The 253390-nt window shown below is 38.7% G+C and overlaps 14 protein-coding genes, 1 long non-coding RNA gene and 1 other non-coding gene across 28 annotated transcripts in view; 11 read left to right on the top strand and 5 right to left on the bottom strand.

Annotated features, from left to right (window-relative positions):
* mrpl45 (mitochondrial ribosomal protein L45) overlaps positions 1-1410 on the top strand; it is a 5314-nt gene extending 3904 nt beyond the window's left edge. Inside the window, exons 5-8 of the mRNA XM_017716624.2 lie at positions 454-502; positions 666-815; positions 943-1116; positions 1234-1410. Of these exons, the coding sequence (XP_017572113.1) occupies positions 454-502; positions 666-815; positions 943-1116; positions 1234-1332 (472 nt within the window). The 3' untranslated portion in view covers positions 1333-1410. The remainder of the gene's footprint in view (positions 1-453; positions 503-665; positions 816-942; positions 1117-1233) is intronic.
* A 1593-nt stretch (positions 1411-3003) lies between these two features.
* Positions 3004-29752, bottom strand: si:ch211-156l18.8 (probable G-protein coupled receptor 158). The gene is made up of 12 exons (XM_017716626.2): positions 28574-29752; positions 27644-27951; positions 25517-25625; positions 16221-16317; positions 14839-15050; positions 11966-12034; positions 10447-10556; positions 9176-9414; positions 8727-8865; positions 7669-7771; positions 7430-7579; positions 3004-6877 (listed from the first exon to the last, which is right to left on the bottom strand). Exons 1-12 carry the CDS (start codon positions 29180-29182, stop codon positions 3749-3751), a joined length of 5274 nt encoding a protein of 1757 aa, XP_017572115.1. The 5' UTR covers positions 29183-29752; the 3' UTR covers positions 3004-3748.
* On the bottom strand, positions 23103-23293 carry LOC119265297. The gene has a single exon (XR_005131570.1). It is a non-coding gene; the product is annotated as a U2 spliceosomal RNA (small nuclear RNA).
* A 4143-nt stretch (positions 29753-33895) lies between the features above and the next one.
* Positions 33896-52536, top strand: socs7 (suppressor of cytokine signaling 7). Of its 2 annotated transcripts, XM_017716628.2 has the most exons (10): positions 33897-35680; positions 35943-36007; positions 38729-38836; positions 41042-41173; positions 45742-45887; positions 46895-47063; positions 47149-47277; positions 48284-48419; positions 48510-48649; positions 50010-52536. In XM_017716628.2, the coding sequence occupies exons 1-9, from the start codon at positions 34287-34289 to the stop codon at positions 48628-48630; spliced, it is 2400 nt and encodes a 799-aa protein (XP_017572117.2). In that variant the 5' UTR covers positions 33897-34286; the 3' UTR covers positions 48631-48649; positions 50010-52536. The 2 variants fall into 2 exon arrangements, with proteins under 2 accessions (XP_017572118.2, XP_017572117.2); XM_017716629.2 differs by lacking the exon at positions 41042-41173 and having other exon boundaries at positions 33896-35680.
* Positions 52537-53923: 1387 nt separating this feature from the next.
* Positions 53924-65230, top strand: sp2 (sp2 transcription factor). 3 transcript variants are annotated; one of them, XM_037545472.1, is made up of 8 exons: positions 53924-53946; positions 56230-56306; positions 56605-57357; positions 58665-58880; positions 59601-59895; positions 60476-60647; positions 62533-62726; positions 63153-65230. In XM_037545472.1, exons 2-8 carry the CDS (start codon positions 56244-56246, stop codon positions 63251-63253), a joined length of 1794 nt encoding a protein of 597 aa, XP_037401369.1. In that variant the 5' UTR covers positions 53924-53946; positions 56230-56243; the 3' UTR covers positions 63254-65230. The 3 variants fall into 3 exon arrangements, with proteins under 3 accessions (XP_037401369.1, XP_017572120.1, XP_017572121.1); XM_017716631.2 differs by lacking the exon at positions 53924-53946 and adding an exon at positions 54214-54356; XM_017716632.2 differs by lacking the exon at positions 53924-53946 and adding an exon at positions 54363-55978.
* Positions 65231-65416: 186 nt separating this feature from the next.
* On the top strand, positions 65417-83961 carry abcc10 (ATP-binding cassette, sub-family C (CFTR/MRP), member 10). 5 transcript variants are annotated; one of them, XM_037545470.1, is made up of 22 exons: positions 65417-65502; positions 66515-66724; positions 68724-68913; positions 69858-70085; positions 70400-70556; positions 70801-70952; positions 74141-74220; positions 75000-75171; positions 75338-75436; positions 77555-77744; positions 78146-78223; positions 78328-78504; positions 78604-78733; positions 79102-79294; positions 79417-79760; positions 79946-80115; positions 80343-80503; positions 82170-82423; positions 82569-82714; positions 82818-82915; positions 83007-83119; positions 83481-83961. In XM_037545470.1, the coding sequence occupies exons 2-22, from the start codon at positions 66537-66539 to the stop codon at positions 83614-83616; spliced, it is 3456 nt and encodes a 1151-aa protein (XP_037401367.1). In that variant the 5' UTR covers positions 65417-65502; positions 66515-66536; the 3' UTR covers positions 83617-83961. The 5 variants fall into 5 exon arrangements, 4 of the variants coding, with proteins under 4 accessions (XP_037401367.1, XP_017572123.2, XP_037401366.1 ...); XM_017716634.2 differs by having other exon boundaries at positions 67545-68913; positions 80397-80503; XM_037545469.1 differs by having other exon boundaries at positions 67545-68913; positions 82614-82714.
* Positions 83962-87274: 3313 nt separating this feature from the next.
* Positions 87275-98264, top strand: si:ch211-69b7.6 (neuroblast differentiation-associated protein AHNAK). The gene is made up of 5 exons (XM_037545348.1): positions 87275-87430; positions 88939-88969; positions 89661-89775; positions 90153-90328; positions 90660-98264. Exons 2-5 carry the CDS (start codon positions 88967-88969, stop codon positions 97590-97592), a joined length of 7227 nt encoding a protein of 2408 aa, XP_037401245.1. The 5' UTR covers positions 87275-87430; positions 88939-88966; the 3' UTR covers positions 97593-98264.
* Positions 98265-100767: 2503 nt separating this feature from the next.
* Positions 100768-110945, top strand: wipf2a (WAS/WASL interacting protein family, member 2a). Its single transcript, XM_017716635.2, has 8 exons — positions 100768-101207; positions 103232-103365; positions 103557-103689; positions 103820-103954; positions 104595-105203; positions 105992-106213; positions 107587-107688; positions 109100-110945. Exons 2-8 carry the CDS (start codon positions 103303-103305, stop codon positions 109141-109143), a joined length of 1308 nt encoding a protein of 435 aa, XP_017572124.1. The 5' UTR covers positions 100768-101207; positions 103232-103302; the 3' UTR covers positions 109144-110945.
* Positions 110946-111261: 316 nt separating this feature from the next.
* Positions 111262-117173, top strand: cdc6 (cell division cycle 6 homolog (S. cerevisiae)). The gene is made up of 12 exons (XM_017716637.2): positions 111262-111342; positions 112089-112451; positions 112578-112823; positions 113003-113202; positions 113340-113494; positions 113616-113722; positions 113885-114024; positions 114151-114251; positions 114349-114419; positions 114747-114922; positions 116108-116248; positions 116715-117173. Exons 2-12 carry the CDS (start codon positions 112115-112117, stop codon positions 116802-116804), a joined length of 1764 nt encoding a protein of 587 aa, XP_017572126.1. The 5' UTR covers positions 111262-111342; positions 112089-112114; the 3' UTR covers positions 116805-117173.
* A 65-nt stretch (positions 117174-117238) lies between these two features.
* Positions 117239-143873, bottom strand: jupa (junction plakoglobin a). The gene is given in 17 exon segments (XM_017716636.2): positions 117239-118478; positions 120345-120463; positions 120713-120755; positions 120884-121005; positions 121842-121992; positions 122138-122257; positions 122470-122622; positions 123315-123350; positions 123353-123655; positions 124803-124906; positions 125335-125479; positions 125772-125973; positions 126483-126721; positions 127150-127400; positions 128566-128733; positions 128912-128964; positions 143675-143873. Coding segments are annotated over 15 exon segments (2166 nt in total). The 5' UTR covers positions 128925-128964; positions 143675-143873; the 3' UTR covers positions 117239-118478; positions 120345-120347.
* A 4623-nt stretch (positions 143874-148496) lies between these two features.
* Positions 148497-166862, top strand: LOC108438670. Its single transcript, XR_001858709.2, has 3 exons — positions 148497-148590; positions 154157-154448; positions 166722-166862. It is a non-coding gene; the product is annotated as an uncharacterized LOC108438670 (long non-coding RNA).
* A 7697-nt stretch (positions 166863-174559) lies between these two features.
* Positions 174560-194625, top strand: si:dkey-28e7.3 (trafficking kinesin-binding protein 1). Of its 6 annotated transcripts, none has more exons than XR_001858708.2 (15): positions 174560-174942; positions 180240-180316; positions 180444-180560; positions 181473-181570; positions 181696-181804; positions 183024-183102; positions 183232-183362; positions 183662-183736; positions 183941-184152; positions 184611-184826; positions 187064-187383; positions 188039-188233; positions 188504-188606; positions 190147-190237; positions 191568-191691. XR_001858708.2 is itself a non-coding variant. In XM_017716640.2 (15 exons), the coding sequence occupies exons 1-14, from the start codon at positions 174813-174815 to the stop codon at positions 190408-190410; spliced, it is 1902 nt and encodes a 633-aa protein (XP_017572129.1). In that variant the 5' UTR covers positions 174560-174812; the 3' UTR covers positions 190411-190429; positions 191568-191706. The 6 variants fall into 6 exon arrangements, 4 of the variants coding, with proteins under 4 accessions (XP_017572129.1, XP_017572128.1, XP_037401301.1 ...); XR_001858707.2 differs by lacking the exon at positions 191568-191691 and adding an exon at positions 190371-190429; XM_017716640.2 differs by lacking the exon at positions 190147-190237 and adding an exon at positions 190371-190429 and having other exon boundaries at positions 191568-191706.
* A 1820-nt stretch (positions 194626-196445) lies between these two features.
* LOC108438696 (gastrin/cholecystokinin-like peptide) lies at positions 196446-198674 on the bottom strand. Its single transcript, XM_017716676.2, has 3 exons — positions 198625-198674; positions 198193-198432; positions 196446-196659 (listed from the first exon to the last, which is right to left on the bottom strand). The coding sequence occupies exons 2-3, from the start codon at positions 198428-198430 to the stop codon at positions 196586-196588; spliced, it is 312 nt and encodes a 103-aa protein (XP_017572165.1). The 5' UTR covers positions 198431-198432; positions 198625-198674; the 3' UTR covers positions 196446-196585.
* Positions 198675-201600: 2926 nt separating this feature from the next.
* Positions 201601-210120, top strand: krt99 (keratin 99). The gene is made up of 9 exons (XM_017716671.1): positions 201601-201896; positions 202411-202539; positions 203058-203140; positions 203642-203798; positions 203956-204117; positions 206505-206630; positions 206767-206987; positions 208618-208688; positions 208937-210120. Exons 1-9 carry the CDS (start codon positions 201642-201644, stop codon positions 209044-209046), a joined length of 1314 nt encoding a protein of 437 aa, XP_017572160.1. The 5' UTR covers positions 201601-201641; the 3' UTR covers positions 209047-210120.
* Positions 210121-227565: 17445 nt separating this feature from the next.
* Positions 227566-230519, top strand: krt15 (keratin 15). The gene is made up of 7 exons (XM_017716642.2): positions 227566-228139; positions 228662-228744; positions 228849-229005; positions 229357-229518; positions 229656-229781; positions 229927-230153; positions 230293-230519. Exons 1-7 carry the CDS (start codon positions 227624-227626, stop codon positions 230429-230431), a joined length of 1410 nt encoding a protein of 469 aa, XP_017572131.1. The 5' UTR covers positions 227566-227623; the 3' UTR covers positions 230432-230519.
* Positions 230520-232152: 1633 nt separating this feature from the next.
* On the bottom strand, positions 232153-243769 carry krt98 (keratin 98). The gene is made up of 8 exons (XM_017716672.1): positions 243309-243769; positions 242070-242152; positions 241838-241994; positions 237764-237922; positions 236718-236843; positions 233980-234197; positions 233446-233456; positions 232153-232313 (listed from the first exon to the last, which is right to left on the bottom strand). Exons 1-8 carry the CDS (start codon positions 243657-243659, stop codon positions 232270-232272), a joined length of 1149 nt encoding a protein of 382 aa, XP_017572161.1. The 5' UTR covers positions 243660-243769; the 3' UTR covers positions 232153-232269.
* Positions 243770-253390: the final 9621 nt, after the last annotated feature.

Here is a 253390-nt window from a genome sequence, read left to right as displayed (position 1 = left end):
TGAATTATTCTCAATATATCAAGGAGAGCCATTAAGGTGGTCCTTGATAAAGTGCTGCAGCAACACTAGGTTCACTTTACACTAAGGCTGTCTTAAATATTGTATTAAAAACTGTCTTTACTTTCAAGGTAAATTTAAGAATTGCTTAAAAAGGTTGGGGCGTAATAAAGAAAGCCATTCACACAGAGGCCACAGCTTTCATCAGGTGTGACCCTTTTAAGCATTCTTAAATGTTGCACACTGGTAATATCATCATCTTCCGGATGCCATTCAAATGTAACTTTAGAGGATTTAAAAGTCTTAAATATTCACATGACATGCAGGAAACTCAATCTTGGCTTGTCACTGGTGGATTATGATTGTATGGTAATTTGGGGTAAAATGATAACTTTGGGTGTCTGTGAAATGCTTATACATTTAGAATTGTCCTATTCCTTGTCTCCCACGTTGTAGGTTTAACAAAGAGAAACTCCATTCTTTGGTCACAGAAAGGTGTTATCCTGTATGTATACCACTTTTTTGTAATTACATTTTTGGAACGTGTTACATTTAGGGAAGATTGCAATTATACATGTGTACAATATATAAATATTACATTAAAAGAGATTGACTGTTTTAACTGAGCATTGGTTATTGGTTTTCTTGGGCACATTATTCTGTTTTAGGAAATGGTTCGAGGTAACCGGTATAAAACACTGCGCTGGCGCTTTATTGAGTCATTGGAGCCGCCACGGGTGGTCCATGCCCGATGCCCTGACATGGTCAGCAAGGGCAATCTGTATGGTCAAGTGACAGTCCGCATGCACTCCAAGCAGGTGAGTGCAGCACCTTAATGATTGTATATGCTTCACCCTGCAGAGTCTGCTCTTCAAAGTTGAAGGGCATATGGCTTTTTGTATCATACAACTGATGTTTTTATTCTGGGGTTGTGGGGTCATTCAGACACTGGCAATCTATGACCGATTTGGACGGTTGATGCTGGGAAATGAGGAGGAACCCAGAGACGTTTTGGAGTACCTGGTAATGGAGAGGCACCTGGTCAACCCTTATGGCTGCTGGAGGCTACATGGCAAGATTGTGCCTGCCTGGGCTCCACCTAAAGACCCCATCATTAAGGTCTGGGAGTTTAATGGTTCTTTCAAACTGAAGTAATGTTAAAAGGGCAGTGGGCATTAATATCTCATTGATATCTGTTTAACAAATCTTTCACTGTATTTTTCTTCCCCTTTATAGACTGTTATGATTGCAGGACCAAAGCTTAAGCCAGATGAGGAGTTTGATAGTCTCAATTATGAAGTACCCAAGCCCAAGGCGGTGCAGTGGCAAAAGTAATCCAGAGGGTGGCGCATCCGTCCCCTATGTACAGGCTCACTATTGACTTGAAATAAACTATTTCCAGTAAATATCAAACATTGTGTGACTGTCCTTCATTGTTACTGAAATGACTTTGCAGTATATAGGGAGAATAAAAGGGTACAGTTTTCCAGAAAATATAGTAAACTTTAGTCAAGAATGTTTGGTATTGTGTTTGTTGCACAGTGACTGCTTGACACTGAAATACTTTTTTTTTTTTTTTTTTTTCGCCTTATTTGGACCTTTGGCTATCCAAAATCTGAATTTTAATGTCATACAAAGGTATGTGATGCCAAAAAAATACTTAATTTTCTTTTATTTTCATTGAAAGCTGCTGAAAACAATCAGAAAGGCTCACTTTCGAGTCAGTGCGCTTTATTGCAACGAGCATTAATTGCAAGTAAATTCCAAAACTGTTCTGCCAGCAGGATCAGCAATTGGGGAATTTTTTTAGGGCCAAAAAGTGGAATGTTCTTATCTGACCAGTCACATCTGAGTCCCACTGAACATACATTTCACATATTGAAGTCAAGACTAAATGTAAAAAGGCATCCAAAGAAAATGACTGCATTACAAACTTGGCAGAACATTTACCAGATATGGGAGCATCTAGTGATGCCTGTAGTAGCAAACATGTCAAATTTTACTTGTGCTAATTTGTCTCCATGCTTTCATCAAATGGTAGTTCTATGTGTAAAATGGGCTGTGATTCAGTTCACCCAGGGGTTAAATAGGGCAGAGCCTTTGCTTCGTGTAAACATCAAACAGAACTAAGGTCCAGTGCTGAACTATTTTGGTAAAACATTTCACAAGTATTCTGGATGATCTATATCAACCACCTGTTTCTTAAAGGCAGCTGCTCCAGGCATGCAATTAAAAAAGGACAGAACAGGTTTTTGCGACGATGAGTGCACTGCTCTGAAAAGTTTTTCTAGATTTTGACACTTGTTTGGATTGTTGTCAGAAAAAAAATATTTTAATATAATTTCATAAGACAAGGAATTTAAATGATTTGATTTATGCCAGGTAGACTATTCATTTTGATCACATTTTCTTGATGGAGGTGCTGAAGACTCCAAGTTATACTACATAATCATCCCATGTTGTTCACATGCTTCATATTTATATAATATAGTGTTCACACACCTCAAAAAACACAATTTATCTCCTGGATTCACAAGTGTAAACAACCTTAGATTAAAGTTGACATGCTGCACTTTAACCTTATGGTCACTGTTTAGAATGCGCTGGAATACAGAGCCAATACCTCTATACATGTGAAAGACTGGACTATATTTTGATCTTTGATTTGTTAACAAAGGATAGACTTTCACTCAGGTTTCCTAGTATGATTCTAAGCCATGTTGAAACGTGCAAGCACATGTGACCAACCACCAGTCTCTGAAGCAGAAAACGTGTACTTGTGTTTACATGTACATTTTAAATGCTACTTAAAAATCGGCATACAAAAACCTGCTGTAGCCTAGCTTATTATCATCAAAAGAACATAAATAGTGATTGAGCACTGTGTATTATAGTTTTTTATACATTTTTGGACATGTTTTCCTTCTCAAACTCAGACAGACCAATGAATGCAAGAACTGGCAATAGGCAATAAGTCAATGACACAAAGGCTGTTTGAAAGTTCAAAATAGTTTGTTTATATTTACACTTCTTTGTAAACAAAACAATTCTGATAATAAATACATACTTGTATATCAAATTTAACGTAAACACAATGGCTTTATAAATTGCTCATGATTGTAAATGGTCTTGGACATTCCTGAACACACTTCCTTGGACATACATCACTGCCATGCCAGTTGTTTAGTTAATGATTGCATTGCATGTAGTTTCAGAGTTGATTAGATCACAGAAAGCAGCTGCATTGAGCATAAATGAACAGATGTAGAATGCATTTCCACTAATCTTAAATAAAAAAAAAAATAAAACTTAAAATTTCCTCTGTGACAGATGTTCACTCTTAGTGTTGATCCTTTGATCAATATATGTTTGTTTACATCAGTCTTTGATCTGAAGGTGATGCAGAGGTGGGGCTGGCAATTAAAGAGACTGCACTGTCATACAAACACAAACACAAAACAATACCAAGTTCAAAGAGGGACTGACAATAATTTAGGACCAAAGGGGGATATGCACTTAGGTAGGGAGACCAGTCCATCACAATGATTTTCAGTCTTGGCATATTGCTTGATGAGCTGAAATTTGAGATGGACATTCACTATGGCAGTCTTTTTAGTGGCCTTTACAATATGCCAGTTGCCATGAATAGACATTACATATTTACTCTGGAGTATGATTAGCAGCCCAGTTTTTTTAGAATTTGGTTTATGTGAAGCTAAAAGAACAAGCACAGTGATAAACAGTTCACAGCTTATAAGTCAGGTGGGAAAATAAAGGCCTCTGCAGCAGTTTCTGCATCACCTTCTTCCTCTTCTGGTATTGGTTCCTCCCATGTAAAAACATCTGAGTTGTTATCATGCTCTATTATGGGTGGTTGTGATTCCCCTTCCATTTCCCATGGACACAGTGCATCACATCGAGTCAGAGGCCGAATAGCTCTTGACCCCTGTGCACTATGTGGGCTAGTCTCTGCAGATAGTGGCATATCTGTTTTTGTTTTCTCAATGTCACTTTGATCAGTGTTGTCCTCTGCTTTGGCTGGTGTTTCAGAGACTGATTCCAAGTGACAAACATCTGTACAGACACTTTCTTGCATTTGTGATTTTTCTGAGTCCTCTGGTTCCTGAGGACATGCATCTGCTTGAGGGCTGTCTTGACTCTGAGCTGGTTTGGGTGACTGTTCCGTTTCCCCGGGGCAAATATCAGCACAAACGCTGTCTTGATTCTGGATTTGCTTTTCTGGCTCACTTGTCTCCCATGGACATACATCAGAACGAAGACTTGTTTGTTTTTGGAATGATTTTACAGGCTTTTCAGTTTCCACTCCACTTGTTTCCCAAGGACAGACTTCAGCAGAAACAACCTCTTGTTTTTTGACCGGCTCAGTAGTTTCCCAAGGACAAACCTCTGCATGTACAGATGCTTGTTTTAGCACTGATTTCTCTGGCCCCTTGGTTATGGCACTACCCATTTCTTCTGAACACACAGGCTCTGCCTCCCATGGACATACATCTGCTTTCTTAGTTGTGGACACCTGTGACGATAATCCTACACTTTCTGTCCCAGCAGGTGGCGATTCTGAGAAATCCCAAGGACAAGTTTCTGCTGTGTTTGTGAGCTGCTTTGTTAGTTGGTGTAGTGTTTCTGTAGTTTTCCTGACTACAGCTTCTCCTGATTGTTCTTCAGCATCGGTTTTTGGCTTCTCTGTTGATTCCCAAGGGCATATATTTGAACGAACACTATCTTGACATTGAGCATCTGTGACATTTGATTGAGAATTCTCAGGAAAGTCCCATGGGCATGCTTCTACATTACTGGTGAGTTGTTTAGTTAATGATCGCGTTGTAACAGTTGCTCTTTCCTTAGTTGCATCAGTTTCCTTAATTGTTTCTGGGCCTTGCCCTGTTGTGTTCTCTGGTTCCCAAGGACATACATCACCATGAATGCTTTCTTGATGTTTGTCTGCTTCACTGGTTTCCCATGGACAAACATCTGTTCGAATTGTCTCTTGTTGCACTGGGCTTTTCCCAGTTGGTGCTGTTTCCCCTGGATGAGTATTTACATATATAACTCTCTCAGCTGGTTTCATTGCTTCTAAAGGTGATTTGGCTGAATCTTGTTTAACTTGAGAGGTATTGGTATCTGCCACATCCCAAGGGCACACTTCAGCCTTTATACTGCTCCGACGTTGTTCTTCCTTAGATTTTTGACTAATACTAGATGCCCCTTCTGAGGCTTCCCATGGACAAACATTTAATAGGTCATTTTTCTCTGTTGTCATTTCTGTTTGTTTGCTATCTACTTCCCAAGGACAAACACCAGCATGTGAACCCTTGGCTTGTTGATCTGGTTCCTCCACCTCCCAGGGGCAAACATTAGCAATAATACTTTGTTGATGCACAGCCTGAGTTTGGTTTTGTACATCCCATGGACACACTTCTGCTTTTGGAATAGTTAGCGAAGGTCTAAGCTGGTGCAACGATGATTTGTTACTGTCAGTACTAAGGGTCAGAGACAGTCTGTGCTTGTTGCCTTGCTTTTGTATTATATGTTCATAGGTGTTTTGTTTTCTGACCTCCATTACTATCTCTTCTGATTCCCATGGGCAGACATGAGCAGGAGCACTGGTTTTGGGGCTTCTCTCTGGAGAATCATATGATGATAGTCTTATTGCCTCCTGTTTTACAAGACAAGGTTTTGTATCGACAGTGGTCATAGCTCGTCTGGGTGTTAGTGGCGTCCTCCTTCCTGAACCTACAGCACTGCCTGGAGTCAGTTTCATTGATGTTGTTCGGGCCTGTTGTGATGCGTCTTCTTTACTGCTGATTTCATTTCTACTTCTGTCTTTGCCACTCCCTTTTCCAGACACCAATCCCCTTGCTAAGAGAAGGCCTTGAGTAGCTGAACGGAAAGAGAAACCACGGTGGTCCTTTGGCTTGGCAAAGCCATGTGGTGATCCTGGAGCACTGGAGGAGATGGGAGGTTTTGGCCTTGGACAGTCAACGTCTGTATCTACTACATGCCCTCCTTCTGCCGCAGGGGGAGGTGGGGGAGGCAAAGCTTCCCACGGACAGATATAGAGTCGGGTGGGTGATGAAGTAGTCTCAGGTGCTGGGGGTTGTTCCTGAGAGAGAGAGTATGTGACATGTTTTTGGTTTGACAGGTTTTTGCCAGCAGGCTGCTCCTCTTCAACCTCCCAAGGGCAGACCTCAGCCTTGTCAAATGACAGACAAAGCAAGGCATTTGAGGTTTGCTCCTTTATAGATCCCTGTGGTCGGTGAGCCTTTTCTGGGTTTGCTTTGGCTGCAAGGGATGTGTCCTCCATGCTTCTAGTGGGACAGAGAGGATAATGATCTCTGTGCTTTTCTGTGAAACTGAGAGACTTCTGAAAACGGGTGGAGCCCGGTTGCAGAAGGTTGTTGTCAACTGCAAGATTGTGAGCACTAGCTGACTTGCAAATAAGTAGTGCTGTGTCAATGGATTCGGCCTCAGAAACATGTGAGGACCTCTTGTCAAAGGAGTTTCTCATCGAGGATTTCCTAGAGCTACTTCTCTCCTTCTCTGGGACATATTCATAGGCACTAAGGGACTTTCGCATCTTTGGAGATGGCAGCCTTACTGTCTCATTCTTTATACTGGCACTGTCAGGAGTCGCCATGTAAGATCCGGACCATTTTCGTGTTCCTCCAGCCCCTGAAATGTCCTTGTCCTCACGACTACACTGTCGACTCAGGCTCTCTGGGATCTCAGCTATGCGCTTAATAAGGGATCGGCCAAGTGTAAGCCGAGAGCTGCGCTTCTTCTGCAGGTGTGGGTTGTTGTTTGCCATCTTTTTGGTCTTGTGGACTTCCAACTGTGCATAAAGTTTCTTCAACTCATCCTAGTGCCAAAGTAAATGGTGCAAAGAAAGGGGTTCAAAAAAAGAAAGAGTTTGAAGGGGGCATAGGAATAGTGCTCATGATTATTGTTGAGAGAGCAAAACACAGATTCAAGGAAAAACAGGCAGAGGAAGAAAGAGGGAGAAGAGGTCATACAATATGGACTGATGAACATGATTAGCATATTTTATCATCTTATTATAGTGAATCTTATTTGAATAAATAAAGTGTTAGTACATGTTGCTTAAGTAAGAAAGGGTTTATTGTTTATTTATGGTTAGTTTATTGTTTGATGGGCATAGACACTATATAATAATATCTGCTCTTTTGCCGAACAATTATACATTGTATATTTGAAAATGTTATATTTTGACATTTTCAGCACTGTTATTTGTAAAAACTGTCCATCATTAGCAGCAACTGTCTTTTTAAAACATTTTAAAATGTCATTTTAACACTGTCTTTTGGCATATATGCAGACATTATCATACAGTGAGCCCTAGAGAGGTTGTTTGGGGTTGCTAGCAGGGCTGCATGGGGGTAAAAGAGTTTACCCGGATGTCATCAGGGTCCAGGCTGTGGTCACTCCAGCAGGCAGATGTAAAGCTGCTATTGAGGTATGAACATGAACGCCGAAGATCCACCTCATCCTCATACACCTCTGCTGCAATCTCTTCTTTCACAGGTCGAGAAATGTGGAGGAACTGAAAAAACAAGCACATTTTGAAGCATTTTTGATTTCAAAAACTCTGACGCATATAACTGAAATGGCCCTTTAAGAAGGAAGAAGTACCTTAGGAATGAACAGCAGTCCAAGTGTTACAGTGATTGTGACATGAGTATGGGTGAAGAACAGCAAGAGCATCCAGTCAGGATGAAGAGATGGCCTTGCAAATCTAAGAATGGCAGAAGTTAGCCATACATCTATATCAGTGTGTCCTATTACAAACATCAGTTCCAAAAAGTTGAGACTGTATGTTAAATGCAAATAAAAACAGTGATTTGTACAATGAATTTCTTTCACTTCATTGTTTTTTTTTTTGTTTTTTTTTATTTATGCTTATTCTGAAAATAATACCTGCAACAAACCACAATTGGATGCCTGTGACTTTTGATCCCTTAGACTATACTGCATTAATAACTGGCATGCTTCTGTGACAGATATCACTACATGGGCTAAATGTTAAGACTGTAATATGCATAGTGGAAGTCAACAATGTCCAGAAATGCCACCAACTTCTCTGGGCTTGAGCTCATCTACCATGGACTGATGTACATTGGACACCCATGTTTTGGTCTGACATATCAGACTTTCATGTTGTCTAAGAAAATAGTGGACATTATGTTCTCCAGACCTAAGGTGAAAAGGACCATCCAGAAATTTTTCCAGTTCAAAAGCCAACATTTATTATGTTATGGGGGTGTATTAGGGCCCATGGCAATTGCACATCTGTGATGGCACCATTAATGCTGAAAGATATTTTTACACACGTTTTGAAGCAACGTATCAAGAAAAAACAAATATTTCCACATGGGTAACTTCTTTTAATGTTTAATGTAAGAAAATGTAAAGAGAATAAAATCTAAGTAATTTTGTAGCTTTTCTATTGGTCCAGTCATCATTTTCAGAGATGTCCATGCTTATTTCAATATGACAATCGCAAGCACTTTTTGGAGACTATATTAAAGGCATTATATTTGGAATGAGGGTTTATTTAACATAAATCATAAAGTAAAACATTAGATATTGTGGTTTTGTATTGTTTTCAACTTAATACATGTCAAACATAATTTAGCTATCACTGCATTATTGCTTTTACTGAATATGTCAGCATGACATTAACTACTTACCTGAAAAGATGAAATATGGCAGAAAGGAGTAGTTCGTTGTGGATAGCAATGCCCATGTAGCGAGGCTCATGGAAGGCGGAGGGCACAGCCTTCACTGCATTGCAGAGAAAACTTCCCCAGCACAAGAACAACAACTCCGCTGAGACACAGAGAAACAGCAGTTTAACATGTAGCCATTATTTGATGTGCTGTTTTGCTAGTTGAGTATTTTAGGCCACGGATTGTTGATTTGCTACTCATATCTAATCATTTTAGATAATGATTTTGAAATAAGCTTGAAAATCCACTGGATTAGTTTTCATCAGTTATTTATTCAATCTCTTGATGGCTCCCTTTAGCATAAAAGAGACTAGTTGTCAAATGCACACGGTTTCATAGCCCAGTGTTATTTGTCAAGAAATAAGAACTTAAGGAAATCATATGGTTATGATCCTGCAAATTGCACGTACCAACAGCCATCATGTAATCCCACCGGTCCAAGTCACACACATTGAAGCCCTGCCCATCCGAGGTGGTTGATGTAATCAGTAGAGGAACATTGCGGTCTCGGTTTTGTAGGACCCCTGCAGTCCAAGCACATAGGAACCAGCTCACGGTGAGCACCATCACTCCCAGCATCCTCAGGACAGTAGTGCTAGACATGTAGGGGACTCTCTGAGCAGTACGTGACAGGAATACCCTCAGGACCCTGAGCAGATGGAGGATAATAGTCAGAAACAGTAAATGATAATCATTAAATTTTAGACTTAGAAAAATAGGAAAACTTTTAAAGTTTGAATCTGACTGGCCACACCCAAAACCTTTCACAAGTGAAAGGTCTCATTTAATGAAGAAAAATAGGATTGCGTATATGTTTGGAATGCATTTCATATAGAGCCATTTGCAAATGTTTGAGCACCCCCAAATTGCATACTAAAATTTGTAGGATAAAAGTTTGCTTGCTAAATAGGATGTGAAAATATATTTTCACTTAGAAAATCAGCAAAACATGCAGGTGCACATTAATGTTCAAATGTCTGCATACGACTGTAGTTAGTTCAAGAATTATGTTGTAAGGTTTTGCTGAGGATCAGTGGAGTGACTAGGATATTATGGGACCCAAAAAAAGAAAAAATGAATGCCCCAATGAAAATTACTCTTAATAAACAAAGAAATGACATTATAATTTAGTTGTATACTTTATATTGGTCACATATGAAGGTTACATACCTGAGAAGCTTTGTTGCATGACAAACATATTTTGATATATTATTTGAATGTAATAACGTTGATCTTTTAAGATTTTCCAATTACATATTTTACATATTACATATTAAAAAAATGTATAATGTAGGTTGTGAGGTATCCATACAAAAACTGTTGATGGATTGAATTATGAACAGGGAGATAAGCAGATGTCAGGGCTGATGGAAGCTAACTGGTGAAAAGGATCTTTCTGTGAGTCACAGGTGTGCACGGGTGTCAGTATCTATATGAGGAGCTTACTAAAGATTTACCAGGCCCCCCATGCCCCAGGGGCCTTGGTGCAATTGCACCCTCCACCTCTCTCCCCCAGTAGTTACTCCACTGCTGAGGATCCCGTGTGGTGATTCTGCTGTTGATTTCACATGCAAAATGTGGCCCAAGGGTGGTTGGGTGGATGCTGAGTGAGTTCAGTTGGATGGGATGGGTGACTATCAGGTTTTTTGAAGGGATTAAAGATAGCCTAAACTGTACAGACCGGTACATTTTCAGTGTCACAGTTCCATAAACGATGGCAAAGCCAAGCAGACGGACCCATCGGAGCAGGATGCATCGGAACGTGCTGGGTTTGAAATATAAAATGAAGACCTACAAACAGAGATATATATTAATGTTTTTTACAAACTAATGATCAATTTGTCAATGATCAATAATTCAAAGTATATGCCTTATGGGCACAGTTTTCTGTCCATCCTTCTATAATGGGAAGACAATTCAATTCTATGGATCTGAAAGGATGAGTAGAAACTTTTTACTTAGAAAAGAAAGAAGATAAAAAAGAGGAACATTTGCAAATGCAACAAAGAAGTTGCTGGTGTTCTCAGAACACTGGACTGACCACCCCAGAGTCCAGACCTCAACATCACCAAATGTGTTTGGAATTATTCAGATTATGAAAAGCAAAAAAAATACATCAACTTCTAATACTGATTTTTGGAGGTGTGGAAAAATATCCCTGCAGATTTCTTTGAAAATCTGAACGCATGCCTCCTGAAAAGAATGGAAACTGTAATAAAGGCCAGTTTGGAAACTTGAAAACGCTGATATTAAGTTTAGAAGCTGCTAATTTTCTGATAGTGGAAAATGAATAACTTGTAGGACGGTCTCTGACTTTTGCTCAGTATCATCTCTAGATGTAGAGTAAGAATGATTTTCAGAGGCTTCATATGGAACGCCAACTTCAAGAGATCAACTGCCACATGGTTCCAGCCTTTGCTTCATGAACAGTGTGCTCTGAGTTGAAAAAAACATTTGATATCAGTTGATAGTGTTGTAGTCAAGACTGGGACACACAGAGGCAGAGAAATAAATAAATAAATAGATAATATAGCCTAAAATGATTAATTCTTATTATATTAAATTATTATTATGTTATTATTATTATAGTCTTTATTATAGCTTATATTACATTATAGCCTTAGTCAAACTTTCATTGTCACTGGAAGTATTGGTGAAGTTATTCTCTGTTCCTTTCTTCTCTACAATTTATTCAGAATCACCACCTAAAGTTAATTGAACATAAACTAAACTACATCCATTTTTATTGTTAAATGAAACATAGTAATAATAATATTCTGATCTGATCTACTGCAGTTTTTTATATACAAAAATGAATTACATTACAAACATTTAACGGTCCAAATTTTAATACAGTTACTTTTTTTACAATTAACGTTAAACATTTCATACTGTACTTTTTTTTATTATGTGTAACGTATCGTGCTTTCCAGCAACTTACAACATGCACTAGGCTTTTGCAATAATAAAACTTAATTAAAATGATTCAAAATTTGACCACTGACGTCAAACATCCCAATGCATATTACAGCTGATTGAGAAGGTGGACTGTCATCATTAAAGTAAGTTTAAGTAACCTTTTATGCAATGCCTCATTCATTCTCTGCCCCACCAATCCTGCCCCTGCACCCATTATGAAATAATCCCAAATGCAGTGGTATAATCTGGAAAGAAGGTGCAGTTTTTAATCTCACACTCACAGGGAAGTATAGGAGCAGAGATCCAAACAGAATCATCTCCAGCAGCAACAGACCCGACGCTCGGATCCGCTAGCATGCAGAAGTGGTCCAGCAGAGAGGAGGGAGATTCAGGGGAGAGGAGACAGAAAGAAGGATTAATTGAAGCCATCTACAGTACAGTCCATAAGTAATGAGAATGTGAGGTCAAACTGCTATTTTTGCGGTATGATATAACATTGACTAATCAGAGATCTTGCACAAAAATATATTAGTTTCAGTTTACACTGATCAGTTTGGTTGGATGTTTTTACTAAAAACAACAAATTCAATAAAATACACTCAAGTAAAATACAAAACTTCCATAATAATACTTTATTATTTTCATATATTATACACTTTCAGAAAAAAGGTGCTGTGTAGCTACATTTTTGTTCAATCAATGTACAATCAATGTAAACATACCTCAAATGTCTAAACAACAATGGTTTAAAGGTCCAGCTGTGTAAATCATTTTACCAGGGTAAAGGTGAATATTGTACCTTTTCATAATTTAATGTTTTAAAACAGAACAGTAAAGCCTAGAGACAGAGTCAATTCAACTTTCAAAAATATGTAACTGCAATGGATTATAGTACAATTATGTTCCCTAACTAAAGGTGCTGAAGATGTACCCTCAAGGGATATCTATCCTGCGCTTTCAGAAACCAAGTTAAGAAACTGTCACTGGGGCAGTACCTCTCTTGTCACTGGGGTTGTACCCTCAAGGGTACATCTCAGTACCTTTAGTCAGGGAACATAATTGTACCATAATTCATTGAAAGTGACTCCACACATCCCGTCTCATCTCTAGGCTTTTATTCCATCAATTCTTTATATAAAATATTATCTTATGAAAAGATACAAATATGTATTTTTCATCTGTGAAAAATTATTTAAGGTACACAATGGGACCTTAAAATCACCGTTCTACCTTTGAGGGTACATTTACATTGTTTGTAACTTTATGAATGAAAAATCTACCTGCACAGTACCTTTATTTCTAACAGTGTGAGGGGTGTCTATCAAAGTTTACTAAGAGTTTATAGTAACAAAGGACAGAGCTGAAGTATTGTCCACTCCTTTGGATGAGCATAGGTAGCTCTTGTTGAGCATAGGAGCTCATAGCTCTTGTTCAGAGCAAACAGTAGAATCCAACATTTTTTTTTCACTGTAAAACAGAGAACTGCAGAGAAAAGTGTGAAAAGCTGCAGAAGGTTGTTAACTTTTGTATGAGGAGGTGACCTTAAAGGTAATTCCAAAATTACATTATTCTTGTATGCATGTGAAAAGACACTTGACATTGGAAATAGCATTGAAACTCAATGTTCGGCAGCAACTTTTAATAATGATCTCTATACAGCAAAAAGTTTCATTTAAGTAACATATTCACTGTTTACATTTTAAGGGTTAAGGACTAGGACAGAGACTTCCCTAATAGAAATATATTTAACTATTACTATCTCTGATAATGCACTGGGTTTAAGTAGATCGTAACACTGTGGGATTACAGATTGAACTAATTTGGTAGAGTGGTCCATATATACATATACATGTATATAGACTCCTAATGGACATGGGAATGTATTGTAATCTAAAGAGCTTAGTTGACTGGGCAGTATGTACTTTGGGATGTACTAAGATTGCAGGACATTATGAAAACACTATAATGGCAATAAGAGCAGATAAGATTACACTAATACAAGCAGTCTCACATAAATACTATAATGCAGATATAATGAACGCATCTGCCAAAGGGACTGGGAAATGTGATTTAATGCTTTCTGCAGGAAGTTTAGCAAAGAGATAAATAAGTTATTCTGATAAGGTGTAAAAAGACTTGAGTACAATTTCATAATCAATAATATCTTCACCTTCAGTAATTCCTATAGAACTGGACTATTTCAGACTATAATACATGTGTGGTGTCCTGTGGACCACTACGGTAGTTGTCTGAGCTCACAACAAAATATATTCACTGTAGGAATCCTGTTTTATATTATACACACTTAAAGATAAAGGTGCCAGAAAGAGTTCTTTGAAAAATACCTTTTTAAAAGTTAAGGGATCTCCATAAAATGGAAAGATTCTATACCAATTAAAGTTGTTTTCTTCTACAGAGATGTTTTATAGAAAAAATTCTATTATATACTCGTACTATTATATACTTACGAGTGCAGATTTTTTACTTTAGGGCAAATTTGTAAAAAGAAGTCCTTAGAAAGCTCAAGAGAAGGCTTGGTTACTTGCAATTGCATATTTCCACCAGAGGGGTCTCCAAATGTCTAAACCTAATAGCACTTCTTTTAGATCAAGACAAAACAACAAGAAACTCTACCACCCTCTTATCTAATAAAATTTGCGCATTTGCTTAAATGTAGCTAAATAATGGTGATTTCCATAGATGTTTTTTGTATAATTCATTGTTCAAAGTCAAAGTGGTTTGATGTGAATTGGTTAATTGTAGAGAAACTTACTGGGTTTCTTTACAGTGGTGGTGAAAGGGACATATTTTATATTTAATGTTGGTAATGGTGATATAGTATTAAGTCTCAAAAAAAACAATGTTTTCTCTGGGGCTTTTCTGCCATACAATGACCCACATTTACCCCTCCACTATGCAGGATTTTTAAGTTTTAGTCCAAAAATCGTATCTCAAAACTATTGTAAAACAATGTTTTAGGCGTCAGGCAGGGTAATTCAATCATTTCATCTTGGATTTCCTTAGGTAGCTTTTACAGATATTAAACACTTTGGACATCCTGTCAGCATCACTCTGAACAATTCGTTCTGAACAGTTTTTCACTAGTAAAACCTTTTTATGACCAGGTTAACAACCTCCATTGAAGACAACTCACCCTGGTCCTGCGGCACTGATACGCCCTCAACATGCTGATGAGCACTAGGGCCATGAAAAGCCCCTGTACAGCCAGGACTGCCGCTCTCAGTAGCCAGTCTTCCTGCACCCAACAGGGGGAGCCGTCCTTGCAATGCTTACAGCCAGGCCAGCAGGGCAGGCATATGGGTAGGTTAGGGTAACAAACCCGAGTGCCATTCACACCACCATTCACTGTTTCATCACACAGAATCACAGGAAATAAAAGTAGGGTTAGCAATGTACTGACAGCAGAATGTTTAGATATGAAGATAATAATGTATAACCCCATTATATGTTTTTTCAATTAGACATTTGAGTTCCTCACCCTCATAATTACAGAACTAACATATCAGTTGTATGTATTTATCAAATAATTGATAGTCTCTCTTAATCTATCCTAATACCCCAGTATTAAATGCCTTTAGGACTTAAATGACCTCTGCTCCGAGCGTCTGCACTGTAGTGGTTCTTATTCAAACAGCAGTCCAGGCTGAACCATGCAGGGCAAACTATTAAGTTTGGACTGAAAGGAATACACTGCAGTCGCTCCCTTTTTATGTCTGGACCCTTTGGAAGGCTGAATAATACCGAGGAATCTTCCCAACAGCCTGGAACAGCACAATGTTGAATCACTGTCCCTACATCTTCTTCTCTAGTAACAAAAATAAACCTCAATTGCAGCTTATTGTCTATATATGACTAGGTATTAGATTGGCTAAGCTTTAAAGAACACTGGCAAACATTCCTTTCATCCTAATGAGAAATTGTAGTGCACTCACTGTTTTTGTCACAATACCTACATTTTACAGTGCACTGTTCATTTAAGTAATATTCCTGTGTATATATGTGAAAAGGTACTGTTTGATTAAATGGGATTTTTTGTTGTTTAATAAAGCAAACGTTATCGCTTTAAATGCTTATCCTCCTGGGTCATGGGAGGGCAAAATAGTATAGGTCAACTCAGCTACTTGAAGGGCATTTTCAGAGTCATTCAAAGTGGTTTATGTGAAATGGTTCATTGTAAAGAAACTTAATCAAATATACTTTATTTACTATCTAATGCTACTCATGCCTTCTGATTGTAATATGTAACGTTGATGATGGTAATATAGAGGCAAATCTGAAAAAAAAAATCTTTGGGCACTATTTTGCCACACAACACCCTGTGTGTCCCTTTAGCCCATGCATTTGAATAGATTTTAGGCAAAACTTTCTCAAAACTATTATGAAAAAGCGTCCAAGGCATCAAGCAGCATTGAGTTTCTCTTGAACAGCACATTTTACATCAAACCACACTGAATAACTTTTGTTTGCACCTGAAACATTTATTTATGAAAAAAGTGATCCTGAATATTGCCTTACACTGGTCCTTGTTGTCTGGTGCTGGACTGTAGTAACCCTCTTTACATCGGCAGCAATACTGGCCCAGTCGAAAGCCCTGCCTGGGAATTGGGTCACACTGGGTACAGAGAGAGAGAGAGAGAGAGAGAGAGGGAGAGGGAGAGGGAGAGAGAGAGAGAGAGAGAGAGAGAGAGAGAGAGAGAGAGAGAGAGAGAGAGAGAGAGAGAGAGAGAAGGAGTATATAAACAAATGTTAAGACTTCTTTGGGTTGAATTTGTCAACTTTTACTGATGAGTTCTCGGCAAACTCCTATTTTTGAACATGAAAAACTTTATGGCTTAATGGTATCTTAATGGCTTTCAGATCAATGACCAACCGCCTCCAGACCCTGAGTATGTGAGCAGTTTGATAATTCTTGGCTGGAGATTAAGCCTGGAAAGAGGCACTCAGAGGCCAGATTGCCAGTTCATGCCCATGGAGGACATTGTGTGTATATGTGTGTGTGTGTGTGTGTGTGTATGTTTGAGTGCTCTCTCTCATTAATTACATGAGCAGACTCTCATCAGCGCTCCCTCAGTTAGTCGTTTGACCCACTCATCAGAAAAGCTGTCAGTTAATCTAAGTTAAAACGTAAATGGATGGGTAATTCCTATTGAAAGAGCTTTACCTCTCTTTTTTTCTCACAAAACTCCAACCCCTCAACACACACACACAATCACACACAACATGCTCAATTAATCTAAGTTTCGAAAAAAAAATTCTGGTTATTGGTCAAACGTGGACATTTCAATACCACTGCAGAGTTTTCACAACCACATTTTTTCACAAACCAAGAGAGCTCATTAAACCTGTGCTTTCCTTGAGCATTTGTTTTGTGTTCATTAATGTATGTTCTCCACCACAGAAGAGGCGACGGCTTAGTATATGGACATATCCCTGCTGAAGAAAACAGCAGAGCAGCATGCACTTAATGCTGGTTTCGTAATTTTGTGGTGTGGGTCACCCAGCATGAGCAGCACATCAGCATCCAAAAGCGTAAGTGAATATAAGAGATTTTATTCCAGGCAATTTTAGAGCATTTCTATCAATTTATCATGAATTTTTCACACAACAGTGGCTATGCTCAAATGATATAGAAAGGTAAAATCTGAAAAACAAGATGGACAAATATGTTTTTCTTTGGACAGTCATGACATGCTGGTTTTACTGGTGATCAGCCTAATTACTTCTTTTCTAAATAATCCTTTTTGGTGCCTGTTTTTTAAGAGTGCAGGTCAAATAGGTCAAATCCGTCACACATCACAAACTGTACAGCCATGAGTAATTGGACAGTGACATATTTATGACTGTTTTTTTCTTTACTCTGTACTCCGTACTGCATACTGTGGCCTCCTCTGTTGTTGTGAAGCCTTCCAGTGATCGGCATATTGGGATGAACAGTGCAGAAATGCTGGTATATTTTTATGGTATTTTTGTACATATCTATGCCCGCTTTCTCTATGATTTAAAAGGTTCTGTGGACATTCCCTTCTGTGTTCTTTTGTGGGCTGGCCATTTGTTACAGCTAAGCTCACAGTAGAGTCCTGTTTCTAGGCAATGTAACACACAAATTATCTTGGCTATATCTCTAATTGATTTATAACTTTTATGCCTCATGACAATGAATCTTTGGTCTTCTTGAGAGATAACACCAACAGACTCCAGAAACCACATCTTAGATCAACTATAATTCTTTGTTTAGATGTCTTGTGTATGAAATAATGATGCAAAGCCATGCCTAGCAATTGAGAAGGCAAATAAATTACACAAAAATCATAATTGCTAAATGGTTCTTGACTTGGATGTACAGTTAATGAAAAAACTTTAATTGCCACAGAACCTCTGGAGGTAGTTCTCCCTCTTAACATGATACCAGCATGTAATTTAGACAGCCGTGACAAAAATTGTTCTTTAAAGAGCCATCCACTGGAAAACTTTTTAGAGAACCAAACGCGGCTCATGTATGGCATAAAATGTTTCATCACCTGAAATGGGGGAGACTATATATAAAAGGGCTGTGATTCCAATATGATTTGCCCAGTATATATGTAAATATTTTTTGCTCATTATTCTCATAACCAGTGTCTTAGTCATATATGATGTATAGTATAGAACCAAAACAAGCAGAATTATGTTATTTACATTTACAGCATTTAGCAGACGCTCTTATCCAGAGCGACTTACAAGAAGTGCTTTGTCAATCTAGAGAAAGTATCTTTGCTAGTTACCAATAGCTTAGAGAAAAAGACAGTCCTGAGCTCAGATACTGCTAGAAACAAATATGTCACTGCAGACACCAAGAGAAAAAGAAACAGAGTTGAACGCAGAACTCTGTGCCATTCAATGCAATACAATAACAATTAGATACAATACAATACAATAAACTACAATACACAGTGCAGTACAATAAAATAAGTGCATCTTATTGTGTAATAAGTGCATGTTATTTATGTGTGTACTGTATTGCTTTATTGCTAAGTACAGTCTGGTGGCAAGTTTCAGGCTCGGTCTGTTTATATTTAACAGTATTTATTATCTAATGGTGCAGTAAAATTCTCCTGAAACCAGGTGTTCCCTTTCTCTAAATCCTACTGTCTCGTCCTATTAAGCACATTGCTCATCTGACGAGACCTATATACCTAGTCCCTGTTGGGAAGGACAGTAGGCAAATTTTGGGTGAGGTTTTTTTGCCTGTTCCTCCCAACCAGATGAGTAGTGTGCTGGGGAAAAGGATGTCAACATCACTGGATTAATGCCCTAATCCCCCCGATCATCCCTGTACCACCCAGCACAAAGATCTTTAAATAGAAGGTCTGGATGAGAGAGAGGATGGTGGCAGACGGGGGAGGGATGAAAGAGGGCTAGAGCTAGAAAGAGTGCAAGAGCACATGATGAGAGAGAGAGAGATGTCACCAAGAGACGTGTGTGTGTGAGAGAGAGAGAGAGAGAGAGAGAGAGAGAGAGTCATGCACACGATTAAGCAAGGTGGCAGGTGAGAAAGTACCTGCTGGTGAGAGAGCACTTGCAAAGCATGTCATGAACCAAATTAAAGTGATTTTTCCACCACAGGGCACACCAGGTTACTGGTTCAGAGCTTAGATGTGTCACCTCTATGTTGCACAACCATCTTTGGTATCTCCTGCTACAGCTAACCACTATGTGTTATTATAAATTTTGAACTGTGTAGCTCAGATGTTACTTATAGTTACTAAACACCAAACTGGTGACCTTGACATCTAAATCTGAAGATAGGTGTTGGAAGAACCACTTTTGAACTTGCTGAAGGTGGTATAAAGTCACTTAGGACCCTGAGCCACCAGTGGGCCAAAAATATTCTGTTCTGAATTGATGTTCAGGCTTTATCAAGCTTGTTGTAGCATAAATGAAAAACTTAGTGGCTACTAGTTAATACTTAACATAAACGCTAGGCTAACTAATGTTGCTAGCAAGCTAGCTTGTTTGGTTAAACAAGTCATGCCCTGATTTTCATAAGCGCTCCTCTGACATTTTTTCAAGTTTTATTATGTTAATTATTTTAATCAGGAAAAGATAAAGTATTTATAATACTTATAATAAGCTTATGATGATAAAAAAGGTGCTTTGAGGCTTCAAGAACATGTACACGCATGTATACAATGCATGTATCAATGTATAATTCAGTGTACATTATACTAGAAGCCATATTATGCAGTCTGTTCAAATCATTCTAACTACAACTGCAACTAAGTTGTAAAATTGTTACTAGAACACGAGAAGTGAAAGTATTGGGACAATAAAGTAACATTGGTTAGTTTTACTGTATAACCATGAACTTGCTTTTTAAACCAACAAGTGAATATAAGGCTTAAGTACAGAACCAGCTTTTTTATATACACACACACATTATATATATATATATATATATATATATATATATATATATATATATATATATATATATTGGAGCCTATCCCAGCAGTCTTTGGGCGGAGGGCAGGATACACCCTGGACAGGTCGCCAGTCCATCGCAGGGCAATGTGTATAGATATATACATACATACATACATACATACACACACACACACCAGCCATGTATACCACGGTAAGGTATTAGAAACATTCCTCAGAGATATTGTTTATTTATTTGAGTTACTGTTGCCTTCCTATCATTTCAAACCAGTCTACCCATTCTCCTCTGACCTCTCTCTTCAACAAGGCATTTTAATCCCACAACTGCCGCTCACTGGACATTTTCTCTTTTTCAGACCATTCTCTGTAAACACTAGAGATGGTTGTGCATGAAAATCCCAGGAGATCAGCAGTTTCTGAAATGCTCAGACCAGCCCGTCTGGCACCAACAACCATGCCACGTTCAAAGTCACTTAAATCACCTTTCCCCCATTCTGATGCTCGGTCTGCACTTCAGCAAGTTGTTTTGACCACCTCTACATGCCTAAATGCACTGAGTTGCGGCCACGTGACTGGATGATTAGCTATTTGTGTTAACAAGCAATTGTACCTAATAAAGTGGCCCGTGAGTGTATATATGTATACACACACATGTAGTTATATATATATATATATATATATATATATATATATATATATATATATATATATATATATATAGGCGGTGGAGAGATGCCGTGACCACTCTCCACAGGTGCGAGCTGCTCCTCTCCCTTGATTTAGCGCAGCTGTGCCTAATGAGGAGAGGAGCGTGGACCTCAGCACCATCATCTTCACTTGCGCCCTCTTCTTCTGACCCACCACCTTCTGCTGCATTCACCTCTACCCTTTCTTCTTCTTTCGTAGTCTCCTCTTCTCTCTTTCACTATATCCAAAGTCTTCTCTGCTATCTCCCCTGATGTAGTAGCCATTTCAGTCTCTTCCATCGCCACATTATCTGCCTTCCTTGCCTTTGGTTTCTGAGCCTTTTCCCAGAAGGAAATAAGGCTCTTCTGTTTCTTCCCTGACATTCTAAATAAACAAACGGTTAAAAACGTATCCATGTTCATGACAGCTCTAAGGTGACTAAACCAAAGTTATTCTACCCTATAATACCCAGAAAGACCCTATAAATACCCCAAAAAGTCTCTGACTAAACGAACATTTAAAACCCCGTCAGGCTCCAGTGGTGCCGTTCTCCTTCAGTTGTTCACCGACGTGTGTTGGTCAGAATCGAATCGGACAGTTCTTCGCGCCTGACACTCTGGCTGAAACTCCACCCTCTTTGACTAGATCTGCCAAACACAGCGATCTATATTCCGATTGGCTCAACGCGAGTACTTTATAATATACAACCGATGGATTGGCTGAATAGGGTGTGGTAACTTCTCTGAGCACAGAAGCGCTGTGACTCGTTTGTAGACAGGGCGAATTAATTTTTGATTGGATTTTTTTTTTAGAAAAAAAAAATCAAGAGTAAGAAATAGCATGTGTGGCATGTGAGCGTGTGAACTCGCGGAGGTGCGTGAGACTTGAGAACAATGTTAATAACCGACATAAACACGTATTCCGCCAAGAGACCTAACCTACGCTAGCTAACCTAGCGTTAGTTCCTTTAGAGTATGGTAAGGTTAACGTTGTCAAGCAACCGTAGATGAGAAGACCTTTGGTCTTGCATATTGCACATTGTGGCCACTTCATAAGTTCTATAACGAATATAGCATGGTACTGTTTAAAATATATTCACCTTATCATTACTTTCAAAGTTGCCAAATTACCACCGCGACTTTTATTTAGCATTAAGGTGCCCCTTTTCCCACACTGGGGCTGACTCTGAAATGGCTCCGTGCTCTCTAGCTACACAGACCACTACGTAAGAGTAGTTCCTGCACCAGAACAGCGCGTAAGAAAGCTAACAAACGTCCATTTGGGGTTCAGCCACATCCATGATCTACTTGGCTATAGAGCAAACAGAGTAAGCAAAAAACGCCTTCTTTCTTCAGTACACTCGGAGGTCAATGCGAGCAGTATTACAGGCAAAGATTATTCCGTTAACAGCACAAGGGTTTATCGCAAGCGGTGCAGTAATAACTAGAGTTCAGTTTTTATGAGGCGGTAAATATTTGCTTATATCTAGTATTTTACAATGGATTCGAGTGTGACTCAGATTATAGGACCGGAACTTGTTTTTAAAACTTTCTATGACCTTAAGCTGTCCGTTAGAGAATAACAGATGCTTTGGTATTTTAACTAGCTAACGATCCGACTCTAGACTACCAATCAGCAGCGGCTAGTGTTCGGCTGATCTAATAACAGCTGCGGCCAAGTCTTTATCCATGTTTGCTGGTTACCTGTTTACCTCTAAACGAAAGATACAGACTACCCAGCGCCAGTTTGACTTCATGAGAGGTTCAGGTACGTGACACACATGACCTCTCCATGATAAATGTGAAGGTTTGTGGTGGTAACAGATCGTGCTTGTAGAACGTAAAGTTTCCTTCGTTTTTAAGTATTTAGACCACTCTTAACGTTGCTAGCTGAATTGGCATACTTTAGTCAATTCCAGTGGTTGCTCAGTTTTGACTACAGCGCATGTCGGGCTCCATTTCTGGCTGGCCAAAACACTGCAGACTGAAGCACCCTGCGTCATTAAGCACACCTGATTCAGCGCATCAGCTGAAAACCCATATGGAAGAAATGTATTCCAAATGTGTTTATCAAATATATTTTTGCAATAAAAATTGAATCATTTGTCACTGTGAAATTGGCCCATCCGTGCGGTGAAACACCCACATACATGCACACTAGTGAAAACACACTAGGGGGCAGTGAGCAGCTCCACGGCAAGCAATTGGGGGTTAGGTGCCTTGCTCAAGGGCGCTTCAGTCATGGACTGTCAGGCGAGGGGATCGAACTGGCGACCTTCTGGTCACAGGGCTAGGTTCCCTAACCTCCAGCCCACGACTGTCCCTAATACCAGGTCTATGCGTGGAGCAGACGGAGCAAGCTCTTATCTCCCTGTTCTAGAAATCAATTTGATATGTAGTCCTCATATAGAGGATGTATCAGATATTAAACTGATAAGAGCAGATACTATACTGTTACTTCTGTATATATATGAAAATGGGCAAAACTTTATTTGTTAAGATTTTTATAATATGTTTTTCCAAATGTATTTATCACATTTTTTGCAGTATATGAAAATTGCCATAAATGTATTTAATAAAAATATATAATTCATTTATTTGTATTTCTTTTTATATTTTTTAAATTGAATGTAGTTTTAAAATGGGTTACAGATGTAACTAAATATATATGAACTGAATGAATGGTAATTTCTGTATTTGCATTAACCATGTACATACATAGCAAGACAGCACTCGCACAAAATGTATTTCAAATAAACAAGCTATCAAATCATCACACTCCATTTTCCAGAGACATGGACTTGAGTCGTATGACTTGGACTCCATGACCTGAGACTTAAAACTTGACTTTGATTTGAGTGCCAATGTCTTGAACTTTGATTCAGACTTCAGTCTTATGACTTGGAAAGACTCAAGACTGAAAGTGGAGAGGTGTCTGACTGCAGAGTATTAATAAATTAAATTAAAATAAAAATTCGAGAATTGCCTGTATTACATTTACATTTATGGCATTTGGCTGATGACTGACTTGTAGCATTTTTACAGTGTATCAGTATCTATAACACATACTTTTGCAGTGTTAAAGGTTCATTTGCAAGATACAGGAATTTGAATTTATTTCAAAAGGTACTTCAAACAGTAAAGTGCATTAGTATTTGGCTATTTTCATACATTTTCAAATGTATTTGATAAATATATTAATGCACATTTATTTGTGTATAGTACATTTCTTTGTGTAATATTCCCCCAAACATTTAAAAATAAAATAAATGTTTTTAAAAATGTATTTGCTTAATGTGGCAATATATTATATAATATATTTTAGTGTTTATAATGTATTTTAGCATGGAAATGTTTTTCAAATGTACAAACATAAATATACATATCTTTTTCCAAATGGGTAGCCAGGCCTTCATGAACAGAACTCGGAGCGTTAGATGAGAGTAAGCGCTAATCTCTGCAGTACTTTGGCTCAGAAGGTCCCCAGTTTGACATGCCTGGTCTACAAACTGTGTCGTTGGCTTTATTAGCCATCAGATGAGAAATTAATTCTAGTTCAAAGTTGTGTTAGCTACCTTCTCAAAACACAATTAAGCAGCATATTGATAGAATCATATCATGTGTTATAATTAAGAAATCAACAGGTACATGTATGCTGTAGCAGGTCTTGTTAGATGTATGATTGGCCTACCTTCCTGATAGCAGGTGTTTCGTAGAGACTGCTTTTTTATAAAAGATTTTTTTAGTAATAAGTGAAGAGAATAAAATGAACGTAAAATTAATGAATGTAATTTTTTAAAATCAGATATAGTCTAAATATGTTTCAACACTTATTTTCCGCATTAAATAAATGGATAAGTAATAAATGGAAGAATGATAGATTGAGAATTGAATTGGTGAAAAACATAAGGGAGACTAGAAATCGTTATTATAATGCACACAGTTGTTGACCTTTCTGCAAAATGGGCTAAAATCACAAATATTTTGATCCTAATTGCAGCTCTGTGTTCAGTAGACATTCCAGTATCCAATTGGGTCAAACTGATGTTAGGTTTCATTTCAAAAACAGGCTGCATTATCTTGATTGTTAATGTCTTTTACCTCAAAGCTAGAAAGCATGCTAGAAGGCCTCAAAGCTCTGATGGCTAAGCAGTACTGTTCGCAGCTTGTTTACGGGGCTCTCCAGTCTTACCCACAAAGGATCGGTGGGACAGCAGGTTTCCATTCCAATTAAACAGAAGTACACTTTATTTCACTTGATGAATCAAATAGTCTCGGTGGCTGTGTCCAAAACCACATACTACACATTCTAATGAATGAAGTTCGAAATATGGTGTACTATTTAGTATGGTAGTATGAGGTTTTGAACACAACCAGTTTTCAAACAAGTGATTAGTTATTCTTGGCAGGGATGTAAACCTGCAGAAACTGCTGATAAGATTGGTGACACTGTTTTAAAATAACAACTAACCTCAACTACATCCTCACTATAAACCAGGAGTAAACTATGTATAACGTCCTAATTACACAGGGAAATTGTAAACACTAAAATGGAAAAAACTCATTATTAGTAATTCATAAACTTATTAGCTCTCTTCATACCATCAGGATTGAGTTTGCACCTACTTGTAACACACCTACATGGAACACTACAGCCCTCATAAGTTCTATGAGGGTGAACTGTATAAGAGACTATGAATTCACCTCCATGCTGGTACGGTTACACTGATGTGTGTCTGCAAACCACACATGTCCACTGGCACACTGGTCCACATCAAACCCCTGAATGTTTACATCTGCACGGACAACACCCCTGTCAACAGAACAGAAAGAAAGAAAGAAATTCAGGTGTTAAATCATAGACATATGTAGAACCAGTTAACAGACTAAAACCGCACTACAGTATTAGTGACTAACATTAAGACTGCAGGATTAGTGACCAAGACCAAGGCAGTCTGCTGTAGTAGTGACCAAAGCCAAGACATGCTGCAGTACTAATGACCACGATCAAGACACTCTGCAGTAGTAGCGATCAAAACCAAGACCGTCTGCAGTATTAGTGACCAAGACCAAGATGATAGTTGTAGAAACAGTTAACAGACTTTGACTAAAACCAAGACATGTTGCAGTATTAGTGATCAAGACCAAGACAATCTGCCATATCAGTGACCATGACCAAGGCAGTCTGCAGTAGTTGTGACCAAAAACAAAGACACTGTGACCAAGACTTGGTACTAATGACCAAAACCAAGACAGTCTGCAGTATCAGTGACCAAGACCAAGACCAAGACCATAATACACTGTAGGATCAGTAACCAAGACCAAGACGCATTGCGGTATTATTGACCAAAATTAAGCAATCACTAATTTTATATATAGGGCGGCACGGTAGCGTGGTGGGTAGCGCTGTCGCCTCACAGCAAGAAAGGCCTGGGTTAGGTTCCCCGGCCGGACGTCCAGGGTCCTTTCTGTGTGGAGTTTGCATGTTCTCCCCGTGTCTGCGTGGGTTTCCTCCGGCCGATTGGACATGGTAAATTTCCCCTAGGTGTGAGTGAATGTGTCTGTCTGTCTGTCTGTCCTGTGATGGACTGGCGACCTGTCCAGGGTGTATCCTGCCTTCTGCCCGATGACCGCTGGGATAAGTTTATATACAGTACTGTGTGAAAGTTTTAGGCATCTAAAACAATTTACCTCAGCAGTGAGTTTATCACAATATACATTAGTATAAAGTTATAGTCATAATTCAAATAAACATAAAAACAATAAAAAGTAACAAGATTTTTTTTGGGTCCATGTTTTTCCTTGACACCTTCACAGCCACCACTGAGACTTGTTGATATCATCAGTTACATCATGAGCACAATTAACTGAAGCCCTTATTGGTCAAACCAGGAGTTGCTTTTTAACTACATATAATACTGGGCTTCCTCGAGGAGAGGTATGAAAATAGTTAAACAAATACACTGACATCCATAAAATCACTATTTATTATTTACATGATTATTTAAATCATTATTTATTAATATTCTGTAAATTTTGTTTATTCAAATATTAACACTTTTCTCAGCAAATAAACACATACCACACAAATAAATAGATTTTGAAAATGTGTCTTGGGGGCCTAAATCGTTTGCACACTACTGTATATATAGACCATATATCTTTGTAATTTGAATGTTTAATTTTAAAGTTATGCAGTTGTAAACAAAAGTTTGAACAGCATTGGTCAAAACAAAAAACATATTTGGCCAGGTGCCCAAACTTTTGCATATGACCGAGCACACCGTTCCAGAACATGGGTAAGAAAATTAGAGCTTATTTACACTACTATATAATAGTTTGGAATTAATGTTTTGGGGGAAAAAAAACAATGTTGTAGATGTAAAATAGATAACAGTATTTCAAGATAGTAAACTAGTCCTGTGTTATTCAGATTTCAAATAATTTGTTGGAGGGAATTTTAGATCTGTCTAGAGTGATGAACAGGTTAACAGATAATCCAAAAATGACTTTGAAAGTTGTATATCATAAAGAACAAAATTTCAATAAAAAATAAATATTAAAAATGTATCAAACCCACTTTAACAGATATGTTGACCAAGAATTATTCTACCCAGGCAAGAACAGTATATTATTTATCATTATTAACTTCCTGCTGTTCCACAAATATGTACTAAGTGACCTTTTAATTGCTAGGTTATATATAAATCTACATCATCAAGTTGTTAAATGACAAAAATCACTAATATGACAAGTGATTCCAAACTTGATACACAGAAGAACATACTTGAATCAGTATCACAGGGAACTAAAGAGAGAAAGCTGCCTGACCTGAACTCTGGGCTGAGGTCTGGCTTCAGTCCGTAGAAGGGCATGGACAGAGTGAGGAGCCAACCAGGTGAGAAACGTCCATCCTCACACTCCAAGAAAGGAGCCTCGCCCCAGTGTAGCCCGCTGCTATTTGTTACGTAGCTGTCTCCGCGTGCCCACTTGGGTGTGTCCAGGGTGCTGAGGTCATTGAGCAGAACCCGCTTAGACAGGCCAGGGAGGGGTGGGCTGCTGGACTTTAGTGAGGTGAACCAGCTGTAACCGTGGCCAGAAGGCAGAGAGTTAAGACTCTCCCAGGCCAAAGTGAGATCCTACAAGTAGACATGTTGAGATAAATAATCATTAACCACAATTAAAAAACATTACAGTTTCCAAACTGTGAGAATTTAAGAAGCTTTGGGTTGATTTTGTATTCATTTTCCAAAGTGACTCTCTTAATATTTCTGTGTGCTAGCTATAAATGACTTCTGTCACTTGCCAGTTGTTCACTTAAACATTATTCTATGCAGCAAAACTAAATAAAAATAATCAGCCATATGCAAAAGTTTGAGCACCCCCAGTCAAATGGCATGTTTTGTTAACTTTCTAACTGAAAATAAAATAACACATTCTCTATGGAGAAAACCCACATATATGGCATTTTTCTGCAGAATTTAAATAAAAAAAAGTAAAAGTGTGTTCTCTGTAGAGTATGTTATTAACTTACTTTCACTTAGAAAATCAAGATAACATCATTGACCATTGATCATAAAAATCTAAGAGAACATTATGTAGCCCTGTCACTTGAATAACTATATAAATTTCATAGTATTTAACAAGACTAAGTTTCACAGTTTTAGTAATCTATTTATTTTGATTTGCGTTGTTTTATTAAAAGTGTATTTAAATTGAATAAAACTATTTAAATTGCTTTTTCACATGAGATGTCTCTACCTGCAGGTAGATGTCCTGCGATGGGCTCCTAGAGGCACGGAGGACCAGCTGTGGCTGAGATGCTGTGGGATCAGCATCAAAGGTCAGCAGGGCCCGTCTGACCAGGCCGGGCCTGTCGCCCTCCAGCATGGCCCGCACTAGTGCATGGTACCACTCAATATCCTCCCGCACACTGGTTTCCCGCAGCTCGCTGGCTTGGAAGATGAGGTTTAGGAAGTTGGCAGCGTTGGTGAGGGACGCAGTGGCCTGGCGCAGGAGGGGCCTCAGGTCTGGCGGGACAATGCCATGCTGGACAGTCAGCCGGAAGGGCCGGCGGCAACTGGAGGAGCTCAGTGCAGAGGCATCGCCGGTGTAGAGGTAATTCTCAGGCACAGACCAGTCCTCTTCTTCTTCTTCTTCTGCCTCCTCTTCTCCTATCTCTGGGCTTGGGCCTATGCTCGGAATGCCTGCAATCTCCTCTTTTGCTGTGGAACTTGTGTTGGAGATGGTTGGAGTGGGTTCCAGGCCATTGGAGTCAAAAGTGGAGCTGAGTTGAGCAGATGCCATGGAGGGCAGAAGAAGAAATAGCAGCATTGTGGCATGGAAGCCCATCTTCAGGGAGCTCCACATCTCCTGGTGTGTTCTTTTATGGAAATCCACTTATGGAAACCATCCTGGTCATGGTTGACGAACTGGGAACTTCCTTGGCCAGGAACTTCTCCCTGGGACTGTTCTTCCCTGGTGCTTCCAAAAGCAGCAGCAGGTGTCCGTGGTGGCGGCAGGAGAGGTTGCAGGCAGCCGTTCTTTACTGCTGTTGTGAGTGTATCTCCCTGGCACATTCCCACTCCCTGCTGCCACAGATGTAAATCAGTAAGAGAGGCATTGTTGATAAGCCAGCATGTCCCTGCCAGCACTGTGAGAATCAATGGGTTTCCCACGGCGATGAGCCCACTCTGACTCTCGGAGCGATCGAGACAGCCAGAGATTACGCAGCCTGCATCTTCCAATGCTACCGTGACAACAGGGGTGCTGAGAAGGAAGCAAGAGCCAAGTGTCTGTATAAGAGACAGAGAGGCAGACGCAGAGGCAGGGGAGATATACAAGGAGGGAATATGTGTGTCTTCCCTTCTCTCTCTCTCGCACTCACTCTTCATTTGATCTGCAGCTTGTCTGCAAAGCCTCTGCCACTCGCTCACACTCTCTCCCCTACCCCACCCTTTCTCTCTCTCTCTCTCTCTCTCTCTCTCTCTCTCTCTCTCTCTCTCAGATATTACCACCTATGTGAGAGGGAGAGTTGTGGGGGTGATGAGAGTGACACATCTGTTAATGTTGGAGTTGCAGAGTACAGTTTGTGTGTGTGTGTGTGTGTGTGTGTGTGTGTGTGTGTGTTTGTGCGTGCACACTCACAGATAGGATGATGGAGAGTGGAATGGAGGGTAATCCTCTCTATTTAGGCATGCGGCAGAAACTCGCCGCTCTCTGGATTAACCCGCCACTCTCCTGTGGGGGTCAGAGAGTGAGTGGTCTTTTATGGTCTTATAGTGCACCAGTGTTGATGTGTATGTATTAGTGTTAGTTTGATGCATCAGTGTGTATCTGTAAGTGTGCACGGAGGATCTTGTCAACATTGTGACAGAGAAAACAAACCCCTGAAAAGAAGTGAAAATATAACACCTGTAGAGGCAAGTACAACACTGTACCTGTGAGGGTGAGAGAGAGAGAGAGAGAGAGTGGGGGGAGAGAGCCTTCTTCTCCTTATGAATCAAGCAAGTCCAGTCATACTGGGTGATGCAGGCAAATCCTTGTTTTGGTGCCATGGCAACAGGGATCTGAGAATTCAACATCCATTCCTGTGGGTCCCCACCCCCACCAAGACTGCAGAACATGTACTGTGCCAGTGATGTCTGCATGTGGAAGTGTGTCTGTTTGTGTATATGTCTGTATTTCAGGCAAAAAAGTATATTAAAGCTAGAATGCACAAGATAATGTTTTAGTATATGTAGTCCAATACAAAAGCCCCAAGTAGCCCCAAAATCTGCCTGACTTTGCACATAAACAAAACAAGCATTGTTAATTGTTCAAAGGACATATAAAGTAGACAGCTAGAAACGTGAGGGAACTATTTTATGCTCAGTTAAATGCTGTTTTAAGCATATAAACAAGCTCTTGGCAGGTTGTTGTCTATAGAAGAAAGTATTAACGTTGGTAAAGGAAATCTAAGCTGAATCTCAAGTCATTGAGGAGCGTAATCCTTTGTTTACAGCGACATCGTGTGGTAGTGTAGCAGAATGCACGATGCGTGGAGTGCTTGGAATAAATTTAATTATAGAGACGTTAACGGGAGGGCAGGTACGTTTACCAAGGCCCACCTAATGACAGCTCAGCCTTAGCGATTGTTTGAAATTATTTTTGAGTGTGATGGTGGACACAAAGAAAAATGTATGGGTGAAGCGTTTCTTCTGTGGCCATAAATAAATAAATGAATAAGTTACACAGATTACTAATCGTTAAGACTTCAACTGATAATAGTAATTTAAACGTAATAGTAATTCCCCCTTTTCATTTCTTTCGATCACAGCATATGTAAAAGAAATGTATCCAACAGAAATGAAATAAATATGCCGTATGTTTCATGAATCAAGTGTAAGCGTCTCATCCTCAGATGAACTGCATAGAAAATCGCCTCGGCTTTTTTATTTATGAATCACGACACACCATACACGTCAGATATTGACATATAAAAGGCCGTCAAACAACGACGGGACGTCTGACATTGTGGTCAATAAGACATTTTTTAAAAGCCGGAGCACGTTAGTAAAGCGGGCAGCGGGCAGCCTGTGACTAAGCGGAGCGGACAAACACCGAACGCGGCCGGTTTGCGGAAGTGAACGCGCGGGTGGGGCCTTATGGATGTTTTTCCCACCCGTATTCCGACATGTCCCGCCTCTTGCGCTGATTGGCCAACGGGGCGTACTCGCGAGTGCTTGTTATATTGTCCAATCATAGCACAGAACGCGGGATAGCCTACTATCTACTAGCCAATCCTAGCTCGCGCTGAAAGAGGTGCTGAAATTTCGGTGTTTTTGCGGAGTTTAAATAGGACACTGACCGAGTTAGGTTCATCTGACAGAATGTAGTATTTCGGTTTGTTATATATATGTTTTTTTTTATTTCCAACGTTCTTAAAAACGTGAGATATTTTCAACCTAAATAACGCTGAGCAGAAGCAGCAAAAGGCTGCGAGTGGAGAGGAGAAGAATTCTGCAGGAATAACTACAGGCTACAGATAAAACTGTATCGCTGATATATTATACAGACAAAATAATATACAGTACATTTATTTAAAATTTATTATGCAGAACTACACAAATGCTATAGTTTCATATATATGCATTTTTGTAAAGGACAACAGAGTCACCACATAAACGCCAGATCACAATTATTTGAGTTGATCAGAATAATTCAAGATGACTGCAATTGTTTTCCTTCGTCATTCACTTTCACAGAATGTGTACATGGCACAGAAAACAAAACAGCATGAATTCATTTTCATCCAATTGGCTGAGCTACATCTAAACAAAAGAAAGCAGAAAATATATGTACTGAGACCTGTTATGTCTGTCTATAATAACAGTTTAAATGCTGCTATAGGGGGGCGCTGCTGTCGCCTCACAGCGAGGAGGGCCTGGGTTCGATTCCCCAGTCAGGTGATTGGGGTCCTCTCTGTGTGGAGTTTGCATGTTCTCTCCTGCGTGGGTTTCTTCCGGGTTCTCCGGTTTCCTCCCGCTGTCAGAAGACATGCAGTCAGGCCAATTGGACATGCTAAATTTCCCCTGTGTGTGTGTGTGTGTGTGTGTGTGTGAGAGAGAGTGAGTGAGTGTCTGCCCTGCGATGGACTGGTGACCTGTCCAGGGTGTATTCTGCCTTCCGCCCGATGACCGCTGGGATAGGCTCCAGCACCCCCCCACCCTCCCACCCCCCGAACCCTGAGGGAGAAGCAGCTTAGAAAATGGATGGACCGCTGCTATAGGACTCCAGTCTTTCTGTACAGTTTAAAGTTTACAAAGTTTGAACTAATTTGTGCATTCACATACGTATACACAGACAAACACACACACACACACACACACACACACACATATATATATATATATATATATATATATATATATATATATATATATATATATATATATACATTTATGTATGTGTGGTGTGTGTGTGTGTGTGTGTGTGTGTGCGCGTGTATATGTCGGCAAGTTTACCCACAAGACTTCAACATTTAAAGATATCAAAGAGAAAAGCTATACAATGCTAAGTTAGTTTATTTATTTGTAATTTTCTGAATAAATTACTGATAAATGATTTGTTTTTAAGGCCAATAAAAAGGTTTTGCCATCATGAACTTGGCTTATTTATATTAAATTCTGCGCTTAATTAAAGGAAACTTCTGATAACCCAGTCTTTAGGTTTGATGTGAAGCGTTTCATTGTAGAAAAACTTGCAGGTTTGGATTTCTTTACAGTGGTGGTGATAGGAACCAGGGGTCATCATGTCTACAACACAAGTATAGCTATTTTATTATGTATTCAAACCACCAGTGAATCTACTCCTCTGAGGTTTAAATATTATGCTGATAATATTAAAATAGTGCTAAATCTAATCTTTGGGGACTATTTTGCTGTACTAGGCCATGTGTACTCCTCCTCAATTGATGCATTTAAATAAATAGATTACATTACATTTTAAGCCAAACGTTTATCACAAAACTATCAAAAAAACAAGGCATCAGACATCAGGTAGCTTATATGTGACAATTTCATGTAATAACTTTCTGAGATGGAACTTTTAGAAGTGTTAAACTCCTCAGACGTCTGGTTCCTATCACCGCCACTGTGAACAGTTTTGACTTGGTTAATTTCTGTAGAACGGAGCATTTCCCACCAAACCACTCTGAATGACTTTGTTTACAATTCAACCATTTAGTAATGTAGAGTTTAATGATGTAGAGTTCCCCTTTGACCCATTATCGTTCAAGAACAAAGTTACACAAGCACCTCATAAATGGATCATTTATGTGCAGAATTACTTAATTGTCCCGAATTCTTGCCTGTTTGATGTCCGTTCAGTCCTGATACCTTATCACTAAGCTACAGGTTAAGTGTTTGAGGATCAAAACATAAAAAAATAATGATTTAAAACCCTGTAAAACTGAAAAAGTACTTTCCAACAACCCGAACCGACCTGAAGCTATATCACAAAATCTTAGCGCAGGAAGCGTCACAGGCGCTTATCAGCCAATCGTGGCGCGGCCTGTCGGAATACAGGTGGGGAAAAAAGCCAGCCTAACGCGCGGGTGGGGCCTGTGTGTGCGCCGTAGAGACGGTAATGTGAGCAGAGACGCGCAAGCAGCCCGTTCAATGAAGCGTTATAGATGACCCTGTGAGGACCCGCTGTTGTTTTTTTGTTCGAGATCGGCCTGTAAATGCCGTTGTTGTGTGGAAATATCCGGCGCCGCCGTGACGGTCGTGCGATGCTGAACGAGCGGCCGGAGCGGTTTGTGCTGTGATTCGTTGTGGCCGAGGGCAGAGCGGGTTAAAACACCACGAGCGAGCGGATTATTAAGACTTCCATTATGGTGCACTAGCCGAGCCTGATGCCTCGAGACTGGGGGGCGATGTGAAACGCATTGATCTCGCTCGCTCGCTCCCTTTCCGTGCACCTAGGACGAAGAATGAACGACGCGCGAGATATGTCTCCCGATTTCGTCTTGATGCGCCTGGTCTCCGCGGCCGAGGACGACCGCCGCTTGGACGAGGAGAGCGGCACCGTGCCGTCAGGCGGCGGAGCGCTTTTGGCTCACGGTGGCGTGAAGAGCAAAGTGGAGCGCGCGCGTGGGGCGCCCACGACTGCCATCCTCCCAACGGCGGTGGCGGCGAACAACAAAGCGCCGCGGCCCGGCGGCCCCGAGGCACCTGACGGTCGAGTGACGGCGACGGGGCCCGTGGCGCCTCCTCCGCTTCACGCCGCCGAGGCCGCGCGCAGAGGTGGGATGGCGGGGCCTCAGCTGCTGGTGTTCCGAAACCTGCCGCGAGAGTCCGACGGCTGCGACGATGCCGAGGGACAGCGCGCGACGGGCCCCGCGGACGGCCAGGCGGCGCGAGCCGGTGTGAACGATGAGCGAGAAGGCGGCGCCGTGGACACGCTACAGCACCCGCCGTGGGCGCTCCACCCGCGTCTCAAACTGGACGGGCCAGGGGCTGATCTGTGTCACCGGCATGCTATGGTCAAGGAGCGGACGGACTGGCCTGTGGCGGCAACTCCAGATGCCAGCACCCCACTTTCACCCAAATGGGTGACCGACGGGCCCGTTCTGGAACTGGCAAGAACATTCGGGCAGTTGGGGGTCACCGGCGTCCCTGACTTCCTGCTCAAGGAGGGCGACCTGCCACACTGCTCTTGCCAAAGTGCCCTCGGTCAGGCAGCGGCAGTGGCAGCTGGGGTCAGGCAGGGTGAGGACCCGACAGAGACCAGCGATGCCCTGTTGGTGCTGGAAGGCCTCGCATCTGAGGAGGTGAATGGTCTGGGTGTTGGCCAGAAGAGCCACACCGGGTCACAGGATGGGGATGGCGGTGGGCAGGTGAAGGGAGAACTCGCGAGTGAGGTGGCGGGCGCCTTTGCCCTGAAATGTTTGCCAACGATGTTGTCGGCACAGGCTGTTGGGGTGAGCGGAGCACTTTGCTCCGCGGCATGCCACGACCCGCAGCTGTGCTGCCTGCTGCGGGGCTCTCTGGTCCCCAGGGCTCAGGTCAGTCCTGCTGACAGACTCTCACCAGACGTCCCAGCACCAGAGTCGCGCAGGGAGACGCCGGCTTCTAGCCCTAAAAGGAGCACTGGGACACTTTCATCTCGAGGAGCGGGCAGTGCAGGCCAGAAGACACTCAAACTGCCGGGCAAATCCAGGAAAGGGTCACTTAAAATTCGCCTGAGCAAACTTTTCAGAACTAAAAGCTGTAGTGGCTCCAATAACCTGCTAGATAAAAGACCTTCAGTTACTTTCTCCATATCTTCAGCTGGCAGTTTGGTGGACATGTCAGGAGTGAATAGTGTGGAGCAAGACACAACCAGGTGAGATTTATTTCCTTGAGTTGTAAAAGTTTGCCCTGTTTTTTGTAAAGTAATGGTTCAGAAACATCCACATTCATCCAGCATCAAAGCCTTTCAGAAATTGGCCATGAAGAGCTGAATAGTGATACACTTTGCTTGTTCTGATCTAGTGTATATGTTGGATGTTAAATAAATTGCTGATGTGTTTTCCAGTACAGTATGGTCCATATCTACTTATATCTTTGTGTTGCAATCATTTTTCACACCATGTGTCTTCCCCCAGCCAACCTGGACTAACAAGGGCCCAAAGTGCCTTCTCTGCTGCTGCTTTCACTCCTGTCTTCACTGGTAAGGAACAAATGCTGAAAGGAGTAGGTAGGGGTGGGTAGTGTGACTAGATATTATTGTATCATGATAAATTACATGACAGTATTCTTTTCTGACCATACTGTGGATATTATCAGCACCTAAAGAACACTGACCAACTGGTATTTTAAGGAGAGCATGATTATTTCTGCTGTTGGATTTAGTGCAGTGCAGTATGTGAAATATTCAATTAAAAATCAGTGTAATAGTTTTGAATAGTGTTTTTTTCAATGCACTCCAGCTTATTAAACCTCAGAAAAACAAATATTGTAATTATTATGTATCATGATAATTAAGTTTTTATGAGCTGAGCTCTTATAAATAAGGACGCAGCACAAAAATCCAAAAGCCTAGATTAGACATATAACTCTATTTCAGGTTCATAATGATCTGCTTTAACATAGAGTAGGGTGATATGGTAAAAATATCATATCATGATACTTAGACATTTTTACTACACACAATGTACACAATGATACAATTCACAATATCCACAATATGCTCAGATAACAGTAGCTTGATAGCTAGTATTTTGGACATATTTAAATGCCTTCTCCTTAGAGGGAGGACAGGTTAAAATGATCAGTAGTCTGAAGTTAAAAGATCGCGCGTGACCTGTTCTTTATCAGGTCTGTTGCAGTGTTAGGGGTCTATTGGAAATTTTAAAAGAAATTTAGATGTTTCATTATATGCCCCACAGAAGCCTATTGAAGGCCACTATATCTTACTTTCGGAAGCACAAAAAATAGTAGTTTCACATTTTTTTGGACTACTCTTTTAAAATTAAATTGTGGTTATTTCATTTCAGATACACAACATTGAAACTTACTTTTTAATAGCACAGATGCAGATTTAGAAGACCAAGTTCTAATATGCTATTTTTTGTTACCCCAAATGTGGCTGATCAGCCAGTATGTGTTTGATGTGTTGAAGCCCTAATTTTGCCCATACCTTATCCATTCCATGATAAACCTCAAAAGCAAGTCTGTTTGAGCTTAACAACTCATAGCGGTTTGAGGCACACTGCTAATTGGTGGTCATAAGCTTCTGTTAGTTGTTTGCAAAATTAGCCATTTAGCTTCAGCACAAAACTAAAGACATAGACCTTGGACACTAAATGTTTGAGCAGAAAGGAGGAGGGCTGGAGAGACTTGATTGATGCTGTTCATTTAAGTCCATTGGTGTTTGAAATGCAGTTGCAAAATTAATGGCTTTAATATAATGTCCATTCTCCATGGTGCACACGGTCACAGTTTCACTTTGCAACATCGCAACGTCCAATGCTCGAGTGAATAATTGTTGTATGTAGTTTCAGGAGAATTCATGGTTAGACAGCCACAATGTGGGCTTGTTACTGTGGGTTAACTTTTAAACCCACACATATAAATACAAGGACGCACAAACTGTAAACATTACAACAAAGTAGGAGTTAAATCAGACACGGTGATGTGAATTACGATGTAATGATTTCCATATGTGAATCAATCTGTTATGGACAGGAAAAAGCAAAAGGCGCCTCAGAGGAAACAAAAAAGAGCACTTTAGGAGGTTGTAGTGAAACACTGAAAAATATGTAATATGTCCTAGCAGGTGGGCAGTAAGAGAGTAAGAGCTGTCGGTGACATCATCTGCTAGGGTTTGTTGGAGCATATTAACTGTAATGATTGTCACATTTAAGATAAAACATTTTTTTTGAGTTCATCAGTAGCTGACCAGATTCTTGTTATAGCAAAATAATAGAATAGAAAAAAATCCAGATTTTAGAAAATGCTGTTAGCCACCCTGGTTAACTACATTTCCACTACAGATTTAGCTGTCTCTAGTAAAAAGTTCACTTGTAGTAGTTTTCAGCAAGGAAAACAGAGGCTGTATTTTCTGTGAACTTTTCCCTGCTTTTTGTTGTGTTTTTTTTTTTGTTTTTGTTTTTTTGTTTTGTTTTTGTTTTTTTTGAGAAGAAAGCAATCATGTGTTCAGTAGACTAGCAGTTGGAGTTTGGGGTGGGCTGGTCTGCATCATGTAACTCCCAGTCTGAAAATCATTCCCTCTCCAGCCCTTACAATTTAAGGATGCATGGTCACACCCCTACCAAACATGTATTGTCTACTTGACTACATTTGGGGTAAACGTTTTGGTCAACTAACCCCTTTTTTATAATAGTTATATGCAATTTCTGCCTACTTTGGAGGTCCCTGATTTGAATTCAGTTGAAATGAAATGGATGTCTTTGTCATCCAAGCAAGCTAACATTTTACAAAAAAAATATAATTGTTTTTTTAATGGTATTTTTGATTGTGCCAGTTGTACAAGTACATATAATTGTTGATATCCAGAAAGCTGCAGTTGTGCTGTCCATTTCATTTCGGCACAGCTGCCTTTGTGGAAAGTTAGGAATTGTTTTTACAGCAGGGGGATCTCATCCCTCCTCTTTCACCCTTTGTTGCTCACTAGCAGCTCAACACAGAGTCAAGGTATTTTACACAGAGACAATAGTGTCCTGGTTAACCTGAAAACAGAGTTAACAGGTACAAGGAAGATATTCTATTTATTTTATTTTGCTATATTACTTGAATTAAAAATATTCAATCAATATCCACTCGCTTGACTGCTAGGGGGCCTACAGAAAAAGGTTACAGCAAATAACCATGGTTATTATGTTATCTTAATCTTTTTTCCTTTTTTCCTGTTTTTGTTCACTGGTTGAAGGAGAGACAGTGTCGTTGGTGGATGTGGACATTTCCCAGAGAGGAAGAAACTCTCCTCACCCCCCTCCAACACCCCCACCCCCACCACGCAGGAGTCTCAGCCTTCTAGGTACACAGATGAGCATAAACAACTGCTCATTTGATCTCTTTCAGTTTTTGTCCTCACAGAGCCTCTCTCTCTTTCTCTGTCTATCTTCTTAGCTTATCTCACATCTTTTCTACTGTCTGCCATCATTGTTGACATTCTCAGAATGTCTCTCTTGGCAAATATCTCGCCATCTCTCCTCATATCTCTCCCACGTATCGTCGTCTTACTTTTATGCCACCTTCCCATCAGTCCGTCTGTCTGAGATAAATTAAGCATAAATAAATTGCAGGGTTCATAAAAACAAACAAACAAACGAAAATAATTAACATGATCAATTCTAAGGAGTATTGTTGTTGTTTTCACATATTGTAATGTAGTAAGTGGTTCAGAACCATTTCTCCAGCTGAGCTAGAATGATGTTATTTGGAAGAAGTTCTTATGCAGTATTTTGGTCCAAAAGCTTGGATCTCACTCTGGTTGCTGGGATTGAAAGGGTAATAGTCTCCACGCTGATGGTATCCTATAGTTGATTACACAGTATGACGACATGGTCTTTGTGGTCAGTAAGGGACAGGATTAGCTGTGGGTCATGATTAGATGCTTTCTTTCTGTTTTCATTTAAGGAAACATTTTCCCAATTTGTCTTTTAAGATGTTTTGAATAATTTTAGATGAATCTTATTTTGCTATTATCGATTCAAACAAGGAGTTGTGAAATTTACATTTTGGCGTATTTTTTGCCATCTCATAAAATCATTTTCCATCACAGCTAGTTTGTATTTGTTCTTACTTTTCGCAGATGCTTCCTTTTGTTCTGTTGCAAATTGTGTCATACTGCAGAAGTCTGTGATTTGTGGCCTGCAAGTTTTACTGCATGTGCCGTAAGTGCATAAGATGACAGCCTGTGGATGACTTGTAGTGTCATGTAATTGAAGGGATTTGCCCAGTTGTTCTGTGGTTTGGACAGTTTGAGCTAAAACATCTTACATCTACGTTATTCACTTTGCATGTAAAGAGGAGAACTTTACTAAATACCATTCATGTGGAATTGGTATTGCAATTATTTAGCATTGTTGGTATTATCTAAAAGACTGTTAAAGGTGAACTCCACCTTTATTTTAAAATGTATTTATAATTAAAGGGTTAAAAAGATGTAAACAAAGTAATTGATAGTGGTTTAATATGAAGTGCTTCATTGTAAAGAAACTTGCGAAGATAGAATTGTTCACAGTGGTGGCAGGAACCAGATGTCTGAGGAGTTTAATGCCTTTAAAAGCAACATCACAGAAAGCTATTGCAGTAATTGTAGTGGTTGCGCACACTGTCTAGTGTCTGAGGCATTATTTTACGATAGTTTGGAGGTAAGGTTTAGCCTATAACATAGTTTTAGAATGCATGCAACAAAATAGTCTTTCCAAAAACTGATTTTTTAAAAAAGATTTACAACTATTTTACCATTAGGGGGCAGTCGTGGGCTGGAGGTTAGGGAACCAGCCCTGTGACCGGAAGGTTGCCGGTTTGATCCCCTTGGCTGACAGTCCATGACTGAAATGCCCTTGAGCAAGGCACCTAACCCCCAATTGCTCCCTGGGCGCTGTGGATAGGGCTGCCCACTGCTCCGGGCAAGTGTGCTCACTGCCCCCTAGTGTGTATGTTCACTAGTGTGCATGTATGTGGGTGTTTCACTGCACGGATGGGTTAAATGCAGAGGTCTAATTTCACAGTGTCCAAACACAGTGACAAATGGTTGTAAATTCTATTCTTCTATTCTATTAACATTACATATTCAACTCAGAAGACAAGTAGTTCATTGATAGTTTTAGACAGTAAATAAAATGACTATAATGTGTTTACATTATGATCTCTGGTTCCTTTGACCACCACTGTAAAGAAATCAGAGTGTGTAAGTGTCTCTACAATCTCGGTGATAGAGTTTTGCTGAGTTTTTTTAAAAAATGGTGGAATTCCCCTTTAAACCTGCCTAGTATTTACAGTCTTGTATTATGGCTGTGTGTTTCAGATAACCTCTTCTGAACCACAAAGTACAACTGAAGACAGTGATTCTTTAAAATCAATTACATAAAACTGCAAACCAACTGTACGAACCTTTTCTAGGTTCATAACTAAGGTTCTATTGCTTTCTGTAGCACGTCACTGACTTCTAAACCAACAGCCCTGACCGTAACGTCATCCTCCTGGTCTCTGAAACTTTGCCACTCTGTTCCAGACGATATAGGTGGGCCGCAGCCTGGGCCTTTCCTAGTGAGTGTCATGGGGGCGTCCCTGCAGTCTCTCCCCCTGCCTCTTCCTCCTCCTCCCCCCCTCCATGCCACCATCCAGCATAGTCTCAGCCTCAATGGTAAGGGTGCGGTGGCGGGAAGGCGTATGTTGGTGTTTTAGGGAGCCTTTCTGGTTCTGAGAGCAGATGTAGCCTTCTCTCCCCAATTTCTTTCCAATCCAATGTCTTGTGTTCTGCCCTTGGAAACACTTTCACTCCATGAAACACCAAATAGAAGTGCAGAGATGCTAAGGTGGCAAATACTTTGTGCATGTATTGACTTCATTTGAAAGACTGGGTGAGCATATGTGTATGTTCTATTTTTTTAGGGCTGCAACTAACAATTAGTCATGTAATCAATAAATCTATAGATTACAACTGAATTAACTGGCTAATCAAACCATCTGCTGTTCCTTCTCACTTTACCCCATCACAGCACTGCCATCATTCAAAGCTTAATTGAGCAATTCCTTTTTTGCGATGCAGTGAAAAAGAAGCCATGTGTTCCCCCCCTTAGCTTCTCAGGGCTATTGATTATATTAGTAATTGAGAAAATAACATGTTATTTTGATGATAATGGAGTAATCAGTGCTTTGTTTAAAGTAATACACAATTCATTTTCAAAGTACTTTACTGTAAAAATATAAAGGAAGCCTTTGTAAGAAGTATTGAATACTATGTGGTAAAAATGCTTGTCCATCAGGCTCTGTTTTCTACTGTAGAGTTACATATGATTTAGCAGGATGTCTGCAAGCAACAGCAAAGCATTTTTAAGTTATTTTAATGCCAAAATCCAATACATTTAGAGAAATCCTTAATGGTTCCTTGAGCAAGTCATTTTGTGAACTTTCACAGCCATGTACGTCATTACATAGTAGTGTTTAATAGTTAATACTTAAGTGACCTGACTAACATCCCCATGATAATGCTAATTTACTCCAGAACTTCTCTGGGAACTCTGGTTATATTAGTGCCAAGTTAGCGTGATATACATTCACTTCCAACACGTTAATACTGCGCAGACCAGCCATCCTTGAAATTTGAAGGTTGTAACAGGTGTTTGTGTCATAGTGGCATATTCTTTACTTTTTGCAGTTTTGCAGTGAAAGCCTAACTGAACACTATTGGAGGAGCCTGGTAAACTGTTTTAAAGCACCAAAGAGCAATCTTTGTTCTTTAAGTAAAGGTTGCATTAATATGTTTCTGTAATTGACATCATCAATGATGAATACATTTTGTAGACTAGATGTGCAAAGGGACCAAAGCCAGTCAGCACACATGTATTCTCTGAACAAGGCTTGCATATGCACATGATGTTTTGTTACATACAGCAAGCAGATTGGCTCAAGGGTCAATATGGCTCATCTGCTCTGCTGGAAGTTCAAGATGAGGAACATCTTGCCAACAACCAGCAACTCTTACAGAAGGCAAATTGGGTGGGAATAGATCATATACCAACAAAACAAACACAAAAGTTTACAAACAACAAAAGTTCAAACAGACTATCTCCAGTCAGGACAAAGTAGCTGCTACAACGAAACACTCTGAGGATTACAACTCTTACCGTCACATTCAGAACGTGAAACCCTTAATGTCTTAGGACAAGATGGCAGAATAAATTGTACCAGAAAAAAACCTTATCAAATAGCACCGTGCAGGGGACCATCTCACTTAACCTGCCCAATGGGCAGCTAAAAAGAACACTCACTACAAATGAATGGAAGCCAGTATAGCTTGGTGGAGAGCGTGACTTGCTCCTCTCACCACTAATATGCTATTTGTTTACAAGAGAATATGATACTTTCTCAGTTGTTGCAGAAAAATGGTAATAGAGGAACAGAAGTAGTGGCATAATTATCTTAAAAAAACCTATATGAAAAGGACATTGTAATTTGCGTGTTTCCGAGGCATGCTATGTCTAAGTTATTGCCTTAACGTGGGTTAATGGCTGAAATATGAAATATGAAATATTAAATACTCAAGATTCATCAGTATAAAATTGTGTAAGTAGTGACATAAGTGGTCCAGTAAACATGTAATTGCTGTGCATGTGCTGCCAGTAGTTATGCTGATGGATTGAAGATATGTTTTCAGCTTTAGGGAGACCATTCTCTCACAGAGGAATTACCCGCCTTTGTGCTTCTTTAAATATGGACTTTGCCCAAACCAAGAGATGAGAGGAAGATACTCCCAGGGACTTCCCAAAACTGAGATCTCCAATGTTGATCAGCTGAGGTGGGGCAGTGGTGACTCAACAGAGAGCAGAGAGAGCTACACTGCGCACTCTCCTGCATCAGAGAGGCTGGCCTACTTGCGTACAACAGCTAGCTGTACATATCAGCATGTAGCAGGGACCATAGACATACAAGAAACATAGTACATCAGAGGAAAGCTGGCTGCTTGCAGCATGTGCATGCTGAAGTCTCAGCTTGACCTTGGACATCAAAGGATCAAACAGGCTGAGCTAGGGGAGGTGCTAAAATTTTAGTGATGCACACAGTGACGTCATGCTAAAAACTATATAGAATCATTTTTCTTTGCTCTGTAGGTTCTGTAGCTATGCTGGCAGTAATAACTGTTGTAGGGCTAACATTAACTAGGTATAGCATCACTCTGCTATTTCTCATCAGTGCCTGTGACTACCTGAACTGAACCCAATTTGCACCATGCATGCACGCCACAGTCGCATGATGTTTTGACAATACTGCCTGATCTGTACTACTCATGCTTATCTTTTTATGGCATTGCATTGTCAGATTAGCTTTGGTAAACATGCGATCTTTCATCAGATCTGCTATAATATTAGCAGAACAATGAACACCAGCCACACTCACTGAAAAGCATTGTTTAATGCAGGAGCCATTATATCAGCAGCGGATGTTCGGATCCATTCGTCACATAAGATAAGACTAATTTCTGCCTGCACTTTTTCATAGAATATTAGCATCAAGCCAATGGTGGCCTCATTCCCTTATTTAGTTTAATACTTATCAGTTTTAGGTTTTTTTTCTATCTCTATATTTGAAAAAAGTTCATGAAAAACTACTCAGTGCTATTGTTTTGGTTTAGAATGACATCATGTACATAGCCAAATCCCAAAGGGAGCCCTGCTCCACATATAGTTAGTTGCATAGGTCATGAAACTTTGGCTTTTTCACCCGAACAGTGCACTTGATCTTAGATAGAGAATCATGGAGTTTTGGCTGAATGCAAATGCCATTTTATTGGACATATAATGTACCATTCATGTATAGAAGTCATTATTTGTCTGAATGTAAATACCTTTTTATCAGACATATAATGCACTATTCAGGTTTTACCCAGCTTTATTCATGTCATTGTTATTGCAGTGTGACAGTGGGGTGCATGCAAGGGGCAAATCAGGCAAGGGGTGCAGTTCAGACTGCAATAGGACCCAGGTGGGTGGTGGATGCTAGAAAACTGAACCACTGTTGGTCCTTTCTAGTTTCATAAGACTCACATACACGTTTTGTAAACTGCTTATCCTTCTGAGTCGTGGGGGGGTTGATGGAGCCTATCTCAGCTGTCATTTGGTGGAAGGCAGGATACACCCTGGACAGGTCGTCGGTCTATCGCAGGGCAGACAGACAGACATATACATTCACACTCACAATCATACACACATTCTCACCTAGGGGCAATTTAGTGTGTCCAGTTGGCTTGACTGCATGTCTTTGAACTGTGGGAGGAAACCAGAGCACTATGACACTCTTGAATACAAAATAAAATTTTCTTTTTTGACATGAAATGGTATTTGTGTAGGTGAGAATGTACAGGGCCAAGTTGAAGAAGAATGTTTTCAACATTTCTACGTAACTGAGTCGTTGCGATGTAAAAAATTTATATAAAGTGTTTAGATGGGAAATTATGCATTTTAGAAAAACCTACAGACTCAGATATCTTTAGGAACCAGGTGTCACTATGCCTTTAACACATTTTTTATTAAGTATTTTATTCATATCCAAATTGAACAATGAGCATACACATGTCTTTTGAGTTTTTATATGTAATATTGATAAAGGTAAAGCAGTAAACCCAAAAATATGTTTTCTTACTCATGCAGAAATTTTGAAAATAATTTCCCTTCAGTTTTTGCACTGCTTGACAGCAACAACCACAGTTGACAAGGACAAGTGCATTGGGATAATACTGATTTGAAAACGACATAAATCCATCCATTTTCTAAGCCGCTTATCTGTCAGGGAAAACGACATAAATGAAATATAAAATTCTTAACAGGCACACATAGGTCTATATTGCTCTTTTATTAGTATTTTTTGCAGTCATGAAGGTAGGAGTAGTACACAGTGGTGAACTGTGACTATTAGAGCTAGGCCTTTAATTTGAGATATATATATGTATGTATGTATGTATATGTCAAACTCTAGGTGGGAAAACATGAGGGAAAAAGCCACCTCATGTGGACATTATATAATTAGACATATAATAATGCTCATTTCTGCTAGTGTCCCAAAGGGCTTCTAGTAGTATGGTAGCTCTATTTGCCCTTTCTGCTCTGAGCTCCATCGCATAGATTACAAGGTCATAGTTCTTATCTTAAAGCAATCAGTGAACTTCAGAAAAAAAGCCTCTTACATATTGGTAAATATTGTTTGTTTGTGTTCCAGATGCTTTCTTCCGAGCACTTCCTCATTCTGCACCATCGCCAATGGAGACTCCGCCCCCATCCCGAGTGGCCCCAGCTCCAAATCTTTGTCCTTTGAGGGGAGTTGATTCCAGCAGCTTCACAGCTAGCCTAAGGGAACTAGAGCGGGTGAGAATGTAAACATGTATAGGAATAGATACTGTTGTATGCAAAAGTATGGTATTTCTGATTGTAAAAAGAGACACATCCTCTACAGAGAACATAATCCTATATATTTGAATGCACAATTACTGCTTTGTTGAATTAAACATATTGGGGGAAAATACAATGGTCTGTGTAAAAGTTATGGCACCTTTTATATTGTACGTTTTATTTTTTTGTAGCAAATAAATCTAAATTGTGCACTAAAATTAGCAGAAAATGCGATTTTCAGTTCAAATTCAACCAATAAAGGGGCAATTTTAAGAAATCTCAGCAAATAGTAAAAAAACATTTTTCATTTTTAATTAACATTTTGCCATGAATCAGGCACTGAGTACTTATTCAAAAATAATTCTTTTGGGGGGTAATTTTTTTTAAACTGCTTATTTGCTTAAACTAGACACTAGGCAACTTTTCTTTTCGTGTAACCGCTGGTCCATAGATTGTTGTTTGCGGAAGGGGGTCAGAACGCACACTATGTTGCAGTGCATGTTGGGGACTGTAGTGCATCTTATTGTGATTCAGGCTAATATATAAATAAAATAATTTTGCGGGACTGTGTCACAGGCCTGACTTGACTTGCAGGCCTTGTGTATGACACATGGGCTAAAGAGGATGTGTTAACTTCTTTTCACTTGGGAAACTTTTCTTTTTGAGTCTTACTCAACCTAATGATATGAAAAGAAGATCCTGTTCCTGCACTATGAAATGCTTGAAACATACATACTGAAATCACTATCTGCTCAGTCATTGTAGAATTGTGTGAATTGTGGGATATTCGGTGCAGTCCATCAGTGCTTTCTCTAGAAAGAGTTTTTTTGGTAGGAATTGCTGTCGAGTACCTTTAAAAACAATGTGCTATTTATAGATGTACACCAGGGTTGTTGGTTTGGCACTGATGAATTTGCTATGTGATCAATCAATAGGAACAGCCTGCAAGGGAAACTTATATGTATGTGTCGCTTTTTCCACAGTGTGGCTGGTACTGGGGCCCCATGAACTGGGAGGATGCTGAATTGAAGCTGAAAGGGAAGCCTGATGGCTCGTTTCTAGTGCGGGACAGTTCAGATCCCCGATACATCCTCAGCCTCAGCTTTCGCTCGCAGGGGGTCACACACCACACACGCATGGAGCATTATAGAGGTAAACAGAAGCAACAGACTGCTACATACATAAAAGGACATATATTTATATGGAGAGATTTACCTATTTGCTGTTCCATGTTTAGGGACCTTCAGCTTGTGGTGCCATCCAAAGTTTGAAGACCGCTGCCATTCTGTGGTGGAGTTCATTGAGCGTGCCATCATGCATTCTAAAAATGGAAAATTCCTTTACTTCCTGCGGTCACGTGTTCCAGGTAATGCTTCCTTAATGTCCTCTTCTCTGTAGGTTGCATTACCTCTCCAGTCACAGGGCTGATTATTCTGATTCTGAAAAGAAGAAAAAACAAACAAACAAACAAAAAAACTGCAATATCCCTCTGGGATCTATAAAGGATTCTTATTCTGATTTTGATTCTCATTCTGATCATGTGGAAAATTTGTATATTAAACTGACATGATGTTGTGGCTGTTTTATATTGTATCTATGTTGTGTAGGTGGACTTTTTTATGTGTCCGCATAGACTGTGGGCCATAAAATCCTAATCGTTTAACCCAGGGTGGAAAGTAACAAATTAAAACTACTCTTGCTACTGTATTTAAGTACATTTTCCAGTAACATTACTTTTTGATTGTGATTCAAAATGTTAAAACTGAAAGAAGTAGCATTACTGGAAAAAAAACACACTGCTGCAAGTTACCCTCTAAAGCCTTAAATTAAGAGATATCTGGTCAGGTTTGCCTGAATTTTTCATATTAATGTTACACATAACGTTGCTCGATGTTTAGGTCTCAAATGCAAAATCAGTATTATTCTGATAAAGATATGATGACAACAGAAGATGTCACATCTTATAAAGACATGTCATTCGGCAAGTTTTGACTCTTTGAATACTCTTTCACTGCGCTCACAATCATCAGATTCATCTGCTTGGAGAAGAGGTTCAAAGCACAATTGATGTTACAAAATGATTTTCCACGTGTTGCGTACGATTACACATTTCCAAAGCTCTAAGCAAGCTAACAGGTAGCTTAGTTAGCAAACAAACTTAGTACATCTTGAGAATTGAGCTCCTTTCTGGAAATTAAATATTAACTTAAAAGTAATTCAGGCAATTAGCTGAGTAGTTTTACAGTAAACCACTTAATTACTCTTACCCAATTTTCTGTCATTTTCTGTAATACTTTCTCTGTTATTCAAGTGTACCTTTACTTCAGTAGTCTTTCTGCCCCTGGGCTTAACGTCTGGTCTCCATCTCTCAGGGCTCCCACCAACTCCAGTGCAGCTGCTGTATCCAGTCTCTCGCTTCTGCAATGTCAAGTCCTTGCAGCACCTCTGCCGCTTCTGTATCCGACAGCTCGTCCGCATAGATCACATCCAGGAGCTCCCTCTCCCAAAGTACTATGCTATCTCACCTGTCATTCCTTATTGTTCTCTGTTACTAGTTTTGCTTACACTGCATTGAAATTGTTTTGTTTTTTTCTCCAGACCCCTCATTGTCTACCTGAGAAAGTTCTACTACTACGACCCAGAGGAAGAGATGTATTTGTCAATCAAAGGCATGCGCCAGATGGCAGGCGTGGAGCAAGAGCCAGAGTCTGAAACGTAGCCGGAAGAGCTATGTTTGTGTAAGAATCATTCAAAACCTGGACAAAAGTCAGACACCTTTCATTTATTTCATCCATCCAATCATTTATTTATCCATTTAAACAGCCATTAAATATGATTATATATATATGAGTAAGATGTTTCTGAGAAGATTAGATATAAGTTTAGACATAAGATATTACAATCTATCCATCCATCCATCCATTTTCTAAGCCGCTTCTCCGTCAGGGTCGCGGTATTACAATCTATTTATATTTAAATATTAAAAGCTTTGTTTTGCAGAAAGTATTAATATACAGGAAACCAACTGCAGTTCACACTTCACTTAAAATAGCCTAATAACAGCATAGTGATTAAAAGGATAAAAAGATGTGCTTGGTCCACTAACAAAAGAATAGGGGACCATCAAAGAAAAATGAGCTAAAAACAGCTAAATAAGCTAAAACTGAAGAATTACTTAAGGTTATCACACAGAGAAGGGGCTCATGTTCTCTGAACAATGGACTTACCACCCCAGAGTCCCTACATCAGGTATTGAAAATTATCTTTGCAGATTTCTTTGAAAAAATGAAAGCAAATCTGCAGGAATAGAAATCAGAAAGGAATGGAAACTGCATACATATAACAATTTTATGTATGCTGAAGAATTAGATAATATATGTAGTTGTGAAGCTTGTTTTGTCATTTTTATTGGAAATTAAATTAATGCAGGGTGGTCTTTGACAAAGCACTGTATAACCATCCAAGATCTCCCAGAGTGTGTAGGCCTTGAAAGACCCCCTCTTACATTTTATCAAATGTGCAGTCAGTACCATATTTGTGCAAAAGATTAAGTTTGATATAAAGTTATCTTTCCTGTCCTTTTTGCAATGTGCTTGTAATTTTTGATAAAAGAGCCATAAAAAACTGTGAAGTGCAGATTACTTACTGCAGAGTAAAATGCAGTAAGTGTGCAGCAGAGTTACACATTCTAAATGTCTGATGCTGCGTTTAGATGTTTGCATTGGAAAAAAAACATCATTCCCCACGCACCCCATTACTGATATGTGGCTGACCACGGCATGAAGCCATGCAAACATTACCATGGTGACTGTGCTGCCAAAAAGGGGTGATTCTTAGAGGAGAGCTTTAGCAGTGCAAATTGACTTCATCTCTAGTTCAATGAGATGTTTGGCATGAATTGTGAAGACTGAACTCTTAATGGAGCCACAATCTGCAGAACGTTGTCGCTTGGAGCTCCACAGAAAACAATCAGGTTGCCATCGTCCATCTACCGCACACATGTGAACACAACATAAGGGTTATCAAATATACTACACCAAAACTTGTTTATTCACTGAATATTGTGATTTGAACTGTACTGTAATTGTGTGTTTTCAGGTGTTCTGTGTATGGATAGCGGATGGGATAGTGCATAGACACTGCTGGTGCACAGCTCTGCCCTAACTCCCCATCAGTCTTCCAGCAGAAGCCAATGAACATCATCGGAACTGCCCCCTTCTTATTTTTGATCAAAAAGAAGACAGAAGTGGGCAGGGAAATGCTGGAGTACTGTCCATATGAAACTGGCATTATATCCAGAGACTGATCTGGCAGTCTGGACAGGCACAGGACTGAAAATGAAACACATAGAACATTTAATGTGATCTGGAGTTATGACATAAACCTCCATCTGTAGCTTTCTCATGGGGAAAAAAACATGGGAGTTTTTAACCTGGACACATTCGTGAATCACTTTCCTTTATTTTGGTTCTTCTTTCTCTCCCTGTTCTCTTGCTGTCCCCTTTATTTCTCCATTACCTGTACTGTAACTTCCTCAGTCTGACAGCAGGCCACATGAACTGCCTTTTCAGTAAAAGAGAGTGAAAATGAAAAAGGCTTTGGAATTCCACTTCACTCACATGTAGGTCTGACACTACAGTACAGAACATACTGTGTTAGAATGGGTTGTTCTTTAAGTTTTATAGAGTTAGCTCTGTTTCCATCCACTTCCTGCGCAAATTGCAAGAGATAAAGTGAAAATATAAAAAAACGATTTTTGCCGCATATCAGTTTTTTTCAGTGACTTAGCGATAAAAAATAATTTCAGTAAAAAAACAAAAAAAAACAAACCCAAATTGGTTTATTGATGAAAAATGTTGTCTGTTTCTGTCTCTAATTTCATGTGTGTCACACCTTGTGTTGCTTTGGCTTCCCTGACTTCCCCATAACCTACTGATGAAGACATTTTTTATTTATTATTATTCATTTATTATTATTGTTTTTCCATCTGAACCGTTACAGGAGACATCACATTTCTCTATCATATAGAGCTGTTTGAGCCCTTTCCATTCAGAAAGGCTGCATTCTTTTTTTGCAAATCTATCTCTGTAAGAGCTGAAAAGTGGCAGCATTCCTTTAAAAATGCTCTTTTTTATCGTCTCTTCCTCAGTCCAGCTCTACCTCCCGTCCACACTGTTTCTGTTTGCATTTCATGTGGAGGCACGTGGGGGTGCTCTGTCACCTGACGCTAAAGCTACATTCACATTACCAGGCTGAAATGGCACAAGTACGATTTTTTTGCCTTAGGCTACGTTCACATTACAAGCCTTATTGTTTAATTCCAATTTTTTTGTTCAGATCTAATTTTTTTACTATGATGGTTCTCACTCAAATCTGTTGTGACTCAAATCTGTTATTAATGTGAACAAAACTGTGTCCTGAAACGACCCGCATGTGCACATCCTAATGAATCACATCATTGATGAACCATTAGGCTTAATGTACTGTGAACACAGTCTAGACTACTGTGTAAAAAGGTTTTTTGCAACATTTAGGTATCGATAAACAATTTATCAAAAATGTTTTGTTGACATTTGTTAAATATTACAGACAGTTTACTTTTCCTTAGCTTGTATCACTAAAATTCAAGTTATTTTTTTTCCTTTAGATGGAAACTAGCTATTATGTCTGACACAAACAGACATACAGAAATTACTCCAAACAACTGGGCACTCTTTTTCACCACATGTTTCATATGCATCTGTATTATTCTTTGTGCAAGGCACAAGCAAACTGGGATTAAGTACTAATTGAGTATTTCACTAAAGGTCTATATTTAGCATTGTTGTGTGGACCCATATTTATACTAGTGACAAAGATAGCGATTTGAAGAAATGCCATTCTAAACTATAATAGCTGGTTGTCAGAGAATGTAGATAAACACTAATTTACTCCTAATCACAATGATTATACTAAACTCCATGAGAACATAGGATCCACAAACTGTGATTTACAATCACAGTAGGTGAGTTTGAACAGAAATACGTTTCAGGGGAGGTATATAATTCCATGTAAGAGTTCCATTTAATGGGATAGACCATCATTTCTTAGCTTAACATATTCATTATCCTTGATCAGCTCCTGTCCTGTGCACCAAAATATCTACAAATAACATTACAACAATAGTTATCAAAATTACTGATGAGTGATGAGGAAAAATGTCCTTACTTTTTACAAAAAACAGTTATGTACCTGGACTTGAGGTGAGAATTGTTTCTAAGATGCATTACAATTGTCTCTTGAATGATTTTACTACTGCATACAGAAAGTAATTTTTAAATTGAAAACTGTAAACAGTACCAGGCTATTCAAATTAAGCAAATTCTAATAGGTTACAGGGAAAACAAATCATATATGCAGTAGAACAACAAAAATTAAGATGCAAAAAAAGAATCATTTTATAATTGCATCTTGGCCCCTTGAACTAATATATGATTGATTCAGGTGCCTACAGACTTCCAGCCCTACCACGGACCTTCTCTCAAACACCTGGCATATGTGAAACTCAGGTTAAAGTGGAATTCCATTTTTCTAAAAATCTGCATAGTGATATTGTTGAAATGTTAATAAAGTCATGTAGATTAGATTTATGTTTGGTGTGAAATGCTGCACTGTAGGGAAATTTACCAGATTTCTTTACAGTGATGGTGTTTGGAACCAGCGCAAATATACCCATTTTATTTAGTATCCAAAACTTAGACATTTTGCATGTAATGTTGACGGTAAAATTGTGGTAAATCCAGAAAAATAACACTTCTTTATGGACTAGTTTGCCTTACAGTGCCCTGCATATACCTTTCTGCCATGAATGCATCTTTAAAAAGTACATATTAGGCCAAATGCTGACTCAGCAACTTTCTCTAGAACGGTGCACATCACTCTCAATGACATTGTAAAAATATATGCATATAAAAGTTATTATCAGTAGAATTCCCATTTAATTGCTGCTCAGAGTGGATGTCTTCACAATATTCTCAACATTTGTAACAATATTCCAGAGGTACCTTATTTTCATAGTAAACCTTTATATAAATAAAGTAAATCCCAGTTTGCCAAGAAAAGGTTTGCTCTGCTATATACGCTACCTACTCTATGATTCACCCCTGCACAGTTTACCATTGGGTGCTGCCCATTTTAAGGAATTTCGAATCATGGTTGAACTGAGTTGTACTAACATTTCACTTACAAAATTGCAAAAAATCAGCAGAATTTACTGCCTTGGTGGGGAATTGTGTCACTTTTTAAGATGACCTATATTATTCAGTCTTTAAAATATAAAAAAGTAATTCAGTTTGATTTGAAATGCTCCATTTTAAAGAAACTTACCAATTGATCCAAAATTTACAGTATATTAAATTCAGCAAATAAACAGCAAGTGTAAATTAAAATGTGTGTTCTCTGTAGAGGATGTGTCCTCGCTTTTACTTAGAAAATCAACAAAGCATGTCATTTGAGCAGAGTGAAAGTTATGCGACTTTCAATCAAACTTAATTTTTAAAAATATAAGCTTATTTTGAATAGCAAATAAAAAGCCTATATTTGCGTTGTAGACATTGCGACCCCTGGTTCCTATCACCACCACTGTAAAGAAATTCGAGTCGGCAAGTTTCTCTGTACGCTTTGTTTACATAACAACGACTGAATTATGAAGAAACTGAAAAATCGGTAGAATTCCCCTTTAATGCGTAAATGTTAAAATATCATAAAAAGGCATCTAATTGATGCGTTACTACACTTACGTATTGCTAAGGTTTATACATTTTTGGTACGTTATGTTGCATTTTGCTCCATGTTTTCGTACTGATGTTCGGTGAGTCATCACCAATCCGGCCTCTTTCCAGGGGGCTACAGCCCCCCTCGACACCAATGGCTTTGAGACGCACTTCAACATGGCGAAGGATGGCGAGAGTGAGCCAAGGCGGAGTGGAGAGGCGGACGGCGTAGGGACACCTCTGAGACACGGACTAAGGTTTAGCATCTCAATCTCCTCCCACAGGTAACTCCAGCGGCTGCGAGCAAGCCTCAGCGGATCGATCAAAATGGTTGTCAATTACTTTTGATTGATATGTTATGGCCATTTCTAACTGGGTGAGCTAAACGTCACTGAACTACACGACCACATATCATTGGTTCAGTCTAGCTCTCCTGGCCTCTCCAAACGCCCACCCATTTTCCCCGAACCGAGATAAACTATTGGTTCAGCACCCGCCCGTCAACTGTCAACGCAGCATTAAAACATTCTACTGGTCAAAGTAAATCTCAATCACGAAGATGGCCTGTGTTGATTGGGCAGGACTGCAATCCTTCAGCTCCCCGCCAGCAGGCGGATTGGTCGAAGGGTGCAGGCGGTGGCCTGCAGGGGCTTGCTCTTGAAGGCTTCACGGAGAGCGAATGTCGTCATGAGCGGTGGGTAGGAATTATAACGTTGGTGTTTATATTACTATCTACTTTGTTAACTAAACACATGGTTGACTGCAGTGCATTATGTATCCAGAGTGCCAAATTTACACTACAAAATGAACTATAACACGGCACTTGCAGGTTGCACACTTCCGGAATCGGGCTGCCTTTCCGTATCAAAGAGTTTATCTTTGCTAGTTCGAGGCTCGTTAGCATGTTAGCCAGCAGAGCGCAGCTTGTCTTGCAGTTTTACCGTTTTACGGATTTGGGTTAAGCCTTTTAGAGTTTTGCTTAGCTTTCACTAAACACATACGGATACTTCTCGTCCCTTTTTACTCTGTAAAAACCGCAGAAATGTAATATAAGGGCAGCGGCACCTAATTTAAGTTAAAAACAGCTCGCTTTGGCCGTAAAACACAGTTGGCTAGCTTTTTAGCCCGTCCGCTAGCGAGCTACCGCGTCGTCGTTGGTGTTTGGTTAGCACACAGGCTGTTTAGCACATTAGCTTCGCTAGTTTTATTTTGAGGTGGCGCTGTCTGTCAGGCCGCGCGCGAAAACCGAGGGTGTCTTTTTTCCCCTCATCACTAAAGACAAGCTCCAAATTTAAAACTACAGTCTTTTGCAGATTTCTGCGGCGTTATCTCTTCTCTAAATGTGCTTACCTGGCTCATTTTACTATAGGTTAGCTGGCTAGCTACAGTTAGCCAATTCACTTGCTGCTACTAACTTAGTGCGACGTAAGTTTTTTACAGAGGAATAAGTTTCACAGCGGAGAACACAGAGACACGGTAACATGCAGAGATGAATACCAATCTCCGTATTTCAGTTTCCCACTTGGCCACGTTTAGTACATGAAACGTTAGTCTAATTGTCATTCTTTATGTAGCTTGTATTTATAAATTTAGCAAGCTAAGCAGTTCTTCAGCTTTAGATTCAGGTGTCCGTGAAAAGTAGGTTAAGCGATGGACGATTCGCAGACAAAGCGTTCTTTTAAACAGTTTTTAAATGAGCTAAAGGTAATCGATTCGAGGTTTTCTCGATAAACTGATTTTTATGAGTTTTACCTGTTTTGCAATGCTTTTAACGTTGTTTGGCCTGCTTTGTTACATGGATTTCTTACATGCCTTGCGTGTCTTAAGAGTGCACAGGTCTATTACGGTGCTACAGGCATGATGTCGTTACCGGGTAACTGTCAAATGCAGATACCGCTCGTCGGGTCATGATGCTCCCTTACGTGTCAAATGCATGAGTTCATTTCGCGAACAAAAATGCTTGTTCTAAACACTATATTTTCACCAGCCACTTATATGGTGTTATTTATTTGCAAGTAAAGATTGTGAACTGTTAACGTGGCCTTACTTAGTTGCTTTATGTAACTTCTTTCTTAGACTTATATACAAACTGACAGCACAACCCTTAAAGGTGGGTTAGTGTAGGTGTAGGTCTAAGTCATAGCTTATACAGTAATGTTGGGTGGTACTACCTCTGGGTAGGAAAAAGGACTAATCAAGACACATATATGCATTCACAAAAAGTTGTACATTTCTAATAATTGACAGTAATGAGGCTCTTAATGACCATCACAGCATCATTACCTTCTTGATCCATGCTCATCTAGGTAGTAACAGGTAACGCCTCTTTTAACTTTGTGCTTATAGTTGTGAACGTGCATGCAAGAGTCAAAGCAAAGTGTTTTAGCATAATTTGTGCAGTAGTTGGTATGTGGCATTTAAAATGTTCATCTATTTATTTATTTATTTATTTAGGTTTGTTTCACCTATTGAGCAATTCAAAGACTAGCTTACTATTTAAACCACAATAACAGTTTGATAGCATCTCCCTTTCAGTCATTTGGTACAGTAGTTTTTACTTTTCATAGATCAAAAGGACAGTATGGCTACCACTGTTGCTGTCAGTCCCAGTGAATACCTCCAGCCTTCTACCACCTCTTCCCAAGTAAGACAACACTTAAGTAATCTCTCTTCTCAATCATATTTGTCTTAGAATTTTGGATGTTTTTGTTGCTGAGAATAGATTTGTAGACCTTGTGCCTGGATTTAAATGTGGATTTAAACGTCTTTCCAGTCATCTTTTAGTGCCTTTGTTGAAAAATGCCATATTCGTTCATTTTAAGCTTTAATTACTTCCTATTGTATGTTATTTAAGTTTGATTGTGCAGTCTACATCTGTTTCTCACAATGTTAGGTAGGTTTAGATCTACTTATCAGTGGACTATTTTTTTGTCCATTTGTAGGATTCTCAGCCCTCGCCTTTGGCTCTCCTGGCTGCAACTTGCAGTAAGATCGGCCCACCCGCGGCCCAAGCCCCTGCCAGCACTCCACCGGCCCAGCCGACGACGCGTCGGCTACACCCCATCAAGCCCGCTCCCATTGCTCCGGCTCCTCCTAAGAATATGGCTTTCCTGTCAGCTAAGGGAACTGTGCTTCAACTGCCTGCAGGCTTAGGATCTTCAGGAGCCAACCCCATCCTTCTCACTATCCAGACCCCGGCACGCCCAGCGGGCACATCTAATACCAACATCCAGTACCAAGTGGTGCCCCAGATCCAGGGAGCCCAGACCATTCAAATGGTACCCCAGGGTGGACAGATCCAGATCATTCCTGGGACCAACCAGGCTATTATCACCTCACCTGTTACCATGCAGGCTGCCACACCCACTCCTACATCTGTGGCAACAGTGTCTGCCGCACAGAAGACAGTTCCAATCAAGCCATCAACACAAAAGCGGCGGCAGAATAATGCCAACGTTACTTCTAACACTAACGTTGTGCGTCTGTCTGGTGGACTTACGCTACCCCTCAATGTTGCTACAGGTGAAGTGGGTGGAGCTCAGATTGTTACAGAATCAGCAGCTGCCATACCTCGGCAAGCAAAAGGAAAGAGGGGACGGAAGAAACAGGTTGCCACTCCGCAGCCAGCCTCAACTCCTCCTGCTGAGCAAGTGGAGACAGTGCTGATAGAAACTACAGCTAATAATATCATTCAGGTAGGCTCAGTGCTTTTTCTGTGGCATTCATTAGTTATGTATTGCTTCATTAATAAATCTGATGCATGTTTCATATGTTGCATATCAGTAAAAGTAACAAAAGTGTGTCTGCATCTTAGTGCAAAGTTCCTGTACTGTAGGTACACAACAAAACATTTGCAAATAAGGCCCAGAATCATGTGTGTATTATGTGTTTTTGCATTTATTTAACTGTAATACAACACTGGTTGTAAACAGGAACTGATTTTACTGTTGTATTAATTCTGTTGTATTAATTATCAGGGTACCATGATCTTACTTAAGCTGTGTAGCTGTTTTATGTATGAATCTGACATCCCTAATTAAATTTTAAAATATGCTTATTATAGGTAATTAATATGCCTTATTATAGTCATTGTTTATATCAGACTCATCCAGAATAGCTCTACAGCCAGAAACTTCCAGCTGACAGTGGGCTTGGGGTAAAAGCCAACTACTGACAAAGTGCTAGATAGTCGAACTGATAATCAAATGCATTGAGAAAACTGTATAAGTATTGTGCAAAGTTAGAACGTTTATCCTTTTTTGAACCCATTGGAATTAATAAACCTGAATTAATAGATGGCTTTGAATGTGTGTTTTATGATGTGGAAATAGTATTATTTTTACTATGTTTGGGTTTTTAAAAGTAAAAAAAGCTTTAGATTAAAAAGCATTAATCTGAAAATCTTTGAATCTAAAAACAGCCCTGGGTTAGTGAGGTGGTTATTCCAGGTTGTCTGTCAAAACATGACATGACAAAACATATGTTAGTGTAAGTTATATAAAATTAGTACTTTCCTTTGGTGTCCCATGTGTGCTTTGTGTGTGCCATATTGATGTACTCATTTTAATGCCTGCCTGTTTAATATCTTAACATGCATTTGGATACCAAAGGCACACATAATCACAGAGAATGTAATGTTTTGTTTTTTTTACATAGTCATTAAATAATAAAATATATCAGCTTGGAAAATGTGCTTTATGGTAGTAATTTTAGTACTTAAAATGAATTTAGTGGTCTCAGAAGTTGAGTTTAGTTCTGAACTACTTGCCACTTTTACCAGTTTTAAGACTTATGATCTGACTTGAAACTGCACTGAAGTCGTATAGATTTATATAGGGATTCTGTTCTATAGGAAACCAGACTTTTGTTCAGAAAAGGCCAGTTAGAAGTGAAAATAATCCCAATCAGAAATTTCATTCTTACTGGTAAGGACTGTTAGAATAAAAAATGTTGTGAATGTGATGCTTTTCAAACATTTTTGAGGCATTTCCTTTCCTTTTAGGCAGGGAACAATCTCCTTATTGTCCAGAGTCCAGGGGGAAACCAGCCTGTGGTACAGCAGGTGCAATTGGTTCAACAGAAATCAGAACAGCAGGTGGTGCAAATACCCCAGCAGGCTCTAAAAGTGGTGCAGGCTGCTTCTGCAACACTTCCCCCTGTACCCCAGCGACAGCCAGCTACACCCAGTGTGCAGATGGCCCCCTCTGAACCCACACAGGTACCTCACTGTGCCTTTTTCTTTTTGGCCTTTGTTTGTTTGGTTGACCGTTTCAAATGACATGTTTTTACAATAGTAGATGGTCTTGCCTCTTCATTCCTTCCACTTGTATGTGCATTGACAAATAGGTCATTTGTAGCTGTTGTAAAAGGTGACTGCATGCATACCATTAAAGAAAAGTGCTGTAGGTAAATTGTCATTTTCGTCTGTGTGCTTGATAATTGTAATTCACTTACTGCAAATCTAAGAGGTTTGACAGGCATTGATTTGTTTTCCAAAAAAACCTTTATTGCTGCTTTATGACATTTCTTCAGCCTGCACAAGATGTATTGTTCATATTTTTAACACCAACCTGTCTACAAAAGAAATTCATGGCAAATTTTAAAATAAAATATTTTCTAAATTTACCAGCAATTTGGCACATTTATATTGTGAAATATACTGCTGGGATAGGCTCCAGCTCCCCCTGTGACCCAGAAGGAGAAGTGGCTTAAAAGATATGTGTGTGAGAAGATATTGAGATATATGATGTAGACGTGCGTTTTCTCCCTATGAAATACACAAATGTAGTAAATATTTAAGTGTTATGTATGCATAGTGTATTTCTGTCACCATTGACTTGATTTAGTTGGCTCTTTTAATGCCAGTTTGCTTGTTTAATACTTTTCTGTTGGTTACTGTGTTTTATGGTTTGTCTACTTTGTGTCTTGATTTTCACAGGTGCTGATTAAAACAGCTTCAGGTGAGTGGCAGGCAGTGCAGCTGCAGAAGACCATAGTAACCACTCCAACTACGCCGGCTACTACTGCCACGCCTACCACACTGACTGTCATGAGTAAGAAAGCCCAGCCAGGGGCACGGAAAGAGCGAACACTTGCTAAGATTGCTCCTGCTGGCGGTGGCCCGATAACGCTAAATGCGGCTCAGCTTGCTTCAGCGGGGCCAGCTGTTCAGACCATTAATATCAATGGTGTTCAAGTACAAGGGGTACCTGTGACCATCACGAATGCTGGGGGTAAGGGAAAATGAATTATTAAAGTAGATTGTATAAGGGTGATAGTTATTCATCAAATGATTATTATAACTTTTTGATTGTACATATTTATTGATTGATTGTAGCTAAATATATGTTTGAGGGTATATATAGTTATACAGATGACGTATACATCACACTGCTAGAGGACACGTCTGAAACCTAAAAAGGACATTTGCTGTCAGAGCAGGATGTAGTAAGCTCTCCTGCGTAGTGTAAGGAAGTGTGTAAATTTTAAGGTGTTTTATATATAATTTATTACACCCCTTACTACATCAGAGGATTTTAGTGTTGTCATATAGCTAACCAAGAAAGCTATCCAAGAACTTGCAATTGTTCCAAATATAACTACACAGTCAAAGGTTTTTCTGTGGCAAGTCATCATAGGCTCTTGTAGCTTTGTAAGCTTTTTCTAATACAGTTAAGTGTTATAAAGCAAGAAGTAGCGCTCAGTACACCAGTAATGCTGCATAAAGCTAATCAGTGTAGTGCAGCAGTGTTTTACAGTACGCATAACAAGGAAACTCTGGAAGTTTAATCTCTCTCTTTTTTTGGTTCCCAGGTCAGCAGCATTTAACGGTCCAGGGTGGAGGGCTACAGCTGGGCAGTGTGCAGACGCAGGCGCAGCCGCTGAAGGTGGACCAAACGCTTGCGCTTGAGCTGCAGAGCCAACCAGGCGAAAAGAAGCGGCGCATGGCATGTACTTGCCCCAACTGCAAAGATGCAGAGAAAAGGCAAGGAAAACGTAGAGTGGCGAGAGAGGAGAAACATAAAAATCAACAAAATCACTATCATAATAATATTTAGTAAGATATTTAGTTTTTTAATAATCATATTTGTTTTCAAGACTGCTTAGATGTAATTACAGTGTTCCACATACAGAGACATACAATCAATTTCAGATATTGAGACAGAATTAGGGACAGGATTACTGGTGCCTGAAAAAGCAGTGATATGGAGATAGGTTTAGGTTTTATATATAGGTTTTGTTTAGTTATGTGCTTTTAACTGTTAGTGCTGTCATAATTATGAAATTTTAGCTCATGATTGCCAGTTAAATAATTGGAATTAATAACTTTGTCTTTTCTTGTTCAATGTTTGGTGCTATTATTATACAAGCCAAAAATGACCAAATCGGCCGATTGGTTATTTTATTGGCCCAGGTTGAACTGTTGAAAACAATATTGTGTGTACATTCACACAATGTCAATTACACAGAATTATATGTAGAGTTAAGAACATGTACTTCACTAAAGGGAAAATATAAGCACAATAAAACTCATTCTGCCAGCATTCAAGCTAAAAGAACTAGCAACATACATTACACAGTACTCTAAACTTTTTCATAATTTACATGGCATACCCCAATTTAATGCATTTACTGCTTTCTTTTATTTATTTACCTCAACCCATCTAATTCACATTTTGTATGTTGTAGCATATTATGACTATGAAAACTAACAACTGTGGAAAATAACAGCAATCAGCTTAAATAACTGATCATGTCAAATACCTGCCATCATATTAAACAAGGGCGATCAGGCAATTATGTAATAATTGAGATGGGCCTATTTCTCTTTTTTTTACTAAAGTAAAAGTCACGTTCATGTTCTACCGCTAACTTACAGTGGTCAAAGCTCATAGCGAGTGAAATAACGACGATTAATTGGCTAACAGAAATCTCGTTCAAAACTGGAGGCAAGCAAATGAACTCACAATAAGCTAGTCCACACGTTTAGTTTAATTTTTTCTGCGAATCTTCAGTCTTCCAAAATACGGAGTAACGTACAAAGTTGCAGCTGCACATAAGACTTCTTTTAGTGTGCAATCTTTAAATACATGGGTATGACATGATATATTTATTTATTTGTTTGTTTATTTTATAATATCAGATTCATTGTTGGGTAATGATCCCTGTTCTTTATTTTTAGAATTTTTTTGTTTTTAAAAACAGTTGTCAATGGTTATCTAGATCTGCTAAAAATGCTAACATCTACATAAAGTAATATAAAACATTAAAATAATTAAATTAAATTGAAATTATTAAGTTATCAGTTCACAACACTGCTACTGACCACAATAAATGAGTAATTATCGGTTTGTTTATCAGCCCAGAAATTCCATACTGGTGCATCTCTACATTCTAGCAACTGCCAAAAAAATAAAAAATAAAATAAAAAAATCACAACTGCAATTCAATGTGGTCAGGTACTATTAATATTAGCTAGTTCCATAAGTGTCAGAATTCATGTAAGTAAATTAGTAGGGAAACTGGAGTGTAGAACCGGACTGATGATGAGAAAGTTTTAGCAAATAATATATTGGCTGCCGATATATTGTACATTTATTAAAATCTAAGGACATTACCTTAGATCAAGATCATCATGTGCCTAGGTGGGTTTGTCCATTTGCTCCTCTGGATGCAACTAGTGCTTATAGGATCTCTCACTGCAATGACTAGTCTCAGATTTAGCTTTGACTTGTGAAAGCGGAAGTGCAATTTTGTTGTGCAATTGTTAGTGTCGAACGTTACATATAACTTAATGTCACAAGATCTCTGCATCAAGAGATCTTAAAACTATAGACAGGGTTCATGACCATTTGTCTTGGTTGTTGCAGGCCGGGTGAGGTAGGCAAGAGGAAGCACATATGCCACATACCAGGTTGTGAGAAGACCTTTCGGAAGACATCTCTGTTGCGAGCACATGTGCGACTGCACACGGGAGAAAGGCCTTTTGTCTGCAGTTGGGTCTTCTGCGGGAAACGCTTCACACGCAGCGATGAACTGCAGCGACATGCCAGAACGCATACAGGTATAATACTCAATGAGACACACCAAACACTTTCATATTTATCACTAGAACACCTGAGGCCCACTGGGATGACTTCTACTACTACTGCTACTACTACTAATAATATTAATGAAGATAATGATGATGATAATGATATATTTAAAATAATGTATCATTGATAACAACACGGCCCACAGCCCAGTGGTTGAGAAACCCTGGTTTAAACCAAGAGTGTAAAACTGGGTTCCAGCATAATTAGTAAAGCCTTCTTGAGTTGAACTCGAGAAGGAAAACGCTAATCTCTGCAGAGTATTTTGACACCTCTGGTTTAACCCTTATTACAGTTCTCTTCAAAAATTTGTGTTTTTTATAATTATAAATATGCAATAAGGCTCTCTTTTTACCGAATTTTTGCAAGCATTAACTATTAACTATGTGTTTTTGCAGGAGACAAGCGTTTTGAGTGCTCAAAATGCCAGAAACGATTCATGAGGAGTGACCACCTAACGAAGCATTACAAAACACACATCAACACCAAGAACTTGTGAACATGTGATTTTGAAAGAGAACTCTTAAAAAGACTCATCCCTTAGGGTGGAAACAGGGAGGGGGCTTTTTAGTGCAAGACATACCCCCCCACGCACCCAAATCACACGTGATGTGTCCTAAACCAGGCCCTGAGGAGTGGTCTGGGGACACAAGCCCAAACTCCTCTTGTGTCTCTTTTCCCACTCACCCCAATTTTCAAAGGAGGGCCTGGCGGTCTAGTTGGGCCAGTACACCACACAAGCTTCATACGTGTCTCATTTGAAGATGCAGAAACCTGTCGCCATGGCTGTGTAGTATGGGAAGTCCTGTATCACTTAGCAAGAAGAAGAAGAGGAAGAGAGTGAGTGAAAGATTGAATCTCAGACATGAAATGCACCAACAAGTACTCCAGCCAAAAAGCTGTTTTCCTCCATACATTTTTTTTTTTTAGCCTTTTGACTGGCGTGTAGCAGCTCATGGACAGCTTTTATTGTGTAAATGTTTGCTTGCATACACAAACCTACACTTGTACATACCTGGGCTAGTTTGAAAACGAAAATGCTTGGAGTTTCTCTTTACCCTAGCCAAGGTTCATTTCTGAATCTTAGCTGAAAATTTTAACCTCTCTTGGTTAATTGGTTTCAGCGCTGCCATATCAAAACCTCGTAACTCCTCTTTTTTATTTCAGGATTTTATTTTTTTCATTCTAAAAATTCCAGCTCTCTTTAACATTGTGTGAATATTTCTTGACAAATGGACCAATAGAAACGGTCCAAAATTACTTTATATGAAATCTCGTTACATTAACATACGATACAGCTAAGATCCCCCCCCCCCCCTCTTCTATAAAGTTTCTATTTCTGAGGTACGAGGTTTTGTTGCAACAGTGATGATTTGGAACATTCAGCAGATGTTTGGAATGAAGATATTTTGCTGTGACTGGACAATCATGTCATGAGTATAGAACAGACAGATTTGAGATGAGTTAATTGCAGCTTTAGGAACCATGGAGTCACTCAGTGATAACTGCAAGTACACACAGAAGATGGCTGTATCTGAAAGACCGAAGTAGCTAAGTCATGTAAGTATGTAGATGAAATGTTATGAAAATGTAGTCAGTTACAAAATCTGATATTCAGATAGCAAGATCACATTACAACATATATGCTACCTACGTCATTAAAATATCAGTATCCAAAGTCAAAGGAGAATAGAAGATAAAGAGAGGGATGATTTTTACAACTTACCCAAATACAATGTTCATAATAAGGAGTTAGTGGTTTTGAAACACAGCCTAAGAGATACCCAAGCATTTTGGACTTCTAATCAAGTTTATGTAAATGTTTAATGTCCTGGTCCTCAAAAGTGCTTTAAGGGGGAAGTCCGTGCATAAGTATGTTTGTACTGTGCTTCTGAATATGTACAAGTGTATCTTGGAGACCACAAAAAGTAGGATATTTGTTACACAAACGACTGCGTTGGCTGCTCCAGCCAAACCGGAATGACGAGGACTGTGTACAGTGTAAATGAGGAAAAGACGTAACATTGTATAGTTTCATTCCTGTAATACACGAGCCTATTAGATGACCCTTTTAATCAACTTAATGTTGCCTTAGACAGCTGCACCACCTATTTAAAGATATTTCAGTCTAATTACATGGAATTGCATTTGTATAATTGCTTTATCTTTTGTCTAACTTGTATTAAAAAATGCCAATTTTATGTGCACTGACCAAATTCAGGGTTTTAATCGAGAGGTTAAATTGAGTATTTTGTTCATGCACCATGGCTTTATTTTGTCAGAATTGAAAATGAAAAAAATACCCTCTTTCTATATTTCCTAGATCAATCCCACACCTAAAAGTCCCTGTCTCTGCAAGCCGATGATAGATAACTGTGTTTGTATAACTTACTGAGGTGCTTCAACCAGAGAGATCGCTCCTTTTTCTACGGTCAGCCCATCTCTCCCAGATTGACACAATAAAGCGTTCAGGTCACTCAGTTGTTCTGTGTTCAATGCAAATGCCAAGAAGTGAGTCATCGAATGCATCCACTATATATCGACGCATGAGGATAATGTAGGCACTCTTTCTCTTCTTAAGTGAAAGGCTAAGAGGAGCAGCTGGAGTTCTAGAAACTTTTATTTTGAAAGGGATCCTCGGCGATTTGAGTGTGGAGCTACGCTGTGTTGCTTCCAACTTGAGCTAAGCTCCACCTGTGTTTCGGCTTGTAGACAAAAAAGACGAAGTGCCAGCGCTGGTAGACGGAGGTATGCGACAGAAAAAAGAAATTCAGTGATTTTAGAGTCTGCGAAGCAGCACAAAGTTCTCATTAAACAAACGCGACCACATCGTTAGTTTAGGTATATGTTGTCACAGCATGTAAGTTAGCTAACGCTAGCTACTTAGCTTAAGGGTCCGTGACAGTTTGCTAGCGCCTGATTATGTTAAAGAGCCACGAGCTGATCGCATTTATTAACCTTTAAAGAGATAACCTGTGTTTGAACACGTATACGTTCAACCGAGATGCGGGCTGTTTTAAAGGAAGAGTTTCATCGATTTTTCGAAAATTAGGCATAAGTTACTTTGGTGTTTAAGTAGCTAGCTTAGAAAGTCATTCAGAGTGACTTGATGTGAAAAACAAGTTAACGTACAGTTCGATAAGCTTAAGTCAGCTTCTTGTTCGAATTATCCGGTTCCACCTTAAATGGTGCAGCGGGTACACGTACCATTTAGATTGAAACGGGAAAATTCGAACAAGAAGCTGACTTCAGGTTTGTCTGCAGTGGAGGTGATGGGACAGAAGGGGTCACAAATTCGTTATCTGGTACCTGCTGGTAAGGTTTTGGTCTAAAAGGTACAGGATGTAGTAGGAAAAATTGTACTTTTTTTCAGATTTGCTACTATTCTGCCTTTATCAGCATTAAATATAAAAACCCAAAAGGCAAATGTGGGTTCACTGCTCATTTTGGATAGCAAATGGGATGGCTATATATTTACTGTAAACATTGAGACTCCTGGTTCCTGTCACCATCACTGTAAAGGAAATCTGAGTTGGTAAGTTTCCCTACCACCAGACCATTGTGAGTGACTTTAAGTCTCAAATAATTCATTAGGTAGACATGGTGGGGAAAATGGTGGAATTCCGCTTGAGATGCAGCGTGAGTGCTGTAGGTCGGTTTGTAGTGACCGACTAGGTTTATGCAAATGAAAAGAATCCTGGCAAGCCACTAGTTCGAGCTTATCTTAGCGCCAACCCTGAATGAAACTGTTTTGTCTCAGCTATGCTCCAGGTGTCCAAATCATGGGAGGAAGTGTAGCTGCTGACATCCCGTCTGACATCATATCTGATCTGTGCCACGCTGATAAGGACAATCCATTCCCTGTGTGGCAGAATGGCACACTAAGCCCATGTTTTAACCAGCTGATCTGTGGCTGCCTTGCTCATGCGTTCACTGCAGTCATTAGCGCCTGTTACTTGAGTGTTCCAAGGTAAGTTACACAACTGCAGAAACAATGTAGTCACTAAAGTCTGTTTCTTTTTAAAGACTTTTCATGGAAAAGCTAGTTTCCCACACTTTTTGGAAGATAAGTGTATGATGTGGTATATAAACACAGTTAAAGTTTCAAAATGTACTGTTCCTCCCAGTCCATATGTGGAAACTAAGCTGCAACAAACAGGCAATTTTACATGAATTGTTTTTGTGATGTCAGCCTAGGTTTTTTTTTTTTCTTCTTCTTCTTCTTCAACAGTGACCACTTGATCAGTCAGAGTTGCCTTCAGCCTGAATGAATAGGATGAGGCACGAAACCGGGCATTCAAACAGAGCAGATGTCAATTACATATAGTTTTATGCAAAGTTAGGCTTCCCTGGTCGTGTTACTTGGGTTGTTGAAGTGAAAGTAAATATATGTCAGCTTCATGTTGCGCAATTGTCTGCACAATTTAATATACGCTTACTGTTTATTTACTTTTTAACAAATTTGGTGGGAAAACAAAACGTAAAATGTGACCTCGGCAAAAGTTATTAGCTCGGCGAATAAATAGAAATTGTGTACTAAGATTTGCAGAAAAAAACACCATATTTAAGTGTTCCCTGTAGAAGATGCTAATTTATTTTCACATAGAAAATCAACAAAGCATGTAAGGGTGTTTGGTATATAAAATGACAAATGTCATGAGTGTCATGTTGTTGTGTGGTGGTTTTTTTTTTTTTTTTTTACACAGCCTTTAATCAGTGTGACAGTAATGACATCTCTGTTTAACACTACTACTACAATCTCTATACTAAAATGTTGTACTTGTTTGCAGATTCAGTAACACTCCACTTTCCCTGGCTGTTGGCTGGAATCTTAGAGCTGCTTCTGCACTACTCCTGGTTCTTCTTTTCATCACAGATTTGGTATTGGCACTTCAGCTGCAACAGCAGGCCATTTACTTGGACGTACTCACCAATGGATGTGGTATCATTGCTTGGCTTGTTCACTTTATGGCAGTTTTGTCTCTACAAAGATCTGGCTACAGAATGACTAGAGGTCCACTGCTGTTTGTGGTCTTGGCTGTTCTTCCAGTTCCTAACCTAGCTTTCACCATTGCTGCTTACATCCAGGATGGTGACCATCTCAATACTGAACACCCCTGGCAGGTGGTCCGTCTTGCCTTAACTGTGGCCAGAGCAGCCCTGATTCTTGTGTACCTACTAGCCTTTATCTTTCCTTGTTACAAGTTACAAGGAGAGTCCCTCCTTATAAATGCAGATGATGCAGCTCCTCTTATTACCCCAGAGCCTTGTGGAGGAGAAATGGTAGCAGAAGATGGCTGCAGCTGCCTGTCCAGGCTCCTCTACCTTTGGCTGAACCTTCAGCTTAAACAAGGTCAACGTGGTGAATTGGAGAGACCGAGTGATGTTTTCCAGCTGCCCCGAAAACTTCGGACCAAGGCCATCACTCAACGGTTTGGTCAGTTTTGGGCACAATGCCTGCATGAGAAAGCATTGAGAACATCTGAACACTTGCATGGGAATGCTAGACAGGATCAGCAGGAAAGTTTATGTGGCAAAGTCCAGCCTGAAGAACTCTCTGAGGAAAGGGACCGCCAAGAGGTAAAGCTCTTGTGGGTCCTACACAAGGCTTTTGGTCCACGCTACTACTTCTTGGGTGTGTTGAAGCTGTTAGCTAGCCTGTTAGCATTTGCAGGACCTCTGCTGCTCAGTGCGTTAGTGGACTTCATGGAGACTGAGGGGGCACCCCTGAGCAGAGGTGTGTGGTGTGCTGTAGGACTTTTCTTGAGCACGTTCCTGGCAGCGTTCCTGCGCAACGTCTTTGTGTTTGAAGTGTCTAAGGTAGCTCTGGAGGCTCGGGCTGCTGTGGTGTCCACTATCTATGCCAAAGCTCTGCAGGTTAGCGGTTCAGCCCTGGCTCAATTCAACATGGGTGAGGTGGTCAACTTCATGAGCACCGATACAGACCGATTGGTGAATTTTTTTCGCAGTTTTCACGAAGTCTGGAGTCTGCCCTTCCAGTTTGCCCTTGCCCTATACCTGCTTTACCTGCAAGTGGGTGTTGCCTTCTTAGGGGGACTGGGTGTGGCTATTCTGCTTGTACCTCTCAATAAGTTCCTGGCAGCCCGCATCCTGGAGAACAATAAACACATGCTGGCACATAAGGACAGCAGAGTGAAGGTATGAATGCAACTGAAATGTTTTTGTTTACTGTAAGTAATGCATTTTTGCATGCAAAAGTATTTGAAAATCTCTGGTCAGAATGTGTGCTCGTATTAAGAGATCTGGTGGGTGTTTCAAAAAAGCAGGATTTTCCAATAAACTGGATAACTTTAGCTGGAGATGAGGATTGTCTGGTAGGAATGTCCCCTACCTGTCCTCCTGTTTGACAGGCACTTGGCATAAGATAGTATGTAGCAAATAAGGAAAGGCAGCAAGCAAAAATTAGAAAAATGTAAAAATAAATAAATAACTTACCCCAAATGCAGTTGACTAGCCAAGACATGTTTGGTGTTTAAATTTTGATTCTTAAATTTTGAGCTGGAGCTATGAGGTTAATGTAGCTAAAGAGTAGTAGAATAATAATAAAATGCCTAAATATAGGGGTGCTCAGTCCTGGTCTTGGATATTTACCACCCTAGGAATTTCAGACCGAACACATTTGAACACACTTTCAGACCGAACATATTCAGATTTACATGAAAGCCTTTATCACGTGGATCAGGTGTGTAAAATTAGGGTTGAAGCTATACTGTAGAGGGTGGTGGACCTCTAGTACCAGGATTGGGCATCCTGACCTATTAAAAAAAAAAAGCATGCCTGTCATTTATAAATGTGCTAAAATGTCTGTTTCTATGCATTTTGTCAGTTTTTATAGCTTACAGAATGTCATATAGCCTCAGAAGCCATTCTGTAGTAACCATTTAATTTAGAAACATCTTTGAAAATTCCCCTCTAACTGCTCTGTGCAGTTTGAGGTAGATGTATGAAGATTTAGTCGTGAAGCAAAAATATTCTGGCTGATTGACTGCATTTGATGTGAGCAGAAAGTTGTCAGTCATAGGTGTCAGATTGTTCTTACGAGTCACTGCATTTTGTTCATATTCTCTATCTTTTTCCTCAAGCTAATGACTGAAGTCCTTTTTGGAATTCGAGTTCTTAAGTTCTATAACTGGGAGCAGCACTTTACACAAAAGATAAATGAAAGCCGCAAAAAAGAGCTGAGTCACCTGAAGTCCTTGAAGTACCTGGATGCGGTGTGTGTATATACCTGGGCTGCTCTTCCTGTGGTTATCTCTATCCTCACCTTCATTACCTATGTGCTGCTTGGGAACAGTCTCACTGCTGCAAAGGTGAGCAGCATAAATCAAACTTCAGAATATATTTTCTTTATTTGCCTGTAGGTAGAATACAACATGGAAGATGATGCCTGTGCAGACAGTTGTTGTTGTTGTTATAATAATAATAATAATAATAATAATAATGTCAATATTATATGATTGTCATGTAAACTGGACACACAAACATGATTTTCATACAAAAACGTATTGCCCAGATAAATAATTGTAAATCATTTTCATGGCTGACCTAAGTCTTTACACTAGTATTCTGAGTAATACTTTCACAGCTTAATTTTATTGCTGTCTGCCTAATTTTTCTTTTCCAGGTTTTCACCACTCTCGCTCTGGTGGGCATGCTCATTCTTCCACTCAATTCTTTCCCCTGGGTTCTTAATGGCACACTGGAAGCTAAAGTATCTCTGGATCGCATTCAGCAGTTTTTGGTTTTGCATAATCAGGACTTCACTGCCTACTACAGCCAAGGTTAGTTTAGGTGGTTTAAAGTACCAGGATTATTTAGGAGGTTTCAAGTCAACGTAGCAAGGTTTTTAACAAAAAAAGGTCCATTTTGATTTCATGTTGACGTTAAGATAGTGCTCTGCGGTCTGAAGGAAGCGAAACTGAAATAGTAAGAACTCCCTCATGCAGAGAGTTGATGAAAAATCAAAGAAAACTAATATTTGTTCTGTCTGACGTTTTATGGTTTTGTGTTTTAAAATGTTTGCAGCATCTCCTGAAGATCCTCTTACTGTTGTTCAGATGACCCAGGCCAGTTTCTCCTGGAAGAGGACAGATGATCCACAGTCCGATTCTCAGGTGGAAGATGGGTCTGCATCAGGAAGCCTGTATCTCAATAATCTCAACTTAAGCGTTAGAAAGGTATGTAGTCTGTTGTAAACTTTTACATAGATGCCATTTATGCCTGGTGATTTATGTGGATTGTGTCCTCTTGCTTTGCATCTATAGTCAGTGAGTTTGAAAGTTACTAAATGGTGCAAAATTAGCAAATTGGCTCATGAGATGACATGCATATTCCATAGTTTTATGCAAATGATGGTTGCCGCCATAAGAATTGCAGTTTTGCATGTCGTTGTTCATTTCCTTAAACTCATTTCCTGTGTACGCCAACTGTACAAGGCTTTCATGATTAGCCTCCTGTGTTATTCATCAGAGTTATGGATTACATGTAAATTGATGTAGAGTGCCCTCCAGAAATATTGGTACCCCTAGTATACATGAGCAAAACAGGCTGTGAAAGACATTCTTTAATGCTTATCCCTTTGATCTATAATTGAAATATTAACATTTTTTAAAAAATAAATCTTATCATTTTCATCTTATCTTATTTTTCTCAAGTGTATGTCCCACAACTATTGGCACCCCTTTATTTAAAAATTGTGTAGCCACTTTTGCAAAGATTACGGCTCCGAGTCTTCTCCTATAATGCTTAATCAGATTGGAGAACACATGGTTATGGATCTGAGACCATTCCTTCATAGACAATCTTTCCAGGTCCTTCCGATTCTGAAGTCCATGTTTGTAGACTCTCTTCTTCAGCTCGTCCCACAGCTTTTCTATGGGGTTTAGGTCAGGGGACTGGGATGGCCATGGCAAAACCTTGAATATGTAGTCAGCTTTTGTTGACTTTTAGGTGTGCTTTGAATGATTGTCCAGCTGGAAGATCCAGCCATGGCCCAGTTTAAGCTTCCTGGCTGAGACGGTCAGGTTTTGATTTAATATCTGCTGATACAAGTCCATGATACCACATATCAGAACAAGCTGTCCATGCCTGTGGATGAAAAACAGCCCCATAATATAACAGATTCACCACTGTAATTCACAGTGGAGATGTACCTCTCTTTATGGCTTTGTTTGTGTGTACACCAGGAACAGGCTGTTTTTGGTATTGTTTTGGTACCTTTCTTTAGAACAGGCTGTTTTTGTCACTGTACCTTTAAGACATATAAGATAAGATATAAGAACTGAGGTCATTTATATTAGCTATAGTACACAGCTCAAAAAAATAAAGGGAACACTCAAATAACACATCCTAGATCTGAATGAATTAAATATTCTCATTGAATACTTTGTTCTGTACAAAGTTGAATGTGCTGACAACAAAATCACACAAAAATCATCAATGGAAGTCAAATTTATTAACCAATGGAGGCCTGGATTTGGAGTCACACACAAAATTAAAGTGGAAAAACACACTACAGGCTGATCCAACTTTGATGTAATGTCCTTAAAACAAGTCAAAATGAGGCTCAGTATTGTGTGTGGCCTTCTCGTGCCTGTATAACCTCCCTACAATGCCTGGGCATGCTCCTGATGAGGTGGCGGATGGTCTCCTGAGGGATCTCCTCCCAGACCTGGACTAAAGCATCTGCCAACTCCTGGACAGTCTGTGGTGCAACGTGACGTTGGTGGATGGAGCGAGACATGATGTCCCAGATGTGCTCAATTGGATTCAGGTCTGGGGAACGGGCAGGCCAGTCCATAGCTTCAGTGCCTTCATTTTGCAGGAACTGCTGACACACTCCAGCCACATGAGGTCTAGCATTGTCCTGCATTAGGAGGAACCCAGGGCCAACCGCACCAGCATATGGTCTCACAAGGGGTCTGCGGATCTCATCTCGGTACCTAATGGCAGTCAGGCAACCTCTGGCAAGCACATGGAGGGCTGTGCGAGAAAGAAATGCCACCCCACACCATTACTGACCCACTGCCAAACCGGTCATGCTGAAGGATGTTGCAGGCAGCAGATCACTCTCCACGGCGTCTCCAGACTCTGTCACGTCTGTCACATGTGCTCAGTGTGAACCTGCTTTCATCTGTGAAGAGCACAGGACACCAGTGGCGAATTTGCCAATCCTGGTGTTCTCTGGTAAATGGCAAGCATCCTGCACGGTGTTGGGCTGTGAGCACAACCCCCATCTGTGGACGTCGGGCCCTCATACCATCCTCATGGAGTCAGTTTCTAACCGTTTGTGCAGACACATGCACATTTGTGGCCTGCTGGAGGTCATTTTGCAGGGCTCTGGCAGTGCTCCTCCTGTTCCTCCTTGCACAAAGGCGGAGGTTGCGGTCCTGCTGCTGGGTTGTTGCCCTCCTACGGCCTCCTCCACGTCTCCTGGTAGCACCTCCAGCCTCTGGACACTACGCTGACAGACACAGCAAACCTTTTTGCCACAGCTCGCATTGATGTGCCATCCTGGATGAGCTGCACTACCTGAGCCACTTGTGTGGGTTGTAGAGTCCGTCTCATGCTACCACGAGTGTGAAAGCACCACCAACATTCAAAAATGACCAAAACATCCACCAGAAAGCATAGCTACTGAGAAGTGGTCTGTGGTCCCCACCTGCCGAACCACTCCTTTTATTGAGTGTATCTTAATTTCCACCTGTTGTCTATTCCATTTGCACAACAGCTGTGAAATTGATTGTCAATCAGTGTTGCTTCTTAAGTGGACAGTTTGATTTCACAGAAGTTTGATTTACATGGAGTTATATTGTGTTGTTTAAGTGTTTCCTTTATTTTTTTGAGCAGTGTATATTGTGCTATATTGTGGGCTGGAGCACCCGTTATAACTTTACTGCAAGTGGGTGGCTAAACTGCTGTAGGCTGAATAGGCAGATGTATGTAAATGATTTTTTTTTTGTGACATCACAGAAATGGTGAATTCAAAATAGGTTATTTTTGCATCTTAGTTTCCACATGTGAACTGTGTGCACTGGGTAGGGAACTGTACATTCTGACACTTTAACAGTATTTACATACCACCTCAATCTCTTATTTCAAGAAAGTGAGTAATATTCAGTTTTCCAGGATATGGGCCCTTTAATAGCATTTTTTTATTCTCCTGAAGAACGTTTGAGTTTTATGATATGAGGTTTTTGATACAAGGTTTTGTTCAAATATTAACAATATGCTTAATGTAACTTGCCCTCTTATGATGCATGATGTGCTTTAAATAGATGTATTTGTTTTATCTATTTTAGAGTGAATAAATGGTTTGTAAACATCCTCTGCAATGTATTAACACATTTTTTAAATATGTTTTCAGGGCTCTCTTGTTGTTGTGGTAGGAAAGGTTGGCTGTGGCAAAAGTTCACTATTAGCTGCCATTACCGGAGAGCTGAACAGGTACAATTTAATAATGGTACAGCAAGAGGCTTTATTAAAACCAGAAAAGAGACAACATACACTAGTAGAGACTCACTTTCAATAAAAGTTAAGACAGTAGATAAAATGCAAATGAAAACAGAAAGCAGTCCTTTATTGATGTTATTGAGTGTGATGTCAGAGTGAACACTTTGCAATAAAGTGACGGGAGCATTTTACGGAGCTAGGAACATTGTGACATGTTCATAAAATATCTTAAACGGATGCTGCAATCATGCTTGAATATAAAAGGAGTATAATGAATATAAAAGGAGCAGCTGTTTTAAGTACAACATTCCTCAGTGAGCAATTATTGTTTCACCCTCTACAGTAATATAATATCAAAAGATTCAAGGAATCCAGTGAAGTGCATAAAAGGCAACAGCAAAACTACAACAAAATGTATATGACTCTAAAATCCCGTCACATTGCGCTGTTTTAAAACAGACATGCTTCTTTGATGGATATCACGAATGAGAATCAGAAAAACTTTGACAGACTGTTGTAAATAAACACCGTTCCTCGCTTCTTCCACAAACTCAGGTTAAGACTATATTATACACAGCAGAAATCATATGTCAACAGCATCTAGAAAGAAAATCTGAAATGGACCGATACACAGTGGGCATAAAGCCAACATATGCTGCCTTTAAGATCTATTTTTGGGGCATGTCATGCCAATCCAATTTACACATTCTATTTCCTTCTTTGTGTAAGCATTACTTTCATAAAGATCTTCCATTTATTTGTTTCTTCTTTAGATGTGGTGGTATAGTGCATGTCCAAGGCAGAGAGCAGGGCTTTGGATTGGCAGCCCAAGAGCCATGGATCCAACATGCATCAGTGCGAGACAACATTCTTTTTGGAACGGACTTTGACAGTGGCTTCTACCAGACTGTGCTTGAAGCTTGTGCTCTTACTGATGATCTTAATGTAAGCTCTTATAAAGCCAATCGTTACCTGTGTTCCAGTTAATATAGAATATACATGATTTATTGTTATTTAAGGTGATATTAGCCTTGCTCACGATACAACCAATAACTTCTAATCACTGACTCTCTGGTAAAACGTTAACAGTTGCATGTTGAAAACCGTGTAGATTTTGCCTGATGGGGATCGAACGGAGGTCGGAGAGAATGGAGTGACACTCAGTGGAGGGCAAAAGAGTCGACTTGCTCTGGCCAGAGCTGTTTATATGGTAAGTAGGATGCTAAATACCCATTATATTAGTAATCAAGTAATATTAGAATCATATAATTTTTTTTTTTTTAATAAAAGGCCAAACAATAAAAATGGGCTGAACCATCATAATCCACAACCTTTCACAGATTAATCATTATTGATTCATTCAGAAGGTACATTTTAATCAGTGCTTTGAAATTTTTTTTAGTCAATTGGTTGTGACACATAGTAAGCATGCTCATGGGACCTTCTCAAAAACAAACATTGTACCAAGTTTTAGAATCTAAACCAGGTGTTCCTGTCCTTTTGTGGATGTGAACTGAATATTTGTCAGACTGGGAGGGTGTGTTTGGAGGGTGTGTTTGCCGGTGGTAAAACCGCATGTGATTAGCCAGTATTTTGCAGTGCATAGTTAAACTAATGAAACCATGTTTCAGCCTAAAGATATAAAACCAAATGTATGTAAATAAAAAAAAAAAATGCATCAGTAATGTGGGTCCTGGACCTGCTTTCCAGGCAAAGCAGAGGTGTCTTGTCTATGTGTGGCAAGTGTAGGGTTATTGTTGTCTAGCCTGTTTCTGAGCCTTGTTTTAGTCTTGTTTTGGTGACTGTCAAAGCTGAAAATCCGGCCTCTCGCAAGTATGTGGATGGAAACTGCACACCAGCTGCAGGCACACACAAGGCCATACAAGATGTTATGTACGCCAATGTATATTTATAACCACAGTTAGGCTACTAATTCCCCCCTTCTCACTGTTTCATTGTTGTAGGTCAGTTTCAAAGGACACGTGACTCAGTGGTTAGGAACCTCTGATTTATAAACATTCATTTATCTGTGTTTTTTTGTTTTTTCATATTCCATATAAATTGGTGGATCAAACCCATTTCAGACATTTAACTGACTTTGACTTTAGACTAAAACCTTGTTTTGAGCAACCCAGTACCTTGATTGATTGTTTTACTAAAACAAATAATATATAAACAATAATTATGCCTCTGAAACTTTACCAAATGTTTTTGAGTGTAACAAACATAGCTTTGAACAGTAGTACATGCAGAAAATCATACGTTTTTGTGCTTTTAAAAAAATATCACAAGAAAACTACAGAAAACATTGTCATTCTTGTGACCATTCTTAAGGTTACACACTGATTTTAAGATTTGGGACACGTTTACTTCAAAACATTGGGATGATAGCTACTGAAAAAACTGAGCGGTCAGGGTTCAGCTCTATTGAAACAAGCGCTTTAGTCTATAGGTGGAGACTTATTTTAGCCCTGTGTATTTTCTCCTGATGTTTTTGTGGGTATTACTGTTTTATTATTATTTTATATACAGCATAGATTTATGTTCATATAATGTTTGCATTGTTTAATTCTTGTTTTAGCAGTCTGTTTATTGTGTCTTTGCTTTCAAGTTTCTTAGCAGTCATGGTACAGAACCTTCATAAAAACTATATCAACCCTGATATGGCCTAGAACTGTGCTGTAGTACCTTTGTTCTCGTAAGTCATATACCATTTTAGCATGCTAACAAGCCAGCTAGCTGGCAGAGGAACGTGATAAAGTTGAATCCGATGGAGAGGTTTGTAACAAAGATGAGCAAATTGAATGCTGTGATTTTAAACTGTTAAGCATTGTAAAAATATTTGATGCTATAGCTTATAAATAAATAAATGTATAAATAATATAAATAATAAAAATGGACCTCTGTAATCGTCAGTTTTAAAAGGAACAGTGTAAGGTTGCAGTGATTTCTGGGCAAGTTCTGAGCTGAAGTCGACACTGGTGTACATTTGATCACTCTCCCCTCCGGGTGCTCCTCTAACACACTTCACTTGAGCTAATAAAGCAGTGGAACAGCCTTTGATGGCGTCCAGGCATTCCCACGAAAGGGAAATGAAGAGGCCAGGTGTTCCACGGTTATGGAAATGTGGTGGTTGTATGACATGAAAATAGGGACATGAAAACGTGGGACAAAATGTTTTTGAATATATTTTTAAAAATTTTATTTAGATATTAAACTCATGATAACACAATCTTTCAACTTCTCTTTAAAAATCTAAATGTTTGCACTAATTCTGTAGAATGATCCATATATGTATTAACCCAATAAATGCTCTCTCCCACGACAGGATAAGGACATCTATCTACTAGATGATCCTTTAGCGGCAGTAGATGCTGATGTGGCCCAGCATCTCATGGAGAAGTGCATTCTGGGAATTCTTAAGAACAAGACCAGAATACTCTGCACTCATCGAATAGAGTTTGTGGAGAAGGCAGATATTGTGGTACTGATGGACAGTGGAAGAGTTGTGAGAACAGGTATCGACCAACAGAAGTGTCATTACTTTTCATATTTATTGTATTTTTTTTTCTACTAGACTGGAGTTCTCCAGTGTTCCAAAAACACATTTTTTTCATACTGTACATCTCTATTCACTCTCTGTCCAAAACTCTCTTAGAGCTCCTGTGTGTTTAAGCCCATCTGGTGTGTACTTTGCATTGTAACTCTGCAGTTTACATGCACAAAAAGCTATATAGCATGCTAAAGGAAAGGGAAAAAACAGAAAAGCATAATAGGTCCCCTTTGAATAGAGCATGCAGTGAAATTCAAGTTGCTACTAGAGGTCTATGTCATTTAAAATGCATTCACCAAACGTGAAAAATCTAATCCATTGGCTGTTTTGTTGTTTTACATATGTTGTCCGGTTTTATTTGCAAAGGAACACCAAATGAGGTCTTATCTCTGATGAAAGCTGTACCAAATGATAGTAAGAAGGACAGCAAAGTGAAAGAGAAAGGTATGTATTCTACTCTATTTTTTGTTATGCATAGTAATGTGATAACCCATGGAGAGCTGAGATCTGAATACTTTTTTTTTGCTAACAAATACATAATTTATTAGATGGTGCTAACCAAGGAGAACTGACCAGTGAACCAGTTTCAGAGGAGGGGCTAACCACAATGGGGGAAGAGCAGAAGCAGACAGGTGGACTTGCAATGACAGTCTATCAGTCCTATTGGAGAGCAGTGGGCGGGTGTACGGCTATGTCCGTTCTTATTTCCCTGTTCCTAATGCAAGGTATGACTGAAAAACAGCTCTGCATATTTTGCTTGGATTGACTCTGCAGTCATTTCAGAATAGAAAATAAAACTCTAACAATAAGACTTTTTACCCCAGGCTCTAAGAATGTGTCGGACTGGTGGTTGTCTTATTGGATTTCCAATTTAAAGGCTAATGGGTCTGAGCTGGTGTCTCTGACAGCAGGCTCTCTCTCTTCCACGGTGCTACTCTTTTCAGAAAGGCCCATGTAAGTGTAGCTTAAAGACAATATCCACAATATACATATATATATATGTTTTCATTAAAAGTAAGATTGTTCATAGATTTGTGGTAGTCCTGAGTAGGGATGGGCACTTTGACCATTTTTGCTATGTGAATATTTCTAAAGGGCCCATATTATTTTTTAAGGTTCCACATTACTGCCTCCATCACAAAACTTGTACAGTTTTCACTGAAAGATAATGAAAAACTTATGTCAAACTAAATAAGCTAAACACCTTAATATTGCTAATTTTACACATCATGTCTACTACATCACTAGTACAGTTGCTAATTTCTTTCCCTTCTTGAGTATTATTTATTTTGTCTCTTTAAAATCTATTCATTTTCTTTTAGGTTCCCTGTACCACTGAGACACTCAAGTCCATTTGGCAACATGAGCTCTGAGCTAAAGTTCTACATGACTGTATATGGTTCTCTGGCTGCTGCCAATACTGTCTTTACTGCTGCTCGTGCTTTCCTCTTTGCTTATGGAGCAATCTGTGCTGCCACTGTTATCCACAAAAGACTGCTGGATAGTGTACTTAAGGTAATCTCTGCTTTTCTTTCAAAAGTAAATAATGCCTAAGCAATGTTTTTAAGTCCTTTAAAATAATAGAATTTTACGTCCTCTCTAATGAACATATCACTCATCCAAGTTTTTAATTGTAGGCTACCATGATATTTTTTGACACCACACCCTTGGGCAGAGTTCTAAATCGTTTCTCCTCAGACGTCTACACCATAGATGACTCATTGCCATTCGTCCTCAACATCCTTTTAGCCAATGTGTTTGGGCTGCTGGGGATGCTGGTGGTGATGAGCTATGGGCTGCCCTGGGTACTACTCCCTCTAGTACCACTAGGGGCGCTGTATTATCAAACACAGCGGTTTTATCGCCACTCATCCCGTGAGCTTAAACGGCTCTGCAGCCTCACACTGTCTCCAGTCTACTCGCACTTCTCAGAGACTCTCAGTGGCTTGGCAACAGTGAGGGCCAGTGGGCATGCTGCTAGGTATGACAGCTGTCAGTTCTCTGCTTCTCATGTCTGTTGTTTTGTTTTCTTTTTTAATAAAAAAAATAATAATAAAAAATAAATAAATAAAACTAAAAAGTTACATTGATTACTCTCGCTGACCTTTAGTACTGCATCTGTGATGCCCCATGCGTTTATCTGTTCACCTACATGTGTCTCTGCAGGTTTGAGGAGGAGAATGAGAGGCGTTTGGATCAGAACCAGCGCTGTTTGTTCATCAGTAATGCTGCTATGCAGTGGTTGGACATCCGGCTGCAAATGATTGGTGTCTCTGTAGTGACAGGAATCAGTATAATCGCTGTGATTGAGCATCAAATCAGATCCATTGATCCAGGTTGGTGCTCTGCTTTTCTCACCTATAACCTCACTAATACCCTAACCTGTCTTAAAAAAGACCCTCTGTGCTATAACATATTGTATCACAGTACAAATGTGATTCTATAATATATTGTAAACAGCATTGAATTACATGGCTCCACAAATGCTAATTTGGATCTACACTCTATTAGATGTTTGAGTAAATCATTAGACCCTAAGTAACCTTGTCTTTATTCTGACCAGGTCTGGTTGGTCTAGCTTTGTCCTACGCCCTGTCTATCACTAACCTGCTGTCAGGTTTGATATTCAGCTTTACCCAGACTGAGATGCAGCTAGTGAGTGTGGAGCGCACTGAAGAGTATTCCACCAGCATTCCACTGGAACCTCAGAGTGGGAGCACAGTGGTAAGAGAGGCAACTTTGCTCAACCTCAAAAAGCAGCGATTCCCAGCTCAGCCTCTAGAGGCTGCCTGAAGAGTTTTGTGTTTTCTCTGCATCTAAGTGATATCAGGTGATTTTCTAGTCTTTCTTGAGCATATGGTGTGCTTAGACAATGCAAGTCAACTGATGGTCAGAAAATCGGCAGATCTAAACTGCCATTTGTTTGCATGTTGGTGGTCATCAGCAGCTAGTAAATTTATCATGTGTCCAAACATACAGATAGGTGACAAATTAAAGGAAGAGCCAAACAAGTCTTTTTAGTAAGTTATTGGGCCACCATGAGCCACCAGAACAACTGTAGTACACCTTAGCATGGATTCAAGTTTTTGGGAGTGCCTTGGAGGATTGAACATCATTCTTCCACAAATAAATCCTCAATCAGTGTTTTGATTGTTAGTGGTGAGTACCGTCTTAATATGTTGGTGCACAACTGCCCCCCTTCTCAACACCCCCCCAAAAAAAAAAAAAAAAACTTACATTAGGGTGAAATCTAGGGATTATTTACTCCACTTTTGGAGTATATTTTTTTTAAGGATGATTCATCTGACCACTTTTTTCCCCCCACATCTCTGTAGATGACTATGTCTGTTGTGTGTAAACTGAACCCTCAAATTTAAAATGCAATAAGTTCCATCTGCAAGTTATGGAGCCCCGGAGGGGACAGAGATAAAAAAATAAATAAACAAACAAATAAAGAACGTTGTTTGCATTTTGATAACAGCTCCCTGACACTGTATCAGGGAGCTGTTACTTACTTCTGCACAGGACAAATAACATGGCCTGTATCTACTACATTGATTTTGTGCACGAATAAAAAATAAACATTGTGTGTTATTTTAAAAATGAAACATGACAACTGTTAAAAGAAAATGAGAGAATGAATTAGAAAATTGTGATCGCGAATAAACAAAAACGTACCCACAAAGAAAAGAAAATGTGCACACATTTAAAAGAAAACGAGGGAATGGTTTAATAAATCGTGACTACGAATAAAAGAAAATGTGCACATGAACTGCAAAAGTTCACTTTTAATTAATTAATTAATTAATTAATTAATTAGTTTTTTTACCTCCTGGAGGAACAATTGCACTTTTGATTGTTCTTACACACTAATGCACTCGCCAACATATCCAAAACTATTCAGCTGTTTAGTCTTAGTAACTGAATCTTGTGCCACTCTTGCCTGATTAGTGAACCCTCCTTCTGTGCCACCTTGATTCATAATTAATGTCAACAAGGTCTGCTCAGTATTTCTATACATTCCACACAGAGCACAGTTGGATTGTAATTACTCAATCATTTGATGTTGTACATCTGTCTAGCTGCATATGCACTTAAGTACTCCACCCATTTATTCAGGTTTTCCTTGATTTTGTCACCTGTCTGCATTTCTGCTGGGATGAACGAGTGCCATGTTCGTCTACTGTGACACAACCTGTAAACTCATAATCGTTTAAACATAGCTCAAGAAGGGCTTGGTAACTACTTAACAGTATAATAACAGGTACACACACAAAAAAAACCTTAACTTTGCCATGAAATAAATAAAATTTAAGTTTTGTGTTTTCATTCCACAATGACTATTACAAATGTTAAATTACCTATTTGGCTTAATTTACCCAATTCTTAGGTTCCACCCTCCTGGCCAGAGCATGGTCGAGTGGAGTTTGATGGAGCTGTGCTGGCTTATCGGCCTGGCTTGCCCAATGCTTTGGATGGGGTGAGCTTCGTAGTGATGCCAGGAGAGAGAGTGGGTATTGTTGGACGCACAGGCTCAGGGAAGTCCACGCTCTTTTTGACCCTGTTCCGTATGGTAGAACTGAACCAGGGACAGATACTGCTGGATGGGGAGGACATCAGTCGGGTTGGGCTGTCTCAGCTTAGGTGAGGATCACAGTTGTTTAAGTTGTGTGATGTGTTCCTAAGAAACTTGGATATTCTTCCAGTGTTATGATTCTAAATTAGATAGATTTAGAGATGATCCTACTTCTCACAAACATATTGAGTGCCTTGCGGTGTCATTTCACAGATCCAAGCTTGCCATCATTCCCCAGGATCCCTTTTTGTTCTCCAGTTCAGTAAGGGAAAATCTCGACCCCAGTGGTTGTCACCTTGACCACCGGATACTCGATGCTCTGGAGCAATGCCACCTGGGAGATGTAGTCCGTAGAATGGGTGAGTGCCAAGAATGGAGTCCCAAATTTGTGCTTGTTTATTTGAGTGGATGACACCAAAAGTTATAGTGCTAAATTCTTTTTGTTTCTTTAATGTTTAACAGGAGGATTGGATGCGGAGGTGGGAGAGAGAGGGAAATCTCTTTCACTGGGCCAAAGGCAGCTGGTCTGTCTTGCTCGTGCTCTTCTGACTGAAGCAAATGTGAGTGCTCCATAGTCTGAGTTGTTCATGTAGTTAGCTAAAAGGCCAATAATGTAATAATAATAATGTACATTTGTTGTTTCTTTTGTAGGTTTTATGTATCGATGAGGCCACAGCTAGTGTAGATCACAAAACTGACATGCTTCTACAGAAAACTATCCGAGAAAGATTCAAGGACAAGACTGTCCTCACCATTGCACATAGGTTAGTGTACAGTTCTTATCTATTCTTCTACTATTTGAGCAAATAGATGAAATGGATAAAAGAACAATGGGCCAAACAAAAAGTTCCTTTTTCTTTGTTCTTGAGGAAGGTCCTAAGAAAAAAATGTGTTCTTAAACAACAGAGTTGTTTCTACTCTTGATTGTGTGTAGATTCTGTTCTTACCTGAGAACAAATAAGGAAACACTGATGAATATCAAAGTCTTCATGAAAACTGTGTAAGAGGTTTTAAGAAGAAATTTCTTTCCAAGAATGGTTGCTGAATGAGGCCCAATGTGAATGACTACAACTACATGTCAGCTTTGCCATTATAAATCATGCATGCTTCTCTTTCCTTCAACAGACTCAATACAATTATGGACTCTGATAGAGTTCTGGTGATGCATGCTGGGAAGGTGGCAGAGTTTGACAGCCCAGCTGCTCTATGCAAGAAAACGGATTCAGTTTTTAAGAAACTGCTATGTGGAACAGGAGAATGACTGACTGATTTTATTATCCAGTGTTTTAAACAATTAACACTTCATTAAGGTTTTACAAAAAAATTGGCAGTGTTCACACAGCAACCTAGGTAGAACTCTGAGAACTTTACATGTCTTACACATCTTTGTTACTGTGTGGTAAAAAGAGAAAATCATATAAACTGCACTACTCTAAGAGTCTTTGTGAACAAGGCCAACGTTTACTTGATGCCATTTTTGTTTTGCCAGTGAATGTCTGTAGCTGCACTTTGTAAAGTTTTTAAATGTATGAAGGAGAAACTCAGGGAAAAATTGAGTGTTACATCTTGTTGCTTTAAAGTCTGAAAGTATGTGTCAGTGTTTTGGTTACAGTTTATATTTATATATATATATATATATATATATATATATATATATATATATATATATATATATATAATAAACAATTCTGAAGTTTTACGTCTGGGTTTAAATGTGCATTTGTATCAGATTGGGCTGCAGGGAATATATCACCTCAGTGTTTCTTCAATGACATGCAGCTAAACTCTGCTGTTCCCACTTTAACACCTGGATACCCCTGTCGTTCTATGTAGGGGTTTGTACTTACTAATCACTGGAAATTGATTTTATATCATATTGGTAAAAGTACTAGATAATATATTTACCTTTTCAATGTTTTTGGCTTAAGAATTACAATTATACATGTTTTGATTTTGCCTGTACTTTTCCCAGTGGTGTTTGATGGCAAAATTAGTTCCTCTCTATTACAGGGTTAACTGTAACAGACACTCACTAAAATTGTGATAAACTGATGCAAACATAATTTCAATATAGTTTTTATGTTGTTTGAACCACATGAGCTTTCAAAGCTATATATGTGAAAATACACAGTATTGCCAAAACTGTTTGGTCGTCTGCCTTCACATGAAATGAAATTGAATGTGATCCCATTCCTGATCCATAGGGTTTAATATGATGTTGACCCACCCTTTGCAGCTATAACAGCTTCATCTCCTCTTTCCACAAGGTTTATGAGTGTGTTTATGGGAATTTTTGACTGTTCTTCTAGAAGAACATTTGTGAGGTCACACCCAACGCATTCGACGCTTTTCATTGCACTTGGTAAGGCCACAGGAAGTTTGGAGGTCTGTATCAATTGACTCAGAAATTTGGCAACCTCTGCTCACTATGTGATTCAGTATCTACTGACCCCACTCTGTTGCTTTACATGGCCTATCACTTCGTGGCTGTGTTACTGTCCTTCCCAGTCGCTTCCACTTTGTTATAATACCACTGACAATTGACTGTGGAATATTTAGTAGCAAGGAAATTTCACAACTGGACCTGTTGCACAGGTGGCATCCTATCACGGTACTACGCTGGAATTCACTGAGCTCCTGAGTGTGACCCATTCTTTCAGTAATGTTTGTAGAAGCAGTCTGCAGGACTAGGTACTTGGTTTTATACACCTGTGGCCATGGAAGTGATTGGAACACCTGAATTCAATTATTTGGATGGGTGAGTGAATACTTTTGGAAATATTCCTCAAAACACATGATAAATGAAGTGTGTGTGGCAGAATTTAGACCATAGGTTAGACCACAGATACATTGTGCCTTTTATATATATTTATATTTGTGTGTATATATATATATATATATATATATATATATATATATATATATATATATATATATATATATATATATACATATAATGATGAACAGTGGGTTAAAGTCATATTCATAATTCAAATAAACATAAAAACAACAAAAAGTAACAAGAATTTTTTTGGGTCCATATTTTTCATTGACACCTTCACAGCTGCCACTGAGACTTGTTAATATCATCAATTACATCATGAGCACAATTTACTGAAGCCCTTATTGGTCAAACCAGGAGTTGCTTTTTAACTACATATAATACTGGGCTTCCTCGAGGAGAGGTTTGAAAATAGTTAAACACACTAACATCCAGAAAATCACTATTATTTTTATATATATATATATAAATAATAGTGATTTTCTGGATGTTAGTGTGTTTAACTATTTTCAAACCTCTCCTCGATATATATATATATATATATATATATATATATATATATATATATATATATATATATATATATATATACATACATACATACATACACACACACACACACACACACCTCAAAAAAATAAAGGGAACACTCAAATAACACATCCTAGATCTGAATGAATGAAATATTCTCATTGAATACTTTGTTCTGTACAAAGTTGAATGTGCTGACAACAAAATCACACAAAAATCAATGGAAATCAAATTTATTAACCAATGGAGGCCTGGATTTGGAGTCACACACAAAATTAAAGTGGAAAAACACACTACAGGCTGATCCAACTTTGATGTAATGTCCTTAAAACAAGTCAAAATGAGGCTCAGTAATGTGTGTGGCCTCCACGTGCCTGTATGACCTCCCTACAATGCCTGGGCATGCTCCTGATGAGGTGGCGGATGGTCTCCTGTGAGATCTCCTCCCAGACCTGGACTAAAGCATCCGCCAACTCCTGGACAGTCTGTGGTGCAACGTGGCGTTGGTGGATGGAGCGAGACATGATGTCCCAGATGTGCTCAATTGGATTCAGGTCTGGGGAACGGGCGGGCCAGTCCATAGCTTCAATGCCTTCATCTTGCAGGAACTGCTGACACACTCCAGCCACATGAGGTCTAGCATTGTCCTGCATTAGGAGGAACCCAGGGCCAACCGCACCAGCATATGGTCTCACAAGGGTCTGAGGATCTCATCTCGGTACCTAATGGCAGTCAGGCTACCTTTGGTGAGCACATGGAGGGCTGTGTGGCCCTCCAAAGAAATGCCACAAAGAGGGAGACTAAAAAAGTATAGCTGTGAAATCTTTTATGGTACAAAAACACTCTTCACAGTGAATCTCTGTCTCTGTCTGATTGCCTGCAAAATGTGCAGATTACACTCCTATGGGAATATGAGATGACTGAAAGCATGTTTTACTGGAACCTGTTTAACTACAAAAAATATCTGTGTTACACTTTACCCCACATTAGTTTGTGTCCCACACTAGTTGATGTAGCTTATGGCTCATTATCTGTGCTATTTATTTTAAACCATTTTTTGGTCTTCATGGGTGCCATCCTGTGCAAGCATGTCTACAAACAATGGAATATTTACACTAAATACAACACACATGGGTTACTTAAAATGGAAATTCTCAATTTAGTATTGTTTAAGTACCTTCATAGGGATTTTTCAGGCTTAAGTCATTTTTCTGACTCCTACTAAAGCGTCTTGTAAACATGATTAAAGAGAAGGTGTGGCATTTTGCATTTCAAATACAAATGCTGTATACATATTTACTGTGTTGTGTTAAAGAGAAGAAAATGCATAACTGCACATCACAAGGTGTGTTCACTGTTAAGCAGTCATCTACACCCACATTGTCCAGTGCCTCAAGGGATGGTTTGCTGTGTGACTGAACAGAATAGATGTATGTGTACCTGAGAACCTGAGTCATAAAGGAGGATGCAGTTTTTTTGTTTGTTTTTTTTTGTTTGTTTTTCCTGCATGGTAGGTTGCCATACCATTTAGGAGCCAGAATTTTTGGGTTAGTGCAAGTGGCCTGGGGTGTGAGTCAGAAGCTAAACCAGTTTGTTGGCTGTTACAGTGTGCACTGCCTCAAAGTGCCTGCCCATAAACAGTCAATGAATAGAGGAGGTAAACATGGTCTTGCCACTCAGTGCGTGGTAGCACTGCTTATCGACATGGCAAGTTAACTTCCAGCATTGGAAAACAATCTTGACGTTCCTAATACAAGGCCAGGTAAGACTCACTTTTTTGTTCTTACAGTTTCTGCGCTCTCATAACACCATCCTAATACAACCACATAGTAAGCTGATTATTATGTGTCCAAGTGTATATATAAAAGTATGTGTATCCAAGTGTCTTGTATAGTTTTCAGTGACTCTGAAGAAAATGTTAAAAAAGAAACTTTAAGGGCTTTTAATGGTTTACCGTGATAAGCACTTCCAAATAGCAAATGATAAGAGGCACCCAGGAGTCAAGCAATGACGCTGATTAAAATGGTCATGGTGCTTTTAGTGTATTGCTGTATACGTAATGTTGTGTAATGATTTGGTCATATGCACAAGTTTGAACACTCCCGGTCAAATTACACACCTTTTTTTCTTTTTTCTTTTTAACTGAAGTTAACACATCATCTGCAAGGAACAAAGCTAAATATGGCATTTTTCTGCAAATTTTATATTAATACATAAAATATAAAATGTGCCATAATGATTGCACCGGATTGCACCATTTATGTTTTATTTTTTCATTTACAGTTTTATTTTTTCAGTATATTAAATTCAACAAATAACAGTATATGTGCAGTAAAATAAGCAGAAGTAAGTTAAGGATGTGTACTTACCTTCACTTAGAAAATCAGTGTAATTTGACCGGAGACCCACAAACCTTTGTACTGTTGGAGTTGAACTTGAAATAATGCTAGATCTCACTGTGAAGTATTAACAAGGTGGGATAACATTCATGTTGCCTTCATAACAGTCCTAGACTTAGTCGACAGATATGCAGGCAAGGCAAACTGAACTAAAACCTTAATTTTTTTGTACTGACATCAACAGGCAGAGTATCACACTGACATCACTTTGCCATTCCATACATGTATAACGTGTATTTACACTAGAGGGTGTGGCTAAGGACACAGTCTCTTTTGTTCTGGCCTAACCCGTTTGTGGCTCTCGTCGATACACACTCCAAGAACAATTCCATGAATACCTTAAGGTTTCATGTTTGCTTGCTCGTCTTCACTTTTCCTGTTTAGGTTTTTTTAATTACAAATAATTCATTTAATTACAAAAATTAATTACAAATTATTCTTGATATACACTTGCCTGACTCTAGTTACTTACCCACTCATTCATAAATCATTATGAGGTCTTCATTGTGCTTTTCCCTTCCTACAGAATTAGTTTGTGTTGGAATAAGACTGAGTACTGTGTTAAAGGAATGCTTTAGCAAAAAAAAAAAATAATCCCCTTGCTCAAATGTAGTTTTTAAATCTTTTTGGTGACATTTACTCTCTATTTCATCAACCTCATAGCTCCAGTTTCCATTTTGCGTAATTTAATTCCTTTAAACTGACCTTTAAGTGACATATACAGTTGTATGCAAAAGATTGAGCACCCTAGTCAAAGTATAATTACAGTTTTGTTGATTTTAAGTTGAAAATAAATGAACATCTTCTTTTAATTAACTATGGGAATGTAACACCACAAACATCTGGTCAATGCTCCTTTTCTCATCTACAGGCTTAAGTCCTGGTGTTGTTTTTAAACAATGGTAAGTATTCTTTTTTGTTTTTAAATTAAACTAAGCGTTCATTTTTATTTAAGTTGGGAAATTCCTTTTCACTAAAAATTGTCATGTTGTTTTAATAAGATTTTATCTTTAGGGATTATTATTATCATTTTATTTATGTTTAGGTATGTTACAGTGCTAAATAATAAAAAATGGACTATTATTAATTATTATTAATAATAGTTCTTGCATATGGTGAAATTTTGTAAAATATCTTGTGTAGCTTCTTATGTATACTACCATTCAAAACTATGGAATCCCTTGTCTAATAATAAATGTTATTCATATATCATATATTATATCTATACATCTTGTACATTCAAGTGTTAGTAATGACCAAAACATAAATGGATGGTTAAATCACTATTTAAGAAGTTATGATATTCTAAAACTATAGAAAATGTTACTAAATAATACATTTTAATTAGCGATTTATAGTAAAGATCAGGACAATTTGGTCACAGCCTTCCAAATATAGCATAATGCTGGATATTTGGTTAATTTTCAATAATAGACAACTTTCTCAGTTATGATCTATGGCTCTGTTCATACAAAATTTCTTATATTTAATAGCTTTCTACAAATTGTTTAAAACCTACAGAATATCATCATCATATTACAATTTAATACTTGTAGTATATGTATCAATCTAATACTGAATGTTTGGTTTCAGCCTGGCCATCAAAGAAGCCTCTCTGAGAACCTTGTACTTGAAGATGGTGACAAAGGGTGTGTTCTTGTCTCCAAAATTAACTCTGATCTGACAGCAAGTCAAGGGTTACAAGAAGGTAAGTTCCAGATACTGTAATAAATTCTTTATACTATGTCAGACATCTTCACTGTTGCTTTGGAGTATGCCCTGTTGTAAAATGCAATTCCAGTTCTGATATTATACGCTTTAATTTAATCAAGATCTTCAGCAATGTATGAATACGACAGTGAGTTTGTCATGTTAGGGTTACAGTTAACGTAAAAAAGGTATCTCTGTCTAGGAACAGGATCGGACATCCTGGACCAGTTGTTTCTAGTTGTTGTTGTTGTTTTTTACATACTTCAATCATTGTAAAAATCATCGATACAGATAGACATTTAAATATTTATTTTCATTTTCAATAAATTTGGAGTGTGTACATGTGTTGATCAATTGTTGCCACCGATATTATAGGAGATGAAATTGTTGGTGCCACCATTCACTTTGACCACCTAAAGAAGAATGAAGTGATTGAAATACTGAAGCTAATTGAACCCTATAATGACAAGGTGCAAGTGCTGACAAAGCCAGGCCTGAAATCCAGGAGGAGCTTCGAAAATCTGGATAACAGCATCAAAGCTCCAAATGAGGTACGTGGTACATGTATTTGAAATGCACAATAAATATAGCTATTCTGAAAATAACTATCCCTGCACAGTGATTTCCAAGTTCCCAATACATCTAGAATACATCATTAGATTTGGTAATTAACTGACAAGTTCAGTAGAGTGTGCTTTAGAAGAAGAATTACCAAACTGTGCTGGGCTCCAGGCCTCTAGGAACAGAGATAGACACCCCTGCTACAGCAAATGCTGACAAAATGAGTGTTAAGAAAGACAATATATATGCAATAAATCCACCTGAAATGCATAATAAACACAATGATATCAAAACATTAATTGCTAACAACTGTCTCTGCAGGTAAAAATGGATTCTTACAACAAGATGTTCAATGCCAAAGTCAAGAAATTTATGAAAGTAAATCCAAATGGAAGAAGTCAAGATAATGTAGCCAGTCCCCCAGATGGCCAGGTGACTGCTCAGGGTTTAAGTAATGACAAGGCAAGAGGTGACAGCAATCTGCCTTTACATGACATACCAACAGTAGACGTCTCACTCAAGAAGGTCGATGTAGAAGCTTGCCTTCAAAAGTTAAAGGTTAAAGCTCCAGAACTTAATACTTGTGCTATCACAGAATATGAATACAACTCTAACTTGCTGCTTCAAGGTGCTGGTCTAAATGGAACCAGTGAGGGTCCAAACCTATATGTGAAATCTACTGAAATTGACATGAGTAGTCCTGCAGGTAAACTCAAAATGCCCAAATTGAAAATGCCAAAGTTTAATTCTTCAGGCTTTCAAGAACCTGATAAGGGAGACTTGTTATCCCCCAATCTTGGTGCAGGGATTAGTGTTGCTGACTTTGACACTGGTTCTGCTAATGGAGAACTGAAACTGACAAAATCAGGTGATTTGCACAAACCAACTCTAAACAGCCCTTCAGTCAAAGGAGATATTGATGGCCTGGGCATGGACTTAACTCTTCCCAAACTTGATTTTAAAGGTTCAAATGTGAACATAAAGTCCCCTGGCATTGACACTCCTTCTGGAAAATTAAAATTGCCAAGTTCAAAGATTCCAGGTTTGGGACTTTCAACTAGCTTGCCTTATGGGCCAGATATCAAAGGCCATGGAATTAAGGGAGGGATTGATTTACCAGATATGAATTTGGATTTCCCTGAGAAAGAGACAAAACTACATGGGAAATCCCTTGATACTGATGTTAATGGTCCAGCAGACAAATTCAAAATGCCCAAAATAAAAACACCCAAATTTAGTATAGCAGGCTTTAAAGGGCCTGTTATGGACATAGAAACAGACCTAGACAACCCGGATTTAAGGTTGTCATCACCCACACTGGATGCAGACATTAGTGCTCCTGATGTTGGCATTAATGGACCTGAAGCTAATTTAAAGGGTCTCAAAACAGGCATTATTGTCCCTGACTTAGACATGCCATCAGGCAAAATGAATATGCCAAAGTTTAAGATGCCTGATTTTGGACTCTCAGGACCTAAAGTAAAAGCACCTGAGACTGGGTTATCAACTCCTAAAATGAAAGGTGAGATTAATTCACCAAACCTTTCACTTCCACAGTTTAATTTAGATGGCCCTACAGGTAAAGTACCAACCCTTGAAACACCAGAGGTTGACATCACCACTCCTGACTTTAATGCTGATGTTCCTTCAGGAAAACTGAAAATGCCTAAATTTGGACTTTCAACTAGTCTGCCTAAAGGTCCAAATTTCAAAGGCCCAAAAATAAAGGGAGGAATTGATGCACCAGACATGAGTTTGGATTTTCCTGAGGCTGACCTAAAAGCTCCCAAACTCAATATGAAATCTCCTGATATTGATGGTCCAGATGGCAAATTCAAAATGCCCAAAATGAAAACACCCAAATTTAGCATTCCAGGCTTTACAGGGCCTGATATGAGTGTTAAAGGAAACCTGGACACGCCAGATTTGAGTTTGTCATCACCAAAATTCGATGCTGATATTGGTGCTCCAAATATTGACATCAATGGACCCAAAGCTAGCTTGAAAGGTCCTAAAACTGATTTTACAGTTCCTGATGTGGATTTCCCTTCAGGCAAGGTGAGCAAACCCAAGTTTAAGATGCCTAATTTTGGACTTTCAGGACCTAAAGTAAAAGCACCTGAGATGGATCTGTCACTTCCTAAAATGAAAGGCGAGATTAATTCACCAAACCTTTCACTCCCACCGTTTAATGTAGATGGCCCTACAGGTAAAGTACCAACCCTTGAAACCCCAGAGGTTGACATCACCACTCCTGACTTTAATGCTGATGTTCCTTCAGGAAAACTGAAAATGCCTAAATTTGGACTTTCAACTAGTCTGCCTAAAGGTCCAAATTTCAAAGGCCCCAAAATAAAGGGAGGAATTGATGCACCAGACATGAGTTTGGATTTTCCTGAGGCTGACCTAAAAGGTCCCAAACTCAATATGAAATCTCCTGATATTGATGGTCCAGATGGCAAATTCAAAATGCCCAAAATGAAAACACCCAAATTTAGCATTCCAGGCTTTACAGGGCCTGATATGAGTGTTAAAGGAAACCTGGACACGCCAGATTTGAGTTTGTCATCACCAAAATTCGATGCAGATATTGGTGCTCCAAATATTGATATCAATGGACCCAAAGCTAGCTTGAAAGGTCCTAAAACTGATTTTACAGTTCCTGATGTGGATTTCCCTTCAGGCAAGGTGAGCAATCCCAAGTTTAAGATGCCTGAATTTGGACTCTCAGGATCTAAAGTGAAAACACCTGATATGGATCTGTCACTTCCTAAAATGAAAGGCGAGATTAATTCACCAAACCTTTCACTCCCACAGTTTAATGTAGATGGCCCTACAGTTAAAGTACCAACCCTTGAAACAGCAGAGGTTGACATTACCACTCCTGACTTAAATGCTGATGTTCCTTCAGGAAAACTGAAAATGCCTAAATTTGGATTTTCAACTAATCTGCCTAAAAGTCCAAAACTCAAAGGCCCCAAAGTAAAGGGAGGAATTGATGCACCAGACATGAATTTGGATTTCCCTGAGGCTGACCTAAAAGGTCCCAAACTCAGTATGAAATCTCCTGATATTGATGGTCCAAATGGCAAATTCAAAATGCCCAAAATGAAAACACCCAAATTTAATTTTCCAAAATTGAAAAGACCTGAATTGGATGCTAAAGGGGGCATTGACAGGCCAGATTTGAGTTTGTCATCACCAAAATTCGATGCTGATATTGGTGCTCCTAATATTGACATCAATGGACCCAAAGCTAGCTTGAAAGGTCCTAAAACTGATTTTACAGCTCCTGATGTGGATTTCCCTTCAGGCAAGGTGAGCAAACCCAAGTTTAAGATGCCTGATTTTGGACTTTCAGGACCTAAAGTAAAAGCACCTGAGATGGATCTGTCACTTCCTAAAATGAAAGGCGAGATTAATTCACCAAACCTTTCACTCCCACCGTTTAATGTAGATGGCCCTACAGGTAAAGTACCAACCCTTGAAACCCCAGAGGTTGACATCACCACTCCTGACTTAAATGCTGATGTTCCTTCAAGAAAACTGAAAATGCCTAAATTTGGACTTTCAACTAATCTGCCTAAAAGTCCAAAACTCAAAGGCCCCAAAGTAAAGGGAGGAATTGATGCACCAGACATGAATTTGGATTTCCCTGAGGCTGACCTAAAAGCTCCCAAACTCAATATGAAATCTCCTGATATTGATGGTCCAGATGGCAAATTCAAAATGCCCAAAATGAAAACACCCAAATTTAGCATTCCAGGCTTTAAAGGGCCTGATATGAGCGTTAAAGGAAACCTGGACACGCCAGATTTGAGTTGGTCATCACCAAAATTTGATGCTAATATTGGTGCTCCAAATATTGACATCAATGGACCCAAAGCTAGCTTGAAAGGTCCTAAAACTGATTTTACAGTTCCTGATGTGGATTTCCCTTCAGGCAAGGTGAGCAAACCCAAGTTTAAGATGCCTGATTTTGGACTTTCAGGACCTAAAGTAAAAGCACCTGAGATGGATCTGTCACTTCCTAAAATGAAAGGCGAGATTAATTCACCAAACTTTTCACTCCCACCGTTTAATGTAGATGGCCCTACAGGTAAAGTACCAACCCTTGAAACAACAGAGGTTGACATCACCACTCCTGACTTAAATGCTGATGTTCCTTCAGGAAAACTGAAAATGCCTAAATTTGGACTTTCAACTAATCTGCCTAAAAGTCCAAATGTCAAAGGCCCCAAAGTAAAGGGAGGAATTGATGCACCAGACATGAATTTGGATTTCCCTGAGGCTGACCTAAAAGCTCCCAAACTCAATATGAAATCTCCTGATATTGATGGTCCAGATGGCAAATTCAAAATGCCCAAAATGAAAACACCCAAATTTAGCATTCCAGGCTTTACAGGGCCTGATATGAGTGTTAAAGGAAACCTGGACACGCCAGATTTGAGTTGGTCATCACCGAAATTTGATGCTGATATTGGTGCTCCAAATATTGACATCAATGGACCCAAAGCTAGCTTGAAAGGTCCTAAAACTGATTTTACAGTTCCTGATATGGATTTCCCTTCAGGCAAGGTGAGCAAACCCAAGTTTAAGATGCCTGATTTTGGACTTTCAGGACCTAAAGTAAAAGCACCTGAGATGGATCTGTCACTTCCTAAAATGAAAGGCGAGATTAATTCACCAAACTTTTCACTCCCACAGTTTAATGTAGATGGCCCTACAGGTAAAGTACCAACCCTTGAAACCCCAGAGGTTGACATCACCACTCCTGACTTAAATGCTGATGTTCCTTCAAGAAAACTGAAAATGCCTAAATTTGGACTTTCAACTAATCTGCCTAAAAGTCCAAAACTCAAAGGCCCCAAAGTAAAGGGAGGAATTGATGCACCAGACATGAATTTGGATTTCCCTGAGGCTGACCTAAAAGCTCCCAAACTCAATATGAAATCTCCTGATATTGATGGTCCAGATGGCAAATTCAAAATGCCCAAAATGAAAACACCCAAATTTAGCATTCCAGGCTTTAAAGGGCCTGATATGAGCGTTAAAGGAAACCTGGACACGCCAGATTTGAGTTGGTCATCACCAAAATTTGATGCTAATATTGGTGCTCCAAATATTGACATCAATGGACCCAAAGCTAGCTTGAAAGGTCCTAAAACTGATTTTACAGTTCCTGATGTGGATTTCCCTTCAGGCAAGGTGAGCAAACCCAAGTTTAAGATGCCTGATTTTGGACTTTCAGGACCTAAAGTAAAAGCACCTGAGATGGATCTGTCACTTCCTAAAATGAAAGGCGAGATTAATTCACCAAACTTTTCACTCCCACCGTTTAATGTAGATGGCCCTACAGGTAAAGTACCAACCCTTGAAACCCCAGAGGTTGACATCACCACTCCTGACTTTAATGCTGATGTTCCTTCAGGAAAACTGAAAATGCCTAAATTTGGACTTTCAACTAATCTGCCTAAAAGTCCAAATCTCAAAGGCCCCAAAGTAAAGGGAGGAATTGATGCACCAGACATGAATTTGGATTTCCCTGAGGCTGACCTAAAAGCTCCCAAACTCAATATGAAATCTCCTGATATTGATGGTCCAGATGGCAAATTCAAAATGCCCAAAATGAAAACACCCAAATTTAGCATTCCAGGCTTTACAGGGCCTGATATGAGTGTTAAAGGAAACCTGGACACGCCAGATTTGAGTTGGTCATCACCGAAATTTGATGCTGATATTGGTGCTCCAAATATTGACATCAATGGACCCAAAGCTAGCTTGAAAGGTCCTAAAACTGATTTTACAGTTCCTGATATGGATTTCCCTTCAGGCAAGGTGAGCAAACCCAAGTTTAAGATGCCTGATTTTGGACTTTCAGGACCTAAAGTAAAAGCACCTGAGATGGATCTGTCACTTCCTAAAATGAAAGGCGAGATTAATTCACCAAACTTTTCACTCCCACAGTTTAATGTAGATGGCCTTACAGGTAATGTACCAACCCTTGAAACACCAGAGGTTGACATCACCACTCCTGACTTAAATGCTGATGTTCCTTCAAGAAAACTGAAAATGCCTAAATTTGGACTTTCAACTAGTCTGCCTAAAAGTCCAAATCTCAAAGGCCCCAAAGTAAAGGGAGGAATTGATGCACCAGACATGAATTTGGATTTCCCTGAGGCTGACCTAAAAGCTCCCAAACTCAATATGAAATCTCCTGATATTGATGGTCCAGATGGCAAATTCAAAATGCCCAAAATGAAAACACCCAAATTTAGCATTCCAGGCTTTACAGGGCCTGATATGAGTGTTAAAGGAAACCTGGACACGCCAGATTTGAGTTGGTCATCACCGAAATTTCATGCTGATATTGGTGCTCCAAATATTGACATCAATGGACCCAAAGCTAGCTTGAAAGGTCCTAAAACTGATTTTACAGTTCCTGATATGGATTCTTCATCAGGAAAAGTGAACATGCCCAAGCTTAAAATACCTGATTTAGGATTGTCAGATCCCAAAATTAAAGCACCTGAAATAGATCTCTCAGGTCCTTCAATGAAAGGTGATATCAATTCACCTGACTTTGGTATTAAAGGCCATAAGCCAAAGTTCTCAGCTCCCGGATTTAATGTAGATGTCCCTACAGATAAACTTAAAACAAAAAAACCCAAAATCAGTCTTGAATGTCCAGACATGAACACTGATGCTCCCTCAGGAAAACTGAAAATGCCTAAATTTGGATTATCAGATACCCTGCCCAAAGGCCCAGATATTAAGGGTCCTAATACTCAAGGAGGAATTGATGCCCAAGACATTGAGTTAACTCTCCGTCAAGCTGCTCTGAAAAGTCCCAAACTGAATCAGAACTCTCTTGATATTTACACTGATGGTCCTGTGGGTACTGAATCGAATCTCAGTGCTCCACATATAAATGCTGGCACTACTAATATTAAAATGCCAACTTTCAAAAGTTCAAGAGGGAACATTAAGGTGGCAAACAGTCTGGATGTGGATGGCGACATTAGAGATTCATATGACACATCAAAAGGAAATGTGCACACAGATTTCAGATCTGAAACTGACACAAGAGGTCCCAGTTTTCATTTAATAACCAGCACGAAAAATCCTAATCAACACAGAAATAAACCAAAGGGCAGTGTGAAGATTATGAAGGATTATGCATCAGGCATGGAACTTGATGTCCCAAAAGGCACCTTAAAAGGGTCAAAGTTTAAGTTATTAACACTAGTGTGATGACCATTCCCAATTAAAAAAAACAGGAGGACAAGGATGGTCATGTTGATGGTGACTTCATTTCTTGTTTATTACTGAAACACATGGGTCTGCAAAATATAAATGTATGTATTATCTTAAAAATGCCAATTTTATGTTGATATTCATATGTAAATATTTTGAGAAATATCTCTGAAAAATGTACATAAAATGATGTGCAATTTATTAATTTGGTGTAAGAAATGTTCTTATATAATCACATGTATATATTAGATTTATCTGTAAGAGATTTTTTTTCCCTGTACAAAAGACTTACAAAGATGTTTTTATTTATTTTTTGTGTTACCACTGTGCAAAAGAGCAGTACGCTCTTCAAAACTGTGTGAAATATACATTTGAATCTAGACTATATTGTGAAAGATAATGAACAGTAATATGCACATATAATTAATATGTGCTTGAAAGTATGTTAACTGTTCTGAAACTTCAAGTGTAAATGGCTTAAAAAGACCCTTATTTTTCTACTGTGTACTTTTATACCAAATATGAGAATGGTAATTAATTATGTAAGTGGGCTTTTTGAAGTTTCACTCTTTTTAACGTGTTTTTTTTTATTATTTGTTTAATTATGATGTTTGTATGCATTGTTTCAAGTGATGTCTTTCATTAAAATCTCATTTATTGTAATGACAACTACAAGCAACACTGTACTAATTTTGAATCAATTGGTTTGAATGAACCCTCAGCCTTAATGTAGTTATGAGGAGTTGTGAGGCTAATGTGACTTAATCTTTTTAGGTGACATAAACATATATTAGCCTTGTAACCCAGTGCAAAACTAAAGAAGCAAACCTCTGACACCATGTCTTGGCCAATCAACCACTAAATCATTCACTGAACCATTGAACACTAAACACTGAACACAGGTAATCCAAATTCACAGTATATCAGTTTCACAGCAGTTCTTAGTGGTTAGGTTTCTCAAAGCTTTTGAATGCTTTAAAAGAAACTGCCAATCATAAGCAGTCTAATTGATAAATGGTCTGTGATTATGGCTTTACATTTGCAAACAGCGATTTTAAAGGTGAATTATATGAAAGATCTGGTCTGTTTTAAAATCAAAAAGTGTTACTAAACCCCTTTAATCTAAAGTTCCACATACAAAATACAATAGTGAGTAAATTAAAACCAGACACGTGCACTCACTATTTTTATTTATTTGTGAAGTTTAACATATTAGAAATCATAAAACATCCAATAGGCCTATGCCTTTTGCACAGACCACATTTGGTGTTTCATTTTTTGCACTATGTTAAATTCAGCAAATAAATAGTAACTCTGTATTAAATGTGCAGAACTGTGTGTAAAGGATGTATTTACTTGTTTTCACTTAGAAAATCAACCAAACACAGAATTTGACCAGGGGCATCCAAACTTTTGCATACAACTGTATTGCATCTGCTACTGCACAAGATCTATTTCTGCGAGGCACAGTTAACTCAGCTTTGCCCCAGGAATAGAGCTAGTGAGTCAACATCGACCAGTCACAGATGTACACACTACCACAGAATTGAAACTCAGACCTTTCATATGTTATGGAATGCCATAGCCCTAAACACTAGACACTGGGGTTCAGTTCCCTGCTTTTTACTACAAAGGAGTCACTACATTTAACATGTCTCATCAAAATGATTTCAATGAACTCTTCATATGGAAGCCTGTTCCTGCCTCTGGAAAAAAATATATAGACATTTAGTAAGCCATAATAGTGAGACCATTTTACATAATTATGACTCAATTTCTCATAGTAATGAGATTCAATTAGCATCTCATAATTATGACTACTTATGCATAATTAAAAATTTGTTTGCCATAAATGTGACTTACTTTTTCATAATTATGATGTATTAATTATATTATTAATTATTATTATGATACTAAATCTCATAATAGACTTAACATCCCATCATTATGACTTAGCATCTCATAGGTATGACTCACTTTCTCATAATTCTGAGAACATGTTCTCATTATTATGACATAGTTTTATATATATATATATATATATATATATATATATATATATATATATATATATATATATATATATATAAATATATAAATAAATATTTATATATTTAAGTTATAATTATGAGAACAATTCTCATTATGACAAGACATTATGACAAGTCATAATTATGGAAAATTATGGAAAAACTTGCTAAATGGCTACATATTTTTCTAGCGGCAAAAACAGACTTCCATAGCCTCACATAGGAATTGTCATACCTTCTTATCAATTCATTCTTAGTTTACTTGATACCATGTTTGTTACCACAACCTTTATGAGGAGGACTCCGAGGATTTTTCAAAAAGTTTTAAATAATGAAATGGTTGAGATGTATATAAAATTCATTCATTCAGTGGTTTAGTGTGAAATGCTCCGTTCAAGAGAAACTCATAGAGTCAGACTTGTTCACAGTGGCGGTGAGAGGAACCAGACGTCCACCACAAAAATCTCCCTCACAGATAGTTATTACATGCAATGGTTAGATATATGCTGCCTGATGTGTGAGACATTGTTTTATATTAGATGTTTGATAAAGTTTTGGCTCAAAATATATTTTAAAGATTTAAAAAAATATATTTATCCATTTATTTTACTCCATTTATGGTGGAGAGTTAGATGTTGTGTGGAAAAGCAACCCCCAAATAAACTTCAGATTCAGATTGATCATCAAAATGATATATAAAAACTCAGAAGACACCTGTAGGTTCACGGGTGGTTTTGGATAGTAAATAAAATGTATTGTACACCTGGCAACGCCTGGCTCCTATCACCACCACTGTAAAGAAATCTGAGTCTGTAACTTTCTCTACAATGAACCACTTCATTTCAGACCAATTTGAGTAACTGTTTACATCTTAGCGGCTAAATTATTCAGGAATTTAAAAAAATGAAATGACCAGTGGTGGATCTGAAAATGGGGTGAAGTAAGGCAGCTATCTCAAACATAGTGCACTTTAAATCTACCAGGTAGCCATTCAGGATTCAGTCTTTGCTGTAATGTCTCCTGACAGCTTTTTTCGGGGGCTGGATCTCAAACGTGGACAATATTCATGCCGCTGACCCCGGTCTGTCGAAAGCTGACTGTAGTTCTGTGACTCTAGGTTACCTACCTACCTACCTGTTTGGCTCCAATCGGAGCACTTCGGTCAACTGCCTCCATTTTGTGTTGGCGCCTGGATTTCCGGGTTCCTTCGATCTGGGCTCGCTGAAGCTCTGAAGGAAACAGCGGCCCTGCTCACTCGCTCGCTCGCTCGCTCGGCCGGGAGGAAATGTTAGACGAGCTGGAGGTTGTTTTTAGTATGTCTGAAGCGGCCTGCTGCTGACATATCTAACTTTATCAGTCTTTAGCTGAGAGCAGTAAGTTTGGGAGCTTGAGCTCAGTGATTCGCCGCCTCCGTGCCCCGCTGGCGGGTAGAGCATGAAGCTGTCTGCGATTAGATAACGCTACTCGGTTGCCAGTTTTGCTGTTGTAGCCGGTCAGTCAGTCCCATATTTTGCCGGAGCCTTCTGACTGCGCCTTGGTTTCTTCAATGCTGTTGGAGACACGAACCGCTCAGTAGCTGCGGGTAAGATATAACGGACGCAAAGTATGCATACTTTGTTTTTGGAGAGGGAGAAAAAAAATCATGAAGTCGTTCTGCTGTTTGTCCGTATAAAACTGTGTTTGTCAGTACTTGTTGACATGACAAACTGAACGTTTGCCGCCAGTCAACCTACGGTTGAGCTAGACACGACAGAGATACTGGAAGCTAGGCTATTATCACTCAGTCTGTCTGGCTGTACGTGGTCTGTAGGCTTACCGTTTAATTACCTTCTGCAAAGAAGCAACCTTTAGCACCTTCAACCTACTTGATGTTTTCTTTCCGTGAGTGCTGGTAGGAGTTCAGACTTAGCCTACAGCTTTGACCACAACGACTACTCTGACCCTGCGTTCAGTATACTCATATAAGTGTGATTATGCCCGGTTTCGTCTTCACAGTTGTGATTTTTGTTAATTCCCTGTCTTGTCAAGTCCACCAGCAGTAACTTCTAGGTCAGACGTTACACTGCTACCCGACCCTGGATTTACCAGCTGATCCATTTCCTTGTTCATGTTTTTTTAACCTTTCTTGTAAATGCAGGGTATGTTACTTCAGTTTTCGTGTACCTGGCGGTGGTGGTTCCGCGTTCTCTACACGATGATGAGTTTAACCATATGTTTCTGTTACATTTTTATTCTTTGGCTTTAAAGTTTGAGCTCAATAGGGTGGAATCCGTCATCCCTACTGAGCCATATTGGCCAATCTGCCCCAGTGTCAACAGCTACTTCAGGCCAACAGCTACAGCTGGACATGTAATCAGAAGACAACTCTGTGTATGAAAGTTCTTCAGATCTCCAACCTGTCTTGATTTGTCCTCAGCATTTTGTGCCGGCTACTCAAAACCAATGTTTCAGGGGCTTCATGAAGTGTGGATGAATATTAATAAACATTAGGGGGCATGGAGTGTTGCCATGTTAGCTAAGTTATGACAAAGAATACTAACACCTGTGTGCCAATTGGATATGAACTTTTAATTTCTTCCTACACAGATTTTACTGTGGCTTTTAACAACCCTTTTAAGGTGAACTTAGTTATTTTACATATGCAAAAAGTATGTGTCAGCTTTAGTATGCATGTGCACGCATAACTGAAAGAGAATTCCTTTCATAGAAAGCTTCCTTATGGTAAAAATTTGGTTAGTTCACGTGTCTGTCTGTGTGAGTGAGGTGGCAGCATACTTTGAACACCTTTCTCTGTAGCCTGACAGCGACTTTAACAGGATGGTCACCATTTTTTCTTGTAAAATCACAGACAAGTAGGTTCATTTGATTGAATATGCCAGACAGTAAACTCTGCGAGTGTATGACCAATCTGAGAAAACTTGGGAAGCAGAGGTAGCTGTCTTGTATGGTTTTAAAATAAAAAAAAGACATTAAGAACAAAGTTAAGTATTACTTCATACATTTAAAATGCATGTATGTCACAGGGCCGATGTGGTTACCAGAGCTTTTTTACCTTAGCATGTTTCATAGCTGACACTTTTGTTACATGTTCAGTCACTAGTGATCCTGCCTTACAGCATTCCTTTTGGAACTGACAGACCTTTGTATCACTTCGTATCTCTGTTTACCTGCTGTGTGTGTATGAGAGAGATGCAGAGACTCTGACATGTTCATGTGTAAACCTGCTCAAGCATTTTTGAAAAGTAGGGGTGTAGTCTGGGGTGTAGGGAAGGCAAGGCCTAAAAAAGCTTTTAGCATTCTGCTAATAGCACGAAGCCCATCAGACTGGTTTGGGGAGCTTTCAGGTGATCAGTGACAAGAAGGAAATAACTGGGTTTGCTTTTCTTTTGAATATGCTGACTCTTGTTTTCATGTGGAAAAGGGTAAACACCTTTAGCACAGCTGATGTACAAGTAAATCTTATTTACACAGAGGTAATTTACTGATCCAGGTAGTGGTGGTGTTTTTTTTTCACATAGTTCCTGAGCATAAGTGTTCACAGTGGATCATTATACACACCAGGATATTAATGAAATAGACTTTCATTGTATACTTTTGCTTTTGCAGAGCCTTTGTGAGCCAGGAAAACAACTTGCTGAGATTGAAGCGACAGTTGGTATTCTCAGGGAAGCACCAAGATGCCCATTCCTCCTCCCCCACCCCCTCCTCCTGGACCTCCACCTCCCCCTTCCTTCAGCCAGGTAGTTACAATCTTTACATTTCCACTGGAGACAGTGGAACACAACATCGCTGTTGTATTTTTATTCTTTGATTATTATTACGATAATCAAAATGCTAACACTACCATTTCAAATTTGATCATGTGGTTTATTTTTACTAATAAACTGATTCAATTGTTAATCTTCATTGAGATCATATTTCATTTTAACAGGCCAACACTACCCCACCCAAGCTCTCTCGTGATGAAGCTAAAGGAAGGGGAGCTCTGTTGTCAGATATATGCAAAGGGACCAGGTTGAAAAAAACCACTGGAGTCAATGACAGGAGTGCACCCGTTCTTGAGAGTAGGTCACTGGTGTATAGGCTTGACAAAAGTGACGTTGGTAGTATTGACTGGGAGAGTAATATCAACATTAATGATTGCCATAATGTATTATGGCTAATTATTTTTTGTGTGTGCGTGTGTTTTCATAGAATCTGGAGGAGGAGGAGGAGGTGGAGGGGGCAGCAGCAGTGGCGGAAGTGGAGGGGGGTTTGGTGGCAGTTCTGGACCTATGCCAATGGGAGGCCTGTTTAGTGGAGGAGTGCCTAAACTACGACCAGTGGGAGGTAGTTTTATAAGGTCTTTCACAAGGAAAGCCTTTCTGTCATCTTTGACTCCATCCTGCACTGAATGTAATCCCCAAACTGTTGACAAAATTACCTGAATTAGACAAATCTGTGCTTGCACAGACTTCATTCACCAATGTCTTCCTACGTTTTTTTTCCTTCAATTTGTTCTCGAGTTAGGTCCTAAAACTCTGATTTATGACATTTTCTTAGACTGCAGAATTGTTTTGAGTGTGTGGATTTTGTTCTTATGAAAAAATCCCTAATAAGAATGCCAGAACCTTTGTGAAAACTGCGTAAGTGGGTTTTAAGAAGAACTTACTCCATAGGAACGGTAGGTGAATGAAGCCTATGGAGATGATCTGAGGTGTCCTTTGAAGGTCCTGCTCAGTTGTGTTTACCTACTTCTTACCACTTGATAGCCTAAATCATGGTGATTTTTACTTTTGTATCAGATGGAATATGATTTCTGTATTGCAATTTCAGCTGCTGTAACTGTAATGGAAATTGAGCTTTTTAGAAATAGTAATACATCAAAATAAACATTATACCACCAAACGCTAGTGAAAAAAAATGAGTATATGAGATTTGACCACTGTGGAATCTTTTACTTTGTCTGCTTTTGTGTGTTTCCCTGCAGACAGCACTGCTGGCAGATCAGCACTGCGGCCGCCTGGTTCTCGTCCTGCAGTACCACGTATTGGCGACTGTGCTCCCTCACCTGTGGGACATCAAGCAGATGAGGATCGATCCTCGCCCCCTCAGCAGACTCGTAACCCCCGCCCCTCATTGCCTGACATCTCCAAAGCAGCCAGTGCTGTGAAACCCAGCAGCTCTGCTCCACCTCCCCCTCCACCTTTTAATCGCAAACCCAATAATGCCCCTCCTACATCTCATCAGAAGGTCTCTGGCCCTTCCCATAATCGTGAGAAGCCCCTCCCACCCCCGCATGCAAACAAGGCTCCTCCCCCTCCGTCGCCTGCACGTGACAACGCGGCAAGAAACCCTCTTTCATCTCGACCTCTATCTGGATCTTCCTCTGCACCGCCGCCACCCCCACCTCCTTATCGACAGCCCCCTTCTGTAACTAATGGTGACCCGCCCCCTGAGCTGCCACAGAGGCGTAACTCGCTGAGGAGGAACCATGGCAATGTTCGCAGCCAAGCCCCACCTCCTCCTCCACCACTTCCATCACAGCAGAGTAGTCGCCCCCCACCACCAGCACGAGACCCTCCAGGACGCAGATCAGGTAGCACACCTGACCACTGGCATTATGATGCATTTGCTGCTTACAGTGCTAGAACTTTCAATCTAAAGTTCTGTTCCTTAAAGAACCAATATTATGGAAAACCACATTTTCTTTTTTTCCATTTTTTTTGTGAAAGAGTTTGATGTAGAATTCAAACATTGTTAAAGTTTCAAAACATACTATTTAGCATTACCATTCACGTTAGTTATTTATAAGGGGTGTTTTAGCCTAGGCTGCTTTTTGTATGAATAACAATACAGAACAGAACAGAGCTAAGATCATTCTAAGAAGTGGTTAATTATAAAGAGAGGTTGGAAAATTAATGCTAAAAAAGCAAATATTTTAGGTAACTCTTTATTTGAATAGTCCACCATTGATGCTTTGTATATAGTTATTTAACTAACTTGCATTGAACTAAATATCTGTTAAGTTTCACTTGGTAGTTTGGTGATGATTTGAATGCATATAGGTGGGACAAAAATCTAATTTACCTTCCCTTTTGTTTTCCCATTTCTCCAAATGTAGTTGATCAGCTAACTGATTAAGTTTTACTTTGAGCTCTGAGTATAACATAACTCATGAGTACAGGACCCAAAGCTGCTACTAAACTTCTTAACTACACGTTATATTGTAGTCTACATTTATTGGTAACATATCATACTAATTCTACAATATATACCTTCATTATAAAAGTGTTAAAGTATTATAAAGGTATAAATGGAATATTTGTTTTTGTAAAACCACGCACATCGTTAAAACAATTTGTATGTTTGTATTTATTAATGAAGCCCCCCAGGCTCCCTCCTCTGGATCTCGGAATGGCACCCGAGATGTGCCTCCCCCTCCTCCCCCATATCGCATGCATAGTGGAACAACGCAAACCTCTTCTGAACCACCCAGCCGAGGAAGGGCTCCTCCACTTGTTTCTACTGGTCGCCAACCTTCAGGACACGCGGTTCCGCCCCCACCTATCCGCAATGGACACACCTCTGTCTCCAAGGCTTTTACAGGTGAATCAGTATGGTGGAAAGTCCCAAACAAATTAATATATGTTGTCAGTCTTGCTAACCTTAGGAGATCAAAAGGAATTGGACATTTTCTTATTCAGTTGTTTGCCATTGCATTACTAGAGCTAATAAAAGGACAAGTTTGACACTGTCCAGTTACTTCATGGACTGTCAAAGTTCTAAAAGCATTTTGAGAGTAGAATTCAGTTTTACAGTACCTTTCCTGTAGACATCACTGACTGATCAACTTATCTTTGGCTTGGACGTTATCAGTGTTTTGAAAATAGCAGTGCAGTCAAATGATCTCTCAGGAATTCAAATAGGGTCCCTGCAGTTCCTCTTTGTGTAAACCAAAAGAGAGCCTTCTCTGAATGCAGAGATGTTGTGAGGTCATATAGATGGGGCAAAAGCAAATGTCATTGTCACAGGAAAATAAGCCTGTACTTACTGTAAGAAGGTGTTCTTTGTTGGTGTGGGATTACAGATGTGGCAAAGGAAGTACACACGGTAGGTCCAGTACAGTCCAAATGGTAATTTAGTTTTAAATAGAATTCATTATAATGCATTGATAGTCCTGCTGACTAAAGAGGTTGATAATTTAATAATTTAGGCATCACCCAGTGCATCCACCTGCTTAAGTGTTTCTAACATGCTGATAATATTAGCTTAAGAACAACTGAAACAGATGTCCATATTTAAAGAACACTGACAATCTGCAAGTTTCATTACAAAAAGTAGATAACCAGTCATGATTAATTAGACTTATTGGAGTGCTGTATGTGATATGTTTATTAAAATTAAATGATTAATAATTGTACACAGAATGTTTGACAGTACTTAGTGGGACAGCTTATGCTATGTTATATGTTGCATTTTATAAAACCTCAGAAAAAGTAAATACATATCATGCATCGTGAAAATAATTGCCCAGCCCTACCTCATATTCCTTTTCTGCCCTCCAAAATAGTACATTTTGCCTCCAGGATCCCTCACACAGAAAAGTCTTTGTAGTTTGAAAAGCAAATACTAAATACTGTCAGAGGACACTTTATTTTAGGACTTCATTTTTGACACTAGTTGAACAATCTTGAAATCAAGAGGATTATTTGGGAGTTTGTGTCTCTTTGTTGCAGTAATTACCTTTCTGAGAAAGCGTTACATTAGATGTCATCGCTGTGAGTAGTCAGTTGCTTATGTTCCATGATAAGAATCACAAATGCCACTCTCGCTCATTCGAAAGGAATTTGATGGTGCTCTTTCACTCCACAAGTTGCAGGAGCTGAATTCACCAATATTAAGAGGTGTAAGGATAATTGTATTTGTATAAAAAATAATGGATTTAGAAGTTAACACAACCTTTTTTTGGTCTCCTTCAGATGATTTTGAGTCGAAGTACTCTTTCCATCCTGTTGAGGACCTGCCCCCACCAGAAGAGTATAAACAGTTCACTAAAGTCTATCCCAGTAAAACAAATAGAGGTAAGAACCTAATTTACCTAACTTGGAACACATTGTAAGAAATGTTGATGGGTCACTCAATATTGTATGCATTATGTGCGATACTATGTAAAAGTATTAGTCAGTATGAAAAAAATGCTTAGTTATTTAGCCAATTATAATAGTGCTAGAATAATTTCTAATTTCCAGATTTTTAAAGATGCCCAGTATTACTATTAACATCCAACACCTAGTATGGATAATCAGTCCTCCATTAATTCATCTTGCATATCAATTTTATAGGCAAAACCACTTTTACTGCAGAGATGTATAGTTTTAAACAAATTTTATGAGTTTTGCACAGTAGTGTATGTTTACAATGCAGTAATATTTCTATTATGTTTCTGCAATGGTTAGCCATGATTTATAGTATAAAGTAGCAGAAGTTGGATAAAATGGTGTAGCAGTTAGTGGGACCCTTAAACAACCTTTAGTATTTATACCAGTCACTGGAAGATCTGACTGAGCATCACTGTCCTGGTTATCTGTGGTTGATGCTACCATTTCAAGCCTTAATCTCACCATTCTTGTAACATTCTACACCTACGCTGTCAGTCAAAAGTTTGGACACTTGAATGAATATGAATTTTTCTTAATTTTGAAGACATTTTGATCAAAAGGCTTTTGCTTAAATGCAAAAGAAGGTGATTTCTAAGCCAAATATAAATAGTTATATTAATGCATCAAATTACCTCCAATACAAGCATGTTACATTTAAAGCTACACTATATGTAAATGGGGATTTGGAGACCTCTCTGTTGGGAATGTATGATTACATGCAGTATGTGGAAGAACATTTTATAATGTCAGTTGTGCTTCAGACTGCCTGAATGGATAAATCTGATGATTGTAAGCATGTTGAAAATGTATTCATAGGGATCTTGGTCAGAACTTGAGGGACATGTCTTCTGACACATAACTAAATGATCTACTATTGTCATTGTATCTTCAGCAATATAATGCTGATTTTGCATTTGAGCCCTAAACATCCACCCAGACTGTGGAGCCTGTGCTTGTGATGTTAATGTGTATGATGTGGCCCAAAAATTCCCAGCAAATCTGACCGGACACCTGACTTAAATTACTATAATTCAGGTAGAGGGACAAAGGGGGCTAGTTTAAAGACATTAAATACCTTTTTTGGTGTCTGCATAATTCTTCATGTTTCGTGGTTTTGATGTTATTCTAAAATGTGGCATGTAGTAGAAACAAAGAAAACATTCTATGGGTAGGGGTGTTTAAACTTTTGACTGGTAGTATAAATACATTGTGCAAACAATGCTATACATAATGGAAGTGATCAGGGCTTATGAGGATGTGTTGAACTTTTTACATATTAGATTGTGTCTCTTGTTGATACAAAAGTTTCTCTATTCTGTCTGTTTTGCTGTAGGTATGATGAGAGGAGCTCCTCCACTGCCACCTGTTGGAAGGTGAACTGCACTCAGGAAGGAAAATGACAAAAAAAAAAAACTCTAATCCAACTACACACATGCACACTAATACAGCTGTACACTCTCAAAACAGATGTGTTTAAAAAATACACACTGTGTTTCAACACATGTGGGGGCACACTTAAGGACAACATGGTTTATGCTACTTTCAAAACAGTGTTTTCTTATTTAACGCAAGCAATACATTGCGATTTTGAACACTAAGTTGTCTGTTCCACATATGCTGTATAATATAGTCATGAAACAAAATTGTGTTAATTAACACATCATTTTTGAGAGTTTACTATGAGAATAGCTGACCTCGCCACAAAAATAAACATATCTTCATGTCTTCAATAACATATCCGGTGAAGAGAAGTGCTGGGCCTTACAAATCACCTTTTGTTAGAATAATAAAGAGCTGTACAGAGAGGGTGCCCAAACTTTTGCACACACCATATGCATATTTTAATAACTAATAAAAATGCTAATAAACAGTAACTATGCATTCAACTATGCAAATGAAGTATACACACACAATGAGTCATGTGACCATGCTGTACAAGGGTTTTGCACATCCAAACTAAGCCCAAGACTACACTACATAAGGTTATTTTCATCTCTGAATCAACAATGGTGAACTTTGATTGATCAGTCAACCTATTCCAAGACTGATTTTAATTCATGTGAAACTGACCCTTTTTCTTCAAAAACCTTGTTGTGCCTGTAGAGGACCTTGTGGAAATACACGTGACCCAGGAGTTATTTTTATGTATGTGCATTCAATTTTCTAACGTGCACATTCTTTGCCACAGAATGGCATCTACTAAATGGACCATTTTGTTTAGCACCTGTCTTTACACTATTAGGAGTGTAATGAGAGATTACTTAATGAATTAAGTAGACAATCATTGCATAATGAGGAAAGACTGTTATTGTCTTACAATCACAGTTATTTGTTATTCCATCACATACTGTTCTCCAATATGACATTAGGTGATATTGAACTTGGAAATGATTCTTTTGCCAATATTATGGGGCTATAAACTTCTTAATTTGTCATATAGGCAATGTGGCCTCTGTCTAGAGCCATTCATTCCATTTGGATCACTAAACAGTGATCCAACATGATCTACAGAAAGAGTGCAAAATGCATTTTTTTTGTTTGTGAAGAAGGGAAATTTCTTTCCATGATTTATATGCATTAAACGTACCAGATTCTTAACCACTCCTTTAGTACTAAGTGCCACTAAGACCACAGTATCTATATCAGGAGGCCCTGCCATGTCTTTGAATGGTCTGCTCATGAATATGTGGTGCTGCAAAATGTGATGGTTAAAATACAGCACCTTAGTCCTGTCAGTAATTATTGCCTTATGAATTCCTCTGGAAATCACAAATTTGACTGGTACCAATGCTTTTTTTTCTCTTTGATAAAACGCTAGCTTGCTAATGGAGAAATTTAAATGTCATAATCTATATTACATTATATTGAGTGTAGTTAAAGATTTTTATTGTAAAGTTTTGTAATACAGAGGTTTAAACGTTGAAAATATAACAGTTTATATTGAGGAGACCAAACACATTTCTTACCAGGTCCCTTTCCGTGACACGTTGATCTTTATGCAGCCTCTAAGTGGCCAGGGGAGGGCTGTTTGTTTTTCCTCTTTATTCTTCTTGGCCTGTTGTAATTTGATGTAACCATTTGGTAATCAGTATTACTGAGCTGCCAAATGTACACATTGAAACTATATGCTGACATTTGTACGATGGTCGTAATAAATTGAAAATAAACGGTTATGGGAAGTTTGCGTGGTTCTTTTTATTATATGGTTTCTAGAACGAGTTTTGGCGCTTTTACTTCAGTAGTAAACACAAAGGCTAATACGCTTCTTTAAAGTGTTCGAAAACTTCCCGGGAATTTTTTTCTGCTCGACTGTCAACAAAGAAAACACCCGCCAACAGCAGTGTGTCACTCAGAGAGGGAGTTCTGGCGTGTTGATTGGGTGTGCGCTTTTCTTGGCACTCCTCCAACCAATGAGGTTTTAGAGCGTAGACGTCGTCAGAGGGCGGGATCTGCCAGCTGATCCAAGAAGATCTCTCTCTCTGCTGAAGCGCGCCAGATGAGTTTCTGTCAATCGTGCTGCAGGGTGGTGGATTCCTGAGGAAGAGCAGAAAGCATATTAATCACGCATTTAAACTGGTAAGACCGCTGATTTTCTTGATAGATTATAGTCTAGAGTAGTGTGGCAGAGGCTACCTTTAAACCTGACTTTTCAATCACAGTTTAGTAAGGTTTTTTGAGCTGGGAACGACTTTGGCGCCAAGTAGGAAATGTGGCTAGTCAACCTACTTAGCTAGCTAACGTTACCACTTGGCCTCTCAAAGTTATATTTTATCCAGCGATGGCTCATATTTTACTCATGGGAGGTTTATTGCATCGTCAGGATATTCGACTATAGCCGCGGATGAACATTGTCCACATATTTAACGTTTAGAGGCGGTGTTTGCGGAGCCAACGTTACTTGTATAGCTAACAGTTTTGGGCAGATAGCTAGCTAAGTTGTTAGACAGTAGAGTTAGCTAATGACTGCGTCAGGCAAAAAAATAAATGCTTCAACAGTTACTAAAAGTAACGTTAACTTAACGTTACTTTAAACGTTAAAATTGATGAACGAGGAAAGTGTATTGTAAGCAGCTTATTGAGACCGGACTCGAGTACTGCATGTCGACTAGCTGGATCAGACGAAGCTAGTCGAACCTTTAGTTACGTAGGGGTCACGTTCTGTTACGTTCTAGGAAAAAAAGCTCGTATTACGAGTGCAGTGCTGTAAGTATAAACTGTTTTAAAATAAAATGTATCTGTAATGACTTTGGATGATTTTTTTTCCCATTTCGAAAGTTAGGTGGTTAGCTAGGTGGTAAACTTGCATGTCTTTTCCCTTTCAGTACTACAATCCGTATCCCTTGTGAAAATGCCCAGAACTCGCTCTCAGAGCCAGCCCACCCTCCAGTTCCCCAGGCGTAAGTCGTCCAGGGTGCTCTCCCAAACTAAAAGCTCCTCTCAGCCAGATTCAGAGAATGCAGTGGACGTCCAAAACGACCCTGTTTCTCCACGAAAGACAAATGTAGTGGATGTTCGGTGTATCCCTCTCTTACCCAGGAGGACAGATGTGGACGCCCAAAGTACTCCTGTTTCTCCCAGGAAGACAAACATGGATGTCCGAACCTTTCCGCTGTCTCCCAGAAACCCCATGCTCAAAAGCAGCTCTCTGAATGAGCGGCAACCCCTGAGCCCCCGCAAACGTACAGGTATCCCCTCCCCCCAAAAAACTGGGTTTTTTTTGTTTTTTTTCTCTGTCAGTTTCTGTAGAAATGTCGGTACTTGCATTTCTGTGCACACAAATATCAACCAGTTTTTACTTCGCCTTCTTTCAGGTGATGAGAATGGATGCAACTTGCCAGCTGTTCTGCTGGGTTCTCCTCCTAAACAGAGCCGCCCCTCTCTGGCCTCCCCCCGAAAGCTGTCCTTCAACGAGAATACCCCCATTTTCTCTTCTCCTCCTCGGTCTACCCCCTTGTCTCCCAAAGTCCCTCTCCCATCCCTTGTTGAAGCCTCTCCCAGACGTTTACTGGCCATAAGTGCTGATTCAGAGTCACCAGGGAAGGCCCCAGTAACACAAAGTGAGCTTTGTTGTCTTATACCTTTCATTTTTAGATGGAAATATTAATTGAGATGTGTAAATCTGTGTAGATGGAAGTTTTTAGGGCCTCTATTTTGTATCCTGACATTTTCATTAAAATTTCATTGGTCATATGTCAGAATGATACATTATTATGCTGTTGTCTTTTCTTTACTTAAGAGTCGCATTATCAGAGTGTGAAGCAGGCTCTGCACACAGCTGTGCCTGAACGGCTTCTCTCTCGTGAAGCAGAGCGTGCCACCATTGTTTCTTTCTTGGAGAACCATGTGGTACCTGGCAAGCCCTCTAGCCTTTACATCTCTGGAGCTCCAGGAACTGGGAAGACAGCTTGCCTGAACTGCGTGCTTCAAGAACATAAAGTGAGTTTTAAAAGCTGCTGGATAGTTTAGGTAATGGAACGGTTACAGTACACAAATCTAAATTCCCATGACTTGTTTTTTTCTATTATTTAAACATTTATTTACAGTTATTTAAACATTTCTCATTCTTATTCCAGGCTCTCCTTAAGGGAGTGCAAACTGTGGTGATTAACTGCATGGCGCTGCGTAGCTCCCATTCCATTTTCCCTATGTTGGCCGAGAAGTTGAAGTCCTCCAAAGGCCAGAGTGATGGCAAACTTGAGAAGCTGCTAACCAGTTCAGGGCCTACTGTGTAAGTGTTTAAACATGAAGCCTTGGACAATCTTGGTGCAAGTCCTTCCTCTCTATAGTGTTCCTGTGCTATTGCCTATTGTGTTTATTTGTGTAACTTTGTCTATTTGTGTATCTTACAGACTACTGGTTCTGGATGAGATGGATCAGCTGGACAGCAAATCCCAGGATGTCCTCTACACCATCTTTGAATGGCCTTTTCTTCCCAAGTCTCGACTGTGTCTTATAGGTGAGACCTATACGAATATTTTTTTTGGAATTATGTTTGCTTTTTTGTGCTGTCTGTATTCAAGAAATATACATTCAGTGTAAAATAATATTTTAAGACAATGTGGGTTGTGTTTTTAAAGCTCCTTTAAAATATACCATCTTTGACCATCCTTTTCCACAGGTATTGCAAATGCTCTGGACTTGACAGACCGTATTCTGCCCAGACTGCAGGCTAAACCTCATTGCAGACCGCAGCTCCTTCATTTTCCTCCATACAGCCGCCAAGAATTGACAGCCATTGTCCAGGACAGGCTTACACAGGTAAGACCTTTGGCACAGTTTTTATAGTAATTATTTGAAATGGAAGAGTAATTTGTTTTTGTTTGTGTTAAAAAGATTAGCAATGCTTTAAAGGTTGAGAACTGAACTAATTGTCTTTGCTTTCAGGTGTCAGGAGAGGATCTTCTAGATGCTGCTGCTGTTCAGTTTTGTGCTAGAAAGGTGTCTGCAGTGTCAGGAGATGCTCGAAAAGCTTTGGACATCTGCAGGTATGAGCGTGCAACTGGCTTTTGTATCCTGGTTTCTGATTATGATGTTACCACCTTTGGGGCATACTGACCCCTTCTTGTCTTTCTTGCCACATAGGAGAGCCATAGAGGTGGTTGAGTCTAACAACAGATCCAAAATCCCATCAGAGTCTACAGTCAGTAATAAAGGTAAAAACACTCTAAATGACCGTCCATATCCAGTACAAAACTAGAAGTTAATTGCAGTTTCTGTTGTATAGTCAAAATTAAACCTAATGTATTTGTTCCATTCTGTTGAAAGTATTCCTGTATATGGAGAGGCTTATACTAAATGATACAGTACTGTACCATACATTATCATGCTCCTAAACATAGAATTAATGAAATGTATATCTGCGCTTACTGAACCAAAATCGTTGCCAAATTACATCTGGAAAATGTTGCAGTTCAAACCCTGAATAGTTTGTGGCTACTCATTTAAAGGAAATGCCTGATGGGATGTTTCTCTCATTGTAGCATCACGTGTGAGCGTTCCTCAAGTAGCAAAAGTGCTGTCGGAAGTGTATGGGGACCGCATGGCATCTAGCAGTGGAGGAGATGGTGAAAGTTTCCCCCTGCAGCAGAAATTGCTGGTTTGTTGCCTGCTTCTGCTCACCCGCAATGGCAAGAGTAGAGAGGTCCAGTTGGGAAAGGTGAGTTTGTGTATTTTAATACACTATTTTCAAAAATATTCACTCATTTATCCAAATCATTGAATTCAGGTGTTCCACTCACTTCCTTGGCCACATATGTCTAAAATCAAGCAACTAGGCCTGCAGACTGCTTCTACAAACAGTGAAAGAATGGGTTGCTCTCAGGAGCTCAGTGAATTCCAGCATGGTACTGTGAAAGCATGCCACCTGTGCAAGTCCAGTTGTGAAATTTCCTTGCTACTAAATATTCCACAGTTAACTGTCAGTGATATTATAACAAAGTGGAAGTGAATGGGAATGATGGCAACTTCAGATTAGCTGAAGAACAGGGCCTAGAGAGCTTCACGTAATGGGTTTCTGTGGCCGAGCAGCTGCATCTAAGCGCATTGCAAAACGTTGAATGCAGTGATGTAAAGCATCACCACTGGACTCTAGAGCAGTGGAGATGTGTTCTCTGGTGATGAATCACACTTCTCCGTCTGGAAATCCGATGGATGAGTCTGGGTTTGGCAGTGGCCAGGATAACAGCACTTGTCTGACTGCATTGTGCCAAGTGTAATGTTTGGTGGAGGGGGAATTATGGTGTGGGGTTGTTTTTCAGCGGTTGGGCTTGGCCCCTTGGTTCCAGTGAAAACCTGTTAATGCTTCAGCAGACCAAGAGATTTTGGACAATTTCATGCTCCCACCTTTGTGGGAAAAGTTTGGGCATGGCCCTTTCCTATTCCAACATGACTGCACCAGTGCACAAAGAAACGTCCATAAAGACATGTATGAGCTTGGTTTTTGGTGTTTGGTGTGGAAGAACTTGACTGGCCTGCACAGAGTCCTGACCTTAACCCCATAGGATTTTTATAGATAGATAGATTCTATCCATCCATCCATCCCTTTTCTGTCATGAATTAGAGTGGAGACTGTGAGCCAGGCCTTTTCATCCAACATGGTCTGTGTCTGATCTCACAAATGCAGCTCTGGAAGAACGGTCAAGAATTCCCATAAACACACTCCTAATCCTTGTGGATTAAGAATGTGATGTCACTCATTCATATGTGTGTGAAGGCAGACAAGCAAATACTTTTGGCAATATAGTGTATTTGGCTCTGATTGCTTCAGCCAGTGCAACCCTGGAGATAAAAGTGCAGCTGTGTGTAGACCACTTCTCTAATTTCTGTGCTTTCTTGCCTACAGCTATGTGAGACCTATAGCAAACTATGTCAGCAGAGGCAGGTCAGTGGAGTGGGGCAAGGTGAATGCCTGTCTCTCTGCAGTCTGCTGGAGAGCAGGGGCATCTTCTCTCTCAAAAAGGCCAAGGAAGCACGACTCACCAAGGTAAGCTCCATTCACGCTAGCAATTTTCGTCTACCAAGGAAGGTGTACGCAGAGGCTTCATCCAAATATGTGAAATTTTAATTTTTTCTTATTCCTAAGGAGTGAAACTTCCTTTCTCATCTGCTTTCCTTGGTCTTGCCTGTTCTGATAGCCACACAGATCTACATACTAGTCAGCTCTGACCAGGGTGGGGAATATGGACAAAAATTTAATGATACTTTTAAGATATTTTGATGAGGTTAGTTTTTCTTTTTTTTTTGGGTAAGTTGGAATAGACAAAATTTAACTGGTGATCATATTGCCCGCTCCTAGCTGTACCAGTATTTTTAATAAGGCCGTTGCCTACATTCAGGCATTTCATGCAAAGCAGAAAGAAAATGGTTTAATCACCCAATATGTTTAAAACTGATGTTAAGCTACCATTGCCATAATGTACACCTACTATATTTGTATTATTTTCTGACAGATTTCTCTGAAGATTGAAGAGAAGGATGTAGAGAATGCGCTGAAGGATCGTGCATTACTGGGCAGCATCTTGGCTGCAGGCTTGCCTTAAAATGATTTGAATCTACATATGTGTTTCTCACCGTGTGATGGACACTTTCAGACCTTATGAACAAATATTTATTTTTATTTTTACAACCCCCCCCTCTTTAATGTGTGTGTGGAAGGGGTCTATTATTTGCTTTTACCTATTCTATTTCAGAATGTCACCATGGTAGTGCAGACTTCTTTCCATTTTTAGTTTTGGTAAAGATCTATTTTGTGTTCATTGATGTCGAACTACATTTACCCTTTAATAAATGTACAGGAATTTTAATCAGTTACTTGAACATAATGTCTTTATAGGAGTTTAAACAATGTTGCCTATGAACTTTTACCAGTTGAGTACTATGTAAATAAAAGCAATGTGGGTGACCTCTTATGCTTGAATTGTCCAAGTTTTTCTGCATGTCTTCAAAGAAATGTTCTATTAAAGTCACAACACAATTTCAGTTAGTAACCAGTTTTATTCCTTTTTCTACAAAGTATGAAGTAGAAAGACTAAAAACAATCCCTTGTCATTTTCAACATTCCCACAAGTTAACTGTAAAACCTTTGGTTATGGTTAACTCCAATGTTCTACACCATGTTAGTGTTCATCCCTTATTGTATTTTTATGTAGTAAAAAGCAAAAAGGAAAAAAATCCTGTAAGTACAATAGTTGACAACTTGTTCCTCATGAGTGTCTGTACATCTTAATTGATACGTGGTAAAGTATGGTGCCAGAGAAATAAGCATTAGCTCAGAAGGCCAGTGTATACACAGAACAGGAGCTGCCCTTGGCTGCATTTGTGCTGCAGGCAGCAGCTGGACAATCTGCAAAGTAACTGATGACAGCTCAATGCTGTCTCTGCTAAAATATCAGCTAAAACAATCTAATAATTCAGTTCCACAATGATTTTCAATGTTCTTTTTGTTACTGTACAAGAAAAGGCAAAATAAGTTTTATATAAGTAATACTAAGTTTTATATTTGACTTGTTATTTAATCAGCAGATATTTTGAGACACTAAACTTCTGTAGACCACTGAAACCTTGTTTATAATATAACATCTTTGACTGAATGCTCTATATTGTGACGTTCTTTTACAAGTCAGGCTTGGAAGGGGGTTAACAAAACTACAGTATTGAATAGTTAGCAATAAACATAGAAGCTGATGATTCCCAATTTTTAGGTCCTTGTAAAACCAATTTCAGGCAATTATGTGACTAAAGCCATCGTGGACAAAGCTAAAAGCCTGAAATGAAGGTCAGTTGATTTGAACTCTTCAGTCTCAGTGCTGGGAGCATTTTCCACAATTGAAAGTACAGTAAAAAAAAATAAAAAGCATGATTATCAAATACAATAACTCAATAAAATCTCTTTGGCAGTTTCACCAGTCTTCTTGCCATCAATGTGTTGACACACTGCCCCAATAAGAGCCCAATAATACATTTTCTACACAAAAGAAGAAAAAAAGTAAGATGATGTATGCCATCGTTTTCATGAGAAGGCAGTGTTAAGTAAAACTGGATTATGTCCCTCACAACACAGTGATGATTGCATATAGTACAGCAGTGTGTGTGCAGACCCAATCCAGCTGAGGAAAGCGTGAGCCACAGCAAACCAGCTGGTGAAAGGCTCTGCAGGGCAACTCTGTCTTGAAGTATTCATTTCATTATTGTTCCCATTCTGAAGAAAAACCATTCTGTAAAGAGAAGACAATACAAATATCAATATCATATTGAATCTTAGAAAAACTGCCAGACAGTTCTCTAGAGGGTTCTTAGCTAATTAGCCATTTCTATATTTCCACGTTCAATCATACACAAACCAAACAACCAAAATCAAAGCTAAGCTGGCCACTTTTCAGCAGCTCAAGCTGGCTAGACTGTTCAGTCTCTTCCTTGAGCTTTTCAGTCTCTCTTTTTGCTGCAGCTCGTCACCTCTCGCTCTGCTCCCTCTCAGCTCTTTTAAAGGCGCTCAGGCTGCCAGGCAGATGAAAACCAGCTGGCTCTCATCAAGGGCAGCTTAAGGCAACCCGAGTCGAGAGGGAACGAGAGCTCGCCGCCCCGCCTCCTCGTTACCGCCCCCAGCTGGCAGCTCAGCCGCCTGGGTCTAATGTAGCGACCACGCTGCGTAACAGCGGGCGGGGCGCGGGCGGGGCGCGGGCGGCGGAAGTCGGGACTCGCTCCATCCTCTGGTGCCTCTAGTAGCCGGCACCAGCTTCGTCCTCCTCCCCACGCCGTCACTACCGCCCGTCGGGAGAGCTCGGGCTTTGCGCTCCACCCCCTTCACACTCGCGGCTCTCTCCCCCTGACACCTTCGCTGAGGTTCCAACAACCATAACACTATCGAAACTTTACCAAATGTTTCAGTAATGACACTTTTAGCTAAATTTGATTATAATTCAAAAAACTAGCCAGTGCAAGACTAGCAAAGTGTGTTGAACAACTGCACACACAGAAAATCTTTTTTTTCCATTAAAAATGTGTCGAACACATTTACGTCAAAACAATGGGATTTAACTGCTCACTATGTGGCCACGAAAGACAGGGATGCAGTCTCACTTCCTGTTCTAAAATGCAGCAGTGTGGTTAAAATAAGGCTATAGACCAAAACTGTGCCCTATTCAATACCACAACAATCAATGCGAATATCTATGGTCTGAATACTGATTTTTTAATAGTTTTTTGACTGCACTATGAGCTAAGGTCCCATTCACACTTAACATACATGCATTAACATACATCCTGGGTGATCTGCTTATAAGTGGATGGTGCCAAGTACAGGTGTGAATGAAGAAAATGCATCTTGAAGAACCATCTCGATCCAGTCACTGAAACCCCTTTTGGAGGTGGTCAGGGATGCATATGACATATGACGTCTTCACATAAGGATGAAAGCAGCTGCACAGCTTCATTATTCACTTCCTTCACTGTTTACATTAACGGTTCATGCAGCATTAGCATTTCACTGGTCTCACTGTCCACTTATGATCACTCGAGGCAGATGTTTACACCTGTTTACAACAGTGCCTAATTCGGGAGAATGATCCTTACACAACACAGACTGGACTGACTCAAAAAAAAAGAAGACAAAAGCACAAGTAAAATATATACAGATTGATACTGCGTTATCCATAATTTACTAAATTAAGTTAGTAGTTTGATCTTTTTAAAGTTTAATGTCTGAAGTAACCAATCAATTAACTGATCACTTCGATACAGTTCTAAATTGTGATACGCTGTTTTGAATGTTCTTTTTTTCCAATATTCCAGTATGACTTCCAAGGCACTAACAAGAACTGACTTTTTTTGGTTCCACAATGATTTTATCTATTGTACAGGCTCTTTACTGATTCACTTCACCATAGATAATTCAGCTTCAGGATCACTTGGTTTTGCTACTACAATTGAAAAAAAACATGGACAGCACTTTATTGAAAACCTCATAGGCCGGTATATCCACTGCACATCTGTAAAATGAAATAAATAATGCTAGCCTCTTTGCTAGCGTGACAAAAACAACAACTTCTCAGCGAGAGAGATAGAACTGAAAAGAAGCGTTTAACCTGTTAACAGGCATCAAAGGCTCTCTGCATTGAGTCAAAGCCTTGTGGGTAATCATCAGGCATGTCAAGGTCTCCCATATGATCATACATGACAGGTCCACCAAAGCGAAGTTCGATATCTGTAAAACACGTTTTGGCATGTTCAGATTGCTTTTGCACATTGTCCCAAATCTCCTGACAATTTTAGATTCTGCAGAGGCAAATGCTGAAGCATCCACAACTGCTTTATTAAAACCAATTAGATCTGAATAAAAAAAAAAATCAACTAGAATCATAGGCTGATGAAAGTGAGTTCATTTGTTAAATGCTTAATTTAAAAACAAGCTTTGAAATATGTTTCATAATTCATAGTTCATATTAATACAGACCCTCTGGTCCAAATCCAGGGTCCATCACTGCATTGCTGTGAGCCTAAAAAAAAAAAAAAAGTTAATATTTCACAAATGTCAGTAAAATGAAACAACCAGAGTTAAATTAGTGTGTGCTAGGATGCATAGCCTCCTCCATAGCACCTCACTACTGCTAGAGGGCACACTCACCATGTCCCACGCCGCAGGGTCATGTTTGAATAGAGAGTGGGTGAGCTCCACAGACACACGCTTCTTGTAGTCTGCGTTTTTGTCCTCAGAGATGCGGAAAAGCACAGCAGCTGCATACGTAGCTGATAAAGAAAGACGATAAAGTCATTTCAGTTGCACAGTCCCTGTTGACCGACATTCACGGTGTTCTTGAACTGTTAGGTACTGCATCAGGAGTAAGATGACGCCTCCACAAAACCAATGGTTAAAGGGGAATTTCCCTGAATTTTCAACATTTCTTCATAGGTAGTTAAGATGTAAAATCATTCAGAGTGGTTTAATGTGAAATATGCCACTCTAGAGAAACTTACCAAGCCGGAGTTGTTCACAGTGATAGCGATATCAACCACATGATCTCAAGACTAATGCCTCCAAAAAGTTCTCATAAAGTCATTACATTAAATGGTTATCAATACACTTCCTGAATGCCCAAGACATTGTTTTATGATTTTTTTTGCTTGCAAGATGAGCTATTGGCCTAAAATGTACTTTTTGAAAGCCAGTCATGACAGTAATGTACATGCAAGGCACTATAAAGTAAAACAGCTCTAAATTATGCTGTTTACATCTCAGCAACTGAATTATATGGACATTTTGAAAAAACTGATAGAATTTCCTCACCATATCACCATACAGCATACATCAAAGAACCAAACCCCCATATTTTAATACCAAGAGATGTGAAAACAACTGTCCTCTACTGAACATCTACTTCAGCTGAAGCACAATAGTGAAGGGTCCTCAAAATGACCTGAAAATTGGCATGTCTGGCTACCCCCGCATTTGAGTATATAAAGAATCTAGTTTCTCAGTCCATTTCATTATGCTATTTTAAAGCAGTATCTTCACACTACTGCACTACACTGTAACTATGTTACAGCCCATTAATCTGATTTATTCAAGCCTCTCTTTCACTCACCAATGCCCTCGTTGCTTGAGTGCAGCAGCTCCATGAGTGGAGCACAGGCTCCCTCACTATCAATGGCCACAGCTGACTGTTTATCCAGAGCCAGCTCACATAGCACACCGGCAGCCACTCGCTTTATATTATCCACAGGGGAGTAGAGCAGCTACAGAGAGAAACAAAGAGAGAGAGGGTTATATAAGGCACATTACACATTAGAAATCCTGCCCCTTGAGACAGGGAGTGTATTACACTCAGTGAGAAAAGCAGATATGAAATACACAGGTGCTGTAACTTGTCGCAACATTAACCTGCACAAACAGTGGGATGGTGTTCATGTCGGCGATGACACCTCTATTGACAGGGTCTCTGGCCATGATGTGAAGCGCCCCTGTGCAGCCTTCCACGATCTCCTCCATTCGTACACCATCCTAAGAAACACATGAAATGAGATCTGGTAACTGCAACGGGATTTCCTGGATCACATGAATAATTCATTACGTGACATGCAGTCCAGTGCTTAGGCTTTAATATGTTGAAGTTTAAAAAGCATACTGCCTGATGCACAGTAATCAACTGTTTAACTGTATTGCAGTGTTGCTGATCATGATCCTGTTTGTGGGAGCAACGTGCTGGTGCCTACCTGATATGTTTGCTGGCTGGCTGAGCCGTGCTTTTGAGCATCCTGGTGGGCATTTATGAGCAGATTGACCAGTTTGGGAATGGCATCCGCATCTCTAAGAGGCGCCTGATTGGTTGGGCACAGCGCCAGGTTACGGATCAAGCCAACCACAGCCTGAAAAGACACAACCACAAAGTTTCATTCATACATGTATGAATTCTTATGATATTCACATTATTTAAAGAAGACTTTGTACATGAGAAGCTGATTGCTAAAGTTAATAAGCAAAATGAAAACAGAAAATAAAATGTTTGTGCACCCCTAATAACACATTTGCAAAATTACTGTTTATTTGCTGAATTTAACAAAAAAAAATAAAACATTACATGCGGCCTGCACAAAAGTTATGGCACACTTTATATTTCTGTTTTTCCCCCCAAAATGTTAAACTCCGGACATAAACAGAAAGAAAAAGAAAAAGCCAACAGAATGTTATTGTACAAAGGGTGCTCAAACTTTTGCATATGACTTAAGTATAATAGCAGAAAAAAGGTGAGCAAGATTGTTATACTTTGTAGTGAGTAAGCATTAGGCCTTCCTCTTAAACACAACTACATTGAAACTAAATTGTGGACTAGTACTCAGTTGAGAAAGCTTAATATAAAAATTAATTGTGAAAATACTGTGTGGAAACGGCTCAAAACATGTTTAACCAAATTTCACATGCAAATGGAAGGTAATATAGAAATAAAATATAATAATAACTATTTCAACTTTAGTAACATGTCAGAGACATTATCACTGACCAGTTTTTGCAACAGTCTGTCAGTAAAGACTAACTCTATCGTTCACATTCTGGTTCTCACCTTGACCACAGGCCAGTAGTAAGGCTTGTTGAGGCAGTTTTGACGATGGCGGGGATGCCGTAGTGTGTGCGGACGGCATTCTGGGCCAACTCTGCTTCTGGGTGGCGGCTGGTGAGGTGGCGCAGGGCACAGGTAGCTGGCTCAGCCACGTCCTCCTTCTCTCCAGCCCGGAGCAGGGCATGGATCAGAGCCTCCACTCCATTGTTCTGTGTCACGTGAGTCTTATTGCGAGCATTGTTGCATGTCAGATTAGACAGTATGCCCGTGACGCAGGCGAGCATGTTCACATCGTCTGTGGAGAGGAGACCAATCAGGACCTGCAGCAGCCCATCCAGCCCATCCTACACAAAAAAAGTAAGATATGTTAGAAGGAAGCAAGTTAGAAGGTCCCAGTTTCAGTCAGGGTAAGTGAATAAAAGTACACCCGCACACAAACAAAATGCCAACAGAATATGATTATCCTTTAGGGATGTAACTTCAAATAAACAGTCCACTGTGTTGCTAAAATGTGACAATACCATCTGCATTTTATTAATGCTTTCTAACGCATTATTTAAATGCCTAAGTTCTCAATTAGTTTAACTCATACCAGCATATGACACTCAATATCAAATGACACTTCCAACTTCAGGCCTCCTGCCACCCAGTTGCAGTCTCATTAGTAGGGCAAAGCAGGGTGAGCCTAACACATTTTGTTTTGTGCTTATTGCTATGAGTATCTGGTCAAGTATCTATAAGATGAATCATTTTTACACAAGCAACAAAAAACAAACAAACAAACTTTGTTACCAGCACCTCCCTTTATGAACAGTTTTGAGCGCAAAAGACACAACTTGCCTCAGAGATAACTGTAGCAGAAAGGCTTGTTTTAACATGTCTGGCAAAATGATGCTTAACATGATTTACTATGTTGTTTGAACCTAGTAAACTTTTCAATGGAAATACATAAAAAAAATATATTCCTCTGAGTAAATATTATGATTGTTAGTGTGTCAAATTTGTTTGACCACAAAGCAAATAACAGCATGTTAAAACTGATTTTATTTACATTACATGATAAATCTGTACAAAAAAAATCCAATTAACTGTACTGAATTTATATGATCTCATTTGTTAGTTATAACACTAAGTTAAAACTAACATTACCATGTGGAGGCTGTATTTTAGCCTGGCTAGCAGTAACTTTCAAAATTTGCAGATGATGTTGCCATGGGAATACAAGATGACCAAAAGCGCATTCTATTTTTACCTGTTTATCCATGTTACATTTTACCCTGCATTAGATTGCACCCCACTCTCCTTTAGGTTATGCAACATCATAGACAGCTATGTTTCTTCATTCAAATTTTTGTTCAAAATATCACATTCATAAGGTTGATTCATGAACCCAGTAGCATGACTCAGTTAATTAACTGTGCAGTTTCTCAAAGCAGAATGTGAGCACATGGGAGAAGCACAAGTGAAAATATTTAATAAGAGATTACACACCTGTTTGGTGGCAGCATCAGACAGGTTCCTCAGAGTCCACAGACAGTTCTGTGACAGGCGCTGGCTAGAGCCAGTCACGTGCTTTCCCAGAGCCTGCATTCCACCTGAGAAAGAGAGAGGGAGAGAGGGGGGAGGGGGAGATAAAATGAGAATAATGCAATAGGGAGAAAGAGAAACACAAAGAAATTAAAATGCCCACACAAACCCACAGTAGCACATTATCAAGTCATAGAGGAAAAGTATACTGCATGTCTTCCTTTGTCAATTGTTTAGTTACAGTTATAGGTTGATAAATGTGCTGACCAAATGCTAATACACAGATAAAAACAGCAAAAACACTTGTAACTGAATGTGCTAGAAAAGGGTTAAAAAGAGAGAGAGAGAGATGAATGAACAAAAAAGCAACAGAGAAAGGCTAAAAGAGAAAGAGCCAGCACTCTCATAGAGCCTCTGACTCCCCAGAGATTGATTGTCCTGCTAGAAGCGCAGTCAGGCCCTGGGAGCGGGTTTAGAGCCTTCCGCTCTCACTCACCAGCCTCCACTATGGCAGGCTTGTTGCTAGGACACACAGAGAGCACTTTGAGCACGCGGCTGGTGGTCCACAGCAACTTCTCGTAGTTGTAGTTCCTCATGATCTGCACCAGACCCTCAGGACCCCCGTTAGCCAGGATTATCAACTGCAAAGGGACCGTGGACACGGAAATGAGGACGATTGAGGATTAGTCTCACATATTTCTCTCTCTATACTGATATACTTAATGCTTTAAACAATGAGTTATATTCCCCCCCGATAACAGCAGGAAAAATAAATAAATAAATAAATGAATGAATAATAACCCCACACACACACACACACACACACACACACACACACACACATACATTCTGTATGTTCTGTATATATACAGAATATATACATTCTGTGTACACATATACACATTCTGTGTACACATATACATGAACACACACCTTGCTCTCTTGGTTGCCATACGAGAGAAGCTGAAGGCAGTCTGTGGTAATGGCCAGGAACTTGGGGTTGCTCTTCTTCAGCAGTGGGACCATCCTCTGCAGGCCATCGGCCAGACGGACAGCCATCTTGGCACCCTCCTGGTGCAGAAGCAGGTTGTGCAGGGTGGTGATAGCATAGAACAGCACAGACTCCATTGGAGAGCTGCAACAGAGACATTACCCTATTACTAATTTACTAAAAATTACTCATTTTTATCCATTGGTGGCAAAAACCCAACAAAATTCGGGTTTTAAGATGGTTGTTACTACTATTTTCAGCTATGCAACAAACTTTCAACCAATTTTTTATTGATGTCTGTCATATTGTGTTACAGTTTTCATAACACTAACTGGCGAAGTATAAGCTTCCATTAATTGTTAGCTACATCAGACTCAAAGCTCCAGTGTAAAACTGAAAATGAAAACTACATTTTAGATACTTTGGACATGTCCTGTCTGACCTCCTACAACTAGGGTAAGGGTCAAAGAAAAAAAAAATGTTCTTAAAGAACTAAGCATTGAAGTGTTGAAGTTTTGAAGTGTTGAACTGGGATTTAACATGCAACAAAAATACTGACATTTTGAGACTTTCAAAGTAAAGAGTAACTTACTGAATAAATGAGGTTTAAGCATTACATGGGAAGCTCTTAAGCTCACTTGGCTATGTCTCACCTCAGCATTCGCACCAGTGCAGGAATCCCACCCGATTTGAAGATGGCCAGCAGACCCTCACGCTGGTGTGAGAGGTTGTGCAGGATGCTGGCTGTGGCACGGGCTGTTTCCATGTCGCTTGTGTTCTGCATGGCCCTCACCACAGCAGCCACCATCTGTGGTGACTGCATCAGAGCTCGCCGTGACGCCTCCTTCCGTGTTAGCTGGTTTACAATCTGTGCTGCCTTGTTCACCACCACCTGGGAAAGCAGGCAGTCAAAGGTAATCAAATGTGCTGGAATTCAGCAATAATTTATGTTAGCATTTGATTCTCTTGTGAGGAGAAAAATTATATTTAAAAAAATTCTATATTGATTTTCAGAGAAAGTTACAATCCTTACAACCATCACATTATTTACAATTTAAAGCAGTGATTCTCAAAAATGTTCCTTCAGATAAGTCTACATTATTGCTCTAAAATAGAGAAACAGCAAAAATGTGGACCATCTAGGGGTCCTTAAGGACCAGTTTGACAACCACTGATAAAAGCATCGTAAAAAAATTATCATTGAAGTGTGTAAGACATAACGAATCATGAATCCAATTAGCATTAACAAAAGCTAAAAAATTAGCCATTAAACCAGATTTTTGGTAGTTCAGTCTTCCAAGTTAAAGCTCTCTCAGGTACCTGGTCATCATCGTTCAGCAGCTTGGTAAGCTCAGGCACAGCACGGGTGGCCAGCTCAGCATCATCCTGGTAGTTGATGAGATGGATGATGGCGGTCTTGAGCAGCTGTGAAGGCTCGGCCAGCCTCTGCACATTGGTTTGTTGGGAGGAGTCCAACTGTGTGGACAAAATGGTCTTCCCTTCCATCGTTTCAGGAAACATGGCTGCCCTAACACGCTGGGCACGGGTCATAGTGTACTGAGACTCCAGATCTGCAGGGAAGACAGCAAAAGAGAATGCACATGGTAAACACTTATCTATAGATAAAACAATGGAAATAATGACTTTTGCTACGTGTCCAAGTAATTGCCCCCTAAACCTAATAAATAGTTGTGCCACCCTTGGCAGTAACTCAGTTACAGTGAAGGGTTTTTTGAGCAAGATCTGTCCATTTAAGGTCTTGCCACAGCATTCCAGAGGGATTCAGGCCTCTGACTGTGCCACTGAATTTTCTTTGTTTTGAGCCATTCAGAGGTGGACTTGCCTACATGCTGTGCTTGAGGCTTTAGGTCACAGCCCGAGGGGCAGACATTCTCCTTCAGGATTTTCTGATAGCAGTATTAATGGTTCCATCTATGATACTACCAACATGGTCTGTCAGTCAACAGAAGTACTGGGGTCATTTAGATATTTTTAGCAAACAGAATATGAGCCTTTGTGTACTCTTTAGTCAGCAACAGTTTGCGCCCTGCAATTCTCCCCTGGATGCCATTTCTTTCCGGTGTCTTTCTTATTGTGGAACTGTGTACATTGACCTTAACTGAGACAAGTGAGGCCTGCATGTCTTTAGATGTTTGTGTGGGTTCTTTTGTGACCTCCTTGACCTCATTAATATGCTCTTGGTGAAATTTTGGTGGGCTGGCCACTCCGGGGAATGTTCACAACTGTTCCAAGTTTTCTACATTTGTGGATAATGGCTTTTACTGCGGTTCGCTGGAGTACCCCTTTCCAGACTGGCAGAATCCAATGACTTTATTCCATCTGTATTTAAACCTCTTTTGGCATCATGCGCTGCCTTTTGAGATCTCCTAGCCTGTTTCTTTTTGTCAGACACTTTGTAAGTGATGTTTAGTTTCAATAGGTCACGCAGTGATCATGCGTTCAATTAACTGAATTTACTATGCAAGAACTGTTTAGGCATTCAAATAGTTATTTGGGTTGTTATATTCTACATCCACTGGTACTTGGAAAGCCATTTCCATGAATTCAAATGACATCATTATTAGGATCAAAACTCTTGTGCAAACTCTCCATACCAACATAGCATTTATACCAAGTACTAAAGCCAAGCAAAATATTCTAACATATTCTATTTCCTGCAATAAGTCAATCCCATATAAAATTATAGGTAGTATATAAAAAATATGTGGATCTTACCTGCAGGGTTCTCTGCAACTGTGGTGGTGAAGGTGTATTTCTTGGTGCTGTATTCTGTACCATCATCATCTGAGCGCACCGTAGTGGCTCCTGATTGGATGCCTGAATCTCCTGCATAATAAGTCTTCTGCCACTCTGTAACCTTCACAACACCTTCACGCTCACCCACTGCAATACACAGACACAAATATAAACACTGATATGTTCTCTTTTCAATTTTAAGCTTAGAACTCAATAGCGTAATGCCTATAGCCAGAATAAATTACTAATAACTGACATTTTTTGCAACATCAACAGTTTATGCATTGTTATTAAAGCATTTGAACTTGATCACATTAGGACTTACTTTGCATTGCCATTTTAGCCTCCCTGCCTCAAGCCTAGTCCAAATCTTACAACCTTAAAAAGGAAGGGAAAAAAAGGATTTGTTAGTCAAAAAAACTTCAGACTGATGTGTGATCACCCAGGTCATTATTTTAAAAGCAAAATCTACTAGTATGCAGGGATGGGTGACATCATAGTTTATCATTTTTGTGATAAAATACATCACAATATGCTTTTCTCAGCATATTGTGGACATCGTCATTACTCAAAGAGCACTAAACAACTGCATGTTTCGCTAAAGTGAGCATAATTAGTCCTGTTTAACTGCATTTAGTTATGTGCAGTACATGAAATGTTGAATAAAAAAAATGTTTTTGATGTATGTGTGTGTAAAAATATGTGACACCAATCAAGCTTATTATAAAATGTCAGAAAAACTAAACACCGAGAAATATTGTGTGTCATATTTTTGCCACCTTTAACTGAATGTTTACACTACATTGCATTTTCTTTAAACCTGTTAATGCCCAATTTTTTATGTTGAGTAAAGGCTCATGGACAGAGCATACACTCAGGGAGTATGTGCACAGCTGTGTGAGAGGAATGCCAGCTGATTTTTTTTACCTTTAACCCCAGGCTCCACCCACAGCATTGGCGTGGGACTTAAACAGGCCACAGTAAGCACAATAACTCATCGAACCGGCTCAGCCTGATTCAGCCTTCACACGCCCATACACACCTAAAGCTGCCCTAAAGTGACTCCCTTCAGCTAAAGTAGTCTCAGAACTTACCCTTTTAAAGCAGTGCTAACTGCTACTGAAAATGCCTTGTGTATTTTCTTTCTCTCACGTTTAGTACTATGCAGAGTGTTTCAAGTCAAAATACCTATTAAGTACAAGTTATTCATTTTTCCGTGACAGGAAATAAGAAAATACATTATTACAGAACCCTCACCTTTACTGCCGCTTCTATTCTTTCCCGGACATTTGCTCTCAAATTATCAGAGAAATCTGTAGGGAGTTTTTCCACACTACAAAGTTTAGTCTTAGATGTTGGTTGCAGAACAAGTAATTCCAAACAAATTCAGTGACCTCCAGGCTTTGGGTGATCAGGCCAGTTGAGAACACCATCAGCATTTTTGTTTGATTTGCAAATTTTCTTCCTTTTTTTGTTCATTTCCATTTCTCAGTAACAGCTTCTTGAGAGCTACACATCCTTTCAGACTCATAACATTGTCTTCTCACAAGATGAAGTATTTTACCTGTTTATATGATTGTGACTGTTCTGGTGGTCTACCAGGTCTTGCACAGTTGTTAAGGATTTTCTCTATAACATTTATAGAGATGACCAAAATGGCAAAAATCCAATATTGCAATATGTGAAGAAATTTTTGTGTATGTCACGATATTTACTTTCTTAGAAATTGGATCAGTTGGAACAGAGACAAAAGAACCAGTAGTGCTGCATTAAAAAAAAACTGTCAAAAACTGTGAACACAATGATTTCTTTCTCAATATTTTGCATACTGCGTTGCACTAAAGTCGAGTTAAACAAGACTAATTTTGCTCTTTTTATAAGGAAACATACTGTACTATACTGTGACTTAATTTATCACAATATACATTGTCAAACTACCCAGCTCTAATTCAACTTTAACTAATAATGTTTTGATATAAAAAATATCTTGTACTTAATGGCTGTTTTTTTTTACTGAAAATTAAATAAATGAAGGGTGGTCTCTGTTTTTTGCCCAGTACTGTACATACACTTCCTCACAAACTAAACAGCAACACTTAGAAGCTGGTTCAAGAAACCAGATAGTGGCTTTGCTTATCAGATGAAATCTCATTTTTTGCACTCTTCCATCTCGAGTTTTTCATTATTTCTCTTCTGACCCCCTAGGCATTCCACCCTTTACTTCTCATTCTCAATCTTCCTCTTTTACTCTCTCTCTCACACACACACACACTTGATACCACTGACTCACCAAAGGGTATTTACTGTTTGATGACAAAGCCAGTATGTCTGTGATGCTATTGTGATTTACACAATACAGTACAAATTTAAAGAAACTTTAACACAATGCGATGCATCAGAATCAAAACAAAAAGTTAAGGTACCCCTTATTCAGCAGATGCTCTTGCTTAATGAAATTCAAACCTATTTTCCTGTCTCGACTCCATTAGCCTACTTTAGTTGGACGAAACCTGACAAAAACACCTGGTTCAGCATAGCAACAGAGCTGATAAGAACATGCACAAACATGCAACAGGTATGACTAGTGTCCTCCTCCCACATCACACTGCCTTGACTACCCTGTGAAAGTACAGGGCGTGGCTGCTTTCTCATTCTGTTTAGAAAACTGGCAAACTTCACCAACAAATTTTTGTATAGTATTAACACGCCCAAGACTATTGGAGACTTCCAAGGTTTTCTGAAGAGACGTCAACAAAAAGAGTTATTTTATTTCCTGTATTTGTATGAGATTTCATTATTATAGAAGAGTCACTCTGCCACTCAGTAGTTGCATGGTTATGTACTTGCATAGTTATGCTATGTGTGGTTTGTTCTGTGGATTGAAGCCACAAAGTTAATAAGAGTGGCTTAACTAAACACAAGTTGACAAACTGATCTTTCTGTCTACATTTCTCTTTGTTGCATGCTCATGGGCCATTACAGCTATGCCAGCCATGACAATGAATTGAGTCAAGAAACAATGATTAAACTGATCCAATTGTTCAAAAGCTGGCTGAATATGGACAGACGTACAGTAAAGCGCTGATGTGGGCTGATAAACAGATAACACTCTGCTGCAGACTTTGGACCTAAGCCTAAACTACACAGGGGTGTGAGTGACTGGTTAATGAGTAACAGTCTCTCACTACACTTGCAGTTTTTTGATGAACAGTCAAATTACTGAGAACGACACGACACACCTTTAAGCAGCATCTGCTGGCTCTGACTTTTCTTCTGAATCAGTACTTTACTCACCTTATAAGGGGGTAAATCTCTATCCTTACAACATTTTTTTTAGAAAATAATACAACACATAATGAAGTCACACATTTCACCACAATTCAATCTGCAATCTACACACAAAAAAAAATTTCAACTGTACTAAATATAATTATAATAATGTATTTTATCACAGTTAAGGTATGTTAGACATGACACAAAGCAGAGTGCCTAAAACTCCTTAACTCCAAAACATTGTTACAATCACTGTTGTGCACAGCCTCTTAAAATGATACTGCTCTTTATCATACTGTGTTACGTCACCATTTTAAAACACTGTTGTTTTATAACTTAAAGCTTTTTTTGCAGTTACACCCACCAGAGAGGTCTCCAAATCCCAAAACCTATTGCAGCTTCAATGCATTATTGCTAAGAACAGAAATGAACATCTATTCCATTAAGCAATGTGGTTTGTTAACTGTAGGTTTTAGTTGCTAAGCAACATTATGCTTTTTTTTAATAACTTAAAGTGCATTGGCCTAATACAAATTTCAACTAATGTGTGCATTCATAGTTTATGTGCTAAGCAATTTATAACAGCTTTGAATGTTGCTCAGATTTTAGAACTAGAACTATCTGTAATATTATCATTGATCATAATTGATTCTGGTCTTCTAAAATCTAACCAGTTCGATCACCATTTTAAGATCAGTATCAAAATGCGCTGATGGATCTTTCCACCCCTGCACATTATCTAATATAATGGTACAGCTGTGACCCCCCAGCCATGCTGGGAGTTTCTAGAGCACTGGCAACAAGGACAACAGAGTAGCACTGCACCTCCCAGGCAAACCCAGCCAAGCCCAGCTCTCTACACACTCTAATCCTGGTGTGACATTCCTCACCCCAAGCATTCTCTCACACTCTCTCTTTCTCCCCCCTCTCACTCAATCTACTTCTTTCTCACTGGCGCTGACTCATTTTTCTCTGTATCTCTCAACCAATCTCTCTCCCAGCCTCTCTCACTCCCAGCCACACCCAGGAGTCAAAGGAACTGAGGCAAATAAGTCAGAGGGTTGATCATTAACAGTCATGAACAAATCTGCCACTGCTATAAACACAGACGCTTGTCGTTTCGGTCCTTCACTCTACCGGTCCTCCTTCCCTCCAGGGCCAACTAATAGCATCGCATTTAGGTGGGGTTTGGGCGTATGCAGCTTTTCTTGTCTAGATAGCATAATGCAATATCTGAGCCACCATTTCTGAAATATACAGAAGTCAGTAGCTGTGCAGTGTGAGTAATGCCTGTAATCCTGACCTAATAAAAATCTATTTTTTTAAAAATAACTATAAACTAGGGTGTGATTCTCTACTCGTCCAAACCAATCCCTCACAGAGCATGCCAATTTGAGAAGCATTGTTGATCTCCACGTTTCCAGACAGCTGGGTGCTATTAGCAAAATTGCTGCAAAAATTATGGGCAATTTTCCATCCAATCAGCCATGTTCGAGGCACAGACAGATGCAGAGACAGAGAACCCAAAGAATACAGCCTCTCAATGTCTGATATCCTTAATACTGTGAGCTCAGAACCCACACACGTACACAGTGTTAATGGCCCTGGTTGCAGACAGAGCTACCAGCTGAGCCCATCCTGTTAAGAGCCTGTGGTCACTAAGTGGTCCCCAGATACGAGCTAGCTTCCACTGGAGCATGAGCGGGATGTGGGCTAGCAGGTGGCCACCACAGGCCTGGCCTAGTGGGGTAAACTTAAAGTGATGATGATCTGTTTGGTGAACAAATCAAATTTACACAGTTTTCCAATTTTCACTTCCCCCCAAATGCAGCTGATAAGCCAAGACATGTTGGATGTTTGGTTCTATGAGACAAATGTACCAAACAGACAGAAGTGGGTAATAACTAGTTGCATTTCTCCTTAAATAAATCTTCTGTGGATTTGTACTTTAAGTATTCTGAATTGATAAAACTATGTTCTAGTAAAATTCTGAATAAAGCTATGTTTTAGTAAAATAATTTATTTTTTACAGTTATATTTTAGCTAGAAACATTATGTTGGCAGAAAAGGATTAAAAAAAAGCAAAGAACAGAACATTTCCTATGAAAATAGATGCAGAGAATTAGTACTTAAGTGGTTTTTGGTACTTTTGCACTTCTACTCAATTTGTTTATCTGATAGGCTACTTTTATGTTTAAGTGAGACATTATTTTACCCAAGCAACAATAGTTTTATTTGAGTATGGGTTAAGGCTACTCTAGGAACCACTGCGAAAAAGTAATTAGAAATTAAACAAGGGCTGAAAGATTGATCGTTTTCCAATTGCAAGAGCTGTTAATAATAAGGGCTAGATTGCAAAGTTTTCATAAGTTTTAAGCAGGGACACTTAACAAAGCTTGTGAATCAACTGTAAATGAGTTAGACCAGTCAAAAGCAATCAAACACCCATCTCAACCACAATTAAATGGCAGTAATTGGCAGCATTCAAGCCTCAAGCCAGAAAGAAGCAGCCTGACCTTTCTTCGTCTTGCCAAAATAACAAGTCTGGATAATAATTGGATATTTTCCCCAAAATGTTCAGCCCTAGCTTAAACCACAACAATTAGCATTTTGAAAATTGCATGCCTAAATCACCACACTTCCATCAAACAGACTTGCTTATGTGGTTTCTACTTTCTAAAATTCTGTTAAATGGACAGTAAAATATACAAAAGCGCAAACAAAATTTAGGCTTTTGTGACTACCAGTTTAGCTATGCACAGTATTTTTGGCCATTTTTATACATTACAGTATGTTACAGTGTCAAAAAACAAAAACAAAATGCAGTTTGCATGATGTTAATTTGTGGCTAACTGGCAACACTTAAAAGTGATTAAATTATTACATTTATAAATGTACATCAAACTGAAGAAGCAAACTTTAAAAACTAAATATGTATTGGCTGATCAACTACAACTACTATTTTCTGTAATGATTTTTTTTTAACCATGGCTTCAACACTACGTGTTTTTATGCACATGCCTGCCCATTACACTACTATTACTGCAGTCTATGAAATTACATCAAAATCCACTACAGCTAATCTCATTAGAGATCTGTACTGTGGGTGCTCATTGTAAAAGGAAAAAAAGTATTCAAGAGCCTGGAGTAATTAGAACCCTGAAAGAACTTCCAGTGACTGCCACAGAAACTCCCTAAGGGAAAACAAGAGATCTTCCACAGAACAGGTCTATACCATTAGTCTCTGATTCAGCAACATCACAGAGACGCCCCCCCCCATCCATTAGCCCGCCCAACGAGGAAACAATGAGGCATGTTCCAGTAATGACAGCAAGATGACACAAATTAAATGTCACACATCTTTGGATAAAAGAACTGTTAAAATGTCAATGAGGAATGGGACATATTGTTCAACACACTGACAGTGAGATTTTTATCATAAAACTATGATAAATCATGATTTTTATATGCCAGTCAAAGGTGTCATCATAGCTCTCTGGTAGCACATAATTCTACTGAGGAGTGACAGTAATAGCTTAAGTTTTATTCTGAGACTTACTTTAAACAAGTTTTGACAAGCACCAACATTCTTTCCTTTTGCAAAAGGATCATTTGCATGGAAAAGCCAAACTATTAGGACTGTAAAACTACCTACTGGTAAGGGAAAAAATGACAAGCACTGGATCTGCACAGGCTTGCAGCATAGTATAGTGGAAAACAGCTCATGTCAGAGAAATAGAAATGAATCCTTTAAACATTCCATTGCTTTTCAACTAGGAATGTAAATGATTAACCAATTAACTGCTAACCGACAAACAACTGTTTAACCAATGCTATTTATTAACAAAATATGATTAATATAATTTCATTCAATTTCCAATAAACAACAGATCATAAATAAATAGATGGGTTTATCATACAAGTTAGACAGGTCCAATAAAAATTGAAACAAATAGCTAAAAAAGTGGTGTTTGAGACCACTTTCTTAGAGGATGACAGCACAACTACAATGAAGCAACATATTGAAAGTAGAGATTCTCAGCGATGAGATAGACAACTATTTTGTCCATGTTTTTCGGCAGAAAGCATGATGCACAGTGGCGTGAGGAAATCACACATATGTGTTCAAAATTACAGAGAAGGGTGGGTGAACGGCGATTGTTTATGAGAAAGCTAGCCTCAGTCACTGCCCACATGCTCCTTTTAACTTGGACTAGTAGTGAGTGGTAAACATAACCTTAGAACTTTAGAATCTAAACTTTCAGTAGCACATCATTGTATACTCCAATCATTTTGGTCCTATAATCATTATCATCATCATTTTAGTTGACAGACCCTCAACAAAACCAGTTTCTTATGTAGGGTATGTTTTATACCGTTTTGGGCTGTATGTGTATGACATATTCTACTACTTTGAATGCAACTCAGATTTTTAGAATGTTTTACAATTAATGTGTTTTAATTTTAGCTTCGCTGGTTAACAGTTACTAATGATGGTTAGTCATCTGTCAAAGGAATCTGCCAACATTTGGCTATGTTCGACTGAATAATAAAGTTGGCTATAATTAGAAAAGCCATAATTAGAAAAATCATTGCCGCAAACCTCTTTACCAAGAATGCCAACTGGCAGATGGTGAGGTGGGTTTTGAGCCTACAGCTTTTCTGTTCTTCAGAGAAACGCATCAAAATGATTGTCCTTGGCAATCATCTGCATGTCACTGACACTACAGATTATTGTACTATAGACATTATTGTTGGTACAGAGTTTGAGGATTGTACTGCTGTCTAAAAATCATCTGTATGGAGCACCTTAGGCTTCATGTTTAAGTTGTACAATACTAAAATATTTCTCACTAACATTAGCAACATCCAGCTGGACTTGGACATTGCACTCAAGGCACTGCATATTTATTTTTATGCAGAGCAGAAGAGAGCATTAGAATGTTTTCAGCATTCTTGAGGAGAGAGAGAGAGTGAGCAGAGTGCCTGGCGTGACCGAGGAGTGAATCAGGGCCTGTTCTGGGTGACAGATTCGCTTCACAGAAGTGTGGGAAGAGAAAGATGTGACAACAAGGCCAAGTTCAGTTTTACCACCATGACCAGGCTTGTGTCCCGGACAACTGTGTAATAATGTCCACTATCCATTACACCCTTCTGTGCACTAAAAATGAATCTTAGACCTTGATGCATATTGGACAGGAATTATTATGCCTAAATTGATAGAAAAGGGCCACTTTGGAGAAAATGTGGGTGCTGATGGAATTAATATACTGACATTTTATCAGGATGCTGTTGTGTCCATTATTTGGTCCCCCTAATATGTGTCTCTAAGCAATTCAACTTCTAAAATGTCATTGCAAATGGCAGAGTAAAATGTTTTTTAGCCCTTAGTACAGCAATGAGCACTGGCTTATCTTTAGCTCACTATCCTAGCTCTTTTTTAGGCTAGCAGTACTACGTCACGAGAGGAATGCATGAGTTTGTATCTCGCAGCTGAGTCAATGTGACAGTTACTGAATATTTCATAGGTTCCAGAGGCCCTATGGGAAGCTGTGCAGGCAGAGCGTAAATCTGAGGAGACTCTGAAGAGCCTAACAGTCTCGTGGAGTGAGCTTGGTTAGCAAAAAAATAATGAGACTGTGTAAAAACTTGGTAAATGTTTCAGTGAAAGAAAATATGGGCAGTAATCAGACTCATAGGTGGAATACACAGAGGTGCAACTAGTAAAAGCAATGCTTAGCAATGCACCAATGCACACTGCCATTTGCTGTGGTTAGAGGATGCAGTTGTGTTCTCATTAGGAAGAAATTATGGCACTCTAGTGTGGGAGTGCTTAGCTTCCTCCTCTCAGTGCACAGACACTTTCACCAACAATGCATGTCTAAGCTTGAAACAACAACCCTGTACCTAGGGTTGTCCTTGACTATGGATTTTCTCTGAACAAAAGGCTGCACCTTAAAGGGAAGCTTTCATTTCATTATGAACAGAACAAATAAAGTAACTATACAATACACAAACTGAGGGTAGATTTTTGGTAACCTGGGCTAAAGCATACATACTTGTTAAATAAGAGGGAAACCAAGTATGGCTGTTTACAACTGAGCATGTCAGTGCCTCACACTTGTAAGTGATGCATGAGTTTCCATGTTCTTTGGGGATTTTAAATCGACCCCACACTTTTCGTGATTGTTTTTTGTGCTGTGTCATATTAAAAGTCTAATTTACACATTTTCCACTTACCCTAGATGTAGTCAATTATCTGAGACATGTTTGGAGCCCATATTCTGCTTTTGTATTCACAAGACACTTCAGCTTTTCTGACAATGCCCATCATAAATATGGAAGAACTTATAATTTACAACTGCTTTGTGAATAACAGCCGTTGTGCTGTCTTGGCTAATGGCTAATCTTCTTTTTTTTTTTTTATATAGCTTACAATGGGTCATACTGTGTCCTAAACTACATTGACATGTCTGCACTACTTTATTTAAGATCTGGATGTGGTATGAACACGTTGGGAGAGGTTTTGGGGGAGCCTTTATTGAAAAGACTGAGTTCTTGTGTGTGTTAGCTACATTAACCTTGCAGATCCATTTCTAAACTAATAAAGGGAAAAATGGACTCCAAACATGTCTTGGTTGATCAACTAGATCAACTGATTTAAGCATAAAAAGATATAAAATTTGACTTTTCGTGAAGTTGCACTGATGCATCTGTACGTTCAGTAAGATATTAAAACACTTAAACTTCCATGGTGACTTATTAGCTACATGGTCCACATACTGCATTTTGTCAAATTAGGGAATCCTAGTTAACCAAGATTATTATGACTGATCAGACCTCTTGTCGACTGAGAGCGGACATCCATTCGTACTTCATTCATATTGAATGAAGTGTGTCCTGGCCTTTACTGTAGCAGACAGCTGTTGGAGACCATACAGTTAAAGACATTCTGAGCACTACACTGGGAATTAACAGCGATGACATTAGTACAAAAACCTGCCAATGCACCCAGCAAGAACTGTTCCCCTCAGAGCATGGAATTTCCTGTCAATTATGGTACTGCAGTGGCCTGAAGAGGAACAAACACATCTTCTTATCAGAATTTAGCTGTGTTCCAAATAAATAATTAAAAAAAAAAAAACTATATTTAGAATGCTTCATCAGCACTCTGAGATTGTCTCTAGCATGTGAAGATTCACTGAATAGCTGTTCCCCACCCTTGCGTAGTTCCTGTGAGCACTTTCAGATTAAGGAGTGGTAATGGCCGAGTTGGATGACACATGCCAGACTACTCCCACGTCATTACCTAATAACATAGGGTGAAAAACAACAGCGGTGCAGATAAGAGTTGTACGGATACTGCAGTTTCCTTGTGAAAGGTGTTCAACGCTCACTCTCTTTGGTATCTCAGGTAGCACATCTCTGCCTATGCTGAAAACCTACATGTAAAAATCACCTCTATTCAGAATAATGTTTCAAACTCACTGGAAAAAGTTGAAGAAAGTGGCTCAGACTTAGAGTTTAAAATGTTTAAGAAATACACTCATTAAATTATTCATCCAGAGGGCAAGAAAGGAGACTAACTTTCACTCTCATTTTCTTTGGTTATAATTTTGCCTACTTTCCCAGTAAATACACAAATTAACCAACCAGAGAATACCAGATTTATACAAATGATGCAAAACACAAAGTGCCTATAGGCTTATAAATACTAAATCTGCCTGTAGAGAAAAAATTCTCAAATAAATCATGGACCCTTTAAATGACCATCTGAGATCACTATTAAGTACAAACCATTAAAAGTTGGTTATCTAGCGGTAGAGGAAGAAAATGAGGCTGAAAATTAATCAGCTTTAGGTGATTAAAATCCTTGTCTTTGGATAAAGGTTCTTAAGCTGTGGGAAACAGTGTCATGCAGATAACTTAGCATCAGGCCATCCTTTCAGTACAGCCACACAGAGTTCAGAGTTCAGATATAAAATATGTTAAAAAATGCATACATTCACAATATGAAAAGCAAGCACATATCAGACGGAACCTACACCATAACATGGCAGTCAGTGTGTAAGCCGATTAAGTGGTACAAGACCATTCCCACAGATGCTCATGTACATGTACATCTGTGTGGTAGAAGGTTAGTCTCGCGAGACAAAACGTAATCTTATAACAAGAATTCTCATCTGGGGACAGGTTGTTTAAACTTAGGGTTTTGGATTGTGGTGAATTCCAACACTACTAAGGGTAAGCTCCCTCTAAAACCCACCCCCAAATTTCTCTAGTTTGTGCTCTTTTAATGTTCGAAGTACATTACATGGGCTACATACGAAGTACATGGGCTAATGACAGGCTTATTGAAGAGGGCATAGTCACCTCTACTTTGTACTTTTGCCTTCACAGGGCCTTAGATTGGTTAAGGAATTTCACATTCAGTTTGCTCTCACCCTAATAAGTCAAAATTTCTCATAGTTATTAGATCACAGCTGGCTCTGCAAGAGGTAAGCATGGGCTACAAAGGTATACTTAAGAGATACCCATTAAATTGCAGAGGATAGTTATTCATCTTTAATAAGACTCATCATTCAACTATAAATTATTTGTTAATGATGAAACTAACATGCAACTTATGCTGTTTGAGTGAGGAATTGATGTGTGAAGCCACATACAAGCCCTTAGAGTTTTAGGGGCTGAAGAAAAATGACCACTTACTAAAAGTGACAGACAAAGAGATCCAAAAGAGCCAAAGAGTGACAGAACAAGTTATAGAAGCTAAATGAATGATGCCAATCGGTAATCCTGTTTGCCCTATTGAAAGTGTATTTATAAACTAGGGGATCACACAGTGCCCCTTGCTTTCCTAATGTAGGGCAGTATCAGGGATTTAAGCTGGCTGGGGGATTAGAGGCTGTGCGTATGTGTGTGTGCCCAGATGCTTTAAATCTTAGCCTGAAACCTGCAGCCAACAAGCCAGCTTGTCCTGATTGCACTACTAAACACTACCACAAAAGTCAAGACCTTCCCACTCACAAAACACATTGATAGCTTGTATGACAATTAGAACTAAATTCTCAGAATCAAGTGCTCCAGTTCATTACATCTTGCACCAAGTCTTTTATTCTGGATGTGAACTGATGGGACATAGGTTATCCCATTATCATGTCTGTCATGTACAAAGGGGAATTCCATCAGTTGTTTTAAATTTCTGCTTAATTCACCATTTCATGTAATGCATTAGGTGTCTGGTTCCTATCACCACCAATATGAACAATTTTGAAGCAAGTTTATCTAGAATATTATTGAATTACATATCAAACCACTCTGCATGACGTTGTTTACTTCTTGACAACTTAAGTATATGTGACAGAACAGTGGACTTCCCCTTGATGTCAAATTGTTCCATATCATTGGAAAATGGCAACTACATTGTACATTGTGTGAACATTTCCTTTTGAATGAAACCAAAAGAAAGGCCCTAAAAATTACTTTGAATAAAATGTATTTATTTTAACATACATTACAGTCAATAGCATTATTTACTTTCCCCTACATTATAAGTTCATAGATAACAATGTCTTGTTATGACTGTGATGATATACGTACGACAAACTGCACTTGTATCTTGCTAATTCTTTCTACATCTCCGTATTATCAGAAAGTACAGAACAGTTTCCCCTCATAATTATCCTCTTTGACTACGCCTTAATTAACTTCATGCAGAGCATGATCAAGAGTCAAGACAGGAGCGATGTTATCCACAGCTGGAATCCAATGAGGAAGACAAGCTTCTGTTCAGACTGGCTTAGCCTCTCTAATGCTGACCCAATCCTTGTCATTAAAATTTGAAGAAATTAGTTTAAAAGACTGCTCCAAGGATTGTGCAGATGTTCAAGCCAAATTATGTCTGCTTGGTCACAAACAGGAAGGGTGGATGTTAAGGAATACTACTTCCTTTGAGAGACGTTAATAACACACTTCTTTGCTCATGTGTTGTAACCAGAAAAAGTATTAGACAATATGATATTAATGTTACCTCATCTGAAATAAATCACACAGGCCGTTTGCTGGTGAATGCTCACAAGTGCTTTCATTACAGCTTGAGCTCACAGAATTTATCAGTGCGTGAATCTAACATGCTAAAGCCCCACCCAGATCCTTATATCTTTCAAAACACACACACACACACACACACACAAATCTGTATTCTTATCTAGGGGTAGGCAATATGGCAAAAATACAGCAGCTCTACAAAGACATTTTCATGACACACATATCACGGTATTTAATGTTTCTGAGGTTTTTGACATCATGGAATGAAATGCCCTATTTGAGAGAAATTGACCAAGTCATAATTGTTCAGTGGTGGGGTGGTTGTTGTGATAATAACCAGACGATCAAAGTCTTTAAATGACTCTAAAAGCAACCTCACAGAAAGTTACCGCAAGGTAATGCATTATTATACCCAAAGAACAATTTCCCCCTGATTTGCCACAGTTTTATCATCATCAACATTACATATAAAAAAAGACAAATGTAGGTTCAATGCTCGTTTTGGACAGCAAATAAAATGACCACATTTGTCTTGCAGACACTGTGATCCTTGGTTCCTATCAACACTGTTACAAAACAAATCGAGTTGGTTTCTGTACAAGTTCACATCGAAACACTCTCGCTCTGAATGACTTTGTTTACATCTCAATGACTGGCTCATGCAGAAATTTGATAAAAGCGGTTCCATTAAGTACTGACAACATCCACAATATGATCAGAAAGAAAACTGACATAAATTATCACAGTAATGCTAACGTACCATCATATTAACTAGCCCGATTTCTATCTTGGTGTGATATTTCAACTGATAGATGACTACAGCTTATAATGCTATACAACTCAACTCATCCCTTAACCTCAGTACCCCTGAAGGAGGTTAAAGCCCTCCTCAAAGGCTGCATTCCTACTCAAGCCGTTCCACAATGACCAAGTGACTGATAGAAGCAGGGGGGGGGGGGACAAAAACATCCAGGTACTGCGTTTATTCTGTTACTTTCAAATAGCCAGCGGTACATAACAACCTTTCACCGCAATCTACCTCGTAACATCAACACGCAGTGTGTACACCATAAAGGTGTTTCTAAGGTGTGGCACCAGGGCGGTTAGCTCCTGTAGCACAAGGCTCACTTCATTTAAGCTACTACACTCACATAATGTTGCACATCTGTCTTTGTAAACACCTCCAAACAAAAGTTGCCCATTACTCACTGGTTATCTTTCAGTCTGACATTTTGCCTCACAATAGAATTATAGGCCTTTGTTTAAAAATCGCCCACCTTCCGATATTTGTCTGCAGTGAACACTGACATTTAAACCGTTATTGTATGAATCCAGAAAAAAGGGAAAAAGGAAAACAGCAGCAGTTTCCCAGCACTTGGGCTCGTCTTCAAGTAACATACAGAGAAACAGAGCCAGGAATGTAACATTTTAGCTAAATTTGATCGTATATCTAATAATAAAGGACTGGGTAGCCGAGCAAACGGTGAAGGAAAAGTTGTTGGAAGCAACAGAAACCCGACACACACGGAAGTGGGAGCGAATTCCCCCCGCAGGTAGGTAAGCCTACACCCATAGCCTACTTTAAAACAAATGATAAAAAGGCTCGGTTATTTCACCAGGGTGGCTCGTGAATACTTTATAGCCAACTCTAAGCGTCAGGCTAACAGAAAAATAGGCTACACATTACGGTGGAAAACCAAGGCTACGCAAACATAAAAGTAGAATAAACTAACTTAGCTTACATACATATTTTCAGTTTTTAGCCTACCTTTCAGGAGTCGTTTTCACAAAAAAACGGAACACGTTCTGCTCCAAAGTCGGACTTCACTCCACAGGCCGGTTTGTGTGTCCTGCACTTCGCCTGAATTCCGACCGGGACGAAAAGCGCGAGTAAAACGGAGAGCAAAAAGCCTGACCGAGAGGAAAGAGAGAGAGAGCAGCTCCGCCTCCGATACTGAGGCCAGAGCCACACCCAGACACTCCACACCCCACAACAAACACTGTACCACGGCTAAAAGCTGGTTAAAGCCAAACAAAGTTAAATTCTGATTTTTGTTTGCGGCCCTAGTAAAGCAGTGTATTCATGTGAGGAGAACTACCTTTAAGGTGCCGTTTAACTCGCTTTCACTGCAGATGGATTTACTTGTAGAATGTTATGTCGCCCGTGTGGGGACTTGTTTCCACATGTAGCCACACCTGTAATTACGCAATATGTTATCAGTGCTTTGTCTCATGAGTCACAGTCAACCTAGACATTAGTTAGTTTATCATGACGACTACCCGTAACCAGTGTACTGTAATTCTTTTTCTCTTTTTTCTCTTTATTTCCCCAGAACCTCCAGGTCATGGGCCTGCAATGTGGACTATGAGTCAACGACAGCATTACAACCTGTGTGATCTCGTCCAGTGCAACTGTAATTCAAAATAAAGTGTTCCTACTTGACCACAGAAATGATGGTAAAACTGTAATGCCTGACTTATTTTACTGGTTTCCAAGAAGTTGTTTATGATGGTTTTAAAGGGCCCATAATCAAATGTTTTTTGTGCTTAACATTTAAGACGTGTATAGTTTTATGTACAAAGACAGACATAACGATATTATAACTCTGCAGTTTACATATCAGGATGGCATTGGAGATGATGATGTGGTTACCTACCTGCTGGACAGAACATACACATGGATGCATCAGGCAGCACTGTGAGGATCATGTTCTTTGGTTTCTCCAGTGCATTTAACATAATACAGACTGTGCTGTTAGGGGAGAAGCTTCGGCTGAAGCAGGTGGATGAATATATCATCTCATGGTGGGTGTGCTGGTGAAGGACTTTGTTGACTGCCGTGAATTGAACCAGCTGCAGCTAAACATCAGTAAGACTAAGGAGATTTGATGGAGTAGATTTGGAGGTATTAGGGATGTACCTAACAAATATCTGGGTCTGCACTTGGACAACAAACTTGGTCTTTTGGTGTGTACTCTAAGCTCCTATGGATGTCCTACCAGTCTGGGGCAACAGCATTAACAAAGTGCTCTGAACAAATTGAACAAACTTATTAGGAAGGCTGGCTCTGTTTTAGGAGTCAAGTTGAACTTTCTGGAGGTTGTGGCAGAGCAAAGGATGATCAATAAGCTGTTAGCCATCTTGGACAACATCTCACACCCCCTGCATGCTACTCTGGGAAAACAGAGAAGCACATTCAGTGCTGTACTGTGTTAAAGAGTTCCACGTGAGGTCTTTCTTACCCATTGCTATAAGAGCAATGAGTCTCCTTGCTGCAGAGATGATACTGGCCTCCTGCTTTCTAAACTACACTGAAGCACACCACTAGATTCAGACTATATTGTTAATACACACTGTGCAATATCATAATTGCTACTGAAGTGACATTTTCACAACACACTTTAGATTGTAAATACTGCTGCTACTCGTAGTGCTAAACTACTGTGAGCTGCAAAGGCAGATATACAGGACAGTGCAGAGGTTTAAGCATGTGGGAAATGTTTATTTTAAAAACAATTTATCTGGGTGGAAAGTGTTTATTGGAAAGCAATATTATTAATATAAACACTGTAGCATTAGTGTAAAAGAAGATTCAGAAACCATTATATTATATATGGGCAGATGCTATTTTATTTTGACCAAGCATTTCAACAGGCAGCAAGAAATACCGAGCTCACCATACCCCCTGACACTAAAGACACGGGAAAGGGGTAAGGCAGAAGGAGGCAAAACACTTTACTTGTTTCACTTCAAAGCCCACCCCCTTTTACATAATTACACCAATGGATGCAGCTACACATTAACCACAACAAAAGTCTCTTTTTATGCTGGGAGTGTGGCACCTCCCAAGAGACAGTTTGCATGGCCACACCCCCAAATTTCTTCTTAGCAGTGTGACTCATGGCGGAGGCCACAATATAAATAATAGTAATACAATCATTGGGGATTTATGTATGTTTACTTTTCCTAATGTCTTCTTGTGGCAGCCTGGTATTATTGTAGTATTGTATTGTATTGTAGTTACCATCCTGCTTTGAATAATTAGACCTTAATAAAGAGAAGGGGGGGTACATGTGTGAGGGGCTTAAATCTGTAAAAAGGCAAATCTGTGCCACTTGAAAACAATAATCATATTAAGTTGAAAACGTAAGCCGTTATTGTAATATTTCAAGTTCACTAGGAATGTAACAGTAATGTAGGGTAATGTTCAGAGGACTGTATGAATGGCATTATTGAATATTGAAAGAGCCCCAGATCTTAACATGTCCAGCCAGTGTGTATTCACATTTGTACCACTATAGAGTGGAGATGGAAAAGGTTTCGCTAAGACTTTTGCATAGTACTGTAGGTGTGTTGTTTTTCAGTGAGATCACAAAAACAGCTATTTCAAAATAGGTTTAATTTTCATGTATGAACTGTATGGACTGCGCGGTGAAAAGTATGATTTTAAATTTTAACAATGTTTACACACTACATCAAAAACGAGTGAGGAAAATGAGGAAGTTTTGTTTTTCCATGATGTGGGCCATTTAAATTACAAGCCCTGGGACAGCACTCAATCGATTTTTACCTCCTTTGTACAAATGATTGTATTACTAAAGGATTTCCTTTATCGTTCACATTGCCCTAAGTATTGGTTAGTGTGCTGAATGTGATCCTTGGAGGTAGTTAGCTGCAAAGGGCGAGGTTTGTATGTGGCAAAAGACAACATAGGAAAAAGTCGCCATCACCTGGTCAAAGAAAGTGAAAACAGACTTGTACAGGAGGAAGAACACTAAATTTGTTTTTGTGCTAATGTACAAATGTGAAAGCACCAAAAGTTGTTTATTACAATTAAACACATACTTGGCCTGAAAACATGGAAACTAAATGATATTTTGTGAGGTGAATGACACTTTTTGAGGTCAGCAATAAGCAGGCTGAGAAAGTCAGCACACTTGAATAATGAAGAGCTAGAAACAGTCATATTGTACAACTTTGGTATACAGGCCTAAAGTCCAGTGAAGCTGTAGTTCTTTTCATGCAGTCAAAACAAAATGAAACATCTATACAATGAGGATTTTACTTTCACATTGGTATGAGGGTCAGAGGTCAACATTCCCTGGCAAATTTCCACAATTAGCTTTTAGGAGCTGAAATAGCGCAGCATGTCCTTCAGCTGGGCTCTTTTTTTGCATCGGCATGGTGCTACATTTAGCTGCACAAATACTTAGACTGGCCTCTCACCCCCTCAAGAAGAAACATGTGATACAGAACTGTTGTTCTTCAAGACTGTGTTAATAATACTTTCAAATGCATTTCATGCCACAAAGAATTTGATCACATATTCATTTCAAGCATATTACTGAAATAAAGTATCTTGTTTCAGTGCAGTGTTCCTTGAAAGTGGAGGCATAATTCTTCTGTGCTTCTCTTTCACAGAAACTTGTGAATTTAATATTTAAGAAATATCTGCATAGAAGAACCCTGGAGATACTTATTATATATGGAAATGCTTACAATATTCAGAATGCTCAGAGCACATAAGCTGATTTCTGATTCTGAGAAAGTAATATGCTGCATATGAATTGATTCGTGCTGCATATGATGATTTGCATTCAGGAGGGAACAAGTTGGCAATTAGTTACTGGGTTCCAAATCACAAAAACAATGTAGGCCACAGGTAACAAAAATGGGTGGCTTTTTACCATTGTTTGATGCAAAAACATTGAAAATACTTGAACATTTGTTAATACAAGAGAGCATGATTTACACAAAGAGTTTAATAATTGAAGTGCCCATATCACAAAAGAACAACATTTCTTCACTATTTTTCTAAATAAAAGAGTTTGATGTCATGTATTAAAGGGCCACTAATTTCTGCATACCACTCTTTGTTTAAATGTAAGCAAACTTATTCCAGAGAAACTATGTTACAATTGCTCACAGAAGGGTTGATAGGAACCAGACACCCAAAGCTGCACAAAAGCTACATCACAGAAGACTATTACAATAAATAGTTACAAATATGCTGCCTGATGTTTTATGTCGTTTTATGGTAGTTTTACAATAATGTTTTGGTCTAAAATATATTTTTAAATCAATTCAAAGTGACTTTTTGAATGAATTATTTTTGTGATATAAAAAAAATCAGTACACATGTCCACCTATTCGTCCTACAACAGTTCAGCCCCACCAGTTCACGCTGAATTTTTAAGGAATGTTTGGCTGCACTGCACTTTTAAAGCAGCATTTTTAGTGCAATACAGCGCAGCCAATCAGATCAGAAGTAATTTGCATATAGCAACAAAGGTACATAAACAAAAACAGTGTTGAATTTTAATAATAGAGAAAAAAAGGAAGAGAGATTGGAAAAATAAATTGCTATTTTAGTACATACAACTACTCAAATGTAACACAGAGCATAAACATCTGGGAAAAGAAACAAATCAAGAGGGAAATACAGCAAACGGCACTTCAAAACGCTTTATTCGACGCTATCTCCATTACCAAACATGGACGCTTGGTTTCACTTGTCAGTGAGAGGGCGCCCTCTTGTGGACTACGAATCCCAGAATTCTGCGCTTCAGCTATCTTTTGAGCCAGTCCGCTAAAGGCGGCGTGGAAAAAGTTCACTCGGGCAAGAAGCTCAGAAAAGGACAGAAAGTGGGACGGCGTGGAAAGACAGCACAAGCCGATGTTAAAGTAAGCTTTCTCTATTCTAAAATCCACTTGTAATCGAATACCACGCGTTGCATATGTGTAAAACCCTTAAAATATTTACACGATGTGGTCTCTGTCAACAAGCTGCACAAGAGGGGCTTGGCAGGGTGGGACAGTGTATTTTGGTCGGCTTTTATCCAGCGATTAATATGATAATATCATAGCGAATGTTTAATACTAGCAAAACTTTCTCTGACTTGAGGAAATGTCCTAATAGGATCTTATTTTACAAGTTTTCTTTATAGACAAGACTGTTTTACTTCCTTCCTTCCAAATAAGGTCCAGTTGGGTCATCGGGAGTTTGGTGTGCATGTGAGAGGTTCATTGTTTCCAGAGCTTCAGTGCTTTTTGGCGTCTCAAGAAGAGAGAATAAGTTGTGTGACGGATAACATCAATTCATATGCTCTGATAATATATTATGTTATTGTTATGATATATATATATATATATATATATATATATATTATACATAATATATATTATTATATATTATATATATTATGTTATTATATTATGACTTATGTTCACTTAACCACAGCTTGTGAGTGGTGCATATCAATGATTTGTTCATTCACTTTTTGAATGGGCATGACCACCTGTACTTTGGTGCATCAGTTTGTATTTTGAGATTAATAGATTAGTTATAATAGCTTAATTTCTGTTTTTCCTGACAGGTATTAGTAACAAGGAAATAATAAATGTTAATTGGACGGTTTCCCAGGCCCAGATTAAGCAAAGACACTTTGCATGATCAAAGAGTTCTTTGCATTGTATAAGTTTCTTCAGTTTGATGCCAGATGCACTGTATGTGGTTCTAAGTAAAACACATTTTATATTACAAGCTACTTATAACAACAGAAGAACCCTTTTGGTGCTGTATAGAACCATTAAACCTTTTCAGACTTGCATTTAGATGCCCTGGATTGGGCTGGGTCCTCCACATTTACTTCAGTTGTCATCTGCTGTGTATGGCTATGGTTTTCTTATTATAAAAGCTTTTAAAACTGTTCACATGGGATTCTTCACTGTTAAAACTAAAACATAACTTAGGATCATGTTCAGTAGTCTTGATATTGGCTAATAAAAGTTAAGCACTGCTAAAGAGCTGCTTGTGTGGGTGTACATTACAAAAAGTATGTATCAAAAATTTCCATTTTCTAACCTCTCTCCGTCCCTTAGTTAATTAGGCTGTTTTTCTTACTGTGCTGTTAAACTGGTGTATGTAAATGAACGCTAATAGGCTGTCCTGTATTGTCTATCATTCAAAAATGAGTCTGGGCGGAAACACTCCTGATAGCTTCTGCTTGAGTGGCCAGGACTTAACTGCTATAGGTTGAGTAGGTGGATATATGTAGATTAGATGACAATGACATCGCAAAACAGTTTATTCAAAATAGACTGCTTTTACAGATTAGTTTCCATATATGGACTGTGTAGATTGGGATGGGAGCTGTGAATGTTGAAAGTTTGGCAGTGTTTATATATAAACCTTTATATATTAAACTCTATTAATGAAAAAAGCAAAGAAGATTCAGCTTCCAATAATATGGGCCCTTTAAAGACTTCACTTGTTTTTGTAGACAGTATTCTAAGTAGTGTTTTGTACTGTGTAACTCTGGTGTCATTGTGTTTAAACTGAGCTTTTATAATAAGAGTTTGTTTTTCAAAAAGCCACTAAATCTTGCTGTTTAGATTAACTTTTCTGATCTGCTTCCCAGAAAATGTGTATTTTTATGGGTGCTAATGCATGCTTCAAATGACGCTTGTCTTAGTCATTTATCAACTTAATCTTACAAGAGAATTACAAGAAAAATTGTTTTAAATTATTGTAGACCACACATTTTTGGCACCTCTGCACTTCGTTTACTTTGCACGCCCTCCCTTTGCCGTACTAAGTCCTCTCTTCAAATGAAGCATATGTAAAGAAAACTAAGACCATTCCTTTATATCAGATGTTTCCTGATTCTAGATGATTCATGGTATTCTGGGTTCTCTTCTTTAGCTTGCCCCACAGGGTTCAGTGGGCTTTGGGTCAAGAGACAGGAATGGCCTCTGCAAAGGCTGTGGTTAGTAAACCAATTTATTTGTGCATTATGTGGAATTCTTTGAATTATTGAAGATTCAACCATGGCCCATGTCTATCATGCTTATTCTAATAAGATCCACAACATCACTGATACACCTCCATAATCTACAGCGGGGGTTCTTTTTGACTTTTTCTGGCCAAAACCTCTTCATGTGTTTGTCTGCTTTTGACCCTCGAACTCATATTTAGTGAACAGGTACTTATATTTGTGGTTTAATGACAGCATATGCTTTCTTCTTGTAAGCCTTCCATATAGTTTGTTGGTGTGGGGGTGGCATTTAATTGTAGCTTTGGAGACTTGGTGACCCCACCAGCTCTTGCAGTTGTGCAGTTATAATCCTTGGAGAAAGTTTTGCTTAAGAAACATCCTCCTTCCTGTGTGTCAGGGCAGAATACACTTGCATTCTCCTCAAGGCCACTCTAATTATTTCAAACTTCTTGAAGAATCTCATCATGCAAAGAACCATTTAAATTTGAAATGGTTCTATGTAGAACTCATAGTTCTGAATAGAACAATATTTTTAATGTCTAGTTGTTGAGTACTGAAATTGCTATTGTCAAGAGTGATGCTATTTTTATAACCATTGTGGAGGATCCTGTCTTACGTCCGTGAATGAACAAGTGACTACAAAAATAGCTTGAAAAATTGCTTCACAACCTTTTGTCAACAACCCTTTTTCCTATTTGGTTTACATGTTTTCTGCAATGGCTATACAAATGTGTTTATAAATCTTCAGATCCTATCCATGTTGCTTGTTGACTAGGATGTTTAGCCTGCATGTCACCTCATATATTCACTGAGGTGGAACAAAAAGAGACCACTAAAGAATAAATGTGTAAAAATCACAAACCGCCTGTTTATTTAATTTCCAGTTAAAACAGTGAAGTTAATTTTTCAAATATTTCTAATGACATTCTGCTTCAGTTCAGGGGTATCATTAGGTCAGGGGTATCAACCTCAACCATTAAAAGACCCATATTAAAAGATCTTAACATAACCAAGGCCAAGAGAGCGTTTGTATTTTAATATGCCCATATGTCAACAGCAAAATATGGCCACCTGTAGTAAACTATTAAAAAATTACATGTGAATTCTTGATATAACTTCATTAACTACAGATAACTTTTAAATCTCTTTAAATGTCCCCAGGATGTTGTTCTTTTAAACCTACCTGTGTGCTTGATCCCAAGACCTGACATATTTTATTCATTAATTCTTCATCCGTTTCTGAGCTGCTCAGTGTTGATAGTGTTACGTCGGTTGAACTGTAGCTGAAACGCAGCTGGTGTGTTTGGTGATATTACATTTGCAATTGGGTAGAAAACTGTTGTCCCATAGATTGTTGTTGGGATTGGGGTGTTAGTGCAAATATCGTTGCAGCGCACGCTGGGGATTATAGTGCTGTTGATTGTGAAATGGGCAAATACGAATGAAAAAGGGCCAAACTGGATTGTGCCATTGGCCTGATCTGGCCTGTGGGCCTTGTGTTTAACACATGGGCATTAGACGGATAGTAATCCACTTGCATAATGAAGACTTAAGTCAAAGGAAAATAAGTAGAAAAACAAGAGTTTCCAAAAATGAGCAAATGAAGACAGTGAAAATATTACTCCTAACAACTGTGCAAGACCTGGTAGACAACCAAAACTGTCGCCATCAGATAAACAGTACTTAGGCTTTCATATGTGAGAAACAGACAATTTAGCTCCACTCTTGCTCTAGAAAAATCCACAGGTGTTTCTGTCCATCCCTCCACTGTGAGAAGACAACTCAACATTGTGGGTCTGAAAGGATGTGTTGCTGACAAGGAACTGCTACTGAGAAAAGAAAATAGTCAAAAAAGAAAAGCATTTGCAAACCAAACAAAGAAGCTGCTGGTGTTTTCAAAGCAATGGACTGACCAGACCAGGTCGCAGACCTCAACATCATTTAATGTGTTTGGGATTACCTGGATTGTCAGAGACTGTGTATTTCTGTCTGTCTGTCTGACTGGTGACCGGTCCAGGGTGTATCCTGTCTTTCGCCTGATGACAGCTGGGATAGGTTCCAGCACCCCCCGCGACCTTAGAAGATGTATGATGTCAGAAGCCAAAAATGCAACCAACTTCTAAGACTGAATTTTGGAGGTATTGAAACATTTATTTATAAGACTAAGAGCAGGCCTCCCAAAAAAATGGAAGCTGTAATAAAGGCAGGGGGTGGATTTCTGCTAACTTGGTTTCTGTTTTTTTTCCCTGATGCTAAAAAATGAAATGGCCATTTTGGTTGGAAAAATAAATGGTTAAATAAATAAAGGGCAGTCTCTGAATTTTGATCAATGCTGGTATTTTTATTTGAATAATTTCATTTCACATTTAGATTGCTCTTTTCCCTGTAAGATCTCACAGCTCTTTTAAAGCAGTTCACATGAGTTTGTTGTTTACACTAAAGCGTAATACAGGGTTTAGCAGTGTTAAGGACCTTACGTGCTTGCAGACTGCTATTCAAAATACTGTTTTAGTGAATGCCCTGGGTGTTATTGCATTTAAATTGGGCTTTTATATTCAGTGTGAGCTAATCGCAGTACGTGCAAAAGACACGTACGAGTAGAGGCACTAAATCTTGCTTTTCAGATAAACTCTTTTTAATGCTCTTGTTTAACCACAATCACATGGCTGCTCAATTCTAGTTTATTGAACTGAATCAGTTCTCTCTGGTCTTTCAGGAACATGAGCTCTACTATTAGCCTGAACATGTCCAGCATATATCTTTAAAGTGGGAGACAAATGTCGAAACATTTCAGGAAGACTTTATTTGGTACGTGTGAACACATGCTGTGCTTCAACATGAATTAGAGGAGATTATGTGCTTTTGAGGCCTTTCCGCACCTTTGTTTAGTTTGCTCAGTGGTTGGTCCTCCGCTTGTGAAAAGAGCCCCTGTCTGCAAATTCAAAACCAAATAACCCCCTGTTTTACATCTGCATCTATGTTGTTTGCAGAGATTCTTTTAGCAGAAAACCCATTGACACTTTAAGGCGACAATAAGTTGTTTGGTTTAGTTGGTTGGTTACAAGCAGTGTGGTGTCTCACAATACACAATTTAAACTAATGGTGTCAAATGAGGTTTTTTGGAATGATACCATAGAAGGTGTACAGAGAATTTTTCTTATTGTCTGATAATTTAAAGTGCTCCTATATGTGTGATTTCTTTGTTGTTTCAGTTCTGAATAAAATAACTGTAAATGATCTAATATGTTGACTAAGTACAGTATTTGTTATTAACATTTAGATTTCTGTTGATAATATAAAGTGTAGAGATAGAGTAACCGAATAAATGAAGAGTAGGGAGTGGCCAGTCCAATTTAATGGAGCCGATTAAATAGTGAGGAAAACCATGCCAGCAGCTGCATCGACATATGAGTGCTGACTCACAGTCTTTCTCTCTCTCTCTCTCTCTCTCTCTTTTTCCCTCCCCTCTTTAGCTCTTTCTCCCACCGTCTGGCCCTCTCCACCTCTCTCATACACTCTGTCCCTCCCCCCCACCTTGTTGCTCCTCCTACTTTGTCCCTTCTCCATTACCACCCTCTTGCCCTCTCCTCCCCTCCTCCCTCCCATTCACTGAACAGGAGGTGCTTTCACTGCATGGGACACTAGAGAGAATGTAGCCAGGGAATGTGCAGAGGACACGACAGGAGACATTGAACGTGACTTCTAGGCTGTCATCACCGGGGGAAACACTTGCCCTTTAACCCAATGCAGGAGTCTTTCATTTGAGTAAGTAACCCCATAGAACATTTACACGAGTCGTGTATTTTAAACATATTGGAAATCTGTGTGGGGCGCTGTTGCTGCAGTATGGTTAGTTTTTCTACCGGCATTGGAGGCTACTTTGTGTTCATACTAGAGGGCAGAAACAGCTGTATCAGTTATTATATCAGCTTGCATAGAGCTTCATATGAATTCTCACTTATTGAATGATTGACAGTGAGTCCAGTTGTGCTACATGAGAAATGTTTTTCTTTAATTCATTTATATTTGACTTCTCTGTAAATACTTATTTTATTCATATCATAGCTGGCATGAAAAAACATTGAATCTTCAAAATAGTAACTTACACAAAATGTGTGTTAATGACAAGATTTCATTCTGACTAAATTTAGACTCTTTCTGTTGGTCCACTCATCGTGAAATGTTTACGCAGTATTCAGGGTTCAGCTCACATTTTCAAATGGGACTTAAAAAAAACAAAATATAAGTATTTTAGCGGTTGACAGTGATGATATGTTTGTTTGACAAAGGATAATAAGGAGTAAAATAGCTGATGTTAGATATATAAATGCTAAGTAGCATCTTCTACCCTGGACATGTGACCCATTTAACAGCCAAAAGTTGGCATGAGCACAAAGCAAACACTGCATACATACGACAATGCTTGGCTGTCAGTCTAATGTCCTCATAATTCAGGGTCATTGCCGTCATTAGGAAATGTCAAAGTGTTCTTATGTGGACATTGTTACTGATCACACATTTATTGTTGAAATTATTATCAGAATCTCTTTGCTTTTGTATTGTTTACGGTGTTCAATCAGTGAAAGTTTATATATGCATTGTTACTGGTACATCATGGTTACTGTGGTTTCAGGCTCAGTTAGTAAAATTTAGGAAGAATTTCAAATGTATTCACCCTATCTGGAAATGGCTGCCCCTGTGGTGAGGGAGACATGGGAGCTTGTACAAGAATCCCATGTAAACATGTGTTAGCTTTAAATGGCACTGTTGTTAATTTTTCCCACTTTATAACATTTTAGAAAACAGAAACACATAAATGATGTGAAGACCTTCACAATCTACAAATCAGTATTTTAAGACACAGTGAGTGAGTGACAGAAGGATCATCTTGATCACATCAGCTTTGAAAGTTGATGCTGTTTCCTATTTACCCACAGTGTGACAAGTAATAATTTAACTAGGCTTGTTATTTGTTACCAGGCATTGGTGGAAGGGGCTAGAGTTTGATGGCTGCAGTTTGTTCACTCTGTCTCACTGTTTAGAGAGCAAGTGAAGAAGTGAAGTAGCTTAATGCCCAACTGAGTATGGTACAGTATGTGTAGTATGAGTATGTCTATGTATAGTAGCATTGAAAAGTCTGCACACACCTAATTCACCTCATTTGTACTATTGTACACATTTTGTAATGAAAATGGAAAAAATTATGAAGGGACTAAAATTGTAAACCAGATTCTAACTGTGTAGCTTATAATACTTTACAGAAGTCAGAGACGACCATTCATTTACTTCATTTTATTTCTGTGTCAAGAAAAAAGGAAAAACTATATTTTTAAGAAAATGTTACACTGAAATGTGCTTTTTTTCTCTAAATAAAGCATGTCCAACCTTTGCGCCTTTATTACAGTTCCTTTCTTTTCAGGAGACTTGCTTTCAGTTTTTCAGAGAAAATTGCAGGGATATTTTTCCATGCTTCTAATGTTCTTGTTTTGCTTCTCACCATATTCCACTAATTCAATACACATTTCATGAAGTTGAGGTCTGAGCTTTGGGGTGGCTTCAGCATTTCTTTTACTTTCACCATGTAAAATGCATAAATTGTACTTATTAGTTTTAACTGGAAATATAAGAATAGTGGTCTTTGACTTGTGCACAGTACCATAGGCGTTCCTCATCACACCCTGACCTCAGCAGTCTATACATATTTCAGAGATTTCCTCTATGAAAAGCCTTTCTTCTTGTGGCATGTTTCATAACAAAGTGAAGGTAATTAATCCTTAATTGAATTTAGTGCAGCAGAGTATGTGAATAAAAATGGTTGAATGTTGAATAAAAATGGTTGTATTCATAGTTGTTATTATATTTATACCACTGTACCATACTGTACTGTTTCACTGTATACTGGCAGATAAAATGGAGAACCTGTATAAGGGAGAGGCAGCGGTTTCAGGTTAATTTTTAACCATGACTGTGGTTTGATGTACTGTGCTGATTTGGACTGAATCTTAAATAGTATCTTACTCCCTATGTAGTGTACACATTGCAGTGTAATTCATGAAACAATGGCTTCAACACCATAATAGTACACTATAGGTCCAGAGGAGCTATGCATCATGTGGGTAGTGCACTGCACTTAAGGAATAGGGGTACCATCTTGGAGATGTTGAAACTAATGTTGAAATTAATGATGTAATGTTCTGTAAGTCACAAGTCATTTGCCTAGATGGCAACATTGGCTGTTTTGATATGTTGTATGTTTTACTGCTCGAGGCATTAAAATGAATTGCTTTGCATTATTTTTCTTTGTGACCTGTATGCTTCGTTTCCTTGTATAAGCTAAATGCTAGGCCTGGGATTTTTGGGAATTTGTTATTTCTGAGTTTTTAGCAAGTACGCCAGGGTCCACTCTAAAGCAAGACCAAATAGAAGGGCCACAAAGACAGTGACTTTATTCACTGAAAGTATTGTACCCTTATGATCCATTATGTGTGCAAATACAGAGGATGTTATGGATATAGAGGCTAGATTTTAGCATTAGCATATATCCCGAGAGTACTTAATACTGATTTTAATATTAATAAGGAGTATGACTTCAACACAGGATTGAAAAACTGACAATAAACACTGTATCAAAATTAAACACCATGTCGCTGATATGCCCCTTGGCTTCTTTGGAGAGTCTCTTATTTTCTGTCTTTCATGGAAATCACTGTCAAAGAACAAAACTAGGGACCTAAGGGCATCCTATCAGGGTAAATGAGAAGGGAGGGGGCTCGGGAGGGGCGGAGGCTATGCTAAACATAGACCTACATTCAAATGACTGGACTTTTTTTTTTTTTTGGAAGTTGCTTATAAATTGTGAATTTTGGGACTTATTTTGTTAGAATGTGGCATTGAAAACGTTACATTTTACAATGTCATATGAATCAGCAGTGTATTATCAAGGCACCGTGAAGTCAGTCAGGGCTTTGACACATAAAGCAGCAAAAATTAAATGAAAACTTGACCTCAGAATCAAACATTGCATCAAATCTGAAAATCCGTGAGTTGTCACATCCCTCATATTAATTGTTTAGCGCCTGAAGGACTTGAAGTTGTGCAATACTTTCAGCCACCTTGGACTTAAGGGTGGCCAAGATTATGCTTGTTCACTCCAGCCAAGGAGTACATGCTGTTCTCTACTATTAACCAGCACTTTTCTCTCCTTTAGTCCAAATTGCATGAAGACAGTAAAAATAAGAATGAATGCAATGTCTCAGTACCTTATCTGAACTGCATTGTATGTGAATTCCCTAACTTGGCAAATCACGACAGAAGCACATGACAGAAGCTTCTGCTTTGGCTGCACTGATATAACTCTGTCCAGACTATTTCTGACCTAACTAGGCCTGAAGCATGCATATGAGGCATGTTCTCAAAATCAGTTTGTATCACTTTATGACTTTTTATTTTAGATTGACAGTGCCTCTGTTCGCATGTGTACCTTGGTGAGTCATCACTTGTTCAGAGGTTACAGTTATTTGTCTTTGGGGGGAAACAGGAACTATTGTCAGACACTTTACAGATGTTATTGGAATAGGTACTTGGAATCCTTTAATGAGACCACACTAAAATCACTTTGAACTTAAAATAAAACAGCTTATGATTCATTGTGCATGTCCTAGTTTGAAAGCATAATCCTATTCAGAAAAGTTAGGATACAGTGTCTACTGTGCTTTGTGTGTGGGCTTTTTTTGTGCAATTATTTGTCCTTGAACCCCTTTGGCAGTTCTTGCCTTATAATGCTAGAGAGAGCATGCAGGATAGCATGTACGCAGTAGGCACTGTTTGTTAGCCAACACTGTTGAGATAGTGGGCTGATAGGAAAAAAAAGGTTTATATCTGTACTGCGCGACATCCTTCAGTGTTTATTGTAAACAAATACACCACAATTTGATACGAAACTACAGGTATCAATTATTACCAGCACTATAACATAAACAAAAATTATTGCAGAATACTGTATTTAATAAAAAATTATATTTAAGTCTAATAATCATGAAATATGAAATAGGTATAAAATAATAACAGATGAGAAGAAACATAGAAATAAAGTGAAATTAAATAAAAAATAGACTCAAAAAATGAATAAAGTTAATATATAAAGAATATAAAAGTAATATATAAAATATAAAGTATTGTGTTTCTAATGAAAATGTAAATGAAATCCACACGATTCACAGTTATTTGTTATTTTTGATATTCAAGTGTCCAAGAGAATTTGAGAGTTAATGAACTGATAACTGGTTAGGTGCATTAAAAAGTATGTTATCTTTGTAGATAACCAAACTGGTGTCCATTTGAAAGCATGTTGTAGTATTAAAGTATTAAAAAAATTGCCTGATGGACTTGGATGAGTACTAGGGACTGCCTCTTCAGATGAGCTAATAAGCTAACATAGTTAACCACAGCAATGTTTTACTTGTTGTCTAACATTACTCCTCAGTGCACAACGTACCAACCAATATTCTATGTGCATGAGGAACTATTAAAAACTCTTGTAACTGGAGTTCAAAAGTGCTTAAAAATATGACAGCAGTGTTAAAATATTTTATGATGATCTGTGTTCAGAACACAAGTGCATTTCTCTGTATAGAAATTAGAGGTGGGCAATATGGCTGAAATGTAATATCACAATACCACAAGATGCTTTTATGATGCATGATATGTCACTGTGTTTATTATTCTGATATCTAAGTTGGAACAGACAAAATAGAGCCACATTTAAAAAAATGAAAAACTGAATCCATTGATTTGTGTTTAACGTTGTTGCCTTTTGATTGAATGGGAACTTAGGAAGACTTTTAAGTACTGCGATGTCCACAGTACTGAGAAAAGCTCAGAAAAAGCATATTGTGACAATTTATTACAACAACGATAAATATTGTCATGTTGTCCAGCCTTGATAGAAAGGATTAAGCATTTTGCACAAAAGCGCCATTGGAACCCATTCATTTTGGACTTGCTGGGGAAAGTTCTGTAGCATCTGACAAACTCACAGGACATTACTAAGTGGCAGTTATTGGCATGCTTACTTGCAAAATAGACTTACCACATTTCACTTTCCTGTTAAAATATAATATTAGTGTTTCATAGATTTCCTGTAATGGCAAATATCTGAATAGCAAAATATTAGAATGGCAATGCTAGCAACGAGTGCTAGAGTACTTGGGCACATCTCTAATAATAATAATAATAATAATAATAATAATAATAATAAAAACATTGTTGTTCATTGTATAGCTTACAATGTGTTTTACTTTGCAGCTAAATTAATTCAGTTTCTGCTTTTCTTATATTAGGTTATGTGGCCTTGGTTGTAAATGCTGAATGATTGCTTTACTGCTTCTCCTTATCTAAATTCAACCACACCTTTGCTGCACTGCACAACCTTTTGATCACTTATAGACATAAAAGCTTCTAGTAAAAGGAAACTGCTAATGGGAAACTTCACATTGTCTTCCTTCTTAGTGCCTGTTGCTTTCCTTCTTATAAACTGTTGTTTACTTCAGGACTGGGCTAGGAAGGGCTGTTTTTTTCTAATGTAGGAGCTTGTCTGTAATCCCATTGGTTTCCATGCGGATGTGATTGATAGAACATTAACACCATCTCTCTTGTAATCATCATATAAGAGCTTGAAACAGCAGCATCCTTTATATCTCTAAACAGTAGATGAGCACGAGGTCAGATACACCACTGATGAAAGCGATCTGTGATACAGGGACAAAAGCCGTGGAAAGACAGAGACAGAAAGAAACGGAGAAAGCAAGTCAGCTGTGTGGACGTGAAGACTATGGTAAACTGTGGCTTTTTTTGCATTTTAACAGAGGATATGAAGCGTTATATTTTCTGGTGTAAGGTGTTATACAGTGGAGTATAGAATATATGCAGAGGTGATTCGTGAAGGTTACAGTTATAGATTTTGCAGACATTATTAAACTTTTCTCACAGTATTTTGTTTCTGTTTAGCTTGATTACTTGATTAAAAATCAAGAATCAATGAAACTTTCTTTTCTGAAAGCATTAGCAAAGACTAGTTGGCAAATCTCTTGATGATATTTTAAATTGTCTTACTGGTCACTCTTTAAATAAGAAACAGATGATGGACATTTCCATGTATGTGCATTCTTACCAGATTTTTTCATTTCTAAATATTTTTGATTTTCATTAGTGAAGTCTTTAAAAGTATTTCACCAGTGGGGTATTTTGGAGTCATTCAGTGGTTTGGTATTGTTAAGTCGGTTTCTATTTGCACTGTTTTACAATCTATTATTTGTCAATTAAGTGCCAAAATATTTAGTAGATTACTCAGGTGTGAAAAAATGCTACTGTTTAAAAGTTTGTAATCACTTTTTGATAATGTGGTTGCAGATCAGTTCTAAAAGGGTTTGAATCTGTTAGTCATCAGGTTTCAAGTGATTAGTGGGACACTAGACAGCTGTAAAATAGAAATAAAGAAATGTTAGATGTGTCTGGGATGAAGAATAAAGCTGCAGATGACTGTAAAATAACCGAGAAAGCTGTATAACATTTGAGAATTAACTCATCATATTTCAAAATCAGAGATCAAATCTAAATGTAAGTTCAATATATCAACCTCTTACAATCTCAGACTTACTACACACTAAGGCTTATTATTCAGTAACTACAGCGACTTCATTGCAAACTGGTTAAGCTATACTTAGGTTATAGATTTGTGTGATGAAACTTTGGGCCTGCTGGCAATACCTGGCCATATAAGGGATTAATAAAGGGTTAACCAGTTCAGTCAGTTCACCTTTAAGTTTTGAATGACATTGTTGGTGAATATTTTGTAGTACTAAGGACTTGCACAAAGAGCCCTTTATGGCATTTTTACTGTTAAGACTGCATTGCAATTATTCTTGAAGACAGTTAGTTCCTGAATAGGGGAATCCCACATGGTCTCACAACGATTTTGTAGGGTTTATGTTTTGTAGAGTAAAGCTTGTAATATTTTTATATGCTGATGTTGCTGCTCTTTTAGTGTCTCATAAGGAAAAAATAATTGAGAATGTTCTCAGCACAGAAGTTCAAAATGTAAGCAAAAGGTGATCAGATAATAAATCATCCCTACAGAGGAAATATAGGGTATTCTTTTTAGTTCTAAAACAAGGGTTGATAAATTGCCTGTAAAAGTGGGAGAGGATGTTATTACTAATAGTGTAAACTACCTTAGCTGTGAAGTAGAAGGTGAAGTTATGGCTTTAAAAGCCAGTGGGGAGTCCTCAGGGTCTTCTCGTGGTTTCTGTGGGAAAAAAGCATTTCTATAAATTTTGGTTGTTTTTTTAGTATAGTAATCATTCTGTACATATTGTAGTCATTCTCTTATTTCATTAAGTTTAGGTTGGAAACCTAACATTTTTGAAACACTCAATGAAAAATTATTTAGTCAGAATTGTTTTTCTTAGTGATATTTTAAAGAAGCTCTGGTGGTGTCTAAGTAGATATAGCCAAGCTATCTTAGAATTTCAGGAGCTGAATTGAGGCCCCAACCCATCAGATTAACTACTAACATGATCAGGAATGGTAAGTGGAGTAAGCCAGTCACAGTTTGATTTACAGTGAGGGAAAAACATTGTGTCAGATCTCTTTACTGCTAAACCATTAAAGAGGTAAAATACATGCTATATTTGTTACAAATAAAACATAGAATGTCTTGTAAAAGCTTCAACCATCCACATTTAATCTTGAATGACCAAAAAATGTTAAAGCGAAACACTGTTAGCTTAATGCTAACATTCTAGTAGAATCCCATGGGGCAGTAGTAGAAATGAACGTTACTGTAGATTTTGCTAGTGCTTGCAGGAGCTCTGGCTCAGTGTCACTTTGACTTTGCTAATCTGGTACCAGATTATCATAGAAACTCAAAAACAAATTACAAATGCTCCATAATTAAGTGTTATGAGTTCAAAATGTTTCCTGCATACACATTTAGAGGCTGCTCATTTCAGAAAGCTGCATTGGTTAGCAGTGGAAAGTAGAGTTTCTTATGCTTAGAAACCCTCAAAGTCATTATTCAAGAAGGTTTAAAACCTAATGAGGAAAGAATACGTTTTCATATTCTGGGGCTTTGCTATGGCATAAATGTTCTACAAAACTACAGTATGCATCAGAAAGGATATTTAAACTACATTTAAAAAGATTTAAAAAGTTATTTAAAAAGTTATTTGGCAACATGATAACAAGCTGAGTTATTTTTCATTGTGTGTTCTGAGAGCATCTTACAGAAATAATCCACTCTGTGTGTTGTGTTATTGTGTTGTGTTATATTTATTCTGCCTTTCTGTTTTATGTGAAAAGACCCTTAATAGGAATACAGATAAATACAGAAGTTTGGGTGCCCATGGTAAAATGACTTGTTTTGAAAATAAGTGAAAATAATTGAACACATCCTCTACAGAGAACAAACTTCTGCACATTTTAATGCATAATGACTGTTTATTTGCAAAATATGTCATATTGACTGAAAAAGTAAAACAATAATGTGTCCTGTGCAATAGTTTTATGTTTTTTCCAGTATATTACACTTGTGCACAAAATTTGGCAGAAATGGCAGTTTAAGTATGTTCCTTGTAGAGGATTTGTTAACTTATTTTCAACAAAACATGTCATCTGAATGGGGGTCTTCAAACTGTTTCATACAACTTTAAGCTTCAAAGGCTTTGTTGTATTTTAGGACTTTGACAAATCAATGTAATATGTGCAAAGCTATACAATGTTATATGTGCTTTAATCAACAAACAAAATCAGTCAATCAATTAATCAATCAGTCAAGATGTGATCACTAAACCTAACACTGACCTTAAGTTAATATTTGTAATATTTTCAATTTCTTAAGTTTTGCAGTAGTGAAGTGGCAGGTCACCACTTTAATATGCTGAAACCATTTTTTATTGTTGAATGTTGTTTGTATGTCAGGGGTGTTCAGGTGTTTGTATGCTTGTTCCAAGTAGTGTTTCAGTGTTTTGTGCTTATAAAGCCCCACTGATGGATGCATCATGTGACCAAGCCAGTTCATAGTCCTTTGGTTTCCTAGGAAACCATTCAGGGTGCACGTACCTTTCAGCCAACCACAGACAAGATGCTCACTTCACATTGAATTTACCCCTCCCTCTAGTGCTTACTCTTTAATTCATGTCTGTTGTTCAGTATGGTTTTGACAGGCTGAAAAAAAGGGATTTATCTCAAGTGCTTCCCTTCATCATGTTTCATTTTGTCTTTTCTGTTAGTCTGTCTCTTTCTTTCTCTCTCTCACTCTCTCTCACTGCCCCTCCTCCCTCTTTCACTCACTCTGGCCTGTGTGACAATACACACGTACACACACCCTCTTGCTACAGCACGGCTGGCACAGAGCATGGCTGAGTGGGTGCCGGCCGGCCTTGAGATATCCTACACTTCAACTTTGCTCCTCATGTGATCACTGTGAGAGTGACTTCACTCTTATGGCCAGAAATAATGTTGCTTAATTACTGTAAACCCACTGAAATGTATCTGAAAGCTTCCGGCCTTCAGACTGAATTTTACAGCTTGTAGCAGCTTTGACATTTATAGAGTTGACGTTATTACTCCTAACTTGGGAAACCAAACTTGTGTTCTTTAGAATGTACACCATTGTAGGCAAAAGTTTGACTGCCCCTGGTCAAATGACATGTTTTGTTGATTTTGAAAGTAAGTAAAGTGAAAGTAAGCTAACACATCCTCTACAGAGGACACACTTCTGCATATTGGAATGCAAAATTACTGTCTATATACTGAATTTAAAATATTCAGAAAAAATAAAAAATATGGTCTGTTCAAAAGTGATCACACATGTTATATTTTATTGTTTTCCCACATGTTGAAGAAATTTGCAGAAAAATGCTATATTTAAATGTGTTCCCTGTAGAAAAAAAAGTATGTGCTAATTTTACTGATTTAAAAAAATCAACAAAACATGTTAAAAAGAGTTCGCTGAACTTTTGCATTTGACTGCATTCATATTCTTTGATATGGAGGCACGGCAATACATGCTGTGAATCGAATACAGTTGGCCCTAACAGCATTTTCCATGATTTGAATGCTTGTTGATATTTCCCTAAAAACCTGTGCCGGAGTAATATGTTCAGTATTGTAATTCAAAATACATGCAGTAGTTGTACTGATAGTGTATAGATGTAGTGATAGTGATTGGTAAAAGCAAAAATGATTGAATGAGTACTCAAGGAGTCATAATATTGGGGCCAGGCCTAGTTAAATTTTATACAATACAACATGTGTTTGACTTCATGTTCCACATACCTGAAACTACTTTGTGTGTATATATATATATATATATATATATATATATATATATATATATATATAATATGAATGTGAATGTTCTTTTAGCTTTAAAAAATGCATCTGGAGATACAAAGGGGGTAACATCTTGATATTTAATATGTCATGGTGATTTGATATATGAGATAAAAGCATTATTATTCATGCACTTGTACAGATGAATGCAGTGCTGCATCTAAGAGTGAGCCTATCCTCTTTCAGATCAATGCCACAGTGCAGGCTGGCCTGCTTAGGAGAAAGTGATATGGGGTTATATAAAAGAGTCACTGTTGTTTTCCCATGCATTCTTTTTCCCCCAACACTCTAAAAGCAAGAATCAAGTGAATAAAGTTGTTCTGTAAATATTTGACCACTTTGCTGTTTGTCTACATGTTAACTTTAGATGTATCATATGCAAAATGAGAAGAACCTCCAAAAGAAAACAGTGTGATATACTTTTTTCCTGTCAGCAAAAAAGCACTACATTTTCACTGTTTATTATTTTTTTTATTAATGTTTATTCATTTTAATGCTTAATGCCAGCATGCATTGTTTAAACTGTTATTAACAATGAAGTTGATTTTGTAGAGAGAACATAAAACCTATTCCAGCATCATTGCACTAGTTGTCTGTTTGCTGTAAAACAGCTAGTTTTTCCTTTAGTATTTAAAGCAGTAAATTGTTAATGGCACCCTCAGATATACAACAGAGTGTCTAATGGACAAGTTGGATTATGGTCAAATGGTGGCTTGCTGATAATTCCCCTCGTAAAATGTGGTGGAGCAGCTTTTAATTTTCATGCTCCAAAGAATTTTTTTCCTAATTAGATCAGTCCAGCACCTTCTGTTTACAGTTTAAAACACAAACAGAACTTATTTACTACCTTTAGCTTGAATTCATTTGATTCTTTTTTACAGTTCTCTTATTCATTTACTCTACACACTTTTGTGTAGCACTTTTATGTGTGTATTTGCAGCATTATGGGTTTATATGAAAAGATTCAATTAAAAAAAAAACTTATGCAACTATGAAAATGTCAAAGTTGTGCTCCACTTAATTATTTCTTATGAATTTTGTTCTACATTTCTAAATTATATCTTAAATATTGAGTTTAGCTTTTCCAGGATGACTAAACTGAAATGGAACATAAATTGGGTATATTTACCACTCCAAGAGTAATATTTTATTTTAAATAAGCTTGTTTAAGGTTAAACAGGTTATCTCATTGGAGGATTTCTTTTGTTATATCATGTAGTATCTTATGTTTTAAATCTAATAATTCAGTCAGTTTTCATTTTTTGCCATTTTTCTGTAGTATTCCAACATTTCAATTAAATCTATCATTGTTGTGAGTGGGCTTCAAACATGAGAAATATAAATGCTATTTTATGATTAATAATTAAACTTTTATCAGAGTAATATAAATATAAATATAAAACAGAAAAACACATTGTTACAAAGTTTTGATATGACAGCCAGGATTTACTGCCATTAGAACTGACTGCTATTACTATTAGTATTCACTTCTACTATTACTAGTATTAGCAGTGGTATTTAGAGCTGGTATCTAATTGAAAACACCTCATATTTTACCTTTTGTGTCTGTTCTTTCTTTTTGTCAGATGAGTAAGTAAGAGCGCTCTACATCTATATGAATCCTTTCCTCTTTCTCTGATCCGATAGAGGGAGGCACAGCTATCCTGTTTTGGGCCTTCAACACACATAATCCTGAATCCCACCGGCTCCATCAGCCCACACCTTCTACCACTTTCCCCTGCTGCTGTTCCCTCTCCTTCAGACTGTCCCCTACAGGGCCTCCTGGAGCCCCGGGCATCCTTCAGCCTCTGCGGGGAGCAGGAGGAGGGATGTGGCTCCCACCTCTGCCTCGCACCTGGAAACTTGAGGCATGGCCCTGTCCTGGATAAATCACACCAAGATGTGTCCACTCTCACAGGCAAGAGAATTTTGGTACTATTAATCCAGGGGTGAGTGTGGTGGTCAATTATCCTTAAAGTGTTATAAAACTATGTAATGTTATAGCTTGGTAAAAAATAAATCAAATTTTTTCTTACCTCAAATGTGGTTGATCTGTCAAGAAATGTGCTTAGTTTTGCAACAAAGCTAATATAGCTGGCAAGTAAAGTGAAAGATTATAATCCACCATTTAGCATCATACAGTCTCAACAGCTTGCCTGAAAACACATTAAGTTTATTTGGTTTCTGACATGTTTGACAGGCTGTTATCCATAAAAATGGAAAGCGAACAGGCAAAATTCAGGTTTTAAGATGGTGTTGCTGTCCTCTGTTAGTGCTGAGCTTTATTATTTGATTATCTGAGATTAATATCTGATTAAGCAGAAGGAGAATTTAAAACCACAAGTTCTTGCTGAATATGTCCTACATTTTTTATTGTAGTCATCTCCAGCTCACGCCCAGGTTTTGAATGTTTTGTAGAGTGCTAAGGGACTGCGATGCTGTTGAAAAGGCTTGTCTCACTCTGCAAGATCCAGTGACATCTGTATTATGCTCGAAAAAGTCCTGCAATTTGATAGAGTACAATATTCACAGATCCACTGGAAGCAGAACAGCCCTACAGCATTTTATGTCCTCTCACATCTGCCACATCACATGTTCTTTTTACATCTTCATAGCGTGTTGAGGTGTTTTTTCTTTCCAAATCTTTCCAGGCCAAATTCTTCTTTTGTTTTTTCATTTGCATAGGCAGGGCAATCACAGCCCCAGTTGCTATTAATTGACCCAGTAGTGGAATTTTGTATTTTTGGGTACAAAAAATATAGAAAGGAGTTTAACATATTGGAATAAAATATAACTTTTGCAAGGGCCGCATTGTATGTTTTCCCCCCAGATATCTTAAATTCAGCAAGTAAACGGTAATATCTTATTTCTTATGATAGTTACCTTACTGTTGCGTATCATACTTCACATATCATACTTCATAATGTAGCTCCCAGACTACTTGTGCTATAGGGACCCAGTGCCTTGCTTGCCTGTTTACTGAGCAAGATGAATAAAATTCACTGTCATCATACTCTAATACCTGATTAGTAAGCATCCCACAGGCAGATTTTCACTATAAAGTGTAATTGCCGCTTTTTTGATGATGGCTGGCTGATAATCAATGACTGTTTCGCTTGCCATAATTGGGGTGGCCAAGAAGGTGGCCCTACTTTATGCTTTGGTGGCGCTGGCCACCTCTGCCCACCCCTTGGCTACAGCTCTGGTCCCAGTATTTATGAAATGCTTGATTCTGAAGAATATATTTTTCTCTTTGAACAGTTAAGCCTAAACTAACCACTTTATTTCTGCCAAAATCAAGATAAAAAAATGAAACCTCTTTTCATTTATTTTTTTTCATATTTAGTTAGGGTACCTAATTCCAGGCTTATTTGGACAATCAAAACTGCAGAAATATGAAAGTAATCATTTTCTCATTCGGAGACAGATTAGATATTTAATAAAACACATAGTATGGATTAAACAGGGAAAAGAACAAATGAGTTTCGGGAAATAATGGTTCCAGTCACTTGCATTACCATCTTTGTCCAGTAGAGTTCAGCACAGATGAGCATTTCAAAGCCTCTCATAGTTTTGCCCTCAGTGTACCATTGAGTTATTGTTTTTCTGTAATATTCAAACTTAATTACACAATTAATTACGTAGTTATGTAATTCACTTCTGTACTTTCTTCTGTACATGAATGCAAATGTGGGGTCACTTGAAAGTTTTGAGCCGTGCATTTTTTTTTTTTTTTTGCACAGGTGATCATGTATTAGTAGTAACTCCCCTATTTAGTATTCCTACCCCAATATTGTGTTTGTCCCTAAACAGTCCAGTCAAACAGTCCAGATATCAGATTTATATTAGTGTCATTAGATAATTGTTTAAAAATGATCGGCATGTTTACATTTGACCGACACTTCAAACCAATATTTCATGATGTGTTTATTACACTCCAGATGAGTAGAATGTTATTGCTCGTCTAAAATGTCTTCACTTTAGACAAAAATAAATGTATTATGTTATATTTCAAGTGTTGTGATGCTCATCAATTGTGGATGTAGTCCTACTTTCTACATTTTATAAATGTTTATGTATTAACATTAACATGGCAGATCCATGTATGAAAAGTATTGAACAAAAAAGCAAAAATTCCCTTATCGATTCTTATAAATGCACACTGTACTATTTAGTGTTGCATGTTGCAGTGTTCAAGTCTGCTCTTGGTCTTAAGACTGTAAAGGGGCAGCCTCAGCCTTGTTTTGCCGTCAGGGAATTGGAAATTGTTCTTGAGACCAGCCAAGTGCAGTGCCTCTGTCTGAGGTCATTTTTTCTGTTATTAATGATAATAAAACAGAATAAAACCAGAATAAAACAGTCCTTTCTGTACATGTTTAAATGTAATCTGTTTGCTGCCTATTAAGGATTAAATAGGTTCTTTCCATGGTGGATTAAATGGGTATTATTTGTTTGCTGATATTCATTTGTCCCAACATTAGAATGTTGTTATTACTGTGTTTCTATTTAATAATAAAATGTCTGTATGTTGTTTGGGTTATATTCAGATTGACTTTGGGTGGTGATTCTGAATAAGTTTAAGGCAGGACAGAGAATAACCTCACCATCATTTACTTCCAACCGTTACCCTGCAAAGTTGGTCTAGGTCAAAAATTTAATAATAATTTATAATAATTTACAATATGAATAAATACAATATGAACTAAAAAAGGAAGTATGGGAACATCTAAATACTCTTTTCACTCTCTGTCTGTTACAGATCTGTGTTCAGGAGCAGATTTGCCTGAGGTTGAGATTGTAAGTTTGCTGACTGAAGAGTTACCCAGATACACTCTGCGGGCAGATTATGTGTTTGGGTATGAGCATGATGACTGGCTGCACACTCCACTGCTGCCACCAGAGGCCGCTCTGGGACTTACCTATGAGCAGATCGACGAAACCCTCAAATACTTCTGTGAGTCTGTGCTTTTCTACCTCCTTCAGTGTCCACTGCTGTTCCATAGCCGGTACATTAAAGCTGCTTGTGTGTTCAGAGCGCACCTGCTCAACTGTCAGCCAGGTCTGATCAACAGAGTGAGACATAGGCATTTTGTGGTTGTACTCAGTCCATGATTGAAGTGGCCTAACACATGCAAAGCTTATTCTAATGATTTTCATTACCTTCAGTAATAGGTTTCAGAATGAAAGAAGCTAGCTGTATATAGCAGTGCAACAGGTTGTTTATAGCACCGGGCACTATCCCTATCCCTATACTATCTCCAGGAATTAAGTTTAACTACTACTACCTACCCACCCTGTATGACCCTAAGTACTGTGGAAGGATTTAGCCAAGTAGGTTTACCCCTTATGCAATTTCTGGTGAACTGCGCTAAACCATTAGCAAGTTCCCCTTGTGACTCCTGTTGAACCACTTAGAGGTAGTTGTCATCAGTACTACTTTTCACCACAAGGGCTGCAACTGTTCCTCTCCCTACTTCTTTCTTTTAATCTTGATTCCTTCTCTTCCGCGTGGACACAGATGCCATATACCATTAAGCCGATTAACTGGATGCTTTAAAGTATAATTAGCCCCTTCTGGTGCTCCCTGTGGCCTCTCTCGGCCAAGCAACACCTTGCCTGGACCTTGTTTCGCCGTGCTGACGTCATTACGGCCAGGTCAGCATGGACAGGTCACTGCCTCACCTCAATGTGGCCAGATGCTTTCAATACTTAGGTGGAGAGGATTTAGCTGTTGCACTAGCACTTGTGCCTAGTCTGTTAGGCTGGTTGGAGATGGGCTTAATGGGTTTTACATGCACACTTACTGTTTATTTTTAAGATTTGAGGGGATTTTGGAATCAAATCTTCAGAATCCACTGACATATGAAGACAGTAAGTTTACTCTGGTTGGTCTTGCCTTTGGTCTTTTCTAGAACTGTACAGAGCATTATACCTTAATCATCAGAACGCCTTTAACCTGCACAATACTGATTTCACAGAGGTTTGAGCATCTTGACATGTAAACAAACACAAGATGAGATGAAAAAATAAGCTATGCATCTGCTTTTGTCTCTTCTGTGATCATGTGGCTGATTAAATTGGTCCTTTGATGCAGTCTGCAATGCACCAGGACAATTAAGCATTTAAACTACAAACATCATGTGGTCATATGTGTCCCTGTCCACCTCCAAAGGTGGTTTAGGTGATCAGATCACAATGCATCTTTGAGATGCACTCGACTCTATTGACACCTGTACTTGATCGGATAACCCAGGATGCATGTTAATATCAGGTGTAAATGAGGCTAATATGAGAAACGGTGGCAATGTGATACTAGGTATCTGTATTAGGCTGATATTAGCAGAAAATGCTTAATTGGAAAGGACAAAAGAATAACTCCAATCCCAATGAAATAACTCTCACTCACATTGTGTGATGAGATATTCTTAGCTGTGATTTTTTTTGTCCTGTACGGTAGTACTGTGTTTGAGTAGTAGAGCATGACAGCTTACTTTTAGTTGTTCATTCTAAAGGAAGTGGTTAATGTTCTTAAATAAAAATAGAAAATAGATTATGGATGATACTTTCAGTATGAGTATCAGAAAAGAAAAAGTGGTATTGTGCCTTCTTTTATCCGCCACATTTCAAGAGTTGAACCTAAAGGCCCCATATCTTACATTTTATTTTTGTGTGTTTTTTTTCCTTGAAATCTACTCAAAACATTTATGTGGTGTAATGTAACAGTTGTCAAAATTCTTTTTACTTGACAATTTTCCAACCTCTCTTTGTCTCTTGGAATTAAACAGGCTGTTTGTGTTACTGTGCCTTTAAGAAGTGTAAAGGTTGTGATAAACTTTCATTACTATGAACTCTGTTGACATCTGGACACTTGCATCTTATGAAAAACCTTGTGCAATGACATTGTGTTTACTTCATTCATCCAACAACGATTTGAAAGATAATGTTCTCCTTCTGTCGACTGGCCTTTTTAAATGGATTGTCGCTCGTTTAGCATTAAGTTGTGTGTTGTTTGTCAGGATTTCAGGGATTGTTGTTTTAACTCTGGTTGATACTAGACAGGCTGTTCTCACAGTGATCTTCTTACCTTTCAGCCAACACACATCTGCTCGGTCTTGTTATTCCAAATTGTTGGAATAGTTGTTCCAAATGCACCTAAACCTCCGTGTGTTTTTGCCTTCAGTGCACTGGTTTGATTTCTTACTCCTTATCTCTCACTACCTTAGTCTTTTCTGTATGCCCAGTGAAAGACATTTTACCTGTACACAAAGTGTATTTAAACTCGGACTGTGTTTATCATCATATGAAAGCAAACAACACACAAGACAAAGCTTTGCTGATGGTTTTTCACATTTGTAATTTTATGGAATTCCGTAGCTCACTCATAAAGTGATTGGGCTGTGGTCTCATAAGCTGCACCACATTACACATTAACCATTAGCCTTAATTTCTGTAGGCTCACCTGGGAGCAGCTCCAGACAGGTTTCCATTTGCTTATAATGACTCTAGAGATAAGAAATATGTTTTTGAAGCTGTTAAGTTGCTGATAAATCATGGTTAAAGCCTCCTGACTGCCTGTCTCAAATTGGCTTAATACTTTGAGGAAATGTGAGCAAATAGTGTGATAGTGTACAAATTTAAAGGCTGAGGTTTTTAGAAACAGACTTTATAAGTCATTATTTTTTACTATTGGTGCTAGATACAATAATTTGTCAGAACTTATTCTTTGACTTAGGATAATTTAAACTACAAAAACAGATTATGCAGAGATGCATGTTGAGATGAAAATACACTGAAGCAACTTTAGCCCTCTGTATGTTCACAATGAAGTACATCAGATCTTTCAAACTTTAGTATGTATTTTGTTAGATAGCAAAATGTTCATGTTAGGTAACAAATATGAAGTTGCTGTTTTGAGCCAGACCATTTATTAAACTGTAAAATGCGCCTCGCTGAAGAAAATATGGAAATGAAATATATACACTGTACAATCCGTTATATTAGATAACAAATATGAAGCGGTTTTACATACATGGTTTTAATTCTGAAGTTTCATTCTGAACGTAAATGCAATGCAACATAACAGTACATGACGGTAGGTTTTTATTGGATGCTTAATTGTCCATGTTTTGTTCGGTTTAAAATATGTTTTGCCTTTTGTTATACAAAGTTTAGGCAGAAATAGGTTGATGTAATAAGCATCTCAGACTGTTACTAAGTGCTTTGAGAAGTTTTATCCCTTTCTTGGAGCACTTTGGTGTGTACCTGACCCAGAATCAACTGTCTGGGGCTGAAAAATTGATGTGGTACAAAGTTAATATTTGATGTAGAAATCATACCCAACTCCCAGATCCTTGAGTGTGTGTGTGAGACTGTCTGAGAGGGAAGTGCAGAGTAACTGCTGAAACAGTAGCTGAAAACCTCAGTGGAGTGTATAAAAGTCCCACAGAAATGTAAAGAATTATCTGATGGGATCTTTTATCTAATTCCCCTCACATTGAAGAGGGCTTTGGAAACAGTACTGCATTCTTACAGTTACATTCTTACAACTTAAATAACTTTACAACTGTTTGACATACATAACCCTTTCCACCCATTGCTTTTTAAATTCCATGGTAAAGCTACACTAGTCAGTAGGGGGAAATAGGCTAAAACTTGACATCTTGGCTATCATACATCACAAGGCGTGCAGGTTTGTTCACACTATTTGATATTCCATTCACACAATTTGATATTCCATTTGATATGATGCCTGATTCAATACACTTTTCAATACAGCCCAAAAAGCCCAAAGCCAAAAAAGTAGTGGCTAAAAATATGTATTAATATGTAAATTTATTAGACTGCTTATCAGCTTTGGAATTCATCATCTAACCACAGATCATGATAGGGATGATTCATTTTCTCAAAGAAAAAAGAGCCTAGTGCAGATGCTAAAGGGAAGTTATAAAATATGACATCCTCAGAGGTCTAGTATGTGTTGTCCTTCATTATGAAATCTCAGGCATAATCAACACATCTGCCCACTCCACTTGATCACAGCAGATATACTCTGGTATAAAAGGAGATATAAAACTGAGTCAGTGAGACGTGAAAGACGTGAAGTTTTGTACTCAGTTGGTTTATGAAAGACCAAACACATACACAGCACACCATGTGTCTGCTTCAGTAGAGGGGAGTGTCAGTCACATCCTCTGCAGCAGCATTACGTCTTCAGATGGACAAAAAAGTGCAGCAGACTGGAGCATACCATTAGCTGCTGCAGCATGGGGGTGTTCACTCTGCAACATGGCTCTAATCTTTTAAAAACATTATTATAAAAGTCTTCCTCCAGCAGTTATGATGTACCTCATACATTAAACCGCTAACAGAAACCATGATTTTCTTTTAATGTCATAAGGCGCTTGGACTGTACCTTTAGCCCCCCCCCTTTGGCTTTGCTTTTATGTTCACCCATGGCTCAAGAGCAGCCAGGTGAGTGTCAGCAGACAAACTGCAACTGAAGCACAGAGAGGATTTATCATTAACGACATTACACGTACAGCCCCAGAGCGTGCAGTGTGTGTTGGACAGTATAAGAGTCATTTAGTATTCAAGAAGAGTGTGTCCATCAGTATAGGCAGATCTCCAGATTCCTGTCTTAACTCACCAAGTCTAGGCTGTAGGGGACAGACAAGAGGAAGACTGCAGAGAACGTTATTAGTGAAAAGCAAAAGAAGAGCAGAGATTGAGGAAGTAAACATGGAGGTGTGGAGCAGCTCGGGCATGGAGAGTGAGCGAGAGAGCAGCAGCAGTCAGGGCGAGGAAGACGAAGAGCCTGAGGAGGAAGAGGAGCAGAGCACGGAGGGTTTGTGCAGAGAGCTGGTGCAAGGTAATGACCAAGCCATTTGACAGAGGCAGCACTGGAGAGAAAAAGAGATGGGCTGACTAATAACAACAACAACAACAACAACAATAATAATAATAATAATAATAAATAGTTTGATTTCTTGGCAAAACTCCTTACTAAATATCCTTACTACAGAATTCTCTATTTAGCAAATCTGTAAAAGCAACGACTCTTACAGTTTACAGCTTGGTGGAGAGCCATTAAATCTACCAATAATAATGTATTGCCATGTGAATTCACACCAATCTGGCACAATTTATATTTTGTAATAAATAATAGTACTTCAGTAATCAGTAAAAGTAATCAGTTTCCCACCATGGAAACACTATCAGCTGGAGTAGAAAGAAACAGGACTATAGAAAGTGTCTGAGAGAATATGAAAATACCAACATATTGTTACTTGTTGTCAGTATATTCCAAAAAAAATACTGAAGATATTGTGATGTATATACAGTGTGTTGCTTTTTTTGCACTACGATGAGTGCTGCTACTGGTTCAACCACCAAAAAAGAAAAATACCCTGGACACAAACACTAGAAAGTTTTATTACACATTGGTCAGGTTAAGAGTTGTTTTTGTAACAAAACACAGACCTTTTGGAGTTGATGTAATACTGCATTGCCGTACAGTTCACCTGTACACTGTAGTCTGTCTATGTTACTTTTAGTTGTTGTTGAGCTAGAGCTGAGTTCACTTACAGCTTAATTAGTGGAAAAACATTTTCTTATATAGGGCCTAAAGGTGGAATAGCATTCCAGAGAATGCAAGCTTATTATGTTTTTAAAACCTGTGTAAAAACATATTTTATTAGTCTGGTGTAGGCCTAGCAGTATTCTGGCTCATTTTCTCCTGTCTGTGATTGTGCGGTTAGTTTCATGTTTCAAGAGCATGTTTTTATCTTTCCAGAGTTTTACTTCTTCACATAAAAACATTTAGAAAGTTTTATGATATTAACATTATTTTTATTTGTCCTTTGCTATCCTGTTGAAATGGCCGCCTACACCTCCTCTCAAGCACATGACTACAATTAATATTGCCGTTCGGAGCTATGTGGGTCTTTTTGTGTGTAGGTCAGTGCTGCTGCTGAAGGACGCCTCCCGTTATTGGATAGCGTGTAATGAAAACACATTTTCATTCAAGGGTCTCTGCATACCTTCTCCACAGGACGATGTGACCCATTATAAATTGCTCTAGGCAGTATGGGGCAGATTGCACTCATATTGGACTCACTTTTATGAATCATTTGAAGGATGTAAGACCTTTTAGAAAACGAGGCCGTTAACATAACTTACTACACTAATGTACTCAGAGATGTGTGGTCAGTTTCAGATAAAAGCACTGCCAGTTTCTGTGTTGAACAAATGTGGTTTGTTTAATCTTGAGAGACGACAGTCATTGTGCAGCATGTAAACATAGAAAGTGCGGTTTTTGAATTATAGATTAGAAGCCAGACTCTCAGCCAAACTCAAACTAGCAAGGACACACACTGTAGGAGAACTGGTCTTTTGCTTCTTGGCAAATTTGAATGCATTTTACAATCCTAATTTAACCTCTTTGGTGTTGAAAGTTAGATTTACAGTTACAATTATGCACTATATTATTCTAGGGATTGCACAGTGAGAACATGATTTTAATCTGTAGAATGCTCTAGTGGAGATGAGAGGATCAGCAAGATGGACCACCTAAGCTAAAATGTGCAAAGGCACCAAATTTAAAACCAAAACCTGATATCTTGTGGTTAATACCCAAGGATACACTTAATAATGGCAAGAAGGATTCTTTGGAGTAGTGCTATAGCAGAACCATTTCTGGTTCCCTAAAAACTCTTCAATGGATATTTTTTTAAAGAACACCTGTTGCAAATGATAGGTGCAACCTTTTTAAAGGTTCTACAGCTGCTCTAAACCCCTCTCAGTGTGAAAATGCTTCACCTTCATCTGTGTACTGTCAATACTGCCACTTTATTTCAGCTGTCCATGTCTAAGTGTTTGGAGTCACTGTTGTGTCAGGCTCTGAGTGACGTAGCTAAACTGTATCTGACGTGGCTAAACTCAGCCAGGGAAACATGTGCATTCTCAATCCAGAGAGGGCATAAAGTCAATTTATCTAGGGCTGTGCTGAATTGGGCATGGAAAATTGGCACCGTTACAGTCAAGATGATCTTAATGGGGCCAGGTCATGTTGAATGAGAGCGTAGAAGCTACTGTGCTGCTAATGCATGCAGGTGGTACTGCTGGCTAATGGGATTGTGGAGATGTTATTACCATAGAGTTTTTATATAGTCCATGCTGTTGCCATGGAGTTTTATGACCTATATTCTCACTTTCTCATTTAGTCTATGATGTTACAAAGTTGTAGTCATATAGCCAATGCTGTTACCATAGAGTTTTACCTGCTCAGGTAGCCCATGCAGTTGCAGTGTTATAAGATGTACACTTACCTTCTTATATAGTCCACGCTGTTATCTTCCAATGCAGCCAATACAGTTACTATAGAGTTTTTCAGCCTGTGGCCTTATTTTCTCCCATATCCAATGCAGTTACCAAAGACTTTTATAGCCAGCTATGTGCTTTGTAATCTCGTGATCATGCTTTCTGTTATTAAACAAAGATTTAAGATTTACTTATGCCAGCATGAATATTTGAAAGAGAGAAAGAGATTACAATTTCAAAGCTACCTTCTTTACACTTCAGAGCCATTGAGGAAGGTAGTATTTAGGTGAAATTTTATATATGTGACAGTCTGCTTTAATCTGGTTTTCCTTTGTTCTCATTGTCCAGACATTTTTATAGTAAATCCTGTACAGTGGGCTACATTTTATAAAGCCCCTAGCACTCAGTAAATTTAAGCTTGTTCATTTGTCCAGCCAAAACATAATCCCCCTGAATAAAAATAGGAAATCAGGTAGTAATTGCTGTGTAATTTACAATAGCTTAGTGTTTTGGGTCACTCACTGAACTGAGGGAACGAGTGTCTATCTCACGTTTATTGTTGTAACCTTTAATTCTATGCCTATTTGCCAATCTAATTACATATATTCACTTTATTCAATTAGATTTTCAGGGTCCTGAGCTAATATAGCTCACAGTCAAACAAATGAAAGTCATGTATGCTGTGGTTATATGAGAGCGGTGTCCAGTCTTATGAACAAAAGGCCGATGTAGCTGCAGGTTTTCGCTCCAGACAAGCAGGAGCACACCTGATTCCAATTCTTTAATCAATTGGTCTTCAAACAGCCAGTCATGTGTGTTCCTGCTTTGCTGGAATGAAAGCCTGTGGATGTTTCAGTTGATAGCTTCACATTACTCTGTGCTGAATCTTTTGGATTTTTTCATATAATATAAATCCTGCCACTGAGCTGACATGATCAAGGGGAAAAGAAAAAACACTTGGCATCTTGTCACCGTCTGCTGTTTTTTGGTTAGACTTCAGGGACAGAATGGCCTCTTTCTTGTGCACGCTCAGCTTTTATTCCCCTGTCCTCTCTCTCCTTTTTATTCTGCATCCTCTCAATTGAAATAATTCTCCATTAATGTGGCCTCTGCAACACTGCTGTTTGGCTCTCTGCCAAGAGTGCAGCTCTTCACCTGAAACACTGGCACTTTGGTCCATTTGATAATTGCTTATAAAGTTTATTGGACTTAGTGTTGTTACTGGTGCTGTCTCATAGTGTTAATCATTGCTGCTGATGATAAACTGGTCACGTTTGCCATGTAATCGCATACAGAGGTTCGTATGTCTGTCCTGTGTGCATGTCAGATGGTTGGAGATGCCTTGCTTAATTTAAAAATGTGATTATTCTGGCAGCTACAATTTAAAAAGAGCACTTTAACACAAGGCCACTATTTGCTAATAATTTATAGCACACTGCTTGATGTACATCAAAGTGTCTTCCTTAGTGAAAGGAGTAGGTTTTATCTAAATAATGATTTGACAGTTTTCTTTTCCAGAGTGTTGCTAAAAGCAAATATTGAAAATATTTCAAGAGATGCTTTACAGCTAACTTGAAATCATAATGGACAAGAACGTAATTGTTACTAAATGTCTGTGGTCATATTGAACAGGATTCATTATATAATGTAATTTAAAAGACAAAATGTTTGTCTTCTTATAATCTGCCTGCCACCAAAACATGAGAATAATAATCACCTAAATAACCCTACTTGATAATCGTTGGTACTCATAAGCCTACATTACAACACCAACTTGCATGAGACCCAGCAGTAACAAGTAAAAAAGCCAATGATATTGTCATATATGTCTCCAAAGGTTTGACAGGCATTATATAGAAATGTTACAGACCCACTGACCAATTAATTTGGACATGTACAATGAAATTTAAACTCCTTGCATAAGAAAATACAAATCTGTATGTATTTGTGTTCTTTTGTAAATTATGTTTAGATGTCTACCTATAAATCAGTGCTGTGCGGTCTGGAGCAGTGTTCTAATCCTGTGCTGTATCTTTAGCCTGGCACTGCAGTTCATTCACGGTCTGTTTGTCAACTGTGACTTGATCTAGCACACGGATGTATATATATCAGACGGACAGAAAATGGCAGACTTAATCTGCTAATGAAGATCATGCTAAGAGGCTTAGCTCCCCTGAGTGGTCCGCCAGAGTGTCTGTGTGTGTCTATCCTGCCCAGAATGCAAGAGGATCCCATACATTATATTATCAACATTTGTATTTATTTAACAAGATCAAGCTATAATATAGCTCTTCGTTTTTAGGTCATATGTTCTTGTAGATTCTCTGGGCATTTTGGGTCAGTATGACATTTTGTATGCCAATTACGTTTGGAGCATCTGCTACATGAATGAATGTAAATGTTTTCATTATAACTGCAGTTGATGCACCACTATAGTTGTGCTTATAGGAGTTACAGGAGTAGTACCAGTACGTGTACAGTTACAAATACACTAGTATATGTACATTTTATAAGTATTGTGCAAAGGTCAGAGACCACCCTTTGTTTAATTAAATTCCAGTCAAAACCATCATTAAGTACAAAATATTAATTTTTTGGCATCAGGAAAAAAGCAGGAAACATCTGTTTAAGAGAAAATTACACAAAATATTTAATATTTTTAAGCTCCTGTTCCTGTTTTTTTGACTTTGCTCTTCCTTATGCACTATAATTCTATCTTATAATGAATATTAATCTTATAATGAAAGTCATTCTTTTTGTGACTTTTAATGAAAGTAGCCAATTTATCTCTTTCTCTGTTAGTCTGTCTCTCTCACTCCACCTTTCTGTCTGTCTGCATCTCTACAGTGTTGTGCTCAGAGAGAGTGGGCCAGGTCACTAAGACGTACCATGACATTGAAGCTGTCACACATCTTTTGGAGGAGGTGAGAAACCATGAGTCATTTATAATGGATCTAGGTTTTAGAAATGAATAATGATGTTTTAAATCTGCTCTTTATTTCATAAGCAGTTTGCACATGCTTAATTTCGCCAAATGCCTTTTCTCCACAGAAAGAGCGGGATTTGGAGCTGGCAGCAAGAATTGGCCAATCACTGCTCAAACAGAACAAAGCTCTGACAGAACGCAATGAACTGCTGGACGAACAGCTGGAGATTGCAAAGGAAGAGGTTAGAATGTTAAATGGACTTCATTGGAGGCTTGTACTTAGTCTCAGATGGCAGAGAATGTAGTAAGAACTTGCAGTCTGTACGGGCGTGGAATTGAAGCCTGTACCCACAACTTTGAGACATCACCCAAACAGGCCTGACTGGTGCTGCTAAATCTGAAACTTGAACACAGTCCAAACCCACATGCGTGCACTAACACAGATGGATGATCACAGCCATGATCTTATGGTGATTTGCTCTGACTGGATTTGAGTTGACTTACAAAGAATAGAATAAAGCAGTGTTTTGCACATTTGGAGTAACCTAACAATATTTATCCTCAGTGTATTTCTATTGAATTGCCTCCACCCTACTCTGATCTACTGTTAGCCTCATTGTGCTAAAGCTCCTGTTGCTATTGCTGCTACTGCCAAAATGCTTAATACATTTCGGGCGAGTTTTACAAGTAAGGTAAAAAATCCACTGGGACCTTTCAACCAACCCAACACATTTCTTTCATCATGAAAGGTGTGATTGCTACTGATGTACTGATGAACTTCATCCTTTATGTAGGCATATTCCTTCAATCAAGAAAAAACAAATCTCCTACATAAAAATCTCTCTTTACAAAACAAAATTGAGCCTGACCTGAATTCAGTGTTATATGGGATGAAAAATCATCCTAAACCCAACCTAAAACTTGTGATATTGTCAGGGTCCCTTCAAGCTCTGTTGGGAAGCAGAAATCTGGTAAGAACCAGGGCCAGCTATTGTAAATACAGGCACTTATACCATTATTCTTTTGAACAGTTATAAATCATAATGTAAAAAAGCCCACTGTGATTGTACTTTACCTTCAGGAAAAATAGCTGATATAAATACACCCTGAGTGGTTTGTAATGAAGTTATTTAATGTTGGCTCTCTGCATGTAGATTGCTCAGCTGCGTCATGAGCTCTCCATGCGAGATGACCTTTTGCATCTGTACGCCAGTTCTGAAGAAATAGAACCTGCTGCAGAATCACGCTCACCGTGAGTTCAACACACACACACACACACACACACCTACACACACACACACGCACACATAAACATACATTCATACATGCATAGACAAACATTTTCGTGACTGATGGTGGTTGTTGTCGCACTTTTAGGGTCAGACGCAATGAGTCAACCTCTTCTCTCAGTAACTACATCCATTACGACTTCCTGCAACAGAAACTCAAGGGTCTGGAGGAAGAGAACCTTAAACTACGCACTGAGGTCAGTTTAGTCACTGGACAGCTTGTATTTTCTCTCAGTCAGCCTGAGGTATTAGGCTGTGCATGTATTGTAGGAATGATCAGGTCCAGTACTGAAGGGCTACAGTCTAGCACAGTTTTTTGGAAGTTAAAAGAAGTGAACACAAGCTCTGCAGTGAATTATTTTTAAAAAATGTTATTTTTCTCCAAAGGTTACAGATAGATAACATAGTTTGCAAATGCTTTTCGTAGCCAGGAAGAAGTCATTTCTGTTCTTGTTTTAGGATTTTTTGCACATTCTTCCTTGGAGAATGCTACCAGTTCTGCAATATTCTTGCGACGTCTTGCATACGGCTTGTTTGAGACCTACTCATAGATTTTTTTAACGATTCTCAAGTCAGGGAACTAAGAGGGCCATTCCATAAGCTTCAGCTTGCATTTCCTGAAGTGATTCATGGTGGACTTTGAGGTAATTTTTGGATCATTGTCCTGTCGTAGAAGCTAGCCGCGTTATAGCTTCAATTTCTTGACTGACTATGTCAACACTGCCTCGAGAATTTGATGACATTTAGTGGAATATATCCTCCATTTACCCATGTTTTGGCTACCATTCAACAATAGCATACAGGCAGTTCTATCTGAGAGATTCTTTGATCTTACAGATCTTGCTTTGACTGCCAGAATTCTTCTTAACTGCCATTTCTTATTGACATTTTGGAGAGTGAAATTTGCATGCTGGAAGTGCATTCATATCTTTTTATAGCCTTCCCCTGCTTTGTATGTTAGCCTATTTTTCAGATAGCCACTAAGAGGAGTCCATGGTTGTTGAGTTTTAGCACAAAGTTTGACGTCAGAGAATTTGTTACACTCTGCAAATGTTAGCAGCTGATATTTCCTTATGACAATTCTTGACCTGCCCAACCAGTCAGTTAAGGGCTAACGATTTATTTAGGTTCTGAGACTTTACAACTGAAATTGTGTCCAAACATTTGCACATGCCACAATAATGATCTATTTTTTAAATGTAAAGTACCTGTGCATTAACATTCATAGAAAATGTTAATTGTTTAAATAGTTCGCTACAGAAGTTTACTTCTTTTCATTTCAAAAATCAACAAAATATGTAATAATGTCTAGAGAGGTTTTTTGCTTAAAACATAATGCAGCTGCATGTGTAACTTATAGACCTGAGGGCAGTGTTGTAAGAGCTTTGAGTTGTATTGTATATTGCTCCACCTCAGGCCAATGAGATAACATCTGAGACCATCAGCTATGAAGAGCAGGAGCAGCAGCTGATGATGGTGTGTGTTGAAGAGCTCTGTAAGTAAAGCCTAATTTCTCATTGCCCTGAGGTTCTGCATGCATTATCATGTTGAATTTTGGTTGTATGTGCAATGTAGTCAGTTCCAATAGTTTAGTCTTTCTCACTGTCTTCCTCTGTCTCTCTAGCATCGGTGAATAAGCAGGTGGTGGCTCTGTCAGAGGAACTGGCCCGTAAGGTGGAGGACTCTCTGCGGCAGCAGGAGGAGATCAGCTCCCTGCTGGGGCAGGTCGTGGATCTGCAGCAGCGGTGTAAAGGGGTGAGAAAGATTTATAAGTATGGACAGGCGACACTTACCACCGCTTACTTTAAGAATCAATAAACATTTTATTTCCTTCTTTGTTAGGTAAGCTTAAGATTCACAGATTGTATATGTAATGTATAGACCAAATAACATTCAAGATATGAAGGATATACTCATTGGCCTTTTAATTAGGTACACCAACCTTGTCTATATGCTAGTCTCTGGTCTCTAGTCCATATTTTGTTATTTAGATATTTATCCTACAACACTGTATGATTTTAAGTGTTTGTTCTGTCATTTTGATCTGTCTGCAGCTAGTGAGAGAGAATGAGGAACTGACCCAACACTTGAATGCATCACGAGAAAGCCAGTCACAGCTCAAAACAGAGGTATGACCTGCCATCCTCACTGCTGTAAATGCCTTTATCACTCTTTTTCATCAGATTTTCATGCTTCTTGCCCTTTGGATTCTATTTTTGTTAAGGTCTAAACATTATTGTTGCTAATAAAGTACTAGAAATGGTATCACCATAGCTATGCCAGCAGTAATAAGTCCATGTTTTACTCTGCACTCTGTCGCCCCCTGCCTGTAGCTGAAGGACCTGCAAGAGAGGTACTCAGAGTGTCAAGAGATGCTTCGGGAGACCAGAGAGGACATAAAGAACCTACGCAACAAGAGCCTGCCCAACAGCACAGTGCAGCGCTACAGCTCCCTGGCTGCTGTCTTTCCCATGGACTCGCTTGCTGCTGAGATCGAAGGAACGTTCCGCAAAGGCCTGGACAGCCCTGCTCCTTCAGAGTACAAGTCAGTCAAGTATATGTGTAACTTCCACAGTTTACTGAATCACACTACAGGCCTAACATAGGGAAATGGGAAATATTCAAAAATAATTTTACAATTAAGTCAGTTTGCCAACAACCAATGCAAAACATGGTCTTTAACATCTAATTTAACCTTAGAAATTTCTCCAAAACATACCATTGGTTTACAGTAATGCTCTCTTACTTAACTTATTGCATGGGCCTACAGAGTCCTTTACATAACATTAAAACATATAGATCAGTCTTTAATTTCTCACAAACTCTTTATTTACACACCAATTCAATTAATCATGGCTTCATCAGGATCTAAACTGGAAAATCAGGCACATAATGAATTACTTAATGAATTAAGTAAAAACTGTATAAAATAATAGGTTTCCATAACACATCATCAGGTTCATCATGTTAGCTCATGATTTTACTTTGCCCTTGTGTCTGTAGAACCCATCCTTGGCGTGTGTTTGAAACGGTGAAAGTGGCCAACCAAGCTGCTCGGCTGCGCTCTCGGTGCCAGTCCCCCCAGGTTCCTGGTTCTAATTCTGCCTCCTCGCGGTCCAGTAGAACCAGCACGCCACGCACCAGCTACTATGGCTCTGATTCAGTCAGCTTCAACATGGAGGACAAACCTCCCTCTGCAACACCTTCCCAGGAGCAGAGGTGAGGCCTGTGTGACTTTATATAAATAAACTTAGCACAAAAAGTAAGGAAATTTGTGTTTGGTAGATTATTTCTTTGTTGTAACAATGCTTTTTGGCAGTAAGTCTTATACCATTGGAAAGCCTGTTAATCCATCCATCCATCCATTTTCTAAGCCGCTTCTCCGTCAGGGTTGCGGGAAGCCTGTTAATTTCCCTTTTAAATGGTGCCACATTTGTAAGGAACATGCATTTTTGGGATGAGCTGTAGAGCTGAGGATGTGTGTTGCGCCCATGAAAAATTTGCCAAATCCTCTCTGCTAATGCCAAACAGTTTATTCTGCCATTGACATGTTTGGTGTTTGGTGGACTGGATGATTGAAGTTTGAAGAAACAAAACATATTGGCAATTTAACAAATTATTCATTTAACAAACAGGAGCCTCAGTAGTGTTTGGAAGAACAATACACAGCCGCAACAGCCTGGCACCTCCTCCTCATGCTGGTCACCAGCCTGGTCACACACTGCTGTGGGATGGCATCCCATTCTTCAACCAACATTTGTTGCAAGTCAGCCAATGTGATTGTGTTGGTCACTCTGGCACGAACAGCACGCCCAAGCTGATCCGACAAGTATTCAATGGGGTTGAGGTCAGGACTGCTGGCAGGCCATTCCATCATCTCCACTCCCAAATTCCAGAGGTAGTCTTTGATAAACCCCGCTCTGTGTGGGTGAGTGTTGTCATCTTGGAGGATAGAGTTTGGTCCCAGACTGTGGAGATATGGAATTGCCACTGGTTGCAGAATTCCATCTCGATATTTCTCTGCATTGAGATTGCCTCCAATGATGACAAGCCTGTTTTTTCCAGTGAGGGAGATGCCGCCCCACACCATCACACTGCCTCCACCAAAAGATGTTACTCTATCGGTGCAGAAATCAGCATAGCATTCTCTGCATCTTCTCCATGACCCTGCTATTCAACCGCCGTAGGCAGAATCTGGACTTATCGCTGAACGTAACGTTCCTCCACATTTTCAGGTTCCAGTGCATGTTTTGCCGACACCAACACAAACGGGCCTGACAGTGAAGGCCTCCTGGCAGCCGATGAGATGAGAGATTGGCTGTGTGGAGTCTGTTCCGGACTGTTTGGGCAGAGAGCCGTCAGGCATATCGTCCTGCAAACCTTGACTACAAATCTGTAGAAGACAGCTTACGGTACCTAAGTACTGACAGGGTGAGGAAAAGATCTTCTTGGGGTGTCATCTTCTTGGGACGCCCACTTCGCGGCCTGTCTCTGACATCCCCGTTATATGGAACTTGGCCTTTAGTTTGGAGATGGCATTGGGGTTCACTCCAAACAATGCTGCAGCTTCGTTTTGCGGAACACCAGATTGAAGTTGCCCTATTGCATGGGCCCTATCCAGATCAGTCAAACGTGACATGCCGATTCTTGGAGCAGACACCTACTGACCACTGTAGCAGGGCCCATGCTCACAGGTGCTGGCAATCAGGTGCCAATCAAGCACCTGATTGGCAGCACCTGGGGGTACCAGAAGCTCAAAACAAGTGTCAATAGCAACAGCAAAATAAGCTGTTTTGACAATGGCAGAGAAGATTTGGCAATTTTTTCATGGGTGCAACCCACATACACAGCTCTACTGCTCATCCCACAAATGCATGTTCCTCACAAATGTGGCACCATTTAAAAGGGAAAGGCTTTCCAACGATTTACTGCCAAAAAGCATTGTTACAACAAAGTAATCTACAAAACACAAATTTCCTTACTTTTTGTGCTAAGTTTATATAATGCCTGTGTAACTATGTAAACCATAAACCACAGTAGTTAGTGTTTTTTAGATAATAATAATTATAATTAATGGTATTTAAGGTGTTTTCTCTACAGTTGGCATGCTGTCCTGTTTTTTAGTGTTGCCATTACCATTAACTTTGAACAGTTGGGCACTAGGCACCACATGTATATTTATTTGCTGGATGGAGAAAGAGGCCCAGCCATTCACTCATAACAGGACAAACCAGTGGGAGAGTTGGCTGGCAAGCTAACTAGTTAGCTGTCATCGTCAAGTTATGTAGAGGAGAAATATATCTCGAGTTTTCTTAAGGGTTCAAAATAAGATTTAGATGCAAGTAATAATTGAATGGAAAAACATATTGAGATTTTTTTCCAGCCCTAGTTTCTGATTTTGATGATTAGCAATAAATATTAGTAATCATGCTACATTTGTTGTTGTGGCTGTGCAGCGGTGTGGAATCCAAGCGTCTGGGTCAGCCGGGTACTCCAGGTGGTCAGGATCTGGAAGAGGCAATTCGTACACTCTCTGCACGACAGGAGAGCCATTCTTCTGAACGGCCATTCTTCGAGGTAGAGCGAGAGAGAAAGCTGAGGGCACTGGGGGGCAATGGCAGTGGGAGCACAGGTGGATCAAGTGGCTTCCTCACACCCAATGACAGCCTGTGCTCCACGGGAACTAACTACTCAGGTAGCTCCCAGCATTCTTCCGGCTCATCCAGCTCCCGCTCCTACCTGCCCGAACGTCTACAGATAGTCAAACCGCTGGAGGGTGAGGAAACATACACACACACACATACACACAGAAGCATTTCATGCACAAAAAAGAGTGACAGCTACAGCTAGGTCATCAGTTTGGGCCAATTCATGTTTAAAAAAATGCTAATTTCTGCTAACACCACTAAGGGGTGTTTAATTATATGTTAGCACCAAGCTAACATTAACATTGTGGCCATTTTAGATTAACACAGACATTTAAAGCTTGTAAAATACATTTTGTATGCTTTATTGTATACTTGTAAACATGAACATATATTGTACCTTGTATGCTAGCTTTACAGTGACTCTTTCAGTAAAGAGCTACCACACATAGCTGAAGTGCCACTGACTGTGAATACTGTGATATTGACAGCTCTTGAAGACCTAACCAATGGGAGAGCTAGCTTGGTTATATTTATCCTGAATAGCACAGGGAAAAACACTGGATGATTTTCCACTGGGAGTTTCAATATTTTAAACATTTTATTTTCAACCAAAACGTAACACGTTTAATAACAGTAGTTCTACAATCGGTGCCAAGTTAAAATACAACAAAATGATTATTTTATTGAATGAAACTGATTTAAAAAATTACACAAATGTATTCAATACGTCCTCTCTGAAGGTGGCTTTCCAAGTATGTACATATTTTGTTCTTTGTACTATAGGTTCAGTCACCCTGCACCACTGGCAGCAGCTGGCTAAGCCCAACCTGGGGGGCATCCTACACCCACGGCCAGGCATCCTCACCAAAGACTTCAGGGAGCTGGATGTGGACCTCCAGCATGTTTATAGCCTCCATGACCTCGAGGAAGACGAACCTGATATGTCCAAACTCCCCAACCCCAATCTTCACACTATGGGTAAGGACCACAGCCCTCCTCTGTTCTTTTAGTTTAGATTTTTTAGTTTTAGTTCTTTTAGTTAAGATTTTGATAGGAGTAGTTCAGATCTAAGTTTTTCTTTCTCAAATCAAGAGAAAAATAACGGTCATACCCGATGAAGTTTCTTATGACTTCTGTATAAACTGCCCTGCATCGGTTTTCTTTATTTTGTTTCACCCTCCATGTGTGTTTGTGTAAGCCTTCTGTAAGTAGTGTGTTTTAGTGAGTATTTTTTTGTGTCTACCTTAGTCAATTCACCTGGTCCCAACATCCCTCACACCTATCCCACCCACACCATTACAAACTGCCAGGCCCTTCATCCCTCTCTCCTGCTGTCCTCCTTCTCTACTGGGTAAGAAACCATTGCACTTCATTGCGCCATTGTACAGATGCCCCACATGCATCACTGTAAATCAGTAGTTCTCAGCCCTGGTCCTGGAGTACCAGTGAACTGTGCATTTTAGAGTTTTCCCTGCTCCCAAAACTCCTGACATGATTCTCATTTTAAGAGTTAGCCAGCTTAGCAGAGATAGCCTAGTTAACAACTATGTTTAAATTAGGTTAGCTAACAGCTTTTTTCTAGAATCTGGGCATTTCCGTTTTCTTGTTTTCCTGCTCTAATTTACTTCATGTAATGAGATAACCAAGCTGGTCTGCTAGTGATAAAGTGAAAACTGGAGAAAGCTTTTATCTTATGTGTGACATAATCCTAATGGTTAATATGCTAAATACTAGACCTAGCAAAATAATTTCCTTTCAGCATTTCTCACTGCTGACCTGCATGGATAAATCCCTTTATTAGAGGCATTTCACTGCATCCTCTTCCAGTGTTATTTTTCCTTTCCTTCTCAGCACTGTATCACTGCTGTCCTTCTTGTTGTGATTTGGTATGAGAATTACTTTGCAATGCAAAGGTAGGCAATGCAAAAAGTAACGTACTCTGACTGTACTACCAGCTTCAGATTTGTACCACTGAATTTGAATGCGTGGCAGCTCTTTTCAGTGAATGTTGGAAGACGACTTGTGTTTTTTTTGCCTTTTCTTTTTTTCTGAAAAGTAGGGCAGCCCCATCCATCCATCCTGTCCAATGAACCTCCCACCACCCCCTATTCCAGTATCTCTTTGGAACATTCTGGTTCTGCCCCGTCATTATCCCTAAACCTGCTGCTTGTTCTGTTGGTTCATATCTGGTTTTGTTCTGGGCAGTTTTCATGTAATTCTTTGTCGTGTTTCCATGTGTGCCTCGTAAGTTGTTTGCATTTTTTTACTTTTACCTGTCAGTGTTTGTTGACGACTGGTTGATGGATTTTTCTGCATTTTGCCCAACTTATGGTCTTGTGATCACTGCCTCTTGAAAATCATCCAGTGAATTTAAAACATTTTTATTAATTGATTAATAGTAAGATAGACTGAAGTTATTTAAAAAGGAAATGATAGATAAATGCGAACTTTGCTCATTTTGGGAACAGAAACAAAATGGACAATGCTACTGAATAAAGAGCCACTTAGGAGCCGAAAGATCCGACTCTTATTTGTGAGCTGAGCTAATTGATCTGGCTCACTGTAAAGAGCCAGAATGCCCATCACTACAGGCTAGTCTCTGCCCACTCTGTGAGACTTGTTATCCCAAACTTTTACTGTCCCACCAAAGATTCACCTGACTCTACAAATTACCCTCTCCAGCATTGCCTGACACAAATAATAAACTAAATACCAAGCCCTTCCTGATGACTATGTTAGAGCAAGAAAGACACTAAAACATGCAGGACAGTAATACTCCAGAACCAGAATTGAGAACCACAACTCTAGATACCTAATAGACATGTGTCATTACCTCATTTTCCGTATCACTCTCATTTCCTGTTTACTTTCATTTTATGTTCTCTCCTCAGCTGATGTTCAAACTGTGATCCCCCCCACAGAATCATTCCAGAATTTTTATGAGAAATTTTATTGTTCTTTCATCAGCAAATTGGAAAATAGGTAATAGTAGAATCCATATGCCTGTAGGCTCTGCTCATTAAATTGCTGCTTGGATTCTGCAGGTCTCTCCTCAACTCTTCGTCCTTCTCTGTTTTTTTCCTCTTCCTCAATGACTCTTAATATACTCTCTCAGTGACAGGAAGCGCTGGTCAAGGCTCTTCCAACAGCTGTAATTTGACCTACCTCTGTAAAGTAAGAACCACCAGTCAAAGCTGGAAAGGCACTAAAATGCTGCATCAGAACTACCTTAGATGCACCGATCATCTTAACTTTATAACTCTTAAACCATCAGCCTTTTGCAAGCGAATTAATCAGCATGTCACATTCCTAGAATACAGCACTTCTTCTTGCTCTTCTTTCTAATATTTCACTCTGTTCTGCTTTATAAGATACACTACATGTATGTAATGCTTTCTGGTGCTGAATAACAAATGTTCAATGGGACACCTTCTGCTATACTCATTTATCACTGCTGTCATAAGAAAACGTCATAACTTTGTATTTCGTGTTTTAAGGTTTATTAGACTACATTAACATAATTTAAAGGGGAATGCCACCAACTTTAAAATGTTTTTGCACTGTTCAGTTGTTGGGATGTAAACTAATTTAGAGTTTTTTGCTGTGAAATTTGATGTGTTAATTGTAGAGAAACCTGCTCAGATTTCTTTAGAACAGTATTCATGGGAACCTTCAGCACAAATACATTTAATTTACACTGAACAAACTGAATTGACATCTGAATTTTTATATGTAATGTTCATAATAGTAAAATAGTGGTAAACCCAAATATAAGTTTTCTTTGGGTGCTCTTTTCCTTATAAGACCCTGCATGTGCCGTTTCACCATGAACAGGTTTTTAAAAATCTATTTTATGCCAAAACCTCAAAAGAATATCTCAGGTAATATATCTGGTAATATATCCTTATCCATTTCATGTAATAGCTTTCTGTGCGGTAACGTTTAGAGGCATTAAATTCTTCAGACATCTGGTTCCTATTACTGTTGTTATGAGCAATTCTAAACTGGTAGGTTTCACATTCATATAGGTTCACCACTATAAATGACTTTGTCAATTAATCTTAACAATTTAATTATACCTAATTTTTTAAAATTCCCCTTTAAGATTTTCCTTCTCGTGTAAAATTACCATTTTTGAAATACAGTGTTTCTTATGACAGCAATTTTGTGCTTCATTCTCAATAGTTTGAACTAACATTTATTTTTCAGTTGCAGCATTTGGGCTGGTGATGCTAACTACCATAATATTCATTGACTCGTTCTCTAGTAGTGTTTCTCACAGTGTTTATTTGTTGTTTGTGTGTTTCCATAGCCTTCACTCTCACAGCCTGTCCGCTTGTGGGAGCTGTGAGCATGTAAAGACCTCACCGGATCTCCAACAGTGCTCCACATATCCTGGTTTCTTCCATAGGACCGTCGTGTCCACAACACCTTCACTTGGACTCCTCCAGCTGCTTTATGACAGAGGCATCTCTGCTTTAACTCAACCCAGCTTACCTTCCATCTTAGGGGGACATCCTACTAGCACAGCTTTAAAGGATAAGGGACATGGAGAAGAGAAACACAAGAAGAACATTTTCAGCTTCAACCTGGTTGAGAAGCTTCAGAGCCTTGGTCTTCATAAAGTGGTAGCCAGAGGATTCATAGACTCAGGAAAGGAGGAAAGACAGTCAAATAATCCTCCCCCGAAAAAACACTAAAAGCTGGAATCCAACGTAGCCTCTGCTTGATGTACCCATCTTCCATGTTGCGTCCTGCAGATCAAGTTTCTTATCCAGCCTGTTCATTACTGGACACATCAAAAGCCATAGAAATGTGGAGTTAGACTTGTAGTAGGTACCTTGACCTTAGATTATGAAATAATTGGAGAACATTTGTTTTTCAGGGATGTCCTGCTGAACATATGCAGAGCTGATAAAACTGATTTGGATCTGGAGATCCAACTTCAAGGCATTTTAACGTTCTAAGACACATATATGTTTTCATGTCGCCGTTTTAATTAGCGTGTTTTGAACACTCATCAAAAGGGAATACGAGTTCTGTCATTATTATTTAAGAGTTTTTTTTGTTTTTTAACTATGAATACTGGTCTCCACCATCATATCACCATGTGTCTTGATGTATATGAGCACTAAATATTATTTATTAGTGTCAGCGTAGAGAAATATGCTGAATCTTTGTAATGTAATGCAATACCTTCAAAGCCAGTGACCTCTGATTGGTCTTTATACTGAAAATTAATTTTGACTGCTTGTGAGCTACTTATTAGCTATTTTCATGACAATCTGTGCATGTGTTCTTGCTCTTAGAAATGCTGGATCTTCTGAGCATATTGTTCAGTATGTCTAGTTGGAAAATTCACAATATTTTATACAGCGGCTTTTAGAACCCATTTAAGTTCCCCATAACATACGAAGCGTGTTCACAGACTGTAAAGGTGCTTCAAAGTATACTTGAAGCTACTATAACTGACCAGAAACTTGTATTGTCTTCACTGCTATTTAAGTCACACTGCTGTAAAATAGCATGCTGTACACACATGAAGAGATTTATCACAGTTGTTAGCACCATGTCAAATGTTTTGCACATGCAGATTCAGCAATAGATTTATTGAATTGGAGCATTTTAAATACCTCATCCAGTCACATGCTCCCTTGTTCATTTTGGTACTGAATGCTGTATTAAGTCTATGTATGACACATGCCATTTCAAGGGCACCTGCTTTTTCACTGTTGCCAGTCTGGTTTGTCTGTATTGTGCAGTCAAGTGATTGACTCGCACCAAAATCCATTAATAATGACACAGTACTTTATAGGGCTCTCCGTATTAAATGCTCTGTAGAAGTAACTGCAGTTAACTCTTGTGTTAGTTGCTGTTAAAGGGGAATTCCACCAATTTTCAAAAGTTCTGTATAATGCAGTTGTATGTAAACAAGCTAAATCAGCGTGTTTATACGGTGCAAGAAACTTGTAGAGAATTTACAGGCTCTGTTTTCTTTACAATGGTGGTGATAGGAACTAGTGGTTGTTATGTCTACAAATCAAATATATCCATTTTTTGTACTATCCAAAATTACTACTGGATCTACATGTCTTAAGTTTTATATGTAATATTGATAATGGGAAAAATAGCGGTAAATCTGAAAAAAAAAAAATTCAACCATTTTGACTGCGTTTATCTCCACCATAAACTAATTGAAAAAACCAAACATTACATTTTAGACCAGAACCCTGTGTCAAAACTGTAAAGCTTTCTGTGAGTAACCTTTAGAAGAAGAATGCTTAAGACATCTAGTTCCTATCACAACACGTGGCAAGTGTCTCAATTCTGACTTTGTATGTTTCTCTAGAAGGTCACGTTTCATACCAAATCACTCCAAATACGTTTGCCTACATTTTAATGATGTAATTATGCAGTAGAATTCCCCTTTAAGCGCCAGATTTATTACCTGCAACTCCACCCTTAAATGAAGCATTACATATTAGGGTTCTACAACCAAATTATCTTTTTAGTACTATCAAAGATATTGTTTGGACATCACAGTTGTTGGCATTTTTCTATACACTCAAATCTCTCTCCCTCTGCTTTATATTAAGAGATCCCTATTAGTCCCGCAACAGGGAAATTTAACCCATTCGTGCAGTGAAATACCACATACACACTAGTGTGCGCACACACAAGGGGCAGTGGGCACACTTACCCAGAGCAGTGGCCAGGCCTATCCGCAGCACCTGGAGAGCAATGGAGAGCCTTGCTTAAGGCTCTGGGGATGGAACCAGCGACCTTCTGGTCACAGGGCCAGTTCCCTAACCTCCAGCCCATGACTGCCCACATATTTTATATGTACACAGATCATCCAAATAAGACATGAGACTTTTGATAAAAAGATTTGGGATATGGGAATTTAGTAAGCAGAGAGTAACTGCAAAAAAAGGTGTTGGCCTAAATAATAGATTGCAGGTTGAGTGTGATTTTGCTTTTGTAAGATTGAATATATGAGAAGTAACTATAAAAATAATGTGGTTTTGAAAAGATTATATGTCTGATTGAAAAAATAATATCTCTACAGGAGAAACAAAAGTGAACTGAAAACACTGACAAACCACACCTTATGACTGCATTATCTGTAAGTACTCAGTAATTGACATGGGTAGAAAAAGGATCAAATTGGCCAATGCTGAATAATGATTGTACTTTTTGTGTTATTTTATGCTCTGTAAAGACAATGTCACTATTGCTTGTCAGTGATTAAATGGACTGTTTTCTGTTATGATAAAACATGAGTTTGAACGAGTGCTATGTACAGTACTGTAGCATATGTAAATGAATGTTTCTGTACATTTCCAATAAACACAAGCATTTTCCCTCCACCCTCCCCTCTTCTGGGGACCAATTTTTCTTTATTACTGGCATTACAAATTTCTTTTATATGCAGTCATTGTAGAGAAGGAGGACAACAAACTGCAAACATACAAACAAACAAAAATTACAAGGGGGAATAAAGGAGAAAAAATGGTAGAAATTGGGAGAAAAAAAGGAACAGAATATGTAAAACATAAAGAAAAAAGAAAATAGAAATTATAATATTTTTACCCTCAGACAATGAATTGAGCTATAGCTATATATTATACCTGCCATAAATATTTATTTGTGTGTGTGTGTGTGTGTGTGTGTGTGTGCATGTGTGTGTGTGTGCGTGTGTGAGAGAGAGATCAGGAACATTCAGGTAGAGGCAACAGGTAGGTACAAAAGCCGATGGAAGGTATTTGTAGAATGGCATTTAGTGTTGACCGTGCTTTTTTGTATTTGTGAGATCTGTTTTTGATAGATGCTGAGATTTTTTCTATTGCTATGTGATCTTTTCCTTGTTTTCCAGTTTGTCAGAATAGTCTTTTCAGCAATGGTGAGCATCACCAAAAGTGTTCTGTTTTCTCTGATTGTATTACTGATTGTAATACAATCAGTGGAAAGTTCATCTAGCGTTTGTGGTCATTATTTATAGTTGAGAGTAATGGGTTTAAATTGAGTTTAGGCAGCTCTGACACCTGGGAGGTAATTTTGATGCCTAGATATGTTACGTATTGGGTGCTCAAGGGGAAAGGAAGAGACTGTGCTACTATATCTGATAAGTTCATATTGATTGGTAGTATGGTATATTTAGTCCAGTTAATAGAGTAATTGGAGATTTTGGAGTATCTTTCAATAATTTTTATGGCTTGAGGAATTGAGGTGGGGGCATTCTGCAAAAACAGATGTCATCTGCATATAAACTGATTTTGTGTTCTACAGTTTGGGTTTGGATACCTTTTATGTTTGTGTTTTGTTGTATACCTGCTGTCAACGGTTCTATAAAAATTGAGAATAGGAGAGGTGAGAGGGGGCATCCATGCCTTGTACCTAAAATAAGATAACTTTGTATTCTGGTGACTGTGAGTGCTGATTGGAGCATGAGGGAAGGTCAGGAGTCATGTGAGACGTGATCTCCCAGTGAATTCTGGGAAATGGAGTTCAAGGAGTTCAAATGGAGCTCAGACAGACAGACAGATGGGGGAGTGAGAGGGAGAGAGAGAGAGAGAGAGAGAGAGAGAGGGGAGGGGGCAATTTGCCACTATTAAGTGGCTAATATAACCACGGAATTATATTTTTATCACGGTACAATTGGCCATCGACATAGTTTGTCCACAGAGATAACTGCTCTTTTGCCTTCCTTTATGATTTCTTTTCTAATCGTGAACAGATTTCTCCGTCTGTCCAGTATTTCCCGTGGAAACTGGTCATTGATTCTGAAATCTGTGCCTCGGAGTTCTCTTCCTTTACTCATGATGAGCTCTTTGTGTTTATAGTGTTTGACTTTAGCAACCCTGGGTCCCGGTCGTTTTTCTGTTTTTTTCCCTTCTAATTGGTGTGCTCGGCAAAATGTCATAGATGAGGCTGGTTCCAGTGAAATGTTTTGAGTTTAGTGACCATGAAATACTTTTAGGAGATCTTCAGGGTTTTCCGGTGTGTGTTCAGGAATGCCAGAGAAGACAATGTTGTCTCTCATACTATGTCCCTGTAAATCGAAAAATATGTTTGCTTCTGATATAATTAATTCTAGATATGTCTTAATAGCCTCTTTGGCAGTCTACTGTATTGCCTTAAAATAAGCTGTGGAAAAGATTACACAAACTTGAAAATAACTTTTGCCTGTTGTGGATGCAAACGTAAACTTTATTTGGTCACATTAGACTTCAAACAAACATCAGTAAACTGAATAAAAGACAAGTTTCAGGTGCATTGAACATTTAATGAAATGCAAAGTAGTGCAGACTGTCACAGTGAGGGTTAACATCAGTCTGTGCTCCTACGGCCAAAGTCCACCCAGCCCTGATAGTCTGAGATGCAGTCTTCGCGTTGAATAATCTCTGTCAAAATAAAATGTATCACAAAATTACACTGAGGGTAAAACTTTTCATTTTCCTCCTGCTCCTGCAAGGATGATATACTCATGAATGAGTCAATATTTGAATTTGTTGAAATGAACTGAATACAGATAGATTGGAACATAAAATGTGAACAGGCTACTTAGGAAAGATGAAATATCAGTAACACTTTATTTGGATGGTCCACTGTTAGATGTTTTGTAGATGCTCAGTCTATTTTTAACTAACATTCAATTAAATATCTATTAAATGCAATTGAACTTAAAGTTCTGTGTGAAAGACTCTATTAAATCTATGCCTATTCCTAAACTTAACCCTAACCTCAGTACAAAACCTACCTTACTACCCCAACCTTAATGATAATCTACTGAGTACCACCAGACAGTTTTTCTACACTCTCAGAAAAAAAGGTACGACACAGTCATTGGGGCAGTACCCCTCTTGTCACTGCGGTGGTACCCTCAGGGGTACATCCCAGTACCTTTAGTCAGGGAACATAATTGTACCAGCATACACTGAAAATATATTTTCTAAGTTGTATTGACTCCACACACCCCGTCTTGTCTCCAGGCTTTTATTTCATTGTTCTGATTTAAAACGTTTGGTTATGAAAAGGTACAAATATCTACTTTTCCACTAGGAAAAACTCATGTAAGGTACACCACTGGACCTTAAAACCACTGTTGTACCATTGAGGGTACACTTTCATTGTTTGTACCTTGATGAATGAATCATGTACCTGCATAGTATGTTTATTTCTAACAGTGTAGTGAGTAGCAACATCAATGGACAGTCAATCGCAAAAAGTACGTACAACAATACACACACACACACACACACACACACACACACACATAAATGTGCTAGGATTGATACACAACAAAAGCATGCCTGAGAATTTACATTTATAAGTGTAGAAAGATAGAAACATGATAGGGCGCCGTTGTTGGCCCACTGACTGCAAAGCTGGTCATCCACTGTTTTTTGGCCATGTTTTTTCTGGGCGGCCAACTGGGGGTTAAGTAGAGTATTAGAACAAATGCCACTTTCCCTAGCTCATTTTTCATTTGCAGTCCAACTGATTTATGTTTTCTTCATTTCCTTCTTTCTTTATCATTTCTAAATGAGTTTACTACATAATTTAAAAAGCAATATCACAAATGAAGCCTAAGGTATACAGCTGTAAGCAATCTAGCACAGTGTCAGCAACATCCATCCATCCATACATCCTTTTTCTAAGCCGCTTCTCCCTCAGGGTCGCGGGGGCGGGGGGGCATTTAGTCGATGGGTGCCGATCTTATTATCAAGACAATGGACATGCAAACGATTCCAATCTTATGTGTTTGTGCCATTTATAAGTAGTAAGCAGCATCAGTCGCTGACTAGAATAATGCTAGCTTCACTCGCGAATCGATGAATAGTTGAGTCGGACGGTCAGGACATATAAACAGACGGTTCTAAAGAATCGGTTCGGTAGACTGAATCAAACTTCCCATCGCTATTCCCCACCCTTACCTGATAACGCCTGTAGGATCTGTTTGGAAATGATTTCGCGCTGATCCTCTGCCAGGCGCTCTGTCCTCGCAGTCCGGGGCTGAAGATCTTCCGGCAGGCGGTCGGAGGCAGCAGAGCCCAGGCGAAGCCCCATCCTCTTGGGCTGCTCCGCGGAGCTCTGTGAGTGTGCGAGCGGCGAGCCCGCACAGATCAGCGCCAGCGCCGCCATGAACGTTAGCACTGTGAACGTAGCACTCATACCTGAGGCGAGAAGTTATTCTTCAAAAAACGAACATAAACCACACTGAGCAGTTTTAAAACCTGTTAGGTTTGTGCAACCTACAACTACATGAAGCCATTTCCTGTATATATTACCCTAGGGGTATCCCAGTATAATGCCCCCCAAAAACATTTAAGAAGATATTTTGTCTTTTAGCATTGATGCTAATTTACCTAAAAAAATTCAGGAGCAGGAGCGGCAAGTTAGCTGCAGTGTTGAAAAGTTTAACTGTACACCTGTTCAGCTTTAGTCTGTTATATATAGCCGATTCATAATGGAAGGATGACTGTAACAGTCAATAATTTCTCTTTAAGAATAAAAAAAAGTAATGTTGCCACAGTAAACAGCCAAACTTAATGTTGCTAACTGTAAATGGGTCACCTGACATTTGGGTAGTCCATAAGTCAATAAGAGCCAAAGATAATCAAATTGCCCTTAAAAACGCTACAGTAATTCTGTCTAAATTACACATTGGGTCTAAACTTTTATTTGAACTAAAGTTATTTGCATACACTCACATTTGAGTTTAACAGAACTAAAAACAAGCCCTTTTGTGTATTGTGTATCACATCAGTGTCGGTACACTGCACCTTTGAATGATAGGGATCTTGGCTCTTATGTTACGTGTCATCAAGGTTTTGGTAATGACAGTGTATTGGCATTGATTGATTGGAGCCAAAATAAAGGATTAAGTGGCTTTGCTGACGCAAACATTCTTGTGTTACGCAAAATGGACAGCGTATCTCATCCTACAGATATACTCTGTTATATGTACATAAAGATTTTAGCCAGGGATGATTGTCTATCCATGCAAGACTGTAGGCCTCAGTGTGTGCCAAGAGCAAACAATTCAATACAGCATGCACAACTTTCACAGAAATCAGCTGCAGTAGTCAAAATCAATTTGATGTGTTCCATGTGATTGTCATTTGAAAGCTGAAGGCTACTAATCACAGTACATGGACACTGGGACAGATACACTGTATTTTGGAAAGGGCACTTAATAGGTTGTATATCAAAGAAATAAGAAACAAATGTTATCACAGCTCACAGCTTGCTTCTTTTTTCTTAACCTATTTGTTTTCCTTATGAAACAAGAAAGTTAAAAGTATTTAGTTCAAAAATGAACAGTGGAAAAAGCATCTGTCAGCGCTAAACCATGGGCAGTAACCTGCTCCTCACCACCTGTGCAGAAGTGCTAGGTTTTTGCATAAAACCTTAATATTTTCCCATGTAATGTAATGGAATAACACAAGAAGGTGACACTTTGGTAACTAGAAAAACATCCAAATAAGTAAATAAATAAATGAAATTCCTAAGAAACGGAAGTTATCATACAGGTCTTCTGGCTGAGATTGTTATCTAGGTGTGGCTAATATTTGTAGAAGGTGAACACACCCATTTCTTTTTAAACCCAGATTAAGAAAAACATTTTCTATCTGAAACATAAGCATTCACTTAAATGCTTCTAGAGAATGAAGAGGATTCACTGTTTGCACTGAAAGCAGTACTTTTGTTTTTTCAAGGAACTCAATGCAAATCCCACCTATTCATACAGATTTTGAAGCCGAGTTTTGATAATGAATAGAAAATTTTTTTATCTTTGTTTTATTTGTGCTACATTAACTCCTTAAATGGTCACTTATTACACTCTTCTATAACCCAAGAAGAGCACAGCCAGTTTGCATTGAAGTCTTAATACATTATAAGCCTGTGTTTTTAAGGGGTTAAAAGATGAGTTTTCTAAGACTGAGAATTAAAGCACAAAACAGAGGAAGGCATTGAGAGAGATGAGTTTACTTAAGAAATACATATGGTTTTTGTCACATGAATTCACATGAAGAGATTTCATAAGTCTTATTTGTCCAAAGTTATGGTGATGATTTTTGCTTAGAGTATGGAAGCCTTTGGTCATGCTTGTGCAGGTTAGGCATCTATTATCCAGCTTGACAGCAAGAAAGGAGGACAAAATAAAGATAATGAATGGACAGGTGAAAGACGATGAAAGCAAGTAACCACAATGTGAGAAAATTAAACATGTCGCTTTTGATAGACTTGCACTCCCTATACATTTCAACTAAAATACAGCACAAGGTATACGAAAGTGAACTGGGTAGGTCCATAGAGAGTAGGTGTCATTGGTAAAGGGCAGTTATAATAATCTGACAGATGAATAAGTGACATTCAAATGTCAGTGTAGAGATCATTATCATTTAAAATTTAAATGATAATGATCTCTACACTGACATTTAAATTTTAAATAAAATCCTTAGAAGGGTGTTGCTTTTCAATGTAAACAGTGGAATAAGTTCACTGCGTTTTATTCATTTCTGCACTGCATGCCAGCATTCTTCAGTGGACAGAAAAGAAAGAAGAATCTATTCTTTGGAAAGGCGGGTGTGTTTGTACTGAATGTGGTTTGGGATGGGACTTAGACCATAGACCTATATAAGACCTTCTCCGTGAGAAAGCTCTGCTCAGACACAGAGGGAGGCATTGAGAGAGATGAGTTTACTTAGGAAATACGTATGTTTTTTGACATGTGAATTCACATGAAGAGATTTCATAAGTCTTATTTGTCCAAAGTTATGGTGATGATTTTTGCTTAGAGTATGGAAGCCCTTGATCATGCTTGTGCAAGTTAGTCCATCTGTTATCCAGCTTGACAGCAAGAAAGGAGGACAAAATAAAGATAATGAATAGACAGATGAAAGACGATGAAAGCAAGTAACCACAATGTGAGAAAATTAAACATGTCGTTTTTGATGGGCTTGCACTCCCTATACATTTCAACTAAAATACCGCACAAGTGATCTGTGTCGGTCCATAGAGAGTAGGTGTCATTGGTAAAGGGCAATTATAATAATCTGACAGATGAAAAAATGACAGTGTATTGTCAGTGTAGAGGTTATTATCATTTAAATAAAATCCTTAGAAAGGTGTTGTTGTAAACAGTGGCACCAGGTCACTGCATTTTATTCATTTCTGCACTGTATGCCAACATTCTTCTGTGGACAGAAAAGAAAGAAGAATCCATTCATTGGAAAGGCGGGTGTGTTTGTACTGAATGTGGTTTGGGATGGGACTTAGACCATAGACCTATATAAGACCTTCTCTGTGAGAAAGCTCCGCTCAGAGCAAGAGTTTTGTTTAAGGACATTGTCACTTCACTGAGGATCAGCATCTACCCATGCCTGTCACAGTCAAGCATAATTCTTCATTCAGCGCTCCCAGTGCTGTCGGGTCAAAACTTCACTACTCAGCTGAAGGCATGGTGCTGAACGGTTTGAGTAATTTAAGTGCTTTTGAATCTTATGGTGGCTATGGGACCCGCATCTCCAGTTCTTTATCCTCGGTGGTGGGCGCATATGAGGTCACAACTGGTGCCAATGAAAAGCTGACTATGCAGAATCTTAACAACCGCCTGGCATCCTATCTGGAGAAGGTGAAGTATGCCTTTTTAATTGTTACATTGAACATGAACAGAAAAGTTCATCTAAAATATTATTCAGATCATCTTGTGTAGGTTTTTCAAGACAAGAACATGTGACGGAGAAATGTCTTTCCAAGACCTGATCTAAGCTCAGAATTTTAATAAAAGGATGATCCTGTTTTATTCCCCATTTTAGATTGATTTTTACACAATGGTCTTTCCTGACCTAGTAACAAAAATCATTGCACTGCAAAAATTATATCTTGGCAAGTGATAACATCTTAAATCTAGCTAATATTTTGTATATTTCTTATTATGAGATTGTTGTAAGAATGTTATAAGACCATTCAACATATATCTAGATATTTTTTTACCAGTTTTAAGTAATTTAAGTAGCTCAAATCATATATTCATGTATGATTCAAGTAGCTCAAATCATATTTATACATATATTTAAGATAATTTCACATGCCAAAAAAAACCTGTATATATGTATATATATATTTTCAATGTTATATATTCTCAGGTGCACGCTTTAGAAGCTGCCAACAGGAAGATAGAGCTGCAAATAAGAGAGTTTTATGAGAACAGGAGCCCTGCTATCCACAAGGATCTGTCTAAATACTTCATCACAATTGAAGATCTCCGCAAACAGGTAGAGCAGCATCAAGCAAGCATGCATCAAGCCCACACCTGAAAACCATTATCGTGTTAAGACATTAATGCTCAGTTGTTTCATCTAATGCCAGACATCACTTGACAGGTTATGCCAGTTCTGGTGACAGGTGACATCTTTCAGCTGTCTAATTCCTTAAGGCTTAAGGGCCAGTGCATGGTCTGCTCTTCAGGGCCTCACTCTCATGAATCCATAACACACATTAGTTTTGAAGTAATTATTGAGTAATTAGTAGTTGTAGCTGAATAGTAAGTACACAAATGTGCTTTGTCCTGTAAAAACACACAGCAGTATTGTTGTTTCTGCCAGTGACTTTAGGCAATGTTATGGGAGTAAATATTGTTAGCTTTAGTTTCATGTACACCAGTTTATCAGCTTTTCAGAGTCTCCGTTTTTCCAATGAAACTGTAGAAGTGTTGCATGTTATCATCAAAGTCAAACTGAAGATTGACATTTTGTTGTTTAATTGTATGTATTTCTTCTCTGCCGTGTTAAAGGTTCTTGCCCGTTCCAAAGAAAATGCCCAGCTCCATCTGCAGCTGGACAATATCAACCTGGCATGTGGTGACTTTAAGATGAAGTGAGTTGAGTGTCTGCTGTTTGCTGCACGTTTACCAAGGGTTGTCAAAAAAACAAAACAAAACAAAAAAACGGACTTATTTAAAAAAAAAAGAAAAAAAAGATTAAATTATTTAATAAGAAAGTAAACTTTCGAGGACCTGATCTAATTTAATAAGCTTCTAGCATTTCTTCCTGTCTCAGCAGTGTATATGGATGTGCTGTGTTTCTGGTACATAACACTGACATAAACAATCAATGCATCATAAAAATGAGCATTTTGCCTTGATTTGATTAGATTAAATTCTTTGGTTTGATTGAGAATTATTTAAAAAAATTGAAGATAGATGAATAATTTTATTTTCCACAAAAAAGCATGTCCTTTATTGCAGTTTGTGTTTTCTAAATGATTACATTTATTATATTCCATAGAATATTCACATTCCAAAATGTTCACCACTAGATTGTGATGCATAAATACATTTAACATCCACTGTGATCCATTTCTAATGCTCTTGTGCAGGTTTGAGATCGAAATGAACATGCGGTTGCTTGTAGAAGCAGACCTGGCTCGTCTGCGGGGGACTTTGGGGGCGCATCAGTTGGCCTGTAAAGACTTGGAGTTCCAGATTCCTGGGCTGAAGGAAGAACTGGTGTATCTCAAGAAGAACCATGAGGAGGTGAGCCCACTTTTGATTTGTTTTTCTTTCATGCTTATTTAGGTTTATCTGTCTATTGATCTGTCCAACTTAACATATTAAGATTAAAGCCATGCTTGCATTTTTGCCAAGAGTCAAAGGTTTAGTCATATTCTGTCGTCTTCTGCTTCATTTACAGGAGCTGCACTTGCTTCGTACAGAGCAGAGTGGCTCAGTGAATGTGGAGGTTGACTGTGCCCCCTCTGCGAACCTTGATAAGGAGCTGCAGGAGATGAGAGAGCAGTATGAGACCCTCATCCAAAAGAACCTCAGAGAGACTGAACATTGGTTCCAGAGCAAGGTGTGTTAGTGGGACAGTTAACAGCATGTGGGTTGCAGCAGATGACAGTAAGCAGGGTAAATGTAAAGTGAGGGTCTGTAACCACTAAAGTGACCCATGCATACTCACCTGTGAACCAGATTTAAGCTGGAATAATTTTCCATGAATTTTCAAATATTAACTTATTCTTTGCTTCATTAGTTGATTTAGGATTTTGGTAACTTTTTTGTCTTGTGGGGCCAAATGCAAAGTAAAAAAAAAAAAGTAAAGAGGGTGGGCAGGTTTCAAACTGAGCTTTAAAATTATATTTTATACCATTCCACTATATTGTTATTATAATAATTCAAAAATGCTACTTTAGAAGGAAAATAAGAATTTGAGAAATTGTACCTGATCTAAAAATATGTTTGTATGCAGCCCTTTATTATGGAATTACAAAGCTATTTTGGTAACACTTACTTTGAAATCCCTTGTCTATGAGTATATATAAACACATTCATAACATGCTATAATGTATTCATAAGGCATGAATGAATTACTAACATATAATGCATCATACATAATGTTATACTCTCAGTGCCATAGAATCTGTTCCAGCTTGTAGAGAGTAAAGTTAGACAAATAAGTTTATTTAAATAAGGGTATTTCTAATAATTTATTTCTCACCAAGGGCGTTGTTAAGGCTGGACCTTTGTGGCTTAAGTTCTGAATATTCAGATGTCAACCCCAAATAAGTTGTCCATCCCAGAGCTATTAATACAATGCACTTCCCTTAACCAGTGCTCTGACTGTAAAAATTTAATTACATCACCGCAAACCAAGTACTAAGCTCTTGTAAATGTTTTGAACACTATTTATAATGCATTTTATTTTAGTAATTCATAATGCACCATAAGCATGGCTATAAAGTGTAATGCATTTTTATAAGTATCTATAGCCATGTTCATGATGCCTTATGAATGCATTATAATTTATTATGAATTTGTAGACATGGTATTCATATAAAGTGTTACCACTATTTTAAACATTGGTTTTAAAAACATGATTTCACTCAGTAACTATTGGCAGTATGCTATTATTTTGTTATTGGGGCAGTCGTGGTTTGGAGGTTAGGGACCCAGCCCTCACCTCAACTGACAGTGCCTGACTGAGGTGCCCTTGAACAAGGCACCTAATCCCCAACTGCTCCCCGGGCGCTGTGGATAGGGCTGCCCACGACTCCGGGCAAGTGTGCTCACTGCCCCCTTGTGTGTATGCTCACTAGTGTGTATGTGATGTTTCACTGCACGAATGGGTTAAATGCGGAGGTGAAATTTCCCCATTGTGGGACTAATAAGGGTCTCTTAATCTTAATTCTTCTTGGGGCAATTAGTGCCACCTGTTGGAGACACTGTTTTAAGTCATAGTGCTTAATCGTACATTCTCTTTCATTTTTAATATACACTTCAGTGTTATCAACCAGAAAACAACAACAAATCTTTCTAAGCTGTCCTAAGCTGACTTTACAAATGCTTTCAAATCTTTTTTATTTTCTTTTTCATTTTCTTTCCTACATTATGTAGTACAGGACGTACTACATAATGTACAAGATATAGGCAAACAACACAGATAGCTGGCTTATAATAGCAAATACTTGAACTTTCATGCATGCTGCTACATAGTTAAGACAATGATCATGATATATTTAATAACAATGTAGGACTGAACATCACATTAGAACAATGAAATGCCCTTATAACAGTTGTTAAAACTACAAAGATGACAATAACCAAATATCCTGTAATTATAACACTGATCTAGTTCAGTGAAACAAAAAATACTATCATGGTTGAAATACTAAAACATTACATTTACAGCATTTGGCTGACGCTCTTATCCAGAGCGACTTAGGAGTCTTGCCCAAGGAGTCTTATTGGTATAGTGTAGGGTGTTCGCTCAGGTGGGGATTGAACCCCAGTCTACTGCGTAGAAGGAAGAGGTGTTAACCACTACACCAACCAACCACCAGGCCGAACGCATTTACATGTATCTTTGGGTTTTGAACTGTAGGAAAAATAAAAGCTAATTAAGAAAAAACTACTAAAATGGCAAGTAATATTAAGCTCCACTCCCACCACTATAATATTAAGACAGACTGCTCAAGTCTGTATAAGTTATTGTTCACTTTCCTAATATGCTTTGAACATAATAGCCAGTTATCGAAGAATTTAAGGAACACGTCACATTACTGCAGTGTTACTGCTGTACATTTACATCAATTCTTTGCTGAATGTACAGCAATTTAAATGTTTTTCTCTTTAGATGTGGTGTTGAATAATGTACAGTGTAATGATTAAGATTTGCATTGATTTTGAACTCAGAGGTATGATAATCCAACAATTGTCTGTTATTTAATTCTCTATTTTCAGGCAGAAACATTGAAGTCTCAGGTGACCAGCAGCTGCACTGAGATAAAAACTTCTCAGACAGTACTCACTGACCTGAGGAGAAACTTCCAGAACCTGAAGATAGAATTGGACGCAGCTGTAATGCAGGTACGCACTATTAGCCATTAGCTTATGCCTCTCAGTGAAGCAATCAAATGCATAAGATTTGAAAGACTATCTTTTACATCAGTGCATATTATATTTCCCTTTACTAAGATTTCCTTTATCTCTGTCTGTGATACAGAAACAAGTCCTAGAGAAGAACGTGGTTGATGTGGGGTTACGTTACAGTGCCCAGATAACTCAACTTCAGATACAAATAGACCATTTTCAGGAGGAACTCCAGAAGCTCCATGTCAGCATCCAAAAGCAGGCCACTGAATACCAAGTGCTGCTAGACATCAAGATGAGGCTGGAACTGGAGATCGCTGAATACAGAAGGCTTCTGGAAGGAGAGGGGAGAGAGTAAGGCTTTGTTTTTGTTTTTTTGTTGGTGTAAAGTTGTTGAGATCATGCTGAAGGTGATTGTATTGTTGTATATACTGAAGATACTGAAGGTGGTTGGATTTTTGTTCTAGATATTTTAACTGAGGTTAGTAGTTAGTGTTATTGTACATTTATACTACTGTGCAAAGATTACAAAGAGAGCACCCTTAATTTATATAATTTCCAGATAATCCACTTACATTAGGAAGGGGAAAGTAAAAGAAAAGTAAAAAAAATTATATTGTGAAAATTGGACTCCTAACAACCATGCAGGACCTGATAGACCGTCAAAACTATCAGCATCAGATACATAATACTTAAATCTTTCATCTTTGAGGGACAAGAGAAAATCAAATTGTATTCTTGATTTAGATCTGAAAAATCCACAGCTGTTTCTGTCCATCCTTGATGCCCACTATGAGAAGACAATACTAGCTGACAAGTATTACTGAGAAAAGGAAATAGACAAAAAAATAAGCTATTTTTTTTACTTAAGCAAAGAAGCTGCTGGCGTTCTTACAACAACACAATGTACTGACCACCTCAGAGTCCAGACTTCAGCATTGAGTGTGTTTGGGATTACTTGAGCTGTGAGAGTAACCAAATTCTAGTAAAATGTTCCTGTAGATTTCTTTAAAAATTGAAAGCAAATCTCTTGAAAAGAATGGGATCTGTAACAGGGACATGGGAAGTGGGGGTGCTGAGGGTCCACCTGCACCCCTAGATTTCAGGGTTGGTTAACTGCAACTGCAAAAGTGATAACAAAAGCTCTGAATTTGAAACAAGCTTGAACATAGCAAATATCTACATCTGCATGTTTTAAGAATTGCTCTGTTTGTGTTTCATATATGTTAAAAACCAGCAATTGTTATACTGTTTACATTAACAATGTATTTTTGTGAAAGCAAACCAAATTGCCTACCTTGCCCCACTGCTGGCCACTTTGGGGACTTTTCACCAAAACACAAGCAGGTTGAGGTGCAAACAGGGAAAGTGTGTGCAGAGCTTTGCTATTTCTAATGATGTCCACTTTAGATACATTCTTTTTTATCAACTGTTATATTTCCCACTTAAGGTGCGTTGAATTGTGTGAATGCGCCACATATCACCAATCAGATTAGGCGTCACTCAACTAATTTGCATGAAGTTCGTCCAAAAGGAGAGAGCAGAGAAAAGGGTTTATTATGTTTATGTGGGTTTATGTTGTCTCTTGCCACATATGGCACACCATGATGTGCTCTGTTTGATGTAAATTATCAAAAAATTTTAATAAAAAAAGCAAATTATTTTGCATGATGTCACTGTTCACATCATGTGTATACCACTTAAAATTTCAGCGCCACAGTTTAAAACAACTTCCTGCATCGCCGAGCTGAAACAAAGATAGGTGATACAAAAAATTTGACATTTTATGTAGTTGTTGAGACTTCTAATATATATATTTTCCATATATTTTTTCAATGATGCTTAATTCATAACTTGTACTTTGTAGCCGTTTGATGGAAAATTGAAATAAATTTAGGGTGACATTTTGCACAGTACTGTATATGCCTGTAGAAAGATAGAAGCACACTGCTTATCATGAATCATTTTCTTGCACTGTATGCAGAAGTGTCGTGACATCAACTGTAAAAGAGACTGTGACCAAAACAGTGAAAATAGAGGAAACGGTGGAAGAGGGTAAATGAAACTTAATTGCTTTCATTTTGTACATTATGTTTCATTATTTTTCAGCCTATCCCATCCACTATCCACCATTTTCAAAACTCTATCCTTTCATAATATTGTCTTTCTTCTTCCCAAGGAATTATTATTATTATTATTATTATTATTATTATTATTATTATTATTATTATTGAACAAGCAAGTCAAGAATCTTTTAAATTATTTTGACTGTGTGATGTCTCTTGCATATTATATCACTATAGAACATAATCCTCATATCCAGAGGCGGGTGAAGGTTATCGTGGAGGAGCTGGTGGACGGGAAAGTTGTATCCACTTCAGTGGATGAGAAAATTCATGAACTGAGCAGCTGAGTAGAGGATCCATCAGCCTTACACATATTACTATGATATGTGCTTTACACATATTATTACAATATTATATTCTTAGAGACAGTAATCAAAATAATAATGCAGAACATAATAATTCCAGAATACAGCAACTTCTGTAACATTATAACATTTATTTGGGCTCTCAGTGGGACCTTGTTTTTCTCTATATGTGGTGAGATACACTACCGTTCAAAGTTTGGAATCATTTATCATTTAAGTTCTTATTTAATAACAGCTTATATGGCTATGAGACACCAAAGTCTAAATTGAGTGTATTCACAGTTCAAATATTTTTGGAGGAATGGAAAGCTATGTCATAGTAAAAAAGTAGTACAGGTTATTAAACAGTGCACTGTAGTGATTTATTTATAGTAATTTATGTTCTTGGCACATGAGAGCACACAAATGTTATAAGTGGAAATTGGGGATAAAAATACAATGCAGAAAATTTCTAAAATATTTTATAAAAAAAGAAAATATAAGATACACAAGAGCTCATTAGTTTTATTACTTGTTCATTATTAATGCTTTACAATTTTTCAATTATTATAGAATCATCTGCATTATTCACTGAAAATGTTTTTTATTTTAACAACAGTTTGAAACATTAAGAATAACACAGGTTGGTGATTCCAAACCATTGAATTGTGGTGTATCCTAAGGGTCATGTGTAGTGTTCAGCCACTAGGTGTCATTATTGTCATACTCATACGTGTTCAGGACTCTCATGCACAAAGCTAGGTGAAATTCTGTAACCAATGCTATAGGACAACTATATATGTAGTACTAAACAAAGAGGTTTCTGTCTATTGTCTATATATATATCAAGAGCAAATTGTTATAGTATATAAACAAAACCTTGTATCTCCAAAATAGTAGATGGTATTTTACTTTAAATGGAAATTTTCCAAGTAATGATATTATTTCAGTTGGTCAGTTCATCCTAAACAGTGTAAAGGCCAGCTGGTCTTAGCAAAAAATGGAAAAAAATGAAGATCCAACAATGATGATATATATACAGCCCAACATATTGTTCTAATAAACCTGCATAATCTACCAGTATTGTATTTTTTTTCCTACAGTTTGGCAAACTATACTGCTTTTATGCAGAACTACTTGCTGACAGTTGTTGAGCTGCAATTGCTCCCTTATAATAATAATAATGTTCACTTAAAGATCAAAAGTTCAAGCTCCTTTAAATGGCATATTACTGATTTTAAGTTCGTCTATAGGATAGAGGTCTGGGCTCTGACCTGGCCGTTTCAGGACACTGATCTTCCTTTTTGAAACTTTTACATTGATGACTTGGATGTGGACGTTTCTTGTTGGAAAGGAACATTTTAGCTTTATGAAAACAGCAGGTTTTGACCCAAAATGTCCTGATATCTGACCAGTCCCAAATGGAGGATATACCACCACATACATTGCAGTCCAAAAGTCTGAGATAACTGGTGAAATTGTGCAAAAGCCTAGTGTGGCCAGTGTAAGAACAAATACAATGTGTTGCTTAAAATGTTTGGTAATGACATCACAATAATCACAAGAATGACATGAGTTCATTTCAATATAATAAAGTGTTCTCTGTATGTGAAAATGAAACTGATGAAGATCAAATGCAGTACTATGACGGTCAGTACAGGCTTGTGAGGTTCAATGTGGTCCACATGGCAATCTGCTTGTATTTGGACAGTGACAGTTTCTGTCATCTTGGTTTTGCTCTTCAACACATTGTACTTTAAACGACAAAGATCATGAATGTCACCTTTCATTTGAGGGTATGTACATCTACAGTACTCAAAAGTACTCTTTTATATATATATATGTATATATTATATACACACACACACACACACACACACAGTGGGGCAAAAAAGTATTTAGTCAGCCACTGATTGTGCAAGTTCTCCTACTTAGAAAGATGAGAGAGGTCTGTAATTTTCATCATAGGTACACGTCAACTATGAGAGACAATATGAGAAAAAAATCCTGTGTTAATGTTAATGTTAAATATAACTTTATTTAAAATGTATACAATGTAGTTTATTTACTCATTATTGACAGTTGAAAGATTGTTAATTATGAACAAAAACTGACACTTATACAGTATGTAGTTTCATAATTTTACTGAAATTACAACAGTAAATTTTATATGTCAGAATTTCAGATGTAAAAGACTAGATAGTAGAGACAAATGTACAAGAACCTGGCTAGGAAAAGAAAGAAAAAATTGAAGGTCATGAGTCATATTCTTAATGCTACTGCAGGTTCAAACAGGGTGGATTTGAAAACCTCAACAGCTTTAGGCACCATGTCATTGAATAAAATATTCTGTTCATGGTAGGATTCAGACACAGCTGCAGGCAGGGGAGGGTGCTCACAGATGACACATATATCTCCAGGCTGTGTAAAAGCTAATTAATCTGTCTGCCACTACAATTTGCTCTTGATATATGTATACATACATATGTATATATACATATACATATACATATATACGATATCTCACAAAAGTGAGCACACCCCTCACATTTCTGCAAATATTTTATTATAACACTATAGAAATGATACTTGGATATAAGTCAGTGTACAGTTTGTATAGCAGTATACATTTACTGTCCTCTGAAAATAACACACAGCCATTAATGTCTAAATGTATTTAGGCTTTTGCAGTTTAGCTCCACCCATTCCTACTGAAGTTATAAGCAGTATTTCAGACTGGACTGCACTTTGAATGAGGTGCAATAGAAGGCAGCCAACACACAAATGTCATAAGTGGATCTCTCAAACAAAACACAAAAAAAAAATAAAAACAGCAACAAAAAAAAATGTAAGTCTTTGGCAAATTAAGGTCACTGGCCTTACTAATATCTATTTTGTTTGTTAGAAACTAGCCTGACTGTTGATGCACAATTTGTGTGAGTCATCCTCTGTCCCTTCATGAGTGGTCAGTTTCTGACCACAGAACTGCTCTTGGCTCCTGAGTTCACTCCACCCTCACCCCAGCAGTGACACTGTTGTGCCATGCATACTGCCTGATTCATTCCAGCAGCATACACCCTACCATTCCATTTACCATGTCAGTATCACTGCTGTGCTAAGAATGGGTCATCACAAATATTTAGGTAACAATGTTTCTGGTGTAGAGGTAAGACGTACAGTGGTCATAGAGTGGAAGCAGTAAGAAGGTTAGGGTTAGCCAGAGTTTCCAATTAAGTAGATGGTGAGGGTATACTACAAAACCAATTAAAAAAAAGTTGGGTATGTGAAATGCATGTGAATACAGAAAGCAGTGAAATCTGTCTGACTTGTATAGTATTGAAAATAGAACATAAACACAGTACTTGGTGTTTTGTCTTATGAAATTTGTTGTTTTTTGTAAATTATACTCATTACAAATTTGATGCATGCAACACATTCCAAAAAAAGTTGGGACAGGTGCATGTTTACCACTGTGTCATGCCAACTTACCTAACAGTGTGCAATAAATGTTTGGGAACTGAAGACACAAAGTGATCCAGTTTTGAAAGCAGAATGTTTTACCATTCTTCTGTCATACAAGTTTTTAGGTGTGCAACCGTACAAGACCTTTGCAGACAAATAATGAACTTAATAAGACACGTTTTAGAGGGAAACAAGTCTGGACTGCAGACAGGCCAGTCTAACACCCAAAGCTTCTGATTCTGCAGCCATGCTGTTGTAACATGTGCAAAATGTGGCTTGGTGTTGCCAAATTAAAAGAATGTCTAGAAGGTAAAAGAAAAGGATGTCTAGAATGTGTCTAGAAGGCAGCATACATTGTTAGAAATAAATGTACTGCGAAGGTACTTTATCATTCTTCAAAGTATAAACAATTTAAAGGTACAACAGTGGTTGTAAAGTCCAATTGTGTATCTTAAATATGTTTTTCCTGTGGGAAATGGATGTATTTGTACCTTTTCATAACCTAATGTTTTAAAACAGAAGATGAGACAAAACAGGATTTGTGGAGTCAATACAAGTTAGAAGATGTGATTTCAATTGTTTTATAGTGTAATTATGTTTTGTGACTAAAGGTATGTCCCCTTGAGTGTACCATCCCAGTGACAAGGGGTTACTGCCCCAGTGACAATTTCGTACCTTTTTTTCTGAGAGTGTATATTGCTTGTGTGTGACAGACCCTGGGTTTAGAATTATATGCCACAAAAAGTGTGGATGGTTCTTTACTTCTTTGGCCTAGAAAACACAGTATGTATTATTTCCATAAACAGTCTGAAAGGTTGACCCATCAAACCACAAAACATGTATCCACTTTGCATCATATCACCACTTTTTATTTGAATTTTTTTCTATTTACTGATTTTTTTTGCTTCTGGAATTTTTCTGGAATTTTTTAGCTTTAGGCGTGAACCAGAAAGCAGGACCTACATTTTCTTCTTTTGAAGTTCTTGTACTCAATATACTTGAGCAAGGAACAAATAAACATTCATTTCTATTAATCACAATTTACAGGCCACCCGGTCCGTATTCTCAGTTCTTGCAGGAATTCTCTGAGTTTCTATCAAGCCTAATAACGTTTTCAAATAAAATATTAATTGTCGGAGATTTTAATATCCACATCGACAACCCTCACGACACACTAAGTAAGGCATTCATATCTATCATAGACTCCATGGGATTCACCCAAATTATAAATGGGCCCACACACCACCTCAACCACACTCTAGACTTAATACTGACCTTTGGTGTAGACATAGATAACTTAGCCATTCTCCCCCAGAGCACAGCCGTCTCAGACCATTACTTAATCTCATACAAAATCCAGTTTAGTGGTAATATGCGCTCATCACCATGCTACCAGGTTAAGAGGACTATAACTTCCTCCACAGCTGGCAGCTTTATCAGAAACCTCCCGCAGTTATCAACTTCAGTCAGCTGTCCATCCGATCCTACTGAGTTAGATACTATGACCAAATTCTTAGAGGATACTCTTCGATCTACGTTAGACAGTGTAGCTCCATTAAAAAGCAAAATAGTACGGCAGAAAAAACTCGCCCCGTGGTATAATGATCACACTCGAACTCTAAAACAGACGGCCAGGCAACTAGAGCGAAAATGGCGTCTGACTAAATTAGAAGTGTTCCAGTCCGCCTGGAAGGAGAGCCTTATACACTATAGAAGAGCTCTTACTGCAGCACGTTCAGCCTATCTCTCCTCTCTCATAGAAAACAATAAGAACAATCCCAGATTACTATTTAGCACAATTTCTAAACTGACAGAGAACAAAAGAGTCACTGAACCCCAGATGCCATCAGCCTATAGCAGCAATGATTTTCTGAATTTCTTTAGTGATAAAATTGAAAAAATTAGACAGACAATTCTGAACACACAGTTAAACTCCACAAACCTGGTGGCTTATAATTCCAGTCTAGACCCTGAGAATATTAGAGTCACTCCAGATAGGCTGGAATCGTTTACATTACTCCAAGAAAATGAACTAATCAAAATAGTCTCTTCTGCAAAACCATCGACCTGTATTCTGGACCCGATCCCTACAGGTCTACTCAAGGAAATCTTACCAGAAATAACTAAGCCTATTCTGTCAATAATAAACTCCTCTCTTAGCCTCGGATATATCCCAAAAACTTTTAAACTTGCAGTAATTAGACCGCTGATTAAGAAAGCTAACCTCGATCCCTGTGAACTATCAAATTATAGAGACCCATCTCAAATCTCCCCTTCATATCTAAGATCCTGGAAAAAGTGGTAGCAAAACAATTAAGCCCTTATTTGCATAGGAATAATCTACACGAAAAAAAATTTCAGTCTGGCTTTAGGCCACATCATAGTACAGAAACAGCATTAGTAAAAATTATAAATGATCTTCTATTATTCACGGACCAAGGAAATGTGTCGTTGTTAGTCCTCCTTGACCTTAGTGCAGCATTCGACACAATAGACCACGCTATCCTACTAGATAGACTAGAAAACCTTGTAGGGGTAACAGGAACAGCTCTTTCCTGGTTCAGGTCCTACCTCAGCGATCGATATCAGTTTGTTAATGTAAAGGGTGAATCATCTGTTCGTGCAAAAGTAATTTATGGTGTTCCACAAGGTTCCGTTTAGGACCTATATTATTTACAATATATATGCTACCACTAGGCACCATTATCAGTAAACACGGCATAAATTTCCACTGTTATGCAGATGACACCCAGTTATACATATCAAGTAAACCGGATGATAAAATTAAACTTGCCAAGATTGAGGACTGTGTAAAAGACATAAAAGATTGGATGTCAAATAATTTTCTGTTACTTAACTCAGATAAAACAGAGGTCCTGCTTCTTGGTCCAAAATTAGCCAGACACAGACTGTCTAACTCAACACTAAAACTTAACAATCTCTCAGTTTCATCAAGCCTATGTGTTAAAATCTTGGTGTCATGATAGACGCTGATCTCTCTTTCGACACACATATATCTAATATCACTAGAACAGCTTTCCTGCATCTCCGCAATATCGCTAAATTAAGAAATTCATTATCTCTACAGGATGCAGAAAAGCTAGTTCATGCATTTATCACTTCAAGGCTAGATTATTGTAATGCCCTGCTGTCTGGATGTCACAGCAAAAGCCTTAACAAGCTTCAGCTAGTCCAGAACGCTGCAGCCAGAGTCCTCACAAGAACTAGGAAGTTTGACCATATTAGTCCAGTTTTATCAGCCCTGCACTGGTTACCAGTTAAATTTCGCATTGATTATAAAATTCTATTACTGACTTATAAAGCTCTAACGGACTCGCCCCTCAGTACCTGAGTGAGCTCCTCTCCTACTATGAACCATCACGCCTACTTAGATTCACAAGGTGCTGGCCTACTACTGGTACCTAGAATAAATAAAGCTACATCAGGGGGGAGAGCTTTCTCATACAAAGCCCCCCAGCTCTGGAATAATCTTCCTGCCAATGTTCGGGAATCAGACACAGCCCCAATCTTTAAGTCTAGGCTAAAAACTTATTTGTACAGTCAAGCATTTGGTGATTAGTCTTCCCTGTCAGGTCTAGACCTGCTGGAGTCTACACTCTACGCTCTGTTTTACTGTAATCTGTGGTCAGCCACTCTTTACAGTATTAACTCTGTTTTTTTTTCTTCTCCTTTCTCTGCCGAGCTGATCAGCTGCCCATCCTGTGCGCCTGATGCTGTTGCCTCTACTGCCTTGATTGGTGCCGCTGCTCACCAGCCTTCTGGACCGGTTTGACCACCACTGAGCTTCTTGCTGTACAGCGCTGTGCAGTCCTCACCCTCAGATCTCTCTCTTTCTTTTCCCACTTTACTATAATACTTCTTACTAATAATGTTCGCTGTCCGGTGTCGACCATAGGAGGATGGGTTCCCCTTCTGAGTCTTGGTTCCTCTCAAGGTTTCTTCCTCTTTTAGGGAGTTTTTTCCTTGCCACCGTCGCCGCTGGCTTGCTCATGGGGGCTCGGACCCGGAGTTTCTCTCTTCTTTTCTCTTCTCTCTGTAATACTGATTGTTCTGTAAAGCTGCTTTGTGACAACACCTGTTGTAAAAAGCGCTATATAAATAAATTTTGCTTGCTTGCTTGCTTGCTTCTTTTGCTTCTGACTTTTTCACCTATTAATATGGGGTGGGTCTTAGAAGATGGTGTTCACCTGCAATTTCTATTGGTCAGGTCATGACACCAGTCACTCCAAATCAGTTGACCAGAATGAGTGTATAAAAAAATTAAGTTGATGAAATAAAACATATCTTGTCTTTGTACTGTTTCTGTTCAAATAAAGTTCAAAGCAGATTAAATCACTGTTTTATTCTTCATTCATATATATATATATTTTTTGGAATTGGGTTTGGAGAATTTTCTAAAACTTCACTGTAATACAGTTATACACCAAAGAAGTGTGATGCTTTGACATGTACCAGCAGTACCCTGAACATTCATTTATGCTGAATTTTAATGTAAGCTAAGTTCTGCTCATAAAAGGGAATGATAGACAGTTAGCCAACATGCTGTTATAAAAGCAGAAAGCTGAGTCATAGGTTTTTAATGGGTGGAACCCTTTTACTGACAAGAATGTGCTGACAAAAGTAGATAACTGGAAGGGTTGTTTATGACTATGATACAATAATTATCCGAGTTTGACTGAACAGCTAGCACATTGTACACAAGGCAACACAAGGTAAACGTGAATGCTCTTAGCTTTACATCTTTTCAGTTACATCATGAATGGGAAAACAGAAATGTTCCAATATTACCTGAAAAAAAATTGTTGACATACATTGAAGTAAAGGAGTGTTTTTGCTTTCTCCTGCAAAGTTACTATCTTGGAGATACTTGACGTTTTTGGACAGCGGCAATATGTTTGTATTCTACCAAAATAAGAGTCTTTTTATACTGGATGTCATGAAAAAATAGCAGCTATTCCTTCTGCACATTGTAATCTTTTCTGTCCATTTCCAAAAATAATGACTGATATACCTCCCAGCCAGTCACAACTGTCTCTATGCACAACCTCCTCCAATGAGCAGAGGCAAAACTCAAGTCTTTAGAACAGACCAAGAGTGTGTAATTTCATCTGAACTCTTAGCCCCAAAGGAAAAGACCATTTTACTCTTACCCTAGATGTAGTCGATTAGCCAAGACATGTCTACTTTCTTAATTTTGCTTTTTTAGTTTAACACTGAATTTCCTCTTGACTCAGGAATGCAAATTCTTTCAATTTTAAAAAGCAAACGCAAACTTACATAGTGCAGCTTTAACCGGCTGGTTTACAGTTAGCATTAACATGCACATAAAAAGCTAGGTGTAAACACCCCCAGGATGCACTGTGAGCAAATTACGATCACTCAAAGTACATTTGGAGGATAGAATAGATTTTGACTACAACACATGCACATGCAAGGTTAACACAGTTAATCAACACACTGAATAAAAAGTGGGATCGCACGTAATTCAATCATGCAACATATTTCTATGCAATCAAATAGAGTAGAGTTGATATACACATACTATTTCAACACAAAGTAAAGTTAATTTTAAAGTAATTCTCTTTGGATCAAAACAGTTTTCATTAATTGTAATGTATTTTCATTATTTTGTCTATTTTACATAAGTTAGTTACCTAAAGACTACACACATCATGTATTTAATACTGATATGACCCTGTTCGTTTTTTTTTTCTTGAGTGAATGTTGCAGACAAAAAAGTGCATTGTTGGGCAGCCAAAGTTACTGGATACTCATGAAAGATGAGTTCAGAATGATTAAACAGGACACTGTTACTCGAGGATGAGTTTCAACAGAGTTCACACAATGGCAGATATTTTTTCATCTTGAGAACAACACTCAGGTCTCAACAAGAGCAAAGTGCTCTCAGGTTATACCACATGAATGAATCACATTCAATTATATTCACCAGTGGTTTTTTTGATCAGCGATACAGCAATACATGAGCCTGATCCACAGTCATTATGCACACATACATTTAGTACTTTGTTGCTACTGCAATATAAATGTAGTATTACATAATGTTTAATATGCATTAAATCATAAACACCACAAATAAAAGCCAGCACAAAAGTGACACATCTCCACATTTGTGTATGTAATTAAATAACTGCAGACAACACAGCCCCACTGCTCCACATCTCAATGATGGATGTCTTTATAGTCAACTAGCTCACTAGGCATTGGGCTGGACTTAGGCTCAGGTATGGCAGCTCCACAGCATGACAGAGATGTTCCACACCTTGACTGAAAATTCTAAATCTAATAAAACATACCTGTAAATCTTCTCCTTAATGACCAAGAGTATAACTTTGGGTGGAGCTATTGAACTGCAATAAAATTTCTAGCCTGGTGTTTCAAAAAAACTTTTCTCAAGTGATATAGGAGTCTAGAAGTCCAACAACAGTCTGTGATTTCTGCTGGGTTTGATAGAGATTGATATTAATGCTTTCAAAGCCTGTTAGGTGCAATCAAGTGAACATATTATATTTTCATTAAAAATAATATGATTTTATCCATGACTGTTCAAAACTGTGTTTGCTAGTCATGTATTGGCCTGTGTGTTTGAGCTCAAAATGAGCTAAAATTATCGCCAGCAAAACATTTGGTAAAGTTTCAGTAATGTTATGATTGTTTCGTCAGAAAAAAAGGACTGTTTTTATAAAATAAACAAACTTAACATATAGGCCCAAAGCAAAAGGATTTTAGTTAAAAGTCCAAGCCAGTTTAAAAGATTTTCAACTTGGACTTTACATAAATGTAGTAGAATGATCCATATTAGTAAATCCAATATTGTGTTTTATAACCAACTAATTGTCCTCAAAATGAACTGTTGGAGATCACATGGCAAAGTTATAATTATTGAAGGAGTTGTAAACCCCCACACCACAGTGTAAATTGCATCACAGTAATCTTGTATTCTCATACAGTATACAGTTGCAATTTCAATGTTATTTATTGTTAATATGGTACACTATAATGCAGAATTGTTAGACAGAAGTCTATAGTTACTATGTGCAATTCCAAGTCAGGTAGAGGAGTACAAAGACCTCCAGCACTGGGGTGTGGAGCAGTGGAACTTTGTCCTCTAGGGTGATGGAGCTCAATTTCTTTGGAACGAGGTGATCCAGAACTAATAATCCAACATCAGTACCTGACCTCACTAATGCTCTGAACGCGTGAATGCAGTCAAATCCTCACAGCAATGTTCCAACATCTAGTGTAAAGCCTTCTCAGAGCAACAGAAAGGAAAGGTGCATTTCCCCTGTTAAACAAAGTGATTTTAATGTGCTTGCTTAAAGGCACACAGTTCATTCTGTGAGCACAAATCCAGAAAAAAGCATTCTTGGTGAGCATGATACAAAGGAGCAGCAGGCTACAGCACGCCTGTACAATTCAGTGTGCTTTGAGCACATCGCCATGCAATTTGGGCCAATGCGATGAAATGTGTGGAAATTCACCCGGGCAGGATGCCATGCTCCTCTGAGAACAGGCCTTGACATAATCTGACTCATACTTTCTCTGCTTAATCTGCACCACACACCCTTATAAACATAAAAATGCCTACACAACATGAATGTCCAGACCTCAGCATCATTGACTGTGTTTGGGACTACCTGGATGGCGAAAAGCAGAAAATGCAACTAACCTCTAAGACTGAACTTTAGAGTTGTAAAGAAATATCCCTGCAGATTTCTTTGAAAAACTAAAGCAAGTCTGAAAAGAATGGGTGGCATCCTATATAAATAAAAATAAAGCGTGGGAATGAGATGATTAATTCGTAGCCATGACTTAGTAAAGCGTGGGGACAAGATCCTAATGCATGGCCAGGACTTAGTACGGAGTGGGAATGAGACGATTGAGATTAGGATCTCGTTCCCATGCATTAAGACGGTGTGGCCACGTTTTATTTTTATTTATACAGGATGTCACCAGTGGGTCTCCGTAAATACCGACAAATTGATATTGTTTTTTTCAGGTTTTATCCTTATTTTTATTTTTTACAGACACAAAAACACAAATAACTTGTACCTAATGGATGTCTATTACTTTTCCCGTTATATACTATACTAAATGTTGCTAACTGGTTGTCATTTTCTTGCTGGGCACCAGCCGAAGGTGAATGTCTGATTCTTAAACATAACAGCATAGTGTGATGCTACTGGACTGATAATACTGAGTCATTGCTTTATACTTTTAGAAATGGCATTTATAGAAGAAACACACTGCAATGCTGCTTATAAATGGAAACAAATGTATGCCTCTAAAGCTGAATGCTTCATGAGAACACTTTAGAAGTTTGCATTGGAAAGTGAACAGAACTCAAGACAAAAGGAGGTCTGTTCTATAGATGTTGACTTGGCTCCAGGCGAAAAAGCCAATTTAGCAGAGCAGTACTGTTTATGAGTGTTGATCAGGTTCAGCTTTCAGTTGTCTTGGAAACATAACTGGTGCGCACGCAATGGTTTCTTAGCACTTTATTAACATGGTATGTCATCACCATACATTAACTGCCAAAATTTTTAGGACACCTGGTCTTCTTTTAAAATTTGCAGAATAACATTTGCTTTCAGGGCTGTCTCTTGTCGTAAGTGGTGTAAAGAATCACTTAAAGCCCCAAGGGGCCCCGCAAAGTATGCAGTGTTGTTTATTGATCTAATGGCAAAAAGTGAGTGAGCAAAGTGAGTCAAGGTGTTAAATTAACTTAAATGGCTAGCTTGTTAGATTAGACCCATCTGTGGAAACAGTAGTCTTGTGGTCAAACATGTAATAGATTGGGCTAAAGTTTGGTTAAAGTGTGAAAATGTTTTTTGCCTGTAACAAGTTAATCAAAACAACATTAATGAAGTATATATCCTTTCTCTTTGCATACAAAATACAAAAATAAAATGACTGGATGCTGCCAACTAGGATGCTGTTTAGTGTGCTCAAATGCTCAGAAATGGCTGTTTAATTTTCACTGATTTGTGGTTGAAGGTCTTCTTGAAGAGTTTTTCTGAAGGATTCTTTCCAGTTTTCTCCCCAGTTTAGCATTCATTTCACCTACTTACGACTCCCCCAATCACACAATACCATCAGCGCTAGGAGAGAAAAGGCAAGCACAAGCTTCCTCCACGTCATGTGAAGCCATCCACTGTATCTTTTCAAACTGTCGCTAATGCAACATCATTAAACAGCTGAGCATGCTTTTAGGTGCATGCTAACTGCCAGTTCTGTTAAGTCATCGAACTTTGTCACACAGGTAGCAGTGTCACAAACGTTGATGCAATTGATATTGCTATTTTGTTGCTGTTGGAACAAAATCCTGTACCTCCAAAATTGCAATTTTACAGGAAAAGTGAAAAAAAAAAACTTTTAACCTTGAATGAAAGTTGTAGTTTTTTTTGGATGATATCTACTGATCTAGTTGTCATGAAATTCTAAAACATTATAAAAGGCAGCATGATTTTAGAATTCGATACAAAACAAGAAAGAACAAAAAAAACCCTGGTCAGATAATATTTTGTTGATCTTCAGTATTTTTTTTTAGTGTAGCATATTGGAAAAAAGACATAAAATGTGCTGTAACTTTTGGCACAAGCCACATTTTATGTTTTATATTTATTTCCTGTATGTTCAACAAAAAAAAGCAAACAAATAAATCAACACATGTCATTTGACCAGGGGTGCCCAAACCTTTACTGCAAAACAAAAAAGAAAACATGCTCATTTGTTATAAAAACATTTCAAATCAATTCAAATTTATTTGTATAACGCTTTTTACAACGGATACAACGGAGGGGGAACCCATCCTCCTCTGGTCAAACTACCTACAAGTGATTATACTACTAATATTAATAGCAGTAATATTGGTATTAGGAATAACTAGGAGTCTATGAGAACATCAGTGTAGGGTGGGCAGCTAGTCCAAGCCAAATGGTGGCAGCTGGGGTGTGGGTAGCTGGTCTGAAGTGGGTAGCAGGAGGGTTCGGCAGTCGGTCGTCCTTCAGTGTCCAGCCGGACATATGGGTGATTGTATACTCGGAAAGAAAGCAGGTGGAATTAGTTTTATTCTATCCGTTTGTACATAAACAGGGGATGTAAACATTTACAGAGTGTGGCTAATGACTCCGGCAGATCTGACTATGACAGCTTAACTAAAAGGAGAGAACCAGAAGGACACACAGACACAGCAGCACTCTGAAACAGTTTGGCATCCCTCCGCTCCACCGTCCACAAACTTGAGTGACCGCGTGCGAGCAGCGGGATGACAGCACCAGCGTCTCGGGTTTACTATAATTCCCTGTGTCCATGGACCCCTGGATCTGCTGCCTTTATCTAGGGGGAACATTACCTACCAAAAGCTAAACTGACCAAGTGAGTTTTCAGCCTAGTCTTAAAGATTGAGACTGTGTCTGAGTCCCAAACAGTTTCTGGAAGATCATTCCAGAGTTTGGGGTCTTTATAAGAAAAAGCTCTTCCCCCAGCTAAAACCTTCTGAATTCTGGGGACTATTAATAAGCCAGCACTCTGTGATCTGAGTGATCGTGATGGCTCATAATGAGAAATAAGGTCTTGTAAGTACTCGGGAGCAAGACCAGGCTTTATAAGTCTGGATTTTAAAGGATTTTAAATCAATACGTAATTTAATAGGCAGCCAAAGAAGTGATGATAGCACTAGACTAATATGACCAAATTTTCTAGTTTTAGTGAGGACCCTGGCTGCGGCGTTTTGGACTAGTTGGAGTTTGTTTAAATTCCTGCTCGTGCATCCTGACAGTAGTGCGTTACAGTAGTCTAGCATAGAAGTAATAAAAGCGTGTACTAGTGTTTCTGCATCACGCAGGGATAGGGCATTTCTGATCTTGGCAATGTTGCGAAGATGTAGAAAAGCTGTCCTAGTGATGCTCCCTATGTGTTGATCCAATGATAAATCTGAATCTGAGCCAGGTGTGGCTGGAAAGTCGGCGAGATTTAAGATTCAATCTGGTAATTTACTTCTTGCTAATTTTGGACCCAGAAGGAGAACCTCTGTTTTGTTACTGTTTAATAGGAGGAAGTTACGTGACATCCAGCCTTTCACGTCTTTTACACAGTCCTCCATTTTCTTTAACCTGTATTGGTCATCAGGCTTGGCTGATATGTACAGTTGAGTATCGTCTGCATAACAATGAAAGTTTACGCCATGGTTACTTATAATTGTGCCTAACGGTAACATGTATAGTGTAAATAATAATGGTCCTAATATAGACCCATGAGGAATTCCAAATCTCACTTTTGAATAATTGGAAGATAAATTGTTTACCCTAGCAAACTGATAATGTTCTGATAGGTAAGATCTGAACCATGATGGGGCCGTCCCTGTGACTCCAACCATGTTTTCTAACCTTTCTAGGAGAATGCTGTGGTCTATTGTATCGAAAGCCACGCTAAGGTATAAAGTAGCACTAAGAGAGATATGTAGCTTTGATCAGAGGCAAGAAGAAGATCACTAGTTATCTTAACTAGAGCTGTCTCAGTGCTGTGGTGTGGCCTGAATCCAGATTGAAATTTTTCATATATATGGTTCTTGTGTAGATATGAACTAAGTTGTTGGGCCACAGCTTTTTCTAAGATCTTTAATATAAACGGTAAGTTAGAAACAGGCCTGTAATTAGACAAAACGGCGACATGGGTACATGGCCCAGACTAAGGGACGAGTTTACAATAGTTGAAATAGGGTTTATAATAACTGGCAGTACTTCTTTGAGTAAGTGTTCTTTGAGTGCTGTGTTTTGTTCTATATCAGCCAAGTCAGATGACAGCCAAGCTGGATTTGAATTTGATACTGTGGGTTGAATTTGTTGTCTAATATTTTCAATTTTATTATTAAAGAAGTCCATAAAAACTTCACTAGTGAGAGTTGCTGGAATTTCTGGTTCAGTACCTGCCAGATTTTTTGTGATTTGGGAAATCAAATTAAACAGTATTCTAGGATTATACTTATTTTCTCGATCAGCGAGGCCAGATATGCTGAGCGAGCTTCAGTGAGAGCATTTCTATACTCTATAAGGCCGTCCTTCCAGGCAGAGTGGAAAACTTCCAGTTTGGTTTGATACCATTTCCACTCTAATTTCCGAGCTGTTTGTTTTAAGGTCCGGGTTGTACCACAGGGCGAGCTTTTTCTACCTTATTCTTTTTATTTTAAGTGGGGCCACATTTTCTAAAATGGATCGTAAGGTATTTTCTAAATAATCGGTTAGTAAATCTAGTTCCATTGGGTCTGATGCAGTGGAGACTGGGGTTGATAGCTTTGGGAGATTTTCTATAAATTGTAGGGTGGTAGAAGGTTTTATTGAGCGCTTTGTTGAATAACGAGGGGACGTATATATATATATTATGGCTAAGTCGTAGCACATATGAAATTAAGTAATGGTCGGAGATTGCTGTGGTTTGCGGTAGGATATTAAGCTTGTCTATGTTAAGACCTAGTGTCAAAACTAAATCTAACGTATGACTACAGTAGTGTGTAGGCCCTGTTACATTTTGGGTAAAACCAACAGAGTTTAGGATTGAGGTAAATGCCTTTTTTAGTGGGTCATCTACCTTCTCAAAGTGAATATTAAAATCTCCTACAATTATTACTTTATCGTTGCACACAGCCAGGTTTGCAGCGAAGTTACTAAATTATTTTATAAATTCAGAGTATGGCCCTGGTGGCCTATAAATGTTAAATAATGAAAACGCCTTTTTTGTGACCGGATTTGTAACGTGAATAGAGAGGACCTCAAAGGAAGTAAAAGTGTTGTTTCTGACTAATATCGAGAGTATTTTGGTATATTATACAGACTCCACCTCCCTTGCCTGATAGTCTCGGCCTATGTGCATAATGATAGCCTACAGGCGGGGCTTCATTTAAAGCTAACTATTCATCTGGTCTAACCCATGTTTCAGTAAGACAAAAAAAGTCAAATTTATGATCGCTTATAATTTCATTTACAACGACTGCTTTAGAGTTTAGTGATCTTATATTAAGTAATCAGTCCAAGTTTTAGATCTAAGGTGTTAGTGGTGTCATCAGAACATATATATATATATATATATATATATATATATATATATATATATATATATATATATATATATATATATATTGATTAGGTTATTTAAACGGACTGATTGAGTTTTTCTATGATTAAATTTAGTTTTAATTCGGGGCAAAGACACAGTCTCTATAAAGCTGATCTTGGGTGACGCCTCAAAGCAGATCGCAGACGGTTGGGTTTAGCCTGTCTGCGGCCTGGTCCCGGCTCTGGACTGTTAACAGCTGTTTACACTACTCTGCCGACTACCTAAGAGACTATGTGCTATGCTGCACGAAAGTAAGGCAGCACCCTCCCGCGTGGGGTGGACACCATCCCTACCTATAAGACCGGGCTTGCCCTCAAAACGCAACCAATTATCTATAAAGCCCACTTGATTTTCGGATCACCACTTGGACATCCAGCAGTTTAACGCCGTAAGCCTGCTGTAGGTTTCAGCGCCGCGCCGCATTGGGATAGGGCCAGAGCAGATTACGGCATCGGACATCGTCTGGGCCTGTTTAATCACCTCTCTAATATTAGCCTTAGTTACCTCAGACTGCCGCAGACGGATATCATTGGCCCCTACGTGAATGACGATCCTCGAATATCTCTTTTCAGCTAAGAGTCTAAGTTTGCCACTAATGTCCGGCGCTCTAGCTCCCAATAAACATCTAACTGTAACCGCTGGCGTCCCTAAAGGAGTGGCTAACTTCATGTGTAGAACAATCGAGTCTCCTATGACCAGAGTACTTTTAACAGGCTTCACAGTGGGTGCTTCACTGTGCGGGGCAAACCTGTTTCACATGCGAATCGGAGGAGCGTGGTGTTCCGGTGGGCTAGCTTTGGCCTCAGTGTTAGCATTAGCCTTAGCTTTCCGGCTACACTGCCAAGTCGTCACCTATTCGCCCCACTGTGAGGGCTCTAACGCCGGAGTCGAGGGGGTGCTAACTCTCCCTAGGGCACCTGGAGCTGCTAATGCTGTATCTGGCTGCCTATCCCTTAATAACCCCTGGATGCACTTCTAACTGGTCTACCTTCTTCACCAAACAGCTAACTAGCTGGAACTTAGCACAAACACAGCCACTATCGCCATCGCTAGAGATGGAAAAGGGTGTTAGACTAAACATGCCACACTCTGCGCAGATGAAACAACCAGCAGAAGCCATGATATTTCAGCCATTTACTGCTTTTTGTCAATTTAGAAGCTGATGGCACAAAAAACGTTGCCGCAGTGACACGCTCTCAGTCGCTCGTAGTGACGTGCTCTTTAGTGACATGATTTTAAGTTAAGTATCTTTTATCCAAACTTTAGGTGGCCACTTTATCACATGAAAATGCTCTCTTGCTATAATAGCAGGAAAATGGGGATGTGTGTGTGTGCTTAACCTAGTTTGTACTGAAGAATGTATGTATAAATCATGTTCTTGTGTTTGTGGAGATATTCATATATACACTACAGGAACAATACATTGGTGTGTTCTCTTTTACAGCCATGCCTCAAGGGTGGGTGTGAGATTTATGACTGCAGGAATGTTGGCATGTCTCCTCTTAACGCTAGGTTTGCAAGCATCTGGGAAAGATGGCTTATGTAATGTCAGATGCTTGTTAAACCCTTAAACTACAAGGGGTGGGCATATTCTTCAATTCCCGCTAAAACCTAAATGCTTTACATATTAGTTTTATACTAGTTAATGAGTAATTCATAATAGTTACAGCGTAATAATAACTGAAATAATAACTGATTTAAACTCTGTGGTTTTAGGGGTTAATTGCACAATCCTTAGTTCATTGTCCTTCTTTCCTGGACATGCAGCTTCACCTTGCCAGGTCTTTTGAACCCCAGCCATGTACTGGGTGGAGGAGGAGGTGATATATTTTTTATTTCTTCTCCAACTCCACTCCTCCTCCTCCCCTCAGCAAGGCAACATATAAAACCCTGTCCTTTGTCTTAGGACTACAGACTCTCTCCTTCTCTCCCAGGAAAGAGCCTGCTCTCCTCACTCCCTTGGCCAACCATGTCCAGCTTCAGTAGCCGCTCTTTTGCCTCCTCTAGTGGAAGCTCCTTTCGGGGTTCCAGTTTAGGTGGGGCCCCCCGCCTCTCTGTCTCGGGTGGTGGTAGTGGCATCCGCAGCAGGGTGGGCGCACGGGCTCCCAGCATGCATGGAGGTTCAGGAGGGTCTGGTGTGCGCATATCCACTGTGTCCGTCTCCGGGGGTCTTGGTGCCGGCTTTGGCATTGGAGCCAGTGGAGCAGGTTATGGCTTTGGAGCAGGAGGTGGAGGTGGAGGAGGCTTTGGTTTTGGAGGAGGCTTTGGAGGAGGTGACCTAGACCTTCACGTAGGTGCCAATGAGAAGGCTACTATGCAGAACCTGAATGACCGCCTGGCCTCCTACCTGCAGAAGGTGCACTCCCTAGAGAAAGCCAATGCTGAACTGGAGCTGAAGATCAGGCAGTTCCTGGAGAACAAGGTGTCTCCCTCTGCCCGAGATTACTCTGCATTTGAAGCCATCATCAAGGATCTGCAAGACAAGGTACTATTAACAAAATGTAGTGTTGTCCAGTTTACACATTAGTGAACACCAGAAAGTCCACAATTTATCTATTTCTGTGATTACCTGCATTCAGACCGTATTCCTGTGATTGCTTGGCTGAAAGCTAGGAGAAACCAAATATGTGGATGGGGTCCACATGGGGTGAGGAGTGATTTAGGAAACAATATAATGGTGTCGCTTAAGTTGATTTGCTTGTGTAGTGTGTATAATTCTATAAGGAGCAATTGACCTCCAACTAAGAATTTATTACTTGTTTGCTTGTTCAATTTGAAATTTGCAGGATGACAGATTTATTTATATTGATTACATCACACTGTGTCAGGGCGTTCAACACAATTGGTGCTCCAATACTCCTGATCTGACTTGTCTGGTTTAATGTGTGTGTTTGAATAGGGGAATTGCCAAACACCAGCCCTCCAAGACTGAAGACACCGCTTGTTTCAAATGCTTCAAATTTTTCAGTATTGCGCATACTAATACATTCATGGTGTACACCTGCAGATCCAGGATGCCACCAGAGTAAATGGAGGCATCTATCTGAGCATTGACAATGCTAAGCTGGCAGCAGATGACTTCAGAACTAAGTAAGCAACCACTGGCACACATAGTCTGCATACAAAAATGTGGTGCTGGTGTATGACAACCACATCACTACTGTGTTTCTGATAGAATTTATGTTACTGGTCAGGTATGAGAATGAGCTGGCCATGCGTCAGTCAGTGGAGGCTGACATTGCTGGACTGAAGAAACTCCTGGATGAGCTGACATTGGCCAGGTCAGACTTGGAGATGCAGATTGAAGGCCTGAAGGAGGAGCTGATCTTCCTCAAGAAAAACCATGAGGAGGTGAGCCCCATTTCACAAATTGTGTCATAAGCATTTATGATCTGGTTTCCCAGATATAGATTAAACCTAGTCTTGTACTAAACTACAATATTAATGGCAGGTCATTATCAGAAATCCCTTTTAAGATAGACTTAAGCATAATCTAGGTTTGAAAAACCAACCCTATATTTATAGATTATGCAGATTATACTGATTACACTGACCTAATCAGGTCTCATGAACACATCATCTTAGTTACATACATATTGTAGTTTTTTCAAATTGACAAGATAAAAACCAGTCCACATGAACAATATCCTTTTTAAAAGGCAGTCAATGGAAGGTTAATATTGATTGACCCATCCTCACTAGGAACTGGCAGCTCTGCGCACTCAAATGACAGGTAACGTGAATGTTGAAGTGGCAGCAGCACCTGGAGAAGATCTGAACCGCATCTTGGCTGAGATTCGTGAGCAGTATGAAGCCGTGGCTGCCAAGAACCAGCGTGAGCTGGAGAGCTGGTTCCAAACCAAGGTAAAGAAATTATTCAGGTTATGTTATGGTTGAGACCAACAAACCTACTGATGCACCAAAACTTTAGATTCCAACAGTGTGATCATACTGACACCAAAGGGGCATGTAACTAAACCTAAATGGTTGTTTCTATGCAGACAGAGACTCTGAACAAGGAAGTGGCCAGCAGCACAGCAAACCTTGAAAGTTCCAAGTCAGAGATCACAGAGATCAGAAGGACTTTACAAGGCCTGGAGATTGAGCTACAATCCCAACTCAGCATGGTATTTACATTATATGATATTTGATATAAAACGGTATTTGGAATTGTATTTGGAATTAGGTACTTATATTAATTACTTCAGTTAATTTGTGTCCAATTTAATTTATTCTTCCTCTATGATCCTAATTCCCCCAACTTCTTTACAGAAAGCATCTCTGGAGGGCACTTTAGCTGACACAGAAGCACGCTACTCCATGAAACTAGCTGGGCTGCAGGCTCAGGTCACAAGGCTGGAGCAGCAGATGATGGAGCTCAGAGCTGATATGGAGAGGCAAGCTCAGGAGTACAAGATCCTGCTGGACATCAAGACACGTTTGGAGATGGAGATTGCTGAGTACAGGAGGTTGCTGGATGGAGAGTCTGGAGGAGACTGGTATGAGACATGTTTGTAGTTGTTTTGATCTCTTCAGAATGCTCCAGTAAACTGAACCATAGTCATAGTTAATTGCAGTTCATATTCATGTTGTTTTTCACAGCTTGTACGGACATTAATATTAAGGTCTGTTTTGCAGTGGCAGCGGCATGGGCATTGGCATTGGTGGTGGCAGTGCCAGTATCAGTGTCAGCAGTGGCCCCATTCGCAACGTGAAGGTGAAGACCATTGTCGAAGAGATGGTTGATGGCAAGGTGGTGTCTTCCACCACTGAGTAAACCCATTCTGGATAGATTCAGCATCATAGCACCATAACATCTATGGCATCATTTACAACAAAATGAGAAAATAAAATGTCAGAATGCAGAATGCCTCTTGTTTTTCCTTCTGCCATATCTTCATTATATAACAGGGAATATTAGTCTTGAATATGTATATATAAACACACACACACACACACACAAACACACACACACATACATGCATACCACAGAACAGTACAACTATGCTAGAAATGACATTAAAGCAAAGTCTCATTCATTATGGATAAAAAATCCTCTGCGAATATGTTTTTACTGCATGGTACACTGTATACAATGCAAAGTACAAGTGTATAAACATATAGAGGTACATTGCCCTAGCAACAGTATTTTGACACATGTTTTGGTTACATGGATATTTGAATATCCTGAATGCCTACTTTTTACACTTCGTCAATTTCTAAAAGCATGAAGCCAGGCCATGTCATCCTTAATAACTAAGAAAGTTAGGAATACTTCAAGACTTTGCATACTACTGATTTTTTTCATTTTCAGCAATGGCCTATACTGACATTTGTCCAACATTCAGTAATCCATTGCTAAAAGACTTTTTCTCTCTTTCAGTGTGGAATGCTTCTTAATTAAACTAGCAGTGTTTCTAAGCAACATTATATATTTTCAGGAAAGTTTCTTTTTCTCTGCAATTAGAGCAATGTATGTGGGCTTAAGCTGTGGAGAGAGAGATAGAGGTACCACAATTATGGAAGGTTGGGTAGTTGGACATTGTGATTAAGTACAAGGAACAAGAGAGTTCAGATTGGGCAAGAACTGACAAGAACTGTTAAACAGCCAAAGAGACAACATCAGCAAAGAAAGTTATTCTGGTGCCTCAGCTTTTAATGTTTTGAGGATTCTTTACAAGAATTATTTTTGCTATTTCTTAGTCTATGTGAGCGACATTTGTGCACAAAACAAGCACTGATGTGGAATTTGCATCTGCAGGCTGCTGCTGTTTACCGTCAATGCTAAAATAGGAGGTTGAAAAATCTAAATCTTCAAGAATAAACACAGTTAAACCGTTAGGCATGTCAAAGCTATTTGGTACATTGTCAGGACCCAAGAATGCGCTGGCAAGCTTAGCAATAGCAAACAGCCAGGTAGGCCACAGGAGTTCATGGTAGTGGATGGTTGAAAAATACTTTCAATCATAAGGAACCCATTTTGGAGTTTGCATGTTCTCCCTGTGTCTGCGTGGGTTTCCTCCGGGTTCTCCGGTTTCCTCCCGCAGTCCAAAGACATGCAGTCAGGCCAATTGGACATGCTAAATTGCCCCTAGGTGTGAGTGTGTGAGTGACTGTCTGTGTCTGTCTGTCTGCCCTGCGATGGACTGGCGACCTGTCCAGGGTGTATCCTGCCTTCCGCCCGAAGACTGCTGGGATAGGCTCCAGCACCCCCCCGCGACCCTGACGGAGAAGCGGCTTAGATAATGGATGGATGGATGGATGGATGGAACCCATTTTCTGCTGTGGTAAGCAGTGGCCATACTCCTACTTGTTTTAAACTATGGAGCAAATTTAGAATACTAACAACAATGTATCCTTAGATGTGTCAAAGATCATAAAGAGTCCTCTCTTTGACACACCAGTGTCAAGAAAAGAAAGGCCAGGATACATTGTGCAAAAAGGTATGTGCAGAAGAAAAGCAAGAGCCAAGATTTTCAGTACAAAGCTGAATACTACTTTTAGGTGACATTTTGGATTTACTTTTTGATTTGAATAATAAATTTGTGTCAATCAGCTCAATTAACAAATCTGTCAATCGTCCGTTGTCACGGTCTCTGTGCTTTCCACCACCTTTCAATCCACAAGTGTCTCTACCACGGTAGTTGTCTTGTGAGCAACTGCAAAACAGGAAATGAGACGTGATTATTTTCGAGTTCACTTCCAAGATTCATCTCACCATTCCATTCTCTATAAACATTCAAAGTAATTAAATGCATAATAACTAAAAAATGTATGCTTTTATTTGTATCATCTTAGAAAAGATGTGAGATTGTGCTCTGGTTGTCTAAAAGATTGTGCTCTGGTTGTTTAAAATTTTCAAAATGCATCTAAAAAGTAGCTAAGCACATATGTACATATATACATACAAAAGTATGTGGTCAAAAGTGTGTGGACATTCCTTTAGTGGGTGGAGCCATTTTCAAAAAGTATTTTTTGAGATATTCTTTTTATTTTTGAGAAATTAAGAATTTCTACTTTGCTACCTGCCCCGGTCAACTGTAAGTGCTGTTTTTGAGCAGTGTAACAACAGCTCAGCTGCAGGCCACACAAGAATGATGTAAAACACAGAATCATGGGACTCTGTAGCAGTAGAAACACATTCACTGAAGTGATCTGGTAGACTGATGAATTAATTTGGGTTTGGTGTATGCCAAGAAAACACTACCTGTCTGAATGCATAATAAGAAAACTTTGGTGGAGGAGGAATAATGGTCTGGGGCTGTTTTTGTGCTTTAAACACCATAGTTCCAATGAAGGGAAATTGTAATGCTACAGCAAACAATGACATTCAAAAGAGCTCTGTGTTTCAGCTCTGTCCTTTTCTGTTTCAGCATGACATACAGGGTCTCCTTGCTCAAAGCAAGGTTCATAAAGGAATGGTTTGTTGCATTTTGGTATGGAAGAACCTGACTGGCATGCCCAGAGCCCTGACATCACCGGCATATAACACCTTTCAGATAAAGTGGAACTGAGAATGCTGACCTCACCAAGGCTTTTGTAGATGAATGGAAACAAATAATTGCAGCCATATTCCAAAATCTAGTAGAAAGTCTTCCCAGACTGGGTGGACCAATGTTAATACCTATAGTTTCAACAACTACAAGGATGTGTGGATGTGATGTGCTGGCATTCACTTTTGGCCATGTAGTGTAACTGAACTGCCTACTGCAGCAGATAATTCTGAATAAGGAGAGATCCTCCAGCCCATGACAACCATAAATAACTCAAGACTGAAAGGAAGTCACTCACTTTGGTGCTCACTGTAAAATAAAAAGAGAAAGAGACAAACATCAACCAACATCATCCAAAACAGATTTACATAATTTATATAAATTGTGAATTACTTTCTTAGATGGTTATATATATATATACCATAAATAAATACACTTATGACACAAATGTGGTATAATAATGCTATATTCTATTTTGTGCAAAATAACATTAGCATGGTCTAAAATTTATATGCCAGTATGTTTTATTTTGTCATAGTTCTACACAAGCCTAATGGAAATACAATTTGTACAACAAGCTATATTTATAGTTATAAATGTAGTTATATTTTATTTTTACTGAATAAAATATTTTAAATTAGAAGATAAATTTATCTTACAAGATTTCAGACACATATGTATTGCTTGAAAGAATTACATACATACAGCTTATCTACAAATTCAAGCAATTATGTTAGTATATCAGTAAAGCCCATGCATGCTTTTATACTTCCATGCACACCAATATGTTGTCAATATTTTTTCCCTTACAGCACTGCAGTACTCTCCTCACCTTTTTTCTCCCTCCAGCAGTAATCTATACTCTGTGATCTCTCTCTCCAGATGATTCTTGAGGCCCAGGAGTATGTCATATTCCCTTTTGTTGGAGGTCATGTCAGAGTGGATGTGATAGAGTTGGAGCTCCAGGTTATTGATAGTTCTCTGCAGCTCTGCTAACTGTTCAGAATACTGAGCTTCAGTCTCTGCAAGACTTTCCTCATTGGACATTCTCTGTGGAGAAACATCAAGAGACAGCAGGAGTGTGAGAGTAGGTGGGATTAGCATAGGGGTCAATAGGTTTTACTACATACCAACCACTGTAGCCAAACCTGTGAAAACAATAGTTTTGGCAATTTACATAGTTTGTGAGTTACAAAGCTAGTGTCATCACTTAATACATCACACTTAATAGCATTATAGAGTTTTTAAGAATGAAAAACAAACTTGCTTACATGTGTTCTGTATACACTATATAACACACTGTCATACTGCTATAACATACTGTTGTTATACTGTTGTTCTTTCTCAAGCACACACACATAAAAGTGTAAAGGTTACAACAGGTAATTGGGTAAAACATGAGGAGGAGACACCAAAAAAGAAAAAGAAATCGTATTATCTAATCTTGCTATATAGAACTAAAATCTTGAGAACTTGATTCAATTGTCAAACTGTCAAAGATTTAAATTGGTCTGTGGTTCAAATTGCAACTTATTAAAACCCCAACATCTAGTCACACAAATTAGACTGTGTTTTAGTATTAGTAGCCTCTAATTTTACAAGACATCATCTAACGAGAAAATCCTATCTAGGGCCCTTAAAAGGCTAGATCCAACTCCCGCCTGGTTAAGGTACTTGTAGACACGTGATACTGTGAACTGAACACATGTTTTTCAATCCATCAACCATATCTTGCTTCAAAATATTCCTGCCAGCGCACAGAGTGAGCAACTGCTTGCAAAACTGTGTTTCCAATTAAACAGATTAAAAGCAGATTAGATACTTAATCAGAATGAAACTAAAATCCTGATAGTTGTGGCCAGCTTAGGGTACAATAGATACCAGATGGTTTGTACTTCTGTGGGTAAAGAATCTAAGATTAAGACTAGCAGTTCCTTGCATAGACATTTTATGCAATAGCATTCATGTGCCTGCATTCCTCCCCCATATGCTTTATTAGAATCCACTCATTAAATGAAATGTACGCATTAAATACGTTGATGTAATGTTGAACACTGTAGCCTCTGTAGGCAATAAATTATTTCACCTACAGTTTTAAAATTTTTGACTGTAAATACACATGCCACCTGTGTGGATTCCTGTCACTTTCTTTCCTTCTAATGATTTACACAAAGGAAATTTGCATGCAAATATCCCCCTGATCCATCCTTTCAGGAGAGATTTTAGCCTGCTAAATGTGAACACTGTGAAAGTGCCAGTTGTGTAAAATTAGGATGTTGCCAAGATTGGAAAAGTCATTATTGTTGATGATTTTTGTGTTAAAGAAAACCTCAGCTGAAACTGATGATGCCTAGGCCAGTGTTTCTCAACCCTGGACCTAGAGGCCCATTGCCCTGCATCCAATTAATCAGCTCATTAACAGCCCACACTAAACTCTGCAGAGCAATAGGCCTCATGGACCAGGGATAAGAAACACTGCGCAAAAACTGAATGAATTTCAGGATGGCAGTTTGAAACGGGTCTTACATCAGCATAGATATAAACTTTGTAGTGGCAGTAGATTACTTCAGTCTCACAATGAGAATCTTTGTTATTCTGCATGGTCTCTATTTATGTCCCTAAATAACAAACATATGGTTTATTTCAACTTCACAATCAACCACTGTTAGTTTGCTGTTTGAGTACCTAGAAGGTGGAATAAGTTGGAAATTACGTAAAATGTGACATTTAATCTGGGCAACTCCATTTAAACAAAGGATACTTCTTGTACTGTGCATGTAAGTACGAAGAACATTTCCCCTCACTGGTCCAAGTCACAGAAAGTTGGCAGCACACAGGTTGCTGAGAATAGGGCTGGAACTGGTCTATTATAAAATACTACTCATAAGCCTTTATAAGCCGTAAGCATTTTATGTGGAAGAAAACCTGGCACTACAGTCATCCTGCCTTGACATGTTGCTGCAGGGTTGTAAGACTCTACTCCGATACAAATGCCAAAACAGAGTTTCTTTGAGGGAAGAAGAGTTCAAGCTTGCCTTTTGTGTGTCTTTCTGTCATCCATGAAAAGTAAATAAACTCGTGGGCTGGAGGTTAGGGACCCAGCACTGTGACTGGAAGGTTGCCGGTTCGATCCTCTTGGCTGACAGTCCATGACTGAAGTGCCCTCGAGCAAGGCACCTAACCCCCAATTGCTCCCCAGGTGCTGTGGATAGGGCTGCTCACTGCCCCCTAGTGTCTGTGTTCACTAGCATGCATGTATGAGGGTGTTTCCCTACATGGATGGATTAAATGCAGAGGTCTAATTTCACGGTGTGCAAACACAGTGACAAATGGTTGTAAATTCTGTTCTTTCAATAGAAGAAAATGACTATTACCACATAGAAAATATATTGGTAGATAATTACGCTATTCTTAAAGAAATGTTAGATGCTTAGTGTTCCCTCACCTGGATAGTTAAGTATATTTACATAAATATATGCTGTACAGTGTACATGGGTACATAATGGCACATAATTTAGGACTACAAGAGTGCGGTTGAGCATGCATCTGTATGTGTGGGTGTGTGCTCACCATGCTGTGGTGGGTCTGCAGTTCAACCTGTAGTGTCTGAAAGGTGCTCTTCAACTCTTTGAGTTCCGTTTTACTGTAGTGCAGTTCCTCTGAGTGCGTGACCACATCCTGCTCCACAGTGGAAATCTGTAAAACACAGCAAATCTGCTAAAACAACCATTTTCTGGCTTCTGCATCTGTGATCAATCAATATCTTTTTTTCTCTATAGGTAAAATTTGTTTTTGGATGTAACAGTTGTCATTCTATCATACCAGATATTCCATGGTCTAATAAGGGACAGAGGTCCTAAAAGGACAAATATGTATACTGTTCAAAAGTCAGATATGACCATACATTTATTTAATGTCCTATCATAACATCATAAAGTACAAGTTATGCAGTTTTCAGTGTCAGAAAAACAGCCAGACCACCACACATTATTTCAGACTTGAAGCATTAAAATCTTAAATATGAAAGCTCTAAATGCAGTTTATCTTAAGATGACTGTTTTGATGGTCTAGCAGGTCTTGCATGGTTGTTAGGAGTCCCTTGGTATAACTTTCATATGTATTTATATTTTTCAACTCCAGTTTTGGAAACTTGTTTTTTCACTTATGTGGTTTTGACTTTCTCCTTTCTTATTTAAGTAGATAATCTTATGTCTAATATCTTCAGAAATATCTCCTGAAGAATGAATAGCTTGCCTGGAAATAAATAAAGGAAGATTGGTCTCAGATTGTAACTGTATATGTTTTATGTTTATGAGACCCTATTCCTGTAGAGTAGAACCCTAACTAAGCTTGCATAGCGCTGAAAGTGCTGAAGTGTAGTACTCACTCATAGTCCTGTCAGGACATATTATTTTGTGTAGTCAGTTACAAATTATGCAAAAGGCTGATCTCATTGATGACTACATGCATGCTGCATGTGTGCACATGTATTGTGTGCAGGAGTGTGAAGATTCTGTGCAGTTAAAATGTATTCTCATCCGACATAATGGACAGATAAAATTCCGGTGGAAAACAGGATTATTCTGTTTGGTCACTTTAATTTAACCATAGTGTACCTTGCTCTGGAACCACATTTCCAGGTCGCTGCGGTTTTTGGCAGTCAGGGCCTCATAATGCTGTCTGATTTCTGACAAGGCCTTGTTAAGGTCTGTAGAGGGCGCTGCATCCACAGACACATTCACCTGGGTAGCCTGCTCACGTACCTCAGCCATTTCCTAAAAGAAAAAGCCGATATAGCTTCAGCAACATTACATTGCTGTCTTAGGCAACTGAGAAAATGAGATTAAAAAGATATTTTCTATCTGGGCAGTATTCATTCATTTGCTTAGAAAAACACTAAAATTAGAACAAATACATATAACATAAATGCAAAAAATATTGATCTTAAGTGTGTCAGTGTTTTCGGTTGAGCATTTCCAGGCTTCTCTTCATGGAAAAGCAATATTATTTGTAGTTAACATTCAATAACTGCTTTGGATTAAACAATGCTGCATTAAACTAAATAAGGTACTGCTGATGGAATACAATAAATCCATGCAATTGCTGGGGGAATCAAGGGGAGTCTGGAAACAGCCTCTGGTGTCCCAACTAGCTGAAAAGATATCTACTACTTTTAAAGAAGCAAGAAATTCTTATTGTTTATACTGCGTTAATGTCTGCTTCCATTTATTCTAATGCTACATGTTTTTATAGGTAAAAATGCACTTATTATTCAGATAAATATTTTAAACAATTTGCAGTGCCCACATAACTTTGCAGAATATTGTGTAGTGATAAAGTGTGCAGACTGAATTTGGATAGAATGTGATGTGATAGAATAGGATGTGCAGCATAAGGAGCATGGACCACCTCCTTCTTGATTCAACTAATGCATTACTTAGATATTGTTCACTTCAGATATAAGCAAAGTCTTTAGGTAGATTAGATTTTTTCCTCCCCAAACTATCACTTTAATGCTAAAAAAGCACACTGACATGAAATCAAGAAGTATTTGTGTTAAAAGGGCATTTGACTCTAGAGGGACTTACAAGTTTGAGTGTGTGCATGTGTGTGAAAGAGGCCCAGTTACATAACCTGCAGTTTCTCAAAATGAGCTAATGGAAGGGAAAACTGCAAGCAGAACACAAGAGAGCTAGAAGGACTGGAAGGAAGGAACACTGCATTAGTCATACACTCATTGCCCCTGCTGTGGAAAACCTCACTGTTATATCAAAGACACAGTGCCTTGGTTAACTTGGATTTATGTATAATGTTTTCCTTTTGAATCTAAGAACAGAACTAGACTAAAAATGGTAAATGTCATGGCTAGATCCTATTCATTCACGCTTTACACTTTCTGCACTGCTTGTCACACAAATCATCTTGAGCTTAATGTCCTTGCTGCATTTCAGAAAACAGGAATTGAAGTTGAGTTTTTTTAGCCTGTTCTGCTGTTCTTCACTTACAGTTCTCATTTCTGCAATACACTGATGGAACCTAGTATTTTCCTCCACTTCTTATGTACAGTGAGGAAAATAAGTATTTGAACACCCTGCAACTTTGCAAGTTCTCCCACTTAGAAATCATGGGCGGGTCTGAAATTTTCATCTTAGGTGCATATCCACTATGAGAGACATAATCTAAAAAAAAAAAATCTGGAAATCACAATGTATGATTTTTTAATAATTTATTTTTGTGTTACTGCTGTAAATATATTTTTGAACACCTATGAAAATCTATTTTAATATTTGGTACAGTAGCCTTTGTTTGCAATTACAGAGGTCAAACGTTTCCTGTAGGTTTTCACCAGGTTTGCACACACTGCAGCAGGGTTTTGGCCCATTCCTCCACACAGATCTTCTCCAGATCAGCCAGGTTTCTGGGCTGTCACTGAGAAACACAGAGTTTGAGCTCACTTCAAAGATTTTCTATAGGGCTTAGGTCTGGAGACTGGCTAGGCCACTCCAGAACCTTGATATGCTTCTTACGGAGCCACTCCTTGGTTATCCTGGCTGTGTGCTTTGGGTCATTGTCATGTTGAAAGACCCAGCCACGACCCATCTTCAATGCTCTAACTAAGGGAAGGAGGTTGTTCCCCAAAATCTTGCAATACATGGCCCTGGTCATCCTCTCCTTAGTACAGTGCAGTCGTCCTGTCCCATGTGCAGAAAAACACCCCCAAAGCATGATGCTTCCACCCCCATGCTTCACAGTAGGGATGGTATTTTTGGGATGGTACTCATCATTCTTCGTCCTCCAAACATGGCGAGTGGAATTAATACCAAAAAGTTTTGGTCTCATCTGACCACAGAACTTTCTCCCATGACTCCTCTGGATCATCCAAATGGTCATGGGCAAACTTAAGACGGGCCTGGACGTGTGCTGATTTAAGCAGGGGAACCTTCCATGCCATGCATGACTTTAAACTATGACGTCTTAGTGTATTACCCACAGTAACCTTGGAAACAGTGGTGCCAGCTCTCTTCAAGTCATTGATCAGCTCCTCCCATATAGTTCTGGGCTGATTCCTCACTTTTCTTAGGATCATTGATATGCCACAAGGTGAGATCTTGCATGGAGCCCCAGTCCGAGGGAGATTGACAGTCATGTTTAGCTTCTTCCATTTTCTAATAATTGTTCCAACAGTTGATCTTTTTTCACCAAGCTGCTTGGCATTTGCCCTGTAGCCCTTTCCAGCCTTGTGGAGGTATACAATTTTGTCTCTGGTGTCTTTGGACAGCTCTTTGGTCTTAGCCATGTTAGTAGTTGGAGTCTTATTGATTGAGTGGGGTGGACCGGTGTCTTTATGCAGCTAACGACCTCAAACAGGTGCTTCTAATTTAGAATAATAAGTGGAGTGGATTTTTTTAGATTATGTCTCTCACAGTGGACATGCACCTAAGATGAAAATTTCAGACCCGTCCATGATTTCTAAGTGGGAGAACTTGCAAAGTCGCAGGGTGTTCAAATACTTATTTTCCTCACTGTACATAGAAACTAACATACCTACCAACATAGATACTCACAAAAGAAGGCATCTTCATGAATTTGTTTTTCCTAGTCCTCATCCTTCATGGATGTATGAAAAAACACTTGGGTTGTCTTAGCAAAGTAGTTGACACTGAGACTTATACATTTTTAATAGAATTTCATTAGGGATTCTCACTTTTATTGGAATAGTTTTGCATTAGACTATATCTGTGCTGGAATTCAACTCAACATTTCTGTTTCAGAATTCATCATAATAAAGCCACTGCATGCCACATTCCAGGGTGGATCCGTGTGGTTAAGAGATAGAGCTTTAATGCCAGGGAAGATCCACCTTTCATTTCTCTGGGATTAAAGGAGCATGGTAGAACCTGACACAGCCTGCATGAATGTAATGAATGCCAGTTTTGTCTTTGAGATTTTCTCCAGCTGCTGTATGTTTAGCTGGTTTCAGCAAATGCTGCAAAATATTCTGGCCTGTAAAGAGAAGCAGAAGTGTCTGGAAATAGTGACCAAACTTTATAGTACAGTTCACGAGCAGCCAAAGGTTTTAGTATGGTTCACACCTTAAATAACTGTGTGTTACCTCCAGCATAAAGTTACACTGCTGTTCAAAGGTTTGGAATCAATTTGAACACTTTCAGTATTACTAAGTTTTGTTGCACATACATACACTACCAGTCAAAAGTTTAGACAGCTACTTAGCCAACTATTTTGCTTGTTATAGAATAAAAGTGATGCAATCAGACTATAAAATGTTGCATATTGAATTGTACCAGTGACCACTTGCTCTTAATATCAGCTTTAAATACTACTGACTTGCTTCCATGCAGCTTCATTAAGAACCATCTGGAATACATAGATGTTTATAGTATATATGTTATCATTAATAACTTCTCATTGTTCTCTTTTATCCAATGTTTCAAGTATTGTATAAAACATCCAAAAACAACCTTTGGTGTTGAGTCAAGTGCTTCCAGTCTTTTAAACTGTAGTGTGTGATGGTTACTCCAGATAAATATTTCATTATGAGAAGCTGTGAACTGTTGCAATCAAAAGCTGATCAGGTCCCAGTCAACTCAACATATCTTGATGGCAAATGTTACTGTAGGCGATAAGAGAAAACAAAGCCAGTGTATGGAGGAATGTGTGCTATGGCATACCTGTTCATGGTTCATCTTGAGCATGATGAACTCTTCCTTCAGGCTCTCATACTGCAGCTCCAAATCTGAGCGGAAAAAGGTCATCTCATCCAGAACCTTTCTGATGCATGTGGTGTCTTCCTCCAACACCACATGCATGTTTCTCTCAGTCTCATACCTGAAGTCAAGAAGGAAAAGTAACTATTTAGATGCAGGACACAAGCAGATTAAACCCACAGAAAGACTTACTTACATCATTTGGAAATCTTTAGAAGCCAGTCTAAAATTGTCGATGTCAAGCACAGTCTTGGCATTACACTTAGTGATGTACTCGATCTGGGAGATGAAAGGAAACATTCTCATTAATGAAACCAAGAGATGTTTATACTGAAGACCTTTTCATACGATTGCACTGAAAAATTTTGCTTTGAATTTACTTGATTAAAATGTGTTTATTGGTTCAAAATATCAACACAATTCATGCGGTATGTTTTACTTAATTTCACCAAGGATTGTGTTGTGACATATTTTATTCATGTGGAGCCAACGTTTAAATTTAAATTAAGTAAATTTACAACCAATGCTTGTGATAAAACTGTGATATTGTGATAAAACTACTGTGATAAAATATATATCTCAAGGAAAAGTATGAATACAATGGTTTACAGTTAATTCAGGTTTACAACATATCTACAGCATATGAAGAACAGATGAAGTAATTGTTTATAAAAATAACCAAAGGATTTTACTCTATTATCCTGCCTTTAATCTGAAGGAGCAACTCCAGGAACCGGCAAAACTTGCTAGTTCTCTACTGCACTGCACTTTGACAATGAAACGGAAGTCAAACAAAAAGTGTCAAGTTCAGTGATGAAAACAAATTATTGTATTCCTGTAGACATACAGTATATCCTTCACTATTTACATGTATCATTGACTTTACCAAAGGCACAAATTACTTCACCAAGGCCTAATATTACTGCCTCAGAAGTGAAAGTATAACATATAAAACATATTTTAAAGGATTATTTGTGTGTGTCTGTATGTGTGTGTGTGTGTGTGTGTGTGCGTGTGTGTATACATGTAGTTGAGATCCATGATAAGAACAATACATTTTAGCATGCACAAATTAGAAAATTAAGTTTCATTTATTAAATATGAAGGTTTTTAAGTGGTTCCTAGCTTGGACACACATTTCTAGGGGAAAAAAGGTAAAAGAATCTGTTCATTATGAGTTCTTCACAGTGACACATTTACACATAGGGTTCTTTAAAGAGATATCCATTAAAATGTTCTTAAGGGAACCAAAAGTGGCCTTGTTCCAAACCCCAATTTTTGTTTCATTTAGAACTAGAGAATTTTTTAATAAGACTACATTTGGAGTACTGTAAAGCAGACATGAGAGGTTGGTTTTCTTACAATGGGGTTGGTGAGCCTATGTCCATAGGTGAACTCTCACTCCACAACCCTTTCTGGTCTTTTTTAGACTCACCTGCTCTCTTAGATCTTTGACCTTTTCCAAGAAGTCAGTGTGGTCACAGAAGATGATATTATGGCTTTCATACCACTCTGCGATGTTCTTCTCCAGCTTAGCATTTTTCTTCTCCAGAGAATGCACCTCCTGCATATAGGAAGCCAGACGATTGTTCAGATTCTGCATGGTGACCTTCTCATTGGTTGAAATGTGGAGATCAAGGCCGTCAGCAAGATTTAAGCCCCAGACAGATCCGTAAAGAGACCCACGACTTGAAGTTGAGATGCGAGCTCCTTGGCCCCCAGCTCCCCCATACATGCTGAGAGCCCTGTATCCATAGGTTCCATAGGATCTACTTGAGAAGGACATGATGCTGCCCTAGTAAAGGTTGTGGTAAACACAAGATGAAAACAAGGAGTGTATAATCAAACACCTGTTTGCCTGTGGATTAACTTTGTGGAAGAACTTCTTTAAGTACCTGCCAAGGTCCTGCAATAAGGGAGGGCATCTCCAGTATACAGACAGGTTTATCACCCCAACCCCTTTCCCACCCATGGCTATGCTGCCTCATGTCTGGTTGAACGTGCATTCCTGCATTTTCATCTCATCAAAGGTTTGACATATTTTAGATAGCTGCCCTGGCCTTTATCATTAAGATCTGGTTGAAAGGCTGCAACTGCTTCATTCATTTGAGGGCTATTTTGCATATCTCTAGGGAAGACACCCCACCAAAATGCATACTTCTTTACTTGCCATGACCATGAAAAAGATATGAATCAAAAGTTGGAATGTGAGTCATTCTTTAAACACAGATTTTTAGATTAACAATGTTTTTCAATAGAAAATTTGTCATCAAACCAGTTTGATAGGAAACATTTAACTTATCTCAGAGAACATCATGACACACAATGCACCCTTTGGCACTGCTTTAATTTGTACCATTGTCCAAACGTTAAACTAAATTTGACCTTGTTTCCTCTTTCAAAGGAAATAGTTAATAGCCCTGTGCACAGTGTTTGGGACATAACTACTCAACCGCTTAGCAGTGCAGGGCACAGAGTTACTATTGGAATGTTCTTGGGCATCTTGAAGAATGTTTTCACAGTAGGGTTGTACCAGAGTAGTGGTGAATAACTTCGTAGATTGAGGTTTTTTGTATTTTTAAGAGACATTCACCCTCAACTGAATGCCATTGCCCTTCTAAGGAAAGCACTCCACTTGCAGAAAGTTCAAGCTACAAATGAGCAGTGATAGATGGGTATCACTCTGACAGCCATCAAAATGTGCCTGTTTTAATCCCGTTATCTCAGAGATATCTCCAGTCTAGCACTGTGATAAAATACTTCTGTAATACTTCTAGCTGCAACAAAGCATCAATAGATATGCTCAGTTTGCACAGCACGTACCATGAACCCAACATTACAGGATGCGCTCTAGATCTCCCTGACCTTCCAGTGGCAAAAGGTTTAACAAATGTGGCTTAAGTTATATGGCTTGCTGTATAACAGTAGATGCTAAAACTGGGATAAGGTAATCTCTCTAAAACCTCTTGAAATGAAAACCTTTTACTGATCTTTTAAAATATGCTTCTGTCAGCATCTCTTACTAGATATTCAAATTATCATTCACCATACTATTTATTATGAACCCAACATTCCAGGAGACATTCCACATTTGATGTGAGCCAAAATTATTTGCCCTTCAAAACAAATAACTGAGGGATAATTAAAAAATTTTTTTTAAATACTATAATTATGTACAGTAAATTATCAAAGATAGTTCTTAAAAGAATTTCTGCTTGTATTTTATTTCAACAGTAAAAATTTCAGGCTTAAAATGACTGTTAAATATACTCCAAAATCCTGTAAAATGTTTTGAGCAAATGTGTAATGTGTTTTGAGTTGGTATGCATGCATATTTGGCAGCCCTGAAGTCAACTGACTGCAACATGTCTTCTGCAAGCCATTATCAGTCTTCAGTGTTGTCTTAACGCAAGGGTGGGGACCTCCTGATTCAAATCAGCTACCTTACTCAACTCAGTTAGTTACCAGGTTTAGTTTTTGTTGTAGCAGACAAATCAACAAACTGTACTGGACTCTCTCCCTCTGTTCCCCACCCCGGCTTTAATGCAATGGGAAAAACTAAACAACAATGGGAAATTATGAAGCTACTGCTATATATTCTTCTCATTTTCCAAATATAGCCATTCTACCTCACTCTGAACCATAACAGCAAAGGTTTTTACTCTATTGTATAGACACAATGCAAATATCAACAAACTTTTGCTTCAAATACAGCTAGAATAACATATTGGTTAAAAGAATAGATAGATGTGGGTCTGCTACTTTGTTGTTCTAAAACTCATTTCAACTCTCATGGCATTAAAGCATTATGCCTCATTAAAGGTCATATGCCAGCATTTAGATTATGGAGGACCTTACTGTATTTCAGTTACAGAAAGTTTTTCACACTCAAATTAGACAGTATGTCACAATATTTCAACTTAAGAAACATGTTCATGTTGCTTATTATCTATAATAGACAAACACATAAATAAAAAAATAGAAATATAATGATTTGTCTTCTTGAAATATATCTTTGAACAAAACTGAATGAAATATGTCTTTTAACAAAAATGAATGCCAGTTTATGAATTATATTTACAACAACTAGATGCTCATCAAATACTCCTGTTGCACATGTATAATAGTACCTTGGTTTTTCTAATGTTTTATTGTGTTTTTAATGTTAATTCAGCCTTACTTCAAGTATATTATTCATTATCCAAAATACCTTATGTGTAGGTTTAATGCTGGGGTAAGGGATAAGGTGGTTTAAGCTATTAAAATATGCTTCCTATAGTTTATGTAGGGATCTACCTTTAAATATGTGCATTATTAGGACATTTTAACAACAGGTGCTAGTCACAGCTCTCTGGCACACCACCAGTCCTTAATTAGATTTTATGCAGTTGTCACATTAGCAAATCAGCAGTGCAAAATATTTTTTGCAAAATATTGCAAAATATGAAAATTATGACACAGACAAGGTTACAGCCTACATCACAGTCTTTCACAAATAACATTGGCAAGGATGTAACATTACAAACTGCTGTGGCACACTCAGCCATGAGACTGTCTTGTGTTTTTTTATCCATGTTAGTTATTAGCAACAAGTAAAAGAGGGTTTTACTCTTGATTTACTCTTTGACTTCCTCACTTCCTCAGACAATGTCTTCTTCAGTCTTTTTGCAGCCTCTGCCATGATGTCTGTACCGAGCTAGCTTCTTATAGCTAGATGAAGAGCCATAGTTGTTGTGTGACATGGTGCTGCAAAGCATAATCCAGTTCTCATGAGAGGTTTTGTGTACTCCAGAGTTGCACAGCGCTATAGCAGGCTGGTTGCAACAGTGTTGAAGTGATTTTGTGTTTAGCTCTAATGCCCTTGACACTGGTAATTTGTGCTATCCAGCTGTTTTGCATTAGCATTAGCATTTTTTTTTTTGTTTTCTATTCTGTCTTCATACTTTGTCTGCCATACTGAATGCATGATATCCACAAAACAATGAGCAAAAACCTATTACTATATTACTTTACTTTGTATCTGTGAAGCACTTCCTAACTTGTAACATAGGCCCAATCCCATTTCTTATTTTTACCCCTACCCCTTGTTTTTGAGTGTAACCCTCCCCATTCAAACCTGAATTACAAGGGGTAGTGGTTGAAATCTTGCCCCTATGAAATGGGACAACCCTTCAAGAACCGGAAACGTCATCAGTTGTTGTCAGCTTCTTTAACGTAAACAGACGAAACGAGGTTTTCTGGCCATTTCCAATATGCCGACTCCAGCTGTGGTGATCTCACTTGTGTGTCACATGACAGTACAGGTGAATCAAATTTAAAATACAAAGTAATCAGAATGTGTTTTCCTGCTCTCCATACTATAGCAATAATAGTATATCGCACTGACATTTGCCATTTATCCAAAGGAGACTGAAAAGCACGGGCACTTGCGATTCATTCACAACTTCAGTTTTACACATCAAAACAATCAAATGAGTCACTGAGAAAAAGGAACACAAACAAAAAACTACATTACTTCATTAACAGCTACTAGTGCTGCTCTGTAGGCGACCCTGCCAGTCTCCAGTGACAGCAGAGGAGGGTAAAGTTCAGCTGCTCACTGCTTAAATACATTTAGGGCATCATATGCCTTCAAAGAGGAGGATGACATTTATTATCGCCACCAAGAATTCTTTGGTGATATGAAGCTGAACTTTGATTTTTAATCGCCAGCTTCATGATAGAATTTTCGCATTCCACCTTAAATGGTGCAGCAATCTCAGGTACCAGAACTTAACTGCTGCACCATTTAAGGTGGAACAGGAAATTTCGGCAGGTAGCAACCAAGACATCAAACCTATTACTATTTTTATATTTTTTATGCATGTTATGAAGGGAATGACCATAAAACACTATTACAATGATTATCTTACAGCGGCTTTTTTAACAGAGAAAATTGTTTACATTTATGTGTCTCTTCAGACGCTTATGCAGACAAGCGATGATTTGCAGGGCATTCTGGGAATTTTCTCACAACACTCCGTATGTAGTGAGCCTCTGAAAAATCTCAGATTGAAGGGCCAATTACCCTTACACTTCACCCTAGCCTTTCAATCTCAACAACAATCAGGACAACCCTACCCCTAGACTTGAACGCTCAAAACGGAGGGGTAGGGCTAAGTGTTAGGGGCATGGGGTGAAATGGGATTGGGCCTTACACTCACTCATATTAAGCATATGGAAGTTTATCCACAAGGGGGATCCATTAGCATTGCAATAACCTTTGTGTTTTTCACTGAAAGGGAAAAACTGGCATAAGTCACTGTCTGCTGATATGTGAAATGTTCACTCCATTAGAGTAACAACATGATGACCTAGCTCATAAAAGAGTAACAAATGAAGCACAACGTGTTGTATTATGTGCTTGTTATTCTTTTGTCACCTACATACTGACATGAATGAGTGACAATTTTGAAAAGTGTAGGCATTACAGTGGTTTACAAATGTTACTTTCAGAGATTGTCTCCTGCCCCCAAGGACCATAGTAATTTGCGGTATAATCATTTCTGGCAGGTTGATAGTTTGTAATGTCTAGCCTTAGGTCTTGCCGGTCCACACCCAGAATGAGAGGCCTGTAATTTCTGCCAGTCATGTACAGCCTGCTTGAATAATGAAAGAGGTGCTTGAGTAATCTAGTGGGTGTGTTGCAGTAAACTGAGAGATATGGGTGGGTCTGTTTAGTGTTGCCACTAGGTGATGCTAACAATCTTCTTTGTCTATGACTTACACTTTTGCATTAGAGAACTATGGGTGACATTTTACAGCTCCAGCTAAAGAGACTGACTGGATTGTATGGATTGACTATGTACCTGTTCAGTTACCATAAGTGTCCATTACCTCACTTGTGTCGATGTAAAGTATAGTTTAGTGATTTGTATATGCAATGCAATATTGTCAGTTGTAAACTGGTTTAAATCTGTTGTTTGTTAACCATATTCCTCTTAGGTCTTGGTCATGAATGTGTTTTACAGCTTTCCACAATGATGTATCACTCTCCACACAAGATAAGCTGCTAGAAAAGCAAGAAAAGTTAGAACTAATATTTGCTAGAATGGAGTTTGTGCAGAGTAAATACAAAGTCAAATGGTCTTCAGGCTATTTATCAACCAGTCACATTCAGGAATGCCATAAATTTGTTTCTGGAAATGCTCAGTTTTTGTATTTGTTCATTTTTTATATGTTTTTTTTTACCTTTTTATTACCACCTAGTCTTCATTGAACCACCCACACAGTGTATTCAGCCTGTCCTCAAAAAAGAAAAAAATGTGAAAGAGGAGAATGATGGGTGTGTCTTAACACAAAGCTCTCTTTTTAGGTATTAACTTAAGTATTAGGAAGCAAAAAAACAGCAACACCCAGAGCCAGTCCTCATGTGTGCTAAACTCATGTCTCTTTCATGGTAAAGAGACTGTCTTGCCATTACTTCAATAACCTTTATGATTTTAAACACTGAACAAAAATATAAACGCAACATTGTTTTTGCTTCCATTTTTCATGAGATGAACTCAAAGATCTAAGTTTTTCTTTATGCACAAAAGGCCTTTTTCTCTCGAATATTGTTCACAAATGTGTCTAAATTTGTGTTAGTGAGCACTTCTCCTTTGCCAAGATAATCCATCCACCTCACCGGTGTGGAATATCAAGATGCTGATTAGACAACATGATTATTGCACAGGTGTGCCTTAGGCTGGCCACAATAAAAGGCCACTCTAAAATGTGTAGTTTTATCACACAGCATAATGCCACAGATGTTGCAAGTTTTGAGGGATTGTGCAAATGGCATGCTGACTGCAGGAATGTCCACCAGCTGTTGCCCGTGAACTGAATGTTCATTTCTCTACCATAAGCCATCTCCAAAGGCATTTCAGAGAATTTGGCAGTACATCCAACCGGCCTCACAACCGCAGACCACGTGTAACCACACCAGCCCAGGACCTCCACATCCAGCATCTTCACCTCCAAGATCGTCTGAGACCAGCCACCCGGCCAACTGCTGCAACAATCGATTTGCATAACCGAAGAATTTCTGCACAAACCGTCAGAAACTGTCTCAGGGAAGCTCATATGCATGCTCGTCGTCATCATTGGGGTCTCCACCTGGCTGTAGTTCGTCGTTGTAACCAACATTTGATGGCATCTGGCATGCTGGAGAGGTGTTCTCTTCATGGATGAATCCTGGTGTTCACTGTACAAGGCAGATGGCAGACTATATGGCATTGTGTAGGTGAGCGGTTTGTCAACGTTGTGAATCGAGTGGCCCATGTTGGCGGTTATGATATGGGCAGGTGTATATTATGGACAACGAACGCAGGTTTTATTGATGGCATTTTGAATGCACAGAGATACCGTGATGAAATCCTGAGGCCCATTGTTGTGCCATTCATCCACGACCATCACCTCATGTTGCAGCATGATAATGCATGGCCCATGTTGCAAGGTATCCAATTACTGGAAGCTGAAAACATCCCAGTTCTTGCATGGCCAGCACACTCACCGGACATGTCACCTACTGAGCTCTGGATCGGCGTATACGACAGCGTGTTCCAGTTCCTGCCAATATCCCTCAACTTTGCACAGCCATTGAAGAGGAGTGGACCAACATTCTACAGGCCACAATCAACAACCTGATCAACTCTATGCGAAGGAGATGTGTTGCACTGCGTGAGGCAAATGGTGGTCACAACGGTTAATGATTGGTTTTCTGACCCCCCCAATACAGTAAAACTGCGCATTTTAGAGTGGCCTTTTATTGTGGCCAGCCTAAGACACGCCTGTGCAATAGTCATGCTGTCTAATCAGCATCATGATATGCCACACCTGTGAGGTGGAGAGAGAAATTTGAGAGAAAAAGACCTTTTGTGTACATAGAAGAAGTCTTAGATCTTTGAGTTCAGCTCATGAAAAATGGGAGCAAAAACAAAAGTGTATATTTTTTTCATGTTTATTTTTTTATTTTCAATGCATGGGTGCAGTATATACCAATACAATTGATGAAATATTGGTGGTTGGCTAGTGTAGTGGGTAACACTTCTGCCTTCTACGCTGTAGACTGGGGTTCAATCCTCACCAGGGCAAACACCCTACACTATACCAATAAGAGTCCTTGGGCAAGACTCCCAACACCACCTTGGCCCACCTGTGTAAAATGATCAAATTGTAAGTCGCTCTGGAGAAGAGCGTCAGCCAAATGCCGTAAATGTAAAAAAAACCCACACACACTATATGTGTTGCCCTTAACTGGACTATGCAAAACAACTGTGCAAAAGACCCTTTGTCTAATTGTTTTCCACTCAAATCATTCATTTCCAGCACCAGAAAAAATCTGAAACTCTGTAACAACAGAAATTTGCACTGAAGCATCAACAGCTAAACATAATAGAAACTTCTCAGTATTTAGTGTGTCCCGTCTTTGGCTTTATTTCATCTTTCATTCATTCTCAGGAATTAATTGCTTTCAGTTCTAAATCTGCAGAGATATGTTCCCACACCTTTAACGTTCACTTTCAGAAGTTTTTTGCATTTTCTACTTCTCCGTATCCAAGTAATCGCAAACATATACAATGATGTTGAGGCTTGGACTCCCAAGCCCAGTAATATCTTAGAGACATAGCATTGGGTTATCTTCTCACAGCGGAAGGATGGACAGAAACAACTAATTTGAAGCAAGAGCGGAGCTTCCTATCTCTCAAACACAAAATCTGATGATGATAGTTTTGGTGGTCTATAAGCTGAAATTGGATTTTTCGGTTTTGTAGATATTTAAGCTGATTTTCTTAAAGCAAGTGGATCATCTTACATTAAAAGTGTTCAGAAATATCTCCTGAAAAATGAATTACTTGTACTTAATATGGGTTTTGATGGGAAATTAAATAAATTAAAAACACCCTTTGAGTTTTGTACAGAACTGTATATATGTAAGAATATGTATATGAATATGTAAGACTATAAATAAAGCTAACTTATTTTAGATATTTTTACCTGTTTTAAGTAATTTATCTAGCAGAAATGACTTTTTGCATTGGCAAATAATTTTGTTTATTTCAAGAAATAATACTTAAAAGAAGCCAAATTATATGCCAATGGTACCCTGCAATGGACTGGTGACCTGTACAGGATGTTTCCTGCCTTCCGTCCATTGACCACTGGGATAGGCTCCAGCTCCCCCTGTGATACAGAAAGATTAGCAGCTTAGGAAATGTGTGTGTATATAGATAAGTTCATTAATGATATTCTTGCAACAATCTCAACAAAATAACACATTGTTCAAATATATTAGATATTTAGACCAGATTTAAAATAGATTCACTTGCCAAGATATCATTTTTTTGCAGTGTACCTGTAGAATGCAGAAGTGTCTTTTAAACACTTCTATTTTGAGTGTTTTTACTGTGTAAAAAAACCCCAGTAATGTTACTATGCCTGATAAACTACTCTGTTGGTAATACTGCTGTACTAAACTGTCCATGACCCAAATACTGCTCAGCAGTGGTTCTGTGTTGGTCCCTTGCTATAGATGTATGCGATTGCTGAGGGTGGCTTATAAATGTAGCAACAGATGGGCTATAGTCATGAACTGTAATCCTACAAAGTGCACCTATATGCTTGGTGTTTCTAATAAAATGGCCCATGAGTGTAGGTCCAAGGTGAGCAAACCTAATAAACTCAGCATATTTCTGTGCAGCACAATGCTTCCATGTTCCATTTGAACAGATTTCCACACACTTGCTGTAGTGGTATTTAACAGGTCACAAACAGCCAGGCTGAATAGGAAAGTGTGACACTCTGCCTGTGCACAGGGAACCGTGCCAGCTGAGGGAACAATGCCGTCCTTCATCTCCTGTGCTGCACACTCACACATTCATACCTGAGTGTACCTTGCAGAAAGGTGGATAACAAGATGACAGCAATGAAGGGGGGGGGGGGGGGGTGACTCAGAGCTAGCAGACGCTTTGACAGCATGGGAACTGAATGGTATCTGGCTGCTTCCACGTTTCGGTGCAGGTTATGACACCGGCCCGAAGCTTGAAGGCTGGAATCTTACACATCCTGCCATGAACAATAGAATCAGTTCAAAAAATAAGCAAGAGAAAGATCAGAGGGGAGGGGAGCGAGGTCATTTATTTTCATTGTTTTGTTTAGTTGCCATGACACCACAAAGGCAATCTCACAGATTCCCAGCCAGTGCATATGAACACAACATGAGTCAAACAACGCAGGTGAAGATAATTAGGAAAGGCTCCGCTCAAGTCATGAGATTTTGCAGATGTTCACATGCACAAACAACACTTTTATACTTTTATAGAGTTCACACTGGCATTGATCACATTGCCTAATTGTGCATAACTGATGGGCAGCATGCCTACCAAATGCATAGGCATAAGGTAAGTGTACCTAATTGACTAAGTTTAGTCTTGATCACTTTACTGTTTTGGTTTAGTCTGAATATGACTAATAAAAATGAAATACAGAGGTATGCAA

This window comes from Pygocentrus nattereri, chromosome 15, assembly GCF_015220715.1.
Source record: "Pygocentrus nattereri isolate fPygNat1 chromosome 15, fPygNat1.pri, whole genome shotgun sequence".
Lineage (NCBI taxonomy): Eukaryota > Metazoa > Chordata > Actinopteri > Characiformes > Serrasalmidae > Pygocentrus > Pygocentrus nattereri.
The sequence above is the reverse complement of the archived record's forward strand: the minus strand, read 5'-3'. Positions and strand labels throughout refer to the sequence as shown.

Bases quoted from the DNA above. Each gene is read 5' to 3' on its own strand.
- si:ch211-69b7.6 (XM_037545348.1), top strand. The intron at 89,776-90,152 runs GTAAGTTCCAGA...CCGATATTATAG, and splicing joins AAGTCAAGGGTTACAAGAAG to GAGATGAAATTGTTGGTGCC. The intron at 90,329-90,659 runs GTACGTGGTACA...CTGTCTCTGCAG, and splicing joins GCATCAAAGCTCCAAATGAG to GTAAAAATGGATTCTTACAA.
- LOC108438696 (XM_017716676.2), bottom strand. From the start codon at position 198,430: ATGAGTGCTACGTTCACAGTGCTAACGTTCATGGCGGCGCTGGCGCTG. The intron at 196,660-198,192 runs GTAAGGGTGGGG...TTATTTTGACAG, and splicing joins GATCCTACAGGCGTTATCAG to AGATTATTCAACGCGAAGAC.
- socs7 (XM_017716628.2), top strand. From the start codon at position 34,287: ATGAACGACGCGCGAGATATGTCTCCCGATTTCGTCTTGATGCGCCTG. The intron at 38,837-41,041 runs GTACACAGATGA...ACTCTGTTCCAG, and splicing joins CAGGAGTCTCAGCCTTCTAG to ACGATATAGGTGGGCCGCAG. The intron at 47,064-47,148 runs GTAAACAGAAGC...TTCCATGTTTAG, and splicing joins ACGCATGGAGCATTATAGAG to GGACCTTCAGCTTGTGGTGC.
- krt98 (XM_017716672.1), bottom strand. From the start codon at position 243,659: ATGTCCTTCTCAAGTAGATCCTATGGAACCTATGGATACAGGGCTCTC. The intron at 237,923-241,837 runs GTATGCCATAGC...TTTTTCTTTTAG, and splicing joins TCAAGATGAACCATGAACAG to GAAATGGCTGAGGTACGTGA. The intron at 236,844-237,763 runs GTACACTATGGT...TGTGTTTTACAG, and splicing joins AAATGTGGTTCCAGAGCAAG to ATTTCCACTGTGGAGCAGGA.
- wipf2a (XM_017716635.2), top strand. From the start codon at position 103,303: ATGCCCATTCCTCCTCCCCCACCCCCTCCTCCTGGACCTCCACCTCCC. The intron at 105,204-105,991 runs GTAGCACACCTG...TTATTAATGAAG, and splicing joins CCCTCCAGGACGCAGATCAG to CCCCCCAGGCTCCCTCCTCT. The intron at 106,214-107,586 runs GTGAATCAGTAT...GGTCTCCTTCAG, and splicing joins TGTCTCCAAGGCTTTTACAG to ATGATTTTGAGTCGAAGTAC.
- si:dkey-28e7.3 (XM_017716639.2), top strand. From the start codon at position 174,813: ATGGAGGTGTGGAGCAGCTCGGGCATGGAGAGTGAGCGAGAGAGCAGC. The intron at 180,561-181,472 runs GTTAGAATGTTA...CTCTGCATGTAG, and splicing joins TGGAGATTGCAAAGGAAGAG to ATTGCTCAGCTGCGTCATGA. The intron at 187,384-188,038 runs GTGAGGAAACAT...TTTGTACTATAG, and splicing joins GATAGTCAAACCGCTGGAGG to GTTCAGTCACCCTGCACCAC.
- abcc10 (XM_017716633.2), top strand. From the start codon at position 66,537: ATGGGAGGAAGTGTAGCTGCTGACATCCCGTCTGACATCATATCTGAT. The intron at 66,725-67,544 runs GTAAGTTACACA...ACTTGTTTGCAG, and splicing joins TGTTACTTGAGTGTTCCAAG to ATTCAGTAACACTCCACTTT. The intron at 82,424-82,568 runs GTGAGGATCACA...GTCATTTCACAG, and splicing joins GTTGGGCTGTCTCAGCTTAG to ATCCAAGCTTGCCATCATTC.
- cdc6 (XM_017716637.2), top strand. From the start codon at position 112,115: ATGCCCAGAACTCGCTCTCAGAGCCAGCCCACCCTCCAGTTCCCCAGG. The intron at 113,723-113,884 runs GTGAGACCTATA...CCTTTTCCACAG, and splicing joins GTCTCGACTGTGTCTTATAG to GTATTGCAAATGCTCTGGAC. The intron at 114,252-114,348 runs GTATGAGCGTGC...CTTGCCACATAG, and splicing joins AAAGCTTTGGACATCTGCAG to GAGAGCCATAGAGGTGGTTG.
- krt15 (XM_017716642.2), top strand. From the start codon at position 227,624: ATGTCCAGCTTCAGTAGCCGCTCTTTTGCCTCCTCTAGTGGAAGCTCC. The intron at 228,745-228,848 runs GTAAGCAACCAC...GTTACTGGTCAG, and splicing joins GCAGATGACTTCAGAACTAA to GTATGAGAATGAGCTGGCCA. The intron at 229,519-229,655 runs GTAAAGAAATTA...GTTTCTATGCAG, and splicing joins AGAGCTGGTTCCAAACCAAG to ACAGAGACTCTGAACAAGGA.
- sp2 (XM_017716631.2), top strand. The intron at 58,881-59,600 runs GTACCTCACTGT...TGATTTTCACAG, and splicing joins CCCCCTCTGAACCCACACAG to GTGCTGATTAAAACAGCTTC. The intron at 62,727-63,152 runs GTATAATACTCA...GTGTTTTTGCAG, and splicing joins ACATGCCAGAACGCATACAG to GAGACAAGCGTTTTGAGTGC.
- krt99 (XM_017716671.1), top strand. From the start codon at position 201,642: ATGCCTGTCACAGTCAAGCATAATTCTTCATTCAGCGCTCCCAGTGCT. The intron at 204,118-206,504 runs GTGTGTTAGTGG...CTCTATTTTCAG, and splicing joins AACATTGGTTCCAGAGCAAG to GCAGAAACATTGAAGTCTCA. The intron at 206,631-206,766 runs GTACGCACTATT...TCTGTGATACAG, and splicing joins TGGACGCAGCTGTAATGCAG to AAACAAGTCCTAGAGAAGAA.
- si:ch211-156l18.8 (XM_017716626.2), bottom strand. From the start codon at position 29,182: ATGTGGAGCTCCCTGAAGATGGGCTTCCATGCCACAATGCTGCTATTT. The intron at 10,557-11,965 runs GTGAGTGTGAGA...CTCTGTTTGTAG, and splicing joins CTCTGCTCCTATACTTCCCT to GTCTTCATTTTATATTTCAA. The intron at 8,866-9,175 runs GTACGTGCAATT...TCTGTGTCTCAG, and splicing joins GGATTACATGATGGCTGTTG to CGGAGTTGTTGTTCTTGTGC.